This window comes from Taudactylus pleione, unplaced genomic scaffold, assembly GCF_031769625.1.
Source record: "Taudactylus pleione unplaced genomic scaffold, aTauple2 ptg000685l, whole genome shotgun sequence".
Taxonomy (NCBI): Eukaryota; Metazoa; Chordata; class Amphibia; order Anura; family Myobatrachidae; genus Taudactylus; species Taudactylus pleione.
The window spans coordinates 449,354-678,966 of NW_028285087.1; the positions used below are offsets into that span (position 1 = coordinate 449,354).

The 229,613-nt window shown below is 49.0% G+C and overlaps 1 protein-coding gene across 1 annotated transcript; it reads left to right on the plus strand.

Moving 5' to 3' along the window:
- The first annotated feature begins 6,566 nt into the window (after positions 1 to 6,566).
- Positions 6,567 to 203,877, plus strand: TDRD1 (tudor domain containing 1). The gene is made up of 23 exons (XM_088456052.1): positions 6,567 to 6,725; positions 63,952 to 64,022; positions 64,142 to 64,295; positions 78,128 to 78,230; positions 80,447 to 80,507; positions 94,859 to 94,963; positions 95,963 to 96,148; positions 107,966 to 108,109; positions 108,230 to 108,401; positions 108,502 to 108,591; positions 127,085 to 127,267; positions 127,382 to 127,489; positions 141,811 to 141,981; positions 142,253 to 142,612; positions 145,381 to 145,491; positions 148,485 to 148,655; positions 156,316 to 157,299; positions 161,912 to 162,031; positions 166,158 to 166,274; positions 185,660 to 185,827; positions 186,076 to 186,303; positions 186,658 to 186,695; positions 203,216 to 203,877. The coding sequence occupies exons 1-23, from the start codon at positions 6,584 to 6,586 to the stop codon at positions 203,270 to 203,272; spliced, it is 4,044 nt and encodes a 1,347-aa protein (XP_088312178.1). The 5' UTR covers positions 6,567 to 6,583; the 3' UTR covers positions 203,273 to 203,877.
- The last annotated feature ends 25,736 nt before the right edge of the window (positions 203,878 to 229,613 follow it).

The following is a 229,613-nucleotide window of genomic DNA, read 5'->3' on the forward strand; positions in this document are numbered from 1 at the left end:
CAGTGCTCCTAACAGTGACCAGAGGAGGATGGAGCTTATTTATCTTCATTACCAGGGCCAACAGGAGGAGCTTAGTTTTGTGTCACTCAATTCAGTTCTCATCTTCATTACCATATGTAGCAGTGCTCCTTACAGTGACCAGAGGAGGAAGGAGCGTTTTTATCCTCAATACCATGTGTTACAGTGCTCCTCACAGTGCCAAGAGGAGAAGCTATGTTTTGTGTCTATTCCGTTCTCATCTTCATTATCACGTGTAGCAGGGCTCCTCACAGTGACCAGAGAAAGGAGCGTCTTTATCCTCATTACCATGTGTAGTAAGGCTCCTTACAGTGACCAGAGGAGGAAGGAGCGTCTTTATCCTCATTACTATATGTAGCAGTGCTCCTCACAGTGACCAGAGGAAGGAGCGTCTTTATTCTCATTACCATATGTAGCAGGGCTCGCTCCTTACAGTGACCAGAGGAGGAAGGAGCGTCTTTATGCTCATTACCATGTGTAGCAGTGCTCCTCACAGTGACCAGAGAAAGGAGCGTCGTTATCCTCATTACCATGTGTAGCAGTGCTCCTTACAGTGACCAGAGGAGGAAGGAGCATCTTTATCCTCATTACCATATGTAGCAGTGCTCCTCACAGTGACCAGAGGAGGAAGGAGCGTCTTTATCCTCATTACCATATGTAGCAGTGCTCCTCACAGTGACCAGAGGAGGAAGGAGCGTCTTTATCCTCATTACCATATGTAGCAGTGCTCCTTACAGTGACCAGAGGAAGGAGCGTCTTTATCCTCATTACCATATGTAGCAGTGCTCCTCACAGTGACCAGAGGAGGAAGGAGCGTCTTTATCCTCATTACCATATGTAGCAGGGCTCGCTCCTCACAGTGACCAGAGGAGGAAGGAGCGTCTTTATCCTCATTACCATGTGTAGCAGTGCTCCTCACAGTGACCAGCGGAAGGAGCGTCTTTAGCCTCATTACCATGTGTAGCAGGGCTCCTCACAGTAACCAGAGGAAGGAGCGTCTTTATCCTCATTACCATGTGTAGCAGGGCTCCTCACAGTAACCAGAGGAGGAAGGAGCGTCTTTATCCTCATTACCATGTGAAGCAGAGCTCCTTACAGTGACCAGAGGAGGAATGAGCTTCTTTATCCTCATTACCATATGTAGCAGTGCTCCTCACAGTGACCAGAGGAAGGAGCGTCTTTATCCTCATTACCATGTGTAGCAGTGCTCCTCACAGTGACCAGAGGAGGAAGGAGCGTCTTTATCCTCATTACCATGTGTAGCAGAGCTCCTCACAGTGACCAGAGGAGGAAGGAGCGTCTTTATCCTCATTACCATGTGTAGCAGAGCTCCTTACAGTGACCAGAGGAAGGAGCGTCTTTATCCTCATTACCATGTGTAGCAGTGCTCCTCACAGTGACCAGAGGAAGGAGCGTCTTTATCATTACCATGTGTAGCAGGGCTTCTCACAGTGACCAGAGGAAGGAGCGTCTTTATCCTCATTACCATGTGTAGCAGAGCTCCTTACAGTGACCAGAGGAGGAATGAGCTTCTTTATCCTCATTACCATATGTAGCAGTGCTCCTCACAGTGACCAGAGGAAGGAGCGTCTTTATCCTCATTACCATGTGTAGCAGTGCTCCTCACAGTGACCAGAGGAGGAAGGAGCGTCTTTATCCTCATTACCATGTGTAGCAGAGCTCCTTACAGTGACCAGAGGAGGAAGGAGCGTCTTTATCCTCATTACCATGTGTAGCAGTGCTCCTTACAGTGACCAGAGGAGGAAGGAGCGTCTTTATCCTCATTACCATATGTAGCAGTGCTCCTCACAGTAACCAGAGGAAGGAGCGTCTTTATCCTCATTACCATGTGTAGCAGGGCTCCTTACAGTGACCAGAGGAAGGAGCGTCTTTATCCTCATTACCATGTGTAGCAGTGCTCCTTACAGTGACCAGAGGAGGAAGGAGCGTCTTTATCCTCATTACCATGTGTAGCAGGGCTCCTCACAGTAACCAGAGGAAGGAGCGTCTTTATCCTCATTACCATGTGTAGCAGGGCTCCTTACAGTGACCAGAGGAAGGAGCGTCTTTATCCTCATTACCATGTGTAGCAGGGCTCCTTACAGTGACCAGAGGAAGGAGCGTCTTTATCCTCATTACCATATGTAGCAGTGCTCCTCACAGTAACCAGAGGAAGGAGCGTCTTTATCCTCATTACCATGTGTAGCAGGGCTCCTTACAGTGACCAGAGGAAGGAGCGTCTTTATCCTCATTACCATATGTAGCAGAGCTCCTTACAGTGACCAGAGGAGGAAGGAGCGTCTTTATCCTCATTACCATATGTAGCAGTGCTCCTCACAGTGACCAGAGGAGGAAGGAGCGTCTTTATCCTCATTACCATGTGTAGCAGGACTCCTCACAGTGACCAGAGGAAGGAGCGTCTTTATCCTCATTACCATGTGTAGCAGTGCTCCTCACAGTGACCAGAGGAGGAATGAGCTTCTTTATCCTCATTACCATATGTAGCAGTGCTCCTCACAGTGACCAGAGGAAGGAGCGTCTTTATCCTCATTACCATGTGTAGCAGTGCTCCTCACAGTGACCAGAGGAAGGAGCGTCTTTATCCTCATTACCATGTGTAGCAGTGCTCCTTACAGTGACCAGAGGAGGAAGGAGCGTCTTTATCCTCATTACCATATGTAGCAGTGCTCCTCACAGTAACCAGAGGAAGGAGCGTCTTTATCCTCATTACCATGTGTAGCAGGGCTCCTTACAGTGACCAGAGGAAGGAGCGTCTTTATCCTCATTACCATGTGTAGCAGTGCTCCTTACAGTGACCAGAGGAGGAAGGAGCGTCTTTATCCTCATTACCATGTGTAGCAGGGCTCCTCACAGTAACCAGAGGAAGGAGCGTCTTTATCCTCATTACCATGTGTAGCAGGGCTCCTTACAGTGACCAGAGGAAGGAGCGTCTTTATCCTCATTACCATATGTAGCAGTGCTCCTCACAGTAACCAGAGGAAGGAGCGTCTTTATCCTCATTACCATGTGTAGCAGGGCTCCTTACAGTGACCAGAGGAAGCAGCGTCTTTATCCTCATTACCATATGTAGCAGAGCCCCTTACAGTGACCAGAGGAGGAAGGAGCGTCTTTATCCTCATTACCATATGTAGCAGTGCTCCTCACAGTGACCAGAGGAGGAAGGAGCGTCTTTATCCTCATTACCATGTGTAGCAGTGCTCCTCACAGTGACCAGAGGAGGAAGGAGCGTCTTTATCCTCATTACCATGTGTAGCAGAGCTCCTCACAGTGACCAGAGGAGGAAGGAGCGTCTTTATCCTCATTACCATGTGTAGCAGGACTCCTCACAGTGACCAGAGGAGGAACGAGCGTCTTTATCCTCATTACCATGTGTAGCAGTGCTCCTTACAGTGACCAGAGGATGATCTTTGCTATGTGACTATTTCTTAATCCCCCTGATTACCATGTGTAACAGTAATCACAGTGAAGAGAGGAGGGGGAGCCTAGTTATGTGTCTATTTTTTTTTATCCTTATTACCATGTATTGCAGTGCTCCTCATATTGACCAGAGGAGCTATGTGTCTATCACTTTATCCTTATCATCATGTGTAGCTGTGCCCCTCATAGGGGAGAATTCAATTCAACGCGAATTGAATAGCGCCAGGAGCGAGCTCCCGGAGCTATTCAATTCAGTGCGCTGTGTGGCCGGACAAAATGCCAGTTACCGCGATTATCGCACCTCAACAAGGGTGTTGAGGCGCGTTAACCGGCATTCTCTGACCAAGTGCCGGGCACGCGGCTGTTAGCGCAGCGCTAAGCAGAAAGGCACTTTGGTTGATTTCTCCTCGCATCCCCAGGGGGGTGCGGGAAGAAATCCTTACCGCGCCCAAACAGCGCGGTGAATTGAATAGCTGCGGGAGCTCCCTCCCGCGGCTATTCAACATTGCGTTTAATTGAATTCCCACCCATAGTGACCAGAGGAAGAGATTAGTTATGCATCTATAATGCATGGTGCTGTCATAGTGGGCCCATCCAGCTGACTGTGTGCTGTCGGGCTCCCAGCGTGGTGGTGGTCTCAGGGGGCTTGGAGCTCCGACGGTGTTCCCGCCAGCTCTGGACACTGGGCGCCGCCATATTGGTCCTGGTCAGCTGATCGCAAGTATCCACTGTTAGCCAGGCTGGTGTCTACCTGACTGCAACAGCAGATCTCTGTTTGACCCAGGGTATAATGGCGGGTATCCACTTGTAGATATACAAACGAGAGCACGATTACGATATTGCAATCGTGCTCTCGTTTGTATAGCTAGTGATGTGCCTAGACTGAACGTTAACTCGTTCAGTCCCGGCACATCCCTCATCCCCGCACATGCTGAACCTGACGAGATTGTCAGGTTGACCAGCATGTACGGGCGATGTCGGATGTCAGAAGCGACCAGCGGGCACGCGCATCGCTGGTCGCATCCCACCAAAACATGCACGATTTGCAAGCGATTGCACGATAACGATGTTGTTATCGTGCAATCGCTTAGCTAAATCACAAAGTTGATACCCCCCCCTTTAGAGTTCTGCACTGACAACAGTCAGGGCCTAAAGGTCCGTACACACGGTACGATAAAAATGCACGATATGAACGATAATGATATCGTTATCATTCATTCAACGACTTGCAATGCGCGGGGCACGTATGGACAATACAGATATCGGCCGTGCATGCAGCTTAAAGCTGTCCACCACACACTAGACCAACTTTCATCCAACCAGCCAACTAGTTGGTTGGAACGAAAATCTGGTAACATATGGGAGAAAATGATGATCAGCAATTTGCTCCTAAATGTCAGAAAACAGATGAAAATGGTGGTCAGACAAGTTTGTTAAATGTTTGATCAAAACAATTTGTTCAAACAACAGTTTTAAGTCCTTTTTCCGGAGTTTGGGAGCAAATTGCTGATTGTCATTTGCTTTCATCCCTTACCAGATTTTCATTCCAACCAATCAACTAGTTGGATGGTTGGATGTAAGTTGGTCTAGTAGTGTGTGGCCAGCTTAAGCTTTGTCACTGATACATGTCATAAGCTCTGCTACTGGCTAGTTACTGTTTTAGTCTCCTTGGCGATTCACTTCGGCTCCAGTGAACATTTAAGCCCGGTCCCATTCCGTCCCCAGTCTATGTTCCAGTCCGGTCCCATTCCGGATCCAGTCTATGTTCTAAAGCCGCACATCCACTTGCCAACTCCGGAAAGACTGTACGATTACGACATAGTAAACGTATAGTCTTTCCTGTTTCCCCGAGTGCCTACACTGAACAATTTGTGGTTCAGTGCAGGTACCCGCCATCATCTGTGAACATGCCCAATCTGTTGTTATCAACAGATTGACCGGCATGTTCACCTGATGATTGATGTCGGAAACTACCAGCGGGAGCGCGCATTGCTGGTCGTCTCCAACATTAGAGTGCACGATTAATTATCGATTGCACAATTACATCGTAATCGTGCAATCTGTGAACTGGATGTACGCCTTAAGTCCGGTTCCATTCCGGATCCACTCTATGTTCTAAGTCCAGTTCCATTCAGGCTCCAGTGTACATTTCAGTCCGGTCTCATTTCAGATCCAGTTGATCTACAAAGCTACCTCTATTCAGACTCTGGTGTACATTCCTAGTCCGGTCCCAATTATCCCATACATCTGAGACGGAACGCGCGATCCTGCGATTTGCCAATTGGTAACTCTAAAAAGTGATAAAATGGAGAGTTATAAACTTGCAGCCACTCAGCTTCTAACTGTCATGTTACAGGCTGTGGGCAGTATTCAATTTGTTTCGCATCCGCGATAAAGTTCCCCCTGCCTGACTCTCCGCCTTCATCGTGTGTTTTGGACACAGAAACTTATCGTGCGCGCCCTCTCTCATTGGTAACACAGACCAGACTTGCACACATGGGGTGACTACAATACTGGGGATGCTCCCACTGCCTGTCTCCATGGTCACACAGAGAAGACTAGCACATGGGGTGATTACAATACTGGGGATGCTCCCACTGCCCATCTCCATGGTCACACAGAGAAGACTAGCACATGGGGTGAGTACAATACTGGGGTGCTCCCACTGCCTGTCTCCATGGTCACACAGAGCAGACTAGCACATGGGGTGATTACAATACTGGGGTGCCCCCACTGCCTGTCTCCATGGTCACACAGAGCAGACTAGAATATGGGGTGACTACAATACTGGGGTGCCCCCACTGTCTGTCTCCATGGTCTCACAGAGCAGACTAGAATATGGGGTGACTACAATACTGGGGTGCCCCCACTGTCTGTCTCCATGGTCTCACAGAGCAGACTAGAATATGGGGTGACTACAATACTGGGGTGCCCCCACTGCCTGTCTCATTGGTAACACAGAGAAGACTAGCACATGGGGTGACTACAATACTGGGGTGCCCCCACTGCCTGTCTCCATGGTCACACAGCAGACTAGCACATGGGGGGGGGAGTACAATACTAGGCGGCTGTCTATCCCATGATAATTGATAACACAGGGCTGACCATCACCCAGTGCGTCACCACCATGGGAGACAGAGCCGAGGCCTGGTGGAGGGCAGTCACCTCCCAGCAGGTCACGTGGGCCCAGGCTGCTGCAGCCAGAGGCGCGGAGCGTCACGTGATGCGGGCGGGAAGCGGCATGGCCATGTTCCGGGCCCAGCTCTCAGGTACGTGCGCGGCCCGTGCTCTGCTCCGTCACCGTCATCCACACGGGTACATACAACGACTGGCTATTGGGGGGCATAATATAGATTTACACACATTGACTGGGCATGGGGAGGGGGGGGGGGGGGATCATTATATAGAGCCTGCTACACTCAATGACTGGGTATGGGGGGGATTATATAGAGCCTGCTACACTCAATGACTGGGTATGGGGGGGGGATTATATAGAGCCTGCTACACTCAATGACTGGGTATGGGGGGGATTATATAGAGCCTGCTACACTCAATGACTGGTATGGGGGGGGGATTATATAGAGCCTGCTACACTCAATGACTGGGTATGGGGGGGGGGGATTATGTAGAGCCTGCTACACTCAATGGCTGGGTATGGGGGGGGGATTATATAGAGCCTGCTACACTCAATGACTGGGTAGTATGGGGGGGGGGATTATATAGAGCCTGCTACACCCAATGACTGGGTATGGGGGGGGATTATATAGAGCCTGCTACACCCAATGACTGGGTATGGGGGGGATTATATAGAGCCTGCTACACCCAATGGCTGGGTATGGGGGGGGGGATTATATAGAGCCTGCTACACTCAATGACTGGGTATGGGGGGGATTATATAGAGCCTGCTACACTCAATGACTGGGTATGGGGGGGATTATATAGAGCCTGCTACACCCAATGACTGGGTATGGGGGGGATTATATAGAGCCTGCTACACCCAATGACTGGGTATGGGGGGGATTATATAGAGCCTGCTACACTCAATGACTGGTATGGGGGGGGGATTATATAGAGCCTGCTACACTCAATGACTGGGTATGGGGGGGGGGGATTATGTAGAGCCTGCTACACTCAATGGCTGGGTATGGGGGGGGGATTATATAGAGCCTGCTACACTCAATGACTGGGTAGTATGGGGGGGGGATTATATAGAGCCTGCTACACCCAATGACTGGGTATGGGGGGGGATTATATAGAGCCTGCTACACCCAATGACTGGGTATGGGGGGGATTATATAGAGCCTGCTACACCCAATGGCTGGGTATGGGGGGGGGATTATATAGAGCCTGCTACACTCAATGACTGGGTATGGGGGGGATTATATAGAGCCTGCTACACTCAATGACTGGGTATGGGGGGGATTATATAGAGCCTGCTACACCCAATGACTGGGTATGGGGGGGATTATATAGAGCCTGCTACACCCAATGACTGGGTATGGGGGGGATTATATAGAGCCTGCTACACCCAATGACTGGGTATGGGGGGGATTATATAGAGCCTGCTACACTCAATGACTGGGTATAGAGGGGGCATTCTATAGAGTCTGCTACACCCGATGACCGAGTATAGGGGAGTGAGAGATTATATAGAGCCTTCTATATAATGCCTGGATATGAGGGGGGGGGTGATATAATGCCTGGATATAGGCGGTGAGCCTGCTTCACACAATGACTGGGAATGGGGAGGATGGTTATATAGAGTAGAATAATAATGAAACCTCTGCGCAATTGAGAATATCTCTGTACAATCTGCTGCTGTAAGAGCAGTGGGGCCACCTCTCACATTCAGTGGAAGACAGCGCCGAGACACAATGATAATAAATATCTTTAACATTTATTTATTATGTCACCATGGATCTACTATATAAAGTATTTATACACTTGTACAGATTAGTTATACCCTTTTCTACTTCAGGGTCCATAGGGGGTCCACAGGGTTGACCTTGGGGTATAGGTTGGGAACCAAATCCGGGCACCACGCAGTTAAAGCTTTTAGCTCCCAGGATGCACTGGGTCCACTCTCCCTATAACCCCACCCCCAAGCCAGAGGCACCTCAGTTTAAGTTGTGCCCGGCCGGAGTCGGGTCACCGTTTAGTGCAGTGGGGAGCTGATTAGCAGCCCCTAAGCTTTATTTTTTCTAAGTACAGAGTTTTTTTATTTTTACTTTGGACTTTCAGAGCGGCAGCGTCGGACTGTCCATAGGACGTCTAAGCTGCCGCTCCGTCACCCCGCCGGCGCTGAGACGCCAGTACAGATCTGGGGATCTCAGCGGGACCCCAGAGTCTGTACTAGCCGGACTCTGCGGGCGCCCAGGACTGCTGCCGGATCCACGGGGAGCAGGTAAGGTCGCGGATCACCGCTTGCGGTGATCCGCGCATTTAATATGCAGTCCTGTGCCTCCGGTCTCCGGGGACAGACCGGAGGCGCCGGCAGTGGCGGCGGGCCCCCCATACCCCGTGTGTCCACTAGACCACCAGGGACTTACTGATCGGCGCTGGGAGCCGGCGTCCCGGGAGGTTAATAGCCGGCCAGGGGAGGAAGCTTTCCCTGTTACAGCGGCTCCTCCCCTCAGCTCAGCGCGCCTTTCAGTATTATAGTCTGGCGTCGCTGAGCTGCTTCCTCCGCGGGCCACTCTTCTTCTGAGGTCTCCAGCGGCCATTTTCTTGTGGTGCAGCAGCAGAGCTCCGGAGATGGCAGTGAGTCCAGTCCCCCTGCGTACCTCACCATCAGGTCAGTGTACACAGCGCTGTAGCCTTCCCAGACACTGAATCTGGGTAAGTTGAATGCAGTGTAATAGTGCAGTATCTTATATGACATGTTTATGTATATATCTGCATGGTATGTGACTTATGCTAGTGCTGACTGTCTGTATTTAATTCTCTCACCTGTCAGTGTATATCTATCCCTTTTCTTTATCTGCCCTAATACAGCTGTACTTGGGGTGGTTCTGTGACCTCATATTTATATACTTGTTAATATTTGTGAGGTTTGTCACATACTGTTGCGTGCTGCACGTTGCCATATTTTAGATGGAACTGTGTGTTGCATACGCTGAAAATGGGTCCCTGCAGCTAATTTTTGGCATCAGTCAGGACCAGTATAGCGCTGCTTAATATTTCCGCCAAGAGGGTTGGTCAGATATGTCTGACCAGGAGAAAGAGCATTATACTACACCCATTTTTCCTAGCCTGCAAGCCATGTGCTGCAGGTGTTAGTGCGGAGGATTTGACTCATAAAGGGTTCTGTATGTGACGTCATCTGGTGCCGGCCCCTTTCACGACCCCCTTGGGCGGTTTGTTTTCTCGGGATCCTCTCAATTGCGGATTGCCGGGTGGGCCCCATTGTTGTACCTCACTTGGGGTTACTCCACCATACTGCCCTTTTCATCTCAGGGTATCTCGCAGTTTCTTGCACTCTTCCCCTGTGACACAGACTATCGCTCCCTGCAGGGGTTTTTCGCAGTATATGAATTCCCCCTGGTGCCACAATAGTCTGTCATGCCCCTTGCAGGGATTACCACAACAGCCACCCTGGGTGGTGTCGTTTTCTATGAAACGCAAATTGGCGTGGTTGACGCCCTGTGGTTACTTCCCAGTTGGCTCTGCATGTACTGGATACTGTTTTGGGCTCTTTCCCTCTTACGGGTGGAAGCCTATTTCAGGTATTATTATCCCTGCTTTAGGGCTGGTAGCAGGTCCATTCTGGTTAGAGTGAATGTTGACCTGCACCTGTATCATACACCCTCAGTCTTACATGCCTTCGGGTTCCCTGTTGCTGACTAGCGGGTGGATCGCATAGCGGGACTCTGGCTGTTGCCAGATAGGAGGTGTTACAACAGTGTTTGGCCTCCTGTCCCAAATTCCCTGAGGGTCATCACGAGCCCCTCCTGGGGTGGATGGGCGTGTTACTCGTCTGATTACAGACGTTACTACGCCTCCCATTCCTGCGTGGTCCGTAGGTGGTAACTCTGCCTGAAATCGGTATACTTGCTTTCAGGGGTTGTTACCCATCCTACCATGGCTATAGCATGGTTGGTTAATACTATTGCATATTGGGCTGATGCATTTGTAACATTTTTTCCCCTCCAACACGTCGGGGGTTCAAATGTATTTGGTCGCTCTCGTAATATATGCAGTTGTCATAGGTGGAAATGCCTATATTGGATACCAGTCTCCTAACTTTCAGAGTTCCGGCTGCGACTGTATCCTCCGTAATACCCTATGGCTGCGCTCTGGGGATGCAGAGGTGCAGATACCATCTTTAGGGTTGATCTTGGTTGGTCCTGACCTTGACAAGATTGTAGTAACATTGGCAGTATTACTAACGACAAGTTTACCGCTTTCAGCTATGCCCTCTACAAGGCCTCAGACTAAGTCTGTAAAGTCTTTTTGTCTTCTGGGTCAGCCTAAAGGTCTGTTTCTTCGTAGACTGTCTGCTTCTACAAGGGCCGACATATCCAGTACCGAGCAGGCCTGGACTGCCAGCCGATCCTGCTTCTGAACCTACGGATATCTCTTCAGCCTGACGGGACAGGCCTACAACTGGGAGATACCGATTTTCTCAGTTCGCCCGGTACTAGTGTCAAGTTGCCGTGGGTAGGAGGGTACGCCCTCTCTTTGCTCAGGCGGCCTCTTTACAAGGGCCTTACAGATCCAGAAAGCTATGCAGTTGTTGCGGTAAGCGGAGCTAATTAGGCCATCCCCACTATCTCAGTGAGGGACTGGTTGTTCTGCTTTCTTTCTGGTGCGGTGGCTGAATGGTCCTCTTTGGCCTATTCTCTGTCTCAATTCCCTGAACCAGTTCCTAAAGCTACCTGGGCTCAGGAGGAAATCCCTATGCTCCATCATACGATGTTTGGAACCTGGGGACTTTATGGTATCATATACAGGACGCGTGCCTACGGGTACTTACAGAGACCTTTCCTCAGCATGGGCTGAGGTTTGCTGTATCACAGCAACACTTACAATTTTTCGGGCTCTGCCTGTTGGGACTGTCCTCAGCCCCACAGGGGTTTACCAGTGTTTTGGATTTTCTGACAGTTCTCCTGTTCAGTATATCCCAATGCTCCTGTACCTGGACGGCCTCCTGCTCTTAGCGGGATCACCGGGGTACTTTACAGCCAGGTCAGGATGACTGTGGCTTCAGGGTGCAGACGTTTAATCAACGGGGAAAAAGTCCTCCCTGCATCCCTCTCTGGGTATTCTTCATCTAGGATCCCTGCTGGATTCTCAGAATCTGAGAATTCTTCTGGCGTTAGACGGAATCTCCACTCTTCCATTAGGAGTACGTGGTTGTCTGCGCAGTCGACATATGTCTTTACACTCTGGGATGCATGGTGGAATGGGCTCAGTTCCATTCCAGACCTTTCCATAATTGGCTCATCTCCAGATGGAACGAGTTTTTTCTGTCGGATCACTGTTCAAACGATGATGCTCTCTCCGGAGGCAAGTCGGTCCCTGTCCGGGTGGCTATGGCCATCTCGTCCAGGGTATTCTTTGCTATGGACAGTGTCTGGTTCGCATCCTTTTCAGTGCAGTTGGACGTCTGTCGATTCCACCCTGTCAATTAACTTACTCTGGCATAACTCTTGTTTCCCGGTGAACCCGAAAAGGTTCAGTCCGACAGGGTCAGGACAGTGGATTCCTTTTTAGCAACACTTCGTTGGGTGGCAATGACAGGTATGTCACATATTCGGACATAGTCCGAGGGTCTCCTCCCGACCATCTCGGCAGAGTTCATTTCAGGAGCTCTCCATTGGGAAGCGGGAGTCCTCAGCCGTCACGACGTGCATCCCGGGGACTAGTCTCTTCCCCAAGAGAGGTTTCATCTCCTGGTGAGCAGGGGGGGCCCCCCTGAGGTGACCCTCAGGGCCTTCTGACTTTATCACACTATGGTGTTACAGTCCAGCTCTGGGGATTCTGAAGCAACCTTCAGCGACTCTTTGTCGATGAAGTGGTCCTTTCACTTTGTGTACCTCTGTTCTCCGGTCTCCCTTCTTCCTCGAGGTCTTTGGAAGTGTTTCAATTGAGACGGAGATGCTTTCCTGCTGGTGGCTCCTGATTGCCCCAGATGTCAGGGGTACTTGGATTTTCGGAGTCTCTCCATCGATACTCCATTCCTGATGCTTCGCTGCCCGGACCTGTTGTCTCAGGGTCCTTGGTTTTGCCTTGGACCTGGGTCGTTTGTCTTTGACTGTGTCCCTACAGTGGTCTTACGGCTTCCCTGGCTTTGTCATCGTTGGAATGATTAGAGCACATGGATCAGCTTTTGCTGGGACCTACCACAAACTGTGGCAACCATAAATCTTATGGTATTGTACCTGTCGATACAATCCTCCGGTGTCCAGGATTTCCAGATATTCTGGCATTCCTTCTGGCTGGCTTGGGTTTCACACTTGGCCTGGTCTTCCTGACAGTGCGGATCTCTACACTGTCAGTATGGTTAAGATATGGAATTGCTCCACTCTGGTATCCAGTTCATCCTTTGGAGTGTTTTCTGGATTATGCTTCCATTTGTCCTCCCTAGGGACTCCTTGGGAGTTAGTAGTGGTTCTTCGTTCCCTCCGGGGACAGTCAATGGAACCGCTGGTTGTGATAGCCATTACATGGTCTATTGCTTAGGCTCTCTCTTTCTCTCAGGGTGTTTATATCAACCAGGAGAGTGTCTGAATTGGGAGCGTTCTCAGGTGGCTCCCTCTTCTGGAGGGCATCATGTCAGGGTGTGAGTTGCTCTCGCCCTGTGTTTCTTCTTAGTGGTTTTCAGGTTCCATTTTATTCTGGAACTTATGGTACGGCCATTCTGTCCCCAGTCCTCTCGGCTGGTGTGGCCTTATTGACTGTGGTCCGGCCTCTTTGGATTTATGTGATCCGTTCAGGTTCCTTACGGAAATCGGACTCCTTATTGGTGGTCTGAGATTTCTGGTTATCACAGGAAAGGATGGCCGGCCTATAACCAAATGTTGGTGGATGGCCTCGTAGGTCTTCCTCAGGGGCCTACCCATGGGTAGGCCTTTCTGTTGTTGATGCTTGTTTTTTCTCGGGCCATGTAACCCTCGTGGGCGGCTCGCTGTGGCGCCTCGGCTGTTTTGCCTTACTAGGTGGCCACGTGGTCTTCTGTCCACACCTTTTTAAGGTTCTAGACATTGGTTTCCTTTGCCTCTCAGGATGCTTCCTTTTTGGCGACGGATTCTCCTCTCAGCACAGGAGCGTCCCCACCCTTGGTTGAACTGCTTTGGGACATCCCCAAGGTCAACCCTGTGGACCCCCTATGGACCCTGAAGTAGAAAACAAGAGATATGGTAAGAACTTACCTTTGTTATCTCTGTTTCTACGAAGTCCATAGGGTCCACAGGGTGCCCGCCCTGACGCACCTGGCTTCATATGGGCTTGGGGCTGGTCACCGGTTTTCCGTCTCCCATTTCTGTGAGTATGGTTATTGAGTGTTCCAGTTTTCTCTCTTTTTCTCTCCTCCTCCGGCCTTTGGCTACTTACAAACTGAGGTGCCTCTGGCTTGGGGGTGGGGTTATAGGGAGAGTGGACCCAGTGCATCCTGGGAGCTAAAAGCTTTAACTGCGTGGTGCCCGGATTTGGTTCCCAACCTATACCCCAAGGTCAACCCTGTGGACCCTATGGACTTTGTAGAAACAGAGATAACAAAGGTAAGTTCTTACCATATCTCTTGTTTTTCCGCCTAAGTGCCGAGTCTGACCTGAGACTTGGAACACATTTCCAAACTGGGACAGACCCCTTTTCCACTGTGGCGCCGATCTGGGATAGTCCCAGATGGGTGCAGTGCTGGCGCTTGGATGTCGCCTTCCTTGCGCTGTAATGCGGCTCTCCCCATGCTGTAAACTGATCCTGGGTCGCATGACCCTGGTTACCCATTTACACTGCGCCTTACCGGAGAAAACCCTGCTTTCTAGCAGGGCTTCCCTGGTGACTACTTGGGTGGAGCTGTCTCCACTGACAAAAATCCCGGGTTGATGCTCGTTCATGTGCAGTAACCCAGGTCAGTGGAACAGGGGAGATAAGCTGGCCACACACTAGACCAACTTTCATCCAACTAGTTGTCTGGTTGGAATGAAAATCTGGTAAGGAGTGGGAGTAAATGATCAGCAATTTGACCTGGAGCATGGTAACAACTGCAGGGGGGAGGTATACTGTTGGGCCACAAAATAGATGAAAATGGTCGTTCAGACAAGTTTGTTAAATGTTTGATCTAAACAATTTGTTCAAACAACAGTTTTTATCTATTTTCCAGCATTTGGGAGCAGATTGCTGATTGTCATACGTTTCCAGATTTTCAATCCAACCAATCAACTAGTTGGCTGTAAATTGGTCTAGTCTGTGGCCAGCTTAAAGCTGGCGTCCAACAAGCCAACTAGTTGATTGGTTGGAATGAAAATCTGGTAACGTATGGGAGTAACTGATGATCAGCAATTTGCTCCTAAATGCCAGAAAACATGAAAATGGTCGTCAGACAAGTTTGTTAAATGTTTGAACTAAACCACAGGTTCTCAAACTCTGTCCTCAGGACCCCAAATAGTGCATGTTTTCCAGGTCTCCTCACAGAATCACAAGTGAAATAATTATCTCCATCCAGTGGATCTTTTAAAATGCATCAGTGAGTAATGAACGCACCTGTGCACCTGCTGGGTGACCTGGAAAACGTGACCTGAGGACCGAGTTTGAGAACCACTGATCTAAACAATTTGTTCAACAGTTTTTGTCCATTTTCTGGCGTTTGGTAGCAAATTGCTGATCGTCATTTGCTTTCATTTCATTCCAACCAATCAACTAGTTGGCTGGTTGGACAGATAATTTTTAGATGTGTGGCTAGCTTTACAGATACTGTATGTCTGCAACAATGTTAAACAATTTCACATGAGTTCATACACATGAGAATAATTGTCCTGTATTTAATTGTATATAGTACCTTTAATACTTGGGATCCACAGGATAGTTATTCTAAATAATGTGTGTGCAGATAAATTCCTTTCCCCCTGCTCGACCAGTTGTGATGACCGGGAGTGCGGTAACAACTGCAGGGGGGAGGTATACTGTTGGGCTAAGAGAAATGTACCTTCTAGATCTGTCTTTAAAGTACAGTTCCATTGGGCCCTGATGGTATACCTACCAAAGAACAATTGGTCACTTGCTCATGAATGCCGGATAATGGGCATAGATTTAACCTTGTCTGAACTACCTATTATTTTTGCCCAGTTTCCAGTATTTAGGAGTAATAGAGCGCTAGTTGGTTGGAACGATGATCTTTAGATCTGTGGCCAGCTTTAGAGAACCCTAGCAATGAGCACGTTTCCAATACTCCTTGCTGGAGCACAGGTGTATACCCTTTACCTAATGACACTTTAAAATATCCACAGGTGGTTCGAATTTTCACTTGTGATTCTGTGAGGAGACCTGGAAAACATGCAGGTTAGATTTCCTTGAGGGCTAGAGTTGGGAAACACTGAAGTAGAGGATTAAATACTCCTAACGTGAGAGTCAGCTGCTGAGCAGGGTTCTTGTGGAGACCTAGCGATGTACACACTGAAGGGACACTAAAGTCAGATGTTTAATCCTCGTCAGCAAAGCACAGTAGTTTGTCTCTGCGAAGGAGTCCCCAAGAAGAATAATGTGAGTAGACCTGGCTTTCTGACAAACGTTTGGTCCATGTTGCATCAATTTCGTTATTGTCTGTTCAAAGTCACTAATGTTCAGTGACTTCTACTTCAGGGTCCATAGGGGGTCCACAGGGTTGACCTTGGGGTATAGGTTGGGAACCAAATGCGGGCACTATGCAGTTAAAGCTTTTAGCTCCCAGGATGAACTGGGTCCACTCTCCCTATAGCCCCGCCCCCTAGCCAGAGGCACCTCAGTTTAAGTTGGTGCCCGGCCGGAGTCGGGTCACCGTTATCGCAGGGGGGGCTGATTAGCAGCCCCTAAGCTTATTTTATTTTGAGTTCACATTTTTATTTTACTCCTCAGAGCGTCCATAGGACGTCCAAGCTGCCGCTCCGTCACCCCGCCGGTGCTGAGACGCCAGTACAGATCTGGGGATCTCAGCAGGACCCCAGAGTCTGTACTAGCCGGACTCTGCAGGTGCCCAGGACTGCTGCCGAATCGTCGGGGGGGGCAGGTAAGGTCGCTTGTCACCGCTTGCGGTGATCCGCGCATTTCCAAATGCAGTCCGATGCCTCCGGTCTCTGGGGACAGACCGGAGGCGCCAGCAGTGGCGGCGAGCCCCCCCATACCCCGCGTGTCCACTAGACCACCAGGGACTTAACGATCGGCGCTGGGAGTCGGCGTCCCTGGGGTTAATAGCCGGCCAGGGAAGGAAGCCTTCCCTGTTGTAGCGGCTCCTCCCCTCAGCTCAGCGCGCCTTTCAGTATTATAGTCTGGCGTCGCTGAGCTGCTTCCTCCGCGGGCCACGCTTCTTTTGAGTTCTCCAGGCGCCCATTTTCTCGGGTGCAGCTGCAGAAATCTCCGGAGATGGCAGTTTGTCCAGTCCCCCTGCGTACCTCACCATCAGGTCAGTGTACACAGCGCTATAGCCTTCCCAGACACTGAATCTGGGCAGTTGAATGTAGCGACATTGTGCAGTATATTATGTCATGTTCATGTGTGTGTGTGTGTGTGTGTGTGTGTATGTATATATAGTGTTCCCTCTAGCTCCGGCGGGAGGCAGGGCGCCGGAGCTAGAGAGGGCATGCCCGTGCGCGCGCCGAAGGGGGCGTGGTCATCGGAAAAGGGGACGTGTCTATAAGACGCGTCCCCTTTTCGTCACTCTTGGGGCCGTGCCCGGCACTTACGGACACGCCGGGCAGCCCCCAAGCCCTGCAGACAGGGAGAATAGATGCATGTTTCTCCACCCGCGGGACACTGCGTCCCGTGGGTGAGAATGGTTCCCGCAGGCTGTGAGGGCAGGGCGCTTTTTGCCCTCCTCCTGGAGGGCAGGGTGCTTTTTGCCCTCCAGAAGGAGGGCAGGGCGCCGCGCCCCGCTAAAACAGCCTAGCAGGAACGCTATATATATATAATATATATATATATATATATATACACACATGTCTGCATTGTATGTAACTTATGCTAGTGCTGACTGTCTGCTTTTTCTCTCACCTGTCAGAGTATATCTTTTCTTTACAATCTGCCCTAATACAGGTTTACTTAGGGTGGTTCTGAGACCACACATATGTATACTTGTCAATATTTGTGAGGTTTATCACATACTGTTGCATGCTGCACGTTGCCATATTTTAGGTGGAACTGTGTGTTGCATACGCTGATAATGGGTCCCTGCAGCTAATCTTAGCGTCAGTCAGGACCGGTATGGCGCTGCTTAATATTTCCGCCAAGATGGTTAGTCAGATATGTCTGACCAGGAGATAGAGCGCGATACTGCACCCATTTTTTGCTATCCTGCAAGTCATGGACTGCAGGTATTAGTGCGGAGGATTTGACTGAGAAAGGGTTATGTATGCGGCGTTATCTGGTGCCAGGCCCCTTACACGACCCCCTTGGGCGGTTTGTTTCTCAGGATACTCTCCATTGCGGATCGCCGTGCGGGCCCCATTGTCGTAACTCACTTGGGGTTACTTCACCATACTGCCCTTTTCATCTCAGGCTATCTCACAGTTTCTTGCACTTTACCCCTGTGACACAGACTATCGCTCCTTGCCGGGGTTTTTCACAGTACATGAATTACCTTCGGTACAACAACGGTCTGTCATTCCCCTTGCAGGAATTACCACAACAGCCACCCTGGGTGGATGTCGTTTTCTACGAAATACAAGTTGGCGTGATATACGCCCTGTGGTTACATCCCAGTTGGCTTGGCCGTGAACTGGATTATGTAGTGGGCTCTTTCCCTCTTACATCGGGGAGCCGATTTCAAGTATTATTATTATCCCTGCTTTGGGGCTGGTAGCTAGGTCCATTCTGGTTATAGAGATTGTCGTTCCTGCACCTGTATCATACACCCTCAGTTTCACGTCGGGAGTCTGGCTGTCGCCAGATATGAGGTGTCACAACAGGCGTTAATACGCCTCCCATTCCGGCCTGGACGGATTTTATGGATCCGTAGGTGGTAACTTTACCTGAAATCAATATACTTGCTTTCAGGGGCTGATGCCCGTCCTACCATGGCCGTCGCATGGTTGGTTAATGCTATTGCATACTGGGCTGATGGATTTGTAACGTTTTTCCCCTCAAACAAGTCTGGGGATTAAATGTCTTTTGCCGCTCACATAAAATATGCAGTTGTCATATGTGGGAATATCTACATTGGATGCCAGTCTACAGGGTTTCGGCTGCGACTGTATCCGCCGCAATACCCTATTGCTGCGCTCTGGGAAGGCAGAGGTACAAATACCTTCTCAGGGGAAGATCTTGTTTGGTCATGACCTTGACAAGATTGTTGCATCATTGGCAGTATCACTCATGGGAAGATACCGTCTTTAGCTACTCCCACTACAATCGGACTAAATCTGTTAAGTCTTTTGGTCCTCTGGGTCAGCCTAAAGGCCTGTTTTTTCCTAGGCTGTCGGCCTCCACGAGGGCCACCATATCCAGTACCGAGCAGACCTGGACTTCCAGACGACCCTGCTTCTAAGCCTAACGATAAACCTTCAGCCTGATGGGACAGGTTTACATCGGGGGGATTCCAGAGTGAGATACCGACTTTCTCAGTTCACCCAGTGCTGGTGTCAGGTCACCACGGATGCTTGGGTAGGAGTTGTAATCTCTCACGTGTGCGTCCTCTCATTGCTCAGTCGGCCTCCTCACAGGTGTTGTTACACGGGCCCTTCTTCAGACCCGATCAGGGCCTTACAAATCCAGAAAGCTGTACAGTCTTTGCGGTAAGCAGAGCTAGTTCGGCCAGCCTCACTATCTCAGCGAGGGACTGGTTGTTCTACTTTCCTTCTGGAGCAGTGGCCGACTGGTCCTCATTTGCCTATCCTCTGTCTCAAATCCCTGAACAGATTCTAAGGGTGCCTGGACTCAGGAGTCCACCATGCTCCATCCGATGTTTGGAACCTGGGGACTTTATGTTATCCCTGAATATTCAGGACACTTACCTACGGGTACATATAGAGCCCTCTCATCAGCATGGGCTCAGGTTTGCTGTGCCAAAGTAACACTTGCAATTTTCGGGCTCTGCCTTTTGGCCTGCCCTCAGCCCCGCCGGGGTTTACCAACTTTATGGATTTTCTGACAGTTCACCTGTTCAGTGTATCCGACTGCTCCAGTATCTGGTCGGCCTCCTGCTCTTAGCAGGATCACCAAGGTACTTTACAGCCATGTCAGGATGACCATGGCTTCTTCACAGCACAGATGATTAATCAACGGAGAAAGTCCTCCCTGCATCCCTCACAGGGTATACGTCACCTGGGAGCCCTGCTGGATTCTCAGAATCTGAGAATTCTTCTGCAGTAAGACAAGATCTCCACTCTTCAACTAGGAGTGCGCGGATGTCTGGGCAGTCGACATATGTCATTACTCTTTGTAATGCGCGGTCGAATATCCAGAGTGTCTACCTTTGGAAGGGTGGAATATGCTCAGTTCCATTCCAGGCCTTTCCATAATTGGTTCTACTCCAGATGGAACAAGTTTTTTCCATCGGATCACTGTTCAGACAAGGATGCTCTCTCTGGAGGCGAGTCGGTCTCCGTCCAAGTGGCTATGGCCATCTCTTCCAGGGTATTCTTTGCTACGGACAGTGTTTGGTCCACATTCGTTTCGGTGTAGTTGGACGTCTGTCGATTCCGCCCTGCCAATTAACTTGTTGGAACTTTAGGCGGTCTGGGGCCTTTGCTCTGGCCTAACACATATTTCACGGTAAAACTCGGAAAGGTTCAGTCCGACAGTGTCCCGACAGTGGCTTCCATCTAGGAGACACTGGTCGTTGGGTAGCAATGACAGGAATGTCACATTCTGACATAGTCCGAGGGTCTCCTGGCCATCTCTGCAGTGTTCATTCCGGGAGCTCTCCATTGGGAAGCGGGCTTCCTCAGCCGTCACGACATGCATCCCGGGGACTAGTCTCTTCTCCAAGAGAGGTTTCAACTCCTAGTGAGCAGAGGGGGCCTTCTGACTCTGTTCCTCACTACCGGTGTTAAGAGTCCAGCTCTAGAGGTACTGAAGCAATCTTCAGTGACTCCTTGTCAGTGAAGTGGACCTTCCACTTTGAGTACCTGTGTCCTCGGGTCTCGCTTCATCCTCGAGGTCTTCGGAGGTTTAATTCGAGATGGAGGGGCTTTCCTTCTGGTGGCTCCAGATCGCTCCAGAAGTCATTGGTACTTGGATTTTCGGAGTCTCCCCATCGATGCTCCGTTCCTGCTGCTTCACTATCCGGACCTGTGGTCTCAGGGTCCTTGTTTTTCCTTGTACCTGGATAGTTTGTCTTTGTCTGCGTAACTACTGTGGTCCGAAGGCTTCCCTGGCTCTGTCATCTTTGAAATGTTTAGAGCGCATAGGCCAGCTTTTGCTGGGATCTACCACAGACTGTGGCATACATACTTCTTATGGTATCGTACCTGTCGCTACGATCCTCCGGTGATTAGGATTTTCAGAAGTTCTGGCATTCCTTCCAGCTGGCTTGGGTCTCGCCCTCCGCCTGGCCTTCCTGAGAGTGCGGATCTCTGGTTCGGATGTGGAATTGCTCCACTCCCGTGAATCCAGACCCTCCTTCAGGGTGTTTTCTGGATTCAACATCCCTTTATCCCTCCTAGGGGCTCCTTTCGGATTTGGCAGTGGTTCTTCATGCCCTCCTGGGGCCTCCATTTGAACCACTAGCTTTGATAGCCATTACATGGTCTATAGCTTAGGCTCTCTCTTATGGCGTTTGCATCTGCCCTGAGAGTGTCGGAATTGGGAGCGTTCTCATGTGGCTCCCTCTATTGGATAGTTCACCATGTCAGGGGTGTGAGTTGCACTCGCCCGTGTCTCTTCCTAGAGTGGTTTTTAAGTTCCATATTGTTCTGGAACTTATGGTACTGACATTTTAGTCACCAGTTCTCTCGGCTGGTGTGGCCTCTTTGACTGTGGTCTGGCCTCTTCGGATTTATGTGATCCGTTCAGGAAATCAGACTCCTTATTTGTGGTCTTTGGATTTCACAGGGAAGGGTGGCCGGCCAATAATTTGACATTGGCTAGATGACTTCGTCTGTCTATCTCAGGGGCCTACACATAGGGATAGGCCTTTCTGTTTTGGTTGATGACTATTCTACTTGGGCTGTGGGCGACTCGTTGTGGCACCTCGACTGTTCTGCTTTGCAAGGTGGCCACATGGTCTTCTGTCCACACCTTTTTAAGGTTCTATGATTGGTTTCCTTTGTCTCTCAGGATGCTTCTTTTGGGTGCCAGATTCTCCTCTCAGCACAGGAGCGTCCCCACCCTTATAAGGACTGCTTTGGGGCACCCCCAAGGTCAACCCTGTGGACCCTGAAGTAGAAAACAAGAGATATGATCAGAACTTTTGTTATCTCTGTTTCTACGAAGTCCATAGGGTCCACAGGGCGCCCGCCCTGACGCACCTGGCTTCATATGGGCTGTGTGACTGGTCACCGGTTTCCCGTCTCCTTCTCTGTGAGTACGGTTTTTGAGTGTTCCAGTCTTCTCTCTCTCTCTTTCCTCCTCTGGCCTTTGGCTACTTACAAACTGAGGTGCCTCTGGCTAGGGGGCAGGGCTATAGGGAGAGTGGACCCAGTGCATCCTGGGAGCTAAAAGCTTTAACTGCGTGGTGCCCGGATTTGGTTCCCAACCTATACCCCAAGGTCAACCCTGTGGACTTCGTAGAAACAGAGATAACAAAGGTAAGTTCTTACCATATCTCTTGTTATCTGTGGGAACACTTTTCAACAATCTGTGTAAGGTGCTGAGTAATTTATGCTTCAGTACAGCTATGGTATGTTCTAATGAGCACATGTTGGATCTCCGGAAGTGAGGACACCCACCTTTTTAATGAATGTATTTTCTCAGTGGCCCTATACATGTAACCTTAGTATTTCACACACCACTAACTATTGCCTCCCTACATCTGCCTGCTAATTTCTATCCTATCCATCTATGAAGTGGCTAATGTGGGTACTTGGACTTTGCACCGTTCTTCGCTATAGAATGATTAGAGCTGCTAATAGTACCAGTAGGGAGCTGGTTAGAGGGAAGTACAAAATCTGCAGTTACAAAACTATTTGGTACAATCTGCTCTTTTATTACCCCCAAAAAATCTATTGTGTAATGTAAAATAGGAAAAATATGCAACATTATTTAAGGCTCATGTTTGTGGTTATGACAGGCTTAACATAGAATTTGACACAAGGCTGAAGTTAGCTAATTACAGCCTCGTGAATTTGTAGGCAGATGAGAACCACTTGGCCCATCTAGTCTCTTTTCGTAACCTCATCCCTATTTGATCCTTAGGATATCCTTATGTCTATCCTAAGCATGTTTAATTGCTTTGCTGTGTTAGCCTGCACCACCTCTGATGGGAGGCTCTTCCACTTATCCACTACTCTATCTGTGACTGAAGTCATTTTTTTTTCAAATTTCCTTTGAACCTACTTCAGTGCATGTCCTCATGTACTAATACTTCTCTAAAGGCCCCCATACATCAGCAATTGATTGCAGCAATCGTGCAATTTGCAATCAATTGTGTATAAAAATCTTTCCCTTTTTCAATCGATTGCAGAGATGCCACAATCGATTGAAAAAGGGAAAGATTTTTATACACAATCAATTGCTGATGTATGGGGTCCTTAATACTCAGAAGAATGTCTTTCCTCTGCACCTTCATATATTTGAAAGTTTCTTGATAGAGGTTCCCAAACTCCGCCATTACAATCCAGGTTTTAAGGAAAGCCATGCTTGAGCATAGGTGACTTACTTGTCACCTCCGTCAATTTGATTTAAACATCTGGACTCGGGCATGGATATCCTTAAAACCTGGACTGTAATGGTGGAGTTTAGGAAACTCTGCGTTGATTAGTAAAAAAATAAATAAACCCCGTAGTCTAGCAAGTAGACAACTACCCCAATATGACAGAACCGTAGAGTCTGTTCTCCAGGGTTCTTCGGCTCGGAGAGTTTCTACTTCAGGGTCCATAGGGATCCACAGGGTGACCTTGGGGGTGTAGGTGATGCAGAGTCATCCGGGCACCATACGCAGTAAATCTTTCTCCCTGGATGGGTTTCCCTCTGTGCCCCGGGCCAGAGGCACCTCAGTCTTTTTGGGTCACTGAACGCAGTAGGGCTGTTAACAGACCCTGAAGATTTTTTATTTTAAACAAGACACTTCACTTCTGTAAGCAGACAGCACGGACAGTCTAGGGGATGTCCGCGCTACCGCTCCGGCACCCCACTGGCGCCGAGATGCCGGTACTGATACGGGGATTGCAGCGGGAGCCGGGGTCTGTGCTAGCCAGACCACGGAGGACTCCCAGGACTGCAGCCAGATTTACGGGGACGACAGGTAAGCCGCGGATCACCCCTTGCGGTGATCTGCTTTTGCAGTACTTTCCCCCCGGGTCTCTGGTGACGGATCGGCGGATGACAGTGGTGGAGACAGGCCATAGACACCTGCGCTTCCACTGAAGACCGGCCTGGGGACACGCGGGGCGCAGTGCTTTGGAAACATTGCGCTTCCACTGCGGTCTGGCTTAGCTGTAGCAGCTTTTCTCCCACAGGAATGTCTCTTCCTGGATCTCTGGCGGCCATTTTCTCCTTGGCAAGGGCACAGATCTCTGAGGAGCGCGGAGCCTGGGTCCTCCTACATACCTCTCCCCAGTGTGTGGTCAGTGTATGTAGCACTATTTCCTACCAGACACTAAGTCTGTGTAGTTGATTGGTAGTGCCATTAAGTGCTGGTGTTGTTATTCTGCATTGTATGTGACTATATGCTAGCGCTGTCTGTCTGAGTTTCACTTTCTAAATCTGTCAGCCATTTTACTTTCCCTGTGTCTTTTTCTCACTGAGCCCTAATAAAAGTGTTGTCAGGGTGCAGCCTCAGTCTGTTATTCTGTGTGGTGGGTCACATACAGTGTACTGGTATCCTCTACACCATGAGAGTGATATGCCAAATTTGGCTCCTTCCCGGCTGTTAAGAAAAAATTGTACAGCGGAATTAGGGGTGGGAGACATGGTCCTTGAGGGGTTATGTATGAGGTGCTATGCTCCTCCAGGTCTCTCTGCGGTTTCTCCCGCTCCGCAGGAGCCCCCTTGGGCATGCTTTGCACAAGCACTTATGGCCATTGCAGGTCGTTTAGCTGCCCCTCCTGTGTTTTCCCCGCTGGGGTTCACACAGCAGCAGCTTATGCCCTCTCAGAGCCTGCTTCAGCAGACTGCACCCATACAGGTGTTATCCCCTCCGTAGGTTAATGCGATTCCCACCGTGTTTACAGAGCGTGGCTGAGGTGCGGCAGGGCGAGGCACCCCATAGTAGACCGGCTAAAAAGATTTGTGCTGTCGTCTCGATCTACTCTGTATGATGACGACGCTATGTCATCTGATGATGGGGTGCTCCCGGATGAATCTGAGTCCTCTACACGTGAGGTAGAGACCAAATCAAAAATATATATTCCGGGTCTGATACAAGCTGTCCGAGCAGCCCTGGTCATAGAGGAGGACGATCCTACAGCACCTAGTCCAAACATCCATAGTTCAAGGACATAAAGGCGACCGCGGCTATATTTCCTTTGTCTGTCCAACTGGTGGAACACCTGGAGGTGGCTTGGAAAACACCTGGAAAGCGTTACCAGCCGCAGAAGCGTCTGGCCTATGCTTATCCATTTGCTGAGGACTATTTTTCTAACTGGGAAACTTCACCGTTGGTGGATTCCCATGTAACGCGCTTGGTTAAAAGCGTGACCCTCCATGTCGTCCCTGAAGGATACTACAGATGGCAAGGTGGAGGTTTGCCTGCAATCTGTTCATTCCCTTTCAGGTGCCGCGTGCAGACCAGCCATGGCTATCTGCTGGGTGACTCGGGCTATGGAATGTTGGGCAAACACACTGGAAGGGTCCTTGTCTTCGGTTGCGACCAGGGAGCAGTTGAACCTTGTGGGCAACTTACGAGATTCAGCTACCTATATTAACGAGAAATGTAGTTAGCGCGCTTGTCTGAATGACCAAACAGATATTAAAAAATAATAATAATTTAATGTCACTATTGCACTAGTTTCAGCTTCTTAAATAGCTGCATGATCATAGCAAAAGTATTAACTCTCTTTTTTTAGTTGAAATAACTGAGTAACACATAGACTATCCATTTGAATTTTATGTGTAAAAAAAAAAAAAATATTTTTAAATGTATCATGTTTAGTTGTGATAGTGTTTTAATTTGAACACCGTTTCTTAATCATGCCAATTCACCCACTGACACTAGTTAAAAACCGCTGACTGAGATTTATACTAATTGAATGGCAATTGCAGCTATTTAGGAAGCTGAAACTAGTGCATACCTTCTGAGGACACCGGGACAGTAACACCCGGAGAAACGCGTCAAGGACGGAGGGATCATTCTGCTCAATGCTCTTTTCTTAGATCCCTTCACACTGACCCATCATCTATTTATCTAACCAGAAGAATACACCAAGCGGCTGACTCAGTGTCAGGTATCAGACACGCCGGTGGATTACCTGGGAGTGTGTTGCTCACTGCACAGTCCGGCTGCTATACCATACCATATTGGACAGCGTAGCTGTTACCAGCTTGCTCCCGTTGACTGATCCTGTCCATCGTCTCTATAAAGTCCGGCTGCTATAACGCATTGAGCGACAGAGCCGTAACCAGCTAGCTCCCGCCGACGGATCCTGATTGCTGTCCTCACAACGTCCAGCGGCTACACCGCATTGAGCGGCCGAGCCGAAACCAATGTGCTCCTGCTGACGAGCGATTGTAAGCAAGTCCGTGTGTGACATCTGCCAGTGAGTACTTCTATAAATCTCAGAATCATTCCCATAAGCCTGAATTCACGCTATAGTTGGCGAATACAGTACCGCATTTAAGGCAGAAAACTTATGCCGACGGCAGTGACTGTCATAACCGGGGTTATCTATACATCCACAGATGTTTCCAAATGTGAATTACAATGTATGTATAGGAACTGGTATAAACAAGCAGATGACCACTTGGACTATATAAATCTATTAACCCTTTTTGGCAATACATACAGGTGTAAACATCTTCCATGGATTCCCGACCATGTTGAATTGATCCATCATTATCCTTACATGGAAAGGGTCTAGGGAATTTACCTGGTTAGGGGTTGAACAGATTACTGCACTATATTAGCGTGCCCGCCAGGCTGTTTTAGCGGTGTGCTGCCCTCACAGCCTGTGGGTGCCGTCTTCACCCACGGGTCGCAGTGTCCCACGTGGTCTTCTATCCAGACCTTTCTGAGGTATTATGCTTTTGATACCTTTGCCTCTGAGGATGCATCCTTCGGGTGGCTGATTCTCCTCTCTGCACAGGAGCGTCCCCACCCTTGAAGGTGCTGCTTTGGGACATCCCCAAGATCACCCTGTGGACCCCTATGGACCCTGAAGTAGAAAATGAGAGCTATGGTAAGAACTTACCTTTATCTCTTTCTACAAAGTCCATAGGGTCCACAGGGCACCCACCCTGACACACCTGTGCTTCAGATGGGCTTCGCTCTGGTCACCAGTTTTCCGTCTCCTGTGTGTGAATGTGATTCTAGTGTGTTTCAGACGTTATTCTCTCTTTTACCCTCCTCTGGCCTTTGGCTTGCTACGAAACTGAGGTGCCTCTGGCCCGGTGGCGGGGTATAGAGGGAGACCCAAGTGCATCTTGGGAGAAAAATGTGCTGCGTAAGGTGCCCGGATGACTCTTCATCGGACTTCGTAGATAGAGAGATAACAAAGGTGAGTTCTTACCATATCTCCTCATTTATAAACCCATACGGTGCTTCATGCTTTGGCAATTAATTTTTTATAGCTTTGTTTTTGCACAGTTTTTTTTTTTTCTTAATGTCCTTCATTGTATGCCTTGTCATTACCTGTAGTATATGCTTTTTCGAAAGCCAACACAAATATGGTGAACACTGAACTGCGTCACCTTTGTGATCTGTCCTTGGAAAAATCGGTCTACCCTTAGTTTTACATTATTTAGTTATTTAGGGGCGGGGGAGGGGGAAGTTGAAGGGATATAGACGGGTGAGACTAGGAAAAAAGGATGGGGAAAAGCGCTCTGTGATAACCAGTGTACGTTAATTTGTTAGTGGAAATACTATTTCTATTAGTATTTAGTACTTATTGTGTGAATATTATGTTATTAGCTTCTTGTGTGGTTACTGATCCAGTCCAGGTGGGCAATAACTGTAGGCTGATGCTTCTGGTGAATTTGTTATAGATGATAAGCTTGTAAGTAGGTGCTTATAGTATATATTTTAATGTCTGGTGGGCAAAAACTTTTGGCTGAATCTTCAGTGATTAGGATAGTTTTCTATGTTGTAAAGTCTATGTGTTGTAGTTGTCTTAGTATCTGGTGGGCAAAAACTTCAGGCAGGTTGTTCTTATCATATGAGGATGTTCCCAATCTGCTGCTTGCGTCACCTCAGTACCTCCAGGTTCCCTGTTGGTCACTCACAGTAATAAGGGTATTTTGTTGACCCAGTTGTATTACCTCAGAATAAATGAGAGCGCAGTAACAATGATGCAGCTGGTAAGTATGTATAGATGTACTTACCCAGATTGCTGCTGGTCCTGTTCCTCCTGCAGAGGCGTAATGGCTCAGGTGCCTGTGAGAGGGCTGGGGTGTATATTGAGGCTATAAACCGCTGATTAAAATAAACTGCATTTATTCTAATAATTATACAAATAGATGGTAAAGTAAAAAAGCAATAGCCCAATGTCCGTTTACATGGCCCGTTTTACATGTTTGTGGATCCATCTGAAAAGGCGCATGATGGACGGAGTTAAATGTCACTTCATGGGTACAGCCTTGTGTAACTTCAGCACTGCCACGATTCATTCATTTTAACTCTGACTTTTTTTTATCCTAAAATACTTTTTGGTTTAGCCTTCTTTAGGTCTCATTCAGAGTGAGGGGACATGAGGACTGGTTTAATTCATGGCACTGCTGTGTGCTAAATACAGTATGTTTATTGGTTTGCTAGATATGGTCTTGCTTCTTCCTCCACTAGGGGGCACAGGGACAACGCTGGGTATAGCCTGGAGAGGAGAGTCTGGCCACCAAACGGTTAAATACAAATACCCACAAAGCCCAGGCTCCTCTCCTCTATACCCCGCCCCCAGGCAGAGGACCCTCAGTTTTGAGTTTGATGCTAAGTAGGAGCTGGGAACCATGTTTTGGGGGGGCTACTTTACGTGGTCCCCTAACAATTTATTTAATTTATTTACATTTTTATTTTTTACCGAGTGTGCAGTGGAATGCGTCCTATGGGACGCCCCCACTGCTTCTCCATCACCCCAGCGCCGGTGGCTGCAGCACTGGCGACTGGGCCAGTGACTTCGGCCGCGGTCTCCTCTACATCGAAGCCACAGCTGGCGCTCAACATGGGACATGGTAAGTAGCGGCTCCCTGCGTGCAGGAAGCTACGAGTTCGCGGCTCTCGCTGGCAGGTGGGGGCACCCGGTTCACCGCGCTCTCCACTAGACCACCAGGGAGGCATTCTATGGTTCAGAGGCTGCTTAATAAAAGCAGCTGCGGCCATATTCCTGGGGGGGGGTGGGGGCTTGCCAGAAGGGGGAGGCGGGCGCTTCCCTGTTCGCTCCTCCCCCACCCCTGGAGCGCGCTTCTCCCTGCGGCCAGTAAGCTCCAGGTGTCTCCTCTCCTCCCCCTTCTAGACGCTGGGTGGCCATTTTACTGCATGCCTGCCTCAGCGCTGGAGTGAGAAGTTTGGGCTCCAGTCTCCTCTATAGCCTTCTTCCTGAGCTGTGCTTTGCTCTGCTCCTTCCTGCTTTTTAGCTGTCTATTTAGCCCACTATTATGCATTAAGAGGTCTGTGTGCATGTAAGTAAGTGACCTTTATTGTGTGCTGCTGTTACTGGCCACTGGGGGGAGCATCCCTTGCAGGGGTGAGTACAGTATATAAATATAGACACTTATTGCTGGTATATAACACTGACACTACTTTAGTACCCCTTTATTTGCTTCATACTCATTTGAGGTGTGTGGTGACACTTCTGTGACTTATAAAAATGTCCAGAAATAAATCTACCAGAGAGAGACAGGTGCGTCTGCACTGTGCACATGCAAGAAATGTCGTCTTATTCTGTCTCCTCAAAATCCAGAGCACGATGGCTTGTGCGTCAGTTGCTTTGGTGCTCTACAGCTGGTGGTTAAGCGCATGGAGTCTACTCCAGCACCACCCCGGGCGTCACGTCTGACTCGGGTAATGTCACAATTCGTAGACCATATGTCACTCCCGGTACCGCCTGTCGCGATGCCAAAGCTGACCATGGCTGAGCCACCCTGGATGCAAACTTCTGCACAGTCAGTACAGGGGTTGGCTCAGGTATCCACATCTTTTCAACAGATGTTTGATAAGAATATAGCTCCTAGGTGTAGGCCTGCCCCGCGTGAAAGCCCCTTTCCAGTATCAAGTGGAGTTTCAGAGTCAGAGGTCTCTTCTGATGGCGAGGTTAGTGCTTCTATTGCATCCGATGTGGAGATTGCTTCCCCAGGTGCAGAAGACATGTCTCCAGTAGATGTGGAGGCTCTAATTAGAGCTGTTAAAGCTATCCTTCTGGTACAGGACTTGAAGCATCCTCCCAGATCCACGGCGCCTGTCTTTAAAAGACAAAAGAAGACCATGGTGGTTTTTATGTCGTCAGCACAGCTAGAAGACCTCCTAGCGGAGGCGTGGACTCACCCTAGCAGGCGCTTTCAAGTTTCCAAGTGTATTGCTACCTTTTACCCTCTACCTGCAACGGATAGGGCTAAGTGGAAGTCTCCTCCCCCGGTGGATGCCCACATCACTCAGCTGATTAGATCATCACTCCTACCTATTCCTAACATAGTGACTATGCTAGCAGCTTCTAGATCTGCTTTCTTGCCATCGGTTACCACCCCGAGATCCAGGACTTCTACATCTTGTTCCTTTCGTCCTCAAGGCAAGGCCAGAGGTCAGCACTTTCCCAGAAACCAGGTTTCAGCTTCTAAAAGCTCCAAACCCAGAGGTAAGCAACCATGGTCCACTAGATGTCCAGCTGCCAAGCAGGCAGCTAAACCTGCCGCATGATGGGGCAAGCCTCCTTCCGGGGGACATCTGAGTGGGAGGCCGGCTTATTCTTTTTTTCGGCGGTGTGGATAAAGACCACAACAGATGCTTGGGTCAGAGGCGTCGTGTCTCAAGGCTACGCGCTCACCTTTCGTTAGCGTCCACCTTCCCGGTTCTTTTCCACCGGCCTGCCTACACAACCAGAAAAAGCAGAAGCTCTCGAGGCGTCAGTTCGCTCTCTCTTGGCCTCAAGAGTCATCGTTCCGGTTCCCCCTTCCCAGAGAGTGGTAGGTTTTTATGCCAATTTATTTCTGGTTGAGAAGCCGGACAGCTCCTTTCGACCCATCCTCAACTTTAAACCTCTAGACAAGTTTCTTCGGATTCCCAGATTCCACATGGAGTCACTTCAGTCCATCATTCTAACATTGGAACCGGGCGACTTTATGGCATCGTTGGATATACAGGATGCATATTCAGTGTTCGCAAATACGCGCTATAGCGTGTATTTTATCCGATGTCGGGCACTGGGGACTCACTTTTAGAAAGTTCCCGGGGACGCGTTGTGCTGTGGCCAATCCCAGACAGCTGTCTGTAGCACAGCGCGTCCCCCTGAGAAGGACACAGCGCTGTCTGTTATAGCAGCCAATGAGAGTCAGATAGACTCTCATTGGCTGCTTCTGTGGAAAGCCGTGCTGGGATCAAGTGTCTGATCCCAGCATCGGCACAGCATCCGTGCCCGGCGCTGTTACAGTGTGTTTGTTCCCAGCGCCGGGTAAACCACCACGGCGGGTTCCTGGTGAAGGGACCGCCTGGTCCTTTCCACCAGTGGCGGCGGGCGACGCTTGGCTTCGGGCACAAGCTGAGCGGAGCTCGCTGCCCGGAAGCCAAGTAGCGGCGACGGTTGTTTGGCACAATGGCTCGCGGTCCAGAAGCCAATAGGAGGCAGTCATAGCCCCGCCCACTCGCAACGTCTTGTATAGATGCCGCTGAGCGGGAACCTTCAGTCCGGTGGCGGAGGGGAGGAGTGAAGACCTCCTGAAGAGAAGAGAAGAGCGGCGTGGCAACAGCTCCAGCGGCCGCGCAAGAGGCCAGAAGACTGCGTGATCAAGGAGGAAGAGGCGGCGTCGCTGGCCAGGATGGGCCAGCGACAGAAGAATGAAGCTGGGGACCGAATATCCTCTTCCACCGTACTGGTAGGTGGCCTTGGGCCACCGTTATTTACCCCTCCCTAGACCACCATGGTTGTCGGGCACTAGGCCCGTGGGGTATATTCAGGCAATAGGCCTGTGGGTACATAGGTGGGCACAAGGCCCGGGCTACATAGGGGGCATTAGGCCCAATTGAAGGTGTGAGTGACTTGGGCATTAGGCCCAGGTCACTAATAGGTGGGCCAATACTGGGGGCAATACATAGGAGGTAAACTACTGGGGGCAATGCATGGGGGGGGGGATTACTACTGGGGGCAGTGCATAGGGGGATTATTACTAGGGTAATGCATAGGGGGATTACTACTGGGGGCAATGCATAGGGGGTCAACTACTGGGGGCAATGCATAGGGGGGGATTGCTACTGGGGGCAATGCATAGGGGGGGATTGCTACTGGGGGCAATGCATAGGGGGGGACTACTACTGGGGGCAATGCATAGGGGGACTACTACTGTTGGCAATGCATAGAGGGACTAAAGGGCATTAATGTGCTGCATAACGTGTAAAGGCCGGGCATGGCTGTGTGGCATCATTTGTAAGGGCTATTACTGCATGGCATATTGTGTAAAGACCTGGCATTAATGTGTGGCATAATGTTTAAAAACCGGGCATGGCTGTGACAAAATGTGTAAAGACCGGGCACTGCTGTCTGGCATAATGTGTAAAGGGCATTAATGTGCGGCATAATGTGTAAAGGCCGGGCATGGCTGTGTGGCATCATTTGTAAGGGTTTAGTGGAGGTCTGAGGCATATGGGAGCTCTAAAGCATAAATTATGATGGGACCCAGAAATGGTCAGGTAGAACCCTATTTTTTTTTAAAGTGTTGACATGTTTTGTCAATCAACGCTATCACTGCATATTTGCATATCCCTATACGAGCCAATTACCACCAATTTCTCAGGTTTGCTATCCAATCCAGTCACTACCAGTTTCAAGCTTTTCCCTTTGGTCTGTCCACAGCCCCTCGTGTGTTCATGAAGGTCATGGCAGTGATGGCTGCACATTTGCGCCGACGGGGTGTTAGAATTCTGCCATACCTAGACGACTTGCTGCTACTGGCGTAATCTCCGACAGTTCTCGTAGAACACACCCATCTGACGGTAGAGCTCCTACAGTCTCACGGTTGGATAATCAATTGGAAAAAGTCCACGCTATCACCGTCCCAGGAGTTGCTCAACCTAGGAGCACTGTTGGATTCCAGAAGTCAGCGAGTATTCCTCCCTCTGGAAAAGATTTGACTTTACAGACAAAAATACAGAATTTTCTCAGACAGTGTCGAGTGTCCATACACTCGTGTATACAGGTTCTGGGGTCGTTGGTCTCAACGTTCGATATGGTGGAGTACGGTCAGTTCCACTCACGGCCTCTCCAGGGTCTTCTTCTGAAACGATGGATTAAGTCTCGCCCGAACAGCAAGGCTCAGACTTCTTACTCAGGAGGTACGTATCTCCCTACTGTGGTGGCTCCAGCGATCACATCTGGACAAGGGACGCCCATTTTGTATCTAGGACTGGTTCCTTCTCACCACCTATGCCAGTATTCGAGGGTGTGGAGCGGTCACTTGTAAGCTAACATTTCAAGGACATTGGACGTGTCAAGAGAGTCGGCTGTCTATCAACATTCTGAAACTTCGTGCTGTGTACAGAGCCCTGTGTCAGGCACAACACCTCCTTCGGGGACGTCCGGACAATGCCACAGCTGTGGCCTACATAAACCACCAGGGCGGCACTCGAAGTTCAGGAGCCATAAAGGAAGTCAACCGGTTTTTCATTGGGCAGAGCGTCATCTTCCTGCACTGTCCGCTGTATTCATCCCCGGGCGTCCAAAATTGGGAAGCAGACTTTTTCTAAGTCGGCAGGACATTCATGCAGGCGAGTGGGCACTGCTTCCGGACGTCTTCCAGCTATTGGTCTGTCGCTGGGGCCTACTGGACATCGACATGATGGCATCTCGCTACAACCATCAACTTCCTCGGTACTGCTCCCGCACTAGAGATCCAAACGCTGTCCTGGTGGATGCACTCAAGGTTCCTTGGTCCTTCCCTCTGATTTGTTTTTCCCCCCGATTTATCGATGATTGCTCAGGTCCTCTGCATATTCAAGTGGGAAGGATGCACTCTAATCCTAGTGGCTCCGAATTGGCCTCGACGCTTGTGGCACACATCTCCTGCCCCCCCCCCCCCCCCCCTCTACGGCCTCCACTGCGCCCGGATCTGCTGTCTCAGGGTCTATGTTTCCATCCAGACTTGCTTTGACGGGATGGCTCTTGAGACATCTATCCTAAGAGCGAAGGGATTCTCTAGAACAGTGGTTCGGACCATGCTACAGGCGTGTTTATCACAGAATTTGGCGTACTTACTTTGCCTGGTGTTCGAACAGAGGTCTTAAGCCCAGATCTTTTCGTCTTTCCCGGATCCTTCTCTTTTCTACAGATGGGACTTCGGCTCTCGTCCTTGAAGGTCCCGGTATCTGCTTTGTCGGTCCTCTTCCAAAGGCAGATTGCTCTGCTGCCGAAAGTGCGTACCTTTTTTCAAGGCGTTCTCCACATTCAGCCAGCATTCGTGGCTCCTTGGGACCTTTCTTTGGTTCTCCGAGCGTTGCAGGCGGCTCACTTAGAGCCATTACAGTCAGTGGATTTGCGCTGGCCCTTATGGAAAACTGTTTTTCTACTGGCCATCGCATCTGCCAGACGGGTGTCTGCTTTGAGAGCTCTTTCTTGTCGCTCCTTATTTTTTTTATTTTCCATCCTGACAGGGCTGTGCTACGGACGCACCTGGGCTACCTTCCTAAAGTGGTCTCCCATTTCCACGTTGGTTCCGGCATTACAGCCTACGGGTTCTTCTCCACCAGAAGCGTCGCTGGATGTGGTAAGGGCTCTCCGGATTTATGTCCAACGGACCGAGGAGATACGTAAGTCAGACTCTCTCTTTGTGTTGTATGATATATTTAAGCGGGGCTGGCCGGCTTCTAAGCAAACCTTGGCCAGGTGGCTCCGCCTCTCCATTCGCCATGCTTACTCCCTGGCGAACTGCTCTGCCCCTGCTGTGGTGACGGCACATTCCACACGGTCAGTTGGGTCTTCTTGGGCAGCACGCTGTGGGGCTTCTGCTGAACAGCTCTGTAGGGCTGCCACATGGTCGTCTGCTCATACCTTCATCAGGTTTTATGCGTTTGACACTTTTGCATCCTCGGACGCTGCCTTTGGGCATTCTGTGCTCACTGCAGCTCAGGAGCGTCCCCACCTATAGGGGACTGCTTTGGTAGGTCCCAGTGTTGTCCCTGTGCCCCCTAGTGGAGGAAGAAGAAAATGAGACTTATCTCATTATCTCACTTGTCTTAACTGTTTAGTCTTTTTCTTCAACTCCACAGGGGGAGCAGGGCGCCCACCCTGACGCATCTGACTGCTTGGGGGTGTTTCCTTGGTGACTGGTCCGGCTGTACTCTCCATGGTATGGATGGTTCTGTATATATGCCGGCCTTCCTTCTCTTCTCCTCCGGCTTGCTAACTAAAAACTGAGGGTCCTTTGCCTGGGGGCGGGGTATAGTGAAGATGAGCCTGGGCTTTGTGGGTATTTGTATTTAACCGTTTGGTGCCCAGACTCTCCTCCCCAGGCTATACCCAGCGTTGTCCCTGTGCTCCCTATGGAGTCAAAGAAAAAGACGTAACGGGTAAAGCTGGCCACACACTAGACCAACTTTCATCCAACCAGCCAACTAGTTGATTGGTTGAAATGAAAATCTGGTAACGTATGAGAGTAACTGATGATCAGCAATTTGCTCCTAAATGCCAGAAAACAGATGAAAATGGTCATCAGACAAGTTTGTTAAATGTTTGATCTAAACCAGTGTTGGCTAACCTTGACACGCCAGCTGTAATGGAACTACATAACCCAGCATGCACTGCTACAGTTTTGCTATTAGGGCATGCTAAAACTGTGGCAGGGCATGCTGGTATATATAGTTCCACAACAGCTGGAGTGTCAAGGTTAGCCAACACTGATCTAAACAATTTGTTCAAACAACAGTTTTTGTCCATTTTCCGGCGTTTGGGAGCAAATTGCTGATTGTCATTTGCTTTCATCCCTTACCAGGTTTTCATTCCAACCAATCAACTAGTTGGATGGTTGGATGTAAGTTGGTCTAGTGTGTGGCCAGCTTAAGACATAAGTCTCATTTTCCAACAGCAGTGCTGCTATCAAGTGCTAAGTATGTCCCATTATAGAGCGAGACCCGATCTGCAGTCCCTCAGTGCATCCTCTGTGTGCTTCTAATCCAGCTCCTTGACCCCAGTGCATTCTCATATGACACCACTTCTAATGTAGTCTATCCACTTTTCCATATCTGTTTCTGACCAGTCATTGAACATGTAACAAATGCAGGGAGTGCAAAGTTAAGAAAGCTGTCCAGCATCTGTGGGCTACATGCACAAGCAGCCAGTGTTTACCCTGCATGCAAAATACGTATATGTATTTCTACTTCAGGGTCCATAGGGGGTCCACAGGGTTGACCTTGGGGGTATAGCTGGATCTGGATCCATGGGCACCACGCAGTTAAAGCTTTAGCTGCTCCCAGGATGCACTTGGGTCCGTCCTCCTCTATACCCCGCCCCCGGCCACAGCACCTCAGTTTAAGTTGGTGCCCGGCCGGAGTCGGGTCACCTGCGCAGGGGGGCTGCAGGAGCAGCCCCCAAAAGCTTTCTATTTTTATTTAAAAAAAAAAAAAAAAAGAGCCTGTTAGATTTTTATTTTAAAACAGAGGCTCTAGTGTGGCAGCGACGGGCTGTCTATGCAGACGCCCACGCTGCCCCTCTCCTTCCCCGCTGGCGCCGCGACGCCAGTACTGCAATGGGGATCGCGGCGGGAGGCCAGAGTCCGTACTAGCCGGACTCTGGGTCCCTCCCTGGACTGCTGCCGGAGTCGCCGGGGACAAGGTAAGCGGGTTTTGCCTGCAGATGCAGTCCTTTGCCCCCGGTCCTAGGGGACAGACCGGGGGCCGCTAGCGGTGGCGGCGGGCTCCCCCTCTGAGGAGGAATAACCCGTGGGACCACTAGACCACCAGGGATATATGGCAAGCGGGATGCCGGCAAGCCCTGGGGTTAATATGCTAGCCAGGGGAGGAAGCCTTCCCTGTCAGCGGCTCCTCCCCTCAGCTCAGCGCGCCTTTCAGCACGGAGTCTGGCGTCGCTGAGCTGCAGCTACTCGGCCACTCCTCCTCTGAGGTCTCCAGCGGCCATTTTCTCACAGTGGCAGCGCAGATCTTCAGGGAGCACGCGGACCGGTCCCCCTGTGTACCTCTCCCCTGATTAAGGACAGCGTACACAGCACTATAGCCCTCCCAGACACTGAATCTGGGCAGGTTGATTGTAGTGGAAAGGTGCAGTGAGTATATCTTCCTGCATGGTATGTGACTTTTGCTAGTGCTGCCTGTCTGTGCTTATTTTCTACTTACTGTCAGCTTATACCTATCCCTTTACTTCTCCTACAAGCCCTGCAGGTGTGTGGGGGAGGGGCGTTTCTACTGACCTCACTTATATAGATCACGTATTTGTGAGGTCCGTCACATACAGTTGTGTGCTACTCAGTGCCATATTGTGGGCTGTTGTTCAGCACACCGGTGAGTGCGTTTTACTTCTACCCTGGTGCCAGATATATAATATATTCTGTCATGTCAGACGAGGAGGTTGAGCGCTCAGTGGCTCCGGTGTTGGCCTCCTGCGGACGCTGTTCTGCAGGAGTAGATAGGGAGGATTTGTCACAGGATGGCCTGTGTAGTCGATGCCAGGTGGCTCCTGGCCCATCCAGACCTTCTCTGGCGCAGGAACCACCGTGGGCGATGTTTTCTCAAGTGCTGGTGTCTATTGCGGACCGTCTGTCGGTCCCGACTGCTCTCCCTACTAGGTCGTTGTCCCAGCCGACCATCCCCCATTCCCCGGGTGTCCCGCAGTTATTGCGGAGTCCTCCTGGGTCTCAGTCGGTGGGTCCCTATGCGGGGTTGCCTATGTATATACAGGCTTCCCCTGTGCCGCAGCAGCCTGTGGTACCTTTTCAGGCCCCTATGGTGACTCCTCCACCCTGGGTGGATGTGCTCTCCAACTCCGTGCAAAATTTGGCGGCCGCTTCCTCGGCTTTTCAGTCAATGTTGCAGACTGACATGCCTTCTAGGATTTCAAAACGCCCACTCATGACACGGGCTGCTCAGGTATCGGACTCAGAGGGTTCCTCAGATGATGGGGAGGTCCCTGATGACACTGACTCGGACGCCTCGGTCCAGGAAATGGATACCAAGTCGTCCATTAATGTGCGAGCACTAGTTAGGGCGGTGCGAGCTATTCTTCTTATAGAGGATGAGGCACCGGTTCCTAAGTCGAAGTTTCCTAGTTTCAAAAAAACTAAGGTGGCTTCTGCGGTGTTTCCCCTGTCGGATCAGTTGACGGATCATATGGCGGTAGCTTGGCAGGCGCCCAGTAAGAGATTCCTTCCTCAGAAGCGGTTGGCTTCTAATTACCCCTTCCCTGAGGCACATTGTAAAAAATGGGAAACTCCACCGGCGGTGGATTCCCATGTCACCCGTTTAACTCGGGGCGCCACCTTACCATTACCGTCGATATCCTCGCTGAAGGATCCCACGGACAGGAAAGTTGAGACTTGCTTAAAGTCTATTTACTCCCTCTCCGGGGCGGTGGCCCGACCGTCCATGGCCATCTCCTGGGTGGCCAAGGCCATTGAGGGGTGGGCCAATGCATTGGAAGATACCTTCCCGGACGACGCTCCGGATGTCCAGCGGGCGTTGTTGGGACAAATGAGGGACGCTGCTTCTTACATTGGAGAAGCTTCTTTAGATGCTAGTCTGCTGACCTCGCGGGTATCGGCTGCAGCGGTGTCTGCCCGCCGATCCTTATGGTTGCGGTCCTGGAGAGCGGACTCTGATTCAAAGAAAGGTCTGGAGGCCTTACCTTTCAATGGGGAATTACTATTTGGTCCGGACTTGGACAAAATAGTGGACACCCTGGCTAAATCCAAGTCGGCCTTCCTCCCTTCGGCGGCACTGCCTGCTAAGGTTCGGAGTTCGGCTTTTCGTTCCTTTCGGGTTCAGGGTAAGGCGAAAGGTCAGTCCTTCCCGAGACTGTCTGCGAGTAAGACGGCCTCTAAACCCAAGAAGCAAGCCTGGAGTGCTCGGCGCCCTTCTTCCAAGCAGGAAGATAAACCTGCGGCCTGATGGGACGGGCCTCCCTCTGGGGGACCTCAGAGTGGGAGGCCGACTTCTTCTATTTGCCCAGTGCTGGCACAATACCACCACGGATGTCTGGGTTCGAGAAGTGGTCTCCCAGGGGTACGCCCTGTCTTTTCGGCACAGACCACCCCACCAGTTTTTCTGCACAAGTCCTTCTCAGGACAAGACCAAGGCGTTTACAGGTTCAGGAGGCTATAGAGTCCTTGCTGAAAGCAGGGGTCATTGTTCCCGTTCCTCTACCACAACGAGGGACGGGGTATTATTCGTCTCTGTTTCTGGTGCAGAAACCCAATGGTTCTCATCGCCCTATCCTCAACTTGAAGTCTCTGAACAAATTCCTCAGAGTTCCCAAGTTCAGGATGGAAACGTTACGTTCCATCATTCTGGCGATGGAACCGGGGGATTACATGGTGTCCCTGGACATCCAGGACGCCTACCTCCATGTTCCGATAGCATCTTCACACCAGCGGTATCTGAGGTTCGCTATCCTTCAACACCACTATCAGTTCCGGGCGCTACCCTTTGGTCTCTCCACGGCACCGAGGGTGTTCACGAAGATTATGGCGGTCATGGCCGCACATCTTCGGAACCAGAATGTACGGCTGCTGCCGTACCTGGACGACCTCCTGTTGCTGGCGAGCTCCCCGGAGGTACTGCTTCAACATCTCCACCTGACGATCGCTTGCCTGCAAGCACACGAGTGGTTGATAAATTGGAAAAAGTCCTCCCTGATTCCATCACAGCGGATGGTTCATTTGGGAGCCCTGCTGGATTCGCGTCAGCAAAGGATCTTCCTGACTCCGGAGAAGGTCGCCTCCCTACAGCTGCGGATACACAGTTGCCTGAGCCGTTGCCGCCTGTCGGTCCATTCGGCTATGAGAGTTCTGGGGTCCATGGTGTCGACATTCGACATGGTGGAATTTGCCCAGTTCCATTCCCGGCCCCTGCAGGGGCTGATTCTATCAGAATGGAACGGGTTACCTCACCGGATCCGCTCTCAGGTGCTGGTGTTGTCTCCGGACGTTCGGCTATCTTTGGCTTGGTGGCTTCAGACAGCTCATCTGGTCGAGGGGCGCCCATTTTGGATCCCGGACTGGGTCCTGCTCACGACGGATGCCAGTCTCCGGGGTTGGAGGGCAGTGACCGGCTCTTTGTCGCTTCAGGGTCGTTGGTCAGCGGAAGAAGCACTTCTCCCCATCAACATCCTGGAACTGCGGGCAGTATACAGGGCCCTGCAGTCGTCCGGCCCCGCTCTTCACGGAAGGGCGGTACAGGTGCAGTCCGACAACGCCACCACGGTGGCGTATATCAATCACCAAGGCAGAACTCGCAGTCAGGCAGCGATGTCGGAGGTGTCTCGTATCCTGACTTGGGCAGAGGGTCACATTCCAGCGATCTCGGCGGTCTTCATCCCCGGAGTCCTCAATTGGGAGGCGGACTTCCTCAGCCGTCACGACGTGCATCCCGGGGAATGGTCGCTTCACCCAGAGGTGTTTCAGCTACTCGTGGACAGGTGGGGACTGCCGGAGCTGGACTTGATGGCCCGTCACAATCACAAGTTGCCCGTTTACGGGTCAAGGACAAGAGACGCAGGTGCAAGTCTGGTGGACGCGCTGTCGGTGAAATGGACGTTTCACCTGGCGTATCTGTTTCCTCCGATATCCCTGCTTCCTCGGGTTCTGCGGAAATTCAAGCAGGACGGCGGCATGCTCGTGCTGGTAGCTCCGGCGTGGCCCAGACGTCCTTGGTACTCCGATCTCAGGAGCCTCTCCATCGACGCTCCGTACCTTCTTCCTCAGCGTCGGGACCTGTTGTCTCAGGGGCCCTGCCTTTACCCGGATCTGGGTCGGCTGTCTTTGACGGCGTGGCTCTTGAGACAGCCGTCTTGAGGTCTCGGGGCTTCTCCAGTTCGGTTATTGGTACCATGCTCAGGGCACGCAAGCCTGCTTCAGCACGGATTTATCACAGAGTGTGGCACACTTACTTTCAGTGGTGTGAGTCCAGACATTATGATCCTCAGGTGTTCCGAGTTTCTAGGATCTTGGAATTTCTTCAGTCAGGATTGGATCTCGGCTTACGCCTTGCATCTCTGAAGGTTCATGTGTCCGCCTTGTCCGTGTGGTTTCAACGGCGGATTGCAATACTACCAGACGTTCACACCTTTTTCCAAGGTGTTCTCAGGATCCAGCCTCCTGTGGCTCCTTGGGACTTGGCGGTGGTGCTACGGGTCCTGCAGGGTCCTTGAGCCTCTTGAGGCGGTGGAGCTCAAGTGGCTGACATTTAAGACGGTTTTTCTCCTGGCAATTGCTTCGGCCAGGAGGGTGTCTGAATTGGGGGCGCTTTCCTGTCGCCCTCCTTTCCTGATTTTTCACCAGGACAGAGCGGTGCTCCGCACTCGTCCTGAGTTTTTGCCCAAAGTGGTCTCGAAGTTCCATATTAATCAGGAACTTGTTGTGCCAGCTTTTCAGTCCCCTGATCTTTCAGCTGGTGAGACTTCCTTAGATGTGGTCCGGGCGCTTAGAATTTATGTAGACCGGACGGCTTCGGTTAGGAAGTCTGATTCCTTGTTTATCCTCTTTGGTTTTCACAAGAGGGGTTGGCCTGCCAACAAACAAACGTTAGCCCGTTGGCTTCGTTCCGTTATTTGTGAGGCTTATGCACAGGAGGGCTTACCTGTGCCAGCCTCTGTTAAGGCTCATTCCACTCGTTCTGTGGGTCCCTCTTGGGCTGCTAGACGTGGCGCTTCTGCTGTTCAGCTGTGTAAGGCGGCCACTTGGTCTTCAATTGAAACGTTTTTGAGGTTCTATGCGTTTGACACCTTTGCCTCTCAGGATGCATCCTTTGGGCGCCGGGTACTCCTTTCAGCACAGGAGCGTCCCCGCCCTTAGTTGTACTGCTTTGGGACATCCCCAAGGTCAACCCTGTGGACCCCCTATGGACCCTGAAGTAGAAAACAAGAGATATGGTAAGAACTTACCTTTGTTATCTCTGTTTCTACGAAGTCCATAGGGTCCACAGGGCGCCCGCCCTGACGCACCTGGCTTCAAATGGGCTGTGTGGCTGGTCACCGGTTTTCCGTCTCCCATTTCTGTGAGTATGGTTTCTTGTGTGTTCCAGTCTTCCTTCTCTCTGTTTAGTCTCCTCCTCCGGCCTTGGCTGCTTACCAACTGAGGTGCTGTGGCCGGGGGCGGGGTATAGAGGAGGACGGACCCAAGTGCATCCTGGGAGCAGCTAAAGCTTTAACTGCGTGGTGCCCATGGATCCAGATCCAGCTATACCCCCAAGGTCAACCCTGTGGACCCTATGGACTTCGTAGAAACAGAGATAACAAAGGTAAGTTCTTACCATATCTCTTGTTTTGCACTTCATGTATTACAGCAGGGTTTGTCCAGGTACACAATGACTTGCTCTGTGTTGCTTTTCTCGTAATGTCACCCATACTGTACATCACCAATCAGAAAACCACAATTGAACAATTTGAAGATTTGTTGCCGGATTTTAGGATTTCCCAATCTAGCAATCTGCGCCCATACATTACAGATGCTTTTTCATTGATTAACAAATCTGTGTTTGCTAAAAATGATCTGCAAATCTTGAAAGGCTCCATCATTTTACTAGTAACGGTCTGCAAATCTGCTGATCATTTCCATACACTAGCAATCTATAGCCCCAATTAATTTGTGAAATCCAACATGGTGGACAACTTGATTTACCAATTCCAATCACTTTTGGTTGAAATCTGTGATCTGTAAAGCCCATACATTGCAGATTTTTAGACAAAATCATCTGCAAATTGCATAATTGCCGCATTCGATGGCTGATGTATGGGGGCCTTTATTCAGAATCGTCCCTTTAATGTAATTAAATCTCTAGACAGATAATTAAATTAATGCATGACTTGGTGTAAGAATTAAGCTGGGTACACACTGGAGCAATATCGGCCTGATTATGGTTTTTTTTTTTTTTTCCGAGCGAAGCGGAACAACATATCGGCCGGATCATTCAGTGTGTACGGCCAATCTGCGTGCTCCCACCGTCGTTAGTGTCTTCCAGTTGGCCGCTCTGACTATATCGCATGCAGCGCTGTGCAAGGTAATGAAGGACAGAACGAGGGATCGTGGATACGATATGTCGGTCGCCATTTCAGCTGAGTACACCGCACCAGTGTCTACTCAGCTTTCTGTATTCGCAGTAAAAATTTAATCTGGGCACACAAGGAAACATGCACACAGCAAAGAGACGCTGTAACCTTTAAGGGCAGATTAAAGTTTCTGCAGTGTTTAATTATGCATTTTCACTGCGCGATAAACCTGTGGCTAACGCACGTCAAGCCGTAGATTCCGCGTAAAGTGTCCGGCATCTATGGGATACACCGTGCGTTAAGCTACAGAGGGTGCATTTAATGTGGATATTTCTCCTTGCAGCTCCTGAGTCTGCGTGGGAAAAGCCGCGTTAAGTGCACCCTCTGGGGCTTAACACGCGGGGTATCTGCACACAATCGGATAGCTCAGGGCAAAGCAATTAGTCGCGAGTAAACCTTGTGACAAATTGAATTTGATCCATAGAAACTGTTCAGACTTTTACTTTCTGTATTCCGTGTTCATCTCATGCGCATCTGTGTGCCTCTAGTGGTAGGGGTCAATTCAGTTAGACGCGAGGGTGGCAAGTTGCCGTTGTAACAGCGTGGAAATGCCTAGGTCCCGTCGGCTTACGGTCGGAAATCACCCCTACGGGTCTGCGCAAAAAATCTGCGAGTCCGACTGTACCATAAGTTTTGCGGCACTTACTCGTGGCCTTGACCAATTAGCTTTTTATTGAGTGGATCCCTAAAGCTGGGTACACACTAAACGATGTGTGTATCCAGTGATGTCGCCCGAGATCCCAGGTGAGACGGGACGACATTGGAGTGTTCGATATGCGCCCCCCGCATATCTCTGAATGGGATCGTCAGCCGCATCGTCTGATCTTACATGATGCACAGGCGATGTGGCTGACAGCCCCCCCGGGTGCGTGCACTACACGATATAGACACTACACGTTTGTAACGATTTGTCGTTCCGATGAGTCGGAATCTGCCGACCTGTTAAAGATTCTGTGTAGGGGCCATTAGAATGAGGATGAGAAGCCCCTGTGATGTGTGTTTTGGGTTAATGACGACACGACCTGCTTATTTGTTTTTCTTTTCTGTTTGTTTTGTGTGAAAATGCTGTATAATCTCAGGGTACAATGGCTGAGGAGGCTGTACTAGATAGTCAGAGGCGAGTTGGGGTTCAGCACGCATCCCTACGGAGCCCCCGATCTTATTCTGAGCTGTTTGGTGCTGCTGGCATTGGGACACAAGGGGGTACTCGTCCCATCCAAGGTACTCATAGTGTGTTATGAGTGTTCCGGTTCTTCTACATATATTTAAGGTTCTGCTAGTTTTTCTCTGCTAATAGTGTGTGTGTGGCGTTGTCTTCTGGTCAGGATTTGTCGGTCCCCTCACATGCTGGTGTCAGCATCCACACCCTCTCCTTCATTTACAGGTGCTGGTTAACGGCAGCATGTCGGCACTATCACATTAAACATGTGGTGTCACTGACACTTTACATTAGACTCTTTACCCATTGGTGTCATGTTATGTCGTTGACGGATACATTGGCCGATCAATTGATCGCCCAATATATCTGCTGCACGTCGGCCAGTGTGTACCCGCGATATGTCTGTGGACGTTGTCGTTCACCGACAAAACGCTTTGGCTGTGCTGCACAGCCGATGGACAGATATGTCTGCAGACATATCTGTTATCGGCAGGTGTCTTGACCGTCCGTACACACACAGCGGCAGCCGCGAGGAGGGGGGCGGGACACACTAACCGGCCACCAGGACCCGAGGGCACAAGCAGATGATGGCCGTTCAGTGTGTATGAACGACCGTCGTCTGCAGATATATCTGTCGTGTGTACCCACCTTTGGGGACAGTATACTCAGCATGTGTTTTATGGAACTGATATACACTTCCTTCAGGGTATGGATCTTGTTATATATGTATCTCTTCATAATTTTTAAGGGTACAGTATTTTATCAAATAAGTGTTGAATAAGATGGCACCAGTCATATATTCAACACATTTATACAGGCCACTTTGCTGGGATTTATAATATATAGGAATATATGTTTTATAATCTGACCTGGAAAAGTCCTAGTCCCCTTGATAAATAAAACACAGCCTAGCAACCCCTACATTATTAACCCCTCTATGTAACTTGCCTCCTATTCTTTTCTCCCTCTGTCATTATCCTACATTTCTACTACAGGGTCCATAGGGTATCCACAGGATACCTTGGGGTATAGGTGATGACGTCAGGCATCGGGCACCACAGAGTTAAAGTTTTTCATCGGTGCCCGGCTCGGAGTCGGAGCACCTCTAACAGAGGGGGCCTGCTTTGGCCCCTGAAGTTGTCGGGCAGCTGTGGCTGCACATCTGAGTGTACACCGTGGACTGTCAGTATTGACGTCCATGTTGTCACTCCTCCACTCTGCTGGTACCAGAACGCTGGTACCGATCCGGGGATCCTGGTAGGTAACTGGGGTCACAGCTAGCGGTGACCCCGGTTACCTGGACTGTGGCCGTATATACGGGGGGGACAAGGTAAGCGGTGGGGTCCCGCTGGAATATCCAATCCTAAGTCCCCAGGCAGGGGGCTCCCTGGGGACTGTCCATAGTGTGGAGCCAGGTACTATCCTGCGCATCCACTTAGCCCTTGGGACAGCGGGCCGCGGCGGTGTCCAGAATCACGCCCCGGCATCCTGGGGGTTAATTGCAGGCCAGGAGAGCGCGCCTTCCCTGCACATCAGCCGGTGCCTCCCCCCGCTGCACTCGGCCTCTCCACAGCGGTCTGAGCCCGCCTCCTCTCTGCTCCTCGGCGGCCATCTTTTTTTTTTTTGTAAAGTGTGGCAGATGCTGCTGGACGCTGAACGTTGGCAACGTGGTCCGGGTCCCCCCTGCCTACCTCTCCTCCGCAGTGCAAGGTCAGAGTGTGCAGCGCTGTTTCCTACCAGACTCTGTCTGTGTAGTTGAGCTCAGCGCTGATAGTGCAGGGTTTATTCTGCATTGTATGTGACTTCATGCTAGCGCTGCTGCCTGTACTTTATTTCTGACTGTCAGCCATTTTACCTATCCCTGTTCTTCTCTGCTAAAGCCCTTGCGGTGCGGTGTTGCAGGGTTTTATTACCTCACTATACATTTATTGTCTGTGAGGTGTGTCACATACAGCTCCGTGTCATTCATCATGTCTTGACAGCGAACGTGATTTTCCCATGCATCCAAAATGTACCATATGTCATGTACAATTGGTGGAGGGTGATGGGCACTCTGAGGGGTTATGTAAGGCTTGTTTTCTGCTCTCACGCCCTATTGCTGTCTCTGCGCCTGTGCAGGAACCTCCCGGGGCTTGTTTTGCTAAGGCACTTTACAACCCCAGTGGGCCAGTTAGCGAGGCCCCCTGCGTTTCCCCAGATGGGGTTTTCACAGCAGTCAATGGTGTAGTCTCCAATACAGGGGTTCCCCAGACAGTTAGTGGTACTCCTTCTTGAAGGATATTAAAGGTGACGCCACTGTATTTCCCCTATCTGGTCAGCTAGTGGATCATCTGGAGGAAGCGTGGAAAACTCCGGGTAAGCGTTACCAGCCTCAAAAGCTGTGGTGTACCCCTTTTGCGGATAATTATTTCTACAAGTGGGAAACAACTGGATTCGCATGTCACACGTCTAGTGAAGAGTGCTTCATTTCCCATGCCCTCCATGTCCTCCTTAAAAGATCCTACGCATCGCAAGGTTGAAATATGTCTGAAATCCATGTATTCCCTTGCTGGGGGGACGGCCAGACCGGCTATGGCCATGTGCTGGGTGGCCAGGGCTATGGAGTGCTGGTCTGATAGCTTGGAGGCGTCTCTGGACACGGACTCGTCACCTGACCAGGTGGATTTGGTGGGTAATCTCAGGGATTCAGCCACCTACGTTAATGAGGCAGCTTTGGATATAGGTCTCCTTGCTTCCAGGATCTCCTCGGCAACAGTGGCAGCTCGCCGCACTTTGTGGTTGCGTTCTTGGAAAGCGGATGCAGATTCCAAGAAGGGTTTGGAAGGTTTGCCCTTTAATGGACAAGTCCTATTTGGCCCTGTCCTGGACAAAATTGTGGCTGCAGCCAAGTCTGCGTGCCTGCCGTCGGCTACGGTCCCATCAGGGTCGGGTTCTTCGTTTTTTCGGCCCTATAGAACCCAGGGTAAGTCCAGGGTACAGCCTTTCCGAGGCGGGCAGGTGCCAAGAAACCTACAAAGCCAAAGAAGCAGGCTTGAAGTACCCGACGTCCTGCTCCCAAGTCTGACAACAAGCCTGACGGGACGGGCCTCTCTTTGGGGGACCCCAATGTGGAAGGCCGACTTCTTCGTTTCGCCCAGTGTTGGTGTCTAACCACCTCAGACATTTGGGTAAGAGAAGTAGTTTCTCGGGTGCGCCCTCTCCTTCTGGCAGAGGCCTCCCAGACCTCACCACGGATCTTCAGTCCAATCAGGACAAGGCCCTGGAGTTCAAAAAGGTATTGCACTTTATGCTCCAGGCTGGGGTCATAGTGCCGGTTCCTTTGTCTCAGAGGGGATTGGGGTATTACTCCAATCTTTTTCTGGTATAGAAACCCAATGGGTCCTACCGGCCAATACTCAATCTCAAATCTCTTAACAAATTTTTGAGGGTTCCTCAGTTCAGGATGGAGACCCTGGTGTCGCTGGATATTCAGGATGCTTACCTGCATATCCCTATTGTTTTCAGCGCACCAGCGTTTCCTCAGGTTTGCAGTGGTAATTGACCACTTCCAATTTCAGGCACTGCCCTTTGGTCTGGCCACAGCGGCTCGAGTGTTTAAAACAATTTTGGAAGTTATGGCAGCTCACCTGCAGATGCAGGGGGTTCGCTTGTTTCACTATCTGGATGACCTCCTGTTGTTGGCGGAGTCTCCAGAGGAACTTCAGCGCCATCTGCAACTGACAGTCTCTGTGTTACAGAATCACGGTTGGCTGATAAATTGGAAGAAGTCCTCCCTGGTGCCATCACAGAGGATGATCTATCATGGAGCTCTGTTGGACTCCCAACATCAGAGGATCTTTGTGACAGAGGAAAAGATCTCTGCGTTACAGACAAAGGTTCGCATTTGCCTTCAGAGTCGCCGGGTGTATTCACTCGGTAATGAGGTTACTGGGCTCCATGATATCTATGTTCGACATGGTGGAGTTCGCCCAGTTCCACTCCAGACATCTGCAGAAGTTGATCCTCTCCAGATGGAATGGGTTGCCCCATCGGATAAAGACACAGACAATGGAGCTTTCCCCAGAGGTACGTCTGTCTCTGGCCTGGTGGCTGCAGACTGCTCACCTGAACAGGGGGCGCCCCTTTTGGATTGCAGACTGGTCCTTGTGACAATGGACGCCAGTCTCCGAGGCTGGGGAGCAGTGACGGGTCCACACTTCTTCCAGGGAAGGTGGCCGCTAGCAGAATCTGCTCCTCAGATAAACATATTGGAACTTTGGGCAGTATTCAGAGCTCTCCAGCAAACAAGACGGGTCCTGCACGGAATACCCGTGCAGGTACAGTCAGACAATGGCTTACATAAACCGCCAAGGAGGGACCCGCAGTCGGGCAGCTCTGACAGAGGTGTCCCGCATTCTAGCTTGGGCGGAAGGCAATCTCCCTGACATATCGGCAGTGTTCATACCAGGAGTCCTCAACTTGGAAGCAGACTTTCTCAGCCGTCAAGACGTGCATCCAGGAGAGTGGTCTCTTCACCAGGAGGTGTTTTAGCTGCTGGTGAACAGGTGGGGCCTTCCAGAAATAGATCTCATGGCCTCCCGACACAACAACAAATTGCCAGTGTTCGGGTCAAGATCAAGAGGCGCAAAGGCTTGTCTAGTGGCTGCTCTGGTGGTCAGGTGGACCTTCCAGTATGCGTACCTCTTCCCTCCGTTCTCCCTTCTTCCTCGAGTGATACGCAAATTCAAGCAAGAAGGCGGCACACTCCTGCTAATAGCTCCAGCGTGGCCCAGACGGCACTGGTACTCAGATCTTTGGAGTCTCTCAGTAGACACTCCGATGCTGTTGCCTCAACGTCCGGACCTGTTATCTCAGGGTCCTTGTCATCATCTGGACCTGGGTCGGCTGTCTTTGACGGCGTGGCTATTAAGACTGCCCTCTTGAGGTCTAGAGGTTTTTCCAGCTCTGTAGTTAACACCATGCTACGAACTTGGAAGTCTTCATCTGCCTGTATTTACCATCAGGTATGGCGTACTTTCTTTCAGTGGTGTCGCCCTAGCGGCTCTGCCCCTCGGGTGTTCTGGTTATCCAGGGTGTTGGCTTTCCTACAGGCAGGCTTAGATCACTGTCTTCGCCTTGCTTCTCTGAAGGTGCAGGTGTCTGCCCTGTCAGTGTGGTTCCATCGTAGGATTGCTACGCTTCCTGATGTCCGCACCTTTATGCAAGGTGTGCTACGTATTCAGCCTCCCTTTGTTTCACCTGTGGCGCCTTGGGAGAAATGGCTGTAGTCCTAAGGGCTCTTCAAGGATCACCATTTGAACCACTGGGCTCAGTGGATTTGAAATGGCTTACATTTAAGACCTTTATTCCTTCTGGCCATTGCTTCGACCAGAAGGGTCTCAGAATTGGGGGCTCTTTCATGTTGACCTCCATTTCTAATTTTTCATAGAAACAGGGCTGTGCTTCGCACTCGTCCTGGGTTTCTTCTGAAGGTGTTATCTAGTTTCCACATCAACGAAGAAATTACTATGCCGGCCTTTAATTCACCAGACCTTTCGGTTGGGGAGGCCACCTTGGATGTGGGGCGGGCTTTAAAAATTTATGTTGACCGCACTGCTTCTTTTAGGAAGTCGGACTCTTTGTATGTCCTTTATGGCTTCCGGAAGAAGGGTTGGCCTGCCACTAAGCAAACGTTGGCAAGATGGATTCGCCTGGCCATTTCTGAAGCTTATGTTCATGAAGACCTTCCTGTTCCATCTTCTGTTAGGGCTCATTCCACTAGTTCTGTGGGTCCTTCGTGGGCGGCTCGACCTGGCGACTCAGCGGTTCAGCTTTGCAAGGGAGCCAAGTGGTCATCTGTCCATACTTTCATACGGTATTATGCATTTGATACCTATGCCTCTCAGGATGCTTCCTTTGGGCGGCGGATTCTCCTTTCAGCACAGGAGCGTCCCCACCCTTAAAGGATACTGCTTTGGGACATCCCCAAGGTATCCTGTGGATACCCTATGGGACCCTGCAGTAGAAAATAAGAGATCTGGTAAGAACTTACCCTTGTTATCTCTATTTCTACGAAGTTCATAGGGTTCCACAGGACTCCCGCCCTGTCGCACCTGTACTGCAGTTGGGCTTTGCTCTGGTCACCGGTTTTTCCGTCTCCTTCTGGTGAGAATGTGATTTCTTGTGTGTTCCATACTTTCTTCTCTCTTTTTCTCCTCCTCCGGCCAATGGCTTGTGACGTAATGGAGTGCCTGAAGCTCGGGGGCGGTGTATAGAAGAGGATGAAAAACTTTAACTCTGTGGTGCCCGATGCCTGACATCATCGCCTATACCCCAAGGTATCCTGTGGAACCCTATGGACTTCGTAGAAATAGAGATAACAAGGGTAAGTTCTTACCATATCTCTTATTTTTTTTTATCACTACCAATGGATTATTTCATTGATCCTATAGCTCTTGGAAGCCTTATTGGGTTTTGTGAGTTTGGGGGTTATTACATTATTAGTGGAGTAACCTTAGTGTAGTTCTATTAACCTTTGTAAAGGCTGTCCGTGGACGTTTCGCTGGGTGGGCTCTTGAGGATTTTGTTTTATTTTTTAAATGACAAAGCATACATAATATGAATAATGTTCCATTGACAGTAATATTGCTTGATTAATTGTGAGTTACTCGCAGCTGTAAGTGCGGCTATATGCACACTTGCGGTATTGCTGGACTCAGATTTTGTTTACAGCTCCATAGTTATGCGAGTCCTGGGTGAGATTGGGCCGCGAGGGGAGGAGCGAGGTCAGCTGCCATTGCCTGCATTTTTACACCGTTGCAATGGCAACTCGCCCCCCCTTGCATCTAATTGAATGGACCCCCTTTGTGTTAAACAGGAAGTGATCGGATAGGCACATTTGACCAAATAAAGACTTTGCCCTCTCGGAGGTCTACAGACAATTCCTTGGACTTCATGGTTGGTGTGTGCTCTGACATGTACTGTCAAGTGTGGGACCTTATATAGACAGGTGTATGCCTTTCAAAATCATATCCAATCAACTGAATTTACCACAGATGGACTCCAGTTAAGCTGTAGGAACATCTCAAGGATGATCAGTGGAAACAGGATGCACCTGAGCTCAATTTTGACCTTCATGGCAAAGGCTATGAATACTTATGTACATGTGATTTGTTTTTGTTTTGTTTTTTTATAAATTTGCAAAAATCTAAAAAAAAACTTTTTACACGTTGTCATTATGGGGTATTGTGTGTAGAATTTTGAGGACAAAAATAAATTTATTCCATAAATACATAAGAAAATGTGGGAAAAATGAAGCGTTGTGAATACTTTCCGGATGCACTGTATATGTGTACAAACAGAAGCGCAAACCTGTCCACCACTACAATACTGAACCGAAGGATGACATGTTAGCACAATTTACTTCACTTTACTACTTCACTACATTTTTTTTGAATTCTGAATTTCTCAATAACAAACTTTTGGCTTAGGGGTGCCGTGATTCACAAAAGTTTGGGAAGCACTGGGACGCTAGCTATTTTCTGGACCTGTTTTGGACATCAGGTATTGCAGTGGAGATGATAATTATTCCAGTTTCCATGACTCGTGTTGATGGTTATATGTTCCTTTCCACTGACACTAGATAGTTTCTATTTCCTTACACATATGGGTTTTTATGCAAAGGACCGTATAGGGGAGGAGAGGAGTGACTATCCTCATGGCTGATTTATATTATTACCATTAAGGAAACGGCTAAATGGGATCCTTGGTGGCTCTGGCAATCTACCTATCAATGTGAAGGAAATTGTATGCACCTCTCTCCTTACCAATTGTCCACCTAGGTCAGGGCCGGCCAATACGTTGATCGCGATCTACCGGTAGCTCGCAGAGCTCCCGCCAGTAGATCGCGACCAACTTGCAGCAACTGGGAACGCTGGTCTCTGAAGCGATCATAGACTAAAGAAGCCTCTGATCGCTTCAGGGGCCAGCGTTCCCAGTGATGCAATGCGCAGATGGCGTCACCCGCGATGTGAAAAACCTGCGCGCCTGCTGGCTCTATTTGGATCCAGTCAGCGTCAGGCAGCGTCTTCGCGGGAGTGAAAGCTGGAGCACTGACCAGCGTGAAGAGTGGTAAGTACTGCACGGGAGGGGCACCATTACTGGGGGCACAGCATAATGGGCACTACTGGGGGGTACTGCATAAAGGCACTACTGGGGGTACTGTATAAAGGGCACTACTGGCATTGTATAAGGGGCACTGCATAAGGGTCTCTAATACAGGGAGTGCTGCATAATGGACACAACTACAGGGGGAACTGCACAAGGGGCTCCAATACAGAGGTCATTGCATAACAGGGCACTACTACAATGGGCATTTAATAAGGAGCACTACTACAATGGGCATTTAATAAGGGCCACTACTACAGTGAGCATTGCATAAGGGCCACTACTGTGTGTTGTAATGTGAATAAGATTGTGCTGTTGTGTGGAGTAATATGAATTGGGGATACTATGTGTGATTTCGGCAGGACAGACTGCCTTGCTGTGAGGCCACGCCCCCTTTTTTGCATCCCATGCCCCCTTTTTCGGGCTCGGTAGATCACGAAAAGTTTTAGTTTTAAAAGTAGATCACATGGTGACAGTGTGACAGTGACAGTGTGAAAGAGAGCATCCCCCAGATGATGCCCAGCACTGTACTTTTTGGACTTTCACTTCTAACTGGACACCTCAATTCTGATTCACACTACAACCCATGGAATCTTGCAGCGGGTGCGGAGCCTCTCTAGTAACGTATTTTCCCAGTGACCTTCCTCCCTGTAATATGTAGTCAGACATCTAGGGACTGGATGGAGGGCTTACATCAGACTCCTTCATTCAGGGAGTGTGCTCAAATCTTATTATACAATTCTTTATTTGCATTTCATTGTTCTGTACTTTTGTATTACCTTTGTGTCCTGTTATGTTTGCACTGTACTTCTGCATGTATGCTGTATTCACGGCGCCCTATAAATAAAGGATGTTCATATATTTTCGTTGTATTCACACCAGGGAGTAAATTTACTAAGCGGTGGCATCTGCCAGCCTCAGCTTCTCGACGTGTTTAATCGGAAATTTAAACTGGCAATGATAATAAAATCAAAAACGCAGTGTGTTTGGCTTTTACTATCATTGCCGTTTAAATTTCCAGGTTAAACTTGCGCGTAGTAAATCCAGGCCCAGAAGTCTCCTTACTTTTACAGATGGCCAGCCAGTTGCGAGCATTGTCTCATTGTTCACCGCAAGTGGTTTCAGGGTTTGAAATCGCCACTCATCGCTTGCGTCTTTGCTTTTTAAACCTCCGGGTCATAAATCCTGCGGTCTGAAGGGCAAAAACGGCGTCTGCAAGCGGGAGTTTCAAACCTGAATCACAAGATGAGCATGGATGCATTTCCACCTAAGTGTCACGTGCACAGCAACAGTCTCCTTCCAATTAACACCCACACACAGAAAAGGCCCTGTAACAAACTGTTGCTTAACTAAAGAAGGTTTGTAATGGGTTTATATAAAAAAAAAAAGCAAAGGGAAGAACCATGGTGGACCCTAAAAATGATCTATATACAGCTGTACAAAGCCAATATAAAACTGTTAATAAGGTTAAGACGCTTCAGGAGCAAATGACTTGTAGTACAACCTGTCCAAGAACCTGATTTTGAGGTGAGAGTAAGGTACACAAGTGCAAGTAACTGTGTACCTGGCACACACCATGTTGCAATACAAGGGATGCAAGCTACATTTATTAGTTTTGCATGTAGGGTAAATACTGGCTGCTTCTGCATGCAGCCCACACATGCTGGGAAGCTTTATTATTACACAGCAATTTAGGTTGGAGTTAGGACACGCCCCTCTCAGGTCTAATGGTGGCGCACACACGTAGTGATCTGTCAGCGATAAGATATCGCTGACAGATCGTTATGCGCCCTCCCTGGTGTGCTGGGTGATTTGATATTGATCACCCAGCACACCACATACTTACCATCAACTATAGCGACCCTTGATCAACGATCGCAGGTCCCTATAGTAACTTGCTCGATATCGAGCAAGTTGACCGGCATGCACGGCCGATGGACGATATCGCTATCTGCCATACGTGCCCGCACATTGCTGGTCGAAGGTAACTTGGTAGGGACCATTTAAAAGGACGATTGGAAAGATAACGACATCGTTATCGTTTAAATCGTCCTTTTAAATCGCTACGTGTCTATGCACCATATGTCTCTGCGCATTTTACATCTGCCCACCGGCTGTACAGCGCGATATTACCCAGGTGCACAGTTACTTGCCCTCTTTTGCTTTACTCCCACTTCAGAATCCGGCCCTAACAGTCTTTAAGGAAAGAGCAAGGTAAAGTGAATATTCTCACCTACTTAGGGGTAGGCAATAAGCGGACCCCCAGCTGTTTTAGAACTACACATCCCAGCATGCCCTGCCACAGTTTTGCTATTTGGCCATGCTAAAACTGTTGCAAGGCATGCTGGGATATTTCTACAACAGCTGGAGGGTGGCTTATTATTGCCCGCCCCTGCGAGATGCTAAAAGCAATAAGTGAAGTCATTTGCATTTTGACCTTGTTCAGCAAATCACTTCAAGGGTGGCCACACATGGCCCGGTAGCCCTGCTCACACTATAGCTGAGCAACAAAAGCATAGGGAAAGTGGGACTAGGGACCTGATTCAACAAGGATCGCTATTCTGCTAATGCGTACGCAACGCAGTTGCTAGTATCAGCGGGGATATGTAAATAACTGCATTCGCATTGCGATTGCAGCCTGACATAAGGACGCCCACTTCCCCTTACTCACGTCCATATACTTTGTCAACATAGCAAAACAATCGGTAACATCGGACCCATACGCACAGTTAAGGCAGGTCAGACCTCACTCAGGAATTGCTTACTTCAGTGCACGCAATGAGGCCTCAGGCTATGTATGGTATCACAGTGGATAATTTATACACGCCTCTGCAAGGGCATTAAAACACACTGGCATGCCTGCTTTCGGCTGACCACCCCCCGTCACCACCCACAAACGATAAGGAGGTTGCATCTCTCTCCCGGCTGCATTGCTGTCTGGCAGTGCAGTCACACTGTGTGTGCATACATTGGCTGAAAGTGGTCTTCTAGTGACGGTGTTTAGTGGCCAATAGAAATTATTCATTGTTCATTATCTGGCGTCCATAGTACTGTAGCATGAGTGGCCAGCATGTGTGCTGATGACTATAAGTGTTTGTGGTGATATTGTGGGGAACTTTTTAAAATAATTATTTTGACAACTGAATGCTGTGAATAGATTATTTAATTAAACTATTTCTCACTCTTCAACCAACTAATCAATAGCTCTTTGTCTACTTGACTGACTTTGTCCACATTGTTAATGTTTTTTGTTGTTTTCTTAACTATACGACTTCTGACCTGTGAATAGTTTGCAAATGACTTTGGTAAAATAGTCCTGTGTGCTCTATGGCTCCCCGTCGCCATCTACTGGCTAAAGGCATAGAGTAAGCTGTGTTAGTCTTATTTTAAACTATTCATGGTCTAAGAAAAAAGTGAAGCTCTTGAGTTTTTTAAAAGATACTTTAATCTGATCTGGGGATACTGGTTTATCTTAGGGTAGTTGCGAGCACCAAGCTGGAAGCAGGCACAAAAATGAAAGTAAACTTGTTTAAAAGCTAGCTCTTCCACCTTTTTATATATCATTGGACTTGTAGGGAATCAGATCTCACTTCATACCTGCTTGCTGTAATGGGTCTCCTTTTCAACACCTTCTGGAGGATTTTATACAGATGGAGAAGATTCTTACCTTCAGAGTCACAGAGCGTTTTGCACTATTGTTGTCCCCTATTTGTCCTCCTTTGCAAGCTGTTAGTCAGATTGTATCTGGTTTTGCAGAGGTGCCGACCACACATCAGGGTTCTGGTTTGGATTCCGGTAGTTATGATCATATTCCTCCTTGAGGGACAAGTGGTCAGCTCAAGGTCATTTCTTTTTCTCCTTCATCCACCAGGGAACTCTGGAGCCTCAGTACAATGGGGTATAGGAGTGTGTTAACCGGGAGCTGGCACCTTTAAATAAAAAACTACTGGTAGCTAGCTCCTCCCCCTCTATACCCCCCCAGGTCAGTCTAAAAAATGTGCCCTGGGAGCTGGACGTAAGCCTCCTTAGGGCTCTGAAAATATGATCTCTATCAGCATGAGGACAGACAGGCAGCCTACTGCCCCTGCCTGTCTGCGCCGAGGGAGCTGCCGGGGAGATCCTCACCGCTGCTGCATGCGGTCTCCTGCTACATAGACCTCAGTCTCTGGGGTACCCAAAGACGCGCTGCATGCAGTGCACGTCGGGGGACCCAGTAGCATATGCCCGCCACCGGCAGGGCTAAGGTTAGTGTTCCCTGGCTCCCTGGTTAGCAGAGGAGCCAGGACAAGTATTTAGGCGGGCATTCACAGTGCGCTCCGCTAGGGCTGAGAGTGCCATAGCGGGGGGGGCGGAGCCCAAGTTTCCCTTCTTCTCCAGCCTCCCAGCAGCCTCAGCGCTTCCAGAAGGATGCTGGTGGCCATTTTACACGCACTACAGGGTGGAGAGAGAGCTGTGTCAGGAGTCAGGCTAGTACTCTGTGTATCAGCACTTGCATTCTTATTCTTGTTATCAGCACTATTCTGTTAGCGCTGCAAGCATTATAGTTTATCTCAATCTGTGCCCCTTTCAGGTCTGTGTGTAGTGTGATTGAAAAATCTGTTATTGCATTACTGTCCTTTTCTCTGTGTGTGTGTGTGTGTGTGTGTGTGTGTGTGCTTGTACTATAGACATGTCTACCAAGGGGTCTAAAGCTGCACAAAAGTCTTTTTCATGCAAGGCTTGTGGTGAACAATTCACACAGGGACAGTCTAATACTTCCTTACTGTGTGATAAATGTGTGTCTTTACCTCAAGATACTGATCTTGTAGTCCAGCCTAGGTGGTCTGATCAATTGAATGCAGTTATATCAAATTTGTCATCAGAGCTGGAAGCAGCTCCTAAGGACAGGGAGAGGCTGAGACAAACAGCAGCTGAACCAGATTGGGCTCGCTCTCTGGCCAGATCTGTTGAGGGACTTACAAAAGCAATGTCCCAGGCTCCACCTGCTGCTTCTTCTTCTCCTGCTCAGGTAGTAAGAGATTGATTCATAATCCCTTGCACTGGGATGAGTCAGATGAGGAGTTGCAGTACACTGAAGAGGGCGAGGTTGAGGAAGAGGAAACTTACATTCCTGAGGACCCCGAACCTGCATCTCAGGGCGTGGATGCTTTACTTTCAGCACTACGCCAGGTGTTGCATGTAGAGGATTTAGAGGTTACTGAAAAACCATCTATTTTCGGTAAAAGATTTAAACAGTCTGTTACCTTTCCAGCATCAGAAGAGCTGGATGAGATTCTTTCTTCCGCATGGAAACATCCAGACAAAAAATGTAAAATATCTAAGAAATATCTGTCTTATTACCCTTTCCCACCTGACAGTAAGAGATTATGTGAAACTCCTCCAGCAGTGGACCCGTCAGTAGCCCGTCTTTCTAAGAAAACGGTGCTTCCGGTGCCTGGCGCGGTTTCCCTAAAGGAAACCTCAGATAGGAAGATGGAACACACATTGAAATCCTTGTATACAGTTGCAGGGGTTTTGATGCGTCCAGCACTAGTTAGTTGGGTAAATAAGGCCATTGAAGCCTGGGCGCTGCAGCTGGCTGAGGGGATTAAGACAGGTACGCAAACTGAAGACTTAATTCAGTTAGCCGAACAGATTGCAGAGTCGGCTGCTTTCCTCGGAGAAGCGTCTAAGGACATTTGTAATCTATCCGCCAGACCTTCAGCATTAGCTATATCTGCTAGAAGGGCTCTGTGGCTGCGTCAATGGCAGGCAGATGTAGAGTCCAAGAGAGCGGTAGAGGCTCCTTTACTGGGGAGGTACTTTTCGCATCGGAGTTAGATAAGTGGATCTCACAAGCTACAGGTGGGAAATCCACTTACCTACCATCTGCAGCTCCTCCTACTAGAAGACCTTTGACAGGTCCCTCCTTTCGATCCTTTCGTGCTTCAGCATCAGCCGCCTCCAGCACTCAGCAGGACAAGGCAGCTGCCAGCCTGCCGCATGACACCCTTCCTTCTCATTTGGGGGATCCCAGGGTCGGGGCGCACCTTTTACGCTTCAAGGACATTTGGATCCAGTCTTGCCAGGACGCCTGGATCAGGGACATCATTATTCACGGCCTGAAATTGGACTTCAGGGTCCAACCGGTTTACCTCTGGTTGCAGAAAAACGAGGAGAAATTCAGGAGACAATACAAAAACTGTTATTGTCTCAGGTAATAGTGAATGTTCCGACCCACCAGAGAGGTCAAGGGTTTTATTCCAGCCTGTTTGTGGTGCCCAAGTCGGACGGCTCCATGAGACCCATACTCAATCTCAAGGATTTAAACACTCATCTTCGAGTTTTCAAATTCAAGATGGAATCTCTCCAATCCGTTATAGCGGGTCTCGACAGGAACGAGTTTCTGGTGTCCTTAGACATAAAGGACGCTTATCTCCACATCCCAATCTGGCCCCCCCATCAGGCCTTTCTTCGTTTTGCGGTCCTAGAGTCGCATTTTCAATTCCAGGCCCTACCTTTCGGACTTTCGTCGGCCCCAAGAGTCTTCACAAAAGTTATGGCGGCAATGATGGCCCTACTGCATGGTCAGGGGGTCGTCATTGTTCCATACTTAGACGATCTATTGATAAAGGCCTCTTCGGAAGCTCGGCTGTTAAGGGACATTCACTTAACTCAGAGCATCCTCCTGCAACACGGTTGGATACTAAATTTCAAAAAGTTCTCCCTGATCCCTTACTATTCCTGGGAATGATAGTGGACACAGTGCAGCAAAGAGTTTTCCTGCCTCAAGACAAAGTTGCCTCCATTCAGCATATGGTGCGCCTGGTCTTAAAACATCGCTGAGTGTCTGTACATCTCTGTATCCGCCTTCTTGGGAAGATGGTAGCGGCTTTCGAGGCGATTCAGTATGCACGATTTCACGCCCGTCCTTTTCAACTGTATCTTCTCTCTCCCAGTGGTCAGGATCCCACCTCTTTCTCCATCAGAGAGTTCTCCTGACGCCTCAGACTCGGAACATCTCTCATTTGGTGGCTGAACCTTTCCCACCTGCTGGCGGGGAAAAGGTTTGCGGTGTGGGATTGGACCCTCCTCACCACGGACGCAAGCCTGAGGGGCTGGGGAGCAGTGACTCTGGGAAAGCATTTTCAGGGGCACTGGAAGCAGCAGGAAGCCAGATTGCCAATAAATATCCTAGAGTTGAGAGCGGTATTTTATGCTCTCCAGCTGGTGCATCCGCTGCTGGAGGGGCAGGCAATCAGAGTCCAGTCGGACAACGCCACTGCAGTGGTGTATATAAACAGGCAGGGCGGCACAAAAAGCAGAGCCGCCATGAGGGAGGTAACAAGGATTCTTCTTTGGGCAGAGGAATTTGCAGCAGCGATTTCTGCGATCTTCTTCCCAGGAGTAGAAAACTGGGAGGCCGACTATCTCAGTCGGCAGGATGTTCATCCAGGGGAATGGTCACTCAATCCTCAGGTGTTCCAGCAACTAACGCTGATGTGGGGCTGTCCTCAAGCCGACCTTATGGCGTCAAGGTTAGACCACCAACTACCAGTTTACTACGCCAGAAAAAGGAACCCACGAGCAGCTGCAGTGGACGCACTGACTGCTCCGTGGAAGTTTCATTAAGTCTACCTATTCCCTCCGTTTCCGCTCATTCCGCGCCTGCTTCAAAGAATCAGGCGAGAAGGGATCAAGGTGCTTCTGATAGCACCAGATTGGCCCAGACGAGCGTGGTATTCCCAGATTCAGAATCTGTTAATAGACGAGCCATGGCCACTGCCTCTTCAGGACGACCTCCTTCTTCAGGGCCCATTTGTTTATCGCGACTTAAGGCGGCTTCGTTTGACGGCCTGGCTACTGAAAGGGCCGTCCTCAGAAAAAAGGGTATTCCATCTAGTGTGATTCCCACAATGATTCGGGCTAGGAAGGAAGTCACTTCTCAACATCCCAAGGGAACGACTACCGTCACTTCTCAACATCCCAAGGGAACGCCTACCGTCAGAAGCCGGCCCACTGACATCACTAGTGATGTCAGTGGGAGTGATTTTGGCTCTGATAGAGCCAAAATCACTCCGGGCCTTGCGGTTGAAAAACTCAACCGCAGGCTCCGGCTCGCAGTGGCGATGGTCGCGATGGTCAAGACCATCGCGGCCATCAAACTGCACGCTCGTATAGGCTGTGGGTGGTGACCCACAGCTATACGAGCGTCCAGGAGGACGCTCCATAATTATGGAGGGCGGCCCTCATTCAGAGCGTGCGCTCGGCTCAGAGCGTACGGCTCTGAATGAGGGCCAAAGTACTTAACCTGGAAGGTTGTTCTGCTTTTGGCACTCGCTTCGGCAAGGCGTGTGTCAGAACTCAGTGCTTTATCCTGCCGCCCTCCTTATCTTATTTTCCATGAAGATAGGGCGGAGCTGCGTACTCAAAGGGCTTTTCTTCCCAAAGTGGTGACAGCTTTTCATATAAACCAGCCTATCGTGGTTGCGGTGTTTAAGGATGACTCTTCCAATTCAAGATCCTTGGATGTAGTCAGAGCACTCCGGATTTACGTTGACAGGACTGCCTCCCTCCGTAAGTCAGATGCTTTGTTTATTCGGTTTGATGTGGCCCATCCAGGTTGGCCGGCCTCCAAACAGACCATTTCTAGATGGATTCGCTTCACTATCAGGCAAGCATACGTGGTGGCTTCCAAACAACCACCGGGTCCTATTACGGCGCATTCTACGCGCTCGGTAGGTCCTTCATGGGCGGCTGCTCGCGGGGTTTCCTTAAACCAGCTTTGTAGAGCAGCCACTTGGTCAGGCATGCATACCTTCCTACGATTTTATCGTTTTGATACTTTTGCGGCCTCCGCTTCGGAGTTTGGCCGTGCGGTGTTGCAAGGCTGTCAGCGCTCTCCCACCCGGGATGTAAGCTCTGGGACGTCCCCATTGTACTGAGGCTCCAGTGTCCCCTGGTGGATGAAGGAGAAAATAGGTTTTTGGTACTTACCGATAAATCCCTTTCTCCGATTCCACAGAGGACACTGGACACCCTCCCTACGCTGTTCTACCTGCATTGTTACTGTTTTACAGGTTCAGACGCTGGTTTGCGTTTAATGTTGTCTGACTGACCTGTTCTTGTTTTTCATGTATATGTTGTTTTCTTATGTATATGTGATTAATGTAGCTTTTCTGTCTCCTTCTCCTTACTTTCCAGCTCCCCTTGGGCACAGTTGCTTTTAGACTGACCTGGGGGGTATAGAGGGGGAGGAGCTAGCTACCAGTAGTTTTTTATTTAAAGGTACCAGCTCCCGGTTAACACACTCCTATACCCCATTGTACTGAGGCTCCAGTGTCCCCTGTGGAATCGAAGAAAGGGATTTATCGGTAAGTGACCACCCACAGCTATTGCGAGCGGCCAGGTGATGGTCGCGATGGTCGAGACCATCGGGGCTTGCAACGAGACCCTTGCGGTAGGGTCTCGTTCCCGCAAGCCCCAGTGAACTTCTGGCTCTTAATAGAGTGATGTCAGTGGGGCCGTCCCCAAACGGCAGGCGTTCCGTCGGGAACGCCTTCGTTTGGCTAGCTATCCCTCCCCTGCCCGCCTCCAAAACGGTGTGAGCTGTTGATCAAAATCGACAGCCACACCTTTTGGTGCGAGACCCGGAGCGACAGAGCGCCCGTCGCTAGCCGGGTCTCCCGCATGCGTACGTCTGAGCCGGCTCCGGCATGTGCAGCAGCCAAGCATCGACCCGCTCGCAAGCGCATAGCGCTTGCGAGTGGGTCTGAATCAGGCCCTTAGTATAGTACTGGCTCAATATCTCAATTGAGCATCTTCGTTCTGTTTCTACCAGTAAATGGATTTACTTGCAAGAGGATGGCCCACCATCTAAATTTCGCTGAGCTGTTGGTTTTTGCTCATCATCGACACAGCATAAGTTCAGGCTCTGATCAAGTTACAGCCAGATAAGTGTCTTCTGGTTTTCCGTTCTTCCAAAACAAATATATTAATTTTTTTGTATCTGACGATGCCATTTGAGTCATGTACCCTCCCCCAAGGTGTATACCAGTGTCCCCTAGATCAGATGAAAGAGTAAAGAGGATTTGAAGTAAGTTTAGTTTGAGTTTTGTGCCCACTCGTCGTTTGGCGCCCTCTACACACCCAGATAATATCAGTGTCCACAAGATGGGGTCAAAGAAATGGATTTAAATGTCCGTACAAAAAAATCCTCTTTTCTGTAAAGATATCTTTTCAATCTATTCTCATGTAGCTGAGAAAGTCTTGTTCTCACCTATTGGTCAAATAAGCTTTCTGATTTTGTTTTGTATCCAGCTTTATTTCTTTGTCATTATGGTTGTTCGGTATAATTAAGAGAATGAGGCTTCAGTGGCTACATCAAACACATGGCAACTTAAAGCTGGCCACAGACATAGCGATGTCCTCACGATCCGACATCGTGTACGATTTGCCTTGAACTCTCCACGGGAGATCCCCGCAGTCGTGAGCACGATTGGTCAAAAAACCTGCAAATTTCACTTTCAATCTCGCAATCCATCGGATCGTACGAAACGCGAGTTTCATCTTGACATGCATTTAGAAGTGGCTGGCACACATTGGTGGGTAGGTGGGTGGCACACATTGGTGGGCAGTAGAAGGTTAATGCATGGCCCAGCCGTAATGAGGCGGGCGGTGGCTGGGTCATGCATTTAGAAGTGGCTGGCACACATTGGTGGTCAGTGGGGTTGCATTAAATACAGTATCAATACTCACCAAAATAATGTAAACAAGACTTCACTGTGCAGGCTCTCTCGTGTGCTTCTGTCTCCTTCAATCCACGATGTTGCACAAAATGGCAATTGGGCGTGTCCAGGATCCTGCCAGTCAAATTTCTGGACGTAAGATAAATCGTGAGATACATTGTGAGTAGAAAACCCCTCACGATTTGGATCAAATTCCTGATTGGGAAATCTGGCCTACAGCACGCCAGATCTGAAGATGCGAGGTACGACGAGCGGGGACGCGCTCTGCATCGGGATCAAGAGTAGAACCTCCCGATTTGGCTATATTTTACATGAGTAGTCGTCACAATTCATCGAAATCGGGTAAAAAATCGCCATGTGTGTGGCCAGCTTAACTGTGTGTGGTTAATGAGAGATACTATTTGCAATTATTTATTTATTTATTTTTTACTATTTTGATATTTGATTTTTTATTCCAAATATAAATTATATATGTAGAAAGGGAAAGGCGGCACTCACAGGTCTGATGAAATGAAAGAATCAAACTTGACAACTGTGTCTGCCTTGTTCAACGTTTCAATCTCACATGACTTTTATCAAGAACACTATAATATAAATATTTTTTTTAATGACCTTTATTTCCACCCAGGGTGTCCCAGAGAGGACGTGGATAAACAGAACAATATTGCCGGACGTTCTACTGCTGAAACCACGAACTCTGTAAGTGGCATTAGTACGGTCGATATTGTGCCTTTACAGACAATGTTAAAATGTCAATTATTGCGCTTAACAATACTGCCCTATGCTTTCAGTGATTGACAGCATATCTTCCCGTGCAGGTCCCGCGTGAGATCGTCAGGGCGGCGCCCATTAGTGAGAGAAAGCCGCGCGGGAACGGGAATAACTCCCTGGCTCTGGGCTGTGACCCAGAGTTCTTTAACACGTTGAAACCAGTGTTGCGATCTACAAGCTGCCATAACTGTGGTTTACACGGTAAGACTTCCTTCCACTTCTATTTTGCTGTTTGGTTACGTTTAGTTGTAGCGGGGTATAGATAGTAGTAGGTTTTTGTTTTTCTCATGTTACCCTCCTGTTCTTTCCTCACTTCTCCAGTACCATTTATTGGATTGTGTGTATTTATCAATGGAAGATCATGAGTGGAACAATATACTCTCTGGTAACTGCCTCTGGTGATCTTCACGCTTGCTCCCCAGGCTTAGCTCTCCTCTTTGTCTAAAGAAACAGCGCGCGGTCACAGGGACAGGAACCCTTGCGCATTCAGGTTTAGTAACAAGAAAGAATGGTTATACATTTAACTAATAGGCGATCAGTGTTCGCAAATACGCACTATAGCGCGTATTTTACCCGATATTGGGCACTGGGGACTCAACTTTTTTAAAGAAACCGGGTCTCCGGGGACGCGCTGTGCTGTGGCCAATCCCAGACAGGTGGCTGCAGCACAGCGCGTCCCCCTGAGAAAGACACAGCGCTGTCTGTTAGAGCAGCCAATGAGAGTCACTCTTATTGGCGGCTGCTGCTGTGGAAAGCCGTGCTGGGATCAATTGTCTGATCCCAGCATAGGCACAGCATCCGTGCCCGGCCCTGGGACAGTGTGCTTGTTCCCAGCGCCGGGTAAGCCACCGCGGCGGGTTCCTGGTGTCGGCGGTTAAGTGGCGGCGGGGGAAGCTTGGCTCTGGACGCAAGCTGAGCGGAGCTCGCTGCCTGGAAACCAAGCGGCGGTGGTTGTTTGGCACTGGCCGCGAGCCATGTGACTCGCGGTCCAGCAGCCAATAGGAGGCAGACGCGATGAGCCAATCGCGGTTTGCCGCGTCATAGCCCCGCCCAATTGCGGCATCTTGAATTAGACGCCGCTGAGCGGGAAACTTCAGTACCGGCGGCGGAGGGGAGGAGTGAAGACCTCCCGAAGACAAGAGAAGAGCGGCGCGGCAACAGTTCCGGCGGCCGAGCAAGAGGCCAGAAGACGGGCGCGATCAAGGAGGAAGAAAGGAAGAGGCGGCGGCGCTGGCCAGGATGGGCCAGCGGCAGAAGAATGAAGCTGAGGACCGGAGAGGACTGCGGGGGTGGGAAAAAAAAAAAGAGCTAACGAAGCTCCCCCCCGCAGCCTCTTCCACCGTATGGGTAGGCGGCCTTGGGCCACCGTTATTTAACCCCTCCCTAGACCACCAGGGTTGTCGGGCACTAGGCCCGTGGGATAAATTCAGGCAATATTCCTTTGAGTATATAGGTGGGCACAAGGCCCAGGCTACATAGGGGGCATTAGGCCCATTTGAAGGTGTGAGTGACCTGGGCATTAGGCCCAGGTCACTAAAGGGCAAATAGGTGGGGCAATGCATAGGGGGTAAAGTACTGGGGGCACTGCATAGGGGGGGATTACTACTGGGGGCAATGCATAGGGGGACTACTAGGGGCAATGCATAGGGGGACTACTAGGGGCAATGCATATGGGGGGGACTACTACTGGGGGCAATGCATATGGGGAGGACTACTACTGGGGGCAATGCATATGGGGGGGGACTACTACTGGGGGCAATGCATATGGGGGGCTTACTGCTGGGGGCAATGCATAGAGGGACTAAAGGGCATTAATGTGCGGCATAACGTGTAAAGGCTGGGCATGACTGTGTGGCATCATTTGTAAGGGTTATTACTGCATGGCATAATGTGTAAAGACCGGGCATTAATGTGCGGCATAATGTTTAAAAAACGGGCATGGCTGTGTGGCATCATTTGTAAGGGGTTAGGGGAGGTCTGAGGCATATGGGGTGCTCAAAAGCATAAATTATTATGGGACCCAGAAATGGTCAGGTAGGACCCCATTTTTTTTTTATTATAGTGGAGGGTCCCTGGGACCCACATATTTTGTCACTCACCGCGATCACTGGGCGATGTCACTTAGAGCACAAAGTATTTAAGCAGTATGAAGTAAAATTATATCCAGATAAATTAATCAGTCCACAATAATACTTTAAAATGTAATTTTTATTTGTCACAGTTTTTTAAATAGATGTGCAAAGGTCCCAATGAATCCTCCCCATAGGTATTCTGCTTACAGAATAGAAGCCTTTAAATGTCCTTCATAATATCTTTGTGGTATATCGTGTTTGCCCAGGTTACGCCTCCCTATGTTCTATGTTTCATGAAGGTCGTTATTTCCATCATTGTATGCACCGGATAAAAAATAAACTAATTTACCGTATTATCCTGACACAGGGCTCGATTCTATTCAGCGCGATGTGAATAGCTCCGGGAGTGAGCTCCCGGAGCTATTCAATACACCGCGCTGACAAGTCCGACTAATGATTTCTTCTCTCATCCCTCCGGGGATGAGAGAAGAAATCCGACAAAAGTCCAGGCGCGAGGCTGTTTTCTGCCCTTAGCGCCGGGAAAACAGCCTCGCGCCGGGAAGTTAGGTCGGGGAATGCCCGTTATCGCGCCTAAACACCCTGTTTAAGGCGCGATAACGAGCCTTCCCCGACCTAACAGCTTGATGAATTGAATAGCTCCGGGAGCTATCTCCCGGCGCTATTTATACCGCGCTGAATTGAATTGTGCCCATAGAATGGAACCTAATAATAATCCTGTTGGGGTCATTCTGTGTCAAATCAACACTGATTTTACCTCACCAGCTGAGATTTATTTTTTTTTAATTTGGTATATGGAGAGTATATGTAGTCTAAGAAAATTACAAAATATTATTTACATAGTTTGGAAACGGCATGATATATTTAATGTTTTAAAAAAAATCTGTCAAAAATGCACACCCAGCATATTTTCAAATCTCTATAGCAGCTCTCCTAATTAAGCTAGAGAAGTGGTAGTGATGTCATTTTACTGTGTTTTTTTATGCCCTTCCCTATGGTATACAACACAATAGGCTTTGTGAGGGAAAGTAAAACATCCTGAGACCATTCATGTGTAGGGTTGCTTCTCAGCCAAGGGAGTGGGCTCACTCACAATTTTGCACCCACAGCCATGAATAACGAATTGTACCAAAGCATCCTCCAAGAGCAACTTCTCCCAATCATCCAAGACCAGTTTGCTGACAAACAATGCCTTTTCCAGCATGATGGAGCACCTTGCCATAAGGCAAAAGTGATAACTAACTGGCTCTGGGAACAAAACATAAAAATTTTGAGTCCATGGCCAGGAAACTCCCCAGACCTTAATCCCATTGAGAATTTGTGGTCAATCCTCAAGAGGTGGGTGGACAAACAAAAACCCACAAATTCTGACAAACTCCAAGCATTGATTAGGCAAGAATGGGCGGCCATCAGTCAGTATGTGGCCCGGAAGTTGATTGACAGCATGCCAGGGCGAATTGCAGAGGTCTTGAAAAAGAAGGGTCAACACTACAAATGTTGATTCTTTGCATAAACTTAGTGTAATTGTCAATAAAAGCCTTTGACACTTATGAAATGCTTGTAATTTTACTTCAGTATACCATAGTAACATCTGACAAAAAGGTCTAAAAACTGAAGCAGCAAACTTTGTGAAAACCAATACTTGTGTCATTCTCAAAACTTTTGGCTACGACTGCTTGCAACATGCTATTAACTCTTTCACCTTATTAAAAACTGAATATTTAGCTTGATTGATAACACTTTTTAAATAGAACACAAAAATTTAATAACGTATCACAGTATAACCAACTGAAAACATTTTCCAAAACACTGTTATAATGCCATTAAGCTGGGTACACACTGACAGATACATTGGCCGATCAATTGATCGGCTAATGTATCTGCTGCCCGTCGGGCAATGTGTACCCGCAATATGTCGGTGAACGTCGGCGTTCACCGACATATCGCATTGGCTGTGCTCCACAGTTGATGGACAGATATGTCTGCAGACCTATCCATCGGCAAAAGTGTATGGGCGGTCTGCAGACCACCCGTACACTTGCAGCGGCAGCCGCGAGCAGGGGGGCGGGACACGCCCGCCGAGACACAGATGATGGCCGTTCAGTGTGTATGAACGAGCATCATCTGCAGATGTATCTGTAAAGTGTGTACCCACCTTTACATCCACTCAATACGGACTCCAGACACAGACTAATAGGTATTGCGAGGGGAGGGGGCATTGACTGGGTGCTGTGTCATAACTTGTCAAGAGCTTGCACAGACATGCTACAAACTGTCATGAGAACAATGGTTCATGAGCATGATTCATAAACAATGTATTAACATTATTGAAGATCATTATATAATTCTTGCAAGCATTATTCATTGTTTTTAGTTAATAAAGTCATAGGAACTTTTATAATTAGGCCTACATTATTTGAATTTTTGTAAATTCTCTTAATTACTTTTTGACAATCTCTACATGTGAGATTCTCTGTTGGGCTAATTTTAGTTGTTCCATCATTTAATTGGATTTAAAAGTAGGCCCTGATTTTTTCAAACGTAGTGCCTACTCCTGTTTAAAATTATTTTTAACTGTGAACCCATTATCCTCCCACTTTGTAAAATTCTGACAAACATTTAACATTAGTCTAGACTTTTTACAGAAATTCTTTGAACTTTATTTGTCGACGCACTTTTTGAGATAATCGTGATCAAAAATTTCAGTTGAATTTAGAAAAAGTTTTTCCTCACAAAGCCTATTGTGTTGTATATCATAGGACAGGGCATAAAAAACACTGTAAAATGACACCACTTCCACCTCTTAGCTTAATTAGGAGAGCTGCTATGGCTATTTGAAAATATGCTGGTTGTGCGTTTTTGACAGATTTTTAAAAACTTTAAATTTTTTGGAAATTGCATGAGATACTTAAATAACATTTTGTATTTTTCTTAGACTACATATATACTCTCTATATACCAAATTTGAACAAAATCTGAGATGGTGAGGTAAGATTTTAACAAAGTGTGTTGATTTGACACGGAATGGCCCTGAGACTGAAGGCATGCAACATCAACGATCAATCCCACCGTGCCACTGGGGGAATGAAAAGAGCCTGAATATGCAGCACCCCTGTAAAAAAATAAAATAAATCTGCATCTCTGGTAAATGAGCAACCTTATACTCTAGCAAGACCTGCACTTTGAAGTAAGAGAGACGAAGCCCCGGATCCAACCCCCTGATATAGTCGAAAGTCCACCGGATACCCAGAGTGGCTCAGAACACCTCTCAAAATAGGCCCACCACACACTGTAATAGACTTTGACGGAAGCCAGTTTTCTGGTACAAAGCTTTGACCCAGACCTTTATAAGGGCTTTCTCAATAGTCACCACTTCAAAGCTAGCCACTCGAGATCTGGGTGTTGGCAAGGGCCCTTAGTCAGAAGGTCTGGTCTGAGAGGGAGATGCCACTGAGAGACTGCGAAGATCGGGGTACTAAGAGCGGCGCAGCATGTCCAGTGCGACCAGAATGGTTGTGTCTGACTCCCTCCTACTTCCGCTTGCGGAAGACTCGAGGCAGCATTGAGATCATCTACAAGGAGGGCGCTTGGATCCCTGATACGGGAGCAATACAGAGGAAACTTGTGTTTGTGTTGGGAGACTTTCATGTCGATGTCTGGATAGTCCCATCAGAGGACTAGCTTCTGGAAGATGTCGGGGTGGAGAGACCACATGTCTGCGTGAGCGTTCTGATGACTGAGGAAGTCTGCTTCCCAGTTCTGGACCTCCGGAATGTAGATTGCTCAGAGGGCGGGTAGAAAGTGCTCTGCCCACCGAAGAATCTGATGTACCTCTCACATGGCCCCCAGACTATGGGTGCCTCCCTGATGTAAGCGACTGTGGTTGCATTGTCCGACTTCCCATGCCTGCCCTGAAGAAGTGGCCTTGCCTGGCACAGAGCCTGGTAGACTGCCCGAATCTCCAGAGTGTTGATTAGCAGCTGGGATTCTCACTGCACCGCTGGTAAACTGGCAACCTTATGCTGGAACTAGACCTGCACTTTCAAGGAAGAGTCGGTGCCCCAAATCTAACGCCATAAACATAGTCGAAAGTCCACACACCCTGAACGGTGTGCTGGGACGTCACTGCTCTCCAACCGACGAGGCTCACATCCGTGGTGAGAAGAACGCAATCCTGGAGATGCCTCTGTAGGGTGGTTGGAGACTGAGATATAATTAGGTCATCCAGATAAGGAAGGATTTGGACACCCCAAATCCGAAGGCCTCCGCCATTTCTGGCATAACCTTCGTGGACACACGAGGAGCCGTCGAAAGACCAAAGGGCAGAGCCCGAAATTGGAAATGTGACTGAACTGCAAATTGGAGAAACCACTGGTGGTCCTCCTGAATGGGAATATGTAAGTTGGTGTGCTGGATATCCAGGAACTCAATGAAGTCCCCAGGATCTAAGGACTGAATGATAGAGCTGAGGGAATCCATCCTGAACTTTAAAACCCTGAGGAAATTGTTGAGAGATTTCAAGTTGAGGATGGGTCGGAAAGGAGCCGTCGGACGTCTGGACAAGAAACAGATTGGTGTAGAAGACTGTTCCCCGCTGCAGAGTGGGAACCAAAGCTTTAACTCTAGAGGTGGGAAGGGAGCGGGATGGACTTTTAGGACGGGTCCCTTGCTGATGTCTGGAAACCCTGTTGGAAAGCATTAGTTTGAAGGATGGTCTTAAATTGGAGTATTGGGTCTCTGACTGGAGACCACTTTCCTGGTAATCCTCCCACAGTCCTAATGCCTTGGATACCCAGTCTGAGGCGAGGGCTGGCCACAATGCAAAAATTGAGAAAATGTACTTAAGAAATGTTTAATCTTTCGGTGTGTTGCGTCCTTGAGAGAGGCTACATTAGGGGTAGGCAGAGTGGTAGATCTTACTAATCTTGCAATCAGTGCATCCACAGTAGGAGGGGATTCTCACTTGACATTTTTTACTGAGGGGTGTGGTTAAAATCCGCTTTCAGATAAAATAGCGTTTATTCTGATGGGTCCAGACTTCTGCTAGAAGGTCCTTCAGTTGAGCAGAGGAAGAAAGGTGCTTTCCTGTGGTGGATTAATATCAGAGTGGATGTTACTGCCGTGATTAAGGCCTCCACATTAACCGGAATCTACTGTTGTTCTCCCTACATATAGGACAATTCCAGGTCCATGTAAATCGGAGTTTGATTTGTACCCAGATTGTAGAGGGGTCGAACTGCCATGTCTGGAGGGTCTCTATTTGGTTGAAGGTTCTAACATTTTTTTGATTAGAGAAACCTGAGCAAGGCCCTAGACTGAGATAAACCCTGAACCCAAGTGGGTTCTACAAAAGCTGTAGTCATACCCACTGTGATGGGTTGTGTGCTAGTGGAAGCCCCCCTACTGGATGGAGGAGCTAATAAGGGGGAGTGGGGTCCATGAAGCTGCTAATTGATTGATTAGCTAGCACCAACATGTCCTGGGACAGGTGGGATGGACATGCCGGTTCCCGCTGGTGATCCACAACCTGAGGAGCCTCATGCTACATCCCCACCAAGCATTGCTCACTTAGGTCCCGAGTCCTGCACAGCTAATAAGGGGGGAGTGGAGTCCTAAAAGCTGCTAATAGATTAGCTAACTTCAGCATGGCCTGGGTGAGCGTGGGATGCCCACGCCGGTTCCCGATCGTGGTCCACAACCTGAAGAGCCTCCTGCTACACCCCCATGAGTCATCGCTCACTCCCGTGATCCTGCACAGAACTGGAAAATTTCTCCTGATGATTTTTGCAGGTATCTGATTTTAGCACAGAGTAGAATTTCCCTTGGAAGACATAGTAATGTGTCCCAAGACTTATTGGTAGACACCCACCCCAACAGGAACACTATAAAGTGGCCGAGGGACTGGTGGAGCACTGAATAGGTGGGAGACCACAAATAAACTAATAAATGGATCGCCAGGAGAAAGTAAGTTATATTATTTGAACAGAGCTAATAAACACTGTTGGCTAATATTCAATTATTGCATTGAATTGTATTGTACTGTAAGTCACATTTTTGGTTATGTAGTTTGTAAGGCGCTGCGGAACACTTGTGGCGCCTTATAAATAGACTATAATAATGATAATTAAATTGTCTGTAAGCCTAGACCTGGATCTTACTCGGTAAGGATTTAAGCCTAGAAAACATGCATTGTTAAAAAGCTATACATGAGACCTGCAAATCTGAACTTTTTTAAGAGATTCAGACAAAACCGTATTACAGGAGAACCTGAAACTTACAGTAATTGCAGGTATGACAGCACTAAATAATAACCTGAAACTAACAATAAATGCAGGTATAGTGTATATACAGACTTCAGCCCGGAATTGAGGACACGAAGGTGGACCCCCGCTTGCGGGGGCCCGTTTACACAGTCTTGTCTCAGGATATGGACCGGAGGCGCTGATGTGGACACTGGTGTGCCCAAGACTCCACTAGACCACCACCGCATTAATATACTGGCGCAGGCCATATTTAGAGGCCAGGGGACCCGGTGGTTAACGTCAGCACGGGGAGAAGGTGCTCTCCCTGCAGCTCCTCCCCCAGCTCAGGGCGCCATTCCACTGCGATCTAGCCGTTCCCTGAGCTGCTCCTCCCTCGCCCTCCGCCCCTTCAGAGACACGCGGCAATCATTTTCTGCTTCACAGGTCTCCGGGAAACGCTGGGTCCAGTCTCCCTGTATACCTCTCCAACGGGCCAGGTTATACATCATTATCTCCTGCCAGCCACTGCGGTCTGTGTAGTTGATTGTAGTACCAATTGCGGAGAGAGGTTTATTTTCTGTATCTGTATGTGACTTGTGCTAACGCTGTTCTCTACTTTCTATAATGTCCATCTTATACCTTTCTTCTACTATACCCTGACATACTAAGGTATAGGGGGTTCATTGTAACTCACCTCTCCTTTATAATTGTGAGGGCTATCACATACTATATAGTGCAGTTGAACACTACACTGTGCCATTACACATACTGCAGGGTGCGCACTGCACTGTATCATACTGTGTATTTTATTATTCTTGTGGCTATGTCTGGCAGAGGAAAGAATAACAAGCATCCTGATGCTGCTGATCCTACTCTGGTGTCAAGTAAGTCCTTCCTCAGCGGGCTTAGCCCCAGAGGACCTCATTCAGGATGGTCTTTGTACTAATTGTTACACAGCCCCAGGCCCCGATGTCTCCTCCTCAGGACCCAACCTGGGCTGCCTTTTCACAGGTGCTGGCAAAGATTGCGGACCACTTAGCAGTCCCCGTGGTAGCTCCCCCTGTGGGATTTCCATTACAGGTACTCCCTGCAAATCCTCCCCCATGTCTTCCTCAGTACAGAATTTGGCTAATACCTCTACCGTATTTCAGCAAATGCTGCAAAAGGAAGATCCTAATAAACGTGCTGTGTTATCATCCCAGTCCACCCAGTTATCTTATTCTGATATATAGTTATGGAAGGCAGAAGACACAGACCTCCCTCACTTCTGACTCCGTCTCAGGAGAAGGGGAGCCACCTTCTATATTAAATATACCTGCTCTTGTGAAAGCTGTAAAATCTATTTTACAAATAGAGGAGGAAGAACCCGCTCCTAAGAAAAAACACGCACTTTTTAAACGACAAAAGGTAGTTTTACAACAGTTCCCTCACTCTGACCAGCTATTGGATAACATGAGCGAAGCATGGAATATGCCCGGTAAAAGGTTTCAAATTCCAAAATGGTTCAGTTCCTTTTACCCTCTTCCAGCTCCTGATTGTACTAAATTGGAAGTTCCCCCAGCAGTTGTTTCTCATGTAACACATCTGGTTAAGAATGCCACCTTACCCATCCATACTGCAACCTCCTTGAAGGGGACTACAGATAGACGTATGGAAGCTTGTCAGAAATACATATACTCTCTTACAGGAGCTATTACTCGTCCTGCTAGGGCTACGGCCTGGGTGGCAAAAGCCATTTAGAGTTGGGCAGAGGCCCTAGAAGAGACATTTCCCCTAGATGCTTCATGGGAACAACTATCCTACATATCTCACATTAGAGAAGCAGCCTCCTACTTGGGTGAAGCAGCTATGGATATGGCTCTCCTGACCTCCAGGATATCTGCCGCTTTGGTAGTGGCCCGCCGTATTGTTTGGCTCCGTTCCTGGAAAGTAGATTCAGACTAAAAAAGGGCTCAGGATATCTCCAGTATAAGGTAGTGACTCCAATTTGGTCCAGAATTAGATAAAATTGTGACTACTTTGGCAGCTTCCAAGACGGCGTTCCTGCCCTCTGCATATAATACAAAGCCTCGAATGTCATCCTTTCGCCCTCAGTGAAAAGCTAAGAGTCAGTCCTTTGCACGACAGCAGGCATCAGCCAAGGCCTCCAAACCTAGGGTAAAACAAGCCTGGGCTACTAGTCGTCCACCTGCTAAGTCTGAGGACTAGCCTACAGCCTGATGGGACAGACCGCTCCCATGGTGGAAGGCTGACTTCTTCAATTCACCCAGGTTTGGCATCAAACCACGTCAGGTGTCTGGGTAAGGAAAGTGGTCTCCCATAGATACACCCTCTCATTCCTGAGATGACCCCCACCCCAAGCAGTTATTTTGCACAGGACCTCCATCGGACCAACCAAGGCCCTGCTGCCTCCAAATAGGCAGTCGGTTCTTACTGAATTCAGGAGTAATAATTTGGGTCCTCTCCTCACAAGGAAGCAAGGGCTATTATTCTACCCTTTTCTTAGTTCAGAATCCCAATGGGTCTCATCTGTCTATCCTCAAATCTCTGAACAAGTTTATCAGTGTGCACAGGTTTCGTATGGAAACCCTCCGCTGTATTTTCCTAGCTATGGAGCCTGGGGATTTTATGGTATCTCTGGACATTCAGGATGCTTACCTACATGTACCTATAGCGCCTTCTCAACAACAATATCTCCGGTTTGCTATACTACAGCAACATTAGCAACTTGAGGCTCTGCCGTTCAGCCTTTCAAAGGCCCCTCGAGTCTTTACCAAGATCATGGCAGTTATGACGGCCTCTCTTCATCGTCAAGGAATCGGAGAGATGCCATACTTGGACGAACTCTTGCTATTGGCCAGCTCCCCAGAGATTCTTCACTGCCATCTGCAAGTAACCATTGCCTTTATACAAATGCACGGTTGGCTGATCAGCTGGAAAAAGTCTTACCTGACACCCTCTCAAAGGATGGTGCATTTGGGAGCCCTCCTGGACTCCCTGGATCTTCCTAACAGCAGACAAGATTTCAGCAATACAACACAGATCCACAATCGGCAAGTGTCAATTCACTCTGCAATGCAGGCCTTGGGATCATTGGTGTCCACCTTCAACATGGTGGAGTTCACCCAATTTCACTCCAGGCCCCTACAACACCTGATCCTCTCCAGGTGGAACGGACTACCCCATCTGCTCAGATCCCAGATGATGAGCCTCCCCCAGAGGTTCGCCTGTCCCTAGCCTGGTGTCTACAGACATCCCATTTGGACAAGGGTCGCTCCTTTTGGATCCCGGACTGGGCTCTCCTCACCACGGACACAAGCCTCGGTAGGTAGGGCGCAGTAACCGGCCAGCACTCCTTCCAGGGCCGATGGACCCCAGTCAAGGCAGTGTTGCCAATCAATGTCCTGGAACTTCGAGTCATTTACAGAGCTCTCACTCTGGCTCAGGATATTCTGAAGAACAGGCCAGTGCAAGTACAGTCCAACAACGCTACGGCAGTGTCCTACCTAAATCACCAGGGGGGCACTCGAAGTCAGTCAGCAATTACAGAATTGTCCCGCATTCTCACATGGGCCGAACGCAATCTCCCAGCTATCTCCGCAGTGTATATCCCGGGGATTCTTAATTGGGAAGTGGATTTCCTCAACCACCACGACGTGGATGCAGGAGACTGGTCTCTACATCCAGAAGTCTTTCAGCTTCTGGTGGACAAATGGGGTCTACCGGATGTGGATCTCATGGCCTCAAGACGCAACAACAAGCTTCCAGTCTATGGAGCCAGGACAAGAGACCCCGACTCGGCCTTCATAGACACATTGTCGGTGAAATGGATCTTCCATTTAGCATATCTCTTCCCTCCAATATCCCTGATTTATAGAGTGCTTCGAAAGTTCAGACAGTAGGGGGACACAGTCTTGTTAATAGCTCTGGCTTGGCCCAGACTCCATTGGTACTCCGATCTTCACAGTCTCTCCATAGATGTTCCTCTTCAACTTCCTCTACGAGTAGACCTGTTGTCTCAGGGTCCATGTCTACATCCGGACCTAGCCCGGCTGTCTTTAACTCCTTGGCTCTTGAGACATCCCTCCTAATGGCTAAGGGTTTCTCGAGCTCTGTGGGCCAGACCATGCTCAGAGCATGTAAACCGGCCTCGGCTAAAATTTACCACAGGATATGGCATATATATTTCCAATGGTGTTCTCCAAGAAACTATGACCCTCAAGTCTTTAAAGTTTCTAGAATTTTTGCCATTCTTCAAGCTGGATTGGATCTAGGCCTACGCCTAGCATCTCTGAAAGTACAGGTCTCTGCTTTGTCTATCTGGTTCCAGCCTAGAATGTCTCCTATACCGGATGTTCACACCTTCCTGCAAGGTGTTTTACGTATACAACCTGCCTTTGTCCCTCCTGTGGCTCCATGGGATTTCAGTGGTGCTCCAAGCACTTCAAGAACCTCTATTCGAACCCCTGGAATCAGTGGATGTGAAGTGGCTCACTGCAAAGACTGTTTATTCTGGCTATAGCATCTGCCCGTAGGGTATCGGATTTAGGGGTGCTTTCATGCCGCCCCCCTTTTTTAATATTTCATCAGGACAGGGCTATTCTTCGAACACGCCCAGGCTTCCTTCCCAAGGTTGGTTCTCATTTCCACCTAACTGAGGAAATAGTGGTTTTGGCCTTTCAATCACCAGACCTCTCTGCGGATGAAGCCTCTTTGGATGTGGTCTGTGCTTTTAAAGATCTATGTGGACCGTACTACTCCCATCAGAAAATCTGACTTCCTCTTAGTCATGCGGAATCCATATAGGAAAATCTCACAGGCTTACATGCAGGCTGGCCTTCCTGTGCCGACTACAGTATCTCCTCATTCTACTTGCTCTGTGGGTCCCTCGTGGGCAGCCTGGCGCCTCTGCTGAACAGCTGTGCATGGTGGCCACGTGGTCTCTGTCCACACCTTTCTTAGGTATAGGGGGAAGGACCGGAGCATCCTGGGATTGAAAAGCTTTGCTGTTGGTGTCCGGTCCTCCAAGTCCCACCTACACAAATTGTCTTCTCTGTGGACCCTATGAACTTCGAAGAAAAGGAGTTAACAAGGGTAAGTTTTACCATTACTCGCTTTATTTTGGAGTGTGGGAGGAAACCGGAGCACCCAGAGGAAACTCATGCAGACATGGGAGGGGGAGAACATACAAGCTGTACACTATTAATGTCATGTTAGGTGTCAAACCCAAGACCTCAGTGATGTGAGGCAGTAATGCTATTGCTTGACTTCCAGAACCAGCAGCATATAGGTCTGTCACAGTCCTGTAATGCGTTTCTCGCTTCTTCTACATCTTGTGACAAACAGGCAGCAGTGTTGCCTTATTTTTGACTTTTATGTTCTTGTGCATCGGAGGCTCCTGGAGGAAACTGCATTAAGTGCACTCCAGCTAAGTTTGGGTTTACCTTAGATGTGAGGAGATTATACACCCAGAGCCCTGCAGATCAGGCCGTTGCGTCTCCATATGTGTCCGATACTCAGTATTTTTCTGAACTGCACCTATATCTGAACTTAAATTCCTGATTGTAGTACTCATTTAATGACAAATCCTAAGCCTTAACAAGAAAAGACGACAAAAATCATGAGTCTTTTGTTTTATAGAATCGTTAACCTGTTATCTGTAAGAAAGCATTTAGTACGCATGTTTTTCTATTGCATACAGGGGCAATGAGATGCTCCCAGTGCCACCAAACCAACTACTGCTCGATGGAGTGCCAGAAGGATGACTGGAAGGCTCATTCTCTATACTGCAAACGAGTGATACCGTGAGTGACTGTTCTGAATTCTCAATACTACCGCTCATTAAGTACTACATACACGCTGTTATTGCTGATTTTCACAATTCTAGGGCTTGTTTCTAGTAATGAACTTATTGGTTAGTGTTTCTAATCCTGACATGTTTCAAATAAGGGAAAAAAAGAAACCGATATGGTTTCGGTCAGACCTGGGGTGTAAAGGCTCAATAAACATGGGATTTTGGTTCTTACCTGATAAATTCTATTCTCTGAATTCCATTGCAGACAATTGGTATAGGAGGTCCTGGAGAAGTCTGGGTACTAAATAGGTTAAGCTTGACAGCCCAGGAGCCTCCTCTCCTATACCCCACCCTCTGTCCAGGACAGCCAGTTATTACGAACAAAGGACAGAATGTAGGCGGATAAGAGAAGAACCACAACACACACACAGAAAGGGAGTCTAGGAGGGTCTGGACAGCCCATCCCTGGGAAACACTAAGGAAAGCCAGGGGCATATGGGTTGGCATACAGTCTCCCCCATGGAATTCAGAGTAAAAGATTTATCAGGTAAGAACCAAAATCTCATAGTCTCTTTCATCCATGGGGGACACTTAAGGGACACTGAGAGGTTCCAAAGTCTACTAAGGAAGGGAACGCTCCTGTGCTGTGCGCAGGACCCCCTTCTCAAATCTTGTATCCCATGGTCCCAAAAAATGTTCTGTGTTTAAAAAAAAAACCAAAAAATCGGGACACCCCAAAAAATTAATTTAAATATTGGGGTAAAAAAAAAATATAGGGAACACACTTCTAACTTAGCGGAATGGAGTCCAGAGGGGTTCCCTTACATGCGGCAGGTGTTTTCTTCATTGTGGGAGTAGCGCCAGGTGCATTTTTGCTGAATTTTTTTGAAAATCATTTAAGGAACTTAAAAATATGCTTACACCCGTTTTCATGTACCCCAAATTTGATGGGCATAGTTATTTTTCCCCAAAAAAACTTCTAAATGCTTTTCTGTATCACTTTCTTCCAGGCCGCATTTATGCACCTGCCGCGGCTATTTAAAGACACGACTTTCTTTTGCAGGCAAAAACGGGGGTACACATAGTGATCCCCCATGTCTGGACATCTTTAGGGGGGAGATTTAGGATTATTTCCCAAAAATTCCCGTTTTTGTTTTTTTTTTGCGGATCCAAGTTTCGCTGGTTCACGATTTTGCCTACTTTGAGATTGAATAGTGGGCACGCGCGCAATTCTGTTCCGCCAGGAAAACAGGCGAAGGAGGTGAAAAGCTGAGCAGGCTGGACTGTTCGCCTCAAATTGAATTCGGGCCATAAGGTGAGTCATCAGCCACGACAAGACGTCTCTGATCTGGCGATCTTACACTACATGATAATAGCACCTACTTTGGGTCATACCTTTTTTATGTGTTTATAAATTGAGAGCCAACACACCTGGAGGCACCCCAAGTGGATTCAATTGTGTCAATTAAGACCGATAACTGATCTAACGTGATCACCTTTAGTAAGAAGGATAACTAATTCAGAGACCTGAGTTCTACATATGAACTATGCCTTGTATTGACAGGGATACGTCCTGCACCCGGGATGGGGAGGGGGAAGAGAGTGATGTTGGCAAGGTGGGTTGACTGAGAAGTGCTGGCCAAAAACAAGTTAGTATCTGCGGTTGGTGCTCTCTGTGCACCGCTCGTACTTCGCACCAGAACATGGAATCTTATATTGCATCTGTTTGAATTAACCCCTATGTTATTGGTCCCTTTTCCTACCTTCCATTTGGTACCCACTCTGACCATGTGGCCTGCTGTCGTCCTTGCCTCAGCTTTTGATTGGACAAGAGCAGTAGCCATTCTTCCAGGTTCCACGTTCAGTACACACACCTACTTCTATCTGCTCAGTTATTACAGTACTTTGCATCCTGTGGGAGGGATCCCAACCTATGTCTTCCGTATGGGGCATCCCAGGGAGGAGGTGTATTCCTAATTCTACATCCCTTTTAACAACCCTTTTGGCAACTATTGAATACAAATGTTAGATATTGTGGTTAGTAAGGGGTTACACATTGAAGAATGTACTTTATATTGTGCCATTTTATGGGAAACCGTTGGAGGTGCTGTTGCTCTTATGTTAATAGTTTGTATTTGAAATTACTAACATCTTATGTGTAGAGAGTGCAGGGTAACCTGGCTGTGTCTATGATGTGGTTTTGACCCTCTGCAAAATCTTTTTCAGAAAAGAGACAAATGGGGACAAATCGCCAAGTGGTGGAGGAGACACAAAACCATACCCAAAGGTAACAGAATATAAGCATGTTCTAGGTGTCGTGGCTGACTATAATGTGATGTTTGCTACTGAGATTTGTATTTTTCTGTATAGATATATAAGTAATAGTGCTTCTGTACCCATGAGCTGTCATTTGGGGACTCTGGAGAGATGAGCAGTCCCCAACAAATAATCAGTTGTCCTTATGATAGTAGTCCTGATTCAGACCCGCTCGCAAGCGGGTCGATGGTCCCCCACTGTGCATACGCGAGCCGGCTCCGGTGTGCATATGCGTGAGACCCGGCCAGCAACGGGCGCTCCGTCGCTACGGGTCTCGCACCAAAGCGGGGCGGCTGTCGATTTTGATTGACAGCTTGCCCCGTTTTGGAGGCGGGCAGGGGGGGTGGCTGGCCAAACGGAGGCGTTCCCGAAGGAACGCCTGCCGTTTGGGGGTGGCCCCACTGACCTCGCGTGTGATGTCAGTGGTGAGCTTCCGACTCTATTAGAACCGACAGTTCACTGGGGCTTGCGGAAACAAGACCCTACCACATGAGTCTTGTCGCAAGCCACGATGGTCACGACCATCACCTAGCCGCTCGCTAAAGCTGCGGGTGGTCACCCACATCTTAGCAAGCGGCCAGGAGGCCGTCTTTTAAAAAAACAACAGGGACGCCCTGATTCAGAGCGAGCGCTCTCAAAGAGCGTCCGGCTCTGAATCAGGCCCAGTGTTCCTTAGACTAAGCCAGTATCTGCAAGAGTTTCATCTATATAATAAGCGAGGAAGCTTGTCTATCTGTTTGTCTTTTATGCACGGCCAGAGATTTGGACCTAGCTCCATCAAATTTGGCAGGGTGGTGTAGTTTAACCAGGATTAGGTTTTTGCCTAGGTTTGAACTTCGTCAGGGCCACACACTGTCACACAATCCCAAAAAATGGGAACACTCTAAAATTAGACAGGTTCTGGGGCTGGCTCAAGAGGAAATTGCCTGAGAAAAAAATCTGTGTGAAAGCTACAAAACTATCCTTTTAACCTCAGTTTGAGCAACTGTCAATTTTTCTCTTGCAGCAAGGCTGGGGAACCATGAACAATGGGATTGGTTATTGGGGCTGGAGCTGGCACTTAAATGAAACTGTAGTTTTAGAAAGTAAGCTACTCCCCGCTGCAATCCCACAATTCCAGTGTTCTTAAGTGCCTGAGGAGTAGGGCACGTTTTAGAAGGGCTCTGCAGCTCTTTGTTGTTGCATAGTTTTATTTTCTTATTTTGTAATATAATTTTTCTTTATAGATAGGTCAGCGCACAGTACGAGTGCAGCAGCAGCTCAGAGCTCTGTTCAGCTGGGACATCCATATCACTCCGGTCTCTATTGAGACCACTGGGAACCAGCGCACACAGTCGCTCTTTCAGAGGGTGCGGTTGCGAATGGCGGCCTCCATTTTGCAGGGTTTTGTGGGCGGCGCCTCCCCACACATGCAAGAGGAGTGCGCAAGCTACAGGCTGCCCGGATAAGCTGGGCTTGACCAGACCAGTTTCAAGCTTGCGTTGTTCCCTTCTGTCTGGCATGGGCTTCACCCTTTATATGGTTAATTTCCCAGCCACGCCATGTCCCGCCCTGACTCTGTGCGGCGGCGGGGTTTGCAACAGTCGTGTCATGCAGAATCATTAGCTGCGCGGGACGCAGGTTAAGGGTGGACTTGTAGCCGCTCTTCCTCCTTCCAATGCTCCGTTGGTACTTTCACACTACGAACTTGCAGAGACTGGCGTCATCCCGCAGGGTGCTTGCTTCGGCTGCACATACACTAAAATTGTAACAGCGGAGATTAGCAGGGCGCCTGCGCACAAATGACGCACATTCGTAAACTATGCCATGCATGGAGTGGAGGACAGTATTGCTGCTGGGCGACACTCTCTAGGCAGTTTAGTTGTGGATTCCCAAGCGGTGGCTGTGGGTCCGTTTACGCGTTGGCGCCGGAAAGTCGTTGCTTGCTCTTCTTCAGAGCTTTCCAATCTCATTGTGACGGCCTACGAGCTGCCAGATTTAGAGGTCTCCGTTCCTTGCAAACTTGACTTCCAACGGATAATGTCTCCGTGTGGAACTACCTCAGAGGGTTGTCGCTGTCTTTCAAAGATCCTGTTTTCATAGGTCGAGGGTTATTGTTCCCACCTTTGCGAGCCTTGTCAGGGTGCCTTAAGCTGTGGAACTTTTAGACGCAGGGCCTCATGCTTGCGCGCAGGGTCTCCCTACTCGAATAAACAGGACAGTTTCGCAAGCTGAATCTGTGTAAAAAGGCCGGGCAAAGCGGGGCTCAGGTAGCTCCAGATTTTCAGCTGCATTGTACATTTATGACCATCCGTTCCTTACAGTATCTACTGTTTGGACAGGTCGGTCCGTTTGACCAATGCAGGATGCTTTTCTTCCCCAACGTTCGGGAAAGCACATTTCTTTCGGCAACTGGCCCTAACGCGGGGTCTGCTTTTCTAAGTTCTCACTCCTCTTTGGGGTGGGGCTTCCTTGCAAGGGCATTCTACCAAAAGCCGATTCTTCCCCGGCCGGTGGTTCGTTCCGAGGGGTCGGTTTTGGTCTCGTGCCAATCACCGTTCAGGGGCCAAGGCTCCAAAGTAGCCTAGCGCCTAACAGGGCGTCTCTCTACTGATGGCAGTTGCTCCAGTTCGGACACAGTTGTGTGGATTATTCAGACACCTGGATGCTAGCCATAATTCGTGATGGTCCCATCTTGGACCCCAGAGATCCACCACCAAGGCGACGAACACGCAGGCATTGAGAAATGTTATAATTTCCTCATCTTGTACGGCGTTTCTGCTCCAGTTCTACCACGGGATCGAACACTGGAGTTCTACTCCAGTTTCTTCCTTGTATGAATGCCGAATAGCTCAGTTCGCCTGATCTTGAATCTTCGTGCCTTGAGCATGAGTGGGAGTTCAGTTCGCATGGACTGTCTCCGGTCAGGGATCCACAGCACGGAGGCCAATGCTTGCTCACTAGCGTATGGGACGCATATCTTTATGTTCCTCTTTGGTTCGATCATCCTTCTTTCCTCCGCATGCAATAGCAGCTGTTCCCTATTTATTCCAGGCCCTACTGTTTGGTAGAGCCGCTGCTCCATGGTTTTGCATCAACATAAGTTTGGTAATACAGAGCTTATTGCGCATAGTATCACAATCAGACTCTCTTGGGGTGTCCTGCTTATGAAGGATAATTCAGCTTCACAGTTACCAAAAACATGTGATCTAAGAGGTTTTTCTTTTACTTCCAGATCAAAACTGGACCTTGACATTCGCAAGGTCTACTTCGTTGACTGTGCCTTCAGTTCAGCTGGTTTTCTTGCGGAGTGCACACCATCGACCGTCGTCTCGAGGTTGCAGTCGGTACCTTGTACCAGTCCGTACCAGTCTTGCAAAGCATGGGGTGGTTCGACATGACTGTCTCCACCTTCAAGACCATTCTGGAGGCCGGGTTCCACTCGAGGGAGTTTCAGAGGGTTATTCTCAGAAATTGGGAGGAGTGCTCAGCATCCGTCATGACCGACTGGCTGGTACGCATTCAGTCAGACAACGACACGGCAGTGACCTATGTAAGTTTTTCGGAAGGCATAACCGGCATGGATACGGTGGCGGAAGCAGCCCAAATCTTTTTCGGGGGGGGGAAGCCTTCGTTATGCCTCTATCAGCTGTGTTTCTACCGGACATGGAAAATTGGATGGCAGACTTCCTCAGCAACACCATGTTCCTCCCGGGGGGAGTTGGCTTTCATGACCTTTTATGCTCGAACTTTGGACAGCTAATGATGTTTGTTTTGTCTCTCGGTGGTCCGCACTATGCTGTGAACCCAGACTCCGGTATCATCTAGCGATTACCAAACAGTTTGGAAGCTCTACCTCTTGTGATGTGAACAGGTAGGGGTTCCTGCCTCCACGTTTCACGTCTAACGTTTCTTAGCCTTCCTTCAGGAGGTTTTGGAGGCCGATTGACTGACTACTTAAGTCTGTGAATATACAGGCTTCGGCACTGTCACTTTATTTCCAGCGGTATTTGGCCTTTCTTCCGACGGTCCAAACCCTTTTTGCTAGGTGTGCTACATATTCAGCCACGGTTTCATCCCCAGGTGGTGCCATGGAATCTTGCTCTGGTTCTGTCGGCTCTCACACAGGCTCCATTGGAGTCGGTGCATTCAGCTGATCTTCTGTTGCTTGAAAGCTGGTCTTCCTTATGGCTATTTCCTTAACTCGGCATGGTTCTGTGTTTGGTGTTTCCAAGCCACCTTTTCTTGTCTTCCGTGAAGATAGTGCCGCTCTCTGTACAGTTTTTACTTTCCAGCCGATGCTTGTTGCGGCCTTTTGCTTCCACTAGAATCTTGTCTTTCCGGTTCCTCGTCCCTCTGTGACTTCCTGGGCATGGGATGATCTGGCTCTGCTAGTTGGCCTGAGCTCTGCAGATTTTCTTGGACACGTCTCTCTTGGTATGCCGCACTGTTCTCTCTGGGTTCTTTACTACGCACATGAACATAGTTGGCCGTATACTCAGCAGACCCTTGCACGTTCGATCAGCTTGGTCATCACTCACGCCTCTTCTGGTGCGGGGCAACCACCACCAGACTGGGGGTCAGCGCCTTCTGCTAGGGTGGTGGCTAACTCATGGGCAGCATAATGCTGGGCTTCAGTAGCACAGGTCAGTGGTGCGGCTGTCTGGTCCCCTGTCCGCACATTTTTACGTTTCAGTTTTTTTTGCCTCTGGTGGCACCCACTTTGGGCGTACAGTTCTCCGGTCAGGCAGGCTGAGCATTCCCTCCCCTGGGGCGGCTTTTGAACATCCCATTATTTAGTGTTCCTCAGACTTGCTGCAAGAGAAAATTAGGATTTTTGGTCAACATATCATTGAATCCTTTTCTCTTAAACAGGCTGGGGAACACTGCAATCCCTACCTCAAGCTCAGTCGTGCAAGATTTTGGTTTTTGACAGTCCTTTTTGTTTTGTTTTTTTGTTTCCTTACTGGTTTGTTTGGTTGTTATGAACAGTTTCACAGACTCTTTTAAAGAAGTACTGAGGTTGTGGGATTGCTGGGAGGAGGAGTTTACTTTTTAAAGCTACAGCTTAATTTAAGTGCCAGCTCCAGCCCCAACCTACAATCACATTGTCCAGTGTTCCCCAGCCTGCTTAAGAGAAAAGGATTCAACGGTAAGTTGACCAAAAATCCTATTTTATGACTCAAGCAAGTTCATATTAAATCCAGAGTTAAGCCGTGTACACACCAGACGATTTGTCGTTCGATCCGGCGGATGGGATGACATTCCGGGCAGTGTGTACCCGCTATGTCGCTGATGATGTGCGTTCCCGCGTGTCACCAGCGACTTCGCCCGTCTGACCTGCATGCAGGGCCAAATGGCTATATTGTCAGCAGGGGACATGCAGCATGGCACCCTCTATCGTGGACGACTTTGGCTGGGTACACATCGTTAAGTGTGTACACACCTAACAGCAGAGACAGTATATCTGCAGATTAAGTGATCAGATGATGATCATCTGGTCCCATGGGCGGGTGGGGGGGAGGGCGAGAAAGTGTTGCGCCCGTACACACAGCACAATGCCACAATATATCTGCAGAGTGACCATATATATTTGTCAGCCCTCTGTGCTTGCATGCAGGGCATAACTAGAACTTTGAGGGCCACATAGCGAGATATTAAAAGGTTGCGCCCTCCCAGAGGTAGAAAAAAGCACATATATGTGGCCCCACACGGAGCCAATTCAGGTTATGCCACACAGTAGTACCCCTTATACACATTATGCCATGTAGTAGTAGTGTCCCTTATACATTATGCCACACAGTTATACTCCTTACACTTTATACCACAAAGTAATGCCCTTTACAGATTGCCACATAGTAGTAGTGCCAAATAGAACAAATTTTGACACAATAGTAGTACCCCTTACATATTCTGCCACACAGTAATGCCCCTTACACATTATGCCTCCCCCCTCCTCAGCCACTCACCTCCCCGTGTCCCTCCAGCAGCCTCTCGCCTCCCCCGTGTGCCATCAGTCAGCACATGTGGATTTGGTACAGGTCCGTCAGCTAATTACAGCTGGCCAAGCAGCAAACATGGACAGAAAGCACTGGCACAAATAGAATCTGGTGCCAATCAGCCGCCACTTCTGAGTCCATGAGCTCTGATCGCCTTGTGACCGGCGGCGTTGTCTCTCCATGTCTGACTGCCAGTGCGCCAACTGTGATCAGCTGGCACCAAATCAACACCGCTGCCACTCTGGCTCTCCTCGGTAGGCTTGACTGGACCGGACCACCTTGTTTGCGTGACATGGTGCAGCTCAGAGGCAACCCGGGCACCATAGCAGACGCACCCCTTGCACCCACGGTAGTTACGCCACTGTTTGCATGCATGATAGGAATGGGTTTATTGGCGAGGACATTGTAAACAAAGGCTGCAGGTGTACTTCAGGTCAGGTCTTCAACCCGTGCAATGCCCGGTATCCCAGCTAGTATTAAATAATAGAGAGAGAGAGAGAGGTACTTCAATTATTGTCAGGTTTATTGTTAAAGTTAAAACTTCACTTTTAATATATACTATGTTAAAATAAATATGTAAAGGACACTATGGGGCGGGTTCACAGACCCATGTAATAACGATGTTCACGTAGTTGATTTTGATATAATATATATAGCGGACAAACGGCGGTGGAACGCGCAGTGAATAATCACAAAAGCTGGGTCACCTGACCTCAAATATCTACTTCAATGTTTCAGCGCGACGTCCGGCAACAGACTCACCATGGCAGCACTGTAAACAAGAAACCGTGTGAAACAGTCACCAATACATTACATGATATTAAAACAAAGACAGAGTGAAAAAAAGCTAACAGCTGGGTAACAGGGCTAATGATGTACACAGTTATAGTAAATGGTTAATAAACAGCATGTAAGTAACTCTAAACTAATTAAAACTTGTTAATGACCTGGTCTCATTTAGCCCAAGCGGCTGTACCGTATGTAAACGAAAAATCCAACGGGCTTCAGACTGCACAGCATCAGAAATGTCGTGGAAAAGTGATGGGTGTTCTCGGGCGGTCACTGGGAGGTGGCTTAGCGCAGACACATGAAGGGAGTGTCCTAGGTAAATAGCGGATGCGTACACAGATGCTCAACCGCTTGCATGGGAGGCCACATACGGCCGGAGAAACTGTACCCGCCATGTGGCTGGTGCAAGTTTCGACAGTGTGACAAACTGTGGCGCCTACAGACTTTAATCATTTTATTACTCAAGGGAGCGCCACTTCCACATGAGAAAATATGTACAGTGCCATTACAGCCGTGGTTATTAATTATTATTCACATATCACATTAAGTTTTGTGTAGAATTTAAGCCATCACCCCTCTGCTTTAGGAGTTCATGATTGCCAAGTATCCAGCCCCTCGCCCCCCGGCTGTGATCTCCGTTGGTATTTTATGTGCTTGCTGATCATTGCATGGTTTAAATAGACAACTGCAACATTTTGCAGTATATAAAACCAAAAGCAATTCTGCCCTAATACATAAATGTGTCAGAGTTTACTTAATAGGAGATTTTGTGCAACATATAGGTATTCTGGGTAGGCTCACCTGCTTCTAGCTATATTCTTATTGGCATGGGATGATGCGGGCAATAGAATAGCTTAGAATTAGCAGAGCCAGAATCCTGACGATAAGTAGCGGGGTTAGGGGGAGGCTTAGGCTATAGGGGGAGGGTTAGGCATCAAGGGGGGAGGGTTAAGTTTAGGGTGTGGAGCGGGGGAGGGTAGTTTTAGGCACTGGGGGGGTGGGGAGTTAGGTTTAGTCAGCGGGGAAGGAGGGGCAGGAGAAGGGTTAGGATACCTACCAACATGTGTTGGTATCCTAACCATGTCAGGATTTTAACCACCTGGATCCCGAGCGCCGGGAACGCATTGGAATATATAGGTATTTATATTTTGTTGCAAGTCGTCCTGGTAGCACTTTTCAAATTATTGTATTTATTAACTTGTATACTCAAATTTAATGTAAAGTTTCTACTTCAGGGTCCACAGGGTGACCTTGGGGTATAGCTGGATCCTCGGGCACCACGGAGTTAAAGCTTTTAGCTGCTCCCAGGATGCACTTGGGTCCAACCTCCCCTATACCCCGCCCCCGAGCCACAGGCACCTCAGTTTAAGATGGTGCCCGGCCGGAGTCGGGTCATCCTGCGGGGGGGGCTGCAGGAGCAGCCCCCTAAAGCTTTTTTATTTAACTAGGTTAAATTTATTTTTTGACTTTTAGTTTTTTTTCTCCAGAGCGGCAGCGATGGGCTGTCTGTACAGACGCCCACGCTGCCGCTCCTTCTCCCTGCTGGCGCCGCGACGCCTGCACTGAACTGTGGATCGCGGCGGGGGAAGCCAGAGTCTGTACTAGCCGGACTCTGGTTTCCCCCAGGACTGCTGCCGGAGACGCCGGGGAGATCAAGGTAAGCCGCGCACCGCTGATTAGCGGCGGTGCGCGGGTTCCTTTTAAATGCAGTCCCATGCCCCCTGTCTAGGGGACAGACCGGGGGCGCTAGCAGTGGCGGCGGGCCCCCCCTCCAGCGGAGGCATACCCCGCCAGACCACTAGACCACCAGGGTAAATAAACGGCAAGCGGGATGCCGGCAACCCGGGGGTTAAATTTGCTAGCCAGGGGAGGAAGCCTTCCCTGTCTAGCGGCTCCTCCCCTCAGCTCAGCGCGCCTTTCAGCACGCAGTCTGGCGTCGCTGAGCTGCAGACTCTTCGGCCACTCCTTCTCTGAGGTCTCCAGCAGCCATTTTCTCCAAGTGGCAACGCAGATCTTCAGGGAGCACGCGGACCGGTCCCCCTGTGTACCTCTCCCCTGCAAAAGGACAGTGTACACAGCACTATAGCCCTCCCATACACTGAATCTGGGAGGTTGATTGTAGTGGAAGGTGCAGTGAGTATATCTTGTATGGTATCTTCCTGCATGGTATGTGACTTTTGCTAGTGCTGCCTGTCTGTGTCTTTTTTCTACTTACTGTCAGCCTATACCTATCCCTTTCCTTCTCCTACAAGCCCTACAGGTGTGCGGGGGAAGGGTGTTTCTACTGACCTCACTTATATAGATCACGTATTTGTGAGGTCCGTCACATACAGTTGTGTGCTACACAGTGCCATATTGGGGGCTGTTGTCCAGCACACGGGTGAGTGCGCACGTTTTGTCATGTCTGAGGAGGAGATTGAGCACTCCGGGGCTCCGGTATTGTTCTCCTGCAGGCGCTGTTCTGCAGGAGTGGATAGGGAGGATTTGTCACAGGACGGCCTGTGCGGACGGTGCCAGGCGGTCCCTGGTATGTCTAAACCTCCTATGTCGCAGGAGCCATCATGGGCGATGTTTTCCCTGGTGCTGGTGTCCATCACGGACCGTCTGTCGGTCCCGACTGCCGCCCCTACTAGGGCGTTGCCCCAGCCAGCCATCCCCCATTCCCCGGGTGTCCCACAATTATTGCAGACTCCCCCGGGGTCTCAGCCTGTTGGTCCCTATGCGGGGTTGCCAATGTATATACAGTCCACCCCTGTGGCGCAGCAGGCTGTGGTGCCGTTTCAGGCTCCTGTGGCAGCTCCTCCACCCTGGGTGGATGCGCTTTCCCACACTGTCCAAGATTTGGCGGCAGCATCTTCGGCTTTTCAGTCGATGTTGCGCAGTGACGTGCCCTCCAGGGCGTCTAAACACACAGTTATGGCGCAGGCTGCGCACTTTTCGGACTCTGAGGGGTCCTCGGATGATGGTGAGGTGCAGGATGACTCAGCCTCAGATGCCTCAGTCCAGGAGTTAGACACTAAGTCTTCCATCAATGTGCGGGCTCTGGTTAGGGCGGTGCGGGCCATTCTTCTGATTGAGGATGAGGCACCCGCTCCCAAGTCGAGGTATCCTAGTTTAAAAGGTTCCTTCTGCAGCGTTCCCCTTGTCTGATCAGTTGACTGATCACATGGCGGTGGCCTGGCAGACGCCCAGTAAGCGATTCCTGCCACAGAAACGCTTGGCATCCAATTATCCATTTCCGGAAGCGCTTTGTAAGAAATGGGAAACTCCGCCTGCGGTCGATTCCCATGTAACACGCCTCATCAGGAGTGCTACTTTGCCATTGCCGTCTATATCCTCGCTGAAGGATCCTACGGACAGGAAGGTGTAGACGTGTCTAAAGTCTGTTTATTCTCTCTCAGGGGCTGTAGCCCTGCCGTCCATGGCCATCTCCTGGGTGGCCAAGGCCATTGAGGGGTGGGCCAACGCCTTGGAGGACACGTTTACGGATGAAGCTCCGGATGTCCAGAGGGCGTTGTTAGGACAGATGAGTAATGCCACCTCCTACATTGGTGAAGCATCTTTGGATGCTAGCCTGCTGACCTCTAGGGTTTCGGCGGCAGCAGTGTCTGCTCGCAGATCCTTGTGGTTGAGGTCTTGGAGAGCAGATGCGGATTCAAAGAAAGGCTTGGAGGCCTTACCTTTTAATGGAGAGTTACTATTCGGTCTGGACCTGGACAAAATAGTAGATACCCTGGCAAAATCCAAGTCAGCCTTCCTCCCTTCAGCTGCTACACCTGCTAAGGTCCGGAGCTCGGCCTTTCGTTCCTTTCGGGTTCAGGGCAAGGCAAAGGGTCAGTCCTTCCCGAGGCAGTCCGCACGAAAGACCGCATCAAAGCCAAAGAAGCAAGCCTGGAGTGCTAGGCGCCCTTCTTCCAAGCAAGAAGATAAGCCTTCTGCGTGATGGGACGGGCCTCCCCCTGGGGGATCCCAGAGTGGGAGGCCGACTTCTTCTATTTGCCCAGTGCTGGCACAATACCACCACGGATGCCTGGGTGCGAGAAGTGGTCTCCCAGGTGTGCGCCCTGTCTTTTCGGCACAGGCCGCCTTGCCAGTTTTTTTGCACAAGTCCTTCTCAGGACAAAACCAAGGCCTTGCAGGTTCAGGAAGCCATAGAGGCCTTGCTGACGGCGGGGGTCATTATACCCGTACCACAGTCTCAACGTGGGATGGGGTATTACTCTACGCTGTTTCTGGAGCAGAAACCCAATGGCTCTCATCGCCCCATCCTCAATTTGAAGTCCCTGAACAGGTTTCTCAGGGTTCCCAAATTCAGGATGGAAACTTTGCGTTCCATCATTCTGGCGATGGAACCGGGGGATTATATGGTCTCCCTGGATATCCAGGACGCCTACCTCCATGTGCCTATAGCAACATCGCACCAACGGTTTCTGCTGTTTGCTATTCTCCACAACCACTACCAATTCAGGGCTCTACCCTTTGGTCTCTCCACGGCACCAAGGGTATTTACCAAGGTGATGGCGGTCATGGCGGCTCACCTTCGGAGCCAGGGGATACGGCTGCTACCGTATCTAGACGACCTCCTCTTGCTGGCGAGCTCCCCGGAGGTACTGATCCAGCATCTCCACCTGACTGTCGCTTGTCTACAGGCGCACGGCTGGTTGATCAACTGGAAGAAGTCCTCCCTCATCCCATCACAGCGGATGGTTCATTTGGGGGCCCTGCTGGACTCTCGTCAGCAACGGATTTTTCTGACTCCAGAGAAGGTCTCCTCCTTACAGCTGTGGATTCACAGTTGTCTGAGCAGTGGCAGAGTGTCGGTGCACTCAGCGATGAGAGTTTTGGGGTCCATGGTGTCGGCATTCGACATGGTGGAGTTTGCCCAGTTCCATTCCAGGCCCCTGCAGGGGCTGATTCTTTCGAACGGAACGGATTGCCATACAGGATCCGCTCTCAGATGCTGGTGTTGTCCTCGGAGGTGCGTCTGTCACTAGCCTGGTGGCTGCAGACAGCTCATCTCCTCGAGGGGCGCCCCTTTTGGATCCCGGAATGGGTTCTGCTCACGACAGATGCCAGTCTCCGGGGTTGGGGGGCGGTGACAGGCTCCTTGTCACTTCAGGGTCGTTGGTCGGCTGAGGAAGCGATTCTTCCCATCAAATCCTGGAACTGCGGGCAGTATACAGAGCCCTGCAGTCGTCCGGCACCGCTCTTCACGGAAGGGCCGTTCAGGTGCAGTCAGACAACGTCACCACGGTGGCGTAAATCAATCATCAGGGAGGGACTCGCAGTCTAGCTGCGATGTCGGAGGTGTCCCGCGTCCTGGCTTGGGCGGAGCGCTATCTTCCAGCTCTCTCGACAGTCTTCATCTCGGGAGTCCTCAATTGGGAGGCAGACTTCCTCAGCCGTTAGGACGTGCATCTCGGGGAATGGTCGCTTCATCCAGAGGTATTCCAGCTACTCGTGGACAAGTGGGGGCTGCCAGAGCTGGACCTGATGGCGTCCCGTCACAATCACAAGCTGCCCGTGTACAGGTCAAGGACAAGGGACGCAGGCACAAGTCTGATAGACGCGCTGTCGGTGAGATGGCTGTTTCAACTGGCTTACTTGTTCCCTCCGATATCTCTGCTGCCTCGGGTCCTGCGCAAGTTCAAACAGGACGGAGGCACACTGATCCTGGTGGCCCAGAAGGCCGTGGTACTCCGATCTGCGGAGCCTGTCCATCAACGCTCCGTACCTCCTACCTCAACGGCGGGACCTGTTGTCTCAGGGGCCCTGTCTTCACCCGGATCTGGGGCGACTATCTTTGACGGCGTGGCTCTTGAGACAGCCGTCCTGAGGTCTCGGGGCTTTTCTAGCTCCGTTATTACCACCATGCTGAGGGCGCGCAAGCCTGCTTCCGCGAGGATCTATCACAGAGTGTGGCACACTTACTTTCAGTGGTGCGAGGCCAGAAAATATGATCCCCAGGTGTTCCGGGTTTCGCGTATTCTGGCTTTCCTTCAGTCGGGTTTGGAGTTAGGATTACGTCTTTCCTCACTGAAGGTGCACGTGTCTGCTCTGTCGGTGTGGTTCCAGCGCAGGATTGCTGCTATGCCGGACGTACACACCTTTTTCCAGGGTGTTTTAAGAATCCAGCCTCCCTTTGTGCCACCTGTGGCCCCGTGGGATTTGGCGGTGGTTCTTCGGGCCTTACAGGGTCCGCCTTTTGAGCCCTTGGAGTCAGTGGAGCTCAAGTGGCTAACTTTTAAAACTGTTTTCCTCTTGGCAATTGCTTCTGCCAGGAGGGTTTCAGATTTGGGGGCGCTTTCTTGTCGTCCCCCTTTTCTGATTTTTCATCAGGACAGAGCGGTGCTTCGCACTCGTCCTGATTTCCTGCCTAAGGTGGTTTCCAGGTTCCACATTAATCAGGAAATTGTTGTACCAGCCTTTCAGTCACCTGATCTTTCGGCTGGGGAGACTTCCTTAGACGTTGTCCGTGCACTCCAGGTTTATGTGGACCGGACTAGTTCTGTGAGGAAGTCGGATTCTTTGTTTATCCTCTTTGGTTTTCACAAGAGGGGTTGGCCTGCCAACAAACAGACTCTAGCCCGTTGGCTTCGTTCTGTTATTATTGAGGCTTATATGCAGGAGGGTTTACCTGTTCCAGCCTCTGTTAAGGCTCATTCCACTCGGTCTGTGGGCCCTTCTTGGGCTGCTAGCCGTGGCGCCTCTGCTGTTCAGCTATGTAAGGCGGCCACCTGGTCTTCCATTCAGACCTTTTTGAGGTTCTATGCGTTTGACACCTTTTGCCTCTCAGGATGCATCATTTGGGCGCCGGGTTCTCCTATCAGCACAGGAGCGTCCCCGCCCTTAGTTGGACTGCTTTGGGACATCCCCAAGGTCACCCTGTGGACCCCTATGGACCCTGAAGTAGAAAACAAGAGATATGGTAAGAACTTACCTTTGTTATCTCTGTTTCTACGAAGTCCATAGGTTCCACAGGGCACCCGCCCTGACGCACCTGGCTTCATATGGGCTCTGTGACTGGTCACCGGTTTTCCGTCTCCCATTTCTGTGAGTATGGTTCTTGTGTGTTCCAGTCTTCCTTCTCTCTGTTTCGGTTCCTCCTCCGGCCTGGGCTGCTTACCAACTGAGGTGCCTGTGGCTCGGGGGCGGGGTATAGGGGAGGTTGGACCCAAGTGCATCCTGGGAGCAGCTAAAAGCTTTAACTCCGTGGTGCCCGAGGATCCAGGATCCAGCTATACCCCAAGGTCACCCTGTGGACCCTATGGACTTCGTAGAAACAGAGATAACAAAGGTAAGTTCTTACCATATCTCCTGTTATCGCCTCTGAACACCACTCATTTCTAGTTTGTTTAGGAGAGGTATTATTATGCGTTTCTTTCAGTGGCCGTCTCCCACGGTCGGGTCTCTCATTACTGTATTGGTTTCATAGCTCCCAAGGCTACACCCTCCATGCCCCATATCTATTACAATTATATACTTTAGGGACTGTGCTTTCTGTGACATGTCCTCCATCCCATGCTATAGGCTAACAATAGTCTCTTTCTCTTAGCCCAAACCATGTGCTGCTGTGCCCGATTTCAGGGGTGACCATGGGAGGAGGATTACGCTGCGTGAGCTACAGGTGCCAGCTCTGGCTGAAGGGACAGAGATGCAGGTGAGATCCTGCAAATCACAGACATGTCACAGTAATGAGGCCTTCACTGACGTGCATTTATATATCCTCATGCCTGAGAACTGAAAGTACTTTCCCTGTGCTCACTGAGGAGTAGACTATATAGTGTTCTCACCCAGGTGCTGTGCACTCTCTGCCAGCCGGGGTTGAGGGGACATGTGCTGTGAACTCTGTGCCAGCTGGGGTCGAGGTGCAGGGGGATCCTCTTGCCGGAGGGGGCAGTCCTGTACAGGACTATGTAAGTCCGTCCGACCCTTGCTGCCTGGCGGTGTCAAGAAGTCTAGAGTGGTGCACCCCATATAAAAGCCCTGGGGAGGGCACCGCTGTTATAGATTGGGATATACTTTAGTCCAATTTTTTTCTTCATCTAAATAATATTTCTCTAAGGTCCGTTGTGTTTCCAACATGCAAGCGCAGTGCGCAACAGCTTCCACTGCCGGGGATACGGGACAGAGCCTAGCGGGAGAGGGGGAGGGCAGCCAGGAAAACAGTATGGGGGTGGCACAGAACAGAGGTCTGGACAGCGTGGAGGGTTGGGTCAGAATAGGTGGAGGAACAGGAGTCAGGAGAAGACGTAGAGGGGGATGGGACAGCAGCAAATATACAGGGAGTGAGGTAGGACAGCCCAGTGCGTGGAAGAACTTCAGGCAAGGGGGGCTGAACAGCGAGGGGGGGGGGGGGGGTGTTTGTAGGGTACAGCAACAGATAAAGAGCGGGTACGACGGACCGGAGGTGGAGCTGGAGGCAGAGAGGGGGGAAAGTGCGGTATGGACAGAGCAACGGTAGCCGCAACTAAATGTTTCAAAACATTACATGTTTGTGTTGTACAATGTTCACATTTATAAACATCTTATTTACCTCTCTATATAGTTTTAGTAGTACTTTCCTGTTCTGATTTTGTCTTTTTTAAGCCACGTGTTAAATATTTTATGCAATTTACTTCTGTCTTTTTTTTGTTATCCTTTCTTAAATTGTTATCAGGGCTACGTGATGGAGTTTTCAAGCCCAAGTAACTTTTTTGTCCAATTCTATAATACCAAATCATTGGAAAATCTCACAAAAGTATCAGAGTCATTGAGAAATATCTACTCAAACCCAGAGAATGTGAAGAAAAGTTATACCCCCGACGTAGGGGAGGTCTGCGTGGGCAAATTTTCCAGGGATCAGGTAAGTGGCATGTTGCATAGTGTTGTCCACGTTGTGTACATTCATAGATCTGCACATTTATTCTGAAACTGAAAATAAAAAAACAATTAACGATTTTACACAAAATGAAAGATTTGGTTTCCTTTTTTTGTTTTGTTCCTATCTTTTTACTTCATACTGTAGTCAGCCCTTACTGTGGGTATAAGTCCACTCTAGATACGTAAAGACAGGTCGTTTTAAAAGCGCTTTGTGGGATAGATAAATGTGAAGATAAATGCCAATACTGTGGGACATCGTGATTCAAGAAAGTAACACTGGCATAAGCAATGAAATAGCTTTTTCAAAGACTAAAGTTCTAGAGCAAAACCGAGTAATAAAACTCTTTATATACAAAAGGAGTACAATGCTATGATAATATTGTCGCAATATTAATAGACAATACATGTATAACAATTCAAAATAAAAAGGAAAACTTGTAGGAAATATATCAAGTAGTTGTATCATCTGGGGGAGCAAGAAATCGCTACAGCCTTTTAAATTAAATTAATCCCGAAAGTCTGACCATTTCCAAACTGTTCCATGCCCTTTTAAACACGGGGTAACCCTGAGTGATGTCATGCACAAGCTTTCCTGTGATTGGCCTGCCAAACTACATCAATTTACCTTCATTTAGAGCTCACACCAAACTCTGACATTTAATATGAGAATTATATCATTCTATGGTTTCTGTAAACAATAAAATCTATTTGACACATGATGTAGACACCCATTCTCCTGATGAAGGGGGGAAACAGGCTCAAACCCATGATAGTTATGAAGTTGTGTTTTTTTTCTTTGTATTTTAAATGTTGGGGCATGGGGCTTGCACCGAGAGACTGGAGCTAGTGCTAGGGATATACCAAAATCCTCTCCTAAGGGACGAGCAGAGACATAAAATACAGGAAATACTGCAGACTCCTCAACAGTGTAAGCTGGATTTAATGGCAGTAGGCTTTTATTATCACAAAGGATTCATATACTAATAAAACTAGTACTGCTGCTAATATTAAATAGGGGATTAAGAGACTGGTATTGTATGACCGGGCAGTGTGGGGGTTTAGTGGTATCGGCCCTAGTTATGTGCGCTGATTCCGCTTCTCCCTCATGTATTAGTGTGGGGTTGGGTGGTAAATGACAGGGGCGCTACGCGCCTCCGCCATTATCGGCGCCGATATCTACAAGATAGCGCTCTGATATGCTAGGCAATGTATGAATGGTCGGTGCCCACCGTTGCCCCTGATGGGGCCTGTTCCTGGCACTAGACTAAGGCGCTGTTGGTTCTGGCAGGGATCACCGGAGGGGGAAGTTTTCACTCCCCCACTCCGGCAGACGAGATGTTCTTACATCTCACTGTACTGCTTCCTGCTTTGCCTCTGTAATGAGACATAAAATGTCTCCATTCTCCGGTTGTACGCTGCCTCCCGTGCTTATGGTGGCTTGCTTCAGAGTGGTTCAGATTTCCTGGTTTCATGCCATGACTCTGCAGGGCAAGATCTTAGCTCATTTCCCCTGGACCGGGCACAGCTTGGACAGGAAGTTCATCCGGCTGTCACCTCAGACGTGCTAAGCTCTTTCTTTTTTGTTTTTGTGGTGGCTCCATTCTCCAAACCTCTCCAAAGGGTCCCCCCTTCGCTGTTTGTAATCTGGTTCTTGTCACCACAGATGCCAGCCTTTTGGGCTGGGGTGCTGTGACTTTGGGACCACATCTGCTGTCTCCGGTCCAGAACCGAGTCAGATCTTCCCATCAACATCCTGATATTGAGGGTGATCAGGAATGTCCTGGTCCAGGCTCAGGATGCTCTGCGTGGCAAAACCATTTGGACAATGCCACTGTCGTGGCTTACATAAATTGGCAGGGTGGAAGGAGGACTCGACAGGCAATTGTGGAGGCGGCTCACATTCTGTCCTGGGTGGAACTGTTTGTTCCTGCCATTACGACTATCTACATTCCAGGAGTGGAAATCAGGGAGGCAAACCTCTAGGTGGATCACTGCTGCCATCCGCAAGGCGTATCTGTCTTCTAATAAACCTGTCCCAGCATCCCTCTGGGCTCATTCTACTCATGCGGTCAGGGCGTCTGGCGTGGTTCAACGGATTCCCTCAGTAGAACAGTCTTTGCAGGGTGGCAACCTGGTCCTCCGTGCATACTTTTTTGCGATTTTACCGCTTCCATACTTTTGGGTCCTGTGATGCAAATTTTGGCCTCAAGGATTTGCGTGCGGCTTTGCCGGTTGGCTGATATTAATGCTACAAGACTGGCGGCCATCACCTTTCAAGAGTAGGACATGGTCAAAGAAAGAGCGGAACCTAAATGTAAATGTACTGGTTATATGTGGTCATTGCGGAAGTCAATTCTGCAGTCTCGCCTGCTGCTCATGGGGGTTTGATAAATCTCTCATTAAGTGTTATTACTTCATCACCATTTTGCACCAGTGTTCTTTTAAGGATCAGGCCTCATTAGGCTGCCATTCTGGACGGCCCGATTCAGGGATTTTCGCAAAGCCAATCGAGCTATTATTTGCAATTGCACATGTGCGAAAGCCACACTCGCAAAGGTTGCGTGGGCGTGCATAAATTAGCCATTGTGCTCTCCTTCACAGCATGAGAGCTCTCTGCGTGTCAGGAGTGCCCCAGTATTTGCAGCAGGTCAGACTTTCATGCTGCGTGACTGCCCGATCTGCATCCATGTTTATGCTGGTTTAGGTCGTCGGATGGATATGAGAAGGCAGCAGCGGGCGTCCCTGTGCTCGGTTGTGCTTTGGAAGGCATTAGCATAGTTTATGTGATATGTGAGAGTATGCATTTGCGATTGTATTTGTGTACATCGCTGAATTCGGACCTGAGCCTGCTTCTGAAGGGACATGTCAGAATTATCCTTATACACTTTATTGTTCTGTCCTGATCTGTTGGTGTTTGTCCTAGCTGTTGTTTTGGTTACACAGGTCTCTGAATTGTCAGCTCTTTCTCACCGTTCTCTGGGCCTGATTCAGACCCGCTCGCGAGCGCTATGCGCTCGCAAGCGGGTCGATGGTGGAGGCCGCTCTAAAAAACAAGAAGGACGGCCCTATTTCACAGCGAGCGCTCTGTCAGAGTGTCCGGCTCTGAATCAGAGCCTCTGTTATTTTATCTGCCCTGTCCTGCAAAGCCCACATGAGAAGATTTGGGTGTCAATTGATCAGACAATATCTTTTAGCTCATGGTCCCTCTTTATTACAGAGATAGAGATACGATACTAATACGTTCCATATGGTAGATTTAGTAGATGGGTATGAAGTAATAGGTCCTACATTGCTGATGAAGCCGTGTATTTCATAGCATCGTACAGAACATAGAATAGAACGTGTCTGTTACCTTGCCAGCTTTTCATCTTGGATCTACAGTGTGCGAAGCATAAATCACAGGCCCACAAAACACATTCCTCAGCGGAGTCCTTTTGTACATAGGATAGTACAGATCTTTTTTATTAGTACAATATTTCATTTATTCTCTGCTCATCAGCTGATACTTATTTCTACAGTTCTACTTACTCTTTTTTTTTGCCCTTGGAGGATGACCTAAATCTGCAAATAAAGCAAATCAGAATCTGCACAAATCAATGTATGCATTTTTATTATTTTACCATTAATATATTTTTGTTTGATTTCTGCAACATTTTCAGGTCTGAGTAAACATTTTTTACCAAGTCAGGCACAGATACATGAGAAACAATTGCAGTGAATGTTACTTTCTTTACTGTAGCGAGAACATCTGTTTTCCCTGTGAATCTATAATAAAGCTTGTTTGCGTGTCATGCCTTCACCCAAGCACATCCTTTACATTTGCCCTTATGAAACTCCGGTGGTTGAGTAAAGCCTTATCCTTCAATCACCCCTATCAGTTGGATTCATCATGTTCCATGTATTCACCTGGTGATGGCAGCAGAGAGCAGCGTTGAATACAGGATATTGTGTAATCAGAACACTGGGTGAACTTAAAATTTTATATATATATATATTTCTACTTCAGGGTCCATAGGGGGTCCACAGGGTTGACCTTGGGGTATAGGTTGGGAACCAAATCCGGGCACCACGCAGTTAAAGCTTTTAGCTCCCAGGATGCACTGGGTCCACTCTCCCTATAACCCCACCCCCAAGCCAGAGGGACCTCAGTTTAAGTTGGTGCCCGGCCGGAGTCGGGTCACCGTTAGTGCAGGGGGAGCTGATTAGCAGCCCCTAAGCTTATTTTATTTTATTTTTTAGGGACAAAGTTTTTTCATGGACTTTGGACTCTTCAGAGCGGCAGCGTCAGACTGTCCATAGGACGTCTAAGCTGCCGCTCCGTCACCCCGCTGGCGCTGAGACGCCAGTACAGATCTGGGGATCTCAGCGGGACCCCAGAGTCTGTACTAGACGGACTCTGCGGGCGCCCAGGACTGCTGCCGGATCCACGGGGAGCAGGTAAGGTCGCGGATCACCGCTTGCTGTGATCCGCGCATTTCAAATGCAGTCCTGTGCCTCCGGTCTCAGGGGACAGACCGGAGGCGCCGGCAGTGGCGGCGGGCCCCCCCATACCCCGTGTGTCCACTAGACCACCAGGGACTTAACGATCGGTGCAGGGAGCCGGCGTCCCGGGGGTTAATAGCCGGCCAGGGGAGGCAGCCTTCCCTGTTACAGCGGCTCCTCAGCTCAGCGCGCCTTTCAGAATCCATAGTCTGGCGTCGCTGAGCTGCTTCCTCCGCGGGCCACGCTTCCTCTGAGGTCTCCAGCGGCCATTTTATCTCTGTGGTGCAGCAGAAATCTCTCAGGATGGCAGTGAGTCCAGTCCCCCTGCGTACCTCACCATCAGGTCAGTGTACACAGCGCTGTAGCCTTCCCAGACACTGAATCTGGGCAGTTGAATGCAGTGTAATAGTGCAGTATATTATATGACATGTTTATGTATATATCTGCATTGTATGTGACTTATGCTAGTGCTGACTGTACTTTATTCTCTCACCTGTCAGTGTATATCTATCCCTTTTCTTTATCTGCCCTAATACAGCTGTACTTAGGGTGGTTCTGAGACCTCACATTTATATACTTGTTAATATTTGTGTGGTTTGTCACATACTGTTGCGTGCTGCACGTTGCCATATTTTAGATGGAACTGTGTGTTGAATACGCTGAAAATGGGTCCCTGCAGCTAATTTTTGGCATCAGTCAGGACCAGTATAGTGCTGCTTAATATTTCCGCCAAGATTGGTCAGATATGTCTGACCAGGAGATAGAGCGTTATACTGCACCCATTTTTACTATCCTGCAAGTCATGTGCTGCAGGTGTTAGTGCGGAGGATTTGACTCATAAAGGGTTCTGTATGTGGCGTCATCTGGTGCCGGCCTCTTTCACGACCCCCTTGGGCGGTTTGTTTTCTCGGGATCCTCTCAATTGCGGATCGCCGGGCGGGCCCCATTGTTGTACCTCACTTGGGGTTACTTCACCATACTGCCCTTTTCATCTCAGGGTATCTCGCAGCTTCTTGCACTCTTCCCCTGTGACACAGACTACCGCTCCCTGCAGGGGTTTTTCGCAGTATATGAATTCCCCCTGGTGCCACAATAGTCTGTCATTCCCCTTGCAGGGATTACCACAACAGCCACCCTGGGTGGATGTCGTTTTCTACGAAACGCTAATTGGCGTGGTTGACGCCCTGTGGTTACTTCCCAGTTGGCTCTGCCGTGAACTGGGTACTGTTCGGGGCTCTTTCCCTCTTACACGGGGGGAAGCCTATTTCAGGTATTATTATCCCTGCTTTAGGGCTGGTAGCAGGTCCATTCTGGTTAGAGTGAATGTTGACCTGCACCTGTATCATGCACCCTCAGTATTGCGTACCTTCGGGTTACCTGTTGCTGACTAGCGGGTGGATCGCATAGCGGGACTCTGGCTGTTGCCAGATAGGAGGTGTTACAACAGTGTTTGGCCTCCTGTCCCAAATTCCCTGAGGGTCATCACGAGCCCCTCCTGGGGGGGATGGGCGTGTTACTCGTCTGATTACAGACGTTACTACGCCTCCCATTCCTGCGTGGTCGGATTCTTCGGATCCGTAGGTGGTAACTCTGCCTGAAATCAGTATACTTGCTTTCAGGAGTTGTTACCCATCCTACCATGGCTATAGCATGGTTGGTTAATACTATTGCATATTGGGTTGAGGCATTTGTAACGTTTTTTCCCCTCCAACACGGGGGTTCAAATGTATTTGGTCGCTCACGTAATATATGCTGTTGTCATAGGTGGAAATGCCTATATTGGATACCAGTCTCCTAACTTTCAGAGTTCCGGCTGCGACTGTATCCTCCGTAATACCCTATGGCTGCGCTCTGGGAATGCAGAGGTGCAGATACCATCTTTAGGGTTGATATTGTTTGGTCCTGACCTTGACAAGATTGTAGTAACATTGGCAGTATTACTAACGACAAGTTTACCGCTTTCAGCTATGCCCACTACAAGGCCTCAGACTAAGTCTGTTAAGTCTTTTTTGTCCTCTGGGTCAGCCTAAAGGTCTGTTTCTTCGTAGACTGTCGGCATCTACAAGGGCCGACATATCCAGTACCGAGCAGGCCTGGACTGCCAGCCGATCCTGCTTCTGAACCTACGGATATCTCTTCAGTCTGACGGGACAGGCCTACAACTGGGAGATACCGATTTTCTCAGTTCGCCCGGTATTGGTGTCAAGTTGCCGCGGCTACGTGGGTAGGAGGGTACGCCCTCTTTACAAGGGCCTTACAGATCCAGAAAGCTATGCAGTTGTTGCGGTAAGCGGAGCTCATTAGGCCATCCCCACTATCTCAGTGAGGGACTGGTTGTTCTGTTTTCTTTCTGGTGCGGTGGCTGAATGGTCCTCTTTGGCCTATTCTCTGTCTCAATTCCCTGAACCAGTTCCTAAAGCTACCTGGGCTCAGGAGGAAATCCCTATGCTCCATCATACGATGTTTGGAACCTGGGGACTTTAGGGTATCACTGGATATACAGGACGCGTGCCTACGGGTACTTACAGAGACCTTTCCTCAGCATGGGCTGAGGTTTGCTGTATCACAGCAACACTTACAATTTTTCGGGCTCTGCCTGTTGGGACTGTCCTCAGCCCCACAGGGGTTTACCAGCGTTTTGAATTTTCTGACAGTTCTTCTGTTCAGTATATCCCAATCCTCCTGTACCTGGACGGCCTCCTGCTCTTAGCGGGATCACCGGGGTACTTTACGGCCAGGTCAGGATGACTGTGGCTTCTTCAGGGTGCAGACGTTTAATCAACGGGGAAAAAGTCCTCCCTGCATCCCTCTCTGGGAATTCTTCATCTAGGATCCCTGCTGGATTCTCAGAATCTGAGAATTCTTCTGGCGTAAGACGGAATCTCCTCTCTTCCATTAGGAGTACATGGTTGTCTGCGCAGTCGACAGATGTCTTTACACTCTGGGATGCGTGGTGGAATGGGCTCAGTTCCATTCCAGGCCTTTCCATAATTGGCTCATCTCCAGATGGAATGAGTTTTTTCTGTCGGATAACTGTTCAAACGATGATGCTCTCTCCGGAGGCAAGTCGGTCCCTGTCCGGGTGGCTATGGCCATCTCGTCCAGGGTTTTCTTTGCTAGGGACAGTGTCTGGATCGAATCCTTTTCAGTGCAGTTGGACGTCTGTCGATTCCACCCTGTCAATTAACTTACTCTGGCATAACTCTTGTTTCCCGGTGAACCTGAAAAGGTTCAGTCCGACAGGGTCAGGACAGTGGCTTCCTTTTTAGCAACACTGTTCGTTGGGTGGCAATGACAGGTATGCCACATATTCGGACATAGTCCGAGGGTCTCCTCCCGACCATCTCGGCAGCGTTCATTTCAGGAGCTCTCCATTGGGAAGCGGGAGTCCTCAGCCGTCACGACGTGCATCCCGGGGACTAGTCTCTTCCCCAAGAGAGGTTTCATCTCCTGGTGAGCAGGGGGGGCCCCCCTGAGGTGACCCTCATGGCCTTCTGACTTTATCACACTATGGTGTTACAGTTCAGCTCTGGGGATTCTGAAGCAAACTTCAGCGACTCTTTGTCGGTGAAGTGGTCCTTCCACTTTGTGTACCTGTGTTCTCCGGTCTCCCTTCTTCCTCGAGGTCTTTGGAAGTGTTTTCAATCGAGACGGAGATGCTTTCCTGCTGGTGGCTCCTGATTGTCCCAGATGTCAGGGGTACTTGGATCTTCGGAGTCTCTACATCGATACTCCATCCCTGATGCTTCACTGCCCGGACCTGTTGTCTCAGGGTCCTTGGTTTTGCCTTGGACCTGGGTCGTTTGTCTTTGACTGTGTCCTTACAGTGGTCTTACGGCTTCCCTGGCTTTGTCATCGTTGGAATGATTAGAGCACATGGATCAGCTTTTGCTGGGACCTACCACAAACTGTGGCAGCCATAATTCTTATGGTATTATACCTATCGATACGATCCTCTGGTGTCCAGGATTTCCAGATATTCTGGCATTCCTTCCGGCTGGCTTGGGTTTCACCCTCGGCCTGGTCTTCCTGACAGTGCGGATCTCTACACTGTCAGTATGGTTAAGATATGGAATTGCTTCACTCTGGTATCCAGTTCATCCTTTGGAGTGTTTTCTTGATTATGCCTCCATTTGTCCTCCCTAGGGACTCCTTGGGAGTAAGTAGTGGTTCTTCGTTACCTCCGGGGACAGTCAATGGAACCGCTGGTTGTGATAGCCATTACATGGTCTATTGCTTAGGCTCTCTCTTTCTCTCAGGGTGTTTATATCAACCAGGAGAGTGTCTGAATTGGGAGCGTTCTCATGTGGCTCCCTCTTCTGGAGGGCATCATGTCAGGGTGGGAGTTGCTCTCGCCCTGTGTTTCTTCTTAGTGGTTTTCAGGTTCCATATTATTCTGGAACTTATGGTACGGCCATTCTGTCCCCAGTCCTCTCGGCTGGTGTGGCCTCATTGACTGTGGTCTGGCCTCTTTGGATTTATGTGATCCGTTCAGGTTCCTTACGGAAATCGGACTCCTTATTGGTGGTCTGAGATTTCTGGTTTTCACAGGAAAGGATGGCCGGCCTATAACCAAATGTTGGCTTGGATGGCCTCGTAGGTCTTCCTCAGGGGCCTACCCATGGGTAGGTCTTCCTGTTGTTGATGCTTGTTTTTTCTCGGGCCATGTGACCCTCGTGTGCGGCTCGCTGTGGCGCCTCGGCTGTTTTGCCTTACTAGGTGGCCACGTGGTCTTCTGTCCACACCTTTTTAAGGTTCTAGGCATTGGTTTCCTTTGCCTCTCAGGATGCTTCCTTTTTGACGACGGATTCTCCTCTCAGCACAGGAGCGTCCCCACCCTTGGTTGAACTGCTTTGGGACATCCCCAAGGTCAACCCTGTGGACCCCCTATGGACCCTGAAGTAGAAAACAAGAGATATGGTAAGAACTTACCTTTGTTATCTCTGTTTCTACGAAGTCCATAGGGTCCACAGGGCGCCCGCCCTGACGCACCTGGCTTCATATGGGCTGTGTGGCTGGTCACCGGTTTTCCGTCTCCCATTTCTGTGAGTATGGTTATTGAGTGTTCCAGTTTTCTCTCTCTTTTTCTCTCCTCCTCCGGCCTTTGGCTACTTACAAACTGAGGTGCCTCTGGCTTGGGGGTGGGGTTATAGGGAGAGTGGACCCAGTGCATCCTGGGAGCTAAAAGCTTTAACTGCGTGGTGCCCGGATTTGGTTCCCAACCTATACCCCAAGGTCAACCCTGTGGACCCTATGGACTTCGTAGAAACAGAGATAACAAAGGTAAGTTCTTACCATATCTCTTGTTATATTTGTTTGGCGAATGTCTTCCAGAGCTTTAAATAGTTATTTAGCAAGAGCAAAGTAAGCCAATAGACGACAGAGCGATAAATGTTATATATAAAATTAATTGGTCTGTTTGTCTGTCTGTCCGGTTAAGCATTCATACATCCGTGCACCGATTGGGATGAATCCAACACGAAGTTGTCCAGTTGGATGTTGGACAGGTTTTTAGGGAGTTAGGGTCCCAGTCGGACCTCCCATTGGCCTACGCTGGGCAGAACTTTGACCCGGGGAGCCTGTTCTGGGCCTTCCACTGGATGGATTTGGATGAAAACTTCACAGAGGGGGCAATTGGTCTGGGATGCCTAAAGGAGTGGTTGGGGTCCTGGTCAGACCTCACGGCGAAGTGCACGGGGTAGAACATTGACCCAGGGATCCTGTTCTGGGCCTTCCACTGGATGGATTTGGATGAAAACTTCACAGAGGGGGGCAATTGGTCTAGGATGCCTAAAGGAGTGGTTGGGGTCCTGGTCAGACCTCACGGCAAAGTGCACGGGGTAGAACAGGGAGCCTGTTCTGGGCTTTTCACTGGATGGATTTGGATGACTTCACATAATAAAACTTATTAGCTTGGAAGATTTAAACCCAGGCAAAGCTAGTTTATAATAAAAGTAAAGTTTTAATGAAGGGTCCTGGTGGTTCCGTAATGATGATAAATGGTGACAGCCTTTATTTTCCTGGGTATAATATAAGGCAAAGTCCGTACGAATGGCGACGTACTGGTACTGCGTGATCGTTTCATCCCATACCCCAGCTGTTCTGGTCTGAAGGGAGGGTTACCTGTACGGATGGCCATGCCCTCCTCCAGAGCATTTGTGGTTGACCATTTGTTTTTTGTGCCATGACACTAATGTTATACGTATGTCATGTCCTTCATACTTTGACCCAATCAATACTTTAGGAGATTATCGTTTCCGCCTCCTTCTGTTGAGCCACTGTTATGTGGACATTGGTGCTGCTTTCGTCCTGCACATTCATACATTGGCAGGTTGTGTGCCACCATACAGAACTGCAGCATGTGGTGGCCCAGTGCCCTATTAATTGATTATATATTGGCATTTCCAGTTCTGCCTTTTTAACATCGATTTTTTTACTACCTCCTTGTCCCTTGATTATGTAACCTAAGTCCTTCACTAGTTATGATGGATGAAACTCAAAATGGAATGTTAAATGTACGCCATCTCACATGAGATTGATAGAGCGCGGTTCTCTGACTCCTCCTTTTTACCATTGTGATATGAAAGCTTATTCATCTTACCACACCATCTACAGTTATTCCACCGGTCACCGGTAATTGACATTGTTTAATTCTTTTGTGATGAAACTTTATCTAACTGAGTAATCTAACGAACAGGTGGTAAAAATAACTTATTGTTTACACACTACGTTTTCCTGCACGACATCAGCTTGTCGCACTCCTGACGTCGAGAGCCGATCTGGCGGGTTATTGAGTGAATGGCTATCAGCCCCGGGTGCTGTGTACGCACTGTGCGATATCACACCCACCAGCCGAGAACTGGCTGATCGGCCTGATTTATTGCGCAGTGTTTATCTAGCTTTATCATTTGTAACATTAAGCTATGACTGCAGCTTTTTCTGATTGGTAGATGTGATCGATGCGGCCCACCAGCGGAATAAAATGTTGAGGAAACATAGCCCCCAAAAAAACAACTATTATGTAACTTTTTCAACACGTCTTGTTTCAAAAATATTTTTTGCTTCAAAAAAAATAAATAAATGATCCTAGAATACAATATTTTAAAATCATACTAGTAAAGCTAAAGTAGTTCTCAAATATCACGTCCCAAGAGCATTGCCGAACACACACGCACTCTTTTACGTTTTGTCTTTGGAATATATCCACACTCATTGAGCTCTGCTGTTTGTTGGGGGATGACCATTGTTTGTTTATATTCCAGAGAGGGATTTAATAGATGACATAACGTTAACCCTCCTTTATCCCCTCTCCTTCCAGCAATGGTACAGAGTGCTGGTGCACAATCTGGAGTGGAGCGTGAGGACCGCACAGGTTCTGTATATTGACTACGGCAATATGGAGACTTTGAACCTGGGTGACTTGCAGCCGATGTACAAAGATGTAGAGCTGTTACCGCCTTCTGTGAGTCAAGTCTCTCTTTGCAGATTTTTTTTTTTTCTTCTTCTTCAGCGGTTGGAAAGCGCGGTTGCTGAGGGGAACACATCATCAATATTCACGGTTTCATGTCTTGCTTTTCCACAGGCGATCAAATGCTGCCTTGCTAATGTTGTTGCTCCACCCTTTGGGTGGTCTCCTGAATGCTTGGTAGATGTAAAGAAATTTCTCCTAGGGAAACAGTTGTCTCTTCGTATTGTCCATCTGGTCAAAGAGGAGCTGCCGAGATACGCCATCGATATTTGGATTCCGGATACAGGTGTGAGCTGGTTCTGGTACTTAAACGTAGATGCTGCTGCGCCTTACTACACTGGCGCTAACTTTGTCTCTCACCGGGTTTCCTTTTTTCCTTTGTACAGGCGAGCATATAAATAAAATCATGCTGGAGAAAGGGTACTCCTTTACACCACCAGGAAGAGACCACGTGCAAGAGGCGGCCTCTGAGACAGGTTGGCTTGGGGTTAGGGCAGGCAATAACAAGACGACATTGTAAGATGTATAGATCTGACACAGGACCTTTTCCTGTGCTGCTTGTCCTGCCAAATGTACTATCATCTATGCATTCTTCCTTTAGCACTTTATATCTCCTGCTAATGGGCTACTTCGTGCAAGGCCACAGGTGTAATGATATTTCCATGCATCTGCTCTCATGTGCTCTCATGTTTGGTGTATGGTCTCGTTTTGCTAACAACCTTTAATCTATCCTGTGCATGATAAAGCAAAGCTAGACTCTTAGGGGTGTATTTACTAAAAGTGCAAGTTTATAGAAGTGGAGATGTTGTCCATCGCAACCATTCAGATTCTAGCTATTATCTTCTAGAAGGTGCTAGATAAATGATAGGTAGAAACTGGTTGCTATGGGCAACATCTCCACTTCTAAAAACCTGCACCTTATTAAATATACCCCTTAAGGTGCACATTTATTTTCACGGCAACTGCTTCTTACTCTGCACATTTGGTAATCCTCCAAGATCTGTACTGCTGTCCGCTCTATACAGAGCCTTAGATTTAGTAGCATAGACCCACTAAATGTGCTCTTGGGACAGAAGCACTGCAAATCTGTGACCACTTCATGTGATAACATTAACGTCGGGTTTGTATTGTTGTTTTATTTTTTAGACTTGCAATAAATCAATGAGTTTTTTTTTTTTTTCTACTTCAGGGTCCATAGGGTATCCACAGGATACCTTGGGGTATAGGTGTGACGTCAGTCGCTGGGCACCATAGAGTTAAGCTTTTCAGCCTCCCAGGATGCACTAGGGTCCCCCTCCTATACCCCGCCCCCGAGCCAAGGCACCTCAGTTTAGTTTGGTGCCCGGCCGGAGTCTGGTGCACCTGTCGTAGTGGGGGCTAGAAGAGCCCCTGAAGCTTTCTTCAATGCAGCTGTGGCTGCACATCTGGATGTACAGCATGGACAGTCAGTCCTGACGTCCATGCTGTCTTCCCTACACCCCCGCCGGTACCGATCCGGGGATGCTGGTGAGCATCTGGGGTCACAGCTAGCGGTGACCCATGATGTTCCGGACCATGACCGGATCCAAGGGGGACAAAGGTAAGCAGCGGGGTCCCGCGGTGTGTCCCCGCTGGTCACATGGTCCTAAGTCCCCAGGCAGGGGGCTCCCTGGGGACTGGCTGCAGCGTGGAGCCAGGCGACCAACCTGCGCTTTCCACTACCCCCTGGGACAGCGGACCGCAGCAGAGCGGTAGCGCTGCGGTGTCCCAGGGGTTAAATGCATGCCAGGGGAGCGCGCCTTCCCTGTCTCACAGCCGGCGCCTCCCCCGCTGCACACAGCCCTCTCTGCACGCTGCCGACTGGTCCTGTGGCAGCGCTCCTCCCCCAGGCCAGCCTCCTCTCTGCTCCTCGGCGGCCATCTTCTCCAGAACGCATGGTGAACGCTGCTGGAAGCCTGGAAGGAAGCATCGTGGTCTGGGTCCCCCCGCATACCTCTCCTCCGCTGTGGTCAGGTCTGTGTATGCAGCGCTGTGTCCTACCAGGCCCTGTGTCTGCGTAGTTGAGTGATCAGCGCTGTTAGTGCAGGAATTGATTTTCTTTGCATTGTATGTGACTGTGCTAGCGCTGCTGCTTGTAACTTTTCTCTAAACTGTCAGCTTTATTACTGTCCCTGCTAAGCCCTTGCGGTGCGGTGCTGCAGGGTGGTCTCTCGCCTATTTAATATATAATTGGTGAGAGAGGTCACATACGTGGTGCCATCATGTCCGAAAGTGATTTTCCCCTCCGGCTACAGTGTACTACGTGTAAAGTACCATTAGCGGAGGGGGAGGGTAGCGCGGAGGGCCTTTGCCGGCAGTGTTTGTCCATGGCGCGGCCTCTTACGGTTGCAGCATCGGTACAGGAGCCTCCCTGGGCTTGTTTCGCTCAGGCGCTTACAGCCTTAGTGGGCCAGTTAGATCCGCAGCCTGCGTTTACACCGATGGGTTTATCCCAGCAGTCAGTGGTGTCGTCACCCATGCAGGGTTTCCCACGACAATTGGTGGTAACCCACAGTCTCCCTATTTCCCCGCTCCCGGTTTCTCAGGAGCCAGCGTGGGTTAACTCCCTGACGAGTTCTGTACAGCACTTGTCGGATGTGTTGCAAGGGGAGTCTGTGATGCGGCCGCATAAACGGCCGGTGGCGTCTCTGTCGGCTCCTTATGAGGATGACGAGGGGACGTCTGATGATGGGGAGATTCTGGATCCTTACGATCAGGAACCTCTCCATACTAAGGACGCTGATGCTAAGTCCAAAGTATATATTCCTGGTCTTATTTGGGCGGTCTGCACAGCCTTGGTGATTGAGGACGAAGTTCCCCCAGCGGCTAAATCTAAGTACGCCTTTTTCAAAGATGCGAAGGGCGATGCCACAGTCTTTCCTCTTTCGGGTCAGTTGGTGGACCATTTAGAGGAGGCGTGGAAACAACCTGGCAAAAGATACCAGCCGCAGAGACGCCTGGCGGTGGCTTATCCGTTCGCGGATAATTATTTTGCAAAGTGGGAATCCCCTCCACAGGTGGATTCTCACGTGACCCGTCTTGTCCATAGTGCCACATTGCCGATGCCATCTATGTCCTCCCTTAAGGATGCTACGGACCGCAAGGTGGAGATCTGCCTGAAGTCCGCTTATTCCCTTGCGGGGGGGGCAGCACGGCCGGCTATGGCCATTTGCTGGGTTGCCAGAGCGATGGAGCGCTGGGCGGATTCATTAGAGGCTTCTTTTGATTCCGACTGTCCGGCCGAACAGGCGGAGTTGATTGGTAATCTCCGTGATTCGCCCACTTATATCAACAAGGCGGCCCTAGACATTAGTACTCTGGTGTCTAGAATTTCTTCAGCAGCGGTGGCCGCTCGTCGCACCTTGTGGCTGCGATCCTGGAAGGCGGACGCAGATTCCAAAAAGGGTCTGGAGGCGTTGCCGTTTACCGGAGAAGTTCTCTTCGGTCCGGATCTGGATAAGATTGTGGCCACGCTGGCGGCAGCCAAATCGGCTTGTCTCCCGTCGGCCGCTGCTCCTTCTGGTTCTGGACCATCGTCCTTTCGGTCATCTAGGGCCCAGGGCAGGCCCAAACCACAGTCGTTTCCTCGACAGGCTGGCCCTAAGAAATCAGCCAAGCCCCGGAAGCAGGCATGGAGTACCAGACGTCCGGCCCCCAAGCCAGATGACAAGCCTGCGGCCTGACGGTCCGGGCCTCCCTTTGGGGGATCCCAGGGTGGGAGGCCGCCTGCTGCAGTTCGCCCAGTGTTGGTTGGCCACTACGACAGACACTTGGGTTCTGGAGGTGGTTTCCCACGGATACGCCCTCTCCTTCCGGCACAGACCCCCGGCTCGATTCTTCACCACGGGTCTACCATCAGACCGGAACAAGGCTACGGAGCTGCGGAAGGTCTTGCACACTATGCTCCAGGCTGGAGTTATAGTGCCTGTTCCATTCTCCCAGAGGGGCCAGGGTTTCTATTCAAATCTTTTTTTGGTACAGAAACCCAATGGGTCGTATCGTCCGATTCTCAACCTCAAAGCACTCAACAAGTCTTTGCGGGTTCCCAAGTTTCGGATGGAGACCCTACGGGCCATCATTCTGGCGCTGGAACCTGGGGACTACATGGTGTCATTGGACATACAGGACGCTTACCTGCATGTCCCTATTCTTTTGCGCCATCAACAGTTCCTCAGGTTTGCAATCCGCAGCGACCACTTCCAGTTTCGGGCGTTACCTTTTGGCCTGGCGACAGCACCACGTGTTTTCACCAAGGTGATGGCGGTCATGGCGGCTTCTCTGCGGCTGCAGGGAGTCCGCATGTTGCCGTACTTGGACGACCTGTTATTGGTGGCAGGATCTCCAGAGCTGCTGTTACGCCACTTGGACCTGACCATTGCACGGCACGGCTGGCTAATCAACTGGCAGAAGTCCACTCTAATCCCGTCTCGGAGGATTCTTCATCTTGGAGCCTTGTTGGACTCGGGACAGCAAAGGATCTTCGTGACGGAGGACAAGATCTCTGCTTTACAGTCAAGGGTGCGCAGTTGTCTGCACAGCCGCCGGGTGTCCCTACACTCGGCGATGAGGTTACTGGGCTCCATGGTGTCGGTGTTCGACATGGTGGAATACGCCCAGTTTCACTCCAGACCTCTGCAGCACCTGATCCTGTCCAAGTGGAACGGGCTGCCTCAGTCTCTGAAGTCCCAGACGATTGTGATCACCCCGGAGGTTCGCCTGTCCCTTGCGTGGTGGTTACAGACGACCCACCTCAACAAGGGACGTCCGTTTTGGGTTCCAAATTGGGTCCTGTTGACAACGGAGGCCAGTCTTTGGGGTTGGGGAGCAGTTTCGGGTCCACACTTGTTCCAGGGCAGGTGGACGCCGACAGAAGCGGAGCTTCCAATAAATATCTTGGAACTCCGAGCGGTCTTCAATGCTCTCCAGCAGGCACATCGGTTTCTCCAGGGTCACCCGGTGCAGGTCCAGTCGGACAACGCTACCACCGTGGCCTACATAAACAGGCAAGGAGGAACCCGCAGTCGGGCGGCTCTCGTAGAGGTCTCTCGGATCCTGGTTTGGGCGGAGCGCAATCTTCCGGCCATATCAGCGGTCTTCATCCCAGGAGTGCTAAATTGGGAGGCGGACTTTCTAAGTCGCCAGGACATTCATCCGGGGGAATGGTCCCTGCACCCGGACGTTTTTCAACTGCTGGTGGACAGGTGGGGTCTTCCAGAGATCGACCTCATGGCGTCCCGGCACAACAACAAGTTGCCGGTGTACGGGTCTCGCACAAGAGACGAAGGGGGCGTCTCTGGTGGATGCTCTGTCCGTCCGGTGGACATTCCTGTTCGCATACCTGTTCCCTTCGGTCTCCCTTCTTCCAAGGGTAATCCGGAAATTCAAACAGGAAGGAGGGACGCTCCTGTTGATAGCTCCCGCGTGGCCCACACAGCACTGGTTCTCAGACCTTCGGGGTCTGTCCGTGGACAGTCCTCTGCGGTTGCCGCTACGACCGGACCTTCTGTCTCAGGGTCCTTGTCTTCACCCGGACCTGACTCGGCTGTCTTTGACGGCGTGGCTGTTGAGACGGCCATGCTGAGGTCCCGGGGTTTTTCCAGCTCTGTGGTGCGTACCATGTTGCGAGCTCGGAAACCGTCTTCCGCGAGGATATACCATCGCGTGTGGCATACGTTCTTCCAGTGGTGTCGACCGAGAGGTTATGCACCGCGGGAGTTTCGTCTGTCTCGGATTCTCGCCTTCCTGCAAGCGGGACTAGATCATGGGCTTCGCCTTGCTTCCTTGAAGGTACAGGTTTCGGCCCTGTCTGTCTGGTTTCACCGTAGGATTGCTACAATCCCGGATGTGCGCACCTTTATGCAAGGTGTTGTCCGCATTCAGCCGCCCTTTGTTCCACCTGTGGCGCCTTGGGATCTGGCTGTGGTCCTGAGGGCTCTCCAAGGACCTCCGTTTGAACCACTGGACTCAGTGGATCTTAAATGGCTGACAGCCAAGACTGTTTTCCTTCTGGCTATTGCTTCGGCCAGACGTGTTTCTGAGTTAGGGGCTCTTTCTTGTAGACCCCCTTTCTTGGTTTTTCATGGGAACAGGGCAGTGCTCCGCACTCAGCCCGAGTTTCTTCCCGAAGTTGTTTCCCAGTTTCATGTTAACGAGGAAATCGTTGTTCCGGCCTTTAACTCACCGGGTCTTTCCGTGGGTGAGGCCTCTTTGGATGTTGTGCGGTCCTTAAGGACTTATGTTGACCGCACTTCTTCGTTTAGGAAGTCGGACGCTTTGTTTGTCCTCTATGGCTTCCGTAAAAAGGGTTGGCCTGCTTCAAAACAAACTTTGGCAGCCTGGATCCGTATGGCTATTTCTGAAGCTTATCTTCATGAAGGCCTGCCGGTTCCTCCTTCTGTGAAGGCTCATTCCACTAGGTCTGTGGGTCCTTCGTGGGCAGCTCGACGTGGTGCCTCGGCAGTTCAGATCTGCAAGGCTGCTACGTGGTCCTCTGTCCATACCTTCGTGATTTATTACAGGTTTGACACCTTCGCCTCTCAGGATGCTTCCTTCGGGCGGCGGATTCTCCTTTCTGCACAGGAGCGTCCCCACCCTTAAAGGATACTGCTTTGGGACATCCCCAAGGTATCCTGTGGATACCCTATGGACCCTGAAGTAGAAAATATGAGATATGGTAAGAACTTACCCTTGTTATCTCTATTTCTACGAAGTCCATAGGGTTCCACAGGACTCCCGCCCTGTCGCACCTGTGCTGCAGATGGGCTTTGCTCTGGTCACCGGTTTTCCGTCTCCCTCTGGTGAGAATGTGATTCTTGTATGTGTCCAGATCTTTTTTCTCTCTCTTCCTTCTCCTCCTCCGGCCTATGGCTTGATAACTAACTGAGGTGCCTTGGCTCGGGGGCGGGGTATAGGAGGGGTACCCTAGTGCATCCTGGGAGGCTGAAAAGCTTAACTCTATGGTGCCCAGCGACTGACGTCACACCTATACCCCAAGGTATCCTGTGGAACCCTATGGACTTCGTAGAAATAGAGCTAACAAGGGTAAGTTCTTACCATATCTCATATTTTTTCACACTGTGAGAGGTGGATGCGCTGCCAATGTCGAACAGAGTAGAGCGTTTTGCACGTGTGTCCCAATTGTGTCCATACAGAGTCACAGTTGTAATTTCAGGCGCACACTGGGTGTGTCGGTGAAAGTTGTTGCGCACAAAGGCGCTCGTCCTCTCACATAGAGCCGTACTCTGATGGAGAAGCTACACCAGCCACAGGTCTGGTGCAGGTTTCCATGGTGCTACAGATGGTGGTGTCCAAGGACGCACCAATCGGTGTACGGACTCTGAAAGTGGGCGTCTCAGTCCTTGCACATTTGGCCGCACAGATGTACACGGGGAGGAGTTTGTAGAAACATTTGCATAAAGCCGCAGACTTTTGGCACTGCCGATGTCGGAAGTGTACTGTTACATATTGGTGTTTGTAGGACATGTCCTGGGTTTGATCCCTTGATGCTCATTTATTCTTGATTTCACCTATGACCTGCATGTGGTCAGAGCAGCCATTTTGTGGTTGACAATATTCACGAGAGTGCCAATAATCCAGTAGGCATTAGTGACTTTATATTTATAGAGAGAGATTTTAAATATCATCATGTTTTTGACTTGCTAATGTAAGAAATGTCAAACATCCACACATGGTATCACTTGTGAACATACAGAAACTCATTTTCTCAGACCAGGGATTAAGATAGTTGAAAAAAAAACAAAGAACTCTGTTCAGAACTGATCACTTCCTCCCACTGCCACCTCCAAGATTTTGTCCGTGCTGCTCCCCACTTCTGCAGCTCTCTCTCTCCCTATCAGAGACTCCACCTCTCTACAAAACTTCACACAGGACACCCATTGCATCAAAGCCTCCCAGCTCTCATCCTAACCTCCTGCCCCATGCTAGTGTCTGGGGGTCACAGATATTGTTATTGTATATGATCTCACCAATATAATAATAAAATATATAAAAAAAAGGGGGCTAACAGAAATGGTAAACGAAATCAAGACAACGTGAAGTAATAAATTAAGAAAAAAGTAATGAGGCAAAAAAATGAGGAAAGAACTAGGGATGTGTAAGAGAGAACCATAAGTCTCCAGAAGTCCAGTATGTGAACACATCCATCTCTAGATTCTCCAGCCTGATCACAAAAACCAAGAAAAAAAAAGTTTCATGAAGTCCAAAAGGAGTAACAGTGTTCAATTTATGAATCCATTGGGTCTCCAATTGTAGTAGGCGATTCTCGCAATCTCCTCCCCTTTTGTCCAAAGGAACAAAATGAGAGTTATGGTAAGAACTTCCCTTTAACTCTTTCTTCGAAGTCCATAGGGTCCACAGGGAGACCAACAGGGTTGGTAATGGGAAAAAATCCGGGCACCACGCAGTTTTATAGCGCCCAGGATGCATTGGGTCCACTCTCCCTATACCCTGAGCCAGAGGCACCTCAGTTGGTAAGTAGCCAGAGGAGGAAAGAAAGAGAGGACTGGAACACTCAAGAATCACACTCACAGAGAAGGAGATGGGAAACCGGTGACCAGTAAAGTAGCCCATATGAAGCCAGGTGCGTCAGGGCGGGAGCCCTGTGGACCCTATGGACTTCGAAGAAAGAGTTAACAAAGGTAAGTGTTAACCATAACTCTAATTTTCTTCTTCAGGGTCCATAGGCTCCACAGGGAGACCTTGGGGATGTCCCAAAGCAGTAATTTTAAGGGTGGGGATGCTCCTATGCTGAGTGGAGAATCCGCCGCCCAAAGGAAGAGTCCTGAGAAGCAATCGCCAGGAGAAAAAGAGTCTTCGCCGTTAACCACTTAAGCTGCACCGAATCTAGTGGTTCAAATGGGGGACCCTGGAGGGCCCAAAGAACTACCGCCAAATCCCAGGGAGCCATTGGGGGGGAGAAAAGGGAAGTTGAATCCGGAGAACACCCTGCAGAAAGGTATGAATATCCGGGAGTGGCGCTATCCTTCATTGGACCCACACTGACAGTGCAGAGACGTACTTTCAACGAGGCCAGTCGTAGGCCGAGGTACAATCCAGCTTGAAGGAATGCCAGTATTCTGGAAATACGGAACACTTGAGGGTCGTAATCCCTTGAGCGACACCACTGGAAATACAGTCAGGTGCATAAATATTGGGACATTGACAGAATTTTCATATTTTGGCCTCTATTCACCACCACAATGGTTTTGAAATGAAACAAACAAGGTGTGCTTTCACTGCAGACTTTCAGATTTAATTTGTGGGTAAATACATCCAAATCAGGTGTACGGTGTAGGAATTACAACGGTTTCTATATGTGCCTCCCACTTTTTAAGGGGCCAAAAGTAATGGGACTATCAACTCAAAAGCTATTTCATGGACAGGTGTGGGCTATCCCCTCGTTATTTCATTATGAATTAAACAGGTAAAAGGTCTGGAGTTAATTCTAGGTGTGACATTTGCATTTGGAATCGGTTGCTGTCGACTCTCAATATGAGATCCAAAGAGCTGTCACTAGCAGTGAAGCAAGCCATCATTAGGCTGAAAAATCAAACAAACCCATCGGAGAGATGGCAAAAACATTAGGTCTGGCCAAATCAACTGTTTGGAACATTCTTAAAAAGAAAGAACGCACAGGAGAGCTCAGCAACACCAAAAGACCCGGAAGACCACGGAAAACAACTGTGGTGGATGACAGAAGAATTATTTCCCTGGTGAAGAAAAACCCCTTCACAACAGTTGGCCAAATCAAGAACACTCTCCAGGAGGTAGGTGTATATGTGTCAAAGTCAACAATCAAGAGAAGACTTCACAAGAGTGAATATAGAGGGTTCACCACAAGATGTAAATCATTGGTGAGCCACAAAAACAGGAAGACCAGATTAGAGTTTGCCAAACAACATCTAAAAAAGCCATTACAGTTCTGGAACAACATCCTGTGGACAGATGAGACAAAGATCAACTTGTACCAGAGTGATGGGAAGAGAAGAGTATGGAGAAGGAAAGGAACTGCTCATGATCCAAAATATACCACCTCATCAGTGAAGCATGGTGGTGGTAGTGTCATGGCGTGGGCATGTATGGCTGCCAATGGAACTGGTTCCCTTGTATTTATTGATGATGTGACTGCTGACAAAAGCAGCAGAATGAATTCTGAAGTGTTTCGGGCAATATTATATGCTCATATTCAGTCAAATGCTTTAGAACTCATTGGACGGCGCTTGCCAGTGCTGATGGACAATGACTCGAAGCATACTGCAAAAGCAACCAAAGAGTTTTTTAAGGCTAAAAAGTGGAATGTTATGCAATGGCCAAGTCAATCCCCTGACCTGAATCGGATTGAGCATGCATTTCACTTGATGAAGACAAAACTGAAGGGAAACAAGCAGGAACTGAAGACATTTGCCGTAGAGGCCTGGCAGAGCATCACCAGGGATGAAACCCAGCGTCTGGTGATGTCTATGCGTTCCATACTTCAGGCTGTAATTGTCTGCAAAGGATTTGCAACAAAGTATTAAAAAGTGAAAGTTGGATTTAGGATTGTTTAGTTTGTCCCATTACTTTTGGCCCCTTAAAAAGTGGGAGGCACATATAGAAACCGTTGTAATTCCTACACCGGTCACCTGATTCCTACACCGTTTACCCTCAAATGAAATCTGAAAGTCTGCAGTTAAAGCACATCTTGTTTGTTTCATTTCAAAGCCATTGTGGTGGTGAATAGAGGCCAAAATATGAAAATTCTGTCAATGTTTCAATATTTATGCACCTTACTAGGTATGCCACACTCTGTGGTATATTGCAGAAGCAGGTTTTCATGCTCAAAGCATCGTATTGATGACAGAGCCAGAGAATCCTTTGGACCTTAGGAGTCTCAAGAGCCACGCCGTCAAAGACAGACGATCCAGGTCCTGGTAGAGGTAAGGATCTTGAGACAACAAGTCCGGACGTTGAGGCAATAGGAACGTAGTGTCGATTGAGAGACTCCATAGATCTGAGTACCAATGACGTCTGGGCCAAGTTGGAGCCACCAGCAAGTCCGTGCCTCCGTCTTGCTTGAACTTCCGAGGAAACATGTACGCAAACTGGAAGGTCCACTTCACCGACAGAGTGTCTACCAAGCTTGCTTCGGCATCTCTTGATCTGGACCCGTACACTGGTAACTTGTGATTGTGATGGGCCATGAGGTCCGCCTCTTGGAGGTCCCATTTGTCCACTAGGAGTTGAAACACCTCTTTGTGAAGAGACCATTCCCCTGGATGCACGTCGTGACAGCTGAGGAAGTCTGCTTCCCAATTGAGAACCCCCGGAATGAACACTGCCGAAATGGCCAGGAGGTGACACACTGCCTATGTCAGAATGCAGAACACCTGCCGTTGCTGCCCGAATTCGAGTGCCTCCTTGATGGTTGATGTACGCCACTGTTTTGGCATTGTCGGACTGAACCTACACAGCTTTTCTGTGAAGGCTGTGCTTTGCCAACATGAGGGCCCTGTACACAGCCCGAAGTTCCAATATGTTGATTGGAAGGATTGCTTCGAACGCTGTCCAACGACTCTGAAATGAGTGTGGACTGGTCACTGCGCCCCAGCCCCGGAGACTGGCATCCGTTGTTAGAAGTACCCAGTCCGGGATCATTAAGGGATGACCCTTGGTTAGATGAGATGTCAGGAGCCACCAAGACGGAGACAAACGTACCTCCGGAGAGAGCACAATTGTCTGAGCCTTGAGCCGGAGAGATAATCCGTTCCACCTGGAGAGGATCAGCCCCTGCAGGGGCCTTGAATGGAACTGAGCGTATTCCACCATGTTGAATGAGGACACCATGGATCCTAGAACCTGCATCGACGAGTGTGCTGACACTCTGTGACTGCGGAGGCACCTACTCACTCGCAGTTGCAGTGTGAAGATTTTTTCTGGAGTTAGAAAGATTTTCTGCTGGTGAGAATCCAGAAGAGCTCCCAAATGAACCATCCTCTGTGAGGGAATTAGGGATGAGTTTTTCCAATTTTTCAACCACCCGTGCGCTTGCAGACAAGCAATGGTCAGGTGTAAGTGGTGTTGAAGTACCTCTAGAGACCCCGCCAGAAAGAGGAGGTTGTCCAAGTATGGCAGGAGTCGAATACCCTGACTCCGTAGATGGGCTGCCATTACAGCCATGAGTTTGGTAAAGATCCTTGGTAGTGTGTGTCACGACGAGCCGGCCGATTCTCCAGATACCTCAATCTGAGAATCACCACCAGTGACTTACGGTTACCTCAGCACGTGCGGTTTGTCTAACACGGTTCTGCCACCACCAACAAAGTTAACGGGAGCTGTTAGGTTCTCCGCTCAAATCTTGATATGCACACTCACATATAGGTACGTAACTTTGACCTCACAGGCTCGTGAATTCGACAAGAACACGGAGATCACACTGGATTAAGAATGTTTAATCCGAAAAATATTTCCAAGGTTGATTACAGAAAAAGGTAGTACAAATATGGACAATACAAATATCACAAATAGGCTTCAGAAAATAAAAGGAATTAAAATGATAAAAAACCCAGAGTCTTTGTTTCTTAGACCCTGTGTGAAGGAGACACATGGAGTATCAGGTCCAGGCCAGTCTTCAGAGACTCTCCTTAGGCACAACAATACTTATCACTGAGGGAGGTGCATAGTTATACCCCCACAGCTGCACTAGCCCCCACCTTTGGGTTTTTCACTCTTTCATTGCTGTACACTGGGCATTAAGAAATCGGCCACACCCTTCCATATTGTCTATAGAAAGTAGGGGGTCTTGAAACAGTGTGGAGGGGTCTTTAGAAACCAATAAGTAGGTAACATACCCTACATTCCTGTCATCTCCCTCCTAAAGGATTTTATATCCCATGACCTGGCTTGACCAGGTCTGACCATCTTCATTAAGGATGTATCTCTCCCCAAACTTTATGTCCTGTAGAGATAAGAGATGGTTATCTAGATGCCTGGTTCTGTTGATATACACACACACACACATATATGTATAATATACACATTTACATGACATCATTCCTGGCGATTAGTCTTGAGATAACGCCACAACGTGGATTGACCAAAAGGCAGCACCTGAAACTGGAATTGTTGCAGAATAGTAAACCGAAGATAACGCTGGTGGGAAGGCATTATGGGCATATGCAGGTAAGCATCCTGAATGTCCAGGGACACCATGTAATCCCCAGGTTCCATAGCTAGTATGATGGACCATAAAGTCTCCATTCTGAACTTGGGCACCCTGAGGAACTTGTTCAGACATTTGAGGTTGAGGATAGGCCAGTGAGACCCATTCGGCTTCTGAACCAAAAAGAGTAGAATAATAACCAGTCCCTTGTTACCCCTGCTGTCAGCAAGCACTCTATGACTTTTTGAAGCTGTAAGGCCTTGTTTTCGTCTGAAGGAGGGCCTGTGCAGAAAAACTGGTGGGGAGGCCTTGGTGGTGTGACACCAGCGCTTGGCGAACTGAAGAAGTCGGCCTCCCACTCTGGGGTCCCCTAGAGGGAGGCCCGTCCCATCAGGCTGAGGGTTTACCCTCTGGCTTGGTAGTATAGCGTCTGGTACTCCAGGCCTGTTAGGCTTGGTAGCCGATTTGGTGGCTGATTGTCTAGGAAAAGACTGTCCTTTTGCGCTTTCCTCGAGGACGAAAGGACCGAAATGAAGAGGTTCTAGACTTCGAAGGCAGAAATGTTGACTTCTATTTCGCCAGTGTATCCACAATATTGTCCAGGTCTGGGCCAAACAATATCTCGCCATTGTAGGGCAAGGCCTCCAGCCCTTCTTCGAATCAGCATCCGTCCTCCAAGAGCGCAGCCACAGGGAGCGGCGAGCAGACACTGCTGCGGCTGAGACTCTGGAGGTCATTAGAATGGCTTGCAAAGCAGCTTCACCAATATCAGCAGCCGCATCTCTGATGTGGCCCACCAGAGACATCTGAGCCTCAGGAGCCTCCACGGGGAAGAAGCCCTCCAGAATATTAGTCCAGCTCTCAATTGCCTTGGCCACCCATGAGATAGCCATAGACGGACGGGCCACAGCTCCTGAGAGAGAGTAAATCGATTTCAGGTACGTCTCCACCTTCCTATCCGTAGAATCCTTCAATGAAGAGATGGAAGGCATAGGTAACGTAGCACTTTTTATCAAGCGAGTAACATGAGAATCCACCGCAGGAGGTGATTCCCACTTCTTGCAATGACCCTCAGAGAATGGGTAACATGAGGCCAAACGATTTTGTGGTTGATACCTCTTACCTGGCGAATGCCAGGCCTCCGCTATGTGGTCAACCAGCTGGTCAGAGGGGGAAAACAGCTGAAGACCCCTTTATCTGTTTAAACTGAGGGTGTTTGGATTTAGTTGCAGGTTCGTCGTCTTCTCTAACTAATATGGATCTGACTGCCCGCACCAAAGTAGGGAAATTTAATACTTGATTTAGGTTCCACCTCCTGATGAAGGAAGTCGGAGTCAGACATATCCTCCACCTCCACAGTGTCAGACGTCATATCTGTGTCCAATAGTAGTGTAGACTGGGAAGACACCATAGGGCGTTTTGAAAAGCCGTAGAGGAAGCTGCAAACTTTGTACTGACTTAGAAAAAACATCCACACAGGGTGGCTGTATAACTTGTGGTAATCCCTGTGGAAAACCCTGGTAGGCGGCGACAGTCTGCGGCACAGGAGTAGACTGCAAAAAATGTGGGATACCCTGAGAGGGAAGGATGGCATGTTGAGGTAACGCCATATGGGTTACCACGGCCGGGACCGCCAGGCACTCCGCAATGGAGGCCAGGGTCTGAGCAAACACTGCCTAAGGGGGGTCCTATGAGGGGCCCGGTACCTGATGGCACCTCACACATAACCCATCCTGAGTCAAATCCTCCTTACACCTGCAGCACATAACTTGCAGGATAGTCAAGTGGGTGCAGTATTTTGCTCGATCTCCTTGTCAGACATAGCTGACTGACAATTAGTGATATACTTTAGGAAATATCAGGTAGCGCTATACTGGTCCTGACTGATGCTAGGATTAGCTGCAGGGAGCCACTATCAACATAAGCAACTCACAGGTCCACTTACAATATGGCACCGTGTAGCATACAACCGTATGTGACCGGCTTCACAAATATATATATGTGAGGTCTAAGAACCACCCTAGATATAAACTGACAGTTGGGAGAAAAGACGCAGACAGTCAGCACTAGCATAAGCCGCATACAATGCAGAAATATATTAAACTTCATAAACTGCAGTTTTTGCACTATATTCAACTGCCCAGATTCAGTGGGCTATAACGCTACGTACACTAACCCAAGGGAGAGGTACGCAGGGGGACTGGACCACATTCTGTCCTAGGAGATCTGCGATGCACCATTGGAGAAAATGACTGCCGGAGACCTCAGAGGGGGCGTGGCTGCAGCAGGGAACGTCTCAGCAAAGCCAGACCTCAGAGGAAAGGTGCGCTGAACGGAGGAGCCGCTACAACAGGGAAGGCTGTTTCTCCTGGCTGAAGATTAACCCCTGGGACGCTGGCTCCCGCGCCAATAGTGTCCCTGGTGGTCTAGTGGAAGCGCAGAGTATAGGGCCTGCGTCCACCTCAACACCTCCGGGCCGTCCCCTGAGACCGGAGGTAATGACTGCTAATACGTGGGTTACCGCAAGCGGTGACTCGCCTTACCTGTCCTTGTGCGACCAGCCGTAGTCTGGGATATCTCACGGGGCCCCAGCTAGCACAGAATCCGGGGTCCCGCCGAGATCCCCAGATCGGTACTGGCGTTGCGTCGCAGGCGGGGTGACAGAGCAGCAGCGCAGACGTCCTAATGACAGTCTGCTGCTGCGCACTCTGAAGATAATCTAAAAACTAACAAAATCAAAAAATGGCCTTGGAGCTGCTAAGCAGCCCCCCTGCGTTAACAGTGACCCGACTCCGGCTGGTCACCAACTAAAACTGAGGTGGCTCGGGGGCAGGGTATAGGGAGAGTGGACCCAATGCATCCTGGGAGCTGTAAAGCTTTAACTGCGTGGTGCCCGGATTGGTTCCCATCACCTACACCCCAAGGTCTCCCTGTGTAGCCTATGGACCCTGAAGAAGAAAGTGGGTCATTTAGTAGGATAAGGTTGCCAGGAAGTGTCTGTTCTCTTTGAAGTGGCGGGCGACAGGTTGGTCGATCTTCTTTCCAGACAGGGCTTGTCGAATATTTGCGGTGTTGTGCCATTCTCTCTTAAATAACCTGGTGGTTTTGCCAATATATGCCAAGCGACACGGGCATTTAATCATGTACACCACGTATTTTTACTTGTACCAGTCAATACGTATCTAATCGGAAAACGTTTACCTGAATGGGGGTGTACTATATAGTTGCCAGGTTCCATATAGCTGCAGGTTGTGCAGCCAGTACACCTGTAACAACCTGTGTTTTTGTACAAAAAATGAGTATCCAGGGTGGAGGTTTGTTGCGAGACATCATTATGTACCAGCCAATCCTTAAGGTTCTTACCCCTCCTGTTGCACATCATGACGGATGATTGATTCAAAGATTTGGTGTCGATATTAATAATCGGCCACAGATCCTTAGTGGCATGGTTAATGAAACCACTCATGGTGTTATGGTTATGTTCTTAGTGTTCTTTGTTTTGTTTTTCTGGGTGCATAGTTGCTCCTGAGTCATCTTCATCACTTTGATTTTGGTACCTACCAATTCTTTGAGAGTGTAGCCTCTGTTGATTAAATTTTGTATCATACTGTCTATTTCTAATTCTGCTGTTTGTTAGTGGTTATCCTTCTTATCCGTATGAACTGTGAATATGGTAATCCCTTCTTCAAGGAGGTCGGATGGTGACTGTGTGCATGCAACAGTGTGTTGCAGTCAGTAGGTTTGTGGTAGATCTGGGTTTCAAATCTATCGCCCTTCCATTCAATTAATACGTCCAGAAAATGTACACATTCAGGGCTACATTCAAAACTGAATTTAATGAATTAATGCATTTGATCCGTGTCATGCCTGACACACATTTGTTCTCGAGTCCCTGACCATAAGATGAGAATATCATCTATATACCTGGTTAATTCTTAGTATTTTTACATGTTTTTAGTATGCATGACCTCTTTAGTATGTCATCCATTTATGTACTTCTTCACAGTTTAGCTTTTCACCCCTTTAGAACACTTGGATGTAGAGTTTATATGTTCTCTCCTCGCAGGGGGCAGTGGAAGGTTAGTCTTTTTGCTTCAAATAGTTGTATCCACATGTGGGTTCATCCCCACACCGTTCACATTACATCACTTTTCTTTTCCTATACTCCACTGTATTCACATTGTATCACTTACATAGGTGCTTACTGCACATGCAGTTCATTGTCTTGCACCTGTGCATTAGTGAAGACTTCACCTCCACGTTTGTACTAGCCTCACATCCCCTCCGATACACTGGGGGCACCAGACTTTTGTACTAGCCTCACATCCCCTCCGATACACTGGGGGCACCAGACTTTTGTACTAGCCTCACATCCCCTCCGATACACTGGGGGCACCAGACTTTTGTACTAGCCTCACATCCCCTCCGATACACTGGGGGCACCAGACTTTTGTACTAGCCTCACATTCCCTCCGATACACTGGGGGCACCAGACTTTTGTACTAGCATCACATCCCCTCCGATAAACTGGGGGCACCAGACTTTTGTACTAGCCTCACATCCCCTCCGATACACTGGGGGCACCAGACTTTTGTACTAGCCTCACATCCCCTCCGATACACTGGGGGCACCAGACCTATCAGCCCTGTATTGTGCCTAAGCGTCTGAGGCAGCGCGATGCATCATCACATTGGTGACGTCATCACGTCCACGTCGGGACGCTCGGAGCGCGCACGTGGATGATGTGTCACTCTGGGCTCCCGGTGGCATGGAGAATAACGCTGCACCTATCACATTAGACATGCTGGTATATAGGTATGGATATTTTGTATTATTTGTTGTGTTCTTGATAAGTCATTTCTGACTGAAATGTTGAAGGCAGACACAGTTGTTAGACTGATAGATAATATGGTTTTGGTTTATTCAACCTTTGTCAATAGAGGTTGAATAAACCGATACGTCGAATTTGGACTTGGCTCCTTGTTTACCTGTTTACATGACCCGTGAGTGCCACTGCCTTTATGCATACAGATTTGGGTCGGTTCCGTTCGGTTTTTTTTCCCGAATCTTATTGGGTTTCAGCTGTCACGAGTTTTGGATAGCCAATAAGATTCGGAAAAAAAAAACGAACGGAACCGAGCCTGCACATCCCTAATAAATATATATATATATATATATATATATATATATATATATATATAGAATTATTATTACCACCAGTTATTTATATAGCGCACACATATTCCGCAGCGCTTTTACAGAGAATATTTGGCCATTCACATCAGTCCCTGCCCCAGTGGAGCTTACAATCTATGTTCCCTATCACATGTACACGCACATACACACTAGGGTTAATTTTTTTTGGGAGCGAATTAACCTACCAGTATATTTTTGGAATGTGGGAGGAAACCGGAGTACCCGGAGGAAACCCACGCAAGCACAGGGAGAATACACAAACTCCACACAGTTAGGGCTGTGGTGGGAATTGAACCCATGACCTGTGAGGCAGTAATGCTAACCATTACACCGTCTGTGCTGCCCTATATATATATATATATATATATATATATAATTATTTATGTATTTATTTTTCTTACTCGGATAAATAGAAGAGGTGTAGGATACCAAGCAAAAGTTCGACCAAAAAAAATGTATTAAAAAATAAAAGTTTTATCCAATGCACTAAAAGATCATTGATTAGTGACAATGTTACCATTTATTAGGATTGTAAGATAAGTAAGGTGATAATAAATTAAGGATTTCGGGAGTCAGTTGTGGCCGTTATGTTTCCACAGATCCTGTAGTGGGGAAGCTTCCTGAAATGTCCGGACGAAAGCAGGATCAGCTCTGCAAGGATTCGGCCCCACCTAAGCCAGAGATAAAGGTCCTGTCCTTTCCTGTGGGAGAGCAGTTTCAAGCTTTTATCACTGTAATTCATCACCCAGGAATATTTTTTTGTCAGCGAGTACAGAACGCAAGTGAGTCTCTGTGCACATTGCTTTCTGTGTTACCGGAATAGCATTATGTACGGACAGCTAAACCAAGATATAGTCCTCCCAGATTTATTAAAACGATTTTTGTCTGCTTTGTAGAGCAACTTGGAGAGATAACGACATCTATGAATGAGCGCTATAGTACAGCGCCCCTCACCCCAGGCTTTATGCCAGCTCAAGGAGATTTATGCGCTGCACAATTTACAGGTAATTACCTTGATGTTCCAATGTAAATAAATGATTCATCAAGTCCTATCCCCTACCAAATGCAAACTTGGTAGGATACCAAACACTTTTACAATTAAATATTCTGCCTAATACACAAGTGGATTAATAGCATACATTGCATTTTCCAAGTAAGACGGAGGAGCCCATATTCGTCCTGCGGCAGCAAAGGTATTTCTGTGCTGGGATCTGCCAATACAACATTTAGGGACCCAGCTTGTAAATGGCACCTTTCCCCATGGTCCTGTAGATCAGACTATGAAGGAGATATGAAGATAAGAGGACTAATGTCTTACCTTGTTAAGTCCTTTTCTTCGAACTCCATGGGGGACACAGGTTTGACCATGGGTATAGGGTGGAGCAAGAGGAGTACGGGCACCAACTAGTTAAACTTCTTCCGGCAGCCCCGGCTCCTCCCCCTATACCCAGCCCCAGGCAGGCCAGTGTAGTTAGCAAGCACAAGGCAGGAGCGAGGAAGAGGAGAAGGAAACCTGACCTACACATTACTAGTCCAGCACCCATAAACGCTAAAGAAGTAAAACCCACCAGCCCGGTGCGTCAGGGTGGGAGGCCTGTGTCCCCCTATGGAGTTCGAAGAAAAGTACTTAAGGTAAGACATAAGTCCCCTTTTCTTCTGCACAGTCCATAGGGGACACAGGCTTGACCACGGGACGTCCCAAAGCAATCCCAAAGCCACTCACCCGAGGTACTGCTGGCGAGCAACCCAAGTAGAACCTACCAAACCAGTGAAAGAAATCCGACTAAAGACGGAACAGAAAGGATCGCCATCACAATCGAGATGGAAAATCTTTGAGATACCCGGCCAGTCCTGTTGATGAAAGCCGTAGGGGACAGAAAGGGTATCCATTTCACGAAGAACCTGAGGTTTAACCACAAAGATCCAGAGGGCCGGCACAATCAAAAGAGGGTTCCTCTGTAGAAAAATAAGGTGCCTGAAACAGAGATCAAACAGGCCTGGGTGATTAAAATCCAAGAGACTACCGTAGGAGGGTAGCTAAAGCCCCGTCCCAGTGAAAAAAACCACACTGGGTAAGACCAGGACAACGCGTCCCAGAGAAACACTCGCCGGGAGCAGGAAAGCGGTCATCCACTTAAGCCAATGAATGTCAACAGAACCCAAAGGCTCAAAGGACAACAACTGAAGAGCTCAGAACACTAAAGACAAAGGCCCAAGTGCCGAGGAACAACACCGTCCAAGAAAAATACCTGGAAGGGAAGTTCGTACATCAGGCATCAGAGTATTGTGTCTCTGAAGAGGACAGTAAGTGTGGAAACTTGCAACTTCCAAGCAGAGAAGTGGAGGGAAAAATTCAGCCCCATCTGCAGAAGGGAAAGGACCCAAGAGAGGGAAATACTCTGGAAAAAAATTTTGGACAAAAAACCCTAGTGAAGGAAACCCTTCAAAGCAGTGACAAAGTCCTGCTGAGGAGAACATACGGGCATATAGCATAGTATGAATGCCTGACCTAGAGAACCCAGTCGTGCCCAAGACTGAGGAGTCAAGAGCACGGGTCTTAAGATAGAAGATTTGGCCAGAAGGAAGATACAGCAGAGCATTGATAGAAGATCTGCGTACCAAATACACCAAGGCCCATAGGAGGCCACCAGAATTGGGGCATGACATCCACTCGAAGGGTTCCCGGAACCCTAGTACGGGAGCAGTTCCATGGTAGTCTGTTTGTGGCAAGATGCCAACAAGGCAAAGACTGGCCAGCATCAGTGAAGAACTAGGGTCTGAAAGACTTCTGGTTGAAGCTTTATTTGTCTGGGTGGATTCCCAGGCGGCCGAGGAAGCTCTCTTCCCCATTTCGGACTCTGGGGAGGAGGACTACCGACCGAGCCGGAAGCTGACATACTGTCCAAATGAGAGCGCGACCCACTTACTACAATGTGCAGTGACCGCTGGTTGTAGGCGATGGCAGTCACATTCTCGGATTGAACATGGACCGGACCATGCTGTAGGAGCAGCCGAGCCAGACAGAAAGCTCAGAAGATTGTTTGGAGATCCACAAAGTAGATCGGCCCTCGGCTCAAAGAAGTTGTACACTGACCCTGGAAGGTTGTACTCAGTGCAGAATCCCGAAGGGGGTTGCCCCTGACTAAGCGGGATGCCTGGACCACAAGAGGAAGGGCCTAATCTCCCAGGAAAGGCGTGCGCTATCGGTGTGAAATGTCCCACAGGGACCCACCTCCATTTGAAAAGGCCGGGAGTGAAACTGGGCAGACTCTACCATAACGAATGTGGAGAAAAAAAAAGTCCAGGTTCTGAATGTAGTGTATTAACACTCAGCGATGTCTAAAAACCTTGCGAATCCTGGCCTATAGGTCCCAAGCTTTTCTGGTGAGAGGAAGTGGAAAGGGGGCCCTAGACTGCACACCCTGAAAATATATGTAATGGGAGGTGCTACCTGTTGTAAACATACATAAAAGAATTACAGATACACATCTCCAACATTACTCTTTATATATAATAATACATTTTGCAAATAATAAGAGGTTTTGGCATAATCATGGTTATGGGCCTACCCACCGTGCCCAGGTAACTTCTGAGGGTAGATCCCATACTGAGGTTGAAATCCAGAGCGCAGGACACCCCCAAACCAGCCCAGCTGAGCCACCCCAGGGCATCACTCCAATAAGGAAAGTTGAAGTATAAAAAGGTGTAGGATAGATAAGAGCAGCTGCATATAGTAAAGTGAAAAATAAAGATGTGAAAATAATACATATATATTAAACAAACAATGGAAGTACTAAAAGTGCAAGAAAGGAAAATGTGTATATAATGTGATGCCCTGAAGCAGCCCAACCAAAGCAATCTAGGGGACCCACGTCCCAAAAATCAACCCATCGCTGCACTACAGTATAAACATTTTTAGGACTTACCTAGATTGTGCCTCTTGTTAAAGTGCAGTCAAAATTCCAGATCCCTGCTTAAAACCAATAAAGGACAGGCAGGGGCGGATCTAGACTGTTGTATTAGGGGGGGGGGCGCGAGTTAATTAATTCCCCCCCCCCCCCGCGGCAACCCCCCCCCTCCCTTTCACTTACCTCCACTGCTCCGGTGATGTTCTCCCTCCGGACTTCGGTCAGCTGCTCTCCCTTCCTGCACTGTGACCTTGTCAGCTGTTTAATGCAGCAGCTGACCAGGGTCACAGTACATGAGCCGGGAGACCAGCTGACTGGAGGGAGGACATCACCTCCAGATCTTCGCTCCCTGGGCAGAGAAGTTTTTTTTTTTTTTTTTTAAAGCAGTGGTCAGCGTGTGGTCTATTTAGACCACACAGCTGATCATAGGGTGTGAGGAGCCGGCTGTGACAGCTTCCTCCCCGGCTCCCGTGTCAGATGACAGCCTGTCACTGACACATCCCCCTGACTGGGAGACGCCGGGATCTCCGATCACACACAGCCCAGCCATTATCATCTCTCTCCTCTGAACTTAATGATGCAGAGGAGAGAGATAATGGTTGGACAAACTGTTCTAGGGGGGGGCGTTCGTTCCAGTCGGCCACCCCTGTATCCGCCACTGGGAACAGGTGGGAAGGTGTGCTAGCCTAGATTGAAGGCGTCTCATACCTTCAGGTGTGCATAGGAGCACACTAAATAGAATATGTAGAAAGGGGGCCCTAGACTGCACACCCTGAAAATATATATAATGGGAGGTGCTACCTCTGGAGACTATTGTTGCAAACATTCAAAAAAGAATTACAGATGCACAGCTCCAACTGGTGAGAGGAAGACCTGCTGAACCCTGTAAATCCATTATGGGCCCCAGATGGTACATCTCCTGTGACCTAGTCCAGGAGGAAACATCCTATTGATGAGCTTTCCATGGGACTGGAGGAGACCTATTGAGAGCATGGACACCCTCTGGTTTTCTCACCTGATGCAGCTGAGGCTCTTCTAAAGAGCATCCGCCCCAGCTCCAACGGTCCAGTTAGGACTGGATGCACGTTTTAGAGGAAAGTTCCATTGTCCTGCCCGATGGATCCCAAAGGATGGCGTATTTGGAGTAGGAAGGGCAACATTCTTGACTAGGTGGACCAAATGAGCATTCACAGAGGAGGAGACCCATTATGGCCTCTCCACAGTAGGTAGAGAATTAGAGAAGGCAAGGAAACTGTCATAGGAAACAAGCCTGTGACAGGTGTATTACCCATGGAGCCACCTGCTGTACTTGATTTAGAAACCTAGATGTGCCTATTAGGTCGAGACCTCCGTAGAAGGTCCACACGCTGCCCTAAGACGGGAATGTAGAAACAGTCTTTCAAACCGTGAAAACCGAAGCGCTAGCCTTAGGTGTACCGCACCTGGTATTCCTAGACGGTCCAAGTACTAACCAAGACCTGACCCTATTTAGCTTTCTAGATCAGACAATCCTAGGCCTTTGTAACCTTAAAGCTAAGAACAGCCCTGTTAAACCGGGCGCTACATCTAGCGATGGTATGGGATAGACAAAGGTCTGAAATATCAGGCATAGTGTTCCAATGAGTTGAGGAACTTCTAATTACTGGACAGGAATGCAACACTATTTATACCGGGACACAGCACTATCTAGACTTGTGAGGGAGGAAACCGGAGCACCCGGAGGGAAAACCCACCCAAGTACAGGGAGGACAAACAAACTCTACACAGTTTACAACCTCTTTGCTGTGAGGCATGCTCATGTATGTGGTGCCCCATGCGGGGACTTTCTGGCACACACCACTGTGTCGGCCCCTGAAGTGCGGTTCCTGTCCAATCTCAGCTGGAAAGATGCAGACACCTGCGCTTGAAACGAGAAGGGCTGCATCCATGGCTCCTAAGGCAGAATGCTATAAGGCACCCAGCTAGGTCCCAGTAGGAGTACGGGGAGCGGGCCCTGGGGCTGCCAGTCCATGTGACGGACACTGCAGAGGATGTGCATTAGGGCAACCTTACCTATAAGAGAGGCAAGTCCCAGCCGGTTCCAAGTGGAACTCATGGCTGATTGACAGTCTTCTGCTGTCTGCAAACACTGGAGCAGAGCCCATCGTGGTACGGAGCCTGAGGAGAAAGCACAGAGGTACAAGACCTGCAGTTATATAACATAAAGCTCCCCATCCCTGGGTGCTTTGCCTTTGGAAAACGTGTAATCCAGGGCAGTCCCCACACAACAGGGGAAGTGCAATGAATGTGACCTCACCCCACAATAAGCGGGGATTTACAGGCGAGGTATTTACTAAACTGTCAGAAGAAATCTATAAATAAAATATGTACTTCTGAGGGGATAAGGAGGCAGGAGCCATTTCTGCTCTCCATTCACCAACTGAAGCAGACACAGTAGTAAAATGGCCGCTCAGTGTGACAGTCGGGAGGGGGGAAGAATCCCTGTGGCATGGTTTCTGCAATGATGGAGCGTGCCAAGGGAGTGGGGGAGGAGCTGAATGGGCAGAGCCTACCTCCCCTTAGCTGATCTAGATCCCCCGGGCCGACCCTAGCCCAAATTTTTTTGTAAGCGAGTATATTTTTTGGTGCCCCCAGGCATATTGTTGCGCGTGCCCAAACAAATTAAGGTGATCTCATGGAAAAAGCCATAACCATGACACACACCCCTTTCTCATCACTCTGGGAATAGTCCCTTCCATTTCATATGCACCTTAATGCAGTCCCCCCAGTAGTGCCCCTTCTACAGTACCCCCAGTATGCAATGCCCAAAGTAGTGGTCCCTCTAATGCAGGCCCCAAGTAGTGCCCATTATACAGTACCCCCAGTAGTGGTCACCCTTACACAGTGCCCCCAGTAGTTGTCCCCCCTGTGCAGTACCCCATGTGCCACAGAAGTCCCCCTATGCAGTGCCCCCTGTAGTGGTCCCCCCTATGCGCAGTGCCCCAGGAGAGATCCCCCTTATGCAGACCTCCAGTAGTGATCACCCCTTATACAGTGCCCCCAGTTAGGTCCCCCTGTGCAGTACCCCTTGTGCCCCAGGAGCGGTCCCCCTTATGCAGTCACCCAGTAGTACGCCCCCCTATGCAGTGCCCCAGGAGAGGTCCCCCTGAATCACGGCTCCCGTCTCCGGGGCCGGCCCGCTCTGCATCATGACGTCTCTCCCATTACCCACTGGTGGAGCCGGAAGATGCAGCTCATGAGTGAGCTCTAGCCTGGCTCCGGCAGTGGGCGCAGCAGTCAGTGAGAGTCTGACAGACTCTCATTGGCTGCTAATTAAAACAAACACACTGCTGCCGGCGGCTGTGTGTTTGTCACTGTGTAATGCTTACCAAACTCCGTCTGGTCAGCACTACACGCGTGGTGCAGCTGTGTCACAGAGACACAGTCTGCCCGCATGGTCGCAGCTGAGGCGCCCTCCACTATGTGGCGCCCTACTCAGCTGCGTACCATGCGTATGCATAGAACCGGCCCAGCCCATCGCAATGGCTGCTCCTAATGAAGCACCCCATTGCCTGTGCCCTGGTGGTCTAGCGGAGGCATCAGGAGACCACTGTCAGCGCCACCAGTGGTCTCCCCACAGCGGGGGTAACAGCCACTTCAGCGGGGCTCCCTGTAAAAAGGGAGCCGCTCTTACCTCCGAGCACCGTCTGTGCTCTTCCCGGCCATCCAGCTGTGTCTGCGGGTCTCCGCCGTGTATCCTAGGACCGGCCGAGGTCACGGAAGTTTACAATCTTCATCATAGATCCTAGTACCTGGTATACAGTCTTCAGTATTCCTGTGCCTTGCTTAAGTGGCAGCACCCCTGAATGTCAGTCAGCTTTCATTGCACCGCAACCATCTGAGCCTCCAGACCACTGACTTTGGCTTTCACCGGGAAATGAGCAGTCATAATTGAGAGTATGCAGGTTTTGGCCTTTTCCGCTCTATCCCTCATTTCTTGCAGATCATGTCTCAGGAGTGACAAATCAGACAGCACCTCTCCAATTTTATCAGTCACTTGTTTCTACTTCAGGGTCCATAGGGGGTCCACAGGGTTGACCTTGGGGTATAGGTTGGGAACCAAATCCGGGCACCACGCAGTTAAAGCTTTTAGCTCCCAGGATGCACTGGGTCCACTCTCCCTATAACCCCACCCCCAAGCCAGAGGCACCTCAGTTTAAGTTGGTGCCCGGCCGGAGTCGGGTCACCGTTAGCGCAGGGGGAGCTGATTAGCAGCCCCTAAGCTTATTTTATTTTTTTTTTTAGGGACAAAGTTTTTTCCATGGACTTTGGACTCTTCAGAGCGGCAGCGTCGGACTGTCCATAGGACGTCTAAGCTGCCGCTCCGTCACCCCGCTGGCGCTGAGACGCCAGTACAGATCTGGGGATCTCAGCGGGACCCCAGAGTCTGTACTAGCCGGACTCTGTGGGCGCCCAGGACTGCTGCCGGATCCACGGGGAGCAGGTAAGGTCGCGGATCACCGCTTGCGGTGATCCGCTCATTTCAAATGCAGTCCTGTGCCTCCGGTCTCAGGGGACAGACCGGAGGCGCCGACAGTGGCGGCGGGCCCCCCATACCCCGTGTGTCCACTAGACCACCAGGGACTTAACGATCGGTGCAGGGAGCCGGCATCCCGGGGGTTAATAGCCGGCCAGGGGAGGCAGCCTTCCCTGTTACAGCGGCTCCTCCCCTCAGCTCAGCGCGCCTTTCAGTATCCATAGTCTGGCGTCGCTGAGCTGCTTCCTCCGCGGGCCACGCTTCCTCTGAGGTCTCCAGCGGCCATTTTATCTCTGTGGTGCAGCAGAAATCTCTCAGGATGGCAGTTGGTCCAGTCCCCCTGCGTACCTCACCATCAGGTCAGTGTACACAGCGCTGTAGCCTTCCCAGACACTGAATCTGGGCAGTTGAATGCAGTGTAATAGTGCAGTATATTATATGACATGTTTATGTATATATGTATATATCTGCATTGTATGTGACTTATGCTAGTGCTGACTGTACTTTATTCTCTCTCCTGTCAGTGTATATCTATCCCTTTTCTTTATCTGCCCTAATACAGCTGTACTTAGGGTGGTTCTGAGACCTCACATTTATATACTTGTTAATATTTGTGTGGTTTGTCACATACTGTTGCGTGCTGCACGTTGCCATATTTTAGATGGAACTGTGTGTTGCATACGCTGAAAATGGGTCCCTGCAGCTAATTTTTGGCATCAGTCAGGACCAGTATAGTGCTGCTTAATATTTCCGCCAAGATTGGTCAGATATGTCTGACCAGGAGATAGAGCGTTATACTGCACCCATTTTTACTATCCTGCAAGTCATGTGCTGCAGGTGTTAGTGCGGAGGATTTGACTCATAAAGGGTTCTGTATGTGGCGTCATCTGGTGCCGGCCTCTTTCACGACCCCCTTGGGCGGTTTGTTTTCTCGGGATCCTCTCAATTGCGGATCGCCGGGCGGGCCCCATTGTTGTACCTCACTTGGGGTTACTTCACCATACTGCCCTTTTCATCTCAGGGTATCTCGCAGCTTCTTGCACTCTTCCCCTGTGACACAGACTACCGCTCCCTGCAGGGGTTTTTCGCAGTATATGAATTCCCCCTGGTGCCACAATAGTCTGTCATTCCCCTTGCAGGGATTACCACAACAGCCACTCTGGGTGGATGTCGTTTTCTACGAAACGCTAATTGGCGTGGTTGACGCCCTGTGGTTACTTCCCAGTTGGCTCTGCCGTGAACTGGGTACTGTTTGGGGCTCTTTCCCTCTTACACGGGGGGAAGCCTATTTCAGGTATTATTATCCCTGCTTTAGGGCTGGTAGCAGGTCCATTCTGGTTAGAGTGAATGTTGACCTGCACCTGTATCATACACCCTCAGTATTGCGTACCTTCGGGTTACCTGTTGCTGACTAGCGGGTGGATCGCATAGCGGGACTCTGGCTGTTGCCAGATAGGAGGTGTTACAACAGTGTTTGGCCTCCTGTCCCAAATTCCCTGAGGGTCATCACGAGCCCCTCCTGGGGTGGATGGGCGTGTTACTCGTCTGATTACAGACGTTACTACGCCTCCCATTCCTGCGTGGTCGGATTCTTCGGATCCGTAGGTGGTAACTCTGCCTGAAATCAGTATACTTGCTTTCAGGAGTTGTTACCCATCCTACCATGGCTATAGCATGGTTGGTTAATACTATTGCATATTGGGTTGATGCATTTGTAACGTTTTTTCCCCTCCAACACGTCGGGGGTTCAAATGTATTTGGTCGCTCACGTAATATATGCTGTTGTCATAGGTGGAAATGCCTATATTGGATACCAGTCTCCTAACTTTCAGAGTTCCGGCTGTGACTGTGTCCTCCGTAATACCCTATGGCTGCGCTCTGGGAATGCAGAGGTGCAGATACCATCTTTAGGGTTGATATTGTTTGGTCCTGACCTTGACAAGATTGTAGTAACATTGGCAGTATTACTAACGACAAGTTTACCGCTTTCAGCTATGCCCACTACAAGGCCTCAGACTAAGTCTGTTAAGTCTTTTTTGTCCTCTGGGTCAGCCTAAAGGTCTGTTTCTTCGTAGACTGTCGGCATCTACAAGGGCCGACATATCCAGTACCGAGCAGGCCTGGACTGCCAGCCGATCCTGCTTCTGAACCTACGGATATCTCTTCAGCCTGACGGGACAGGCCTACAACTGGGAGATACCGATTTTCTCAGTTCGCCCGGTATTAGTGTCAAGTTGCCGCGGCTACGTGGGTAGGAGGGTCCCCCTCTTTACAAGGGCCTTACAGATCCAGAAAGCTATGCAGTTGTGGCGGTAAGCGGAGCTAATTAGGCCATCCCCACTATCTCAGTGAGGGACTGGTTGTTCTGCTTTCTTTCTGGTGCGGTGGCTGAATGGTCCTCTTTGGCCTATTCTCTGTCTCAATTCCCTGAACCAGTTCCTAAAGCAACCTGGGCTCAGGAGGAAATCCCTATGCTCCATCATACGATGTTTGGAACCTGGGGACTTGATGGTATCACTGGATATACAGGACGCGTGCCTACGGGTACTTACAGAGACCTTTCCTCAGCATGGGCTGAGGTTTGCTGTATCACAGCAACACTTACAATTTTTCGGGCTCTGCCTGTTGGGACTGTCCTCAGCCCCACAGGGGTTTACCAGCGTTTTGGATTTTCTGACAGTTCTTCTGTTCAGTATATCCCAATGCTCCTGTACCTGGACGGCCTCCTGCTCTTAGCGGGATCACCGGGGTACTTTACGGCCAGGTCAGGATGACTGTGGCTTCTTCAGGGTGCAGACGTTTAATCAACAGGGAAAAAGTCCTCCCTGCATCCCTCTCTGGGTATTCTTCATCTAGGATCCCTGCTGGATTCTCAGAATCTGAGAATTCTTCTGGCGTAAGACGGAATCTCCTCTCTTCCATTAGGAGTACATGGTTGTCTGCGCAGTCGACAGATGTCTTTACACTCTGGGATGCATGGTGGAATGGGCTCAGTTCCATTCCAGGCCTTTCCATAATTGGCTCCTCTCCAGATGGAACGAGTTTTTTCTGTCGGATAACTGTTCAAACGATGATGCTCTCTCCGGAGGCAAGTCGGTCCCTGTCCGGGTGGCTATGGCCATCTCGTCCAGGGTTTTCTTTGCTATGGACAGTGTCTGGATCGAATCCTTTTCAGTGCAGTTGGACGTCTGTCGATTCCACCCTGTCAATTAACTTACTCTGGCATAACTCTTGTTTCCCGGTGAACCTGAAAAGGTTCAGTCCGACAGGGTCAGGACAGTGGCTTCCTTTTTAGCAACACTGTTTGTTGGGTGGCAATGACAGGTATGTCACATATTCGGACATAGTCCGAGGGTCTCCTCCCGACCATCTCGGCAGCGTTCATTTCAGGAGCTCTCCATTGGGAAGCGGGAGTCCTCAGCCGTCACGACGTGCATCCCGGGGACTAGTCTCTTCCCCAAGAGAGGTTTCATCTCCTGGTGAGCAGGGGGGGCCCCCCTGAGGTGACCCTCATGGCCTTCTGACTTTATCACACTATGGTGTTACAGTCCAGCTCTGGGGATTCTGAAGCAACCTTCAGCGACTCTTTGTCGGTGAAGTGGTCCTTCCACTTTGTGTACCTGTGTTCTCCGGTCTCCCTTCTTCCTCGAGGTCTTTGGAAGTGTTTTCAATCGAGACGGAGATGCTTTCCTGCTGGTGGCTCCTGATTGCCCCAGATGTCAGGGGTACTTGGATCTTCGGAGTCTCTACATCGATACTCCATCCCTGATGCTTCACTGCCCGGACCTGTTGTCTCAGGGTCCTTGGTTTTGCCTTGGACCTGGGTCGTTTGTCTTTGACTGTGTCCTTACAGTGGTCTTACGGCTTCCCTGGCTTTGTCATCGTTGGAATGATTAGAGCACATGGATCAGCTTTTGCTGGGACCTACCACAAACTGTGGCAGCCATAAATCTTATGGTATTGTACCTGTCGATACAATCCTCCGGTGTCCAGGATTTCCAGATATTCTGGCATTCCTTCCGGCTGGCTTGGGTTTCACACTTGGCCTGGTCTTCCTGACAGTGCGGATCTCTACACTGTCAGTATGGTTAAGATATGGAATTGCTCCACTCTGGTATCCAGTTCATCCTTTGGAGTGTTTTCTTGATTATGCCTCCATTTGTCCTCCCTAGGGACTCCTTGGGAGTAAGTAGTGGTTCTTCGTTACCTCCGGGGACAGTCAATGGAACCGCTGGTTGTGATAGCCATTACATGGTCTATTGCTTAGGCTCTCTCTTTCTCTAAGGGTATTTATATCAACCAGGAGAGTGTCTGAATTGGGAGCGTTCTCATGTGGCTCCCTCTTCTGGAGGGCATCATGTCAGGGTGGGAGTTGCTCTCGCCCTGTGTTTCTTCTTAGTGGTTTTCAGGTTCCATATTATTCTGGAACTTATGGTACGGCCATTCTGTCCCCAGTCCTCTCGGCTGGTGTGGCCTCATTGACGGTGGTCTGGCCTCTTTGGATTTATGTGATCCGTTCAGGTTCCTTACGGAAATCGGACTCCTTATTGGTGGTCTGAGATTTCTGGTTTTCACAGGAAAGGATGGCCGGCCTATAACCAAATGTTGGCTGGATGGCCTCGTAGGTCTTCCTCAGGGGCCTACCCATGGGTAGGCCTTCCTGTTGTTGATGCTTGTTTTTTCTCGGGCCATGTGACCCTCGTGTGCGGCTCGCTGTGGCGCCTTGGCTGTTTTGCCTTACTAGGTAGCCACGTGGTCTTCTGTTCACACCTTTTTAAGGTTCTAGGCATTGGTTTCCTTTGCCTCTCAGGATGCTTCCTTTTTGGCGACGGATTCTCCTCTCAGCACAGGAGCGTCCCCACCCTTGGTTGAACTGCTTTGGGACATCCCCAAGGTCAACCCTGTGGACCCCCTATGTACCCTGAAGTAGAAAACAAGAGATATGGTAAGAACTTACCTTTGTTATCTCTGTTTCTACGAAGTCCATAGGGTCCACAGGGCGCCCGCCCTGACGCACCTGGCTTCATATGGGCTGTGTGGCTGGTCACCGGTTTTCCGTCTCCCATTTCTGTGAGTATGGTTATTGAGTGTTCCAGTTTTCTCTCTCTTTTTCTCTCCTCCTCCGGCCTTTGGCTACTTACAAACTGAGGTGCCTCTGGCTTGGGGGTGGGGTTATAGGGAGAGTGGACCCAGTGCATCCTGGGAGCTAAAAGCTTTAACTGCGTGGTGCCCGGATTTGGTTCCCAACCTATACCCCAAGGTCAACCCTGTGGACCCTATGGACTTCGTAGAAACAGAGATAACAAAGGTAAGTTCTTACCATATCTCTTGTTTTCTCACAGGTGCTCACCTTTGCAGCACCTACTTAAGGGTAACCTCAAGAGTGGAAGGAAGCAATGGGTTCCAGCCCCGGGGCTTGTGGGTCTGCTCAATTGAGACTTGCGAATCTCACCTTTCCAGTTTGCCGGCTGCAGAGCTACGATTAGACATCCCCATGAGGAACAGCTGGGCAAAGAATAATTGAATTGAAGGGAGAATAACCATTTCAGATCTCAGAAACGAAGGCAGAAGACGAGGCCACAGAGATGTAGTAGGAACAGCGGGAGACTAGTAATTGCACTCACCAGGTGTGGTGACCAAGCAAAAGGAGAGGCAGTGCAACGTCAAGTAGCAAAAACAAATGTAGGAAGATACAGCCAAGGCAGCGATCACTTGGGGGATGAGTGCCACTGCGAAGCAGCAGTTATACAGTAATATCCCAATAGGCCCAGCCGAGGTGCATTTCAAGAGGAGTTAAGGGCAAGATCAGGAAGAGGAGTCACACTCAGCCAGCAGAGGCACACAGCTCATTGATAGGACCTGTGTAATGGTGGCCTCGAGGACATGTTGGGTACAACTGAATCAGGTGCTGAGTAAAACATGTCCACAACTGGTCTGCAGTGTAGCCATAACCCAAATTTCAAATGTCGAGATTGCTTGGACACGCCTATAAAGAGACCAGGTTCTGCATGGAGGGGTAAGCCTCGTACAGGTCAGTCGGCGGTGCCAACAGCAGTGGGTAACTCTTTAAGAGGCACATGAGGATAAGTAATGAGTAAGCCTTTGAGAGAGTTCTCATACATGACACTATTAGCAAGGCAAGATAATTGTTTTGGATATTTGCGCTGGCCATGTGGCACCGGTCCCCCTCAGTAGCCAGTCCTATTGGTTTGTACATCAAGGGGTGTTTGCTGACCAGTTTTGCAAACTTCTTGGGTGGTCTGTCAGGTGGCTGTTGGTTCTTTGACATAACTGAGGGTGGCTTTAGGACATCCCATTTTCTGCGGACACTTCACCTGAAGAAGACAATTGATCATGGGGTAGAGCTATTCATGGAAGGACTCAATCTTGTTTTCTCCAGTGCGTTGTATCTAATAGGTGAAACATAACACCAGTAACCCATTCTGGTTTACCCAATTGCTCGGAGAAATGGCTTTATCCAATTGTACGAAAATCACCTCAACAATAGTTTTTTTTTGTTTTTCCTTTTAAGTTTATCTGCTGGTTGGAGGGTTAGGACACAGGACGTGTGTATACATTGCCGCATGATTGAATGTATGCTGTCATAGTTATGTAAGCTTGTTTCATCACCTGGGAATGGTAAATCACTAAAACTTCCCAATGATTTTAGAAGCTAGTGGTGATTATACAGTTTAATCTGACTTTCTTACTGAATTATCTTCCCAGGTTTTTCGTTGCTTATAATCTCCCTTTATCCATTATTCTGTATGTATTTCTTAAAACGCTTAGTTCCATTTTTTTGTGGTTTTTTTTTTTTTTTCAAAAGTGTATCCTTCAAAAAGTGATGCGTATTGCTGGTATAATTTCTTGCATTGCCATGCCGTTTGTTTATCGCCTGCAGAAGACAAGAAGTGGTACAGGGCCATCGTTGTGAAGTGTCAACCAGATGACTTTGTGTCAATCGGGTACTTAGATTTCGGGAATGGAGAGTCTCTGCCTATGTCTAGACTACGGCGCCTTGACCCTGATATGCTTTCAGTCCCTTTCCAAGCTACTCAGTGTTGTTTGGCAGGTAAGACTCATGATATCTCCAACATGGTCTAGAGCAGTGGTTCTCAAGCTCACAGTGCATGTTTTCCAGGTCTACACTCAGAATCACAATTGAAATAATTAGCCACACCTGTGGAACTATTAAAATGTGTCAGTGTGTAATGAATACACCTGTGCACCTGCTGGGTGACCAGGAAAACGTCAACTATGTGGGGTCCTGAGGACCGTTTGAGAACCTGTGGTCTAGAGAAGTATAATCGAGAAATGCTTGTGATCATATACTGCCTCTGCAGGTGTGAAACCTCCATCTGGGACATGGACATCCGAAGCTACAGAATTACTGAGGGTACTTGCTATGGATAAGATCATCACTGCCACAGTGGTTTCCGAGTCCAACAGGGTTTTGACGTTGGATTTAATTGACTCATCTGCTACACCAATGGTTTTTGTCTCGAAACGCCTTATCGATGCTGGTCTGGCGATTCCAGACACTTCGGACTCTGACTCTCCAATCAAAATGGAGCCCAGCCTGTGCGGGGAATCTGCTGCACAACTGAAATGGGCGGAGCTTCCTCTTCAACAAGCAACTGAAGTTGTAGTTTGTATGTTGCAGAACCCTGGAGAATTCTGCTGCCACATCTGTAACCAGACAGGTAATGCTGCTTAACATTGCGTTTTGTCCACCGCACAATGGGCATTTGTTTGGCATGTTGGGTGTGCTAGAAGAGTGCAGTAAGTCACCAATAGATTAATAAGTTTCTTCTTTTGTATTTGTCTTGCTGAAATATTGTGCAATAAATAATAGGTTTAATGTGCTAAAAAGTATTTTTCCAGACATCACCTTACTGTAGATTTCCATTCTTAATGGGGTTTTTTTTAGTTTCATATTCCCTATGTTTTACCCTGTCCGTCTTTATTATATATTTTGTTTATCAATCATTAAAAAGGTAAAACCAGGCAGGTTCTGCTTTTTAAATGAGTATTGCTTTAACCACTTGCCTGGCACGGTCGTATCAGATACGACCGCACCAGGCTGGGCTTTCCCTGACATGGTCGTATCTGACACGACCAGTCAGAAATGCCCACTAGGCGGCTGTGGGAAGCTAATCTTCCCGCAGCCGCCTACATCAGAGGGACCTTCTGGTCCCTCCGCAAGCGTGGCTGCCTCTCCAGCGTGTCCCGATCACTGCTGGCCACAGTGATTGGGCACCGTCGGCAGCCCCCCTCCCATAGAAGCAGCAGTGCTGCTGCTGTGACCCGATCACTGTGGCCAGCAGTGATCGGGCAGCCATCTCCACCCCCTTCAGTAAACAGCAGTAGCGGCGGCTCTGGTAGCCGCCACTGCTGCTATCAATCCGGGCCTCCAGCGGGACACCCTCCCGCTGCGGCTCCGGAACTTCAGCGATCACATAGTGATCACTGTGTGTGTGAAGGAGCAGCGGCGGCGGCTCTGGTAGCCGCCGCTGCTCTGTATCCGGGCAGCCAGCGGGAGATGCTCCCGCTGCGGCTCCGGCGCTACAGTGATCACCTATCACTGTGTGGTGGAGCTGCCGCTGCTGCTCTGTATCCTGGCCACCAGCGGGACACGCTCCCGCTGTGGCTCCAGAACTACAATGTACAGGAAGCAGCAGCCGAGACTGGCTGCTGCTTCTAAGTACCCAGGCAGCCCAGCAGCCCCCCACACACTCCCACCCCGGCCTCAGCTCCTCCTCCTCGTCCCCCATGATAATGATACAACCTTTTTATAAGCTCCACAATAGTGTGTATATATATGTGTGTATGTATATATCTATGCGTGTATATATATATATATCGCAGAGCCTCTGATTAGGGATGGCAACCGACCATCGATGGTTTGCAAACCATCGATGGTCTGACTAAAACCAAGTGTTTTGCCATTGCTGGTGGCCATCAATGTTGCACCATCGATGGCAACCCTCAATTGATGTTTAGGAAACATCGGCAGATGTGGTCTACACAGATCTCGACCAATCGCTAAACAATTGATGGCTTCTAACGATGGTTGAACCATCGATGGTACAGTTGTCAATGGCCATCATTACAGTATAACATAAAAGTCGCTATTTTTATGGTATACTGTGTTTTTAAAAAAAAAATTTTGCAAATAAAATAGTGATGGCTAAGTTTAAAATTATGTTCTTGACCTAATTAAATCATAAAAGAAACCGACAATTTTGGAGCGGTTTTTGGAAAAAGAATTCGTCAGTTAAGTGGTTAAAGCACCGATGCCTGCAAGTCACAGGCTGTTACATTGACCCCGAAATTTTTTTATTCTTGATTAAACTCCATGTTCTGCGGAGGAAAAAAAAGAGTGTACCAGAAAATGAAAGTGGGCACATTTGCAGGTTACTTCAAGCATCTCGATGGCACCGTGCGAGGCAACGGGATCTGACGTCCGACACATCGGCCGGTCCGCACACACGGTGCAGTCGGGTGGCCGACTGCTCGATATGCCGGCTCCCCCCTCTCTCCCACACATAGTAATGCATGGGATCGCACATCGCATCCCTTGATCGACTACTGCTGCTGTAAGATCAGGGGGTGCGATGTATGACCCCACGGGAGCACACTTTGTCCGACATCAGGGCCATACACGGTGCGATATAGCGGCCAAATCGCACCAATCCTTCGGACCGGCTGCTTTATCGCACCGTGTATGGCATTAGAGTTGTCAGACGAGAAATCTGATTGTTTTAGCTATTAAGCATTTTTATATAAGTTTTTATGCATAGAAGAAATGAAATAAAATGTTTGTGCTACTCGATTAAAACCAAATGATGTCGGCAAGACAGCTTAGTGATGACCAGCTCCCTCAGATGAGTTCAGTGCTAATACTCTCTACTACAGGTATACAGTACTTCACTATTGTCTGTATATAAGGGCGAAGGTCTATGATCGATCTTCTAAACACAGTGACATTATTTTGAAAGCATTCACTGTATTTGATTATTTTCTGCTTTCTCAGCTATGGAATACTTCTAAAATACTTTAGAGCTTTACTCTTAAGGTGCGTATCCACTACGACATTGTAATCGTGCTGCCGTTTCTCCGTCTGTCATGTGCCTACACTGAACGTTCAGTGTAGGCACATCAATCATCCCCATACATGCTGAACCTGACTTGATAGTCAGGTTGACCAGCATGTACGGGCAATGATAGATGTCGGAAACGATGCATGTACGATTTGCACGCGATTGAACGGTAACGTTGTTGTCGTTCAATCGTCTGCAAATATCGTTTAGTGGGATACGCACCTTTAGACTATTATTATGCAATTCACACACCAGACATTTCACTTCTCATTGCTGACTAACCAAGGGGGTACGTCTACAGCTAAACCATGGTGATTTTAATTATATTTTTCTTTATAACCGTTTGATACAATACTCCTAATTTTCAGATTTAAGTCTGCTGAAAGAGTTGAATGTAACGCTGGGGAAATACTGCATACAGCATAGATCGGAAGATTATAGGCCGGTGAAAGAAGAAGTGTGTGCCGCGTTCTATGCAGGTCAGTGACCTATTCACACAACACTTGAATCCATCACCTCTCCCTCTTTATCAGTTCTTCCCCTCCTGATGCCCGTGCCTACCTGGGCAGCTTCTCCCTCTCATCCGGTTCCTTCCACTCTTCCATCAAGTGTGCCCTAGTTTCCACTATTCTTAAACATGGAAAAACCCTCCCTTGACACCCTCTCCTAGGTATACAAATTCCTTCAGTGGGTGGCTTAAACTGCCTTCCTCCCACTCCCTCATCATCTTCTCTTTCTCCAAGCCAACTTTCTGCCTTTTCATCCTTAAACTCTTCAGCCTCACTGCAGCATTTGATACTGTGGACCACCCCATCATACTCATCATCATCATGCATCATCATCTCTCCTGGTTCACCTGCTACTTGTCCAAAAGCTCCTACTCGATCTAAACACCAATTTTCAGCTACCCATCGATGATTCTATGTAACGATACATCGTGAGCGCCGTACACACTGCACAAGCCGGCCTATAACGGCACAATGTTTCATAACATGTAACAGCACCACGTCGTTAATGTGATGAATAATCGTATTTAACGACGGATAGGGTGTACACACTGTACGATACATATTTATTTCCAATCCGCGTCGTATAGTGTGTACTCAGCTTAAGGCTCTAACCTTGACCCCCCCCCTTTTCCCTCTACACCACTTCACTCCATAAGCTCCATCAGTTCATTTGGCCTCCAGTATCACCTCTATGATGAAACCAAAATTTCTCTTCACTTTATTTCTTCCTGTATGTTACAATGCTTCCTAAAAGTCATCATTTCTAAAACTGAAATAATTGTATTCCCTTGGCCAAGAACCCCTCTCTATTTACAGCATCTCCTTCTCTTCTATTACCCAAATTCAATCCCTTACTCATCCTGGAAGCTACTAAAACTCTCATTCATGCAGTCACCATCTCTCATCTAGTCTGCAGAAAGCTACCCCTCTCTGGCCTTTCTGACACCCACCTCGCTAACCACACTTCTCCCTACAGATCAGAAGACCAAGAGTTGTTCATCTTGGTTGAGCATTATTGGGATGCCCTAGAGTGGCTGATCAGTCTTTAGATGCTAGTCAAATGGCGGGCAAGAGTCTTGATGTCTGCAGTTGCTACGTGCCAGAGCAAGAGGATCAAATCTGGAAAGCCTACTGTATTTGAAGTCTCAGTAGTCTGGTTAATATCCCTGGACCTAAAGGTCCCGGGTTTTGCTCTTTTTGCCCCTCAGGTGGCGTGAGAGGTAAGTTTTTTGTTTGTTAGCGTCCTGTCTTTTGACAGCATTGCTGAAGCCCCGGCAACCTTGGATAGCTTATTGATGGCTTCCAAGAAGCCTAACTAGCAGTCGACATGATCTGCAACAGTATGACCCAGGATCTTCTGTGGTGGGAGCCTGTCAGCTGCTTTTCCGAGATCACTGATTCAGTTCCACTTCTGATACCTGGGTAGTAGGCATCATGAACCCAGAGACTTGTCACAGATCTTTTGGGTCCTTCTCCCAGATTGTTCTCACCACATGTCTTCCAGGAGAAAAAGCCAAGAGTCTGTCTCTGCAGGAAGTCATTCAGTCTTTATTCCTGATGGGTTTTCATTGTTATGAACTGACAAAGATTGCTAGGGTCTTAATCCAATTTCTTTCGGGTTCAAAAATCAGACAGGTCTTTTCGTCCTATTCTGAACTTGAACTCCTTGATAACCCAGCTCAGGGGGCCAATTTGCAGGTTCTCATATTGGAGGTATATCAGAGCCTTCTTTGGTTTGCACTTCAGAATCAGCGTTACCAGTTAAGGGCCTTTTGGTTTGGCATCGGCTCCATTTAAATCATGGCTGTGATGGTGGCTCTTCACAGTATAGGGGTAGACTATTATTCCCTAGCTGGACGATCTTCTGATCCACGCCAGTTCTCCATCTCTAAGCCCATGTGCAGGTCGCAGTGCACATGCGGGAGTTTTAGGGTTCAATTTTCAATTATAAGCTGTCAAAAATGACTCCTACCCAGCATATGGTTTTCCTGGTTCTCCTGTTTGACACCCGGCGACATCTAGTGTTTCTATTGGAGGACATCATACTTTCTTTGCAGGGTTTGGTGAAGTCTTTGAGGACTATCAAATAGGCATCTGTTAGTTTTTGCATGAGGGTTCTGGAAAAGATGGTCTTAACCATTGAGACAGTCCATTTTGCTCAATATTACTTTTGTGAGTTCCAGGTTGAACTCATTTTAAAAGTGGAACAAGTCTTCCCCATCAGTCTGTCCCCCACTGAATACTTCAGTCTCGAGTTTGGTAGTTGAGGGCACAAGACCTCAAGTCGAAAGCAGCCCATCAACATCTGTGATTGGGTGCTGGTGACAACAGACGCCAGCACTCATGGTTGGGGAGTGGTTATGCTTGAGGCCTGCTTTCAGAAGCTTTGGGCCTGAAGCAGTCAAGACTTACGATGAGTGTGTAGGGTCTGCCACCTAATCGTTTGTTCATACATTCACCAGGTTCTACCAGTTGCATGTCTTTGCATCCAGGAGAGTCCAGTTTTGCTACGAGGGTGCTTTACACTGCTTCCACTAAGCATAGGCAGTTTTGGGATGCCTCCAACATTTCCCAGTTTCCCCCAATTGCAGGCCAAAGAAAAGAGACTTGTATTAAATCTTTTTCTTTTAGGTCCAATGGGTGCCTGCCCTTTACGCTCTTGTTAATGTTTATTCGATGTTTCAGGGAGATGTTGTTCTTTCCTCTTTGTTTGTCTTCTCTATTCACAGCTGTGGGACTTAACTGAAGGGCTTCCATTAGGCATGAGGTATAAAGGAGGAGGGGAACTTTCATATGATCTAGATTTAAAGCGTCCGTACTACTCCTGTACTCACTAAGCGCCATGTTTATTCAGTGCCCCCCAATGAACTTTCAGTGAAGTATTTAATGAAAAAAATATTTTGAGTGTAATCTATTTGTTAAATCTGATGTGTTCTTTCTATATATTACTGTCTTTATGCCAGGTGATGGGAATTGGTACAGAGGACAGATAAAAGATATTACCCCTGACGGTGCCACAAAGGTCCTGTTTCTGGACTATGGTAACGTAGAAAACGTGACAGTGGAGAAACTCTGTAAAATACCCTCCAACTTTCTAGAGCTCCCGTTTCAAGCCATTTGCTGTAGTTTGGCCGGTGAGTACAGTCGTAAGTCTAACTAATTCACCTGTGCATCTGTTGGCTGGATGTGGGTATAGACCATTCCTTACTGCGGCTTTCCTTAAACTAAAATGTGTTTGAGGCCAATGCCATCCACGCATCATGCATAATGAGAAGTAATCTAATATTAATAGTGGTGAACAATCACAGCAGTCGGCTAATCCTAGCAATCAAGCTCAGCAGACTTTCTTAATAGATGGCTCCAGATAAGCGATTTCATAAGAGCAGCCATCCGGGTTTATTTCCACAACTGCTGCCTCACTGGAGGCTTCCAGATATTAACCTCAGGGTCTCTGTTAACCACCTAACTGGTGAAATGTCTCTTTCCAAAAACTGCTCAGAAATGTTAATATTTTTTCTACTTCAGGATCCATTGGGGGTCCACAGGGTTGACCTTGGGGTATAGCTGGATCTGGATCCACGGGCACCACGCAGTTAAAGCTTTGCTGCTCCCAGGATGCACTTGGGTCCGTCCTCCTCTATACCCCGCCCCCGAGCCACAGGCACCTCAGTTTTGGTTGGTGCCCGGCCGGAGTCAGGTCACCCTTGCGCTGTGGGGCTGCATAAGCAGCCCCTAAGCTTATTTTTAAAAGAAGAAATGTATGTATTTATTTCTACTCTCTTCAGAGCGGCAGCATCAGACTGTCCATCTGGACATCCACGCTGCCGCTCCAACAACCCTGCTGGCGCTGCGACGCCAGTACTGATCTGGGGATCGCAGCGGTACCCCGGAGTCAGTTCTAGCAGGGCTTCGGGACCTCCCACAGACTGCTGCCAGATTCGCCGGGGACAGGTAAGCCGCGGGCAGCGCAATGCGTTGCCCGCAAGGAAAATGCAGTCTTTAGCCGCCGGTCTCTGGGGACAGACCGGAGGCGCTAGATAGCGGTGGCGGGCTCCCCCTATTAGGAATACTCCGCGTGTCCGCTAGAACACCAGGGAGTAATGGCTGGAGCAGGAACCGGTGTCCCTGGGGTTAAAGTGCTAGCCAGGGGAGTGCGCCTTCCCTGTCTAGCGGCTCCTCCCCTTAGCTCAGCGTGCCTTTTCTCGTGTACTGGCGTCACTGAGCTGTTCCTCATGCGGCCACTCCTCCTCTGAGCTCTCCGGCGGCCATCTTCTCTGGCAGCAGCGCAGATCTCCCAGGCGATGCATGGACCGGTCCCCATGCTAAAGGACAGTGTACGCAGCGCTATAACCCTCCCAGGCACTGAATCTGGGAGGTTGATTGTAGTGGAAAGGTGCAGTGAGTATTATCTTTCTGCATTGTATGTGACTTTTGCTAGTGCTGCCTGTCCTAATTTCTGCTAACTGTCAGCTTATACCTATCCGTTTCCTTCTCCTACGGGCCGGCAGGTGTGTGGGGGAAGGGCGTCTTTCTGTGAACCTCACTTATATAAAACAAGTATTTGTGAGGTCAGTCACATACAGTTGGGTGCTACACAGTAGCATATTGGGGACTGTTCTGTTGCATACTTGTGAGTGCGCAGGTGTTAAACACCATACGTCTCTATTGTGCGATATATATATATACATTAAATATATATATTCTGTCATGTCTGATGAGGAGATTGAGCGCTCTGTGGCTCCTGTGTTGCTCTCCTGCAGACGCTGTTCTGCGGGAGTGGAGAGGGAGGATTTATCTCAGGATGGTCTGTGCAGGCGGTGCTAGCTATTGCCTGGTCCCTCTTATCCCCCTATGTCACAGGACCCTCCTTGGGCGATTTTTTTCACAAGTGCTGGTGTCTATTGCGGACAGTCTAGCAGTCCCGACTGCTGTCCCTACCAGGGCGTTGCCCCAGCCGACCGCCCCCCATTCCCCGGGTATTCCGCAGTTATTACAGTCTCCCCCCGGGTCTCAGACTGTTGGTAAGTATACGGGGTTGCCTATGTATGTTCAGTCCACCCCAGTGACGCAGCAGTCTGTGGTGCCTTTTCAGGGTTTTCCTCAGGCGGCTCCTCCAACCTGGGTGGATGTACTCTTTAACTCTGTCCAGAGTTTGGCGGCCTCATCTTCGGCTTTTCAGTCGATGTTACAGGGTGACATGCCTTCAAAGGCTTCTAAGCGTCCAGTGCTGGCTGCGCATTTAACGGACACTGACTTGTCTTCAGATGACAGGGAGGTACACAAGGACTCTGACTCGGACGCCATGGCTCAAGATGTAGAGACTATGTCCTCCATTAATGGGCCGGATTGGTTAGGGCGGTGCAGACCATCCTGCACATAGAGGATGATGCACCGGCCCCTAGGTCAAAGTATCCTAATTTTATGAAGGCTAAGGTGACTTTGACGGTTTTTCCCCTGTCTGACCAGTTGACGGATCATCTAGTGGGGGCCTGGCAGTTGCCCAGTAAGAGATTCCAGCCACAAAAACAACTGGCATCCAATTATCCGTTTCCTGAGGCTTATTGCAGGAAATGGGAAACCCCACCGGCGGTGGATTCCCATGTCACCCGCTTAATCAAAAGCGCTACATTGCCTTTGCTGTCTATCTCCTCCCTTAAGGATCCCACGGACAGGAAGGTGGAGACTTGTTCAAAGTCTATCTACTCTCTCTCAGGGGCAGTGGCCCGTCCGTCTATGGCAATCTCCTGGGTGGCTAAAGCCATTAAGAGCTGGGTAAAACTCATTAGAGGATACCTTTCCAGACGATGCTCCGGATGTCCAGAGAGCGTTAATTGGACAGATGAGATGCGGCATCCTATACTGGTGAGGCGTTATTGGACGCAAGCCTACTGACCTCTAGAGTTTCGGCGGCAGCAGTGTCTGATCGTCGGTCCTTGTGGCTGAGGTCCTTTAGAGCAGAAGCAGATTCTAAGAAGGGCCTGGAGGCCTTACTCTTTAATGGGGAGTTATTTGGTTCAGACTTGGACAAAATAGTGGATACTCTGGCTAAATCCAAGTCAGCTTTCCTTTCGGGTTCAGGGTAAGGCCAAAGGTCAGTCCTTCCCGAGGCAGTCGGCGACCAAGGCCGCCTCTAAGCCCAAGAAGCAGGCCTGGAGTGCTAGGCGCCCTTCTTCCAAGCAGGAAGATAAACCTGCTACCTGATGGGACAGGCCTCCCTCTGGGGGACCCCAGAGTGGGAGGCCGACTTCTTCAATTTGCCCAGTGCTGGCACAATACCACCACGGATACCTGGGTTCGAGAAGTGGTCTCCCAAGGGTTCGCCCTGTCTTTTCGGCACAGACCGCCCCACCAGTTTTTCTGCATGAGTTCTTCTCAGGACAAAACTATAGCTTCCTGAATCTGCAAAGCTTTGGAGTCCTTGCTGAAAGCAGGGGTTATTGTTCCTGTTCCTCAGTCACAAAGTGATACGGGGTACTACTCTACTGTTTCTGGTGCAGAAACCAAATGGTTCTCATCGTCCTATCCTCAATTGAAGTCTCTGAACAAATTCCTCCGAGTTCCCAAGTTCAGGATGGAAACGTTACGTTCCATCATTCTGGCGATGGAACTTGGGGATTACATGGTCTCCCTGGATATCCAGGACGCCTACCTCCATGTTCCAATAGCACCTTCACCAGCGGTATCTGAGGTTCGCTATCCTACAACATCACTACCAGTTTTGGGCGCTACCCTTTGGCCTTTCCACGGCACCAAGGCTATTCACCAAAGTGATGGCGACGACTGCTACCGTATCTAGACGACATCCTTTTGCTGGCGAGCTCTCTGGAGGTACTGCTTCAACATCTCCACCTGACGATCGTTTGTCTGCAAGCGCACAGGTGGTTGATAAATTGGAAAAAGTCCTCCCTGATTCCATCACAGCGGATGGTTCATTTGGGAGCCCTGCTAGATTCTCGTCAGCAAAGGATCTTCCTGACTCCGGAGAAGGTCTCCTCCCTACAGCTGCGGATTCACAGTTGCCTGAGCAGTTGCCGACTGACGGTCCATTCGGCAATGAGAGTTCTGGGGTTCATGGTGTCGGCATTCGACATGATGGAATTTGCCCAGTTCCATTCCAGGCCCCTGCAGGGGCCGATTCTATCGGAATGGAACGGGTTACCTCACCGGATCCGGTCTCAGATGCTGGTGTTGTCCCCGCAGGATCGGCAGTCTTTAGCTTGGTGGCTTCAGACAGCTCACCTAGTCGAGGGGCGCCCCTTTGTGATCCCGGACTGGGTCCTGCTCACAACAGATGCCAGTCTCCGGGGTTGGGGGGCAGTGACAGGCTCGTTGTCACTTCAGGGATGTTGGACTGCGGAAGAAGCACTTCTCCCCATCAACATTATGGAACTGCGGGCCATGTACAGGGCCCTGCAGTCTTCCGGGGCCGCTCTTCACGGAAGGGCGGTTCAAGTTCAATCCGACAACGCCACCACAGTGGCATACATCAACCACCAGGGAGGAACTCTCAGTCGGCCTGCGATGTCGGAGGTTTCTCGCATCCTTGCTTGGGCGGAGTGCCACATTCCAGCAATCTCGGCAGTCTTCATCCCCGGAGTCCTCAATTGGGAGGCGGACTTCCTCAGCCGTCACCACGTGCATTCCGGGGGATGGCCGCTTCACCAAGAGGTATTTCAACTACTCGTGGACAGATGGGGGCTGCCACAATCACAAGTTGCCCATGTACGGGTCAAGGACAAGAGACGCAGGCGCAAGTCTGGTGGACGCACTGTCGGTGAAATGGACGTTTCAACTGGCGTATCTATTTCCTCCGATATCCCTGCTGCCTCGGGTCCTCCGGAAATTCAAGCAGGACAGCAGCACACTCGTGCTGGTGGCTCCAGCGTGGCCCAGACGTCCTTGATACTCCTATCTGATGAGCCTCTCCATCGACGCTCCGTACCTTCTCAGCGTCAGGACATGTTGTCTCAAGGGCCCTGCCTTTACCCGGATCTGGGTCGGCTGTTTTTGATGGCGTGGCTCTTGAGACAGCCGTCTTAAGGTCTCGGGGCTTCTTGGGTTCGGTCATTAGTACCATGCTCAGGGCACGCAAGCCTGCTTCCGCACGGATTTACCACAGGGTGTGGCACACTTACTTTCAGTGGTGCGAGTCCAGAAACTATGATCCTCAGGTGTTCTGAGTTTCTAGGATTTTGGCATTTCTTCAGTCAGGTTTGGACCTAGGCTTTACATCTTGCCTCCCTGATGGTTCATGTGTCCGCGCTGTCTGTGTGGTTCCAACGAAGGATCCGCTACACTGCCAGATGTTCACACTTTTTTCCAAGGTGTTCTTCGTATTCAGCCTCCCTTTGTGCCTCCTGTGGCTCCTTGGGACTTGGCGGTGGTTTTTCGGGCCCTGCAGGGTCCTCCTTTTGAGCCTCTTGAATCGGTGGAACTCAAGTGGTTAACGTTTAAGACTGTTTTTCTCCTGGCGATTGCTTCTACCAGGAGGGTGTTAGAATTGGAGGTGCTTTTCTGTCGTCCCCCTTTTCTGATTTTTCACCAGGACAGAGCGGTGCTTCGCACTCATCCTGAGTTTTTGCCTAAAGTGGTTTCTAAGTTCCACATTAATCAGGAACTTGTTGTGCCAGCTGTTCAGTCACCTGATCTTTCAGCTGGTGAGGCTTCCTTGGATGTAGTCCGTGCTCTCAGAATTTGTGGACCGGACTGATTCCATTAGGAAGTCTGATCTGATTCCTTGTTTGTCTTCTTTGGTTTTCACAGGAGGGGTTGGCCTGTCAACAAACAAACTTTAGCCCGTTGGCTTTGTTCTGTTATTTGTGAGGCTTATGCACAGGAGGGTTTACCTGTTCCAGCCTCCGTTAAGGCTCATTCCACTCAATCTGTGAGTCCTTCTTGGGTGCTAGACGTGGCGCCTCTGCTGTTCAGCTATGTAAGGCGGCCACCTGGTCTTCCATTCAGACATTTTTGAGGTTCTATGCGTTTGACACCTTTGCTTCTCAGGATGCATCCTTCGGGCGCCGGGTTCTCCTTTCTGCACAGGAGAGTCCCCCGCTCTTAGTTGAACTGCTTTGGTACATCCCCAAGGTTAACCCTATGGACCCTGAAGTAGAAAACAAGAGATATGGTAAGAAGTTACCTTTATTATCTCTGTTTCTACGAAGTCCATAGGGACCACAGGGCACCCGCCCTGACGCACCTGGCTTCATATGGGCTGTGTGGCTGGACACCGGTTTTCCGTCTCCCATTTCTGTGAGTATGGTTTCTTGTGTGTTCCAGTCTTCCTTCTCTCTGTTTAGTCTCCTCCTCCGGCCTTGGCTGCTTACCAACTCCTGCTCAGACTGGGCCAGAGAAATAAGGAGTCATTGCTGTAATGTGTAGGGTTCTGATGCGCTGCTTTGGGAACATCCAGTTCCCGTAGACGCACACTAGAAAAGTTCCCTAATGCTGCTTGCTCAAAATCAATGACAGTCATTCAGAGATGGAGTCAATGCCGATATGTGTACACAGCGGAGCGATTATCTGTAATCTGCCTATGTGTAAAGTTTCATTACTGATGTTGCTTGCGGTGAGGTTTATACACAAAGTTATTGACCGGCAGGGACCGTTTGAGGGCAGCAATGGGGGGGAAGGGGGGTGATTCAAACACAATTGTGTCGCAACCGTTTTCGGGGTGTGGCTCATCCGCGTTTGCGATCCCATACACACTAAAAATAACTGTTGCGCTTTTGTGCGTAACCATAGTGAGAAAAGCAGTTTATCGACTGATCCGCGAGCAATGCTGTGTCTTTGTACACAGTCGCATTCGCTTGGATTTGTGAAGTTGCCAGTGGTCGTCTCAATACAAATCCAGATGGCTGCTATATTTGCATATTTTCGCACAAACGCTGCGTATAAATTTGCAGCAGCTATGGCAGAAGCATACATAATCTTATTCTCAGCGTGCATGCTCTCATGGGCAGGGCCTCCCCAGCACATACTTGCCTTCAGTGCTCCTTGACTCCTAGGGGTATAGTTTCTAAAGTGACACAGGGGTGGCATAGTCAGGCACTGAGCCCGCAAAAACCATGCAGGGTTGTAGAGTAGAGTAAGCTATTTTTAAAGAGAACACTGTCTCAGGTGGGGCGGGTGGGACATCTTGAGTCGGTCTAGCTGGGCTCCAACAATGTATACACAGTTATTGCCACCCTTCCCGGGGAGGGAATGGAGGAGGGTCCAGACTGGTAGGGAGGCTTTCACAATAACCTGAGACCCACCAAACTTGTCCAATTTTGCAGTAACTTGCAGAGAGATATGGTGCCCATTGTGCATGGTATATGAAAGCTCAGATGGAAGCCCCACATGCTGTCTTTAAGTATTTTTTGTCCCAAGTGGGTGTGGCCACGCTCCATTTGCTTGGCCACACCCCATCTGCAAACTGTGTCTGCCAGATGTCTCGGTCGCCCTGAGTGTGACTGGTAGACAATCACACGCTCCCCAGTTCCTTGAGCCGTACAGAAGCAATAGTGGTATATAGATCGACAGTGGGAATAACAGGTCAGGTAGTATAAATCTATCTCTCCTTAGTGTTTGGAGAACTTGAGTAATGTATAAGTCCCATTATTTGTAGTCTAAATGCACCTATTATATTATTTAAAAACTACTTTGCACAGTGTGAATTGATGTGCAGCCTGTGAAACTTTGTGTCAAACCTGTTGCAATAAAAATTAAATCATGAACATTTTGGAGTTAAAAGAAAAGGATTTCCTTAATGCCTTCAGCTTTTTCATTGTGTTCTAATAATTGTCTCTACAGGTGTGAAGCCTCTTGGAGATCAGTGGGATAAAAAAGCTGCAGACACATTTCAGAAGTCTGTCGCTGGAATAAAACTACAGGCGAAAGCGATTGGCCGCGCTAATCAGAGATACTGTATTGAGCTGGTCACGAGCGACACTGCTGCTGAAGTTATTGCAGATGTGCTTATTTCTGATAAAGTTACAGCGCGAGATGATGGCACCGCAATGGGAGCAAAATTAGCACCAGTACAGGAGCGGGCAGATAAGGTTAATGGCTCCATCAAATCTCCCAGAGATCCATTAATAACCAGGGATATAAAAATGCAGTTCCCTAATAATTCTGTCATGGAGAAAGTGGCTTTAGTTGAAGAGTCACATCCCACTATCTGTACCAAGTCATCATCTGCAGAATCGAGTCCCACTATCTGTACTTTACCATCTGACCGCAAGTCTTTATCATTTCAAAGAGAATTGCTTTCTACTAAAACAACTCCGACATCAACTCCTACAGAATTACGCTCTCCTGTCTCATTGTCTTTGAAAGACTTAAACTCAACCGATGCTGTTCCACCAGTAAGTAGGAAACTGCATTGCCCTTACTCAACCCCATCACCTAAAAGTGGTTTGCGCTCCCCTAGCTCTACTTTGTCGAACAGACAAGCTCTCGTTGCTTCTCCACCAATTCCTAGAGAGCCTTCTTCTGGTAGTTCTACCCTGATAAGTCCTGGAGTGTTGCGTTCCCCCAACTCCTCTCCACCAGTCCACAAAGAATTGCGCTCCCCAAAAGTTCCTATATCACTTCCCAAAGAACCAATTACCGTTAAACGTAGCCCATCAACTTCTACTGAACTAGAGTCCACTAACTCTACCCCATCGGCTGAAAGAGAACTGCACTCGGATAATTCTATCCCAGCAAATGAACATGTACCCTTAGTACATGGAGGACAGATGCTCAACTTTAATGATTCTGCAAGGAAACCATCTGCCGCCCTGGACTCGTCAGGTAAGCGGATAGATGTTTACGCATACTGAGCTCAGCTGATTATAGTCATTGAAGAATGCAGTCTTGTGGTGACATAACATTTATCATGTACTAAACAGTTTGGTTGCAGGGTTGCTACATATTTGTTCCATGTTAGTCAATTAACCCCATTTTTTATTTATTTTTTAATAAAGTGCTTACTACATTACTTTACTACCCCGTCCAAATGGATGACCTGCAGTTTGATGTTAATTCTTCAACCTCACTAGTAAGGTCCTTTATGCTATGGTCTCCTCTCTGACTCCTTCATCTTGTTTTTTAGTACAGTTTGAAAACACAAATACCTGGTTAGTTGGACTTTTTTGGGGGGAGGGAGGGGAAACGACCATTTTTTTTCACAGGTAACGCAAAATCGGTGTTGGTGATCATTATCATCACCACAAAACTTGCACTAAGGTAGAGGCAGCCTCAGTCTCAGTCTGCAGGGAGCCTAAGATGCATGGGTTGGGTATGATATGGTAAACGTCGATGATCTGACCATGTCATCATTCATCATGTGTAGACAGTGATGACGTTAGAATATCGATATATCATCCATAGTGGCCCAGTGGATGGCTGCAGCGTGGCTTCAGAGTCCCTGCGGTCATGTGACTGATCTTCCGGCGTTCCGGTCAGTATTTCTCCCCTATCCATAACTCTCCCTCTAGTGCCTAACCCAGTCTCCCCCAAATGCAGACGTTCTGACAGTGGCGACATTTCTCCTGTCGACATTATGAATGTTGACCTTTTGACTACATTCCAAGGTGCATGATTGCGCCCTTACTGGATTCGGGCTATTTCTTGCTTTCTTTCCCCCCGTTTTGCCTCTGTAAGTTCAATGAGACACCAGGAAACAGAGAGCGACACCTTTCTACAGTGCATGAGCAGTAGGGGGGGGAAAGCAGCCAGATGCATTTACACCCCCAACTCTGAATGAGGCCTGCGAGGTTTGGGCGATTTTAGCCGCTATATTTAAAGCTGCAATATATTAAAAGGCAAAAGTCCGTTTGTTAACTCTTAACTTGGTTTGTATTGCTTCGTTTTCTGAACAACCAATGAAAGAGCGAAGCTTTAAAGGTAAGGTTTAGGATTTGTTTTATTCATTGCCCCAGCATTTCTCCAGCAAGTGTGTTTTTGTACTAGACTAGGCTTTTACCTACTGTACTTGGGGGACACTGTACCCTGTGGTGTACAGCCTCCTTTAGGGCGCAGATACTTAAAAATATGCAGTGCTTTGTGCTCCTCCCTCTTTTATATTTACCTAACCTACAATGATTGAGTTTAGATTGAGTGCCAACATCGGGCGTTGTGCTCTCTCTGATGTTGCATTAGTAGTTTGTTCTTTTAAGTTCTTCTCTCCCTGCTTGATACAGATGTGGTTGTTTTGTGTGGTTGTTTTGAAGTGGGCAATTTGACGGTACTGCCTGAAAACCAAAAGGGCAGAGAAGGCACATTGTTTGGTGACTCTTCCTGCTTGCAATGAATTGAAGGCTCATCCGTTACACTTTACCTGCCATCTGCGTCCTCGCTGCAACTATTTTGGGATTGTGGCTGGGTGATCTTGCTAGGACTCTTGCCAACCTGGCGGTGCCATCTCTCAGATATCTGCACTTCATTTGGCCATCCACAGTATCCCTGAGCATCACATTTCCACTACGTCTTTACTGTCCATCAGCATGGGTGCTGCCGTATTGGATTTCATCAGGTGACTGATCAAGCTCATCCGGATTCCTGAGACAGCGCTCACATGACCCGGCCAGCCAATGGACACTGAGGGCTCCCTATTTAAAGCAGCCATGGACTCCAGAACACTGCCAGAACAACAGACTTCTTCTGATGTGGATTCCCTGGCTTCAGGTTTCAGTTGCTTTTGCTTTGTTCCTGTTTTCTGCTATTGATCCTGTTACACCAAGTGCCTGTGCTCCAGATAAGATTTTGCATGTACTGCAGCCTGGTTCCTCAGTTCAAGGCATATTAAACCATTATGACTTCTGTGTTGCAAATACCCCAGATCACTGGTATCTCTACTAGCATTCCATCGGCTGTAGGTGACAGGTTTCCCTGTTCTGGTTACCTGGTCGCTTGGCTTAGCACTGAGTCTCCGGTTCCATTTCCAGGTCTGTGTATCAGTATATTGGTTCCAGGTCTGTGCGCCTGTCGTCATGTTTTTGCAGGTCCTGAGTTCCTCATTTCTGCGTACAGCTCTGAGTCTTGATTCCAGTCTATCTTACTGATGTTCTGAGTCTAGTGATTTTAATTACTGAGTTCCCAGTAGTGGGTGCAAGCCCCCGAGTTCCTGAGAATCCAATGCCGGGGATGAGTTTTCACAATCTGTTCCTTATTGCTGCAGATTACAGTTCACGCTCTGGCTCATTACCTAATCTATGATCCCTTCCCTACTACCAGTGCTTCACGCTCTGGCTCAGTACCTAATCTATGATCCCTTCCCTACTACCAGTGCTTCACGCTCTGGCTCAGTACCTAATCTATGATCCCTTCCCTACTACCAGTGCTTCATGCTCTGGTACCTAATCTGTGATCCCTTCCCTACTACCAGTGCTTCGTGCTCTGGTACCTAATCTGTGATCCCTTCCCTACTATCAGTGCTTCATGCTCTGGTACCTAATCTGTGATCCCTTCCCTACTACCAGTGCTTCACGCTCTGGCTCAGAACCTAATCTGTGATCCCTTCCCTACTATCAGTGCTTCATGCTCTGTACCTAATCTGTGATCCCTTCCCTACTACCAGTGCTTCATGCTCTGGTGCCTAATCTGTGATCCCTTCCCTACTACCAGTGCTTCGTGCTCTGGTACCTAATCTGTGATCCCTTCCCTACTACCAGTGCTTCATGCTCTGGCTCAGTACCTAATCTGTGATCTCTACCCTACAACCAGTGCTTCATGCTCTGACTCAGTACCTAATCTGTGAGGGAAGCAGTCAGGAAGCCGACGGACGGAATTCCGACTGTCTAATCCCGGCGAGGGCTAAATGACAGGTGTCGAAATCCTGACGCTTGTCATTTTACCTACATCGGGAGCCCAACACCCGTCTTACCAATCGAAGGTAAGCCAGGTGCCGGGCGAGGACAGGCGCAGGGGGGGGGGGGGGGGGGTTAGATTAGGGGGTTCCCGGGGGAGGTTAGGTTAGTTTACACTCACCTTAGTGCAGTCGGGATTTTCATCCATGTCTGGCTGCCGCTGTCGGGATTTGAACGGTAAATCATACCGAACCCATCTGTGATCCCTTCCCTACTACCAGTGTCTCGTGCTCTGCTACCTAATCTGTGGTCCCTTCCTTACTACCAGGGCTTCATGCTCTGTACCTAATCTGTGATCCCTTCCCTACTACCAGTTCCCTTCCCTACTACCAGTGCTTCAGTGCAGCCATGGGGGGTGAGGGTTAGGTTTAGGGCACCCGGGCGGGACTTAGGGTTAGGCACCCTCCCCCCCCCTGGAGGGTTAGGCTAGCAGGAGGGAGGGTTAGGGTTAGGCACCCCCCCAGGGGATTTAGGTTTAGGCAGCTGGGAAGGGGGGGGTTAGGGTTAGGCACTTACAGGGGGGGATTAGGGTTAGGCACACCTAAGAAGGGTTAGGTTAGTTTATACTTATCTTAGCGAAGATCAGGATTTCCAGCGCTGTCGGGCTTCCGTTGCCGGAAACTCTGCTTTTGTTGGCCAGATTCATACCGATTCCGTTCAAGCGGTGCCCACAAAGGGTGGGGGTCAGATCTCCAACTGCTGCATTCGTGTCTTCCCCCCAAAAAGCTCAAACTGGTCTATTTACATTACACAAACAATAGCATTCTGATCATTAATTCCCTATCATACATAACTTGCATACCCAAGGTGCAATCTCTTGGCCGATAGGAATGGATCTCTGCGAATACATAAGGGAGTAGAATGATACCAAACATGATATGTCCTCTGTATCCTGAACCTTAGGTCTCCATAAAGTATATTTTACATTATTATTATATTAACTAATAACTCTATTAACCCTGATTATAAACAACTGTGTGCTGGAACGATTTTATAAGTGAATGTGTATGTACATGTGTGTAAAATTGCGTTCGCATGTGATGTGGTTAAATACACCTTTCCACGCCACAGGGTGCTTGTCGCATGTTTTTCAAACAAAGACAACAGTATCGATGGATAATTAATGTAAACGACGTCATCCAATTATATGACTTTAACGGTATGTAGTATCTTTAAGCGCTTGCAGTGTATAATAGTAATGATGAATCGCTGGTTCTGCTTGGCTCCTTGTGCACAATATGCGTCTTTGTGCTGCATTCTAAAGAAGAGAAAAATCTATGACGGACATTAATTAGTGTGTTGGAGGAAATGGGATAGATATATTCAGGTTCTGTCATGTACTCTAATGGTAGTGAGATGTGTGGATTGCTGGGGAAGCCTTCATAGCTGGCTTATTACTGTTCATTGTTTGAAATTCCTGATTTGATCCGTACTAAAAGAAACCACACGTGTTACTTCCTGTCTGCCGGATTAAAGAACGCCGTACTGCGGCCATTGTCTCGTGGGAGAAGTGGTTTGGTATTTGCATCACTAAGCTGCTGTTTCTGTTTGGTTAGGAGCCAGCGCTGCACGAAAGTGGCAATCGGTGTATTTACCAGGTAATGAAGCGTTTGCGGCTTGTGTTCTCAGCGTGATCAGTCCAGACCTGCTCTATGTGTTCCCGAAGGAAAACAGAGGTGAGATATGTGCGCAGGCTATACATTCATACTCCAGATTACGTGTCTGCCCCACCTGTGTGCAACGTCACCAGGTTGCCGCAATTTTTTTAGGGAAGAGGTATTTTTTATTTGTTATAAAAGTTTTATTGGTGTCCGTAATGGAGCTGAATGATTTTGTAGCTTTAAGGGGAGATGTATCAAGCTTTGGAGCGAGATAAAGCCCAAAGCAATCAATCAGCATCTAACTTATTTCATAGTCTCTGCTGGAAAAATGACAGACGCTTATTGGTTACTTCTTCACTTTCTCTCCCTTAAGGGGAGATTTATCAAAGCTATTATAGAGCTAAAACTAGAGAAGGAGAAAATAAGAACCAATAAGCTCCTAATTGTCGTTTTTCAAACACAGCCTCTATAGTGACAGGAACTGATTGGTTGGTACTTTATCTCCCTCTAAGCTTTGATACAGCTCCCCCTTAAGGCTTATTTGTTTTTTTTTCGTAATATATTTTTATTGAAATAAATAAGATGTAACATATCATTGTCATTGTATAACAAAAAGGTCATTTGAAAATAGGAATGATCTAAAATGAGACATAACTGTGTAACCCACTTTAGAGCCGTATTAAATTTGAGCCGAGCCGCGATACCTTTCCGCGCCCCCGACTTTTCGCCTACTTTGCCTGTTTTGTAGGCGGAAAAGTATTGCGCGCGTGCCCGCTTTACCCCGTATTCAATTTGAAAGTAGGTGAAAACGGCACCCGGCAAAACTTGAACAGGCGGAAAGTACTGTCAGGTTTGGGGAAATCAGCCTGACACCCCCCAAAAGATGCTCTGACATGGGCGTTACCTATGGTACCCCCCGATTTAGCTTGCTGAAGGTATTTGGTCTTTTTAAACGGGCTTAATAGCTGCTAAATAGCGTTTTTCTATACGTGATGCAGAATAGTATTCTGGAGTATTTTTTCCAAAAAATAACTTATCCCAGCAAATTTGGGGTACTACAAAATGGGGGTCAGCATATTTAAAAGTTGCTAAAGTAAAGTTGAAAAAAATCATGAAAAATCCATCTGGTGCAAGCACCTGCAATCAAAAAAACACTTGGGGCATACTTGGGGACCCCCGAGTCAAGTACGCTAGTTTTTAACTTTGTACACCAACATTTTTTTTTCCGCCCCCTTTTTCAAAGTCATTTTTTGGGGTGTCCTTAAGTGTTTTTAAAAAAAAATTTTTACAGTTTACCTTTGGGGGACTGTCTGAAGGCTGCATGGGGGTTCCCGCAATGTTGCACCCCAAAACCCCAATACTGCACTTTTTTTCGCCTGCTATTCATAGGCGAAACTATGTCGCCTATTGCATTGCATCGACTTTCCGCCTAGGCGGAAAGTCTTTCAAATTGAATACGGAGTAAAACCCAAACAGGCGAAAATGACGTCATCTGTGAAAATGTATCGCGGATAAGGACTTTTCACCTCAAATTGAATACGGGCCTAATGGTGCATACACACGGTCAGATCTGTCAGATGAACGATGATTTGAACGATTTTTACCAAAGATTTGAAAGATTTTTGACTGCATTAAAATGAATGGAAATCGTCCAAGTCTGACTGCAAACACATCAGATGTCAGATATCGTTATCTGACCATCGGGAACGCGCATCGTCCATCGTTCAGGCATGTCAGATATGTCAGATTTTCCTTCAGATATGAACGACTGAACGATTTTTAAATCGTTATCGTTCAGATCTGAAGGCGAAATCTGACCGTGTGTATGCTCCATTAGAGTGATTACCAATAAAGAGCGAGGGAAATGAGAGTACATATCAAATATAAACATTGACCTATACGCCCGAGCGGAGACGGAATGGGGAAGATTTACTAAAACAAACCATTTAATACCCATGCATAAGCTACACAAAATCAAAATGGAGGGACACCGTCGGCCAAAGTCGTAAACTGTACCGATGTTCTGAGAGTGGATTTGACCTGGGATGAAAGGGTGAAGAAATAAGGGAGCCATATAGAGAAAAAACAATTTGCCTTGCCCTCCTTGTCTATAGACATTTCTGTCCAAGCCATATACAGTAAAAGAGGCAGAAGGAGAGACCGGCTAGGGACATCGGATGGTCGTCTTCGCAGGCACTGCCGCTCTAGCAAGAAGAACTTTGTTTCCGCCTGTCATAACGGGAGGGGGATGGGGGATAAATGCTTCACAGTGCCCATGTGTCTCTTAATGTAATAGAGATACCTAGGCCATTCTGGATATAGCTCTGCAACGCCATGTAAAACATGTGCACTTGGATACAGGACAACATACAATGGAGGAGATCGGCTTCAGGCGTCAGACGCTTAAAGCAGTTGGTATGAAAGGAAGCCCCAATAATACAACGTCATTTAGGAGTTCGGTAAGAGCGATGTAACAGTGTATAATGCATTTCAGCCTAAGCTGCAGAAACCAACTGTGAATTTAAACTAACAGCAGCTGTCACACATTGCGTAGAGTAACACAGGGGAACTCTCCCTCCCTTTTAGTTTATATAGGTCTGTCTGGCGATGAGTGTGTTTATAAATGCGAGATGTGGAGAGAACTGCAGCAGAACGACAGCGCATTGCACCATAAAGTGCACAAGTCTCAGCAGCCTCCGCCACAGCCGAGATCACCTTGGTAGCGTAACTAGAAACCTGGAAGTGGGTGAAGAGCGGGATAGATAATGTGGGGCAGGGCTCGACAAATTTTTGTAAAATCTAGGGGCCATCTTAAAAGTTTAGGAGACAGACCATCGTCCATTACCAAAATATATGAAAGCTTGTATAGACCGCCACACATGCCCTTTTAGTGCCCCTCAACCTCCCCACATGCCATCATATCACCACACATGCCTCTTTAATGGTCGTCAGATTCTGCAACATGCCCATACCAGCCCCTGTAATAGTGCCCCCAGTAGTAAGCCCCCTGTAATAGTGCCCTCAGTAGTAAGCCCCTGTAATAGTGCCCTCAGTAGTAAGCCCCTGTAATAGTGCCCCCAGTAGTAAGCCCCTGTAATAGTGCCCCCAGTAGTAAGCCCCCTGTAATAGTGCCCCCAGTAGTAAGCCCCCTGTAATAGTGCCCTCAGTAGTAAGCCCCCTGTAATAGTGCCCTCAGTAGTAAGCCCCCTGTAATAGTGCCCTCAGTAGTAAGCCTCCTGTAATAGTGCCCCCAGTAGTAAGCCCCCTGTAATAGTGCTCCCAGTAGTAGGCCCCCTGTAATGGTGCCCCCAGTAGTAAGTCCCCTGTAATGGTGCCCCCAGTAGTAAGTCCCCTGTAATGGTGCCCCCAGTAGTAAGCCCCCTGTAATAGTGGCGCACGAACACACACACACAAAAAAAAAAAAAAAGAATACTTACCTAAGCCACGATCCTGCGTCGGCTGCCGTCCGCTGCTGTTCGGAACTATGGGAGAGACGTCTTCAATAGTGCCCTTGGGGGGAGACTGACACTGGAACTCAGGAGTGCGCTCCGGCATCTGCCGCTCCTCGTTACTATGGGAGAGACGTCATGACGTCTCTCCCATAGTGCCCGTGGGGGGAGCCGGAGCTCAGGAGTGAGCGCCCAGCAAATGGAGCCTCCCTGCGGGAGGGCTTGAAAGAACTCGGTCGCCAGGACTAAGATCTTAGTCGCCATGGCGACCAGGAATTTGTCGAGCCCTGATCTGGGGTATTGAGTCTGAAGCTGCAAGTGCGTATAAAGAGAGAGGGTATGGGGGTTGATAGACGTGTTGCAGACCTAGACGGTACCAATTATATAGACCGTCCCAGAGGAACGTCCATCCTGGAAATCTGGATTACCCGTCACAGGAAGGAAAAGAGATTTAGGCTGCGTTTTCGCTTCTCACGTGATTTAAGTGTTCGCCGGGTATCCCAAGTGGCACAAAGCAATAAATGATCATGGAGGTGAGGAGGATGACCCACAAGGCGAATACAAAGGAAACTTATAAGATTCATATCGGAACTAAAAGCTTGGTCCACTTCTTAATCCGTATAAGCAGCAGTTCCCCTGATCCAGTCCAAGTCTTATTTGTTTGCTCGTCTCCTGTTTGTCCTCTGTTTGGTGTGTGGGGTACTGCCTTTACCAGATGTTCTAATAATAATTTGTTGTGTCTATTCTAACAGTGGATGTGGGAAAGCTCCAGGAGGTGATGGTGGATATATATAACTATTGCAGTGCTGAGACAGGCCAACATGGCTACAAGCCGGAGGTTGGAGACGCCTGTTGTGCCAAGTTTACAGGTCAGTAATGATGCCATGTGCTGCGGTGCCATTTTCATATGAACTATCGGCACTAGGCGCCATCTGCTGTAGTGTTCACTCTAGCTCCGACGGCAGGCAGGGCGCCGAAGCTAGAGAGGTCAACTTTGTGCGTGCGCCGAAGGTGCGCAGGCGGCCGAAAAGGCTGAGCATGCCAGCAGCAATGCTGCGACCCGGACTGCAACTGGACACATGGAGATGTCAGGTAAGGCGATTCCTCGTTTACGGGGGAATCGCGCGCGGCAGTACTTGTTTCTGGTGTCTGAGACGCACCAGAAGCCGCCGCAGTCAGGGCCCGGGATTGTCTGCGTACTCGCTAGACCGCAGGGGCCGTATCGTCAGATGCCGGGGATCGTCAGCAGGCGCTTTTGCTGCCACGAGGCCAGCGTACCCATATGGTTGACGCAGCTTAGGGGGAGGTAGGCGCTCCCCCGGCAGCTCCTACCCAGACGCAGTCCCTACGAAGGCTTTTGCGTCTGGGTTGCTCCGCCTACTCGCCACGTGTATATGAGATGCTCACGGTCCACTATCAGTGCACTGCTGTAGCTGTTGGTCTCAGGAGTTTTGGGTCAGTCTTCTTGTATACATCTCCCATGGTTAAGGTATATAGGGGGAGATGTAAGAAGCTCAGAAGCTGTGATACCGCTTCTCCCCGATGTATGTTCGGGGGGCCGCGCAGTAAATTACAGGGGCGCTATGCGAGATCGCACGCATGCTCAGTGGAGCCGGCCGGGACTGAGACACTGTGCATCAGCAGGGCCGTAGAGAGCCCGTCCGGGCCCAGGTAAAGGAGAAGGCGTGGCCACGCCCCCTGGACAAAAAATAAAATAAAAACACTTTTACAGCGCCGCTACGCACTGGGGAGGGGGGCGCTGTAAGCCCCCCAACCCGGCTCTAAGCAGGGGGGGGGAGGCGATCAGTGTGATCGCTCCTCCCCAAAGCCATAGGAGACTGCTTCGGCTGCTGCAGCAGCCGCGAGCAGTCTCGCACTGAAGCCCAGCACAAGCTGTGTGCTGAGCTGCTGTGAGGGAGGGGGTGGGCGACGCCGGGCCCCTCTAGCAAGCCCGGCCCGGGTAAACTGTACCCGCTCCCCCCCCCCTCTCGGCGCCCATGTGCATCAGCACTAGGCTGATACGCTGCCGTCTCTAGCGGGCAGCGCCGGAGGGGCTTCGCCTTGGTAAAGAGGTGAAGCAGGAAGTGTTATAGCGGCACGGTAACGTGCCGCTGTAATACATCTGCCCCATAGAGCTGTGTATCCTACCATTCATGGTGTTTGTGTAGTTCATTTAGAGTCTATTGTAATTATATTACATATGCTTTGTATGTGACTGTTTGTTTTCTAGCTGCTATTGACACTGTCTTTTATTTCTGTCAATTATAACTATCACTATTTTTTCTCTCCATCCTTTTAGGGTGAAGGTTTTTCTTTGAGTACTTAACATTAATTTAAGAGTTTGTGAAGGCTGTCACATAGCATTGCATTTAGTCCCTTTATTGAACATGTCAAAAGATAAAGGGAAACAGGAGGAGGAGCCCCCTATGCTGGTTTCATGTAAAGCAATGTTTGGCCTATGTGTCTTCTCAGGACGTAAAGGAAGGTTTGTGTGTTTTCTGTTATAAAGAGCCACCTTACCAGTCCAGCTAACCGGTCTCTGGATTAGAGCCAGCTTGGGTATCCTCATTGTCCCAGGTAATGAAGCAGTTTGTGGATCTTATGGCTGCTCCCACTATGCCTCCTTGGATGGGGTGTACACAGCATGCCATGTTTGCACTTCCTATGCATCCTTCCGGGAAGGATGTTCATAGCCATTCTAGTCAGTGCATGGCGCCATCTAATGTTAAAAGCAGACTGGTAGTTACTAAGGCGCCTAAGCGCAAGTTATCTTTTTATCAGTCTGCTCAACATATGGATTCAGACGCATCATTAGAGGAATCAGATGATGTGCAGGGTTCCTCTCCAGCGTCTAGCTCGGGGGAGGAGGACCATCCATCCACAGTGGATGTTTCTTCTTTGGTGAGAGCGGTTAAATCAGTCCTAGATATTCAGGATGATGTACCAGCTCATAGTAAGAAGGCTCCAATGCTTAATCACCACCGGAAGGTGGCCAAAACTGAGTTTCTACTTCAGGGTCCATAGGGTATCCACAGGATACCTTGGGGGTATAGGTGTGACGTCAGTCGCTGGGCACCATAGAGTTAAGCTTTTCAGCCTCCCAGGATGCACTAGGGTCCCCCTCCTATACCCCGCCCCCGAGCCAAGGCACCTCAGTTTAGTTTGGTGCCCGGCCGGCGTCGGGTGCACCTGTCGGAGTGGGGGGCTAGAAGAGCCCCTGAAGCTTTCTTCAGTGCAGCTGTGGCTGCACATCTGGATGTACAGCATGGACAGTCAGTCCTGACGTCCATGCTGTCTTCCCTACACCCCCGCCGGTACCAGAACGCCGGTACCGATCCGGGGATGCTGGTGAGCATCTGGGGTCACAGCTAGCGGTGACCCCAGATGTTCCGGACCATGGCCGGATCCAAGGGGGACAAAGGTAAGCAGCGGGGTCCCGCGGTGGGTCCCCGCTGGTCACATGGTCCTAAGTCCCCAGGCAGGGGGCTCCCTGGGGACTGGCTGCAGCGTGGAGCCAGGCGACCAACCTGCGCTTTCCACTACCCCCTGGGACAGCGGACCGCAGCAGAGCGGTAGCGCTGCGGCGTCCCAGGGGTTAAATGCATGCCAGGGGAGCGCGCCTTCCCTGTCTCACAGCCGGCGCCTCCCCCGCTGCACACAGCCCTCTCTGCATGCTGCCGACTGGTCCTGTGGCAGCGCTCCTCCCCCAGGCCAGCCTCCTCTCTGCTCCTCGGCGGCCATCTTCTCCAGAACGCATGGTGAACGCTGCTGGAAGCGCTGGATGGAAGCATCGTGGTCTGGGTCCCCCCGCATACCTCTCCTCCGCTGTGGCTCAGGTCTGTGTATGCAGCGCTGTGTCCTACCAGGCCCTGTGTCTGTGTAGTTGAGTGATCAGCGCTGTTAGTGCAGGAATTGTTATTTCTCTGCTTTGTATGTGACTGTGCTAGCGCTGCCTGTAACTTTCTACTTCAGGGTCCATAGGGTATCCACAGGATACCTTGGGGTATAGGTGTGACGTCAGTCGCAGGGCACCAAAGAGTTAAGCTTTCAGCCTCCCAGGATGCACTAGGTCCCCCTCCTATACCCCGCCCCCGGGCCAAGGCACCTCAGTTTAGTTTGGTGCCCGGCCGGAGTCGGGTGCACCTGTTGGAGTGGGGGCTAGAAGAGCCCCTGAAGCTTATTCTTCATGCAGCTGTGGCTGCACAACTGGATGAACAGCATGGACAGTCAGTCCTGACGTCCATGCTGTCTTCCCTACACCCCGCCGGTACCAGAACGCCGGTACTGATCCGGGGATGCTGGTGGGCGTCTGGGGTCACAGCTAGCGGTGACCCCAGATGCTCCGGACCATGGCCGGATTCAAGGGGGACAGAGGTAAGCAGCGGGGTCCCGCGGTGGGTCCCCGCTGATCACATGGTCCTAAGTCCCCAGGCAGGGGGCTCCCTGGGGACTGGCTGCAGCGTGGAGCCAGGCGACCAACCTGCGCTTCCACTACCCCCTGGGACAGCGGACCGCAGCAGAGCGGTAGCGCTGCGGCGTCCCAGGGGTTAAATGCATGCCAGGGGAGCGCGCCTTCCCTGTCTCACAGCCGGCGCCTCCCCCGCTGCACACAGCCCTCTCTGCATGCTGCCGACTGGTCCTGTGGCAGCGCTCCTCCCCCAGGCCAGCCTCCTCTCTGCTCCTCGGCGGCCATCTTCTCCAGAACGCATGGTGAACGCTGCTGGAAGCGCTGGACGGAAGCATCGTGGTCTGGGTCCCCCCGCATACCTCTCCTCCGCTGTGGTCAGGTCTGTGTATGCAGCGCTGTGTCCTACCAGGCCCTGTGTCTGTGTAGTTGAGTGATCAGCGCTGTTAGTGCAGGAATTGTTATTTTTCTGCATTGTATGTGACTGTGCTAGCGCTGCTGCCTGTAATCTTTTCTTCTCTAAACTGTCAGCTTTATTACTGTCCCTGTTCTTTCTGCTAAAGCCCTTGCGGTGCGGTGCTGCAGGGTGGTCTCTCGCCTATTTAATACTTAATTGGTGAGAGAGGTCACATACGTGGTGCCATCATGTCTGAAAGTGATTTTCCCCTCCGGCTACAGTGTACCACGTGCAAAGTACCGTTAGCGGAGGGGGAGGGTAGCGCGGAGGGCCTTTGCCGGCAGTGTTTGTCCATGGCGCGGCCTATTACGGTTACAGCACCGGTACAGGAGCCGCCCTGGGCTTGTTTCGCTCAGGCGTTAACAGCTTTAGTGGGCCAGTTAGCTCCGCAGCCCGCGTTTACTCCGATGGGTTTGTCCCAGCAGTCTGTGGTGTCGTCACCCATGCAGGGGTTCCCACGACAATTGGTGGTACCCCACAGTCTCCCTATTTCCCCGCTCCCGGGTTCTCAGGAGCCAGCGTGGGTTAACTCCCTGACGAGTTCTGTACAGCACTTGTCGGATGTGTTGCAAGGGGAGTCTGTGATGCGGCCTCATAAAAGGCCGGTGGCGTCTCTGTCCGCTCCTTATGAGGATGACGAAGGGACGTCTGATGATGGGGAGATTCTGGATCCTTACGATCAGGAACCTCTCCATACTAAGGACGCTGATGCTAAGTCCAAAGTATATATTCCTGGACTTATTCGGGCGGTCCGCACAGCCTTGGTGATTGAGGACGAAGTTCCCCCAGCGGCTAAATCTAAGTATGCCTTTTTCAAAGATGTGAAGGGCGATGCCACAGTCTTTCCTCTTTCGGGTCAGTTGGTGGACCATTTAGAGGAGGCGTGGAAACAACCTGGCAAAAGATACCAGCCGCAGAGACGCCTGGCGGTGGCTTATCCGTTCGCGGATAATTATTTTGCTAAGTGGGAATCCCCTCCACAGGTGGATTCTCACGTGACCCGTCTTGTCCGTAGTGCCACATTGCCGATGCCATCCATGTCCTCCCTTAAGGTGCTACGGACCGCAAGGTAGAAATCTGCCTGAAGTCCGCTTATTCCCTTGCAGGGGGGGCAGCACAGCCGGCTATGGCCATTTGCTGGGTTGCCAGAGCGATGGAGCGCTGGGCGGATTCATTAGAGGCTTCTTTTGAATCCGACTGTCCGGCCGAACAGGCGGAGTTGATTGGCAATCTCCGTGATTCGGCCACCTACATCAACGAGGCGGCTCTAGACATTAGTACTCTGGTGTCTAGAATTTCTTCAGCAGCGGTAGCTGCTCGTCGCACCTTGTAGCTGCGATCCTGGAAGGCGGACGCAGATTCCAAGAAAGGTCTGGAAGCGTTGCCGTTTACCGGAGAAGTTCTCTTCGGTCCGGATCTGGATAAGATTGTGGCCACGCTGGCGGCAGCCAAATCTGCTTGTCTCCCGTCGGCCGCTGCTCCTTCTGGTTCGGGACCATCGTCCTTTCGGTCATCTAGGGCCCAGGGCAGGCCCAAACCACAGTCGTTTCCTCGACAGGCTGGCCCTAAGAAATCGGTCAAGCCCCGGAAGCAGGCATGGAGTACCAGACGTCCGGCCCCCAAGCCAGATGACAAGCCTGCGGCCTGACGGTCCGGGCCTCCCTTTGGGGGATCCCAGGGTGGGAGGCCGCCTGCTACAGTTCGCCCAGTGTTGGTCGACCACTACGACAGACACTTGGGTTCTGGAGGTGGTTTCCCACGGATACGCCCTCTCCTTCCGGCACAGACCCCCGGCTCGCTTCTTCACCACGGGTCTCCCATCAGACCGGAACAAGGCTACGGAGCTGCGGAAGGTATTGCACAATATGCTCCAGGCTGGAGTTATAGTGGCTGTTCCATTCTCCCAGAGGGGCCAGGGTTTCTATTCAAATCTATTTTTGGTACAGAAACCCAATGGGTCATATCGTCCGATTCTCAACCTCAAAGCACTCAACAAGTCTTTGCGGGTCCCGAAGTTTCGGATGGAGACCCTACGGTCCATCATTCTGGCGCTGGAACCTGGGGACTACTTGGTGTCATTGGACATACAGGACGCTTACCTGCATGTCCCTATTATTTTGCGCCATCAACAGTTCCTCAGGTTTGCAATCCGCAGCGACCACTTCCAGTTTCGGGCGTTACCTTTTGGCCTGGCAACAGCACCACGTGTTTTCACCAAGGTGATGGCGGTCATGGCGGCTTCTCTGCGGCTGCAGGGAGTCCGCATGTTGCCGTATTTGGACGACCTGTTATTGGTGGCAGGATCTCCAGAGCTTCTGTTACGCCACTTGGACCTGACCATTGCACTGCTGCAACGGCACGGCTGGCTAATCAACTGGCAGAAGTCCACTCTAATCCCGTCTCGGAGGATTCTGCATCTTGGAGCCTTATTGGACTCGGGACAGCAAAGGATCTTCGTGACGGAGGACAAGATCTCTGCTTTACAGTCAAGGGTGCGCAGTTGCCTGCACAGCCGCCGGGTGTCCTTACACTCGGCGATGAGGTTACTGGGCTCCATGGTGTCGGTGTTCGACATGGTGGAATACGCCCAGTTTCACTCCAGACCTCTGCAGCACCTGATCCTGTCCAAGTGGAACGGGCTGCCTCAGTCTCTGAAGTCCCAGACGATTGTGCTCACCCAGGAGGTTCGCCTGTCCCTTGCGTGGTGGTTACAGACGACCCACCTCAACAAGGGACGTCCGTTCTGGGTTCCAACTTGGGTCCTGTTGACAACGGACGCCAGTCTTCGGGGCTGGGGAGCAGTTTCGGGTCCACACTTGTTCCAGGGCAGGTGGACGCCGACAGAAGCGGAGCTTCCAATAAATATCTTGGAACTCCGTGCGGTCTTCAATGCTCTCCAGCAGGCACAGCGGTTTCTCCAGGGTCGCCCGGTGCAGGTCCAGTCGGACAACGCTACCACCGTGGCCTACATAAACAGGCAAGGAGGAACTCGCAGTCGGGCGGCTCTCGTAGAGGTCTCTCGGATCCTGGTTTGGGCGGAGCGCAATCTTCCGGCCATATCAGCGGTCTTCATCCTGGGAGTGCTAAATTGGGAGGCGGACTTTCTAAGTCGCCAGGACGTTCATCCGGGGGAATGGTCCCTGCACCCGGACGTTTTTCAACTACTGGTGGACAGGTGGGGTCTTCCAGAAATCGACCTCATGGCGTCCCGGCACAACAACAAGTTGCCGGTGTACGGGTCTCGCACAAGAGACGAAGGGGCGTCTCTGGTGGATGCTCTGTCCGTCCGGTGGACGTTCCGGTTCGCATACCTGTTCCCTCCGGTCTCCCTTCTTCCACGGGTAATCCGGAAATTCAAACAGGAAGGAGGGACGCTCCTGTTGATAGCTCCCGCGTGGCCCAGACGGCACTGGTTCTCAGACCTTCAGGGTCTGTCCGTGGACAGTCCTCTGCGGTTGCCGCTACGACCGGACCTTCTGTCTCAGGGTCCTTGCCTTCACCCGGACCTGACTCGGCTGTCTTTGACGGCGTGGCTGTTGAGACGGCCATGCTGAGGTCCCGGGGGTTTTCCAGCTCTGTGGTGCGTACCATGTTACGAGCTCGGAAACCGTCTTCCGCGAGGATATACCATCGCGTGTGGCATACGTTCTTCCAGTGGTGTCGACCGAGAGGTTATGCACCGCGGGAGTTTCGTCTGTCTCGGATTCTCGCCTTCCTGCAAGCGGGACTAGATCATGGGCTTCGCCTTGCTTCTTTGAAGGTACAGGTTTCGGCCCTATCTGTCTGGTTTCACCGTAGGATTGCTACAATCCCGGATGTGCGCACCTTTATGCAGGGTGTTCTCCGCATTCAGCCGCCCTTTGTTCCACCTGTGGCGCCTTGGGATTTGGCTGTGGTCCTGAGGACCTCCAAGGACCGCCGTTTGAACCACTGGGCTCAGTGGATCTTAAATGGCTAACAGCTAAGACTGTTTTCCTTCTGGCCATTGCTTCGGCCAGACGTGTTTCTGAGTTATGGGCTCTTTCTTGTAGACCCCCTTTCTTGGTTTTTTATGGGAACAGGGCAGTGCTCCGCACTCGGCCCGAGTTTCTTCCCAAAGTTGTTTCCCAGTTTCATATTAACGAGGAAATAGTTGTTCCGGCCTTTAACTCACCGGGTCTTTCCGTGGGTGAGGCCTCTTTGGATGTTTTGCGGGCCTTAAGGACTTATGTTGACCGCACTTCTTCGTTTAGGAAGTCGGACGCTTTGTTTGTCCTCTATGGCTTCCGTAAAAAGGGTTGGCCTGCTTCAAAGCAAACTTTGGCAGCCTGGATCCGTATGGCTATTTCTGAAGCTTATCTTCATGAAGGCCTACCGGTCCCTCCTTCTCTGAAGGCTCATTCCACTAGGTCTGTGGGTCCTTCGTGGGCAGCTCGACGTGGTGCCTCGGCAGTTCAGATCTGCAAGGCTGCTACGTGGTCCTCTGTCCATACCTTCGTGAGGTATTACAGGTTTGACACCTTCGCCTCTCAGGATGCTTCCTTCGGGCGGCGGATTCTCCTTTCTGCACAGGAGCGTCCCCACCCTTAAAGGATACTGCTTTGGGACATCCCCAAGGTATCCTGTGGATACCCTATGGACCCTGAAGTAGAAAATATGAGATATGGTAAGAACTTACCCTTGTTATCTCTATTTCTACGAAGTCCATAGGGTTCCACAGGACTCCCGCCCTGTCGCACCTGTGCTGCAGATGGGCTTTGCTCTGGTCACCGGTTTTCCGTCTCCCTCTGGTGAGAATGTGATTCTTGTATGTGTCCAGATCTTTTTTCTCTCTCTTCCTTCTCCTCCTCCGGCCTATGGCTTGATAACTAACTGAGGTGCCTTGGCTCGGGGGCGGGGTATAGGAGGGGGACCCTAGTGCATCCTGGGAGGCTGAAAAGCTTAACTCTATGGTGCCCAGCGACTGACGTAACACCTATACCCCCAAGGTATCCTGTGGAACCCTATGGACTTCGTAGAAATAGAGATAACAAGGGTAAGTTCTTACCATATCTCATATTTTCCTGTATCTGAACAGCTCATTGAGCTTATGGATGAGGCATGGGGTAGCCCGGATAAACGATTTTCTACTTCAGGGTCCATAGGGGGTCCACAGGGTTGACCTTGGGGTATAGCTGGATCTGGATCCATGGGCACCACGCAGTTAAAGCTTTAGCTGCTCCCAGGATGCACTTGGGTCCGTCCTCCTCTATACCCCGGCCACAGCACCTCAGTTTGAGTTGGTGCCCGGCCGGAGTAGGGTCACCTGCGCAGGGGGGCTGCAGGAGCAGCCCCCAAAAGCTTTCTATTTTAAAAAAAAAAAAAAGCCTGTTAGATTTTTATTTTAAAACAGAGGCTCTAGTGTGGCAGCGACGGGCTGTCTATGCAGACGCCCACGCTGCCGCTCTCCTTCACCGCTGGCGCCGCGACGCCAGTACTGCACTGGGGATCGCGGCGGGAGGCCAGAGTCCGTACTAGCCGGACTCTGGGTCCCTCCCTGGACTGCTGCCGGAGTCGCCGGGGACAAGGTAAGCCGCGAGTCGCCGATTAGCGGCGGCTCGCGGGTTTTGCCTGCACATGCAGTCCTTTGCCCCCGGTCCTAGGGGACAGACCGGGGGCCGCTAGCGGTGGCGGCGGGCTCCCCCTCTAAGGAGGAATAACCCGTGGGACCACTAGACCACCAGGGATATATGGCAAGCGGGATGCCGGCAAGCCCTGGGGTTAATATGCTAGCCAGGGGAGGAAGCCTTCCCTGTCAGCGGCTCCTCCCCTCAGCTCAGCGCGCCTTTCAGCACGGAGTCTGGCGTCGCTGAGCTGCAGCTACTCGGCCACTCCTCCTCTGAGGTCTCCAGCGGCCATTTTCTCATAGTGGCAGCGCAGATCTTCAGGGAGCACGCGGACCGGTCCCCCTGTGTACCTCTCCCCTGATTAAGGACAGCGTACACAGCACTATAGCCCTCCCAGACACTGAATCTGGGCAGGTTGATTGTAGTGGAAAGGTGCAGTGAGTATATCTTCCTGCATGGTATGTGACTTTTGCTAGTGCTGCCTGTCTGTGCTTATTTTCTACTTACTGTCAGCTTATACCTATCTCTTTACTTCTCCTACAAGCCCTACAGGTGTGTGGGGGAGGGGCGTTTCTACTGACCTCACTTATATAGATCACGTATTTGTGAGGTCCGTCACATACAGTTGTGTGCTACTCAGTGCCATATTGTGGGCTGTTGTTCAGCACACCGGTGAGTGCGTTTTACTTCTACCCTGGTGCCAGATATATAATATATTCTGTCATGTCAGACGAGGAGGTTGAGCGCTCAGTGGCTCCGGTGTTGGCCTCCTGCGGACGCTGTTCTGCAGGAGTGGATAGGGAGGATTTGTCACAGGATGGCCTGTGTAGTCGATGCCAGGTGGCTCCTGGCCCATCCAGACCTTCTCTGGCGCAGGAACCACCGTGGGCGATGTTTTCTCAAGTGCTGGTGTCTATTGCGGACCGTCTGTCGGTCCCGACTGCTCTCCCTTCTAGGGCGGTGCCCCAGCCGAGCATCCCCCATTCCCCGGGTGTCCCGCAGTTATTGCGGAGTCCTCCTGGGTCTCAATCAGTAGGTCCCTATGCGGGGTTGCCTATGGATATACAGGCTTCCCCTGTGCCGCAGCAGCCTGTGGTACCTTTTCAGGCCCCTATGGCGATGCCTCCACCATGGGTGGATGTGCTCTCCAACTCCGTGCAAAATTTGGCGGCCGCTTCCTCGGCTTTTCAGTCAATGTTGCAGACTGACATGCCTTCTAGGATTTCTAAACGCCCACTCATGACACGGGCTGCTCAGGTATCGGACTCAGAGGGTTCCTCAGATGATGGGGAGGTCCCTGATGACACTGACTCGGACGCCTCGGTCCAGGAAATGGATACCAAGTCGTCCATTAATGTGCGAGCACTAGTTAGGGCGGTGCGAGCTATTCTTCTTATAGAGGATGAGGCACCGGTTCCTAAGTCGAAGTTTCCTAGTTTAAAAAAAAAACTAAGGTGGCTTCTGCGGTGTTTCCCCTGTCGGATCAGTTGACGGATCATATGGCGGTAGCTTGGCAGGCGCCTAGTAAGAGATTCCTTCCTCAGAAGCGGTTGGCTTCTAATTACCCCTTCCCTGAGGCACATTGTAAAAAATGGGAAACTCCACCGGCGGTGGATTCCCATGTCACCCGTTTGACTCGGGGCGCCACCTTACCATTACCGTCGATATCCTCGTTGAAGGATCCCACGGAGACAGGAAAGTTGAGACTTGCTTAAAGTCTATTTACTCCCTCTCCGGGGCGGTGGCCCGACCGTCCATGGCCATCTCCTGGGTGGCCAAGGCCATTGAGGGGTGGGCCAATGCATTGGAAGATACCTTCCCGGACGACGCTCCGGATGTCCAGCGGGCATTGTTGGGACAAATGAGGGACGCTGCTTCTTACATTGGAGAAGCTTCTTTAGATGCTAGTCTGCTGACCTCGCGGGTATCGGCTGCAGCGGTGTCTGGCCGCCGATCCTTATGGTTGCGGTCCTGGAGAGCGGACTCTGATTCAAAGAAAGGAGGCCTTACCTTTCAATGGGGAATTACTATTTGGTCCGGACTTGGACAAAATAGTGGACACCCTGGCTAAATCCAAGTCGGCCTTCCTCCTTTCGGCTGCACTGCCTGCTAAGGTTCGGAGTTCGGCTTTTCGTTCCTTTCGGGTTCAGGGTAAGGCGAAAGGTCAGTCCTTCCCGAGACAGTCTGCGAGTAAGACGGCCTCTAAACCCAAGAAGCAAGCCTGGAGTGCTCGGCGCCCTTCTTCCAAGCAGGAAGATAAACCTGCGGCCTGATGGGACGGGCCTCCCTCTGGGGGACCTCAGAGTGGGAGGCCGACTTCTTCTATTTGCCCAGTGCTGGCACAATACCACCACGGATGCCTGGGTTCGAGAAGTGGTCTCCCAGGGGTACGCCCTGTCTTTTCGGCACAGACCACCCCACCAGTTTTTCTGCACAAGTCCTTCTCAGGACAAGACCAAGGCGTTACAGGTTCAGGAGGCTATAGAGTCCTTGCTGAAAGCAGGGGTCATTGTTCCCGTTCCTCTATCACAACGAGGGACGGGGTATTATTCGTCTCTGTTTCTGGTGCAGAAACCCAATGGTTCTCATCGCCCTATCCTCAACTTGAAGTCTCTGAACAAATTCCTCAGAGTTCCCAAGTTCAGGATGGAAACGTTACGTTCCATCATTCTGGCGATGGAACCGGGGGATTACATGGTGTCCCTGGACATCCAGGACGCCTACCTCCATGTTCCGATGGCATCTTCACACCAGCGGTATCTGAGGTTCGCTATCCTTCAACACTACTATCAGTTCCGGGCGCTACCCTTTGGTCTCTCCACGGCACCGAGGGTGTTCACGAAGATTATGGCGGTCATGGCCGCACATCTTCGGAACCAGAATGTACGGCTGCTGCCGTACCTGGACGACCTCCTGTTGCTGGCGAGCTCCCCGGAGGTACTGCTTCAACATCTCCACCTGACGATCGCTTGCCTGCAAGCACACGGGTGGTTGATAAATTGGAAAAAGTCCTCCCTGATTCCATCACAGCGGATGGTTCATTTGGGAGCCCTGCTGGATTCGCGTCAGCAAAGGATCTTCCTGACTCCGGAGAAGGTCGCCTCCCTACAGCTGCGGATACGCAGTTGCCTGAGCCGTTGCCGCCTGTCGGTCCATTCGGCTATGAGAGTTCTGGGGTCCATGGTGTCGACATTCGACATGGTGGAATTTGCCCAGTTCCATTCCCGGCCCCTGCAGGGGCTGATTCTATCAGAATGGAATGGGTTACCTCACCGGATCCGCTCTCAGGTGCTGGTGTTGTCTCCGGACGTTCGGCTATCTTTGGCTTGGTGGCTTCAGACAGCTCATCTGGTCGAGGGGCGCCCATTTTGGATCCCGGACTGGGTCCTGCTCACGACGGATGCCAGTCTCCGGGGTTGGGGGGCAGTGACCGGCTCTTTGTCGCTTCAGGGTCGTTGGTCAGCGGAAGAAGCACTTCTCCCCATCAACATCCTGGAACTGCGGGCAGTATTCAGGGCCCTGCAGTCGTCCGGCCCCGCTCTTCACGGAAGGGCGGTACAGGTGCAGTCCGACAACGCCACCACGGTGGCGTATATCAATCACCAAGGCGGAACTCGCAGTCAGGCAGCGATGTCGGAGGTGTCTCGTATCCTGACTTGGGCGGAGGGTCACATTCCAGCGATCTCGGCGGTCTTCATCCCCGGAGTCCTCAATTGGGAGGCGGACTTCCTCAGCCGTCACGACGTGCATCCCGGGGAATGGTCGCTTCACCCAGAGGTGTTTCAGCTACTCGTGGACAGGTGGGGACTGCCGGAGCTGGACTTGATGGCCTCCCGTCACAATCACAAGTTGCCCATTTACGGGTCAAGGACAAGAGACGCAGGTGCAAGTCTGGTGGACGCGCTGTCGGTGAAATGGACGTTTCACCTGGCGTATCTGTTTCCTCCGATATCCCTGCTTCCTCGGGTTCTGCGGAAATTCAAGCAGGACGGCGGCATGCTCGTGCTGGTAGCTCCGGCGTGGCCCAGACGTCCTTGGTACTCCGATCTCAGGAGCCTCTCCATCGACGCTCCGTACCTTCTTCCTCAGCGTCGGGACCTGTTGTCTCAGGGGCCCTGCCTTTACCCGGATCTGGGTCGGCTGTCTTTGACGGCGTGGCTCTTGAGACAGCCGTCTTGAGGTCTCGGGGCTTCTCCAGTTCGGTTATTGGTACCATGCTCAGGGCACGCAAGCCTGCTTCAGCACGGATTTATCACAGAGTGTGGCACACTTACTTTCAGTGGTGTGAGTCCAGACATTATGATCCTCAGGTGTTCCGAGTTTCTAGGATCTTGGAATTTCTTCAGTCAGGATTGGATCTCGGCTTACGCCTTGCATCTCTGAAGGTTCATGTGTCCGCCTTGTCCGTGTGGTTTCAACGGCGGATTGCAATACTACCAGACGTTCACACCTTTTTCCAAGGTGTTCTCAGGATCCAGCCTCCCTTTGTGCCTCCTGTGGCTCCTTGGGACTTGGCGGTGGTGCTACGGGTCCTGCAGGGTCCTACGTTTGAGCCTCTTGAGGCGGTGGAGCTCAAGTGGCTGACATTTAAGACGGTTTTTCTCCTGGCAATTGCTTCGGCCAGGAGGGTGTCTGAATTGGGGGCGCTTTCCTGTCGCCCTCCTTTCCTGATTTTTCACCAGGACAGAGCGGTGCTCCGCACTCGTCCTGAGTTTTTGCCCAAAGTGGTCTCGAAGTTCCATATTAATCAGGAACTTGTTGTGCCAGCTTTTCAGTCCCCTGATCTTTCAGCTGGTGAGACTTCCTTAGATGTGGTCCGGGCGCTTAGAATTTATGTAGACCGGACGGCTTCGGTTAGGAAGTCTGATTCCTTATTTATCCTCTTTGGTTTTCACAAGAGGGGTTGGCCTGCCAACAAACAAACGTTAGCCCGTTGGCTTCGTTCCGTTATTTGTGAGGCTTATGCACAGGAGGGCTTACCTGTGCCAGCCTCTGTTAAGGCTCATTCCACTCGTTCTGTGGGTCCCTCTTGGGCTGCTAGACGTGGCGCTTCTGCTGTTCAGCTGTGTAAGGCGGCCACTTGGTCTTCAATTCAAACGTTTTTGAGGTTCTATGCGTTTGACACCTTTGCCTCTCAGGATGCATCCTTTGGGCGCCGGGTACTCCTTTCAGCACAGGAGCGTCCCCGCCCTTAGTTGTACTGCTTTGGGACATCCCCAAGGTCAACCCTGTGGACCCCCTATGGACCCTGAAGTAGAAAACAAGAGATATGGTAAGAACTTACCTTTGTTATCTCTGTTTCTACGAAGTCCATAGGGTCCACAGGGCGCCCGCCCTGACGCACCTGGCTTCAAATGGGCTGTGTGGCTGGTCACCGGTTTTCCGTCTCCCATTTCTGTGAGTATGGTTTCTTGTGTGTTCCAGTCTTCCTTCTCTCTGTTTAGTCTCCTCCTCCGGCCTTGGCTGCTTACCAACTGAGGTGCTGTGGCCTGGGGCGGGGTATAGAGGAGGACGGACCCAAGTGCATCCTGGGAGCAGCTAAAGCTTTAACTGCGTGGTGCCCATGGATCCAGATCCAGCTATACCCCCAAGGTCAACCCTGTGGACCCTATGGACTTCGTAGAAACAGAGATAACAAAGGTAAGTTCTTACCATATCTCTTGTTTTATGTGAATAAGAGAATAACATCGTTGTATCCTTTCCCAGCTTCTGTATGTACTAAGTGGGAGGTACCTCCTACTGTGGATGCTCATGTAACACATTTAATCAGAAATGCTACATTGCCTATTCCACAAATAGAAAAATTGTTAGTATGTCTGAAGGCAATATTTTCATCATCTGGAGCTGTTACTCGTCCAGCTATGATGGGAGCCTGGGTAGCCAAAGCTGATAAAGAATGGATGGGGGCATTGGAAGACTCGCTACCAGATGCTTCCAGAGAACAGATGATTTATATCTCCCACATACGGGAAGCGGCTTCCTATCTGGGAGGAGCTGCAGTAGATACTGGAATTTTAGTTACTAAAGCATCAGCAGCTTCAATAGTGGCACACAGGGCCCTTTGGTCAAGATCCTGGAAAGCTGATTCAGGATCAAAGAGGACGCTGGAAGTCTTTCTATGGAAAGGTACTTTTTGGAGCAGAGTTGGATAAAATAATGACTACTCTGGCGGCTTCAAAATCAGCAGGTCTGCCATCTACGGCGACTATAAAGTCTAGGCAGGTTTCTTTTCGGTCATTCCGTCCTCAGGGATGAGCAAGGGAACAGTTCCTATAGGCCGACTAGTTTACGCAAGACAACAAGGTGACAAACTAAGAGGTCTGGCCCGGCAAGATGTTCATCTTATAAACCGGACGGCAAACCCTCTGCCTGATAAGGCGGGCCTCATCCTGGGGGATTCCAGGGTGGGAAGACGACTTCTTCAGTTTGCGGATTATTGGCATCAAACAACAACAACAACTCACTTTCAGGAGGCATCCTCCGCAGAAGTTTTTTTGCACAGATCCTCCATCAGATGCAGGCAGGGGTAATAGTCCCGGTTCCTGTGTCGCAACAGGGAAGGGGTTATTTTTCCAATCTATTCCTGGTTCAGAAACCGAATTGGGCCTATCGCCCTATACTAAATCTAAAAACCCTCAACAGGTTTATCCATGTACCCAAGTTTCGTATGGAAACTCTGGTCAATTATTTTGGCAATGGAGCCAGGGGATTAAATGGTTTCCCTGGACATTCAGGATGCATATCTGCATGTTCCTATTATACCATTCCACCAACAATGCTTACGGTTTGCTGTCTTCAGCTTTATTACCAATTTCAGGCTCTACCCTTTGGGTATTTACCAAAATAATGGCTGTCATGACGGCCTATCTCAGGCGTCAGGAAGTCAGAATTCTGCCATATCTGGACGACCTTCTGATATTGGCACAGACTCCGGTTGTTTTACAAAGCCATCTTCAACCATAGCCTGCCTACAAAAGCACGACTGGATAATCAATTGGAAGAAATCATCACTTTCTCCAACACAGCAGATGGTACATCTGGGAGCGTTGCTGGATTCTCTGGCACAAACAATGCCAGAGGACAAGATTGTGGCCCTGTTATTGGGAGTATGCAAGCTGCTACGCAAGTAAAGGGTATCCATTCTGTGAGCAATGCAGGTCCTGGGATCAATGTTATATCCACCTTCGACATGGTGGGGTATGCTCAGCTCCATTCCAGGTCTCTGTAAAAAAGTTGATTCTCTCCAAGTGGAACCGACTGTATCACCTAATAAGGTCTCAGAGGATCATTCAGACTCCAGAGGTTTGTCGCTCTCTCCTGGGGTTCCTGAGAAAGGACCATCTGAATAAAGGGCACTCATTCTGGATTCCAAATTGTGTGCTTCTCACCACAGACGCCAGTCTTCGCGGATGGGGGGCAGTGACAGGTCCTCACACCTTTCAGGGAAAATGGACAAATCAGGAAAGTCATCTGCCAATAAACATTCTGCAACTGCGAGCAGTGTGTAAGGCACAGGACCTGCTCCAGGGCAGGCCTGTCCATATTCAGTCCGACAATGCGACTACAGTGGCCTACCTCAATCATTAGGGAGGCACGAGAAGTTACGCAGCCATGAAAGAAGTGACAAAGGATCTGATTTGGGCAGAGCGTCCTTTTCCGGCCATCTCTGTAATATTCATACCGGGAGTCCTCAATTGGGTGGCAGACTTCCTAAGTCGCCAGGACATACACGCCAGAGAGTGGTCTCTACATCCGGGAGTGTTTCAGCTCCTGGTAAACAAATGTCTACCAGAGATGGATCTCATGGCGTCGCGTCACAACCACAAGGGCCCCAGGTACGGGTCCAGGTCCAGAGACCCATCAGCATCCTTCGTGGACGCACTGGCAGTAAGATGGGACTTCAAGCTGGCGTATCGCTTTTCTATGATTTCTCTTCTCCCAATAGTTCTCAGGAAATTCAAGTAGGAAGGCGGAACAGTAATACTGGTGGCTCCAGCTTGGCCCAGAGTTCATTGGTTCACCAACATACAAAATCTGTGTGTAGATAGTCCGTATCCTCTTCCTCTATAGCAGGATCTGCTAACACAGGGTCCCTGCCGGCATCCGGCCTTACCTCGCCTGGCTTTGACGGCGTGGCTCTTTAATCTTCCATCCTAAGAGCAAAAGATTTTTCCAGTTCTGTAATTCAAACGATGCATAGGGCACGAAAGCCTGCCTCTGCCGCATCTATTACAGAGTTTGGCATTCTTTTGGTCAATGGTGTTCCCATAGGAAATATGATCCTAAGGTGTTCAGGATTTCCAGGGTACTGGCTTTTCTTCAGGCGGGGTTAGACAGTGGTCTCCACCTGGCCACTTTGAGAGTACAAGTTTCTGCACGATCATTCTGGTTCCAGAGGAAGATTGCCTCATTACCAGATGTTAGAATTTTTTTTCCAAGGAATTCTGCGAGTTCAGCCTCCTTTTTTTTTTTTTTCCACTGGTAGCACCATTGGATTTGTTTTTGGTTCTCAAGGGACTACAAGCTCCCCCGTTTGGACTAGACTCTGTAGATTTGAAGTGGTTGACAGCGAAGACACTTGTTGTTCTCGCTTTCTCTTCTGCTCGCAGAGTTTCTGATTTGGCAGCGCTTTCTTGTCGCTTCCCATTTTTCATCAGGTTAAAGCTGTTCTTTGTACAAGTGAGGGATACCTTCCTAAGGTAGTGTCCCATTTTCATGTAAATGAAGAAATTGTAGTTCCAGTTTTTCAGTCTCCAGATCTTTCTGTAGGTGAAGCCTCCCTGGATGTAGTTTGTATTCCCCGTATTTATGTGGAGCGCACAAACTCTGTTAGAAAATCTTTTTGTATTGTATATTTTTCACAAACGAGGATGGCCAGCTAATAAGCAGACTCTGGCGAGATGGCTATGCATGACTATCTCTCATGTGTACACACAGGCTGATCTCCATGTCCCAAGCACAGTGACAGCACAATCTGATCGGCCTGTAGGGCCTTCGAGGGCATTTGTGCCTCTGCTGAACAATTGTGCAAGGTAGCCACGTGGTCTTCTGTCCACACTTTTCTTAGGTTCTATGCCTGATACTTTTGCCCCTCAGGATGCTTCCTTTGGGCGACGAGTTCTTCTTTATGCTCAGGAGCATCCCCATACCTTAGGGAAACTTGCTTTAGGACATCTCCATGGTATCCATGTGGACCCTGAAGAAGAAAATTCGAGTTATGGTAGACTTACCTAGATAACTCCTTTTCTTTTATGTCCATAGGGTCCACAGGGCACCCTCCTTGGCACACCTGGCTGAGGGAATCTGTGACCGAAAAAAATATTACCTGCATTTTCTGTAAGAGTGTTTCTGGTGTATGATTGCTCTTCCTTCTCCTCTTTTCCTTCTCCTGCCTTGAGGCTTGTTAACTAAACTGGAGGCCTATGGCTAGGGGCGGGGTATATGGAGGAGGACCCGAGGCATCCTGGGAGCCTGGATCTCTCATCCTGGGACTGTTTGGAGCCTGGATCTCTCCAACCATAATATCCCCATGGTATCCCTGTGGACCTCGAAGAAAAGGAGTTTTCTAGGTAAGTCTACCATAATTCTAATTTTATCAAACGACAAAAATGCCGGCAGATGGAGGCATACTGATGGAGAACATGATGGCTCTTACCATCCATTGCAGTGTGTCACTATGGTAGTTTCTCAGCACCGCAAATATTTGGTGCGCATGTCTTAGATAAGGTACTGTACTATACGCCTAGAGCTACAATGTATCACTGCAACATTCTGAATGCAAGATGCTATGTTGCTTTGTATCTGCAGCTGATGGTCATTGGTACAGAGCTGTTGTCCTGGATGTCTGCGAATCTACTGTCAGAATCGCGTATGCGGATTATGGTAACATGGAGAGTTTGCCTCTCTCCTGCCTTCGTCCCATAAAAGAAGACTTCCTCAATCCTCCCATGCAGATCACAAAATGTAGGATAGCAGGTGAGGTGTTCTTTCATTATGTATATACAGTAGGTCCAAACATACTTTTATTTCCAAGATGAAGGAGATATACTGTGTAGTGCTGCTTTTATCAAGACTGAAAACTGTTAGTGGAACTCGCAGAAGTATCTATAAAAGGTGGTGTAGGGGTCACACTGATATTGGATGACCGTTTCATAACATAATAGCTTAGTTTTTTTTTTCTACAATATACTAATCGCCCCTCCTCCTTTTATACTTGCTTGTAGATGTGGTCCCAGTTACTGAGCAGTGGTCGCCAGAAGCTATACAAGCATTACGTGCTATATTAGCGGGGGCTGAAGTGTCCATCACAGCCCAGGCTGTAAGTGATGGAACATACTCGGTATCTGTAGAGATGTTGCAGGAAACGGGGCCTATACGCCTTGATGAGAAGCTGGTGATGGATGGTCTGGCGAGATACAGGACATCAACGGCGGTGACGAGAGGCTGTCCAGGTGGGCAGTGTTTTTTTTATAAGGTGTCACAAGGGTTCTGTAGCACCGTACAAAGTTATGCAGCATTCGTCTATAATATGCAGAAAAGCAGCTAACCGCTTTCATAGTAATGATAGAACGATGCTAATTGCTGGCACTAATATTGTAGTGGGGACCCCGCTCCTGGGAGCCGTTCCATCCTTGTTAGTGTGGAAAATTCTGCTGGAAGACGTCAGTAATGGTGACTGCGTCAGTGAAAATCACCCGCGCCGGATGCTTTGCTGCCATCTTGTTCTGAGCGTGCTGCAAGAAGTTTCTTCTCGTTTTTTTTTTATTTAAATCCCTTATATAACAATTATATTGTTTCATTTTCAGAACGAGATGGATGCTGCTGCCGCGACCTCCTGCTGAGAGTAAGTACATTTCTGGCTGGCTCTTCATGTTTTCTAGAACTTCCAATTAGTATGCTGAGCAGGTTTTCCATCTGCTGTACTTGATAGAAAGGTCTGTGGTCCTAATGTCAGTGCTCAAGCAACCTGTCCCTCCTTACATGTGTGTGTCATAGGTGTGTGTCAGATGAAGCTGCTGGGAATATTTCCCATAAACTGCTGACAGAGGAGCAAATGCCAGCACTGAGGCATAATCCATAAACCATACAGGTGGGAATCCATATATAGGCCACCCCTAATTTATGAAGTGATGTTAACATCTCGTTCCTCTACCTAAAATATATTTTGGGCCATAGTGCAAGTAAATATAGATAGTCCTGATTGAAGTCCTTGTAGGTTTCTTGCAACTCTTCGGTTTGCCACCTCGTACAGAAATGTCTTTCTAAGCGTGATTGCGAATTTATCTTTTTACTTGGGAAAGTAATTGATCATGTGACCTTAATTACTCACGTGACCTGAACAGCTCCTGCTCTAAATTACGTGGTAGTGGTTACACCTTTCTAATTTGTCTTTACTTCAGGGTCCATAGGCTCCACAGGGAGACCTTGGTGTGTAGGTGATGGGAACCGACATCTAGGATCTCATCTGCGGCCGTGTCTGCTCGCCGTTCCCTGTGGCTACACTACTGAAACGCGAATGCCGATTCTAAAAAAGGCCTGGAGGCCTTACCCAATATCGGGGAGATTTTGTTTGGCCCTGACCTGGACAAAATTGTGGACACGTTGGCCAAATCTGCATTTCTGCCCTCAGCATCTGCTCCTGCAAAGTCTCGAAGCTCCTCTTTTTGTACCCAAGGAAAATCGAAAGGGCAGTCCTTCCCTAGGCAGTCCGCTGCCGAGAAGACTGCCAAGCCTAAGACACAGGCCTGGAGCACAAGACGCCCGACCTCCAAACAGGAGGATAAACCCACAACCTGACGAGGCGGGCCTCCCTCTGGGGAACCCCAGAGTGGGAGGCCGACTTCTTCAGTTAGCCCAGTACTGGTGTCAAACCGACAAGGATGCTTGGGTAAGAGAAGTGATCTCTCGGGTACGCCATCTCATTCCATCGAAGGCCTCCCCACTGGCTTTTCTGCAAATGCCCTCCTTCAGACACAACCAAGGCCTTACAGATCCAGAAAGCCATACAGTCCTTGCTGCAGGTAGGGATAATCGTACCAGTTGCGCTATCTCAACGAGGGACTGGTTACTATTCTAATTTTTTTCTGGTTCAGAAACCGAATGAGTCTCATCGGCCTATCCTCAACCTCAAAGCTCTGGACATGTTCCTCAGGGTGCCCAGGTTCAGGATAGAAACCTTACGATCCATCATACTGGCTATAGAACCTGGGGATTACATGTTATTGCTGGACATTCAGGATGCATACCTTCATGTTCCCATAATGCCTTTTCACTAGTGTTATCTGCGGTTTGCTATACTGCAACAGCACTTCCTGTTTCAGGCAGTGCCCTATCCACGGCTCCAAGGGTATTTACCAAAATTATGGCTCTCATGGCAGCCCGACCTGCGGAGTCAGGGTATCCGACTCCTACCATATCTGGACGACCTCCTCTTGTTGGCAAGTTCTCCAGAAGTGCTTCACCACCACCTGCAACTAACAGTTGCTTGTCTACAAACACACGGGTGATTGGTCATTTGGAAAAAGTCCTCCCTAATTTCCTCACTGAGGATGTTTTTTTTTTTTGGAACCCTTCTGGACTCTCACCAGCAGAGAATCTTTCTGACTTCAGAAAAGATCTGTACGGTGCATCTGCAAGTACGCAGATGTCTCCGCAGTCGCCGGGTGTCAGTCCACTCGGCGATGCAGGTTCTGGGATCCATGGTATCCAAATTCGACATGGTGGAATATGCTCCGTTCCATTCCAGGCCCCTGCAGGGGCTAATCCTCTCCTGGTGGAACGGGTTACCCCACCTGTTCAGAGCTCAAACGAGGGTACTGTCTCCGGAGGTGCATCTGTCCCTCTCTTGGTGGCTACAGACATCTCAGCTAACCGAGGGTCACCCCTTTTGGATCCCGGATTGGATGCTCCTAATAACGGATGCCAGTCTCTGGGGATGGGGCGCAGTGACCCGGTACACACGCTCCTTTCAGGGCCGGTGGACAATGGTAATGGCATACCTGCCCATTAACATATTGGAACTTCGGGCTGTGTACAGGGCCCTCATGATGGCAAAGCACATTCTTCACAGAAAACCTGTGCAGGTTCAGTCCGACAACGCCACCACAGTGGCGTACATCAACCATCAAGAAGGAGGCCCTCGAAGTCGGGCAATCTCATCTCCCAGCCATTTCAGTGGCTTACATAAATCATCAAGGGGGAACCCGAAGTCCAGCGGCAAAGTCAGAGGTGTCGCGCATCCTGACATGGGCGGAAGACCATCTACCAGCCATTCCGGGAGTTCTCAATTGGGAAGCGGACTTCCTCAGCCATCACGACGTGCATCCAGGGGAATGGTCTCTTCACCAAGAGGTTTCACTCCTAGTGGACAAATGGGGTCTTCCAGAGGTGGACCTCATGGCCTCCCGACACAATCACAAGTTTACCAGTGTACGGGTCCAGAACAAGAGATGCCGAAGCAAGCCTGGTGGATGCTCTGTCAGTAAAACGGACCTTCCGGTTTGCGTACCTATTTCCTCCAGTCTCCCTACTTCCTCAAGTTCTTCGGAAGTTCAAGCAAGATGGAGGCACTGTCCTGATGGTGGCTCCAGCTTGGCCCAGACGTCATTGGTACTCAGATCTTCGGAGTCTCTCAATCGACACTCCGTTTCTGCTGCCTCGACGTCCGGAACTGTTGTCTCAGGGTCCTTGCCTTTATATGGATCATCTGTCTTTGACGGCTTGGCTCTTGAGACATCCCTCTTAAGGTCCAAGGAATTCTCTATCTCAGTCATCAACACGATGCTTAGAGCGCGTAAGCTTGCCTCCGCCAGGATCTACCACAGAGTGTGGCATACTTATTTCCAGTGGTGTCGTACAAGAGTTTACGGCCCTCAGGTGTTCAGATTTCCAGAATGCTGGCATTTCTTCAAGCTGGTTTGGACCTCTGCCTACGCCTGGCTCGTTGAAAGTGCATGTCTCTGCACCGTCAGTGTGGTTTCAACGTGAAATCCTCCGGATTCAATCTCCCTTTGTTCCACCAGTGGCTCTTTGGGATTTGGTAGTAGTTCTTCGGGTCTCCAGGGTCCTCCATTTGAACCACTAGATTCAGGGATCTTAAGTGGTTAACGGCTAAGACTTTTTTTTTTTCTGGCTATTGCATCTGCCAGAAGGGTGTCAGAATTGGGAGCACTCTCCTGCTGTCCTTCTTTTCTGATATTTCACCAGGACAGGGCAGTGCTTCACACTCGCCCTGAGTTCCTTCCTACGGTTGTTTCTAGTTTCCATATTAATCAGGAAATTATAGTACCGACCTTTCTGTCTCCAGACAGGAGAGGCCTCATTGGATGTGATCCACGCCCTCAGGATTTATGTAGACCGGACCAGTTTTCTTCAGAAATCAGACTCCTTGTTTGTGCCTTATGGATTTCACTAGAAGGGATGGCCAGCCAATAAGCAAATGTTGGCTAGATGGTTTCGTATGACTATCTCAGAAGCTTACACGCAGGCAGGCTTGCCTTTTCTGTCTTCTGTTAAGGCTCATTCTACTCGGTCTGTGGGTCCCTCGTTGGCAGCTCACCGTGACGCCTCGGCTATTCAGCTTTGTAAGGCGGCCACGTGGTCTTCTGTCCAGACCTTTATAAGGTTCTCTGCATTTGATACCTTCACTCTCAGGAAGCTTCGAAGAAAGAGAGTTAACAAAGATAAGTTCTTACCATAACTTTTTTTTTTTTCTTTTCATTCCCAACACATGCTTCTGTGGTGTCAGGAATAGATTGGGTACTGGATGCCGGCAGTCAGAATCCCCACGCTGGCAGCCCAATAGGGTTAGAATACAGACACCTGTCGGACAGTATCCTAACCCTTCCCTCCCTGCTGCCTAAACCTAACCTCCTTCCCGCATCCTAAACCTAACCTCCTTCCCGCATCCTAAACCTAACCCTACCCCTGACCCCGGTACTTACCCTCAGGATGCCGGTGCCAGGATTCTGACAGGTGTTGGGATTCCGGCGCCGTCATTCTAGCCGCCGGTATTCCGACTGTCGGGATTATAACTACATCCTGTCAGGAACATCTGCCCAGGAACCTTACTTTCATATGCGATCAGGACTGTTCAAGAATCTATAATCTGGTATTGGGGGAAGCTGACAATGTTGAGATGAAACGTAATGACTGACTTTACCGGTGATACATCTGTGGTATTCTTGCTATGTGGTATTTCCGCTATGTTACCCGCTATGTGGTATTCCCGCTATGTGGCATTCCCGCTATGTTACCTGCTATGTGGTATTCCCGCTATGTTACCCGCTATGTGGTATTCCCACTATGTTACCCATAGGAACATCCCCCACCGCATCCTACAAAATAGATCACTCTCTGCAAGTTTTCTGAATACGGGACAGCCACATCAGGCCCATTATTTAGTACATGCGGAAATGAATGAGGAATGATGAATATGTCCCATAATGAGATACTGGATAAGGGTTTTTGATAATACCCTGAGTGAGAGAAGAGCATATTCTGGCAATGTTTCCAAGCACTGACATTATTAGCCAAGCTTCTGTTTTTACTGTGACACTAGTCATTCACTCTGGGGGCTGACCTACTCCCCTCTGCTGTTACAGGAGGCCTTACTATTCCCTTTCTTCATGTTCCAGGCTGACACTGCCATTAATTCTCTCATGGGGGTGTCAGCAGCAGGGGTCCCATCAGGAGGTGTGTTTTGGAAGGGTAACTGGCACTTTCTTCTTAAAATGTAATCACAGTGCAGCCAGTCGTTATGTGGACTAAACGAATATTCATGTATCTTGCCATTTCACTGGGACGTAATGACATTATAGAGGTATGAGGCGCTTCATGCCCCACAAATTGGTGGTTTCATTTGGTTGAGCTGAATTTGGTGCAGACTATAGGGGAACTTCCTGCACCACGTTCCTGTGACAGGTGTCCTAATACGCATATCTAATTTTCTTATCATTCATAGTTATAAAGTACTTGTGTGCTGTACTTTGTCGCGTCGTCCAGAACTCAAGTCTTTACGGTCTGTCTGAACATACATACAGATGTGTCCACATGCATCTATCTTCCGTGCTGTACTAGTTGTGTTACAGATAATGCCGACTCTGTAGCACTGAGATCCTTTTCGTGAAATTTTTTCCTGTAAAATGCATCTTATTCGCAAAGCGATGTGAATGGGACTCACCAGCAGCTTATGCTGATTAAAATGATATGCGGCATGCCTATATTCTGTGTGTGACTGCGGGTGTATCTGCATGCGAAAACAAGAGATATGGTAAGAACTTACCTTTGTTATCTCTGTTTCTACGAAGTCCATAGGGTCCACAGGGTGACCTTGGGGTATAGCTGGATCCTGGATCCTCGGGCACCACGGAGTTAAAGCTTTTAGCTGCTCCCAGGATGCACTTGGGTCCAACCTCCCCCCATACCCCGCCCCCGAGCCACAGGCACCTCAGTTGGTAAGCAGCCCAGGCCGGAGGAGGAGACGAAACAGAGAGAAGGAAGACTGGAACACACAAGAACCATACTCACAGAAATGGGAGACGGAAAACCGGTGACCAGTCACAGAGCCCATATGAAGCCAGGTGCGTCAGGGCGGGTGCCCTGTGGACCCTATGGACTTCGTAGAAACAGAGATAACAAAGGTAAGTTCTTACCATATCTCTTGTTTTCTACTTCAGGGTCCATAGGGGTCCACAGGGTGACCTTGGGGATGTCCCAAAGCAGTCCAACTAAGGGCGGGGACGCTCCTGTGCTGATAGGAGAACCCGGCGCCCAAAGGATGCATCCTGAGAGGCAAAGGTGTCAAACGCATAGAACCTCAAAAAGGTCTGAATGGAAGACCAGGTGGCCGCGTTACAGAGCTGAACAGCAGAGGCGCCACGGCTAGCAGCCCAAGAAGGGCCCACGGACCGAGTGGAATGAGCCTTAACCGAGGCTGGAACAGGTAAACCCTCCTGCATATAACCCTCAATAATAACAGAACGAAGCCAACGGGCTAGAGTCTGTTTGTTGGCAGGCCAACCCCTCTTGTGAAAACCAAAGAGGATAAACAAAGAATCCGACTTCCTCACAGAACTAGTCCGGTCCACATAAACCTGGAGTGCCCTTACAACGTCTAAGGAAGTCTCCCCAGCCGAAAGATCAGGTGACTGAAAGGCTGGTACAACAATTTCCTGATTAATGTGGAACCTGGAAACCACCTTAGGCAGGAAATCAGGACGAGTGCGAAGCACCGCTCTGTCCTGATGAAAAATCAGAAAAGGGGGACGACAAGAAAGCGCCCCCAAATCTGAAACCCTCCTGGCAGAAGCAATTGCCAAGAGGAAAACAGTTTTAAAAGTTAGCCACTTGAGCTCCACTGACTCCAAGGGCTCAAAAGGAGGACCCTGTAAGGCCCTAAGAACCACCGCCAAATCCCACGGGGCCACAGGTGGCACAAAGGGAGGCTGGATTCTCAAAACACCCTGGAAAAAGGTGTGTACTTCCGGCATAGCAGCGATCCTGCGCTGGAACCACACCGACAGACCAGACACGTGTACCTTCAGTGAAGAAAGACGTAATCCTAAGTCCAAACCGGACTGAAGGAAAGCCAGAATACGCGAAACTCGGAACACCTGGGGATCATAGTTTCTGGCCTCGCACCACTGAAAGTAAGTGTGCCACACTCTGTGATAGATCCTCGCGGAAGCAGGCTTGCGCGCCCTCAGCATGGTGGTAATAACGGAGCTAGAAAAGCCCCGAGACCTCAGGACGGCTGTCTCAAGAGCTACGCCGTCAAAGATAGTCGACCCAGATCCGGGTGAAGACAGGGCCCCTGAGACAACAGGTCCCGCCGTTGAGGTAGGAGGTACGGAGCGTCGATGGACAGGCTCCGCAGATCGGAGTACCACGGCCTTCTGGGCCACGCTGGGGCCACCAGGATCAGTGTGCCTCCGTCCTGTTTGAACTTGCGCAGGACCCGAGGCAGCAGAGATATCGGAGGGAACAAGTAAGCCAGTTGAAACAGCCATTTCACCGACAGCGCGTCTATCAGACTTGCGCCTGCGTCCCTTGTCCTTGACCCGTACACAGGCAGCTTGTGATTGTAACGGGACGCCATCAGGTCCAGTTCTGGCAGCCCCCACTTGTCCACGAGTAGTTGGAATACCTCTGGATGAAGCGACCATTCCCCGGGATGCACATCGTAACGGCTGAGGAAGTCTGCCTCCCAATTGAGGACTCCTGGGATGAAAACTGCCGAGAGAGCTGGAAGATAGCGCTCCGCCCAAGCCAGGACGCGGGACACCTCCGACATCGCAGCTCGACTGCGAGTCCCTCCCTGGTGATTGATGTACGCCACCGTGGTGGCGTTGTCTGACAGCACCTGAACGGCCCTTCCGTGAAGAGCGGTGCCGGACGACTGCAGGGCTCTGTATACTGCCCGCAGTTCCAGGATGTTGATGGGAAGAATCGCTTCCTCCGCCGACCAACGACCCTGAAGTGACAAGGAGCCTGTCACCGCCCCCCAACCCCGGAGACTGGCATCTGTCGTGAGCAGAACCCATTCCGGGATCCAAAAGGGGCGCCCCTCCAGGAGATGCGCTGTCTGCAGCCACCAGGCTAGGGACAGACGCACCTCCGAGGACAACACCAGCATCTGAGAGCGGATCCTGTGTGGCAATCCGTTCCATTCTGAAAGAATCAGCCCCTGCAGGGGCCTGGAATGAAACTGGGCAAACTCCACCATGTCGAATGCCGACACTATGGACCCCAAAACTCTCATCGCTGAGTGCACCGACACTCTGCCACTGCTCAGACAACTGTGAATCCGCAGCTGTAAGGAGGAGACCTTCTCTGGAGTCAGAAAAATCCGTTGCTGACGAGAGTCCAGCAGGGCCCCCAAATGAACCATCCCTTGTGATGGGATGAGGGAGGATTTCTTCCAGTTGATCAACCAGCCGTGCGCCTGTAGACAAGCGACCGTCAGGTGGAGATGCTGGATCAGTACCTCCGGGGAGCTTGCCAGCAAGAGGAGGTCGTCTAGATACGGTAGCAACCGTATCCCCTGGCTCCGAAGGTGAGCCGCCATGACCGCCATCACCTTGGTAAATACCCTTGGTGCCGTGGAGAGACCAAAGGGTAGAGCCCTGAATTGGTAGTGGTTGTGGAGAATAGCAAACCGCAGAAACCGTTGGTGCGATGTTGCTATAGGCACATGGAGGTAGGCGTCCTGGATATCCAGGGAGACCATATAATCCCCCGGTTCCATCGCCAGTATGATGGAACGCAAAGTTTCCATCCTGAATTTGGGAACCCTGAGAAACCTGTTCAGGGACTTCAAATTGAGGATGGGGCGATGAGAGCCATTGGGTTTCTGCACCAGAAACAGCGTAGAGTAATACCCCATCCCACGTTGAGACTGTGGTACGGGTATAATGACCCCCGCCGTCAGCAAGGCCTCTATGGCTTCCTGAACCTGCAAGGCCTTGGTTTTGTCCTGAGAAGGACTTGTGCAAAAAAACTGGCAAGGCGGCCTGTGCCGAAAAGACAGGGCGTACCCCTGGGAGACCACTTCTCGCACCCAGGCATCCGTGGTGGTATTGTGCCAGCACTGGGCGATTTGAAGAAGTCGGCCTCCCACTCTGGGGTCCCCCAGAGGGAGGCCCGTCCCATCACGCAGAAGGCTTATCTTCTGGCTTGGAAGAAGGGCGCCTAGCACTCCAGGCTTGCTTCTTTGGCTTTGAGGCGGTCTTGGGTGCGGACTGCCTCGGGAAGGACTGACCCTTTGCCTTGCCCTGAACCCGAAAGGAACGAAACGCCGAGCTCCGGACCTTAGCAGGTGTAGTAGCTGAAGGGAAGAAGGCTGACTTGGATTTTGCCAGGGTATCTACTATTTTGTCCAGGTCCGTACCAAATCGTAATTCCCCATTAAAAGGTAAGGCCTCCAAGCCTTTCTTTGAATCCGCGTCTGCTCTCCAAGACCGCAACCACAAGGATCTACGAGCAGACACTGCTGCCGCCGAAACCCTAGAGGTCAACAGGCTAGCATCCAAAGATGCTTCTCCAATGTAGGAGGCGGCATCTCTCATCTGTCCTAACAACGCCCTCTGGACGTCCGGAGATTCATCCGTAAACGTGTCCTCCAAGGCGTTGGCCCACCCCTCAATGGCCTTGGCCACCCAGGAGATGGCCATGGACGGCCGGGCTACAGCCCCTGAGAGAGAATAAATAGACTTTAGACAAGTCTCCACCTTCCTGTCCGTAGGATCCTTCAGCGAGGATATAGACGGCAATGGCAAAGTAGCACTCCTGATGAGGCGTGTTACATGGGAATCGACTGCAGGCGGAGTTTCCCATTTCTTACAATGCGCTTCCGGGAATGGATAATTGGACGCCAAGCGTTTCTGTGGCAGGAAACGCTTACTGGGCGTCTGCCAGGCCACCGCCATGTGATCAGTCAACTGATCAGACAAGGGGAACGCTGTAGAAGTAACCTTAGCCTTTTTAAAACTAGGATACCTTGACTTGGGAGCGGGTGCCTCATCCTCAATCAGAAGAATGGCCCGCACCGCCTTAACCAGAGCCCGCACATTGATGGAAGACTTAGTGTCTACATCCTGGACTGAGGCTGAGTCATCCTGTACCTCACCATCATCCGAGAACCCCTCAGAATCCGAAAGATGCGCAGCCTGTGCCATGGCTGAGCGTTTAGACGCCCTGGAGGGCACGTCACTGCGCAACATCGACTGAAAAGCCGAAGATGCTGCCGCCAAATCTTGGACAGTGTGGGAAAGCGCATCCACCCAGGGTGGAGGAGCTGTCACAGGAGCCTGAAACGGCACCACAGCCGGCTGTGCCACAGGGGTGGACTGAATATACATTGGCAACCCCGCATAGGGACCAACAGGCTGAGACCCCGGGGGAGTCTGCAATAATTGTGGGACACCCGGGGAATGGGGGATGGCAGGCTGGGGCAACGCCCTAGTAGGGGCGGCAGTCGGGACCGACAGACGGTCCGCGATGGACACCAGCACCTGGGAAAACATCGCCCATGGTGGCTCCTGCGAAATGGGAGGTTTAGACGTACCAGGGACCGCCTGGCACCGTCCGCACAGGCCGTCCTGTGACAAATCCTCCCTATCCACTCCTGCAGAACAGCGCCTGCAGGAGAACAATACCGGAGCCCCGGAGTGCTCAATCTCCTCCTCAGACATGACTTAGGAAGAAAACGTGCGCACTCACCAGTGTGCTGAACAACAGCCCACAATATGGCACCGTGTAGCACACAACTGTATGTGACGGACCTCACAAATACGTGATCTATATAGGTGAGGTCAGTAGAAACACCCTTCCCCCGCACACCTGTAGGGCTTGTAGGAGAAGGAAAGGGATAGGTACAGGCTGACAGTAAGTAGAAAAAAGACACAGACAGGCAGCACTAGCAAAAGTCACATACCATGCAGGAAGATATACTCACTGCACCTTTCCACTACAATCAACCTCCCAGATTCAGTGTCTGGGAGGGCTATAGCGCTGTGTACACTGTCCTTGTCGGGGGAGAGGTACACAGGGGGACCGGTCCGCGTGCTCCCTGAGAGTATCCACGCTGCCACAGAGAAAATGGCCGCTGGAGACCTCAGAGGAGGAGTGGCCGAGTAGCTGCAGCTCAGCGACGCCAGACTCCGAGCTGAAAGGCGCGCTGAGCTGAGGGGAGGAGCCGCTAGACAGGGAAGGCTTCCTCCCCTGGCTAGCATATTAACCCCCGGGTTGCCGGCATCCCGCTTGCCGCGATATTAACCCTGGTGGTCTAGTGGTCTGGCGGGGTATGCCTCCGCTGGAGGGGGGGCCCGCCGCCACCGCTAGCGCCCCCGGTCTGTCCCCTAGACCGGGGGCATGGGACTGCATTTAAAAGGAACCCGCGCACCGCCGCTAATCAGCGGTGCGCGGCTTACCTGATCTCCCCGGCGTCTTCCGGCAGCAGTCCCGGGGGAAGCCAGAGTCCGGCTAGTACAGACTCTGGCTTCCCCCGCCGCGATCCCCAGTTCAGTGCTGGCGTCGCGGCGCCAGCAGGGAGAAGGAGCGGCAGCGTGGGCGTCTGTACAGACAGCCCAGCGCTGCTGCTCTAGAGAAAAAACTAATAGTAAAAAATAAATAAATTTAACTAAGTTAAATAAAAAATTAAAAGCTTTAGGGGGCTGCTCCTGCAGCCCACCCCGCAGGGTGACCCGACTCCGGCCGGGCACCATCTAAAACTGAGGTGCCTGTGGCTCGGGGGCGGGGTATGGGGGAGGTTGGACCCAAGTGCATCCTGGGAGCAGCTAAAAGCTTTAACTCCGTGGTGCCCGAGGATCCAGGATCCAGCTATACCCCAAGGTCACCCTGTGGACCCTGAAGTAGAAATGCTACGTTACAGTGTCAGCGGCTGTCACTGTGGGTGTATCTGCATGCGAAATGCTACGTTACAGTGTCAGCGGCTGTCACTGTGGGTGTATCTGCATGCGAAATTCTATGTTAGTGTCAGCGGCTGTGACTGCGGGTTTATCTCATGCGAAATGCTACGTTACAGTGTCAGCAACTGTGACTGCGGGTGTATCTGCATGCGAAATTCTATGCTACAGTGTCAGTGGCTGTGACTGCGGGTGTATCTGCATGCGAAATTCTATGTTACAGTGTCAGCGGCTGTGACTGCAGGTGTATCTGCATGCGAAATTCTATGTTACAGTGTCAGCGGCTGTAACTGCGGGTGTATCTGCATGCGAAATTCTATGTTACAGTGTCAGCGGCTGTGACTGCGGGTGTATCTGCATGCGAAATTCTAAGTTACAGTGTCAGCGGCTGTGACTGCGGGTGTATCTGCATGCGAAATTCTAAGTTACAGTGTCAGCGGCTGTGACTGCGGGTGTATCTGCATGCGAAATTCTAAGTTACAGTGTCAGCGGCTGTGACTGCGGGTGTATCTGCATGCGAAATTCTAAGTTACAGTGTCAGCGGCTGTGACTGCGGGTGTATCTGCATGCGAAATTCTATGTTACAGTGTCAGCGGCTGTGACTGCGGGTGTATCTGCATGCGAAATTCTATGTTACAGTGTCAGCGGCTGTGACTGCGGGTGTATCTCCATTCGAAATTCTAAGTTACAGTGTCAGCGGCTGTGACTGCGGGTGTATCTCCATGCGAAATTCTAAGTTACAGTGTCTGCGGTTGTCGGGTGTATCTAGGGATCCGTGCGCCCCTGGCAAAGTAATGGACTGACGCCCTCCCATATTTTCTGAATAATTACTCTCTACTTATAACGTTTCTACAGCCAGCCCTCCTTTTGTATCCCCAGCAAACACCCATGTTTTATCAGCCAGCACCCCCTTCTGTTTCTTCAGGCAGCCCCTTTTTTGTCTCCCCAGCATCCCCATCTCCCTCCTGTCTTCCCAGGCACCCCTCTCCTGTCTCCCCAGCCATCACCCCCCCTGTCTCCCCAGCCATCACCCCCCCCTGTCTCCCCAGCCATCACCCCCCCCTGTCGCCCCAGCCATCACCCCCCCTGTCGCCCCAGCCATCACCCCCCCTGTCTCCCCAGCCATCACCCCCCCTGTCTCCCCAGCCATCACCCCCCCTGTCTCCCCAGCCATCACCCCCCCTGTCTCCCCAGCCATCACCCCCCCTGTCTCCCCAGCCATCACCCCCCCTGTCTCCCCAGCCATCACCCGCCTGTCTCCCCAGCCATCACCCACCTGTCTCCCCAGCCATCGCCCCACCACAATATCGAAACTTCTGTGTCCCCAGTCACCCCCCTCCTGTCTCCCCAGCCATTAGCCTGCCTGTAATGCGTGGCTAAAATCCCTGGATTCAGCCCCCGGCTCCAGTCCCTGGCCCCCACCATCCAGCCACCGGCCCCCTGCAGCCCACAAATACTTACAAACCTTACAGCCTGTGGCTCGGCGGCTCCTCAGTGCAGCAGCAGCGATGAGAGGCACATGACGTCACGCTCGCCTTGTTCAAAGAAAAAAAAGCTTTATTTATTCTATGTACTGTACCAGGCCGCCGGCGAGCGATGGCGGCTGCCCGGACCTTGACATCTAGGAACTTCCCATGTGTCAAGGTCCGGGCAGCCGCCATTGCTTGCCGGCAGCTGCCTGGTACAATAGAATAAATACAGCTTTTTTTTTTTTTGACAAGGCGCGCGACGTCATGTGCGTCTCATCACTGCTGCTGCACTGAGAAGCTGCCGAGCCACAGGGGCGTACCCGGGTCCTGGTGGCCCTGTCTTCATTCTACCCCCTGGCCACGGGTGGCAACCCCCCACCCCCCCCCTTGGCTGGCGCCCCTGGCGAGTGCCATCCTGGCCAATGGGTAGATACGCCCCTGGCGGCTGTGACTGCCAGTGTATCTGCATGCTAAATGCTACGTTAGTGTCAGCGGCTGTGGCTGCCGGTGTATCTGCATGCAAAATGATATGTTACAGTGTCAACGGCTGTGACACTGTAACATAGCATTTCGCATGCAGATACACCCGCAGTCGCATAACAATGTAGGCATACCGTATATCACTTTAATGCTATTCACATTGCTATGTGAATAAGACGCATTTTGGCTCAATCCATTTGGCCGCAATGATCTCGGAGATTCGAGTCATCGTGGCAAGTCACGCTTTACGGCTGCCCGTACTCGCACAGAAGTACTCACAGGCCCATATGCTCCGAGCAAAATTTGTGCAAATTCAAGCTGGTAGGGGGCCGCAAGGGCTGAAAGTTCAGGTGCCGTTGCTGGTGTTTTTAACACCATGGCAAAAACAACTCGCACCCTTCGCAGACAGTTGGATTACCCATTTAAGGGAAAAAGTTGCACGAAAAGACGCTCAGCACTACCGGTTAGAACAGCTGTTGAAGGCACAAGGAAATGAGATGTACAGTATGTGGACATATCTGTAATTACCTTTGTGGATTGCTGTTATATAACAAGAGAATGTTACACAGGAGAATCTGAGGGAGGTTCTCTCACTGTTGTGCAGAACAGTAATGAAGGTGGCGCTTGTTTTATTATACAATAATAAAGCCACATGTGTCTAGACGCTTGTTATCGTGTGCGCGGTGCCGTGCTTGGACTTGCCATGCAATATCTCTCCATCTGGTGTTTGTGGTGACTGTAATTAAACAACTAGGAGAGTGAAGAGGATCACAAGCCCAGCGCTGCCATAGGCTTCAGTTAACTTCTGCTATACGACCCACCAACCTAATAAAGGGGCAATATTGCGTTATAATTACATTGTATTAAATAGTACCAGAAGATTAGTGAAACTACATATAACACGTCATAGGGGCCCGATTAATGCTGTTAGAGCTTTGTGCTGCTGTATATCGGTCAGGCCAGCGGAGAGGACCCCTTCACAGATCAGTGTTGTGTACACTCGACTGCAAAAAAAATTGTATTTGTGGTTTAGTGGCTTTTAGCACAACCTCTGCAGGGTACAGACTTACACGTGACACGTGTCTGTATGCTGTAACACACAATTGCTATTTATTTGGTGAATTTAGCTAGCTGAAATAGAACATTGAATGGGACATTGGCTTCACGTAAGGCCGATTAGTCCATCGCATTTCCACCAGAGTGACCCAACTTACCGCCCATGGTGTTTGTCCCCCGCTCTTAGCTGCAGACTTCTCTACGCAGCTGGCTGAGGACTAAGCTAAACATAAAGGACTGCTGCAAAGGGTTTACTACAGCTTCTAAAAATGAAAAGACAAGAATCCAAACATACCTTATAATAAGCGATTAAGCACTTACAGAGAAGACAGATGAAGGCTTCGGCATGGCCCTGACCGTCCCAGGTCTGGAATGTTACTGGAGACCTCAGACATGCGGCACCTACTGTACAGGGTGACCTGAGAATACATCTGCGGGAGAAATATCTCATACAATAATAGGCCAAACTCTCCGCTGGGGAACCAGAGACATTTCAAAGCTTTCATTTCTACCAACAAAGGGGTGGTAGGTAAAGACAGGGCGTCCAAACTTACGCCTACGCCAAGTACAGTATTTATTTTTTATTTGGCATACCTCTTTGTTGTGCGTAAACCTTTCCAGCGGTGCTGATACTCAGTTTGGATATATTTTCTTATTAGCGGTTATCTAGCTTTACCTTATTAATATAACTAGCTATCACAGTCCCTCAGCCGCCCTGTGTACCTGCATGAGGCTCCCTCGCTGTAATAAAGCCATCATGAGTCTGAACATAGCGATCGGTCACTGCCATGCCTGCTGGCTGTACACGTCTATGGACCACGTATGTAAATCTGCATTCCTTAGCTTGTTTCCGCATCAGAAAACAGACTCGGCGCTTTCAGCTCAAGGGTTTGAATTATGAGTTATGTTGACATTGTGGTTAATGTTGAAGGGCAGCGATTGTGAAAGTACGAGACTGATGACATCATCTCCTGCAAAATATTTTTGTTTTTGGTTACTATTTAACGCCTTCCTATCTGGACGGTTTCCACACACTCAGGATCAGATAAAATATGCCACCTGGAATCATTTTTTTTTTTCCCCAGGACACACAGGGATTTATTAATGGAAGCATATTAGAATATACATTACTTTGAGCCTTAAAATTATTGCTATAAAGTACACTTGCAATAGTTATTTTCATGCAGTTAGTGCAATCCCATATGTAGTGATCCCGCAACACCTGGAGCAGGGCACTGAGGTGCGGGCAGGGATTTACTGCACACACCCTCCCAAAAAGTGGCGTGGCTTATCTGGGAGGGGCATGCCCTCGTGACACACCCCCAATTCGTCTTATTTTGAGGCGAGCCCAGGACTTACGGAGGTGCTGGGCTTCCCCAAAGCTCTCCCCTCGCTGTGAATAGATGTCGTGCGCACGTGGACGTCCTCTATTCACCCGGCGGCTCTCAGAAACATACATTTTTACCACCCGCTAATCATTGTTACTCAGACCGCACTGATTAATTTGATGTGACACTTGTGCGCTCGAAAAGGGGGCGTGTCTTTAAGACGCTCCCCCTTTTTATCACTCTTGGGGACGTGCCCAGCACTTGCGGACATGCCGGGCTGCCCCCAAGCGTTGCTGTCTGTGTGAATACGGTGACCGCTACACCGCAGTTCTCCCCACCTGCGACCCGCGGGTGGTGAAGGCACCCGCAGACCGTTTGAACAGGGCACCGCTAAGGAGGGCAGGGTGCTATTTACCCTTTAGAAATAGGGCAGGGTGCTGCGCCCCCGCTAAAACAGCTTAACGGGAACGCTAACACGCTAATATCTGTGTGCGGCTGAGTCTGTATATGAAGTGCTAGGATGCAGCGGCTTTTTTCCACGCCAAGTTCCATTGTGCTTCCTTTACAGGCTCTGACTGGATACTTTCTATTCTTGTCTTTGGACAGGTTGAGAATCTGGAGCTGATGATTCAACATCTGCTGAAGGAGAAGAAGCTGAAATGAGTGACCTGGAGAATCTGTGCTGTGACATTGCAGTGCTGCGATACCACTGGCATAAGACCACAATCATTCTGCACCTTATCATTGCCAACCTGCACTATGAACAGTAGAGTTGCCTTATTTTGTTCCTTCATTTGTGCCCTAACTAGATGTTTTGTACTATTATGTAATAGCATTTAACGTTACTCTGTTCATTGCTTTATCATTGGCGTTTCAGAATGGTGGCGCCTATAAATTTGGGAGGAGGCCAATCACCGGCACTGTTCATTAGACAGATTTTTGCATAATTCCTGTCATCTTTTGTTATACAGTAGTTTGGATTAAAGGTTTAGAAAGTATAAATAAGAAGGTTTTTTATTTTTATTACCACACACCTTACGTTACGATACTAGATATCTACGTTTTATGTTTGTTGTATCTACTGTCTCCGTAAGAATACGGCAGCTTTTGGATTTTAATTTATTTTAAAACATGCGGTAGACATAGAAACAGGTGAATATCGGTTGCAAATCTCACCTCGCCAGGAACGTCTTGTGTTTGATGATGGAGAAAACACTGGGGCAATTTTTTTTTTTTTTCTCCCCTATTACCATAAGAATTTCCAATATGGTGTTATGGTGAGGAATTAGGGCCGTTCTCTTATATGTCTGGAAACGTTTCATATTTGTTCTCTGATTTGCGTTAAAATGGTCTGAAGAACAGCATATAATTGTGGACTGTATATTCCTTTTATATGTTATGCAAATGTCTTGCAGCACAGCGTAAATCAGCAGTGCTATTCCTGTAGTGTGTTACCTGGATCTGGGGTCTGCTAGTCTAACCACTTTGCCCCGGGCAGTCTCCTGCAAATCTAATGGGTCCTTCACTGTAATCCTACATTTATCTGCAGCTCTACCACTTTGTAGCCATGGACCAGCTCTTGCAACACTGAGATCTGAACTGCAACATTGGCCTGTTTGCTCAATAAAACGTGTGGCCCCCAAGAAACATAATGTCTGACCTATGAGATCCATATCCATTCTGCGTAGGTGTGCGGCCATCTAACAGTCATTGACGCAGCTGCTCGGCTTAAACGTCCCTATCGTGTGTACTCCTTAGTGAATCTGGGTAGGCGTCCCGTCACTGGAGCTTGTCTGCGCAGTCAGCTTGTGTGTGGCCAGCCTAAATTTACGTTATTAACATTTATATGTGTAGTGCCCAGGGGCGTATCTATAATGGGTGCGGGGAACACGGGCCCCTGGGTCCAGGGGGGCCCTGCACCCATAATGTTACTTACCTCTCCGGAGTCCCACGTCGGCGCTGTAAAACGACTGGAAAATGGCCGCGGCGGCTATTTTCCCGTCGTTTGCGCATGCGTAGTACAGGGAAAATGGTCACCACGGCCATTTTCCCAGTGACCTGTGCGTACACTATAGACTCTGGGCGCACTCTAGTGCCCAGAGTCTATAACTCCGGCGCTGGCCGCGCACAGCTCAGTGCGCTGCCGGCCACCAGACGGAGAGGAGGGAGCCCGTGTCGGAGACTGCACACGGACCCCCTCCTCTCTAGAAACGCCCCTGGTAGTGCCATCTATATTTTGCTGCACTTTACAGTTATATGGTAACTTTACAAAGGAGTTATGGTCAGAAGTCAGTCACACATGGAAGTACAACCGGCGATGTATGGGTTTCGCGATTTGCTGTTACAGAACGTGATTTGCAGCTAATTGCATTGACCACAAATAGTAAATATGATATAGTACTGGAGTCTGGGTTCTAGCTGGTATTATAGTCCGAAACACTCCACACACAGACACCGGTTATAGCAGAATCTACTGACGTATGATACATGGTGCTCCAGCCAATCAGCTCCCAACTGTCATTTTTCAAACAGATAACAGAGTTTTATCGCTCATTGTGAATGTTGGAACTCGTTGATAAACGAGCCCCTCAGTCCTCATCATTCTTACTGATTGAGAAAACATTCCAATAAGACACTGGGGAGTCTATTTACTAAGCCTTGGACGGAGATAAAGTACCAGCCAATTAGCTGCTAACTTCCATGTTACAGGCTGTGTTTGAAAAAATGAGCTGGTTGGCTGGTACTTTATCTCCGTTGAATTTATTTCTATTCAAGGCTTCGTGTATAGACCCCTGGGCCCGATTCAGAGGTGGAAGCTAATGCAGCAGCCAATGGGGCTGTCTACTCAGCAGGTGCGGCTCTAGTTCGTGCGCAAATAGTTGTGCTGTCGAGCAGACTTCTGCCGCACCATGGGACATTAGAGAAACCCTATGGTTGCTTATAATGTCCAAAGATACATGACCGCCAGTGTCTGTGAAACTGCATCTTCTGACGCAGTCCCTGACTCCCACAGATAAACCCACCAACGATAGCCATCGCCCAGGAACGCCTATCGGAAATTCCATGGCTCTCCATCATGCGAAGTGTGACTCTGATGCATGCACAGATTTAAAACATTGCCCACGTGCGCCTGATGTTTTAAATACGTGAACCTCTGAATCGTGCCCACAGTCACTACACAGTAGGTTTTACATGAAGAAATCCTGGCTTACTGTGCATTGGTCAACTCAATATACGATATTTTTCCCCGGTGTAACTCTTTCAGTCCGGTCTGCTCATCCCACCCTGGGCTCATACACACAAGCTCTGTTGCGTTTCTAAATGACTGTCTGATAATCTGGTTTCCCTGCCAGTGACAGACTAAACATTGTTCCTGCACATGCTGTACCATTACGCTGATATCCGATATATACTACTGTACAGTTCTACCGACAAGTCTACAGTCTGATTCATTACGCTGTTTATTGTTGCATCACCTGTACAGCTTTTGTTTAACAAGAACAAAATATACATTTTGTTTAATTGGTTGTTGAAGAAGTTACTATTGCAATTACCTCTGCTATCCCCACTACAGTGGTTGGGGACATTTTTTGTTTGCTAGTAGAATTGTTGCTGAATCTGTCCCCAGCCTCAGTGACTTACGCAGTATATGCTGTGATTCCGTCAAATAGAAACTGCCTCCATGTCACAGGGAATGCATTTGACATTCTATGGAGGCCAAATGGATTCAGTTTGATAAATAGACACCAAGACTAATTCTGACCTTAAAACATGCGGAAATGGCTGTTCCTATAGATTTATTGAAGCTACATAATCAGGAGATATCTCCCTCTCTGTGATTACCCGCGCTTGCTGTAGCCGTCCCCATAGTATTTGACTTAGATTTTGGGAACGTGCCTTCGGTGACTAACAGCATTTTCAGGTGGCATTATCCCACTATTCCCTATCCTGCGTTCCTCCTCCAGAGATCTGGGTTAGTTGCGGTACCCATCGCAAGTTTATCTCACAGCACAATGTAGTCTGATGGGCGTACGGGCAGTTTAGCTGCCGGATACGAACCTGGAAGTGAAGTAACAGCGTAAGTGACCACTTCTAACTGATCGCCGGGATGGTCTCTTATCAGAGCCTTTGTCCAGGTGACTTCACAATGGTAAATGTCCCGGAATTTATTTATTTATTTTTAATTTTTGGGGTCTTATCTGTTTTTTTTTTTTTTTTTGTTGAATAGTCCTCTGACTATTATTGTTCCTAAAAATAACTTACAGTGGTTTAAAACTGCCAAGTACTGATATTTGCATACTTGCCTACTCCCCCAGAACGTACAGGAGGCTGTCGAATCTCGGGTGGAGCTCCCGACTGCCTGTTTGCCCGCCACCACCCGTTTCCTGAGTAAAGTGTGCGATCCAGTCAGCTGATGACTAGATTGGCGCCGAATAGTGCCATTGTATCCACACCGCTGCCCTGCAATGCCAGTGTTCTCGCCATTGTATACTGACAGCGGGGCGACGACGATGCTTTGTCACAAACCCCCCACCTCTTCCCCCTCCAAGGCCCAGCACAATGAAATCTGCACCTGGCGTTCTGGGCCATGTGATGGGTACCTGGGAAATGTAATTGTACATTGCTTGTATTTTGCTGGCTAAATGGGTCTTTCGGGTGGCTGGATATGAATAGAAATGCCCAGTCGCACATATATACACCATATAGATCAGTGTTTCCCAACCTCTGTCCTTAAGGCACACTAACAATCCAGGTATTAGTGATATCCATAATTGAGCAGAGATGGTTAAATCAAAATAACTAAGGTACTAATTAACACACCTGTGCTCAAGTATGGCTATCCTCAAAATCTGGACTGTTGGTGTGCCTTGAGGACCGTGGTTGGGAAGCCCTGGTATAGATAGATGGGTAGTTGTATGTATTACCGCAATAACCATTTTTTGTACCGTTTGGTGTTGTAGCAATAACCACGTCTTCCTCGGCCATGCGATTATCCCTGATGCAGTGTCACCCTGTTCTATACTTACATACAATTACACACACAAATATGGGCATAATCCATTCTCCTGTCTGTATGTAAATAATGGCATTCTGTCTGAGATGATCCAGCTGTTTCTGGCATAACATCTCTTAAAGCTGGAATGGAAACTGACACTCACAAATTGGATATATACATTAGCTTTCCAGTAATTCTATAGAAGGAAGTACGCAGCACATGGTTTCTGGGGCTATGAATATCTCTTTATAATGGTGAGCAGACAACGGGTCGGAGATCTACACTTCCCTGCTCCATACAGACAGTGATTATATACACACCATGGAGAAGAAACCATGTAAAGATTAGTGTATAACACCACTCCCCTACGTCAATGTGTAATGTCATCCCACTTTGACCCCCGTTGAGGGCCCGAGATGAATTAAGCACAACATTAAAAGTGACAGGTGCATAGCGAGTCCTCCCCTATACACGGAGCATCTGCATACACACGGGCAATTCAGACATCTGCATACACGCGGGCAATTCAGACATCTGCATACACGCGGGCAATTCAGACATCTGCATACACGCGGGCAATTCAGACATCTGCATACACGCGGGCAATTCAGACATCTGCATACACGCGGGCAATTCAGACATCTGCATACACGCGGGCAATTCAGACATCTGCACACACACGGGCAATTCAGACTTTTAAAGGACGGTATGGTGGGAAATTGTTTTTGAAAATAATTAGGTTTTGCTTGTGATAAAACCAAACATTGGAGAGTTGCTTACTCATTGTTTATGGCAGCCAAACAAAACTCCTGCCATTTGCATGATGTTGCCACTGTAGAGGTGCTGAAACGTTTAATCAAGAGGCAGATCACAGTTATTTATAATAAATCAAAATGTTTTTGTAGTAATTGCATCCCCTGATGACAATACGTTCACTCTGCTGCTATAAACCTACAGCTATGACATGCAAAGTGCAGTTCCCTTTATAAGGTTATACTGTATGTTCACTTCAACTAAACTGCGAGATAAAACGCGTGGGGGTTGAATAAAGTTGACGTGTGATGCTGGAGTGGCAGCCTGCTCAGCAACATCGACCCACCGCACTCGGATCACTTCTGATTGTTCTATGTAAACCTTCAAGGTAAGCCATCCACAAAACGATGCCAAACGGCTGTCAATTAATCTTTGTTGGTGATAATAATTACTGCAATATTTTGAGATTCTTTTCTTTATGTGTGTGTGGGTTGCTATCTGTTAAGATCCATTACCTATTCGCTGCCGTAATAATGCCGACATGTCCAGCAACCCCTAAAGGGAAATTAACGAGCCCCAAACATCTGTACACAGGTTATAATGATATCATTCATTTATAAAGTGCCAGCATATTACACAGGTTGTAATTATATCATTCATTTATAAAGTGCCAGCATATTACACAGGTCGTAATTATATCATTCATTTATAAAGTGCCAGCATATTACACAGGTCGTAATTATATCATTCATTTAGAAAGTGCCAGCATATTACACAGGTTGTAATTATATCATTCATTTATAAAGTGCCAGCATATTACACAGGTTATAGTTATATCATTCATTTATAAAGTGCCAGCATATTACACAGGTTATAGTTATATCATTCATTTATAAAGTGCCAGCATATTACACAGGTTATAGTTATATCATTCATTTATAAAGTGCCAGCATATTACACAGGTTGTAATTATTCATTTATAAAGTGCCAGCATATTACACAGGTTGTAATTATATCATTCATTTATAAAGTGCCGGCATATTACACAAGTTGTAATGATATCATTCATTTATAAAGTGCCAGCATATTACACAGGTTGTAATTATATCATTCATTTATAAAGTGCCAGCATATTACGCAGATTGTAAGGACTAACCTGCGTGATGCAGCGCAGCAGCCACAGAATAAAGGAGGTCAACAAATGGACGCTCTCCTGATCAGCACTACCTTGCATATAAAGGATCACAGAGTATTGAATATGTCTGGGGGGGTCTGTTTTGGTGTACACGCCAGGAATTACCAGATATGAGCTAATCATTCCTTACCCACAGAGCATTTGCAAGGAAACAGACAATGAATTAGTGCAGCACTAAAGCCAACATTAATCATTCCTGCGTTGCTAAGTTACAGATGTCTTCTGCCCTGCACCAGGTAAAACACAGAGGCTACTGTACTTTCCCTGGGGTAATTGGAAATAGATGACGACGAGGCTTTAAGCACTTGTCATTGCCATAATTGGCGACCTTGGAAGATACAATAGTTCTCTCGAAGTTCATTACACTTGTGGGTCAGTCTGCTATGTACTCTGTGACCAGTATCTTCGCCCCCTTGTCCTGGCACCCCATAAAGGAACGTAGGACTAAGACTGCTGTAATATGCTGTACAGTCGGACGTCTCGCTGTAGTGCATCACCCCAAACTGCACCTGCCATAGCTTTTTCCTTTGACGTCTAGATCTACTACCTCAGGGTTTCTAAAACTCTGTCCTAAGAACCCCACATAGGTCACATTTCCCAGGACACCCAGCAGGTGCACATTACTCACTGACACATTTTAAAAGATCCACAGGTGGAGCTAATTATTTCATTTGTGATTCTATAAGGACACCTGGAAAACATGCACTGTTTGGGGTCCTGAGGACCGAGTTTGGGAACCGGTCTACGACCTCCATTGGTCAGAGAATAGATGTTATAGCTATTATGTGCAAGTGTAAGGTTTTCTAAAATATCTCATTCTGATACTTTCGGAAAAATGTAAAGGCTCGGTTAGGCTGCCGGAACGGTGGGTTAGAGAATCGGAATATTAGGGGAAGGGTTCAATTAATTAAATACATGCGTCGGGATTTCTACCCAACCAGTATACAGCACCAGTGCGCCCTCTCTCCATCACCCCTCCTCAGGCTTATACTGTAGATGCAAAACTAACCGGCATCTTTCACACAATGGGCCTGAAGTTTCGGAATATTACTATTGGTAAAAGCAGGGACCGGTCTGGGACACACGACCTGTAGATGAAGTATAGGTGAATGTATCTCATGGGTATCATACACACTTTTAAACGCTTTCATTAGGAATCCTCCATTTGTGGAGTACCTGGATGCCATTGCATATTTTCTTTGCCAGTTTATATTACGCATTTTATCACATTTTCCTCTTTATCATTCAGGGGTAGATGTACTAAGCCGTGGAGAGCGAGAAAGTACCAATCAATCACCACCTATCATTTTTTTCAAACGCAGCCTGTAAAGTGACAAGCTGATTGGTCGGTACATTCTCCTTTTTCCTTCTCCAAGACTTAGTACACCTCCCCCTATGTATTAAAAAAACAAAATGTACAGGAGTGGAATTTAATCTGCTCAGTCCGCATCCCGCTATTCTTCCAGTATACAGAATAACGACAACGCTGTACTGGGGATCATTGATCCCTATGAGAAAAGAATAAATCTACTCTGCTGTTCAGATTAATTTGGGCAGATTAAAATGTCTGTGCACCAGCCCATGAAATATGTGTATTACTTCCCTTATTTGCTCATAATGACATTACATGTGCAGCTAAACTATATAGAGGCCCTGCATCGCTGTGTCTGTCTTAAATGATCACATAAATACACTGTCATGACTTATCTCATTTTTGGGTGACATCAGATGGTCGACAGGTACAAAAAGTCAACCCAAAAATTGTTGACACTTTATGGTTTTTCAACATTTTTAGGGTTAGGCACTAGTGGGAAGGTTAGGATTAGGGTTACAGTACAAAAAAAAATAGTCGACCATTTGAACCTGTTGACCTTTCAACCCTGTTGCCCTTATGTATCTGTCGACTTTTACATTGTCTATCTTAATTTTGTACCGCACCACTAATTTTCAAATAGCACCACCTATAATACCTCTCTGTGGTAGAAAGGATTATATTGTCAGGCTCTTTTTTGTGACATTTCTTGTTTGAGACTAAGGGTTCGGTACGACTGACATTTAAAATGTTGACAGGCAGAAGGGGGCAGCGGTATGTGGCACCTGGCATGCTAGTACAGCACCGTGACACTGTTGTCTTCAGAAGTTTAAGCAGAAAAGTGAAGCTGACACAGTCGCAATGCTATACAGCACAGTACGGGGTGTAGTCGGCATCCCGATGGTGGGGAAGGGGGGTTAGGCTGCACGAGGGGAGGGGAGGGCTGCCGGAAAGTTGCGTAATGCTGCGTACACACCTAAAGATGTTCTGTTCAGCCATCCAACTAGTTGATTGGTTGGAATTAAAATCTGGTAACATATGAAAGCAAATGACAATCAGCAATTTGCTCCCAAACGCCAGAAAATGGACAAAAACTGTTGTTTGAACAAATTGTTTAGATCAGAGGTTCCCAAACGCCGGTCCTCAAGGATCCTGAACAGTTCAGGTTTTAGTGATATCCATGGTTAAGCACATGTGGTTAAATCAAATTGACTGAGGTACTAATTAAGTCACCTGTGCTCAACCATGGATATCACTAAAACCTGGACTGTTGGTGAGCCTTGAGGACCGTGATTGGGAACCTCTGGTTTAGATCAAACATTTAACAAACTTGACTGAACGACCATTTTAATCAGTTTTCTGGCATTTAGGAGCAAATTGCTGATCATCAATTACTCCCATACCTTACCTTCATTCCAACCAATCAACTAGTTGGACAGAAAATCTTTAGGTGTGTACCCAGTTTAAGGGTTAGGGTTACATTACTTACCAAATTCTGTCGGGATGCTGCTGTCTGTATTCTGACCACCGGAATCCTGTACCCAACCCCACAATACTAGTATGTCGGGTTCAGCATACCACTGTATGGTGATAATCTAACTACATCCTTATTCTAATACTGGAGAGCAGCGCCGTTTATCTCCTGAGATTAAAATGTGTTAAACGGTAGTTTGTACAGCAGAAAAATATAGATGGTGAGTTATGAAAGTACTTGCACGCCAAACATACGGTAGTTTATCGAGCTGCCATATACAATTACGGAATTGTGGTAGGAAAGAGTGGCTTTGGCTGGCCACACGCTGCGCTCCCAAGCACAGAGTGACCGGATCGCTGTCTAATTTGAAGAGTTTCCTCAAACTGGACAAGATCACTTGTGTTCTTATGAAATCCTGTAAGCGAGGTCAGAATAAGATCACAATCGGATCGTTCTCCGGGATTAGACGTGTTTTGGAGCCATTTGATGTGATACTGAGGAAATTTGCCAATGTTGCAGTGTTTCTGAGAATCCCATGTATGCAGTGACTAGGCTAAATAAATAACTCTCAGATTTGTGTTCAGTCCTATAACATCGGTACTATCTGCACCTGGTCTGATAAACGTACCGCTTTGCATTGTCCTCTTGTATTCCTAGAGTGACTTTGATTTCTTGAGTTCAGATGTTTATCACTAATATTATATTTTATTTTGTCTTTCTGTCTGCAGATGTTATATACCGAAGGGTTTTGTATATTTTCCTACAATGTTTGAAGTGTTTAGATGGTAAAAATCTTCTTTTGCGTTCACTGTTATGGATGCTACTAATGTTTGGTTTTGGAGAACTTTATGTTCCTGTCAGCATGTATGTTAAAATAAAGTTGTGCAAGCAAATATTGTGCCTTTCTTACCAGTTACTGGCTGTCTCCTGTGTTCAGGATTCTGTTCATCAGTAGGAAAAGCATTCGCACCCTTGTGTGCTAAATTTTATGTAGTCATATTATCCAGTCCAGAAATCCGAATTCAAACTATCTTTACGGCCCAAGGTTTTTTGATTCTAATTATAAATATTGTACCATAATATGTTAATATTTTATACTATTCTGGTTTAAAGATGCGATTTGCAACAAATTTGTGAGTTAAGCTTGGTACACACTATGCGATAATCTGGCCGATTTTCTGCTGCTCGGTCTGATAATCTCACACACAGCACCCAGGGCCGATTATCCATCCCAAAAACAGTCGGATGGTGAGTGAAATCACTTAGGTGTGTCCCTAGCATTAGAGTTCAGCGTTAGTTGTGTTGGTTTGTGGGTTTTTTACTAGTCAAGTTTTAACAAAGATAACGTTAGAATATTCCTACATTCCATCTTCCAGAAACTCCTTCAGTCCCTCCGTTATGACGCAGCGAGAGCGACTTCGGGATTCAAACCGCTCTATCTGGCTGTTTACACCTAGTAATATATTAAGAGGACTGATAGTGTTACGCTGGGTACACACTAACTATTTTTTAATCGATTTGTTGTTTTATGACGGATTGGACAGCAAATCGTTTAAATTATCCAGTGTGTACGCACTTTGCGCGCTCCCGCGTGGTTGTCTGTCACATCTTCAGATCCGCTGTACATGCTGCCCAATCTGAAGATCTGCCTGACAACCCCACGCATTTGCATACGGCAGGGGAACGACATATCATGCAGTCGTTCACCAAATCGCGTGGTATGTACAGACCGCACAATATGTCGTCCGTCGCTTATGCCATTGGCTGGGTACACAGGTCGTTTAGTGTGAAATTATCCTGATATCCGCAGGAATTTCCTTTTGAGGAATTTACTTTAGTTATACCAAGAACATCTATTAAAACTGGTGAACATCAGACCGTGGTGTCACCCATTGCTATTAACCCAATGTTTGCTCTCATTTTGTACGTTATATCAGCATATTGACATTGATATGGAAGCTGTGGTGTCCATACCTTTCCCATATGCATAATTTTTCCTAAATATCCCCAGTGTGACGACTTTAGCCATTCTGCCTGTCAGTGCAATGTGTGTGGGTTACCTGCAGGTGTCACTGTAGGAGGTGATACAGAATAACTGAACACATCCTCTGCCAAAAAAACAACAACATGCTACTGTATGAACAATATTTACGCTTCTTTTTGTATTTTTTTAGTGATTTGTTCTCAGGTTTTCGGCAGGAGTACAGGGCAGCAGGGAGTATTTGAATAAATAAAGGGGGTATTTGAATAAATATAGTTTTTGTTCACTGACCCATTTGTCAATACTTGTCTATGGCAATTGTTATCCGGGATAACAATAAACAATGTACCTAGCATTAAGGATATGACCGCTTAGATAATTCTGTCCATTGACTACTTCCTGTTACCCTACCGGTCTGTGTGGTAGAGCCTGGTAACATTTACCTTGTTGAGTAATACTTCATAAGTTCACAGGTCTCCAGAAACTGGAGAGTAACTCAGCATTCCTGCACGGATGAATCAACTGCACAGAGCTGCTCTTAAGAGGAATATAGTATAATCAGGTCCCCATTCTGAGGGCATCACGACTGATCTCCCACTGCACAGTCCAGCGTATCGTAGGAAGGGGGCGTTCGGAATGCCAGGATCTTCGTCCACCCTCCTGGGCCAGTGGAGATTTCCCATTGTTCCAGGAGTTTCCCAGGAGGGTCGGCAACTATGGGGCAGACTGTGATGGTATCATAGTTGCCTAACGAGACAGAATATCCAGAGGTTCCCAGACTATTGAAAGACTCACAGAAGTGAAGGCAATTCTCTGACCTTTTGAAGTATGTTGGCTCGAGTCCTAATGATGGCAATCCTGCCAAGAAGCTCTGCTAACATTAATGACCACTGAGAACGATGCAGAGAGGGTGCAAATGCATATTTGTTTGGTCCAAATTGTCTTTTTTTCTGTAGATTCAGACACAGTTTGCGATTTAGCTTAGAGAGATGACACAGGACCATGGAGAATGCAAGGATTGGCAAGGAACAGAATTGCCGTGTTTGCAAAAATGCTTCTCTTGTAGACTGAAAGACTGAAAATTATGTGACCATCATTTCAGAGAAGAGAAGGAAAGTTACTCTGTGTTTTACCTTCGGGAGTGTTTTGGAACTGACCTGAATGAAAGCCCAGCCCATTGCATCAGGCCCTGCTTATTGAGGCCAGAAATATTTAGTTACTAATGTCGTGTTTAGCGTCTATAATAATCAGAAGCGTCTATAATATACATACAAGACGTGACCACTGGTATGAGCTCACCACATAATATATACGGGCGGTGATGCCGGCTTATCACAGAGAAATTCCTGTTTTTCCTCTGACAGTGCCTCAGACTCTGGTAAATAGAAGATGATTTTATACAATGTCATCATTGACTTATTTACAAGGCGCCACAGAGTTATGCAGCTGCCGTGCAGATGGATGTGACGGCAAATGCACGTAATACAGTAGATGTACACAAAACATGCAGTAAAACAAATTGAACAAGAACATGTATGTACAGGGAACAAGCATGAGAGAAAAAAAGACTAAGAGCTTTCAATATACCTCCAATATTAACAGCCATGCATATAGATTTGTGTATGTGTATATATATATATATTCCATAGACAAAAAAACTTACGGTTTCACATGTCCCATTAAGGCTGCTTAGACATGATCTGAAAATTCACAAAACCTATTGAATTTCTGCCATGAAATTACAATCATTAAGGCTGATGTCTTAATGGACGTGTTCCTTGCGTAATACAGATATGGTATGCCATCACTCCCTGTGGTTAACTGCAGATTCAGCACTCTCACAGAGTGAGATTGCTGTCACTCACAAAATGGTGAAGCTGCTAATTCACAGAATTGTGTGCTCATTGGAATACACACATGCAGTCTATGCAACTGAGGTTTGAGAAGAATATAGAGCTGCGCAGTTGAGATAAGAGTATGGTGGATGGGGGAGAAGACAGGGCGTTGTGGATGAGGCAGACAGAAAGGCGTGCCGAGGGGAAGATTAGGCAGTACAGATGGGGGCGAGCCGAAGTAATGCAGATGGGTTGAAAACTGGTGCGCATGGGGGGGGGGAACAGCAACATGAATGGGGAAAACAGAGTAGCATGGATGTGGGAAGATAGAGCTGCGCAGATGGGTAAAGACAGATTGGTGTGGATGAGGAATACAGACTAGCATAATGGGAGAACACAATATGGATTGGGGAAGACAGATTGGTGCGGATGGGAGCGGAAAGACAGAGTGGCATGGTTGTGGGCTACAGAGTGGTACAGATGGAGGCAGAAAGAGTGGCAGAGATGAGGGGAAGACAGTGGTGCAGATGGAAGGAAACGCAGTGGCACGGATGCAGGAAGACAGCGGTGCACATGGGGAAAGACATATTGGTGTGGATGAGGGCATGCAGACTAGCACAGTTGGGAGAACACACAGCTGTAGGGATTGGGGAAGTTATAGCTGCATGGAGGTGAAGCTAGTGTACATGCATAGACAGAGTATGATAGTTTTAGCAATTAGAAAGCTTAATGTGTATAGTAAATGAGATGGATGTATTGAGTTAGAAGGATGTTGGAACCCAGTGGGATTATTGTGGACACTGAGTGGGATGTGGGAGCCACATAACTGCTCAGACCTCAGTTGCATAGACTGCATGTGGGTATTCCACTGAGCACACAATTCTGTGAATTAGCAGCTCCACCATTTTGTGAGTGACAGCAATCTCACTCTGTGAGAGTGCTGAATCTGCAGTTAACCACATGGTGTCATGGCATACCATATCTGTATTACGCAAGCGTCAGCCTTAATCGTAATTTCATTGCTTTTTGAAGTTTAGCAGAAAATCAATAGATTTTGTGAATTCTCAGATCATGTCTAAGCAGCCTTAATGGGACATGTGGCACCGTAAGGTTTTTTGTCTATGGAATTTCATAGCTTTTTTACAATTTATTAACTATCAGGGTTTGATGGGGCAAACCGGGCCACCTGCAGGGGAGAAGGGGTACACTAACGCAGGTAGAAGAGGGGACAGCACACAGGAGGGTGGTTTGGGAGGTGCAGAGTGCGAGACGGCTGTAGGCGCGTGGGGTAGCGGCAGCAGTGGTGGTGCAGAGCAGTAGCAGCGGTGCAGTGCAAAGGGGGCATCAGCAGACGACAGAGGGCTCACTGGTAGGGCGCATGCACCTGAGAAAACAAAATCAATAAGTCAGATGCACGAACGCAGCAGTGAGATCCATCTACGCATCTATGTTAAAATTGAATGTGTAATAAAAAAAAAAAGATGGCGTGGCTGCCGGGCTGATTGTGTTGTGTGGTGCATTTGAAAATCTAAATATTGACTTTTTTTTTTTGGGGGGGGGGAAGGCATAACTCAGGGTAGGGGTGGAATTTAGACTTGGGGTTTGTTTTATTAGGTAGCTATAGTGCCAGGGTAGGGCCTTTTGTTGGGGTTCAGGTAAGTTAGAAAGTTACAATTTTTAAACTATTACCTCAAGAATGCGCCATTGAATAGATAGGACTTTTCAGCTTGTTGCGCAGCCGCAGTAGGAGCCCCGAGCAGGTGTAATCACTGTGGCTTAACTTGGGTGCACAAAGATGGCCGTCATTTGTGGGCTTTAGCGGTAGTGGGCTCTGGGGAAAGAAGCTGGCGTTAGCTGCAGCGGGAGCTGGTGGAAAGGGGCGGCGAGGTAGCGGGCGTTAGCTGTGGCCAGCACCCGGGGACAGTAGTGCGCTTTAGCGGCGGTGGTGGGGCAGGCGTTAGGACCCGGGGGAGGCAGCACACAGATGCAGGCTTCGGATATGGAATATCCATAATACCTGCATCTGTGTTTAAAAAAAACAACACTGAAGCAGGGACGGATCAGTGAGACCCGTCTGTGCTTCTGTGTTTAATTAAAATAAAAAACCTGTGAAAAAGAAAATGGCGTGGCCCCCACCCCAAAAACAACAACCAGCACCGGGCTTTGGAAAGCCAGTACTGGTTGTGCTAAATATGGGGGACAAACAACATAGGGGTCCCCCATATGAAGCACAACCAGCACCAGGCTTTTCAGAACCAATCCTGGTTGCCAGAATATGGGGGACAAATGACGTAGGTTTCCCCCGTATTCAGCGCAACCAGCACTGGGCTCTGAGACGGTCCTGGTTCTGGAAAATACAGGGGAAAAAAATGCATAGGGTCCCCCTGTATTTACCAAAACCAGCACCGGACTCTTTCTAGCGGGGGAGAAATGCCACAGCCAGGGGAGCTATTTCACCGGGCCCCCAGCCGATGCATCACCCCTGACCGCTAGTCAGGCCAGGGGGAGCTGGGGTCCCCCTCTCTAAGGCACCCCAGGCTGATAGCCTGGGGCTATCCCCTGGAGCCGTGGGTGCCGGGTTGATTGTGTAAAGTGTGTTGCAATTGAAAGAAATCAAATATTGTCTTTTGCTGTGGAACTACAGTTCCCAGCAAGCCTTCCCCGCATGCTGGTACTTGGAGAACCACAAGTATCAGCATGTGGGGCATTATAGGCCTGCTGGTAGCTGTAGTTCCACAACAAAAGCAATATTAAAAAAACACTTATTTTATGCGGACTATACCAGTAAGAATTCCTAGTGAGGTTTTGAGTCGGGTGCAAGGAGCAATAATTAAATTTATTTGGCTAGGTAAACCACCTAGAGTGAAACTCTCTACTCTTAGAAGTCCCATAGATGGTGGATGTGGACTTCCTGATGTGCGAAAGTATTATTACGCTACCCATTTAGGCCAAGCACTCACCTGGTTTACACCTACAATCTACCGTGGGTAAAATTGAAACTGCTGAATCCTCATTGTATTCTCTGTCCTCCATCCTCACTCCCTCTGTCCCTAGGGGGAGTGCTTCGGGGCTTGGTCCGACTACTAAACTGACTCGTTCTATATGGCTTTTATGCACTAGGTGATTTAATCTTTCATCCTATCCCTCCCCCTTGACTCCCATTTGGGACAACCCGGATTTTCTTCCTGGATTATATACCAATCGGTCACATTCGTGGTTTACATTACCATCACGTCCTAGACTCCTGTATGATTTTATACAGGGCACTACTTGGTATTCATTGGAGGATTTGGTACAAAAATATAAAATTTGTCGTCCAATTCTCTATGAATACTTTCAAATTAGGTAATTTCTTAACTCTCTCTTTAAAGATTCTATTTGTAGACCATTTACGCCTTTTGAGAGGCTTTGTTATTATACACCTACGAGACGGGGTATTATTTCCGTTTTATATCGCTTACTCTGCTCCTCAGTTTCTGCAAATATACTTTCCCATGAGGTGGCGTGGGAGGCTGATTTGGGTCCTCCTCCTAGTGAGGAATCATGGGAAATCATCAAAAGTAATGTAGCAAAATCTTCCATTTCCACTCTGATAAAAGAAAATTCTTATAAAATCTATACGAGATGGTACTTGGTTCCCACTAGACTGTGTAGGATTTTTCCATCCTCTTCCCCACTGTGCTGGCGGAATTGCGGTCAGCGGGGTGATTTTATACATGGATGTGTCCCAAAATCACTAATTTCTGGAATGAGATAAAATCCTTATTGAACAATGTACTTCATAACTCGATTCCTTTAAGCCCATGGACTGCCCTATTGGGGCTACCTATATCTTGGCTGAATTCCCCCTCAAATAAATTAGTTCTCCAAATATTACATGCTGCAAGGTGTACTTTGGCCAAGTCTTGGAAACAACCATCCGCCCCTGCATTACACTTAGTGTACTCCAAGATTTGGTTTATTGCTAATATGGAGAAAATCACATTTGCTCTTAGGGACCAGTCAGATAAATTTAATAAGATATGGGACCCATGGTTTAATTATTCAACTACTACTATCGCTAAGATTTGATACCTTGTCTGTCCAAATATTACATTTTTGAAATGTTACGGTGGTACTATTTACATAGAATGAGTTCTAATATGATATGCAGTGGATATTGCAGAATATTATCCCATATTTGTTAGGGATGTTATATTAGCACTATTCCACATATAATTGGTCCCAATTAAATGCATCTTTGATTTGCTAACTTGGATTTACACATGTTGTGACCTGTTTGTGACTAATTAGATTCTTAAATATACCAGTATTCATCCTTAATTTGCCATTGCACGCGCGGGTGTGAGAATAAGACAAGATACCACATAACAAGTAAACAGACGTTTTTTCATATTTAATAATATTTCACTGGAGAGTACAAATAATTTTTAAATATATATTTTTTAATATTAATTAATAAAAGTTAATTCTTAACTATTTTCTATGTAATACCCCTTTTACACCGGAGCTAAAACCCGGGTTTTGAAGGGTTAACCCGGGCAGCTCCCTGGTGTAAAAGGGGAGAGGGTTGGATTGCCGGGTCGAGTAACCCGGCAATCCAACCCAGGTAACTAGCAGGGTTTAACACGGCAGTAACCCGTGAAACCCTGTTGTGAGAATAGCGCACTCTTGGTCACGATGACCTGGAGTGCGCTGCTAGCCAGCTGATTGGTCCGGCTTTAGTGGCGCTTGGAGATGATGTCATCTCCAAGCGACCACTTTCACTCCGGAAAAGCCGGGTCTATGCAGACCCGACTCCGATGTGAGAGGCACCGACTCGGGAATATCCCGAGTCGGCGCCGGCAACATTCCGGGTCTGATCCGGATAGGAACTTTGTTCCAACTCTGGGTCAGACCCGGAATTTAGGTGGAAAAGGGGTATAAGTGCGCCAGCAAAAAGGACATCTCTGTTCTCTTTTTCTTTCTTCTTGAATGACTAATCTTGTCTTTGGCAGCACGCCCCAGAACTGTACAAATATTTATATTTATTATTTTTGACATTTGAGTCCTATATCCATCTATTTTGACATCATATTATTTACTAGACAGAAGCTTTTCCCTATCCCCTTTCCTTCATTATAGTGTCCTCTAAGGACACTACTACCCGAATGACAGCTCCGCTGCGGGATTTCAGTCCAGAAATTCCGGTGCGGAGCGCTCATTGGCTGAGAGAGGCGAGCCTTCCGCCTCTCAGTGAATGAGCGGTTCTCACCATTGACTTCAAGAAAGAGTCCGGTGCTGGTTTTGGCAATACAGGGGGACCCTATGCATTTTTTCCCCCTGTATTTTCCAGAACCAGGACTGGCTCAGAGCCCAGTGCTGGTTGCGTTGAATACGGAGACTCCTACGTCATTTGTCCCCCATATTCTGGCAACCAGGATTGGTTCTGAAAAGCCTGGTGCTAGTTGCGCTTCATACAGGGGACCCCTATGTTGTTTGTCCCCTGTATTTAGCACAACCAGTACTGGCTTTCCAAAGCCCAGTGCTGGTTGTTGTTTTTGGGGAGGGGGCCACGCCATTTTTTTTCTTACACAGGGTTTTTTTTAAATCACAGAAGCGTAGACAGGTCTCACTGACCCGTCCCTGCTTTTGTGTTTGTTTATACATAGATGCAGGTAAAATGGATCTTTCAGATCTGAGCCTGCATCTTTCTGCTGCTACCTCCCCTAAGTCAGTCCTTCCGCCTGCTCCACCGCCGCCACTAACGCCCCCGGGTCCCGGCCACAGCTAACGTCTACTGCCCCCTTGGGTTCCTGCCGTAACTTACAGCTGCTTTCTTCCCCCGAGCCCATCCACCGCTACCGCCTGGCACTGACTTGCCATCTTGGTGCATCCAAGTGAAGCCACAGTAAGTACACCTGATAGACGCTCCTACTGAAGCTGCGCATCAAGTTGAAACTTCCTATCTATAATAGCGGATTCGTGAGGTAATAGTTTTAAATCTAACTTTCTCAAATACCTAAACCCCAAAAGCACCTACCATTGATCAATAGTTACCTAATAAAACAAACCCCAAGTCTAAATTCGCCCCCTACCCTGAGTTATGGCTTCCCAAAAAATCCACCATAGAGAACAGCTGAAAAGTGGTCCTATTTGAGTGTTAGAAAAAACTGACAGTTGGAAATTTTAGATTACTCCCAAATCCTCAATTTTTATGTTTTTTGCCCTGAAATTTGGCATGCAGCACCGAGCAACAATTCTAAAACCACATGCCAAATTTCAGCTCCGTACCTCCAATAGCTTTTGAGGTGTAGCCCCTTAAACACCATGCCCCCTCCCTCCAGAATTATCTATGGGAGAATTCTGTTTTTATTTAGGGGACCCCTATGTCGTTTGTCCCCTGTATTTTGGTAATCAGGACTGGCTCTGATTAGCCTGGTGCTGGTTGTGCTTTATACAAGGAACCCCTACGTCGTTTGTCCCCTGTGTTTAGCACAACGAGCACTGGGGCTCCAAAGCTCGATGCTGGTTGTGCTGTTTGGGCATGTCATTTTTTTTTTATATTACATATTCATTTTTTTAAAACAATGGTTGGATCTCACTGATACGTCCATGCATCTGTGTCTTATTGATTTGATTTTCCCCGGTGCATGCCCAGCATCAGTGAGTCCTTCTGTCGCCCACTGATGCTTCTGCGCACGGCCCTGTTGCTGCCACTGCTCCACACCCCCGCTGCTGCCACCGCCCCACACAACGGAAGCCTGCCCCCACAGCCGTCTCTTCCTCTGCACCCTTAAAACACCACCTGTGTGCTGTCTGCTCCTCCACCTGCGTTAGTGTACCATTTTGTTCCCCTTCTGCCCTACAGGTGGCCCGGTTTGCTCATCAAAACCCTGATGGTTAATAAATTTTACAAAAGCTATGACAAAATAAACTTCCGGTTTCACATGTCCCATTGAGGCTGCTTAGACATGGTCTGAAATTTCACAAAACCTATTGAATTTTTAAAACTCAAACTCCAAAAAGCAATGAAATTATGATCATTAAGGCTGACGCCTTAATGGACGTATTCCTTGCGTAATATAAATATAGTATGCCATCACACCATGTGGTTAACTGCAGATTCAGCACTCTCACAGAGTCAGATTGCTGTCACTCACAAACTGGTGGAGCTGCTAATTCACAGAATTGTGTGCTCATTGGAATACACACATGCAGTCTATGCAACTGAGCTCTGAGCAGTTATGTGGCTCTCAGTGCCCACAATCTTCCCATTCAGTCACCACAATAATCCCACTGGGTTCCAACATCCTTCTAACTCAATACATCCATCTCATTTACTATACACATTCAGCTTCCTAATTGCTAAAACTATCATACTCTGTCTATGTATGTACACTATCTGTGCCTCTATGCTGCTATAACTTCCCCAATCCCTACAGCTGTGTGTTCTCCCAACTGTGCTAGTCTGCATGCCCTCATCCACACCAATATGTCTTTCCCCATGTGCTCCGCCCTGTCTTCCTGCATCTGTGCCACTGTTTCCTTCCATGTGCACCACTGTCTTCCCCTCATCTCTGTCACTCTTTCTTCCTCCATCTTTACCACTCTGTCCCCCCCAACCAGCCTATGTTACATCCCTTGTCGGGATTGAGACCGGCGGTCTCATAACTACATCCCATCCAGTAGCGCATGCTTAGAATCGTGTTCTTTGGCCCCACCCCCTCCCAATTGACCTGCGAATCGCGGCATTTTGCCGCTAGGGGGAGGGGCCTTATGACTGTGCAAGGTCCAGTCCACATCTCTACAACCCGCAGTTTACTGCCAGGTAAGTTTGTGTGTGTAATGTATGTGTATATATGTATGTGTGTGTGTGTGTGTATATATATACATATATATATATATATATACACACAGTGTGTGTGTGTGTATAGCGCTCCCGCTAGGCTGTTTCAGGTGGACGCCGCACCCTGCCCTATTTCTAAATGGCAAGAAGCACCCTGCCCTCCGGTGCAGTGCCCCGCTGAAACAGCCTGCGGGTTCTGTCCCCTCCCGCGGGCCGCAGTGTCCTGCTGGTGGGGAAAACGGCGGTGCTAGCGGTCACCATCGGTGAATGGATGCAGGGCGCATGCGCCTGGCATCCATTCACAGTGACCGCAGCGCTTGGGGGGGACACACCCAAGAGTGACGAAAAGGGAACGCCTCAAACACACGCTCCCTTTTCAGGTGCCGGACGTATAGTGAACACTGTGTGTGTGTGTGTGTGTGTGTGTGTGTGTGTATATATATATATATATATATATATATAAAAAGGCCCCCCTTAAAAATCCTGTGTTTGCCCCTCCCGTGTGTACATGTGGTAGGGAATATAGACTAAGCTTCACTGGGGCAGGAACCGATGTGAGTGAACAAATATTCTCTGTAAAGTGCTGCGGAACATGTGTGCGCTATATACATAACTGGTAATAAATAATAAATCTCAAGTGTCACAAATTAAATAATTAGCACCACTGATTGATCTTTTAAGATGTATGAGCCACAGAGCCAGTTATGATGAATACACTTGTGCACCAACTAGGAGATCTGGAAAACATGCACTGTTATGGGTGCACTGAAACGGACTGTCTTTAGGGTCAATTATTAATACTGTATAAGTAATAATACACTACAGTGCATAAGGAAACCAATCTGTACAGATGTTAATTGGCATGTGCTGTCCCCCCGACAGATTTTTTATTTTTTTTTTAAATAAATTATTTGTTACTTTTATTACGATTTTTTTTTTACTGTTATTTAATACTGTTTAAGTGAGGCATCATGGTGTGCTGTTTCTAAACTATCCCACATCAGAAGCCCTATACCAGCGCTGTTTTTTTTTTTTCTCCTAATATCAAGGTCTTATGATAGCTTTAACCTTCCTGGAAAGCAGCTTGTCCCAGTTCTCGGTCACGCTGCAGTGAGTGACATCAAAGAGACTTGAGATACATATTGGAGCCGCTAAAATCTCACAGACTCTGGGTGATTGGCGCTACGGGGAACACTTTAACTCTGGAAAGTTATTCTCTGTTAGATAAGTTAAACATTGACCTACACCGTCTGTGAAAAAGAGACTTAAGTTAGAACAAGACAAAGTTATTGCAGGCAAATGGGGTTTTCCGCATTCACACAATGTTAATTTATTGGTTTGTGTAGTGATAGTAAAAAAAGATGTCTACAAAGTCTTTGGTGAAAAATAGAAGGAAGATTAAGTAATGTATTTTAAGCTGCAGGGCATCATGTACAAAGCAATTAAAGTTGCTTTAAGGTTTACATACAGTATGTTTTCTTATCATTTTAATGTATTTAAAGCCATGTCGCTCATATTGTTTTGACTTACTCAGCACATATTGCTTCTGATGGTAACTGTGACCAGAGCACCTCACCCTGTCAGTCGATCACAAATTACTTTTGATCCAACTGGATCTTGGAATATAACCGCCTGTTACTGACTCCGCACACTGTGCAGTGGGTGTGTAACTTGCTGCCAGCACCAAGTTCCTACTACCAGCACTGGGTACAGCTTATTCCCACCCAGGCTCCACTTCTCCCAAGCTCTATGTCGGTACATGGAACCTTATGCCCAACACCCCCCCCCCCCCCCCCCCCCCCCTGGTTAGCTACACAAGCCCTTATACAGTGCTCCCAGTACAAAACCCCTGGTGCAGCGTCCTCAGTAGTGGTTCCACCAGAGCAGTGCTTGCAGTAGTAGCCCCCCCCCCCAGCAGTGCTTGAAGTAGCAGTCACCCCCCCCAGCAATGCCCCCAGTAGTAGTCCCCACAGCAGTGCCCCCGATGGTTGTTGTGCCCCCAGGAGTAGTCCCCCCGTCCCCCCCCCCCAGCAGTCCCCCAAGCAGTACTACCAGCAGTGATCCCAGGGCCAGACAGGAACACATGTAAAAAAGACCAAAAATAACTCCACTTACCTTGATCCCTGCTGCAGCGTCCGCTCCTCTGTCCACCCGGGCCGGCCCGCTCTGTATGATGGGAGAGACATCATGAAAAATGGAGCTGATGTGTGAGCTCCAGCCCGGCTCCGGCAGTGGACACAGCAGCCGATCAGAGTCTGACTCTCATCGGCTGCTAAAACAAACCCACAGCTGGCGGCGCTGGCGGCTGTGTGTTTGTTACTAGTAGTGTAGTGCGGACGGCACTTATGTGCGGTACGCACTACACATTATTCCAGAGGCGCCCTGCAGTGGCCGGCGCTCTTAGGCAGCTCTTATAGTAACACGGGGTAAACCCACCCTGTCTTCCTTAACCAACCAAACTATCTCACAAAATATAAATATATACATCTTTCATTTGTAAGTTGGCTCCAAATGTTCTCCTTCCTTTCATCCATGTACAACGTGAACCAGTTTGTTTTAACACAACCTGATATACATATAACTGTCTCTCAGAATGTAAATATAACTCATTTAAGTTGGATTCTTCCTTTCCTATATCTATGACTGGTATGTGGTCACCATGCCGGCGGATGGGATCCCGGACGTTAATATACCGACGCCGACATCCCCAATGTAAGTAGGTGGGTGAGTATGACAGGCTGGGGATGGGGGGGTTAGGGTTAGGCACCACCGGGGGGATGTTAGGGTTAGGCACCACCGGGGGGAGGTTAGGGTTAGGCAACACCAAGGAAGGGGTAGGTGGGGAGAAGGTTAGGGTAATTGTCGGCACCTCGTCCATCATACCGATTCCCTATGACTCAAAGCAATTTTGCTTAATCACAATCTTTACACTTATCTTCTTAGGAAGTTCCACAATACTCCCTGGAGGGCATTTGCTGTAAACAAAGATTTGGCCATTTCACGCTACGTCAGGATAATTATCATATCACTTACTATGTGAGAATGTCCTATGAACAATTGGTTTCCAAATGTAAAACAAAATAGTTTTGAAACCTTCCTGTAATTGCATAGTCCAATACATTTAAACATTCACTCCTACTATTTGCAGTCATGTAATATTATTTATTGCCAGTTATTTATATAGCACACACATATTCCACAGCACTTTACAGAGAGAATATTTGGCCATACACATCAGTCCCTGCACCAGTGGAGCTTACACTCTATGTTCCCCATCACATGTACACGCACACACATACACACTAGGGATAATTCTTGTTGGGAGCCAATTAGCCTGACAGTATATTTTTGGAATGTGGGAGGAAACCGGAGTACCTGGAGGAAACCCACGCAAGCACAGGGAGAATATACAAACTCCACACAGTGATGGCCGTGGTGGGAATTGAACCCATGACCTTAGTGCTGTGAGGCAGTAATGCTAACCATTACACCATCTGTGCCGCTGGGATCCTGTACCCAACCCCGCAATATTAGTATGTCTGGTTCAGTATACCACTGTATGTTGATAATCTAACTACATCCTTATTCTAATACTGGAGAGCAGCGCCGTTTATCTCCTGAGATTAAAATGTGTTAAGCGCTAGTTTGTACAGCAGAAAAATATAGATGGCGAGTTATGAAAGTACTTATGATTGCACGCCAAACATACGGTATTTTAATGAGCTGCCATATACAATTACAGAATGGTGGTAGGAAAGACTGGCTTTGGTTGGCCACACGCTGCGCTCCCAAGCACAGAGTGACCGGATCGCTGTCTAAGAGTTTCCTCCAACTGGACGAGATCATTTGTGTTCTTAAAATAAGAGACAAAGTTGTGAGCAGTGAAGAATTAGGAGGTGGGTGGTGGGGAGGACAGAGAAGAGGGATCATGGTGGTAAAATGCTAGCGGGGGATGTTGTACAGGATGTAGAGTAGTAATTAGAAGTATGTTTGTTTGGCCAGATATGGGGCAGCGTACAGCAACATAGTATGAATTTAAAGAGGATGTCGTATGAGTCTGCGCCAGAGCATTTTTGAAGCTAGTGAGTCTGAGAGAAGTGTCAGGGTTGGGTTTGGAGCATCAGAGATAATACAAGATGGTTTGGGCTACTTAGGTGCATTGGAGAGAGTGATACTGTACAGAGAGTCCACAACATTAGGGCAGAATATAGAAGAAAAAAGAAGAGGTTGAGAGAGGTGGATGGGGTTGAAGGGAGCCCATTTAGATTATGCTGCCTGCATATGCTTTTAGGTGGAGCAGGGGGGAGCAGGAGGTACGGAAAGAAGAATTTGAGGTCGAGCCATCACAATGGGTGGGACAAGACGTCTATAGGAAGAGGATGTAGGAGGGGATGGGTATGGGATCCCGGCGGTCAGAATCCCGACAGGGTTAGAATACCGACACCTGTCGGTCAGTATTCTAACCCTCCCTCCCAGGTGGCTGACCCTAACCTCCCCTGCTAGTGACTAAACCTAATCTCCCCGTCCCTGCACCCTAAACCTAACCCTCCACCCTTGGTGCCTATCCCTCCCCTTGTGTCTTACCCCTCACCTCACTACTTACCGACGGGACGCCGGCTCCAGGATTCTGACAGGAGTTGGGATTCTGGTGCCGGCATCCCAACTGTCAGAATTTTAACCGCGTCCCGTTGGAGGAGGTGACTGGGAGATGAGAGGCAGCCGGAGGATGAAGAAATCCCAGAGAGGGAGAGAAGGATAGTTCGGTGGAAAGGAAGTGGGAACTTCAGGTGGAGAAGTTGCAGAGGATTTGGATGGTGGGGCCATGGGGATGGTAGATGACATTGTGGTGGTGGAGTAGAAACAATGACGCCTATGGACTGAGCATTGAAGTAGGAGAAGGAGAGGTTAAAGTCAATGTTACAAAACTATATTTGACATCCAAAAATATACTGGTAGGTTAATCGGCTCCTGACAAAAATGAGCCATCGTGCGTGTACATGTGTTAAGGTGCCCACACACATAGCAACATTTTAAACGATTTTGCCGATTTCGACGAATTGTGACGACAAATCGGGTAAGAAAAAGTACAAATCGTGAGTTTACACTCACGAGCACGATGCCGATGCGCGTCCCCGCTCGTCGTACATTGCATCTTCTGATCTGCCGTGCTGCAGGGCAGATTAGCCAATCTGGGATACAATGCATTGGCTGCAAGATAGATCTTTAGTCAGATTGGACATTTTTAACTCAAAATCGTGATCACGACGGCAAGGGAGCTCCCGTGAAAGTTAATCGTATCGTGAGGATATCGGTATGTGTGTGGGCACCTTTAGGGACGATAACTTGTAAACTCAATGGGGCAGGGACTGATGTGAATGGGCAGATATTTTCTTTGTGCGTTATATAAATAACAGGTAAATACATTTCTGTGGGCAGACTCCTTCGTATAGCGGTGCAGGGCAGACGCTTACAGCATCCATATGTGTGGTTTAGGGTTCCCCACTTGTATGTTTTATATAAATATATATATATATATATATATATATATATATATATATATATATATATATATATATATATGTATGTTGTATGCTAGCATGGACTCAATGCATTCATGTAAAAGTGATGTT

What these genes read in the sequence shown, in the direction of transcription:
- TDRD1 (XM_088456052.1), top strand. Translation starts at nt 6,584, where the DNA reads ATGGGAGACAGAGCCGAGGCCTGGTGGAGGGCAGTCACCTCCCAGCAG. An exon ending in GTTCCGGGCCCAGCTCTCAG is followed by an intron (nt 6,726 to 63,951) that starts GTACGTGCGCGG and finishes ATTTCCACCCAG; the next exon opens with GGTGTCCCAGAGAGGACGTG. An exon ending in TCAGCGAGTACAGAACGCAA is followed by an intron (nt 127,268 to 127,381) that starts GTGAGTCTCTGT and finishes TCTGCTTTGTAG; the next exon opens with AGCAACTTGGAGAGATAACG.